Source organism: Peromyscus californicus, unplaced genomic scaffold (assembly GCF_007827085.1).
Source record: "Peromyscus californicus insignis strain IS unplaced genomic scaffold, ASM782708v3 Scaffold_8__1_contigs__length_139910024, whole genome shotgun sequence".
Taxonomy (NCBI): domain Eukaryota; kingdom Metazoa; phylum Chordata; class Mammalia; order Rodentia; family Cricetidae; genus Peromyscus; species Peromyscus californicus.
Window position 1 is genome coordinate 77,504,215 of NW_026294606.1, and position 288,358 is coordinate 77,792,572.

General features: G+C 41.9%; 1 protein-coding gene and 1 long non-coding RNA gene across 18 annotated transcripts; both read right to left on the reverse strand.

Annotated features, from left to right (window-relative positions):
• Positions 1-8,227: 8,227 nt before the first annotated feature.
• On the reverse strand, positions 8,228-153,160 carry Znf438 (zinc finger protein 438). 17 transcript variants are annotated; one of them, XM_052727951.1, is made up of 10 exons: positions 152,235-152,471; positions 112,385-112,462; positions 109,328-109,414; positions 72,859-73,084; positions 71,244-71,337; positions 46,825-46,892; positions 43,226-43,291; positions 12,146-12,864; positions 11,007-12,109; positions 8,228-9,677 (listed from the first exon to the last, which is right to left on the reverse strand). In XM_052727951.1, the coding sequence occupies exons 6-10, from the start codon at positions 46,859-46,861 to the stop codon at positions 9,119-9,121; spliced, it is 2,484 nt and encodes an 827-aa protein (XP_052583911.1). In that variant the 5' UTR covers positions 46,862-46,892; positions 71,244-71,337; positions 72,859-73,084; positions 109,328-109,414; positions 112,385-112,462; positions 152,235-152,471; the 3' UTR covers positions 8,228-9,118. The 17 variants fall into 17 exon arrangements, with proteins under 17 accessions (XP_052583911.1, XP_052583905.1, XP_052583897.1 ...); XM_052727945.1 differs by adding an exon at positions 90,028-90,132 and having other exon boundaries at positions 11,007-12,864; positions 152,235-152,470; XM_052727937.1 differs by lacking the exon at positions 152,235-152,471 and adding an exon at positions 153,055-153,160 and having other exon boundaries at positions 11,007-12,864.
• Positions 153,161-258,714: 105,554 nt separating this feature from the next.
• On the reverse strand, positions 258,715-260,741 carry LOC128104170 (uncharacterized). The gene is made up of 2 exons (XR_008215898.1): positions 260,239-260,741; positions 258,715-259,654 (listed from the first exon to the last, which is right to left on the reverse strand). It is a non-coding gene; the product is annotated as an uncharacterized LOC128104170 (long non-coding RNA).
• Between the last annotated feature and the right edge of the window lie 27,617 nt (positions 260,742-288,358).

The following is a 288,358-nucleotide window of genomic DNA, read 5'->3' on the forward strand; positions in this document are numbered from 1 at the left end:
GTGTCTGCTTCCTCAGTGCTGAGATTTACAGACACATGCTGCTGTGCTCAGCCTTTATGTGGGTGATGGGGATTGACCAACAGGACTGTGCAGCAAGCACTTACTGAGTTATCTCCCCTGCCATATTCACTATTACTTCTCACTACATGATGTGTTGAGGTAGTATTCCAGCACACAGAGGGAAAGTAAGGTGAAACACCCAACTGGAGTTAACACCTGCTAATTTTCTTCTCTCTCATACCCTTTATTCTCGTTTCAAAAGCCAAACTTCCTTCTCCAATCTGAGCTAAAGTACAGGCTTGCCCTGGCCATACTGCTTGCTCTATGTCAGCCTGGTTCTTTGAGGAGTATCCCCACAGGGGCACACTGTGGGGAGGGGTTCTTCACATGAGTGGTAAGGCCCAAGAGCTGTTTGCTCATGATGGGGTAAGGTCTTAGCGGATCTGGGGGTTGGTCACTCCATAGTTTCTTGGCAACTGGGGATATAAGCTGCTATGAGAAGGCTAACCATAGCTGTTTTCTTTAAGCCAAAATCATGCTAACCCTGAAAGAGGGGCTGCTGAGGAGTACCTACAGGAGCATGTGGACTAACCAGATGTTATACTGGAATGACTGGGGCCAAGCAACAGCTAAGCAAAAAGGAGGCTTCCTGTATGGGCTCCCAGCACCACACAGGCAGAAACAGCAGCATTTAGTCACCACAGAGACTTTGTCTAACTCCAGAACCTCCTCTTGGGAAGAAACAGGAAGATGGAGATCACTTTGAAATGCAAGCGATCTCTCCTTCAAACAGTCTGTTCGGCCTTAGTGACCCTGCAGGCCTGGAAGCAGGACACTCAGCCTGAAGGCAAGGCTGGGAAGACGGAAGCAGAGCCATCTGCTTAGAACTTGGGGGGTGGGGTGGTGGAGTGGGTATGACTTCTTTGTAAAGTAAGAAAAGATGGGCTGGGGACCCAACTGCCAGAATCCCTGTCTTCTTTGGACTTGGTTTCTGCCATGTCATTTGGAGTTAGGATGAGCGATGATTTCAAACCCTCCCTAGAGTTGGCAACTGTTAACAGTGTAGGGCTATACACATACACCACACTGTCTCTTGGAACCCAAGTGGTGGCTTCACAGGTGTACCACAGGGCAAAACAGGGCTACCAGGGTATTATGAGGAAGTGGTATCAAAGGTCTACTAGCCACAGGCATCCCTAGTCCTGCTGTGCCTAACATTCAAGTTTGTAGGGAGACGAAAGCCACTCATCAGGCCCGCAACAGAAGGAGAGCCAAGACAGGCCATGTTGCCCAGGAAGAGGTCAGAAAGCCAAAAGTCTACAGCCATCTATTCAGATTGTAGCTGCTCACAAGTGGGTCATAACATCCATCTAGAACAATTCAGCCATCTAGAGCAATTCAGCCATTTAGGGCAATTCAGTCTTCTAGAGCAATTCAGCCATTGAGAGCAATTCAGCCATCTAGGACAATTCAGCCATCTAGAGCAATTCAGTCTTCTAGGGCAATTCAGCCATGTAGGGCAATTCAGCCTTCTAGGGCAATTCAGCCTTCTAGAGCAATTCAACCACCTACAGCAATTCAGCCTTTTAAAGCAATGAAACAAAACAGAAAGTGTCAGCAGTGTGTATTATTTTATGGAGCAAAAATTTGTCTGTGTGTGCTAGGTTGAAAATCTGCCTTTCTTGTGGGTTGTTCTCTGTGGGACATGTACACACAGTGGCTAGAGGTTAACATTGGGTGTCCTTCTGCAAGCATGCCCCACTTATTATTTGAGAAAGGGATTCTCACTGAACTTGGAGCTCACCGATAAGGGCAGACTAGCTGGTCAGTGAGCCCTAAGGATCCATCTATTGTCTCTACTTCTTTAGTGCTGGGGTTACAGACAATGCCACTATGTTCATTTCTTGTGAGTGTTGGGGACCCAAACTCAGGTCAACCCAAACACTTTCATAGCAAGGACTTTGCCCACTAAGCTATCTTCTCAGCACATAAAGCTACTTTTTTAAAACTGAAAAACAAAAGTAACAAAAACATTCCAACAGAGTAAAAGAACATGCTCCACAAAATGCAAACACATTCTGGCCACAGGACATGGGAAAATCAAGCTGGTACTGATGAGGAAGCTTCCCACTGGCTAGCTTTCAGAGTAGGTGCTATCTACGCAGGCTGCTTGGGAAGAAAGGTCTTCGATAGTCCTACGAACCTGTGAACATTCTGAGTGACAATAATGACATGCATGGCAAGGCAAGCCCATGGATGCAATAGTACACGAATGTCACGATGTCACGAGAGAACCACATGTTTTTTGATTGAATTTAAGGCCTGTTCTATAGCAGGAAACACACACTTGGTGCTGTAAATCTGGCCAAGAACCCAGGTGTGGGGAGCTCCCAGGCCCAAGGGGTGAGCCTACTACTATTATTTTATTAAATGAACTTAGTTAAATTAAACTGCCCTCTAACTTCACAGATGAGTGCAGCTCTCAGACCTCATCAGAAAAGGTTCTTTGTGCAGTAGATGACAGTTAACCCAGAAATTCACAACCAGTCAAAATACAGACATGAAGCGAGTGTGTGGTGCTCAGCCACAAACTGGACATCTATAGCGTACCCCTCCCTACAAGGCCCAGGAATCATGTTGGAAGAGGGGGCAGGCAGATTGGAAAAGCCAGAAGCTGGGGAAGAATGGACCACAACAGTGTCATGTGGACATGACAGAACCAGTGCACTCATAAACTCACAGCAGCTGTGTGGCCTGTACATGATCAAGCCAGTCACCAATCCAGCATGGCTCACCAAGGTCCATTAGCAGCTACAGACAGAGGATGGCTCACACGGGAAAGAGAGAATCTTCTTTAAGGGTTTGACTGCTGCTACGCTGACCATGCTCTAGTGAAGGACCACACAGTCATGTGTATATGGGCAGCAAAGATTGGACTTGGTGGGCTATAAAAAAGGAGAGAGGACATGAGGTTGGGAGAGAGTGGGGCAAAATCCAAGAGAAGTTAGGGGAGGATCAGGAGGTGACTGATAAAACACATTTTGTGCATGTATGAAATTTTCAGAAATTAAAATAGTTATAAAAGCAGACAGGAACACCTTATGCATTGCTTCTTTTCCATAACACATATTTTAAAACCGTGACATGCTATTTCAATTTTTTACACCAAAGCATAGTGTGATGGATATTCCTGGTTGTCAACTTGACTACATCTGGAATTAACTAAAACACAAATGGCTGTGCACACCTGTGAGGGATTTTTTTCTCTTAATTAAGTCGTTTAAGTGGGAGGATCCACTTTTAATCTGGATCTTTGAGGCGAGAAGATACACCTTCAGTCCAGATCTTTTGAGGTGGAAGATCCATCCACCTTCCATCTGGGCCACCTCTTCTGCTGGCAGCCTACATAAAGGACATGGAAGAAGGAGGCTTGCTCTCTTTGCCAGCTTGCTCTCACTCTTGCTAGCAAGTCCATTCCTTCACTGAAGTTAGAGCCTACTTTGGGATTCTGGCATATACAGAAGTCCAGCTGAGACATCCAGCCTCACGGACTGAACAATTACTGGATTTTTGGACCTTTGGCTGGTGGACGGCCATTGCTGGACTAGCTGGATGAACCACAGCCTATAAGCCAGTGGTTCTCAATTTTCCTAATGCTGTGACCCTATAGTTCTTCATGTTGTGGTAACTCACAACCATAAAATTATTTCATTGCTACTTCATAACTATATTTTGATACTGTTATGAATCATAATATAAATATCTGAGATGCAGGATATCTGATATGCAACACCTATGAAAGGGTTTAGGTTGAGAAACTCAGCTGTAAGCCATTTTAATCAATCTCTCTCCCTTTCCATATATATATATATATATATATATATATATATATATATATATATATTCATTCTATAAGTTCTGTTCCTCTAGAGAACCCTAATGCCCACAGTATTCCATTATACTTTTTAGCACATTCTGATGAGTTATACCCAATCTTTCATTTACAAACAAAAGTTCAGGGACATATTGTTTACCTATTTGTGTTCTCATGGATCCCTGGGTCAAAAGATCTGTGCCTTTTGAATTTTGATGCTGTATAATTTCTTTCTACTGATGGTAGATCAAAATATTCATGCCATTTTGCTGTCTAGACACTGGGGCCAGGTTTACTCTGCCCTCCTGGTTCCGATTGTACCTATTACTGTCAACAAGTTCCTTGGTCACAAGATTGTTGCCCTGCTCTTTCTTCAAACACTGTTTGGACTGGACTATTTGTGGGTCAGGGTAGAATATTTGCCTTGCATGTGTTAGGGCCTCAGCTTGAAAAAAATAAACACCTATGAAAGACAGATTTTATGGGCATTAGAGTAATTTCTTGAGTATAGTCACTGTCACAAGCTTGGCTCCATGAATGTCATAACCAATGAAATGAATGTGTTTCATTGAGGACATGGTGGGAGTGGAGACATATATCATTACACGTTACCCCACAGGCAGAGCCTCAGGGTGGCTTGGAGCACCTCTGTTTGGGGCATCTCTGTGCAAAACTGTCATTGACACTTGGGTGGCAGTGGATTAGACTACTCTCACTGCCCTGCCTCTGTGGAGGCTTGCAGACCACCCAGTTGTTCTTGCCAGCCCTTAGGTGTGGACTCAATTCATGTTCAATGAAAAAAGCAGTTAACTTTTTTTGAATACTGAATAGGTATTTGGTTTCTCAAAAATACGACCTATTATAATGCTAATAACTAGCAATTGGTATTGGGAGCATATTGAAAAAGGCAACTATTATCAACCCCGTTGGAAGCGAATCGTTCACTGCTAAGCTAATAGCAATGGGGGCATTCTGAGGATGGAACCTGCTTAACTTCACATGAAACCTAGAACAAGGGGTTCTGATACCACTTTTAGCTGTTACCTTTGGTTTTTCCCACAGTGTTTCCTAAGGTTAAACAATACACCGAGGCATTTCCACAAGTCAGAGTGTGGCCACTGTGATGTACTCCCCAAACGGTGTCTGCACCCTGAACCCGACTTCACAATACCTCTGAGAAAGAGGCGTTGCGGTTTCATGATGAAGCTGCCACAGTCAAGGGCAAGCATGAGACACAACAGACTTCCCCCCCTAAAGTAACACTCCCAGCAACAGTTCATGCAGCATGGAAGCCTCGATCAGCTGCTGATAGTCCAGGGGGACTTGAAGCTGAAATTCTGTGCTGCTAAACCCAGTGAATCCTGACCAGGGCTTATTCTCAGGAGCTCAGTAAAAAGGGAAGACTCTATAAAACATGCACCTAACAAAGCATATCAGCAGCTTGAACGGGGCAGGCCTGTCCAGACAGGAGAACCCTAATAAATAAACGAAGCGCAACATTTATGGCCAACCATCATGTCACTAGCCCACAGAAAACTGGAGCTGCGCAGCTGGGAGAGGAGGAGTCTGCAGCCCGAGAAGGCCATGGAACGTGCCCAGGCTCAATTATTTATGGTGTGCAGATGAAGAGACAACCTTCCATATGAGGAACAGTTCAGCAGAGGAGGGTGGGCTAAACCAGGATGAGATCCAGAGAGCCAGCGAGCACCGCGAAAGGGACATGAATACAAATGACAAGCAATAAAACAGGACAAATCAGAAACACTGTAACTTTCAGAAATAATTTAGGGTCAAAAGAAAACGGGGGGAGGGAATCTGGCTTTGGGACAATTTTCTGAGAAACAAAGACATTAAGCCAAACGAAAGTGCCGAGCTGAAGACCCAATTTGCTGCAATGCCATCCTAGCTATGAGCTTGGTGCTTTATTGAAAGAAAGAAAGAAAGAAAGAAAGAAAGAAAGAAAGAAAGAAAGAAAGGAAGGAAGGAAGGAAGGAAGGAAGGAAGGAAGGAAGGAAGGAAGGAAGGAAGGAAGAAAGGAAGGAAGAAAGAAAGAAAAGAAAGAAAGAAAGAATAAAAGAAAGAAAGAAGGAAGGAAGGAAAGAAAGAGAGAAAGAAAGAAAAGGGCAAAGCAGCAATTTTGCATTTAGCTGATGCAGATGCTTTGTTGTTGTCCCCTGGTAACGGTCTGTGTGCTGTTCCCTGTATAGTAGGGCTCAGTCTGACAAAGGGGTATCTCTGTCCTCAAGAGACTAGGGGCCTTAAACCAGCTTCTGGATGGTGTGTGCATATGACAACAGCTTCACCCAGGAGAGCAGAGGGGCAGTTGTAGGAGAAAGGTGGAGATCTGGAATTCCAGCCTCCATAAATGCGCTTTTTATACAGAGATGTGGATTCCTCTGGTTCTCCGTAGTTTCTGATCTTGCAATCTATACCTAAGGGCTATCCGGGCCATTTTTAGTGACTTTTATATGCTACGATGAACCTCCTTCAAACCTGAGCCAAAGCATAATAAATACCATCCACCTGCTGCTATATACTTCAAGAACTCTCCCTAGCCACTTCTTGAGGTGAGATTGTCACTGTTAATTTAGAGAGAGGCTGGAGCCCCAGAAAGAGACTTCTCTCCAGGCCACAGGGAGTAAGTGGCAGAGTACTTTATTCCCCCCAGTATGGGCTCTGTGGAGGACCAGCTGGAAATGTGCCAAGATCCAAAAGCGGCTCTCCCAAACCTACTAGCTCAGTGACTCCCTCCCCCAACAAGGGCCCTCTTCTCCTGTCCTCTAGAAGCACTGATTTAAAGGGCCAGCAGTCTCTTGTCTTGGACAGCACCAGGACAGTTTGCACTGCTGCACAGGTCTACTTCTACAGGGTGGCATCTGAAGGAGTCCTTCTATATAGGTCCTTCATGTTTTCATTCTTCAAAGGCAATCGGACTTGAACCCAGGAGCCTGCACTCTATCAGTGAGCTATGTCTCCAGGCCCAAGAGTTTTCTTGTAGATGCTCGGTGATTCCACTCTTCTACCAGACCCTCTATGCCACGAATCAGTGTTCTGATGGCATGTTTCTAACTTTGGTCAGTAACTTCAGCTACCACCCTGAAACACATTCTAGAAGGAAATTTGGAGCCAAGCATACCTTCTGTTCACTTCTGTTCTCTTCTCCATCCCAGCTTGCCACTTATTTCCAGTCTACTTCTTATTACACCAGGGGCTTGTGGCTGAGGGGGGTCCCACAAACAAAGTGCCATCAAACTTTGCTCTGCCTGCCAGGTACACATCCACCAGAATGGCCATTTTGCTCTTGGCAATGTTTTCTGAAACCCTGCTCTGTACTGGAGGACTGGATGGTCCATGAATCATTTCAGAGTTTGATTTCAAATTATATATATATAATATATATATATATTTATTATATATATATACACATACATATATATATATTTCAAGACAGGGTTTCTCTGTGTAGCTGGCACCTTTCCTGGAACTCACTCTATAGCCCAGGCCTCGAACTCACAAAGACCTGCCTGCCTCTGCCTCCCGCGTGCTGGGATTAAAGGCGTGCGCCACCACCGCCCGGCTGATTTCAAATGGTATTCTTGGTAGATTACAGGTTTTATACCTTTAAAATAAATGTTGCTAAGAACTAGCAAATTCATTAGTGGTACATGCAGACTATTTCATCATTAATGGAAGGAGTCGTCTAAGAGCATCAAGCACTTGTCGCTGTGGCGATCTCTCTGAAGTCGAGTTGAGGGTGATCAATGGATAGACCACAGAAAGATGCTCTGGAGAATCCAAACCAACCTTCTCTCTCAGATTTGCAAAACTGTTACCAAAAGGGTCTCCTTCCCACACTGCTGCAGCCACAAAGTACCTATAACAGCTAGACATTAAAAAAGGTGATGTAAGACCCAGTAGCTTATGCATCAACATTCTCTTCTTCCTTCCTGGTAACTCGCTCAAGCCCAGGCCTGGCAAACAAAACAGGACTGGCCGCATGCACAACAGAGCTCTCAGGGAAGGCAGCGGGTTTAGGGTGCTGAGTGCATAGACCCCACTTCCCAGAAAATAACTCGCAGACAGGATGGCCAGAAACTTCAAATGGCAACTTTTGTGATTCGAGATAATTTCCCAGGAATTTAAGAGGCTATCACTTACTCTTGACTTTCAAAGAGATTCTGGGCTTTAAAGGCACAGTTGCATCTAAAATTGATCAGCTAGCGACAACTCTCTGAAGTTCCTGGGCGGGAGAGAAAGCAGGAGGCACCGCCACATCTGGACTGCACCATATAGTTCACTTTCCAGGTTGTAAATTTTCTGCCACAAAGACTTCCCGAAAATAACTTTCTAGCATGCAAGCAGAATTTTTTTTTATTAGCTGAAGTATCCATTTTTTCTATTATTTTGAGATGGAACACTAGAATACTTGCTGGCTACTCTTCAAAGAACTGTACATTTAAGAAAACAGCAAAATTACAAAAAATGTGTCTTGAAAACACAGATTTAAATTATGGCAGAGAAAACATTAAAAAGACTGTTCTAGAGCATATTCAAATAAAGCAGAGACTAATAACATGAACATTTATCATGTACCTATATACTATAGTTGGGACTACATGCCACTGTTGTAGAATTAACTGTTGATAAATATAGCCAAACAGTATCAAAATAAGAGGACACATATACACATACACTTACACACACCCCCACACACTCAAACACACCCACACACTCTCTCACACACTCAAAAATTTGCAATCAAGAACAATCTTCTCTACATTTCAATTTCCTAATTTTAATATTTTTATTTATTATGAAATAAAGTCTATGATATTAGAGAATGCATGGAATTTTAAAGTGAGACTATATATGTTAGAAAAATTCATCCAGGGCACATATTTTTCTCTTTCTTTCTTTTCTTTTTTTTTTTTTTTTTTCGAGACAGAGTTTCTCTGTGTAGTTTTGGCACCTGTCCTGGATCTGGATCTCGCTCTGTAGACCAGGCTGGCCTCGAACTCATAGAGATCTGCCTGGTTCTACCTCCCGAGTGCTGGGATTAAAGGCGTGCACCACTACCACCCAGCCCCATATTTTATTTCTTAAGAAAATAAAACTATGCACAAAAAATTACCTCTGTGCCCTGGTGTTAGCCCTGGAGTACTGGATCCTTACCATGAAATACTAACAGAAACAGAGCATGACAGAAAGGTGGTGTGACATCTCTTCAGCTGCGTGGCCTCAGTGTCACTGCTTTACCTCACTGGGGAACTCAGGAGCTCCCTGGTTAGAGAATGCACCCAGGATGGCCCAGAGTCTGGTGGGGTCCTCACAGTTGTGCTGGTGTGCCCAGTGAAGAAGCAGGTCCTCCTTCCTCCCCAGCCTCTGGGCACAGAGCAGGCAGTTAAAGCCTGAATGGGACCAGAGAAGCCTGGTGGGGTGCTGTGGGCTGTTCCTTCCCCATGGGCCACCTTCACTTTCTGCCAGCACTTCCTCCCTCTTCTGATGAGGGGGTGGCTGCCTCTTTACTTTAGGAAATGCTGGGGAGTCCTCCACAGAGGCACAAGGCTTCGCCTGCTTCCTTCTCTCAGTGTGAGGCTTCTGGTGGGGAGCCCCAGCTCTGTCGCCTGGTGAGATCGCCTCCTGAAGTCGGCCTTGGATCTCTTCGCCATGAACATGAAGCAAATGGAACTTTATTTCAGCAAAAGACTGAGCAGTGATCTGACAACGGGCACATCTAATTTGCAACTTGACTTCATCTGCCTGGTTTAGAAGGAAATCTTCTTCCAAACTTGACTTGGTTTCCCTGGAAAGGGGGAAACAGGAGAGGTAAGACTTCCCAGGAAAATGCAGGTGGATCTCTTGCCATCAGGTCTTGGCCTCCAGGGGTATAAGGCACCCTGCTATGGAGATCTCTGCAAAGCCTGAGCAGAGGCCACAGCAAGCTGCCACTCCTAGGCCAGACATCTCTGAGGTCACCAGGGACAAGAGTCCTGCATCTCCCCCTAGTGAACCACCTCCCTGGTTACCACAGGTGTAGTCAACACTAAGATTAGGTCACATGACAGGAGCTGCCATGGCACACTGTGGCACTGCTGGAGATGACTGTCCCAATCATTATGCCACCCCACCACTTTGGCAGTTCTGACATCTTACTTCAAGACGATCTGAGTACATGAAAGCAAGCGTGAAGGGAGGCTCCATGGCACATGAGTGGAAAGCATGTTAGTGGGAGATGGAATGAACTACTGGAGATGGGGAAAGGCGAAAGACAAGGAAAAGCTAGGGCAGGCATCTTGTTGTTATCCATTATGACTGAATACAAAATACTTAGAGCAACTGGGACAATAAAAAACAAGCAGCAGAGAACATAAGGTGTTGGGCAGCGTTTCCTTCTCATCCCTCAGGCACCTCAGTTGTGGGCGTGGACTACACTACAGGCACTTCCGGGGTCATTACCGCTCAAGTGCTGGCCTTGTCAGTGCCCAGATTATGGAGCTTGTTGTTGTTGTTGTTGAATAATGTCAAGAAGCAGTGCTTACCAAACAGAAGGACACAGGGAAAACCTAGTCTGGCCTGACAGGTAACAAAGGGCACAGACATAGGGTTAGCTGGAGTACCTTGGGGTCTGGTGAAGGGGGTAGCTTCACATGGTGTTGTGGGGTAGATAAAGCTGTTTAGATAAGAATTCTGTGAACAATAATTTTGGGGAAACTACTTTATAAAGACTACTAAAAACTATATATGGTAATCCACTATTTTAATTTTTAGATGCAAAAATAATCTGTCACTCAGCTGTCTCCAGCATACCCAAACTGGCATTCATGCCTTGACTTACACAAGTTTGATAAGTAAACATTGTGACTGAGCAGACCAACAAGAAATGTGGTCATTCTTCAAAGAACTGAGGGGGTGGGACGAGGTGGCTTATTTTACCTTATGACATCTTTTGTTGTTGTTATTTTGGGCCAGGGTCTCACATAGCCCAGGCTGACCTTGAATTCCTGGTCTCACTATCTCTGTCAAGTGCTAGGATTGTAGGTGTGTACCACCACTCCTGACTACGTTTTGGAATCCTAATCTTCTCAAATCACAACAGACTTTCTTGCCAGGCTTCCCTTCTGGGAGCACTCACCTCTCCAGTGGGCCATCAGGTCCTTGCACACAGGCATCTCTGTCTTTGTTCTTTGGTATGTCTCCTGGCTGCAGGTCACTGGAGGAGGGCTCTGTGCTGATCACAACCCTGTGCACCTCCTTCAGATGGCCAAAATAGACTCGGACATGACCAAACACTTTTGCACAAAACTCACAGCACACTAGTTTCTTGGGGCGACTCTCACCATGGTGAAGTTTCATGTGTGCGCTCAGGCTGCCGGGACGGACATAGGCCTTGCGACAGATCCCACAACTGTAAGGCCGTCTGTTGGTGTGTGTATTCATGTGGTCTAGAAGGTGATGTTTGAACTGGAAGTGGTGGTTACAGACGGGACACATGTGCCAGGGCTTCTTAATGCCAGAGAATCCATTTCTGAGCATAGAGCTGGACTTAGGGGTAGGGCTGTCACTTTGCTTGGAGCCAAGACACTTTGGAGGCAGTGCGTTGTTCAGCAGAACATCCTGACCTAGGCTGCTGGGAGCCTGGGACTGCAGTGCGGCTGCAGGAGACACCAGGGGCGCCAAAGCAGACATGATGATGATAGGCTTGGGCATGATGCTGCGATACTTTCTCGAAGCAGCCTTGGGCTTCTGGTCTCTGGGTTCTTGGGGACTGTTTCTCCCCCTCTCTACGCCATCTCCACACATACCAATAATGAACTTCCTCCTTTTGCCCTGCAGTGCTAAAATCTCATCTGGCACTTTCCATTTCCTTCCTCTTCTCTTTGCTGCCCCACTGCTGGGTTTTCCTTTGTGGCTGAGGTCTAGTTTGGTGACAGGACAGAAGGTACTTTCACAAGCACTCTGCTTTGACCCGTGCAGAGCACTCATCTTGCTGGGCATCGTGGTGGCTGCATCAAACCTTTCTGTTATGGACAGTCTCTCATCACAGTTTGCCCTGTATCCAAATGAAGATACTTCGGCATCATCAGCATCTGTGGCTTTCCCTTTTGAGAAGGGCAGGATGGGCAGTTTACCCTTTGGTACTGAAGAGACCAACTGAACCACATTGCCGAAGACAGTGTGTGCAGGGGCCACCTCTTCTCTGAGCTCGTCACCAGCACCAGCAGGCTTAGTGGGCACCTCCTTCCTGGAAGCATCAGCAGGCTTAGTGGGCACCTCCTTCCTGGAAGCATCAGCAGGCTTAGTGGGCACCTCCTTCCTGGCAGAGTCTGCCTTCTGCATGATTGCTGGGAGGTTCTGTGGGGAAGAGGAATCCTCTGTAGTGCATGCTGGGATGGCAGGAAGCTTCAGGTCTCCACAGCTGTTGGTCACTAGAGGATTTGAATCTCTGTGGTCAATACTACTGGTCAGTGCAGCTGTTCTGATGGTGGGAGAAGGGTTTAAAGTGGGCATTTGCGTCAACAGGTTGGTCTGGTGAGGCAGTTCAGAACGGGCTTGTGGAGAAGGGCACATCTGGCATGTCTGGGCTGGGCCAGGAGGTTCATTCCAGCTACTCTTGGGAGAGCTCAGGTCCTGTTTCTGTCTTAACCCTTTGTTACTTAGTGGTTGATATCGAGGAATAGGCAGTTTAAGGTTTTCATGCAGGGACATTCTGGGCTTCTGAACTGGCTGAGCTGAGGCAACATTCGGCAAAGCAAAAAGAGAAAACGTCCCCTCCTGGCCAGCCACCTGCATCAGAGCATAGTTCTGGGTGGGCATGCCCAGAGGCTTGGAGGTTAGAGCCAGACTCCCTTGGTCAGAAAGTGAGGAAGGACACGGTAGCACTCTGGATGTTAAGACTTTAGGCACAAGTTTTGGTGCAATGGTCCTAAACTGACTCTTATTCTGTAAACTTTTCCCACTCTGTGCTGTTCCAGAAGGGATGTTTGATTCATCTGCAATGACAATACACAGATTACTACAGTGTAACTGTCCTGGTACTGAAACTTCAATTCATATCTGATCTGGGCTAGAGACCTGGCTCAGCAGTCAAGAGGATATACTGATCTTGCAAAGGACCTGAGTTCATTTCCCTGCACCCATGTTAGGTAGCTCACACCTGTTGTAAGTCCAGCTGCAGGGGATCCAATCCTCTTCGGGCTCATGCAAGCACCTGTACTCATGTGTATACATCCAAACCCACAACACATATAACTTTAAAAAGTCTAATTTTCTGTGTAGAGCAGATTCCTTGGCCCTTCCCCATCTTCCTAAGCAACTGCCTATGACCTTCAAGACAAAGTTTGAAGGCCACCTGCCCTGCTTTCCAAAGGACTGTAATTCTCCTCCACTGCTGCAACCTAATTCTCCCGTTAGAACAGCAGCCATTACAGAGAACTTCCAGAGAGCTGGGACGCTGTTCTTCTGGTCCCTGTGCTCTGTAAGTCCTTCAACCAGCCTCTGTCTTACCCACTTCTGACCCAACTTCACAAGCCAGACCCACTTTCCTGCCTGATCTCCAGAGCTGCAAAGTATCTTCTCTGGAGCATTCTATTGTGACTTCTGTTTTATACATATGTCTTGCTTTCCCAGAACACCTAAGCTTTATGAAGGCAGGACATACTAAGTTCATCTCTTATCACCCACTGCATCTTTGGTCTGAAACAGATGCTTTTTGCATCACCTGGCTTTTCACTCTGGTTTAGGCTGCACCATTTGGTGCTAGCAATGCAGTTTGCTTTGCAAAGTGACGAATTCCAGACTGAAGGTGGCTTTGGTGCTGTTCCCTGTGTGACTTGTGAAATTTCTTCTCACACTTTTCAAACTGTTTATGTATGCTTTTGCGATTAAATCATCAGCATTAAAAAAAAATGATGTGACACTTTAAAAAACGTTAAACATAACCAAAGAGACACAGGATGATAAAGGTACAGAGCTGAAGAGAAAAAAAAAAAAACCATGAATCACACAGAAAGCACCTTCTAGGATACTAACAGGAACAATTTCAACTGATGGAATAACGTTCCATTCATCCCAGATTTATTGGCCTGACCACAGAGCAATTACTACAACCTTAAGAGAACAATTAAGGAAACATTTTGGCTCCCCATTCTAAGAACTGAATCATCCATTTTATTCCCCAAGGCCTCAAGGTCACAAGGCCTGGCTGTGGAGAAGTTTCTTATTTTTAAGTGCCTCCTATTAATCAAACTTCATGTAGGCTCACATGTACTAGCTGCACGCACTAGTCTAGGAACTGGGCATTGCAAGCCCATAATCCCCTTTCTGAAAGTTGTGGGGCCACTTGAGGGTTGGAGTTTATACTTTCACATTTTAGAAAAGTAGTAAGATAGAAACACACACACACCAAATGTTACACAACACCCAGCAGAATCTGCAGGTCATCGATAATTAAACCCACTGCCACACCTGCAGCAAAGTACATTAGCACTTGCAACACAGCAAGGAAATGAAAGTTCTGAATTGTTATTTCAGTCCAGGGGTTTGCCTGTGAACGATTGAGGCACTAATTTTTAATTTAGATTTTGGAGCTTTGTGTAAAGAATTTTAGAAACATTTGTTTGCGCGGATACCAGGGACAGGAATGTGGGGAGCTAAAAATCCATTGAAATACAGAGTAAAAGCTTTAAAATTAGCCCTTATTGACTGCCCACAGTTAGTGAACCAACAATTTGATCAGAAAGTTGCCTGTTAACACTATGGTAATAAGCAACATGGTAGGAATAATTTGAAAAGTATGACAACTTATTTTAGAAAGTACTTTTAATATTTGGTTAAGAAAGAGGATGTCGGGTGTGATCTCACACACCTTTAATCCCAGCACCTGGGAAGCAGAGGCAGGCAGATCTCTGAGTTTGAGTTCAGCCTGGTCTACAGTGAGAGTTCCAGGACAACCAGGGCTACACAGAAAAACAGTCTCCAAAAAAAAAAAAAAGAAAAAAGAAAAAAGAAAGGAAGGAAGGAAGGAAGGAAGGAAGGAAGAAAAAGAAAAAGGATGTTAGGAAACACATGCTACTTGCCTTAGAGTGAGGAAGGCATTACTTCACACAGTAGCTGCCTTAGAGTGAGGACAGTGTTGTGGTAGAAGATGCTGGGAAGAGAGGTGGGACTAGTTGACTAGACAGCAGAGGAAACGACACTGGGAACAGTACATTATGCTACTGGGGTTAAACTGATGTAGTCAGAGCAGAAAAGAGAAAACTATAAGAAACAAACAGGAGCCGGGCGGTGGTGGCGCACGCCTTTAATCCCAGCACTCGGGAGGCAGAGACAGGCGGATCTCCGTGAGTTCAAGGCCAGCCTGGTCTACAGAGCGAGATCCAGGAAAGACGCACAGCTACACAGAGAAACCCTGTCTCGAAGAAGAAAAAATAAAAAAGAAATATACACACTGAGGAACAAGTGTGAGGGGAAGAGAGGGACCAGAAGAGACCCATGAGAGCTGACCCTCAGAGGCGGGACACAAAGATGGCCACCCAAAGAGAAGCCACCAACAGCCAGTGTCAAGGTTTCCAGAAGGTGTCCAGAGACTGAAGCTGGGAAAAGGGTTCTTACTTTTGTGACTAGGGATTAGAAAGCAAGCTTCTGGGTTTTCAGAAATGAAACTGGATACACTTTATACCGCCACACCACATGGCAGTGAACTATGACACACTTATCTCTCTCCACTGCTGTCCATGTGTCTCCCCAATCCTGCGGAGACAAAACCACACAGGAAAAGCAGTGATTTCAGAGCAAAAGGAGGCTGCGATGACTTCAGAGTTGTCTAGGAGACAGGCTTCTGAGTATGTCTTGAGAGCTTTCTGAAGAGGTTTAACTTAGGGGCAGACCCACAGCAAATGGGCTGGGGGCTGGAGAAACGCAAAGGGTGAAGGTGAAAGTGAGCTGGGCATCAGCATTTATCTTGCTCTGCTTCCTGACTGGCTGCAGTGTGACCTCAGTCACCTCATCCCACCACCATTCCTTCCCTGACATGCAGGCCCCTCAAGCCCCGAGGCAACATCAACCCTCCTTCCTGCTCGCCCTGCTTTCACCAGGTATTTTGTACAGCAGTCAGAAGAGCAGTTAACTAACCAGAGGCCAACTGTGGATGAGAACAAAGGCCCGGCCAGGAGGCCCCCAGCTCTGCTCCAGCAAGGGCAGACTCTGATCGTCAGGTGAGCAGTACGGGCAGCCTGCAGTGACGGACCTAGGGCGTAGGCAAGTGGCAGTCAGTGGAGCCTGATGATGGGGATGAGAAGGGCATCAGCTGGCTCAGCTCATTAATCGCAGCTATTCACATCTGTGGGGTGAAGAAGAAGCCTTGCCAAGAGTACTGCAGTTAGGTACGCTGGCATGCATCTATCAGGAAGTGCATGCAAAGATGGAGTTCCCCGTAAGTGTGCGATGGTGTTCCACTGCCCACAATCACAAAAGAGAGGAAAGGAAACTGGCATGTTAGTGGAAAAGTGAGGCAAGAGTACACAACCCCAACACTGGAAGGAAGAAAACCCCCAAACCCCAGAACCTACTTAAATGCCCAACAGGAAGCTAATGATAATTCAAACACAGAGTGCTGTAGCTGTAGAGGAAATGACAAACTGATACAGAGTACTCTCAACAGGTTTTTGTGGGACGATATCCTGTCACTTAGACTATGAAGTCTGGGACTGCATACAGAAATCTACCCCCAGTACACAGAGGGGAAGAGAGGGGACCTCTGTGGGGTAGGGACAGCTGCGGGAACAAGAAGCCGAGAGTCCGACAGTAGTTTCTGGTTCACTTGCCATCCTGTCTCGCTCTAGGGAGGTGCTCAAAAGTAACCTGCTCCGTGAATGAGATGCTTTACCTTTCCTGGCCTACTGAGTATGCAGGCATGCGCACACCATGGGAGTGTGTGGAGGTCTGAGGACAACTTGCAAGCGTGGCTCTTTCCTTCCATGGCGTGGGGCCTAGGGACTGAACTCAGGTCGTCAGGCTTGGTGGTAGGTACCTTTACCCACTGAACCATCTTACTGCTCCACTTAGGTACAGGAACAGGACTTTGAAAGTGAGACCCTTCGGGCTATTGTGCTTCTGCATAAATGACAGCATCCAGACACATAGAATGGCTCACGTCCTTTATTTTCTGTGACAAGAATTGATGGCCAAAGAGGTAATTTAGTGACCTGACAGGCAGCATATCGCTGTCTCTTGAAACTATACATGGAGAAGTATGAGAGCTCATCCACCTGCAAGGACAAGCCCAGACCTGAGACTTGCTCCTCCAAACACGTGCAGTAAAAGTCAGTTACGTTAGAATAGCTACAATTACAGAAATTATGTTTTGAGCAGCAGGAGTCCTTAGAGTAGTGAAGTGCCATCGCACGTGTTTAAACTCTACAGTGCTGGCAAGCACGACCGTGGCTAGTCTCTCTTGGCAACACAGCCACAATGCAGCTTGCTGCTCTGCACTGGGACCTTCCGCAGATGGCACAGTCTAAAGCCCCTCACCCGCACTCCCAAATCCCAGAGCTCACAGAGCTGTGCGCTGAATAATAAGGAGAAATTTCCACTGGCATTTATAATTTCTGGAAATCATGCAAAATTAGCCATAACAGAGTTAAAAAGACTCACAGGACCTTCAGGTACTAAACTTGGACTTTTATTAACTAAAAGCATGAAAGGCTCACTCAGTAAAATTAATTTTGCACAACTATTCAGTGAGAATACTTAATATTAGAATTTTAAGTGTGGGGTGTTTTTAGTATTTTAAGTATATTAAAATAACCACTTGAAAACTGATATCTACAGCTGATGAGAATTGATCAGACTGCAGAATAAAGGGAAAGAGGAAGTGCTGAGTACTTTATAGCCTGAAATCTATAGCAGGTATTTTAATTGAACCCTCATTTAGCGCCAAGAAAGTATCATTGCTCCCCTTTTACAGATTAGGAAAAGTGAGGCCAAGGAGAAAGCAAGCCATGGACTGTGTGACATGGCCTGACCTACTCCTTCTGAAGGAGCAATCTTCCTTCTCTTCATTCTCCTGCACCCTATTAAATCCTAAACTAGAGTACCATTCCAGAATTTTAAGGGAAAAAGAGAAGACAAATTGAAGCTGAAATGGCTTGTCAAGTCTGTATCCCAAGAAAAGATACTTTTAGGAGGTTCAGTATTAGAGCTAATTTTTGTAAAATTAAGCTATGTGAGAGGAAAGAAAGCTAACTTTTGGAGCTGAGTTTGCCACTCACTACCATAGGATAATGACAAGCCAAAAGGCTGGAGACATTTGTGTGGAGAATGAGCAACATGTGTCTTTCTTTTCCTCCTCCACCAGCAAGAGGCTGGATGTGCTGGGCACTGTTCTCATGCTAGTGGTAGGGAGTAATCAACCAGAGGCCTCAAGAGCTCTGGGAGTCAATGTCTATCATCATTATCAAATCCATCTCAAAATACTTGCTGTACCTTGAGGAGACAAGCCCATGGGGTGATTCTCTAGATGGTTGTAATACACTCCCTTCCTGGGTTCTAGAGCAGAACTGGGAGTCCTGATTTCTGGAGGCTAAACAAGCTGTTCCCCTCCACTCTGCTCTTGGTTTGGAGAAGTTCCATTAATTTACCTGCAGAACTTGGGAGGGTGCAGGCAGAGACAAATGTCCCTGCACTGGACTCAAGCCCCTTGGACTCAGGCTTAGAACGAATGTTCTGTCAAATCAACTCAAAGAGACAAAATCTTAGAAAGTGTTAAGTTTTTAATTTTATCAGAATGAAAAAAAAAAACCCATTTCAATTTTATTTGTTGGGATCTAGATTCTCCCTCTTTCATTTGGCTTTGAAACCATAAACTTCAGCTGGGGTTCAAACTGTTTTTCAAGATGCTCTCTGCTTAACACAAGCATGTTAAGACTGGGAAGAGATCTAAGATAAAAGACTCAAAACACAAATGATTACAACTTCATTTTGCTGAAAAAATATAATAAACGTCCCAGCAGTGCACTCAACTGCCTGAGTTTTGTTGGAAGGGCCCAGGATGTCAAAGACATTTTAAGTTCTTATACTTTCTCATTATGACTGCTAGAGTCATCATTACTTGAAGCCACATTTCAGGAAATTGGAAGTCACACGAGTTCCAGATGGAACTCTGAGTCTGGTTTGCTCAGTCGTCCTCGCACACCTACCCTGCCCTGTCCTGCCCTGCTGAACTGAGCTTTCAGCTAATACCCTCTTTTCTAATGACAACACCTATAACCAGCAGGCCATGCCACTTGGCATGGGCCAAACATGTTGACTTCCTGCCTCCTTTAGCAAGAAAGAGAATTCTCATTTTTTAAGCAGCTGTGTTTCTTTATCAATACTGTTTCGTAAACATTATCCCAACACTAAGTATATTTTATGCACCAGGTACTACGTAAAACACATGCATTACCTTATTTGATCCCCAAAGTATGGTGGGTAAGAAATGATTGTTATGAGCATTTTACAAATGAAGATTTCCAAGCTAGTAAATAACAATGTTGGCACCTGAATTCTGGCCTCGGATGCTTTTCCATTTCTCCAGGGGCAGCTATGAACACCTTCACAGCTCTCTTAGAACAATAGAGGGGCTCAGGTTCTGTTAGATTTGGTGTTGCCTACCTCTGCAGTGCTCTTGAGTTTTAGCAAGTCACTCTGTACATGAATATTGTCACTTATAAAATGGGCACAGCAATATATAACTACAAAGGTGGTGTCATGGTTAAATAAGGGAAATATCCCCTGGAAATATCCCACCACTCATTTGCTCAGTAGATATTCTTTCTCCTGCCTGTAAGTAACCATGAAGTTTCTAATATTTATTCTCAGTAGGAAGAAAAAAAGACACAACTTAAATTCTCATGCTATGGAATAGTTCTGAATTTTAAAACCTGCATTTCTTTTATGAGAAGCAACTGAGGAAAGGGAGTGAAAATGATGTTTGTTAGAATCCAACAAACCTGTCTCTCCTTGTGTCTGTGGCAGCTTAGCTTTGCCCAACATCTGATCCATCCTGTCAGATTCTATTCCCAGTGGTCTCCCCTCTCAGTTTGTCAGTTGATTAAGTGTTAATTGGATTAACAATTCAGTGTGAATAGGAGTTAACGTGTGCATTTTAAGGAGCTGTGCTGTGGGGATATCCTGCCTTGCTTTTGTTTATACACAGTAGGGAAGAAAGCTTGCAAGGTGTTCAAGGGCATAGTTAAGGCCGGTTTCCAGGCCACCAGGGAGGAAGGTCACTGGTGTGGTTTAGGATACTCACTGGCCGCCACATTTCTATAGGATAGCAGAAGTAAAAACTGTGGCCAGGAGGTAGGGGAAACATTTTACTTAGTAAGGAATTAAGACATTAGTTCAATGGAGCAGGAGAGATGGCCCAGAGGGAAGGCAGAGGCACTTGCTGCACATGCCTGACCTGAGTTCAATCCACGGAACCCATAGAATGGTGGAAGGAGAAAACTAACTCCACAAAACTGTCCTGACTAACACATGTGTGCAGTGGCACTCATGCCAACACACATGCATTATGTGTGCCTGTGAAAACACAATAGTAAATTAGAAAGGACTTTAAGAAAGCTTGAGTAAAGAAAGAAAAGTTGGGCATCAAAAGAGAATTGCAGTCTTTAAAACTGAGTAAGTTAGATAAGCACAAAGACTATGAAGTAAGAGGAAACAAATGTTCTTTGTGGGAGAATTTAAAAGTTAATTACCTCAAATATTAATGGCCATAAAAGAAAATATTTACACAATGAGACTCAACTATTCTTTGGGGAGCTAAAGCTCATGTTCCAAATGAAAAGAAAATTTAAAAGGCTTTTTTAGTTAAAATATCTTTTAATATTTTTCAATTTCAACAAGTTTCAAGGTTCTCTATGTTAGTTAAAACTCTAGTATTAGTTCTTATTTCTGGGAGGACTTTTTATTTAAGAACTTCAGATAAGAAACACTAGAAACCATACAAGGAACACATTTTGTTTTTAACTTTTTGTTTTTGGAAGGAATAATATGTAGCATGCACAAAGCTTACTACTGCTACACAACAGTCAAGCTAAGTGTTTCCTTAAACCTACAAAGGACTGGACAGTGTAGTGACTTAACGAAGTGCTAATAACCTTCTACAGTCTATGTAAGATAACTAGAAACTTCTGAATGTTTCTAAAACTGCTAATATTGAGTCACTTATGAAGTTGAGACCCTGATAATTGAACCTCAGCACTTCAGTGAGCCCCAGTGAAGACACAAAGTCCAGGGACAACAGACAGACAGTGGCGGAGATTGTGGTGAGCTTTGGAGACTAGAGGTTTCAAGCTTCTAACATTGGCCACTGTTCACGGAGGGTGGATTTCTCCAGCTCTGAACAGGCAGTGTGAATGAAGAGCACATGGTGGGCTACTTGGGGTAGCCATAAGAAGACAGAGATGGGGCTAACCTATGATATGCTAATAGTGTCAATGGGTACCCAGCCATAAAGCCATATATGGAACCAGAATGTCTACCTATGCACATATACACACAGACAAGCAAACCCAAAAGGCAAGGAGACTGCAGATAGACCTCATAATCATTCTATCTCCTGTAGAAACAAGAAGCTGTCATGTGTTCCCAACCAGTAGATGAGACGTGTTCACTTCAGCCAAACTTAGTAGCTGTCATCAAAGGAGAATAAAGACATTGGTGGAGGAGAAGCCAGACAGAATTCAAAGAAAAAGGAATCCAAAATTCCCAGAGTTTTCAAATCTGAGTGACTTTGTTTCCTATAATAACTCTCAAAGAATCTGATCTAGGGCATGTTCCGGATAGTGTGACCATCTATGCAGGCAGATGTGACTAGTTGTAGCTCTGAGCCTGTAGATGTTTATTAACACAGCCAACCTGATCACTCCCACCAAAGGCTACTCCCAGCCCAGCTCTCTCTGTGCTAGTCCATTGTGCTGGTGCTTCACTGTCTTCTTTATTGCCTGCACAGTCTTAGGGTTGCAGGGACCCATGCATGCTAAAGAAACATGTGTCTTGACTGAAGAGCTACAGGCAAGACTTAACAACCAGTATTAGAAAATAGTAAAGTGGTCACAAGGGATTGCCTTTCCTGTGACAGATCCATAGCTGCCCAAAATTGTGCATTTGTACTTATAAATCATAAACTGTTGGCATAAAAGCTGAGGTGTGGGAAAAAGTGCAACCAAAAATGTTATAAATCACTATGAGTTGCAGATAAATCAGAAGCAAAGATAAAGCATCTGTAAGACTATGCTATAAAACATAGTCCTTCTCCTTTCCTCCCCCCACCCTCCCTCCCTCTCTCCTTTGTGTTTACTAGGGGTTGAGTCCAGGCTCTGAGCATGGCGGGCAGGTGCCACATACCTCCAGCCCTTATTTTTTTAATGCAGCTTGTATACTCCCCCAAATGTATAAACTTGCTTTTGAAATTACAGAACAAAAATAGTGTCTTTGTGGTACCAGTGTTAAAAGATTGTGGTCTTAACCATGTAAGTTATATGATGATGCTTTGACCAACAGTAAGAAACATCCAATCTTCTGCATGGATCCCTGCTAAATACACTTTCTGGTGCTGAAACCTTAACCTATGTTTAACCTACTAAAGAAAAGGTTTTTCTCATCAAATGTCATCTTATTCATCATCACAGATTCTTAACGACTGTAACTACTGTGGGAATACAAAGTTGAAAAAGATGATGTAATCCTGGCCCTTGGGGGAAGAGTACAGGCGGGGCCCAGATGGTTAGGGGCCATAAGAAGACAGCAGTGGGCCTTCAGGGATCAAGAGTTCAAGCTCATCTTCCACTACCTGGTGGCGGGTGAACCTGAGGCCAGCTCAGCCTATACAAAACCCTGTCTTTAAAGCAAGCAAGCAAACACAACATGATTTTAAAAGAAATGACCAGTTTCATTGGCTGATGAAGATTCCATGCCCAGACATTTATGCTGGACACTAAACTCTTTCAGGAGATGGTTCCCATTTGTTTAGCACATGTCAGAATGCCCTGGGAAGACAGAGTACACAGATTTGAAAACTCTGGGAATTTTGGATTCCTTTTTCTTTGAATTCTGTCTGGCTTCTCCTCCACCAATGTCTTTATTCTCCTTTGATGACAACTACTAAGTTTGGCTGAAGTGAACACGTCTCATCTACTGGTTGGGAACACATGACAGCTTCTTGTTTCTACAGGAGATAGAATGATTATGAGGTCTATCTGCAGTCTCCTTGCCTTTTGGGTTTGCTTGTCTGTGTGTATATGTGCATAGGTAGACATTCTGGTTCCATATATGGCTTTATGGCTGGGTACCCATTGACACTATTAGCATATCATAGGTTAGCCCCATCTCTGTCTTCTTATGGCTACCCCAAGTAGCCCACCATGTGCTCTTCATTCACACTGCCTGTTCAGAGCTGGAGAAATCCACCCTCCGTGAACAGTGGCCAATGTTAGAAGCTTGAAACCTCTAGTCTCCAAAGCTCACCACAATCTCCGCCACTGTCTGTCTGTTGTCCCTGGACTTTGTGTCTTCACTGGGGCTCACTGAAGATTCTCCCATCTTCCATGGCACATTTCCCATGCCTCCTTTATACTCAGGGAGGCTGTCTCTTGCCAATGGCTGACAGTGATTTCATGAAGAAGTAGACATCATATGGGGAATCATTTACCATCTGCTCTTTCTGCTCCTAAGTTCTTGCTCTGTTGTTACGCTCCACAAGTAACACCTCTTCCTGGATGGGGAGGAAGGGGATGCACTGACAACTTACCTGTCTCAACACAGTAAAATGCACACCATAGAAGGAGGAGATGCAAGACGCTCCCCTCATTCTGCACCCCTTCATGTGCTCTGCGATCAACACATAGTGAGCTCCCAGCTCTCGGGAGGCCTGCCTTGACCACTCTAGTGGTGCTGCTTGGCCCAGAGCCACTGCTGGCCGTCCCCCTTACCTGCTTGAATTGGCCATCATGGCTTTTATCGATACACTGAGACATCATCTGTCTCTTCCACTACAACAACTTCCATGAAGCAGGAGTTGTTTCAGCACTGCCAGACCTCAGGCCCCAGATGCCACCTGGCTTTGCACAATACAGTATTTACTGACTAAACAGGTGAACTATGAGCTCCCAATCACCTTGTCTTGCTTTCTCTTAATCCTTTTCTGGCAATATAGCTATAAAAAGCACAAGAATGGTGAGCACCCAGGCTATCTTCGGCTGCAGCCACAGCCCTGCCTTCCTTCCTTCATGAGAGCATGTTCTGTAGGTAGTGTATACATTTCTTGTGTCTGGTTGTGAATTTCCTCTCATCTCTTCCCTCCACTTCCCCCAATCCTTAAATTTCATTATGAAGTACTAAAATGCACTTAAGTCAGGGGTAAGACTGAGAGTTTAGCTTGACTTCACTTTTTTTTATTTATAATAAATAAATTTATTTCTTTATTATGCATACAGTGTTCTGCCTGCATCCCTGCAGGCTGGAAGAGGGCACCAGATCTCATTCCAGATGGTTGTGAGCCATCATGTGGTTGCTGGGAATTGAACTCAGAACCTCTGGAAGAACAGCCAGTGCTCTTAACCTCTGAGCCATCTCTCCAGCCCTCCTCTCTATTTTTAAGTTAACAGCTAATCTATGGTTGTGGAAACTGAACATTTCTTGCAAGGCCACAAAGCTGAAAAGAGCTGGATTTGAATCCAGATCTATGTGGTACCAGAGCATTCCCCTTGTTCCAAACACAATGAACTCACTAAGTAGTTCTGAAGTTTCTCCCCTTACATACGTTAGACTTTTTCAGTGGCTCTATTATGATTCCAGGGAGCGGAGTCACTGGTACGGGGGTATTTGTCTTCTAGTTGCAACAGAAACCCATAGCCTAGGGTTATAAAGGCAGGTAGTGAGGCTCTTACAGAGCAATTTGCAATGCCACAGAATTGAAAGGACAGGCTTGGTTGGCATCTAGGGGGGATGCTTTCACAGAGCTTCTGGTGTACACGTCAGGCTTACAGCAACCCATTTCTGTCCCGGTTGTAACTGTGCACATGTGTATGTGTGTGAGTGTGTCATGACATGTATGTAGGGGTGAGAGGGGAAGTGTCAGGAGTAGGTTCTTGCCTTCCATTCCACTGAAGCAGCCTCTTTTATTGTTTCTGACACTGGGCTGAATACTCCAGGCTAGCTGGCTCAAAAGCTTCTGGCTGCTTCTCCTGTTTTCACTGCCCATCTTGAGGTAGGACTGCTGGGACTACAGATGCATGTCACCGTATCCAGCTTTTTACCTGGGTGCTGGAGACTGAATTCAGGCTCTTGAGCTTGGTGACCATCTTCCCCAGCCCAAGACAGCTTTATAAAGTAGAAATTCCACAAGGAAATGTCACGGTATTTTAAAGTACTGTGTTAGCTAGCCTTTTGCTGCTGTTATCAAAATCCCAGACAGAAAAATAATCATAAGGGAAGGAGGACTGTTTGGGCTCACAGATCAGAAGGTTCAACCCACCCTGGTGGTGTCAGCATGTGGTGGAGGAAGTTCTATACTCACTACAGTCAAGATGCAGAGTGAAGGAGGAATATTACAAGGGGTCAGGGCAAGGTGTATCTCTATGGACTTAACCACCACTACCTCCTTCCTCCAATTAGGACCTACTTCCTCCTTTTTATCACTGCTCAGTAATGCCAAAAGATGAAGCCATCAAGAGATTAATCCATGGATTATCTCAGAGCCCTTATTAGCTTTCTCTGGAAATACCTGCACAGAAATGGTGTGTTTTATTAACCCCCAGTATTTCTTAATCGAACCCACTTGAAAGTAAAAACTAATCATCACAAGCACGATGAACTGTTTAAAAATTGGCATTAGAGTCCTTTATAATTTAAAAGAACAACAGAAATTACCCAGAAATTTTCTAATTACAATACTACTCTGCAAACTGAGGTCACTGAGGAACTCTAGTGTAAGACAAGAAGTATAAGAATGTGACCAGGTTTTCATGTGGTACATTCTGGGGCATGGAAACTTGAGCATCACCTGGGCTGTATTATATGGCCTGATCTGAGGAACTTCCTTTTTCACAGAGTGGGGAAGTTCTTCAGAGACAAGACAACAAAGTCCACGTAAGATAGGGCAGGAAACCAATCCTCAATCTATTTTGGCCTCAGTTTCCTCTCTGAAAGTGGTGATTAGAAAGAGTCAGTGTTTCTCTAGTCAGATCTGCAGACACTGAGGAGGCTCCCAACACCATCTGATGCTAATATAGACCTCAGAGGCAAAGGATGTATTAGGCCAAACTACCTAAAGCCATCTCCACCTGAAGCCAGGCAGTGACAGCATGCTGGCCAAGCAATCCCGTCCGTACTACTGCATTCTCATAGGAGATCGAGAACACAGCTCTAGATTTTGGTTATGTTAAACCGTAAAGCTTAAACGCCCCTTTATTACTTTGTGTGATGGAATGGTGCACACTCACAGCATACTTCTGCCACAAGGGTTGGCTTTAGGAAAAGTGAAGCTGAGATAGCTGCTTTCCCCTCTATCTAATGAACATATGTTAAAAGAGCATAGATTTGGGTATGAGTGGAGCTTTATTTACAAAAGTAAAACACTGAAAGTATTAGTTGTCAATGATAAAGATAATTTTTCATGCAGCAAATAGAATTTTGGAAGGTAGAACTTCTGAACTTAGATGGTTCCTTACTTATGATGGGCATGGGTCCTGATAAATCCATTGGTTAAAAAAAAAAAAAAAAAGCTTAGCATCCACTATCCCTCATCTAGCAAACATGGCAGCTTGGAAACAGCAAACAGGAGAGTATTGACTATTAGCCCTTTTGTCTACTGGTTGATGAGAGTTGTGGCTTATTTCAACAGAAAGCACCAAGAGCTTCAAATACTATATGATAAACTGGTAGCCTGGCAGAAACTGTAATTCTTCAGAAACTTATGTTACCCAATTTGAATGGATATTCAAGGACTATCTCATAAACTGTTTTCAATTTCATGACATTTATGTTTTTTCCCAGTTTTTAAAAAACATCAGAAGATTCCGTTGAAAGTCTATATAACCTTTCTAAAAATAGAGCAGTTTCTAAAGCATTAAAAAAACAGAAATGTATTCAAAATTATTTTAAATTAGTTTATTAAAACCCAAACAATCATAAATCCCTTTCTGTCTTTATAGCAACCAGCATCAAGCTCAGGACCTTACGCACACTAGGCAAACACAGAATTCTACCACTGAGCTAGACCTCAACCTGAGTGGTACTTCCTAACATATGCTGGATGCTTGAATTTCGGTAAATATCTTCAGGATTTTGATGTCAATTAATTTGAAGACAAGAACAGTATGTCAACTCTATTAAAAGCATTGTCAGATCTGCGAGTCTCTAGCCCTATCAGTATTACACTTTTAAAACAAAATGCTTATCTTATATTCTTGGCTTGCATAACAGCCTAAATACCCCTGTCAAACTACTTGGCTTTTATCCCTGTTCAACTCATCATACCAACCATCTGCATAAATAAAGATGCAGGCATCTGCTATATGGCAAACGGTCTCAAGGGCAGATGTTTCCATCCTTGCGTTCCTGTCACCAGGGCTGGATACATTATTTGAACAGATGTACACAATCTCGAAGTGTTGTGTCCCACAGTGAAATGTCTCCAACTGGTTTCTATCAGAATACATAACTGCTATTTGCACCTGCATTTATGATAATGATAGAAAGCAGCAGGGGTTCTGACAAAGTGAGATGTGATGCTATGAAATATATTTACATGGTTAATTGGAATTCCTGGAGACTATGCTGCCAAGCGGCCACACTGACATGCCCAAGTAAACTGTCTGCTTATCATCCTGATTTTTAATATAGGTACTTCAATAAAAGTACTCATAATCTGAGTTTACTCACACGAATATTTTAAAATCTAATATTTTATCCCAAAATAAAAGAAGCTTCCAGCTATGGTCTACTCCATTATTTTAGGCCACCCAGGTCATTTCCACTTGGCTGTATACATATATAAAACTAGGTGTGTATGTTTCCCATTTGTCCTTCTGTCAACAGACTAACATACTGATAATGTACAGCAGTGTTTTGCAGAAGTTATTGCACTGGGAAGTCTTGGTTTCCAACATTAAACAGTTAACTAAAACCAGCTTGAGACTGTCATTTGTATTTGGTTGGTAGCATAAAGTAGCACAAAGGTCTAAGAGCAACACTTAGACCATTTGTTAGGATCAAAATGTTTCCATATGAATTTCACATCTTTACAAACAAAATATTGGTAACGCATAAGAGTGATCCCTTCCCCCACCACTCAAAGAGGTCAGGTCACAAAGCAGTGTTAACTGCCACTAGTGGATCCAAGGGCTGGAGAGCTGAAGCACTTACAATAGTTTTCTTTAAAGCTTTCCCTAAGCTACAGTACTATGGTTACTGTTACAGATGCAAGATCTACTTTACTAACTTGCAATTTAAATGTCCCAACCTTTAGTCATTATAACTAAGTTGTTGTCCAAAATAACTTGTGTTTGCACATGGTGTGTGTGCGTGTGTGTGCGTGCGCGTGCACGCATGTGTGTGTAGGCAAAGGCACCATCCACCTTTTTGATATAATTTTTTTCTCATCCACCTTTTTTGAAACAGGGTCTCTTATTGGCAGGGAGCTGGAAAAGTAGGATACACTGACTGCTGGTGAGTGTGAGCCCCAGGGATCTCCCATCTCCACCTCCCCAATTCAGGGATTATAATTGCATACCACCACACCTGGTCTCCCTTTTATACATGGGTTCTTAGGATTCAACTCAGGTCCTTATGTACTTCTACTGAGCCCTCTTCCCTGGACTAAATAAGTTTTATTCTGTAAATTATGTTAAGATCTCTATTGTGTTCTAAAGGAATTTATAAGGAACATTTATAAACAGTTACTTTTTGTTAAAGAGTCTATATTCACAAATTTGCCCACATGGTAAAATTTATTTGTAACCCCAAATCCAATGTGCATGGCATTTTCCTGCTCATTCACGAACATGTGCAAAGCATGGAAAAAATCTGAGCTACATGACACTCACCGTTCACAGCTGAGGTCAGGCAAGGTGACACTCTGCCTTCGTGTTTCAGCTTTCATGCTATAAATAAGAGTTCTTTTCATGGTCTATTTAGCACCACAGTTTTCGTATTTTGTGTTTTTTTCTCAGTGAGTCACTATTTAGAATGGCTCTCTAGCACAGCCCTGAAGCAATGCCTCATATGTGCCTTACGAAGAAAGTATGAATGACAGAGAAACCCTTGCTCCAGTACGAATTATTCTGCTGGGTCTGTGGGTTTGCTGTTAAGGAATCAACTGTACTAAACTAAGCATCTTTACACTGAAACATGAAAACCAAGATTATTTACTGATTGCTGTGACCAAGGCCCACAGAAAGTTAACTCTGTGTATCTACAAAGGGTGGTGGTTCAGTGTTGGCTAGTGCAGTGTTCTAGAGACTGCAGAGAATACTCAACTGCAAATACCAGCCAGCTGCCTGTATCTCCCCTCACATATTCATCACCGGACATGTTTATGCTGCCCCTGCAGAGGACTGCTGTTAGCCAAGGTCACAGAGCACAGAAGAGTAGACTCCATGGAATGCTTCATTTTTGTTCACTGGACAGAGAGAAGAGGGAGAGAGGAGGCAGGAGGGAAAAGAATCCTAGAGGGGAGGCTAAGAAACCTTTTTTTGTAGCATGTTAAAAAATGTATAAAGTGTTTCTTATTTGAATTCTAAAATGCCATATTCACAAATACCAAATTGTTTATGTCTGTAAGATGTGTACAATCATTTATGTATATAAAATATGAGGATATCTCTTTTGATATTACCATGGCATTTTATTTTATTTTACTTATTTATTAGAATATCATAACTTACGTTACTATTTACTCTGTAGTCCAGGCTGCCCTGGAATTCACTATCTAGCTAACTGAATTTAAACTCATAGTAATCTTCTTGTTTTCACCTTCCCAAGGGCTAAGATTACAGATATACACACTTGTCTATTATTTTTAAAAATATTTATGATGACGATGATGATGGTGGTGGTGGTGGTGTGTGTGTGTGGGGGGGGGGGTCAGAGGTTAATGTTGGGTATCTTCCCCAATCATGTTCCACCTTTTTTTCTTTTAAATTTTATTTATTTTTATGTGTATGAGTATTTTGTCTGCATGTATGTCTGTGTACCACATGTATGGCTGGTGCCCTGGGGAGGTTGGAAGAGGGTGTCGGATGTCCTGGAATTAGTTATATATGGTAGTGAGCCATCACATGGGTGCTGGGAACTACACCAAATGCTGTGAAAGAGCAGCAAGTGCTCATAACCACTGAGTCATCATTTCATCTCCTTAACCAGCTCCTTTTTCCATGCTTTCTGGGGAATGAACTCAGGTCAAAATGCATGTGCAGTAAATACTATATTTCCCTAGGGCCTTAAAAGTATATTACTAAATCAGAAAATCCAGCCTCTAAAACCTTCATATCTGGATTCACAAGGAAGACAGCAATGGCAGTGGCTCTGCAGTCAGACAGTATACAAATGGCATTTGGACGGCACACGCTTAGCTAAACGCAGTGGTCCTGAAGGGGACCACTCAGACCAACAGGGCCTGCCTTAGGGCGTCTGCTCTTTCCCACATCCACTTCCTATTCTCATCTAGTAGAAACGTACTTGTATTTAGGTTAATCAAACATTAGAGCAGAGTTCGGAAATGCAGCACAAGACCATAGAGCAAGAGCTTTCTACCTGTAGTCAACCTGCCTAGAAAACAGAAAACCAAATCATCAACTTAGCAAATGACTAAGTTCTTTCTTAGGGATTCCCATAAAACAGAGCCTCCACTAGATGTAAATGAAGACAGAACTCCAAATTCCTCCTGCCTTATCCAAAGTGTAGACTTTAATCCTTAGTGCACATGGCCACAGTGAACTCTTCCTAGCACACAGAGACTACTGGTCAGGGAACTATTTGGCGATATGAGGGGTGTGTGTGTGTGTGTGTGTGTGTGTGTGTGTGTGTGTGTGTGTGTTAGTTAAACAAAACTAAATAAATGCACTTGTATTTTCTCCCCCCTTTCCTTATTACCCCTGTTTTCTGTACTGCCCAGTAGCCCAAGCCCCATGGAACTCACTGTAAACATCAGACATGTGACACAGTTCCTGGTGAGAACCATGTGGGCTGTCACTGAACCTGCTTTCAACACATAACCTCCTTAGGTGAAAGCATGCTAATGGAATACTTTCCTTAAGTGCCACAACTCTGCTAATGGTATCCCATGTGAATTATACATTGGAATGTGTGCTTGTTTCTAAAGCTGAAATTCAAAAATTCCATATTTATAATCAGTATTTACTTAATAAATGGCATGTGCCCAGAAAACTTCTCATGTCACATAAACTGTTTTCAGAAACAAGAATATAAGCAGAATAATAACAAATGAATCTAGGTTTTTTTTTGCTAAAATATTATTATTAATCAGGAAACATTTGAATGAGTGAGTAAAGTTAATGAAAAAACTGGGCAACTTTTAGGCTCCGGATACTCATTTAAAATTGCTTTTCTTTACTTAAGTAATTTTCCATAATATGATTTCTGTTTATATTGATTAAAATGACTTTAGGAATTCAAATATGCAATTTAGTATTGACTGGAAAAGAAAAAGGGGATGATCAAATGATTATTAGTAATCTACTTTGTATGTTTATATGGTGACAATGGAGACAGTGACCTCTGGGTTGTGACAGATCTGGGTTCAAATTAGTGGATTATTGTTTGGCAATTTTTTTGTCATTTCCTTGAGCCTTTAAAATAAAGATTACATTCAACCTATTGTGAGGTTGGTCTTACTAAAGACAGGGTGGAAAGCTGCAGCAGAGTGCCATCACACCACACACCTGATTAATGGTTCAGTTTGTTTGGTTGCTTTAGCTGTTATCCCTCTTTTTCTATCAAATTCCAGGTTTGGGGTTTCAGCAAAGACTAAGGAGGAAGTTACTAAGGATACTAAATCTCGAGGAGGCTCAAGCGGTTGCATCTGGAGGTCAAGTCAAGGCTGGCAACCAAACTTGGAGGCAGTACAGAAACAAAACCCTGAGGCCAGGCAAAGCAGGCAAGAGGTGAGGGGAGTGGCATGCTATTTTTCTCTATGAGCCTCAAGGCACAGAGTTCATTGAGTAGAGACACATCAAAAAGACTTGTAGCATCTTAAAGCTAAAAAGGATGTTTGATAACCCTGGACTTCCTAATTGGAAACTGAGGTTTAGGAACAAAAAAAAATAGCTTGTCTGAGGTTCCACAGCTTGATTCGGGGATGGGTGGGGGTGGTAATTAGGACAAGACTTAACTTTCTTGATAGTTGACACATTAGTTTTTCTTCTATACAACTCTGTCTCTCCTTTGTGCAGATAAAGAGGAGAGACTAGTTAGGACACTGAATATCTAACACATTGCTACTGGTCACTCCAAACGATACACACCAGAGAACTCAGAAAACTTGTGTTCTTCATTTCTACTTAGGACATGCTCCCCTCTCTTTTCCTACTTCTTTTCATGACTTAGTGTTCAGAGCTTAAATTCTGTGTATCTCAAGGTAACTGATTTTCCTGTTGGCTTGATGTGTAGATGACATCTAAGACATGTAATCTGTCCCAGCTTACGTGACAATGGGTGCCTAGGATTATGCTTGGCTTTCTAATGGGACTAGATATCATCCCAAGCAGGAGGCAGCTTCATGCACATCTCATGAACAGAGCAGGCTCTGTTTTAACAACTACGAAGAGTGACACTTCTAAGTGCTCACTCTGTGGTCAGTAAAATGCAGGGTGAGGTATATAAATTAGCTCCATTAATCTCCATATAGTTTACAGAGTGAGACTTACTATCTTTATTTTACAGTTATAGAGAAGGGTGCTGGTGTCATACAATGCACCTAAGATTATAAAATTAAGAGATAGAACTGAATTACAAACCCAGCTTTCAAGTTTTCTAAAACTTAAGGGGTAGAGATCAGAGTATTTGTCCCATTTATTCTAAAGATCTTTATAGCAAATTCTCTCTTTTTGCTATACTAAGATTATTCAGTTTTACAGCATGAAAGATGACATCTTTTCTTATACCTATGTCATAATTTCTTTTCTGTATAGAAGGTACTATGCAGGGGAAAGGAAAGATAAATATTCCTTCTACATGTTAGTTTATTTTTTATAGAAGGACAGTGTAATTAGTCTTTATTATAGAGTCTATTTCTACCTATAATCTGTTTCTATGAACACACTAGAAACTTCTCTTAAGAAATTAATCATGGTATCATCTATGTATGGTAGTGACACTTGCAATCTTATCTACTAAGGTAACTGAGGTGGATCAATCCTGATTTTAAAGCCACAGTAAGTAATATGGTCTCAAAAAAAAAAAAAAAAAAAAAAAAAAAAAGATAAACTCTTCCTACCTGCCACAGTCTACAGGTCTCTCTTTCGCCACATCCAACCTCTCCATCCAGCCAGATATCCCACATTCTTCTCCAGGGTCTAGCCTGGTGAGTCTCCTTGACTCACCCAAGCCGTACAGCTATGCCAACCTGCTAGATCTAGACTGTGTCCCACTTTGTCTGGCTACCCCTGCCTGCAATACAACCAACCTCTGGGTTTCCTCCCTACACGCCACCAACCCACAGGTCCTTCCCATACCATGTCTAATCCCCTACACAGCTAGATTGAGCACATCCTTCTCCAGGGTCTAGTCTGGTGGGTCTGCCTAACTATTTCCTCCACAACCTATCAGATTTAGCATGGATTACACATCCAGTGTTCAGACCTAGTCTGGCCACCCTGCCTGTGTCACAACCAATCTCTAGGCTTTTGCCAGGACCTACCCTGCCAACTCTACACCCAAAGGCACCTTGCCACATCCAACATTTCTACCCAGTAAGATCTACCTCACACTAAAGGCTTGGACCACAGGGCACATCCTATCTATCAGCCCAGTAACCTCTGTCCACCTGACTTCATTCCTCCCAAGCTATTTCCAACCTTTAAGCCCAATTTGCCTGTACATCCCTTCTTTTGCTCTAAGCTACTCTGTCCATATCAGACTTAGAACAAAAGAAATTCATATGCCCAGATCTCATGGCAAAAATACCAACAGCGTGGAAGATCAAGCTAATATCTTCTCTGTAAAACCCACCAATCATGTAGAAATGTGTGCCAAGGAGAATTACCTAAAGGAAGCTCAGTACACTAAATTTAAAATAACAGTCATAAACTTCATTCAACAATTAAATGAATTTAAGACATAAAGAAACAATTCGATGAAATTAAGGAGAAAGAACTTAGGAATAAGTGTCTGAGGGATGGCCAAGGAACCACAAATCCAAGGCTGACATAAATGATGAAGACAATGCAAGACTTGAGAACAGAATTCAATAAGAAGATAGAAACACTGAGGAGGACTCAAGCTGAAATGAAGATAGAATTGAAAAACCCAATTACTCAACTAGAAAACTCAAAGGAAAGCCTTACAAATAGCATAAATCAAGCAGAAGATAGATAGGACTCAATGATAAAGTAGAGGGTCTAGACCAAATAGAAAGTAATATGAAAAATAAAAAAAACAAGAACATACAGAAAATGTGGGAAACTAGGAAAAGAAAATAAGCCTTCAAACTATAAGCTTAGATGAGAAAGAAGAATCTCAAGTCAATGGTATAGACCAGATATTCAACAAAATCACAAAAAACTCATCAACACTAAAGAAAGACATACAAGAAAGCATATAAGAACCATATAGAAAACCAAATGGACAAGATGAGAAAAGAAAATCTCCATGGCATATCATAGCTAAAACACTAAGTATACATTTAAAAAAAGGATGTGTATGGAAAGCTTCAGGAGAAAAAAACACATGTCACATATAAAGCAAAGCCCATCAGAATAACAGCTAATTTTTTAATGAAAACTTTGGAAGTCAGAAGAGCCTGGAACAATGCATTCCAAGTCCTAAGAGACAAGGACTAGACTAATATACCCAGCAAAACTATCTGCCATAACTGAAAGAGAAAGAAAAACTTTCCATGATATAAACAATCTAAAATTTTTTATTCAACAAACTGAACCTAAAGAAAATAACAGAAAAAAATATTGTAGACTGAAGAGAATGCCAAAGGACTATGGAAAGAAATATGAAGTCATAATTTGTAAAACACAAAATACCACTGAGAACTTTAAAAACATCACCAAAAAAAAAAAATCAACAACATGAAGAAGGCAATTAACAAATGCAAACCTAACACCAGAGGTTTATTGGGAAAGACACAAGAGGGTGACTGCCTCTGCTCAATAGAGAAGCAGCAAAGAACTGAGTGGGAAGTAGGCTTTATATAGGGTTTCTTGGGGGCAGAACTTTCTAAGGCGGCCTGGGATTGGTGGTGTTTAGTGGCCTTATCTTGGGCTTTTTACTCTGTAGGGCAAAGCTTGGCCACTTGTGTTATGAGGAGCTGGGTCTGGTCATTACGGCCATAAGAGTATTCTGTGTGAGGGGGGGAAGGAGGAGGGGAGTGGAGCCTGGTGGCTGGAGGTCCTTAGGGGCAAGGTCTGGCCCCTGGCTTACATTCCCCCCCTTTTTTGTTTACTGTTGATAGACAATCAGGGGTCAGGAAGGGGCGAGGGCAATGTTATCATTAGACTACTTCCTGCTGAATGGGAGCGTTGAAGTCCTTAGGGCAATATTGGTCTTCACTGTCAGGATATAATCAGGAGTTGCAGGCCTCTGGCTCCATAGCTAGGGCCAGTAATCTTGTAATAGCTACTGATGAAAAGTTTAATTAGAAATCTTTTGGATCTGTTGTTGAAGAAATCTAGACAAGAGGTTTAGAAGGTAGGGTAGGTTTAAGAAAAGGAGAAGGGGGAATTAAGAAGGGTAATATCCAATTTCATATTGGTCTTTCAATGAGCCATTGGCCGGAGGCATTGAGCTAGCTGTTTCTTACATTTTGGAGATCCATCTGGAGCTGTTAGATCCTATCTTTTACTATACTTGACTAGTAGACATAAAAGCAACATTCCTCCTTGAGGAAGAGACAAAGACCACCCTCTCTGCTGTTAGTAAATCTAATACTCATGGATTTTGTAGCACTATGGCGGTCAGTGAGTCTATCTGGCCCAGGAGGGTTAAGGATGGTCTGAGTCACCCGTTGGAGATCCTGTATGAACTTAAAGGGAAATTGATGGTAAATAGCTTGAGAACCAATCAGTCCTAACATTCTAGTGTGACTCCAGCAGTTATACCCAGGAATTCAGGAAAGAGTAGGACCTGAACTGCTCATTTGTCATGCTGTGTCACTATAAACTCTATGATGGGAACTGGCAAGGGTTCTTCTACAGGTACCATCCCTAATTTTGGGAAAAGAAACACAGGTCCCTGACCACCAAGCTAGTAGACAGCAGTAAACTTGAGTGCTGCAGATGACCGAGGCATTGTGAGTGCTCGGACAAAAGGGCTGGGTGGCAGTGCTCAGGGTCAAAGTACTATTACAGATCAAGGGATCCATTGAGTGGATCCAGCCCATAGAGTGTGTCGCTGAGGAGTTAAAACAGCTACAATTTGACTTAAAGCAGTCTGTGATACCGAAGAGAGGGATATGGAAAAGATAAGGGGTGGTAGTGGTATTTGGCTTAGAGCACTTAACTAGCAGCAAGGTAAGGGAGTCTAACAAGTCAATAAGCGGGCCACAAATGGTGGTCATGAGTTTGACCCAGGAGGGACACATAACCAATATTCTCCAAAGTGGTCAGGCAGAGTAGTATTCAATAGCTGACATGGTTAAGGTCTGAAACAAGAGATGGTATGACAGGCAGGTGGGATCAACATCATGTAAGAGAGGTAATGTTAGGGATGTAAGGACCTTTGAGGAGCATTGGCAACTTCTTCCACTGTGTCTACACCTAGGGGTTAGAGAGTGGGGTATGTGCCCTCTGTATTTTGATTGTGCCTAATGGGAGGCTGTGATAAATGCTATAGTAAAGTTAACCCGTCTCCCATCTGGGGTTCCATGGATCCTTAATTAGCATATTAAAAAAAACCCAACCCATTCTGTATACAAGGTAGAATGCCTTCCAAAATATGCCTCATGTCTCCTATAGGACCAATGAAGGTAGCCTCCATAATTCTCTGGCCAGTGTTGACAGTAATCTTTAGTTTGATTATAGAGAAAGCTAGCACAGGAGACAGGCGTTTCTAGAAGTGGATTTAGGTGTTATAGGGATAAGTATCTCCTTTTAGAAACCTGCTGGTGAGTACTCTCCAGACACCACCATACCAGTGGTCTGATTGAATCACTGAGTACAGGTTTCCTGAACCCTTGAAATCTTAATATAACAATAACAAAGAGGGGGAAAGAAATCTGAAACACTTTTCATTACCTTAAATCACTTTCTTATACCTTCAGAACATTCATTTACAAGCCTTAAAACACTTTCTTAGACCTTCAGAACTTTCTTAAGCTTTTGCATCCTCACACTTTGTACACTTTCTTAGACTTTCATTGCAACTGTGCTGAATTTTCACCGGTAGCCTTTCCTAGTGTCTCTTTAGGAACTTCAGTCCTGCTACACAGTGCCAAGCCTCAGTTGCTCTCAATGACCCATTCAAGTCTCTTTAAAACTAACTACCTAGGTGACGCTTATATTACAAAGTCTGGCTATCAGCACAAGGTACATCCTTGTATATGAGTACATAGAGGTACAGCTCTAATACCTTTTAAACAAGCATTGTTTTGTAAATCCTATCATAAGCCCTGTTTTTATGATTTTTCAGGAATTATCATAGAGTAAGAGAGAAACAAGCATGAGGGTAAGCCTAGATGAAAAAGAGATGAATAAGGGAGTTTATAGAGAACTGAATCAGCCTTTGAAAGCCCACTGTAGAGCAGTTTCCTGACCTTATTAGGGCAGGCTGTTAGTTAAAGGTGGGGATCTCTTGATGATAAACATTCATTTGTAAGAGCTACTTGAGACAAGTATAGACAAGAAGAAATAGAGGACAGAGCAAGTTTAGATATAAAGGATTTCAGATCATTTGTGCAGTGGCAGAAGTTGCCACCATTGAAAACTGAGTATGCCACTTTTGGCCACTGAACTATACTGAGGCAAAGATGTTTGCAGTAACAGAGTGAGGCTTTAATAAAATCTGAGTCCAAGGAGGAAGAGAGGGAAAGTTGCAAATCGAACTCTGCTGGAGAGAGTTTCTATAAGCTCCAAGCTAGAGAGACAAGCTCCAAGCTGAGAGACGAGAGAAGCCCAGGAGGACATAGAGAAGTTGTGAGACTTTCAGGACAGAGCCGAGAGACAGGAGGGACAAGGTGGTAGAGACCCAGAAGGGCTTCAGGAAGCTCCTAGGGGAGGAGGCAAGGAAACAGGAGGGTTCCAGTAGAGGGAGATGAGCAAGTGTCTTATTAACTAGAGAGTTGCCTACATGGGGGGGCCCTGGAGGGTATAGCAGGCTCCAGAAGCCAGAGAGAGGACACTTACCAAGTAGGGGAGGAGAGATGGGTGGTTAGAGCAGGTAGAGGGAAGAAGCAGCTGAAGGGGTAGGCTCTAGAATTTGGAACCAATTATGATGAGTGGCACAAGTTGGTAGAAACATGATTTGTACACACCTTAAGAGAGTCAAATCAACAACTTGAGTCAGTTTGAAATGTTGAGATTCTGACAGGGTTGAAAGGTAAGTATGACACCATCTACCAATGCTCCCTGCAGAGAGAGAGAGAACTCAGGAAGGGAGTCGTGCTTGGAGACACTTGTGTGTTAGGAGATGAGATGGGTGGTGAAAACAGAAGACAGTAGTGGGTGACCTGAAGGTTAACACTTTTTATTCACACATGAGAAGTTCAGATGCAGCCAGAGTATGCAGGCAAGGTGCCCATCCTTGGACAGTGTGGTCTAGTTTCTTCAATAGATATGCAACAGGAGCAAAGGAAGGTCCCAGTTGGTGACCCAGGAACCAGAGCACATATGCCTGCTTTTCTCTACCATAGAGAGAGAGAAGGAGCAAGTTAAGTCCAGAAGACAGTGCTGGAGCCTGGAGGAGGCCTTGTTGAAGCTTACAAAAGGGCTTGGTAATAGCTACAAGCGGGGTTCGTGTGAGGGGCCAAGGGCCACCACATATAAGGGGTGGGTGAGATAAGAGAAAGAGGGAATCCAAAAGTGTAAGAAGCCAGCCATCCCTAGGAAAGTAAGAATTTTGTCCTTGGTGGTAGGGACTGAAAGTGATTGGATTAGGTATTTCCTGTCTGGGGCAATGGCCTTGTGATTTGGGAGTGATAGCTAATCCAGATAAGTTACTTGAGGAGCAGGCAATCAGACCTTAGAAAGTGAAACCCTATATCCCCGGCTAGACAGAAAGTTTAATAAGGTAGAGGTGTCTGCCTGGCTAATTTGTGGGTACAGACTACCAAGGAGAAGATCATCTATGTCTTGTATATGCTTGGATTTAGGAAGAGACAATGTTAAGTCTGGCCAAATAGATGTGGGCTGTCCTGGAACTTCTGGAGTAGGACAGTCCAAGTGAGTTGGGTAGAAAGGTGAATGTCTGGTTCAGTCCAAGTAAGGCAAAGACATTTTATGACTGGGTGTCCAGAAGAATAGAAAAGAAGGTGCCCTTGAGGTCTAGGACAGAGAAATGAGAGGTCTCTGAGGGCTGGTGAAGATGAGAGTACAGGGGTTAGGTACTATGGGGTGAAGGGGAACCACTGCCAAGTTCATAAGTCATAGATCCTGAACCAAGCTGTATGTTCCATTGGGATTTTTAACTGTGCATATGGAGATATTAAAGGGGGAAGAAGTGGGGTGCAGATTCTTTCTTAGGAGGTCAGAGATAAGAGGCTTAAGTACCCTGAGGCTTTGGTAAGAGAGTGGGTTTTGAGCATGGGTGACATAATTGGTAGGGTCTTGTAGTTGAATGATGAGAGGGGGATGATGTCTGGCTATGGAGGGGTTCTGGGTGTCCCATACCAGAGGATCCACTTGGGCAGCTGTTAAGGGGAAAGGCATGGCAGATTTTGTGGTTTGGAGGAGCGGGTGGAGAGGAATAGCTGGCGAGCCTGGGGTCAGGTGAAGGAAATAGAGGGGAGTGAAGGAAATAGAGGCTCCTACTTTAGCCAGGAGGTCCCAACCAGCAAGGGGATAGGACGGGTCTGGTACCCCTAGGAAGGAATGGGTAAGGGGGACACCCCTAAAGATACAACTAAGTTGGTAAGGCTGTCCCCATACCCTGACATTAAGGGAACAAGGAGAGGTGAGTCCCCAAAATTCCATCAGGACTGAGTAGGTGGCCCTGGCCCAGTGTCCAAATGGAAGGAAATGGATCACCCTGATACTATGATAACCCATGGCTCCCTGTTGGAGATCGTGGTGGTCGGGCCAAGGGAGCCCTTCCCCTTAGTTGTCTATGGCCAGACCTAGGAGGTTGGCTGGGGGGCAATCTGTGCTTCATGTCCTCACACTCGAGGGACAAAGGGGCAGCTGACAGCCCAATGCCTCCCTTGATGTCACCTTGAACATGTCAAAGTGATTTAAGGAGGGCTCAGGCAAGCTCACTGACCCTCCTGACCACATTTGAGGCATGGATCTGGAGGTCCTTGGGTTTTGGAAGGCAAGGGAGCCTAGGCAGTTGCTATGGCCAGCTGAAAGGCCTTAGCTAGCAGCAGGTATTTTTGTTTGGGGGCCTTTTTCATCTATCCCTTGGTACACCGTGAAGGCCACTACTAAGACTTTTGCCTGTGGAGTTAGGGGGTTCCTCTCTAGATTTTTAGGTTGGGCCCTAATGTCAGAGACTCTGGGAGAAGGAATGCTTTAAGGACAGGTTTACGGAGACAAGCCAGGAGGCAACTTGTCTGGACTTCATCTGCATGTGCTCTAGCCTGGTCCCAGACTCTCCTGTGTTCCTCAGGGAGAAGGTTGTTGGTGAGAATCTTATAAATGCCATGGAAAGCAAGGTTGTAAGATTGGGTAATATATTGGAATTCTTTAATAAAGGTGTAAGAATTAGCAGTATAAGATCCCAATCCTTTTATATTTGAAAGTGTTTGCTTAGTGTGTGTAGGGGGAGCGGGTAACAGGGGTCCCATAGTGGAGCAGGAGTGAGTAGCAGGAGGACTAAAGGCTGCCAGTGGGCTGAAAAGTGGGAACCTGAGAGGATCGATTTGGGAGGCTCATTTCTGAGGGACAAAGGGAGACTAAAGAGGCCCGAGACTATGGGTGGAGGCTAATACGGGGGAGGCTTCTTAGCATGATCGCAAATAGTGGGGGGTCATCTGGTCTGGGCTTCACAGCGAGGAGTTGTTTCTTTCTTGTTTGGCTTATACCATGTAGTCACTTTTTTTTTTTTTTTTTGGTTTTTCGAGACAGGGTTTCTCTGTGTAGCTTTGCGCCTTTCCTGGAACTCACTTGGCAGCCCAGGCTGGCCTCGAACTCACAGAGATCCGCCTGGCTCTGCCTCCCGAGTGCTGGGATTAAAGGCGTGCGCCACCACCCCGCCCGGCATGTAGTCACTTTTAATCAGGAAGGGAGTGAAGGCACATGGCAAAATCCATCTTTTCCATCCCTAGCAAAGATGGTCATCAGCTATGGGGCTGTCGGTCCCGATGGGGGCAGCAGCTAAGATGGTGGCATGCCACATGTGTCCTCTAAGATCACCTATGCACAGATTTTAACTGTCAACCCTGGGTGACAGGTTTAAGTTAAGCCTTTTGTACAGATTTTACAGATTTTTAACCATACCCAATATGCCTACGAATCTTGAGGTACAGAGAATTTACACAATAGTCTTGCAAATCCTGAGATAAGATTTATATCTTAGCAAAAGTTTTAGACAGTTAAAACTAAAACCAAGAGAATATGAAGTGACTATATAAGCAATAGTCCCCGTTGGGAATAGTCTGTCCCTTTATTTTGTTTTTCTTTCCTTTCTCTGTTACATAGTCAGGTGGCTTGCCTGATATGGGACAGAGATTTTGGAGAAAACCTTTTAACAAGCATGCCTGGGCCTAGAGGAGGGGGAAACCATACCTTACCTCCAGAGCCAGCTTTAATTGAAGTCGGACAGCATAAAATAACAGTCTAATGCCACTCATACCTAAAAGACACCTGAATTCCTATAAAACTGAATCCAGCAAGCTGAGAGAAGGTTCAGAGACAGGAAATTTTTGAGCCCTGGCTACAGACAGAGGATGATGCATGAGGGAGCTGAGAGATGCACTAGCCAGTGAGGAGCGTGTGCAGGGTGTGTATAGCACGGTTGTTGCAACTGGCCTACTTCTTTGCTTTCCCCACCCCCTTGCTAGGTCCTGCTCTGAACTCCCACTTTGCAACAAACTTACAGATCCATCAGCTGTAACTTAAAAGACAGACATATATGCAGTGTGTGTTTATGTGTGTGTGTGTGTGTGTGTGTGTGTGTGTAAGACCAGTCAAAAACAAATGGCTTAGAGCGGAGAAAAGAGTAAGCTTGAACCTCTTGCAGTATTTGCAAAGGTCCTGAATAGTATTGGGAATCTAGGGTGCCATAAGGCAGCATTTGGACTGATTATCTAAGGGGTATTGAGGCCAAATTTGATTGCAAAGGCAAACAAGTTTAGGGCCCTTCAGGTTGGGCACCAGGTGTACAGGCTTGAGGTTTTCTAAATGGTATCCCAGGGGGAAGGACAACATACAGAAGGCATGGTTCCCATGCATGAGAGAGAGGGCAAGAGAAAAAATATCACTGCAGCCTGTAGTCATGAGCATACCCAGGACTCAGGGAGGACCAAACGAGTACCAGGACTCAGGGAGGACCAAACGAGTACCAAGCTTTTTAGAGGGAGGGCTGTCACCTCACTCAACGTGGGTCAGGGCTAACAGCCTGAAGAGGTGACTCAGCACTTGGTACCAGGGCTTTCAATAAGCCTGAAGGCTTGCCAGAAGGCAATGAAAACCTGAGCTCTAGAATGAGGCCTCAACCACAGGAAAGGGTTGGAGAATGGAGTCACAAAACCATGAGGGCCTAGAGAAACTGGGATTACGGACAGCTTCAAAGGGAAGGTGGGAGAAGGGGGCAGGAAAGGGGTGCAATAGGCCAGCTTGGCCTAAGGAAACTTCAGGACTGCAGCTCTAAGGATGGGGCAATGGGATCAGGTGAAACGGGCCAGCCACAACCTTAAAGACCATGGCTGGGGTACCTCCATCTCCAAGAGTACCAGAGGGGTGTGGGACCTTCAACAGTCACTTCCTCGGACTCAGGGAAGCATTTACACTGACCAAAGAGGAAACTTACCAAATTGCTGCTGGTGGATGGGATGCTGAGCAATCAGTGAGCCAGAACGAGTCTGTTGTGGGTGGACTAGAGAGGAGGGATAGGATCCCAGTGAGGCTCAGACCATGTGGGGAGCACAAGTACCAGGAGAACCTATCTGAGTCACAGCACCAAATGCAAGTGTTACAGCTCTGGGGGGAAAGGTATCCTGGCAGTCAGGAGCCAAGGAATACCACAAAGTCACACTGTACAACAAACTTCACAAAAGAGATTTATTGGGAAAGACACAGGAGGGTGGCTGCCTCTGCTAGAGCAAGAAGCAGCAGGGAACTGAGCAGGAGGCAGATTTTATATAGAGTTTCTTGGGGACAGAACTTTCCAGGGTGGCCTGTTGTCTGATCTTGGGGCAAGCTCAGGAATTGGTGGGGCTTTGTGACCTGATCTTGGGCTTTTCACTCTGTAGAGTACAGCTTGTTGTCCGTGTTTTGAGGGGTTGGGTCTGGCCGTTATGGTCATTAAAGGGTTCTGTGGGCGGAGCCTGACAGTTGGAGGTCCTCAGTTGCAGGGTCTGGCTACCTAATTCCCTCAAGGGGCTTACAAATACATCTGTAGCAAATACACAAACTCATGGAGATTAAACAGTTCATTACTGAATGATGAGTGGGTCAAAGAAATCAAGAAAGAAATAAAAATGTTCTGGAATTAAATGAAACTGAAAACACAAAACAACAAGACCACCGAAAGCAGTCCTATGAGGGAAATTTATAGCTCTAAGTGCCTACATTTAAAAAAAAAAAAAAAAAAGACAGCACAAATAAATGGTGTGATGGTGCAACTCAAAAATTTGAAAAAAACAAGAACAAACTAAACCAAACCCAGTGGACAGCAAGAAATAATAAAAATTAGGGCAGAGATTAATGAAATAGAAACAAAGAAAATAATACCAAGAATCAATGAATCTCAGATCTGTTTCTTTGTGAAGATAAACAAGATGGACAGATCCTTGGCCCAATTAAGCAATAAAGAAAAAAAAAAGGGTGGGGTGGGAGTGGGGTGGGGCCAGAACCAGAATGAACAGGGAAATATTACAACAGACATCAAAGATATTCAGAATATTATAAGGGAATACTTTAAAAACCTGTACCCCATTAAGCTGAAAAATCTAAAAGAAATGGATGAACTTATAGATTCAGCAAAACCACCATAATTAAACCAAGAAGTTAACAACCTAAACATACCCATAACAAATGAGGAGATTGAAATAGCAATAAAAAGCCGTCCAGCTATAAGAAGTCCAGGACTAAATAGATTCACAGCAGAACTCTACCAGACTTTCAAGGAAGACCTATAGCCAGTCCTTCTTAAACTATTAAGAAAACAAAACAAAATAAAACAAACAAAAAACAGAAACAGGAGTATTCCCAAACTCCTTCTACATAGCCAGTATCATTCTAAACACAACAACAACAAAAAAAACAAAAACAAAAAAACAGGCAAAAACACAACCTAAAATGAAAACAACAATGTCAATGGTGAACATAGACTCAAAAATGCTCAATAAAGTACTTACAAATACAGACATATAAGAAAGATTATACACCATGACTAAGTTGGTTTTATCCATGAAATGCAGGGATATTTCAACCTATACGAGTCTATAAATGTAATAAACTAAATAAATGTACTTAAAGACAAAAATCACATGATCATCTTAATAGACTCAGAAAAACAACAAGGATGTCTAAGGAATAAGAAATCACATAAGTCATAAGGAATCATACTACTGACTGTTTACTTAAAAAACCTATAATAATGTAATTCTTTCTATAAACATACATATGAAGTTTTAATGAACTTTACTCATTTGGGCTGACAATGCTCCCTCCAAGAGCCAAAGACCACCTAACAAAAACCTAATACCATACATGAGATGCACTTATTTTTGATAAGTTAGCCAGCACTGTCCAAGAGATTCCTTAAATATACAGCCTATTGCTATTGCCCTTGGTTGCCACCCCTAGAGGTAGAAGGTAATTCCAGATTGCTGAAGACACCATGCATTCAGAAACAGGACCCAGAGACCTCTGAGCTGGAACTGACCTGAATGCTTCTTCCCTGAGGACTAGCTTTCACGGCATCAGAAGGTACCACACAAGTTTCCACAGGAGGGAAGCAAGCAACAGTGCTACACAGCTATGACACTTAAGAACCACATCAATGTCCAGCATGTTACAATAACTACTGGGTGCAGTAGTGGCGTGCGGACCTTGGCAGTAACCAACAGCTCTCAAATTGCTCAACAAGAGGGAAACCATGCCTGTTACTGGAAACCTAGCAAACTACTCAGTGCTAGTAAAATCATAGATATTGGAAGAGAACTTACAACCACTACTTTACTAAACCAGTATAATCCCTAGCAACAATCTAAACATTTGTCTTAATACTCAAAGTAAATGTAGTTTTTACTCATTAAGGAAACTTTAGCTAGACAAAGCCCACTACAGAAAACTGCAGCCAATCAAAATGCAAGAGTTGTGGAGCCCAGTTCCAATGGATACATCTACAAAACATTCCTGCACCTAAGGTTCAGGGAACATTGTAGAAGAATTGTAGAACACTGTATAAGAAGAGGGGGTAAGAAGATGTAAGAACCAAAGTACAAGGCAGTTTGCTGTGAGACTGTGTCTGCTAGTGATTGTTAGAAGCTATGCCCATAAAGTCTCATCAACATGGCCATGCAAATATGAGCTAAACAAGGACAACAGCAATACACATGCCAAGTGGGAGAAATAGTCTTCCCCATGGAAAAGCAGACCAATTATCCAATACCAAACTGTCAGCCCTCAATTTGCACATACACATAATATCATACAGACTGAGACTGTATTTAGGAATATACATATATATGCATGTAATGACAATTAATGAAAAAAAGAGGCCATGAATTTGAAAGAGTTCAAGGAGGGGTATATAGAAGACTTTAGAGGGAAGGGAAGGGGGAAAAAGATGTAATTATTTTATACTCTCAAAAATAAAAGAAGTAATTTAAAAATTATGGTATATATATTTTCATAGGTTTCATAAAGGGAAATTAATTTTTCTTATGGATTTCATTTTGATGGTATGAGATAAAACAGGTAAACATATAAGCAAACATCATCTCTCTACATATGTGTGTCCTTGATTATATGAATGTAAATATGTATGAGGCATGAATGTAATACTTATTAAGATACCTGGGTCATTCTGCCAGTGAAGCCACATCCATAATCCCAATGACATCTATTACCTCCAGCTAACTGGCAGTGGTGGGCTGGCCTCTCAGTTCTGCATGGAATGAGCTGGCTTGCTCTAGGGGCCTTTCAAACTAGGAAAGGAGACAGATCCTTATAATGTCCTGGCAACCTGGGAATCCATATTTACTTGATTAATTTATCAAAGGCAATGAACTTTTATATGTAATTGGAGGTATTGCTTTTAATTCTAGGAAATATGCATGACCAAGCACAGTGGTCATGCTAGTCACCTCATGACTAGAAGGTGGAGGCATAAATATATCAACTAAAATTTCTATATTATAATGTGTACAGTGGCATCTTCTGCAGTATGGCTTGTCTTACCTTGATCTTTTGGTGGTACTGATGAAGAATTCCGCATTATGATGTATGTGACTTGAACAGTAACTTTCCTAAAATATTCAAGAACAAAGAATTAGAGAATTGTTGAGATATTATGTTAATACACAGTAAAATATGAATTATAAGAGCTTTTGAAAAATGTTTTCCTTATTTATAACTAAATGAGTGTTAAGAAATGGGTCTTAAGCTACTAATCGTTGCATGTATTTTCTGTTCATTTTTCTATGATAGGATTTTGCCAAATATACTGGACTGGACTGGACTTGGGGAAGGATGCTATGATGTGGTATGAGGGTCTACCTACACCTCTGTTGTCACAGTCAAATAGAAATAAGCCAAGTGCAGAGTCTCTGAAAATGCCCTGCCTGATAACTGTACTTCACACATATTGTTTAAACAATAATTACTAAAATAAATTATAAGTGCTGACAACTAAAATACTAAAACAAGTACTAAAATATAAATCATAAGCTGCAAGAACAACGTAAGTCTAATACAGTCACTTGATAGAATATAGTCTCACCAATGTAAAAAGAATATGAAACCTATTGGAGGAGCATAAGAAATGCTGATACAATCACACTAAAAGACAGATGCCAATATTATAGTCATATAGGAACGCACATGGTGGCAAATTAGCATATGTGTCTGCACTGTGCTTGGTCATGGAATTATAAGTTTTCCTTTTTAGGTTAGCAAATTTCCAAATTGTTATACATTGACCAGCAACTCAGTATTCATGAGACTTGGTACTGGGAACCTCTCAGAGATCAGAAGTCAGGATTCTGGTATGCTATTTGCACATAATCCATATACATTCTCTTGTATGCTTTAAATAATTTCTAGATTACTCCACTACTTGGGTACAATGTAAATGATATATAAATAGATACTGGTATATGGGTGTATCCAACCTGAGGCCTAGCTATGAATGTGGTCAAACACATCTGTAGATGAAAGAGTCATGTCACAACATCCAAGGGTTGGACATGCTGCTTGTTTAGGGAATAATAAAATAAAAAAGTCACTACATGTTCTGTATAGATGCAGCTTTAATTAATTATAGGCAACTAATTCATCTGTTTATTTGAGACAAGTTTTTACTTTGTAGCCCAGTCTGGCCTGGAACTCACAGAAATGTCTGTGCCTCAGTCTCCCAAGTATGAACAACATGTTCAGCTATAAACGCAGCTTAAAAACTATTTTTGAAGCAAGGCATGGAAGTTCATGCCTGTAAATCCTAGCACTTGAGGCTGGAAGCAGGAAGATGAGAAATTCAAAGCCAGCCTGGGCTACATGACAGCCTGTCTAAAAAAACCTGGAATATAAAACATGTTATTATTGTTATTTTGAGACAGGGTCTCACTATGCAGCTGTGGCTTACAACTTTTTTTTTTTTAAGTGGAAAGTTTCATCAGTCTTGAACTCAGTGGTTTTTGATGTTGATATTACTTAGAAAAACATCTGTACCTAAAAGCTTATAAAAATATTGGGCATTATTTTTCCAAAGATCTTAATTGTCTTTTTTTATTCAAACACAGTCACATTTCTATTTTACATCCTCAAAATTAGAATTTTGGCCCATGTGGTGCTACACGCATTTAATTCCAGCACTTAGAAGGCAGAGGCAGGCATATCTCTGTAAGTTCAAGGCCAGCCTGGTCTACATATTAAGTTCTAGATAAAAAATAAGGATGGAACAGATAATCAAATCTTTCAAAGACACCAGAAATTAGTTCATAAAAACAGATCCTAACTGTAGTCAAATTTCTAGGCGGTCTTATTAAATAAAAAACACGGAGCCAAATATAGGGGTGAAAGCCTTCAAGATCAGGGAAATAGTGAGAGCCACCAACCAACCTTACCTCACCAGCTCTGCAACTTCCAAAATGCCATGACTTCATGTCTACCCATGCTTTTATTGCCTTGCTGTTCTGCCCTCTCATTGGCTCCTTAGCCCAGCTACCTCACTCCCTGTCTGTACAGACCTCCAGGTCTCTATGGTTGGTACTGGGATTAAAGGTGTGTGTCACTATGTTCCCTAGTATGGCCTTGAACACACAGAGACCCTGCTTGCCAAGTGTTTGGATTAAGGGCGTGTGCTACCACTGCTTGACTCTTGTGTTTACTTAATGGCTTGCTATTTCCTCTGATCTCCAGGCAAACTTTATTTATTAATATACAAATAAAATATCACCACATTTCAGCACAAATAAAATATCACATTTCCCCTTTTTTTGTCTAATAAAAAAGTTATAACTAACATAAGAAAAACTATATACAATAAGTATAATAACTATATACAATATATATAAGCAATAAATACATCAACAATGTCTAGTCCATTTGCATTTGACAAATTCAGAGAAAATATTCCATTATTTATCCTATTTTGGTAAGTCCAAAATGTACCTAATTCACTGTTTATCCTAACTTGTATTATCAACAGAAAACTATCTTATGATATCTTTCAAACATATAATTAACACCTCTTAGTTTCTTTTCTGAATTTCTTAACAAAGAAAATTGTTACTACAACTATCTAATCTTTAACTCCATCAGAGACCCAAGAAGGAAATAATATTACCTAGTAAAACAGGAAGTGCAAACAAGCGACTTCCAAAAAAATGTGAGTTGACAGAAACATCCAGCTGCCTGGACAGTCATCCGAGGTTCCTCTGCTTAGACTTTCCTGGACAATGAGACACATATGCTCCTGGCAGGATAGATTTACTTCAGAGAGGAGGATGGGCATCAAAGACACTCCATATGGAGTTTGTCTTCTTTTTGGCAAAAATAGCCATTTGGGCAAGAAACTGTTTTTGACTGGACTGCTTGACAAAATGTTGTATCAACTGAACATGCAGGACTCATAGGAAGATGACCACCAAACTTTGCAAGGCGAGATGGTTTTTCAGGTTCCTGCTTTGTAGAAGAAACTGCCAGAAATTCTAGAGGACACAGAGAGAAGAGACTGAGAGACTCTAGGCCTATATGGCTGAAGATGGATGCCCCAAAGTTGCAGAGGAACTGTGAATGACTGTCCAGGCAGGTAGCTGTCTCTGTCATTCTAAATTTTTGGAAGATGCTCACAAAGCTCTTCCCTATTTACTTAGGTAATATTATATCCTTCTGAGGTCTTTGATATAGTTGAAGACTAGATAGTTATAATTATGATCTTCCCTGGGTATGATAAGAGATAAATTAGATATGAAACTTTAGACTCACAAATATAAGATAGATAAAATATTTTAATTTTGCCAAATACAAATAGACTAGATATTATAACTGTAATTCTTGCCTGATAACTGTTTTGTTATATATAATTTTACTATGTTAAAGTTAAAACTTTCCTTTTTAATTAAACAAAAAAGGGGAAATGTTGTGGGATAATGCTTTTGTACACTGATTTAATAAAATGCTGATTGGCCAGTAGCCCGGCAGGAAGTATAGGCAGGGTAAGCAGACAAGGAGAATTCTGGGAAGAGAAAGGCTGAGTCAGGAGACACTGGCCTGCCGTCCAGGGAGCAGCATGTAATGGCACACAGGTAAAGCCACGGAACACGTGGCAACATATAGATTAACAAACATGGGCTGAGTTTAAGTATAAGAGCTAGTCAGTGGTAGGCCTGAACTAATGGCCAAGCAGTTTTAATTAATATAAGCCTCTGTATGTTTACTTGGGGGATGCAAGTGGGAGAGATATGTCCAGACCGCCGGCAGGCTGGGACACAAGATATCTTCCAACTACACCTAATGAGGTTGGAGAGACGGCTCAGAGGTTGAGTACTGTTTGGTCTCCAAGAGGGTTTGGGCTGGATTCCCAGCACCTGTGTGGCAGCTCACTGCCATCTGTAACTCCAGTTCCAGAGGATCCGATGCCCTTTTCTGGCCTCCACAGGCACCAGACATATGAGTGGTATGCAGACATACCACAGGCAAAACACCCATACACATAAAATAAAAACAAGTATGAGTTGTGAAAAATACAGAAACAGCTGGATGTGAGGGGAGGGTTGCCCAGGTGCTGCTGGTGTGGTAGGCACTTGCTGTGTTGTGCACAGCACTCCTGGAGGCTTAGAGGGATTACTCCTCAGGGCTACACCTTCTCTCCACTTTAGGAATTACTCTCAGCATCATCATGGCATCCAACATCACTTCATAAACATCGTCTTGAAACCAACTCAATTCTGTACAACGAAATCAGACATTGAAAAGAATGACACTATTTTAAAGGCTGTTTCTTAAAAAATACTTAAACATAAAAAGTGATTAAGATATTTTTGCTTAAAAAGGTTGGGTACGGAGCAATGTCATTCCTTTTTTTAATATATACATAAGAAAAACTACACTAATTTAATACTTTCTTTTTGTATTTACATACTGGTTTCACTAATGAACAACTACTACCTTTGAAATCAGAAGAAAACACAAGTTACTGTTTTAGAACAACATATTAGAAAAAGAGGACCATTTGTACAGGTTGTCTTTTCACTCTGACATTTCCTTTGCTGGCAGAAGCTTTTTAGTTTGATGCAATTCAATTAATTGATTTTGCTTGCTTCCTAGGCTTTAGGATCTTGTCCAAAAAACTGTTGTTCACTCCAAAGTCCTGAAACATTTCTCTGTGTTTTCTGCTAATACTTTCGTATCTTACACTTAAAATTTCAATCAGTTTTGAGTGGTTTTGAGAACAAGGAGTCTATTTTCCTTTTTTTTAATTAAGAAATTTTTTTCATTCATTTTACACACCAATCAAAGATCCCCTCTTCCCTCCTCCTGTCCCCACATCCTCCCACCCAAACCTACCTCCCACTGTCCTCCACAGGAAGGCAAGGCCAGCCATGGCGAGGCACATCCAGTCAAGGCAAGTCCAAGCCCTTTCCCCTGCCTCAAGGCTGCAGGAGGTGTCCGATCATAGGTAGTGGGCTCCAAAAACCCCCTTATGTACCAGGGATGGATTCTGATTCTACCGCCAGGGGGACCCCCAAGCAGATCAAGCTACACATTGTCTCCCATGCAGAGGGCCTAGTCCAGTCCCATGCAGGCTCCACAGCCATTGATCCAACTTTCATGAGTTCCTACTAGTTTGGTTTGGTCATCTCTGCAGGTTTCCCCATCATGATCCTGATGTACTTGCTCATAAAATCCCTCCCCTCTCTCTCCTACTGGACTCCTGGAGCTCTGCCTGGTGTTTGGCTGTGGATCTCTGCATCTGCCTTCATTAATCACTGGAGGAAAGTTTTGTGATGACAGTTAGGGTATTCCCCGATCTGATCACTGGGGCAAGCCAGTTCAGTTCAGGCACCCTCTCCACTATTTCTAGTAGTCCAAGCTGGGGTCATCCTTGGGGATTCCTGACAACTTCCCTAGCACCAGGTTTCTATCTCCATGATATCTCTCTCATTGCTTTTCTACTCCATCCCTGTTCCAGCTCGACCATTCCATTCCCTTAGGTTCTCATCCACCATCTCCTACCCCCCATTGCTCACCCCTCACCCCCAGTTCATTCATAGAGATCTCATCTATTTCCTCTTCCTAGGGCAAGCCATACATCCCTCTTTGGATCTTCCTTGTTAGCTAGCTTCTCTGGAGTTGTGGGTTGTTGTCTGGTTATCTTTTGCTTTACTTCTAGTATCCACTTATGAGTGGGTACATACCATGTTTGTCCTTCTGAGTCTGGGTTACCTCACTCAGGATGATATTTTCTAGTTCCATCCATTTGCCTGCAAATTTCATGATGTCATTGTTTTTCTCTGCTGAGTAGTACTCCATTGTGTATATGTACCACATTTTCTTAATCCATTCTTGAGTTGAGGGGCATCTAGGTTGTTTCTAGGTTCTGGCTATTACAAACAATGCTGCTATGAACATAGTTGAGCATGTGTCCCTGTGGTATGATTGAGCATTTCTTGGGTATATGCCCAAAAGTGGTATAGCTGGGTCCTGAGGAAGATTGATTCCCAATTTTCTGAGAAAATACCACACTGATTTCCAACGTGGCTGTACAAGTTTGTAATCCCACCAACAGTGGAGGAGTGTTCCCCTTGCTCCACATCCTCTCCAACATAAGCTGTTTGCAGTGCTTTTGACCTTAGCCATTCTGACAGGTATAAGATGGTATCTCAGAGTCGTTTTGATTTGCATCTCCCTGATGATTAAGGATGCTGAGTAATTCCTTAAATGTCTCTTGGCCATTTGAAATTCTTCCTTTGAGAATTCTCTGTTCAGCTTTATAGCTCATTTTTTAATTGGATTGTTTGTTATATTGATGTCTAGTTTCTTGAGTTCTTTATATATTTTGAAGATCAGCCCTCTGTCAGAAGTAGGGTTGGTGAAAATCTTTTCCCATTCTGTAGGCTGTCATTTTGTCTTATTTACTGTGTCCTTTGCCTTACTGAAGCTTCTCATTTTCAGGAGGTCCCACTTATTAATTGTTGTTCTCAGTGTCTGTGCTACTGGTGTTATATTTAGGAAGTGGTCTCCTGTGCCAATGCGTTCAAGAATACTTCCTATTTTCTCTTCTATCAAGTTCAGTGTAACTGGATGTATGTTGAGGTCTTTGATCCACTTGGACTTGAGTTTTGTGCATGGCGATAGATATGGATCTATTTGCAATCTTCTACATGTTGACATCCAGTTATGCCAGTACCATTTGTTGAAGATGCTTTCTTTTTTCCATCGTACGTTTTGGCTTCTTTGTCAAAAATCAGGTGTTCATAGGTGTGTGGGTTGATGTCAGGGTCTTCAATTTGATTCCATTGGCCCACAAGTCGGTTTTTATGCCAATATTAAACTGTGTTTTATTACTATAGCTTTATAGTAGAGCTTGAGGTCAGGGATGGTGATGCCTCCAGAGGTGGCTTTGTTGTACAGTATTCTTTTAGCTATCCTGGGTTTTCCATTTTTTCCCAAATGAAGCTTAGTATTATTGTTTCCAGGTCTGTGAAGAACTGTATTGGGATTTTGATGGGAATTGCACTGAATCTATAGATTGCTTTTGGTAAGATTGCCATTTTTACTATGTTAATCCTACCTATCGATGAGCATGGGAGATCTTTCCATTTTCTGATATTTTCTTCAATTTCTTTCTTCAGAGACTTAAAGTTCTTGTCATACAGGTCTTTCACTTGCTTAGTTAGAGTTACCCCAAGGTATTTTATATTATTTGTGGCTATTGTAAAGGGTAATATTTCTCTGATTTCTTCTTCAGCCTGTTTATCATTTGTATATAGGAGGGCTACTAATTTTTTAAGTTAATCTTGTATCCTGCAATATTACTGAAGGTATATATCAGGTGTAGGAGTTCCCTGGTAGAATTTTTGGGGTCACTTATGTATACCATCACATCATCTGCAAATAGTAAAAGGCTGACTTCTTCCTTTCCAATTTGTATCCCCTTGATCTATTTTTGTGGTCTTATTGCTGTAGCTAGAACTTCAAGTACTATATTGAATAAGTATGGGGAGAGTGGACAGCCTTGTCTTGTTTCTGATTTTAGTGGCATTGCTTTGAGTTTCTCTCCATTTAATTTGATGTTGGCTGTTGGCTTGCTGGAAATTGCTTTTATTATGTTTAGATATGTTCCTCATATTCCTGATCTCTCCAAGACCTTTATTATGAAGGGGTGTTGAATTTTGTCAAAGGCCTTTTCAGGATCTAATGAAATCATCATGTGTTTTTTTTCTTTCAGTTTGTTTATATGGTGTATTACATTGATAGATTTTCATATGTTGCATCATCTTTGCATCTCTGGGATGAAGCCTACTTGATCATGGTGGTCATTTGTTTTTTGATGTGTTCAGTTTGCCAATATTCTTTTGAGTATTTTTGCATCAATGTTCATGAAGGAGACTGGTCTGTAATTCTCTCTCTTTCTCTCTCTCTCTCTCTCTCCCTCCCTCCCTCCCTCCCTCTCTCCCTTCCTCCCTCTTTGTAATTCTCTCTTTGTTGCATTTTTGTGTGGCCTGGCAACCAGAGTAACTGTAACCTCATAAAAGGAGTTTGGTAACTTTCCTTCTGTTTCTATTGTGTGGAACAATGTGAAGAGTATTGGTATTTTTTGAATATCTGGTAGAATTCTGTGTTGAAACTGTCTGGTACCGGGCTTTTTTTTAGTTGAGAGACTTTTAATGACTGTTTCTATCTCCTTAGGGGTTATTGGTCAATTTAAATAGTTTATCTGGTCTTGATTTAACTTTGGTATGTGGTATCTATCCAGAAAATTGTCCATTTCTTTCAGATTTTCCAATTTTGTGGAGTACAGGTTTGTGAAGTATGACCTGATGACTCTCTGGATTTCCTCATTGTCTGTTGTTATGTGTCCCTTTTCATTTCTGATTTGGTTAATTTGGATTCTCTCTGCCTTTTGGTTAGTTTGGATAAGGGCTTGTCTATCTCATTGATTTTCTCAAAGAACCAACTCTTTGTTTCATTGATTCTTTGTATTGTTCTCTTTGTTTCTATTTTATTGATTTCAGCTCTCAATTTGATTATTTCCTGGAGTCTATTTTCCTGGGTGAGTTAGCTTCTTTTTGTTTCAGAGCTTTTAGGTGTGCTGCTAAGTCACTAGTGTGAGATTTCTCCAGTTTCTTTATGTGGGCATTTAGTGCTATGAATTTTCCTCTTAGCACTGCTTTCATAGTGTCCCATAAGTTTGGGTTTGTAGTACATTCATTTTCATTGAATTCTAGGAAGTCTTTAATTTCTTTCTTTATTTCTTCCTTGACCCATTGGTGATTCAGTTGAGCATTATTCAGTTTCCATGAGATTGCAGGCTTTCTGTAATTTTTGTTGTTGTTGAAATCTAACTTTAAGCCATGGTGGTCCAACAGAATACAGGAGGTTATTCCATTTTTTTTTTTTTTGTATCTGTTGAGATTTGCTTTGTGACCAAGTATGTGGTCGATTTTAGAGACGGTTCCATGGGGTGCTGAGAAGAAGGTATATTCTTTTTTGTTAGGGTGGAATATTCTGTAGATATCAATTAAGTCCATTTGAGTCGTAACATCAGTTAAGTCCCTTATTACTCTGTTTAGTTTCAATCTGGCAGAATTCGATCTGTCCAGGGGGTGAAAGTGGGGTGAAGTCTCCCACTATTAATGTGTGGGGTTTGATGTGTGATTTAAGCTTTAGTAATATTTCTTTTATATGTGTGGGTGCCTTTGTATTTGTGGCATAAATGTTCAGAACTGAAACTTGATCTTGGTGGATCTTTCCTGTGATGAGTATGTAATGTCCTTCTCAATCTCTTTTGATTGATTTTAGTTTGAAGTCTATTTTGTTAGATATTAGGATAGTTACACCAGTTTGCTTCTTAAGTCCATTTGATTGGAAAGTATTTTCCCATTCTTTTACTCTGAGGTAGTGTCTGTCTTTGAAGTTGAGGTGTGTTTCTTGTATGCAGCAGAAGGATGGGTCCTGATTTTGTATCCATTCTGTTAACCTGTGTCTTTTTTATAGATGAATTAAGTCCACTGATATTAAGGGATATTAATGATCAGTGATTTTCAATTCCTGTTATCTTCTGGTGGCAATGTGTGTATATTTCTCTTCTTTGGGATCTACTGCTGTGGGGTTATCTATTGCCTGTGTTTTCGTGGGTGTATCTGACTTCCTTAGGTTGGAATTTTCCTTCGAGTGCTTTCTGTAGGGCTGGATTTGTGGATAGGTATTGTTTAAATCTGTTTTGTCTTGGAATGTCTTGCTCACTCTGTCTATGGTGACTGAAAGTTTTGCTGTGTATATTAGTCTAGGTTGGCATCCATGATCTCTTAGTGTCTGCATTACATTTGTCCAGGACCTTCTGGCTTTCAAAGACTCCTTTGAGAAGTTGGGTGTTACTCTGATGGGTCTGCCTTTATAAGTCACTTGGCCTTTTTCCTTTGCTGCTCTTAATATTCTTTCTTTATTCTGTATGCTTAGTGGTTTAATTATTATGTGGTGAGGGGACTTTTTTGGAGATCTAGTCTATTTGATATTTTATAAGCTTCTTGTATCTTCATAGGTATTTACTTCTTTAAGTTGGAAAAGTTTTCTTCTATGATTTTGTTGAATATATTTTCTGTGCCTTTGAGTTAGTATTCTTCTCCTCCTTCTATCCCTATTATTCTTAGTTTTGGCCTTTTCATGGTGTCCCCGATTTCCTGGACATTTTGTGTTAAGACTTTTTTGGCTTTGGTGTTTTCTTTGACTGACGAATATATTTTCTCTATTGTATCCTCTACACCATAGATTCTCTCTTCCATCTCTTGTATTCTGTTGGTTTGCTTGCATCTGTGTTTTCTGTTTGTTTACTCAGTTTTTCTATTTCCAGCATTCCCTCTGTTTGTGTCCCTTCAATGTTTCTATTTCACTTTTCAGGTCTTAAACTGTTTCCTTCACATGTTTAATTGCTTTTTCATGATTTTCTTGGCTTTCTTTAAGGAATTTATTAATTTCTTCCAATTTTTTGTTTGTCTTTTCCTCAAGGAGTCTATTTTCATTCTTCTGCCAATGAATGTCCAATGGTTCCAACATTGTCTATCGAGAAGACTGTCCTTCCTCCACTGTGTGTGGTTAGCACCTCTTTCGAAAACTGACTGTAGATGGGCAGGATTGTTTCTTACAGTCCTCAGCTCCACTGCGTGTCATGCAAATACAAAGAAATCTGTCTGATCACTAGAATTTTCATTATATTTTGAAGTCACATTTTGTACAAATCTCTAACTTTGTTCTTTTCACTCAAGATTGTTTTGGCTTTTTGGATCTTCAAAATAACTTTAACTGTATCACCAGCATGTTGATATTTAGAGTGGAAAACTTGAGAGCTGTAGTTGGCTGCTGTGTAAAATATGGCTGGATTTCAGTTAATTTAATTGAAAAATAAATATATTTTGTAATTAGTATACTAACACTAAAAAAAACACTGGACCATATTATAATGTAACATCTTATAATTAGATAGGATGAGAATTCATTATTAAACATGGCAGAGGCAAAAAGGCATTAAACAATAATGTAAAACCTGACTGTAGTTTTCAAACCTCACATAAGGAAAGTCCTATGCATTTGGGGAACCATGGAAAAGCACTAGCCTCCACACTTCCTTCAAGGTATAAAAAAAAAATCTGTGAAAATCATAATCTGGCTCTTTAAAAAACTTGAAAAACTGAAAAGTATATTTAAGTAGAAAAATCTATCAGAATAAAACAGTGAAACCATCAGTTACAGAAAAATCTATCATAATGAGTTTAATAAGTCATACATATAATTGCTCTGTTACTATCTAGTGTTTAAAGAGAGCTGACTGAACATAAAATCAGATGAAATGGTAGTCTGAGAAAGTGACTTGGTGATGCTGGAAATGGAAAATTTCCATTTCCTTCTTATTGATGGACTTTAAGGTAGGCACTGCTTGTCTTTGTTACACGTCCTTGCCAAGTTTCCTGAAAAGAAATTTAGATAGAGAACCTCAGAAGAGATAATCTCTTGTTTCATGCCTCACAGGTTGTTGACATTAGCTTATGCTAAGAGTTTGTGTGGCATGCTCTCCTGTGTTTGTATGGGCACTGACCACAAGATTCAGTTTAGCTGTCCATCTAGATTAGCATTTCTAGAAAACTATTTCCTAGGGAATAAACAGATCATACATCACCGGATAGACATGCTGTCATCAGGATAAATGTCATAATAAGTTTGGCCAGTAGATGTTAAAATGTGAGAGTATTAAGTTGGAAATATAAAAATAGGCAATGAGCCTTTTGGTGTCTTAAAACCAGCAACTTCTGAGAATGTGTGTGTCCTGCTGCTGGGACTGAACTGAGGGCCATTATACATGTTGGGTATGTATTCTACCTTTGAACCACCTCCCTAGTTTGTTGTTTGAGACAGAAGCTTGCTAAGTAGTTGAGGCTAGCCTCAGAGGTGTGATCCTTCTCCTTATCTGCTTCAGTGATAGGGTTGCAGCCATGTAGCATTGAGCCCAGGACCTTTTTACACATTGGCTGTTGTTTGCTTTTGCTCTTTTGGTGGCCCATCACCCTGCTCCCAAATAAATCACACATGGAGCCTTATTCTTACTTATGAATGTCTGGCCTTAGCTTGGCTTATTTCTAGCCAGATTTACTTAACTTTAAATTATTCCATCTATCTTTTGCTTCTGGGCTTTTCCAGTTCTTACTTCTGTAAATCTTACTCTTACTCCGTGGCTTGCTGTGTAGCTGAGTGGCTGACACCTGGAGACCTCCTCCTTCTCTGACTACTTCATCCCTCCACTCCTTCACCTCTCTTCTTCTTTCTCCTCCCAGATTTCTCCTTCTATTTATTCTCTCTGCCTGCCAGCCCCACCTATCCTTTCTCCTTCTTTGCTATTGGCCGTTCAGTTCTTTATTAGACCATCAGGTGTTTTAAATAGGCACAGTAACACAGTTTCACAGAGTTAAACAAATGCAACATAAACAAAAGTAATACATCTTGAAATAATAGTCTACTACAATTGGCACATGCCACAGATATAGCCTGATTGGCAGCTGACCCTTTGACAAACCTTCCATGTTTGATTCTGTTGTCATTTCATGCTTCTTGATTTTAAAGTATAACACTGTGACAGTCCTACAAGACTTCAGATTTGATGCTAGAATAGTCAGTGAGTCCACAGGTGACAGCTCCACCTGGTCTGCATTCTTCAATAGAGCTCCTTTCAGTTTGGTGACAATATTCCACTTATTGGGCATTCACTCACTAATGAGCATTTGCCAACTTTAGGTTATCAACAACAAATGTAATATAATGTATGTGTTCAATTTCTGAGAAGATAAATGGTTTTATATCTGATGGGTAAAAATCTAAGAGTAGCAGGCTATTTAACCTTATAAGCAACTGCCTATTCAAAGTGTGTGTGTTGTATTTCATTGCTTTAAAAGCACAAACTCCTAAGTAGTGATGGAATTCAGGTTTTCTCAAGATTAAGAGAATCTAAATATCTTGATGTTTAATTTTGCTAAAATAATAAAGGTCTATTATTAAAAAAAATCCTGACTATGGGTGGTGGTAGCACAGGCCTTTAATCCCAGCACACAGGAGACAGAATCAGGTGGATTTCTGTGAGTTCAAGGCCAGCCTGGGGTACAGAGTGAGATCCAGAACAGGCACCAAAACTACACAGAGAAACCCTCTCTCTCTCTCAAAAAAAAATTCTGACTAATAACAGTACTCCCCAGATACTCAATTGTAACAATGTTTGTTCCTATCTTAATCTGTCCTATTTAAAGAGCAAATAACTGGAGATGTTATTCAAGTACTTGCCTGACATGCATAACACCCATAACACCCCTGGTTCAAACCCCATTCTGGGGGAAAAAAAAGTAAAAATAAAAATTTCAAATCACACTGGGCAGTGGTGGCACATGCCTTTAATCCCAGTACTTTAGGAGGCAGAGGCAGGCAGATCTCTGTGAGTTAGAGGCCACTGGTTTACAGAGAGAGTTCCAGACAGGCTCCAAAGCTACACAGAGAAACCATATCTTGAAAAATCAAAAAAGAAAAAAGAAAAATTCAAATCACAATGAATTGGTATTAAAGGATCAGAGAAGCTGAAACTTATCTATATAATAAATTTTCATCTATTTGGAAAATTTTTAAAGTTTATATTACTGTTTGCATTAACACTAGTATTTTCTCCTCAATAGTTGCATATATATTAGTATGAAGTTCAATGTAAAGAATTTCTTTACATTTAAATGATATTTTTCTCCACTCCCCAGACCTGTTAAGATGGTCTTCTCAGAGGTACATGATTGCTGTTCAAAAAAAAATACGTGATTGCTGTTCAAAAAAAACATGCTACAACACTGGACTGACGCTTGATTTTTAAGGTCATATTCAGCCCAATCCCCTGTGTGCAAAACATTTAACACTCACTGGATCAATAGAGTGAGTGAGGAGATGACCACCCTTAACTGAGTCACTACATTTGAATCTGGGCAAGCTATGTCTTCATTTAAAAAATATTTATTTTATTTTATGTGCATATGTATGTTACCCACATGGATGTATATGTACCACATGCATGCCTGGTGTCCACGGAGAGCAAAAGAAGGCACTGAATTCCCTGGACCTACCATGTGGATACTGGGAACCATACCCAGGTCCTCAGAAGGAGCAATAAGTACTCTTAACCTTGGAGCCACCTCTCTAGCTCCTATTTCTTCTTATTGTACTGTGTCTTCAGTTTTTACAACTTGGAAAAGGACAGAAAAATAATATTCAACTCATTAGTTGAAAAAAATATTAAATTGGATTCTGTGTGTTATAAATACTTTGTAAAAAAATTAGTAATTAAAAACAGGGTGCTAATATGTCAGTAAAATTTTCTAGTATTATTGTAAAAGAAATGTTCATTACATCTTTGCCATTTCAAAAATGAATAATACTAAAAATTATAGAATATACTTAAAAAACGAATGCCAGGGTTTCCTATTGTAAGATCTGTCTATGTTTACAAAATGTGTACACACCCAGGTCTCTGTGCTCGTTAAGTGATGCCTGTGTTCTTTCTTAGAGAGGTTAACAATATTTTGAGGTCATTTTCTGCCTCAATAAAGGCAGGATGTTCAGGGAAAGTAGTTCTAGCTCAGACCCTCACTTCTTTACACTTCAGAAGCTTTTTTTTTTTTTTTTATAAACTTCCTTTCAACTTTGGTGGCTTTATTTGAATCTGGTTGTATTTTCTTCTGCTTCCAGGGGAAACCACTCACTGCTTACTACACATGACCCTTGGATACCTATGAACAAAATGTCGCACCGTCCTCCAACAGAGCCACTCTTTGGATCCACCCCATGCTGCTGCCTCGGCTAGGAGGTCTTATCTTCCTGCCTCCTAAAGTTTTCTCCTGCCTACATTCTTCCATCTTTTCTACCACCTCTCTCTGTGCAGCTAAAAATAGTGTTTGCCTTTTTTCTTTTTAATTAACATTTTTAAGTCAAAGCTATATTTTTATCTCTATTTTATTTTAAATATACAAACATTACATTCTCTTCCTCAGAGACAAGCACTTTCAATTCTTAGCACTGAAAGCTTATTTGATCTGTATTCAGACATCCATACATCCATGAGTGTTAACTACACATTTATAATTTTATTTCTGTATTGTTCAGTTTTAGGTAATATCTTCTGCTGACTTTCCATGAAAAATGAAAAATGATTATTTCTCAATCAATGAAAATGATGATTAATGATGATTAATAATAATCTCTAGGTATAGAATTCTAGACTGAAACTGAAAAGCTTTATTCCAGTTTCCTCTGGTTGACAATATCAGTAAAGACAATGAGGATTTCAATGCTTTGCACACAGTTTATTTACTTCTCTATAGGAATCATGTTAAGTTCTATTTATTTATTTATTTATTTATTTATTTATTTATTTATTTATTTATGTTTATTTATGCAGGATCTCAATATTGTAGCTCTGGCTGGGCTGGAACTTACTATGTAGACCAGGCCAATGTTAGAAAATTTTGAAATTAAATAGTCCTTTTAGCCTGAACTATATAGCAAGATTCTGTATTAAACGAGTAGTCTTCATCTCTTGAAATTTTAAAGTATCAGTCTTGGGGAGAAAGTATCAGGACCTGATTCAATCTCCAGCCCCACATAAAGAGCTGAGTGCAGAAGCAACTCAGAACAACTGAAGAAGACAGAGGTGTTGACTTCTGGCCTCCATGTGTATAAACACACACAGTATATCCATGTTCCATTGCTGCTTCATTCACAATAGTCAGGTAATGGAGCCAGACTAGGTGTTCGTCAAATGATGACTAGATAATGACAACATAGTTACACACACACACACACACACACACACACACACACACACACACACAATTTTGCTCAGTTAAAAAAAATACTAAACTGCAAAATCTGTAGTAGGATATATGGAAATGGAAAATATTATACTGAATGAGGTAATAAAGACCCATAAAGGCAAATTCACAAGTCACTCTTATATCCTAGCTTAAATTCCCAAGTTGGAGTGTTTGAGATAGAAACAGAGGGGGAAAAGAGGCCTTAAGAGAGGGAGTAATAGAAGACATATGACAAAAGTAGGGGTGTAACTGTAGGTAGAAAGGTTTCAACAGAAATGGTGGTGGAGAGGGTAGAGAAGAGGGGGTAGGGAGAAGTGTTAACAAAAAATAAGTACATATGGAAAAAGCCACATGAAAACCTACTACTTTGTAAGCTTATTAAAAATATATGTATAACAATTAAATAGAGGTACCCACTTTGGGTGGATAACCTATGGGAAGTCATGGTTAAACAAAAATTCCAGTGCCAGGTATGGGATACCTCCCTATAAGCTGCTGATCAGGGAGGCCCCAGAGGCCCATAAACCAATACAGGCTATTGCCAGGGCTTTTGATTACCCACCAGAACTAAGACATCACATTTTTATTATAGAACATAGTGAAATCCATCTGGAACTGACCTGGAAACTTCCTCCCCGAAATCTAGCATTCATAGTAGTAGAAGGTACTGTGTAGGATGCTGGAGGAAAGAAGTCCTCAACAATCTCATGTAACTACAATGAATCATAGAAACTATAATAGTGACGTGCTAGGCAAGCTGTGGCACATGATTGATTACAGGGGCAACCAATTGCTTTCTGATTGATTGGAGGCTGGCCCACAGGAGGGAATTCACACCTGGTATTTGTAGAACTCCTCAAAGGCCTATAGCTCAGGAGCTCACAGGTCCCATAAGAAAACCTACTACTGTTTTGTTAGCTGAACATGTTGCCAAGCTGCCTTATAAATATTTATGTTTATATCCATAGGTAAGTACTGCTCTCAACTTTGGTGAGACAAGCTTAATTATGCAGTGAGTAGTATTTAATGCAGAGAGTCCTAAATGATAAAGAATAAGTGACTGTTGAGTGCTCAGTTCAACATGGAACATCTTTACCAATCCCTAAGGCGATGTAGAAGGAATGTAAGAATCAAAGAATAGGAAGAGGTGCTGAAAAAAAATGTCTTCTGACATGACAGGGCTGTTGTAGCATAAAGTCAGGGAAACCGTGGTTGCCTGCACAAGGTCTGAACAAGGAAGCCTATCAACATTCCAACAAGGATGGAGAAGGGGCTCGAAGGCCCTACCTACCCCTCCTGAGGGACTACTACCAGTTAATGAGTACTGAGGGCATACGTGATTTTCTTTGTGGTACAGATACTGGTAGGTTTTCAATGTTCCAGTAAATAATTTCCAACCCATACTCATGCAAGCAACATGTCAACATCGGTCACATACACACAAAGAAAGAAGGAAGGGCCTTGGGATGAAGAAGTGTTTCAGCAGGAGAGGGAAAAGTATCTATCTATCTATCTATCTATCTATCTATCTATCTATCTATCTATCTATCTATCTATCTACATATATATGGAATTGTCAGAAATATTTAGAAATGAAAAAAAACTATTAATTTAACTAACGACATAAGAAAATACCTTAAAACCACCATTTGGGAAAATTGCTGGCATCTTTTACAATTAGCTACAAAAGCTTTACAGACTCTAACATTTGTACCTCCATGTTTCTCTGGAATTCAGCTGGATGTGTCAAAGTTCATTTTGTTGATACACAAACCCTGACAAAGAATGAAAAGCAGGGCTCAGAGCCTGAGGGCTTAGAAGAATGGGTATAGAATGCCAGTTGTAGAACAGTGTGCTGATCATATTCCTGAAAGAAAGTGGGTATTAGTGCTCAAGAGGCCTGCCCTGATAGCACCAGAACATTCTTGCTATGAATATAAAAAGACAAAGTGATTTCTTAATTAAAAGCAAACTATATTAAAACAGTAATCTGGAAAAAATACTACATATTTTATTTGAAGAAAGTATTCTTTAAGCCTTTTTGTGTAGTTCTGAGGTAATTTTCTAATTATAAAAATTACGATTCTTTGACTAAAAAGAAATGCTGTGTTGACCGAGGTGTGGCCTAGCTGAGGATCAGGTGAACCCAATTAACTCAATTTTTATCTTGCACATCCTAAGTGGTTTATTTCAATGTGCAATGCCCCCTAAGTCCTTTAGGGCCCAACAAGAAAAACCCATAAACAAGCTCTGAAGGCCATGACATTAATTTTGCTGTCATTCTTCTTCCTTAAGTGTTCATCCAAGACTACAAAAATTCTTGTCCTTTGGGAAAGAAGGCAAATCTGAAACTAATTATGGCAGTTATTATCATAATACTGTTAAATTAAACACAATGACCTTAGTGAAATTTATTTTGGTACAATTTTGCTAATGAACACATCTTCTCAAATGAGATTAGCTCACTCATGCCTAGAGCAAAATGGGTTGACAGAGGCCTAGTAGAACAAAACTACCATACAAAACTTGAATTTCCATTCTCATAGGCTCAACTGGAAAGTCTGATGTAATGAACTTGGCCGCACCCCTGGACTTGTTTTACAAAAAATGTGATATCTGTTACAAAGTTTTATTTACAAAGTTTTATTTAAGAGGCAAAAACTTGCAATGCCACTGGGTAGAATACTGAACCAAGAGTCTTATCTGTCATAGTTATAGCCTCTGTATGGTCACTCATCACTACTTCCTATTGTCATCTGCTTGCTAGGGATTTGCTTATAGTCATCCTCACTATTTATTTAAACTTAATTGAAAGTTAAGAGGGAAAGGAAACACACTAGTATTCCAACAGCTTCTTTCTGTGATTGAGTTTTAAAAATCCTTTTTCTGGTGTGTTTGGGGGGAGAGGGGCATGAACATGATACAGTGGGTATTTGGAGGTCAGAGAGCTCCTATGGATGCCAGCCCTTCCCTTCACTTTGCTTGTTGAGACAGGGTCCCTTCTTTGTCACTTTGTATGACAGGCTAATTGGCTCACAATCTTCGGGGCATTCTGTCTCCACCCCTCATTCTGCCACAGGAGTGAGTGCTAGGATTACTTATTCATGTCACTGGGCCTGGCTTTCCATGGGTTCTAGGGATCCAAACTAAGGTCCTCACATTTGTATGTCAAGCACTTTTACCCACAGAGTCATCACCTCAGCTCCCAATCCTCAGCTTTTAAGAATCAAGTTGCTTTATGTATTGGGAGGACAGGCCAGTGACAACACCCAAGCTCAATGAGGTCCTCTTAGCTCAAGTTCCTAGCACCTTACCAACATCTGGATTGAGCTTCAGGTAGGAAAGGAAGCCATCTGAACTGCCATGAGGACCTATTTGCTGCATGAGTTTGCCAGTGCTCTGAAATTGTGTAGATAGCCACAGACTACATGGGCTTGCTTTAATTCTTATAAATGCTCAAGGACGGGGATGAGAGGTGAGGCCAGTGAAGATGACTCTGATGGGCAGTGAGGGAAAATTTGGCAAGTAAGACTACCAACCTCTGGGTTACAACTGATGAGCAGGAAGAGATGGTGAATGCAAGAAGAGAAAATGCAGGCAGAAAAAAGAACACTAGGAACAGAAAAGGAAGGTAAAGAAATAAATTCCTTCAGCTCTAACTGAGATACTATGACACAGGAAACCACTCAAGAGCTGGTTCTTCGTGTACTTTCCTGAACTCAACAGAGATGTTTCTAGATACCTTGGTCACTGCTGATGGGCTTGAAAACCACTAATTAGCAACTAGTGTAAGTGGTCCTGTTGCTGATCAGATGTAATCATGAGTTGAGATAACATTAAGTACTTTAAGAACATCTTTTATCCGTCTACATTTGAAAGTTAACTTCAGAATAAGATTTCAAATGTCTTTGCTGGCAATGGTAACTGAATATGAGATACGAGGTCACAGAAAGGTGAGAAGAGTATGAAAGCAGCAAAGAGCCATTTCCTTGTAAGGATTTCCATATCAGTTTACTGTGGACACTCCAAGATACTAATTCAAAGGACACTGTGAGGAGAGCTTTCCTCAGCCTCTATTTCCATTTCTTTGCCACATTTCCACCATCTATCCCATCAATCCCTATTTCAACACAGTTTGTACTTCAAACTGTAACATTTTGCAAACTTTTAAACTAGTAAATAAAACTTTTTAAAATTAATTGTTAAATGTTTCATTATATTTTGTTCTTAGTATCTTAAAACAATAGTGAAGATAAAATGATCAAAATCAAATGTAACAGATATGACAACAAACTCACAGGTAATGAAAATAGATAATAAATAAAATTTAATACTTCTGTGCATCAAAGGCAATAATAAAAAGGCAACTGATGGGAAGAGTTATTTTCAAAGCATATAATAAGTTTACAAAATACTAATATCCAGAATTTGTAAAGATAGGATTCAAACCAAGAAAAAAACAGTAAGTTTAAAAATGGGGAAAAGCCACTATAACTATTGTTGAAGACATCACACATTTTAGTTGCTGGAAATAGAGAAATCAAGCTGGAACTAACCTGAAACTTTCTCCCTTCTAGGTTATCTTTCATTGTACCAGGAGGTATGATGCAGGCTCATAGCAAATAAAAATCACCAATAGTCTTATCCACAGTGGACCTGTGTGTTACAATAATGACATGCCAGACAAGATATGCCCATTGATACAATAGTGGTATGACTGTTTTATATGTGTGACCAACTGCTTTCTGTCTGGATTGAAGGCTTGCTACACAGAGGGAATTCATGCTTGGTACTGCTCAGCTGGTCAAAAGCCCAAGATTGGCCATAGGCCATAGGCCCTAGTAGGGAACCTACTGCTATTGTTTTGCTAAATGGTCATGTTGTTAAACTGTCTTCTAAATGTTTATGTTTATACCCAAAGATTAGCGCATCTCTAAATCTTGACCTGACGTTAATACGAAGACTCAAAGCTGGCCAAATTGCTGAGATTAAGCAACCAGGGAATGTGCAGCCCTAAAAGGGACAATCAAACTTACCCTCTCCAGTCTCAGGGACCATTACAGAAGAGGGAGCACAAAGAATATAAAAACCAGACGGCAGGAGGAATGCTGAGAAATAGGGCCTTTTGGATGTGACATGGCATCCAAAAAGTCAGAGCAGCTGTGGTTACCTGTACAAGAGCAAGCCAGTCAACATTCCAGTATGGATTGGAGGGGCTCATGAGGTCCCACCCCTGGCTGAAGAATTACTGGCAGCTAATGGCTACTTGGGAAAGGAAAGTCATTTTCTTTGGGGCTGGTGGGTTATTCTTGCTCTGGTAGACAGCTCCATAGTCATGCACATGCAGGTAACACTAATTTGATTCTCTGGGTAAATATTAAAAAAAGGTCATGAAGGTTGGATGGAGACACGTTGGGAAGGTTGCTAGAGGAGTGGGAGGGAAATCTTGAAGTGGATATGATTAAGATAGATTGTATATGTACATGAAATTATTAAAAGAATAAAAATATTCAAATTAAAAAATGGTCAAAGGATTTTAAAGAGAGATTTCTCCAAAGAAAGCATGGAAATGGCCAGCAAACACATTAAAAAGATCTTCAATATAACTAATCACTAGGAAAACAGAAATGAAAACCATAATTATTCCATGGTCATTAAAATAGCTATTGCTTAGAACAAAAACACAAAATAAGTCTTGGCAAGGATATAGAGAAATTAAAAGTCCTGGTGGATGGCAGTAAGATCTTGAAGAGAAAATATGCACACCTAGGTTCATTCATTATTCACAATAGCCAAGAAGTAAAATGACCTTATTTCTAACAGTAAAAAATAAAAGGATAAACAAAGTGTGGTATGCCCATACAATAGAATATTATTCAGCCCTACAAAGGAGGCAAACTCTAGTATAGACTAAAATACTACAACATGGATAAACACTGAAGGCAGACACAAAAAGACAAATGTTGTGAGAATCTATTCGCATACGAGGGTAGTTAAATTTAACAGAAAGAGAAGCAGATGGTAGTTTCTGGAAGAAGAGGAAGCTGATGGGTGTAGAAGTTCAGTTTTACATGACAAAGAAGTTGTAGAGTAGTTGTATATACTTGGCAATGTTCAACTATACACTTAAGATGTTTAACATAGTAAGTTCTGTTAAGTGCTTCTTTTATTGGGAAAATAAAGGTACCAGTAGTTAAGAAGCACAGGTCTTAAATACAGCACACAATTAAGCAAAATGGCAACTTTTCAGCATGCTAATTTCTGGAAGCACACTAGACAAGTTAGACATGAGATTAAAGAATATTTACAAAACATGCAGTACTTATACTAGATATGTATTATATAGATTTATATAAAATAAAATATAAATTTTATACTGTTTCTTTGGGAGTGGAACATCTTTGTATAAGCATGAATTAACTGCAGAAAATCACAGGTTTCTTTTTTGGGAGACAGGCTCTCCTATAGGCCAGGGTGACCTTAAACTCATTATGTAGCAGATGATGCCCTTGAACTTCTGGTTGCTAATACAGGCACCATCACACTGGTTTTATGTAAGCTGGTGGTCAAATCCAAGGTTTCATGTACACTATGCAAGCATTCTACCAAAGCTCCATCCCTAGCCCCAAAATGAGTTTCACTATGATATTTTCATACATACATACATACTTGATCTTACTCAGCAATGACACTGGGATATCTTTTGTTACAGCATATGTCAATTTTTCTGTTTATTGCTGTACTTCTGCATTTTTTGAAGAAAATATTAAATACAAAAATAGTAAGTATAAACAGGAAATAACAGCCAAGGGCTCTTTAGGTCTTGTCCATTAACAGTGACTCTAGTCACTGTGTTGGATCTGGGTTTCTTTACTTCTGAGAAACATATCACTGCACTTCTTTTTACAGCTTACCAGAAAAGCTGGCATTTTCAAGATAATGTGAGCAGTGGACAGAAGATTCAAGTTACAGAGACAGCGTTTTAATGAATAATATCAGCTACAGACTCAGGCAGAAACCCCCCATTATCCCTTCTACCATCACCCAGATAAACTCCCACACATCAGGCTCTGGTCAATATCAGAGATAAGTGAAGGAATCAAGTTAACCAAAGTAGCTTCAGATTCAAAGAATTAACTAAAACGTACCATCACAAAAATGACATAGAAGTTCTTATATTCTTTTGGATATTGAAGCAGCAAGGCCACTGATTCCTGTGCTCTCCAAGGCCAGGTGTACGTGGACACTACCACAGTAAGAGCAGCAAACAGGAGTGAAAGAGTGGGACACAGTGCTCTGGGGAGCACATGGAATGTTAGGGGTTTCTCCTGAAACACTTGAGTTATAGCTTAAGGACCTAATGTGTAAGAAAGATGGTTTGCCTATAGCTAGTGCTGTCTAAATCTGAAACTGAAATAAAACTAATGGACTGAAATTTATTTTTATTTTAGTATCCAACCTTAAATGCCAACATTACAAAAATCAATCAGCTGCCACAATGCATTGAGGAAACATTGGTTTTTCTATGAATTGGCTGGTTGGGAAAATTAATTTTAGTTTAAGAAAGGGCTTATTAAAACAAAAATATAACTTCGAAATGCTATAACAAGAAGTCGGGGCCTGAGAAGAGACCAGGGAGGCATACTTCAGCAGGATTTGTGGAGTGTGATTTCCACTCAATATTCTTCCTGGAAACCTTTCAAATGTTGTGTCTTACAGATCTACAACTTATAACTATTATGAATAAGAATAATAGGAGTGATGAGGACCTACAGAAACAGTCCTCAGTAAGTACTGCCAGGGAAAGACATCCACGAAATAATCTTAAGGTTGTGGGACACTGGGCAAATTCTAACCCAAATAGGTTTTAGAGAGAGAGAGAAAGAAAAAGTCACATTCCCAGAAATGCTAAATCAGCAAGAGAGATGACTTGTAGAGCTTGGGTTCACTTACTTCCTCTTTTTCTGTGTCCAATATATATATATATATATATATATATATATATATATATACACACACATACATAGACACATACATATATACACACACAAATATATACATACATACATGTGTGTAAATGTATATATGTGTATATATTATATATATATATATATGTATGTATGTCTATGCACTCTCTATGTGTGCATTACTAGCTCACATGTCTAAGTACATACTACATATAATCGTGTCCTGGTCAACAACAGACCATACATGACAGTGGGTCTCTGTCAGCAAGCTCTTGTGCTGTTGTGACATCAGAAAAACAAGCTAAAGGTGGAAGGATCTGTTTGCTCTGGTTTCAAAGGTATCACTGCTTCATGGTTGGGAGCGAACGGTAGGGCAGAGACATCCACAATATAGTGTTCAGGAAAACACAGGAGGAAGGGCAAGATATAATATTCAGGGACAAGTCCCAGTGATCTACTTCCATGTAGCCCTCCTCCCAACAGTGTCAATGTATGATGAATAAAGGAACTGCCATGCATTAGGTCAAGGCCTCATGACCCAGTGATCTCTGGAAACACCCTCACAGACAAACCCAGAAGTGTGCCTTACTAATATTTCAGGTAGCCTGGATCCAATCAGGTTGATGCTGAAGATGAACCCCCACAGGTTTCATGACTGTCAGGAGCTGAAAAATTCCTCTCACCTAGAAAAATCACAGCATAAAGTCTGCAGTGGCCTTGTAAAGAAACCCGCTCAAGTCATACAGAGACAGCACACATAGTCATGCAAAATTATAGGACTGGGTAGTGACAGTCAATCCTGCTGTTAACTGGGCATTTACTACATTACACTCATCATGGATATTTCACAACAGATTCCTTCTACTTATTAAAAATAGAAGTTACTTTCACAGAATCCTAGTGCAGTTCTTTGTGGAAGGATTCCAGAAGATATTGTTTTCATAGGAGTGAGAGCTATATGTGAGTCATTGTCCTTGAAGACCTTCTAATGGGACACAGAGTACAAGTAGAAGACAGTACTAAGGAAGATCTTTACCCTATGGAGGTCTAGACTAATGTGTGTGTTTGTCTTAGCTTTTAACAAAAAAGTTAAGTGAAAAGATTTTTAAAAATTATAAGGAAAGGCTTATAGAATAATACTATTAAAATATTTTTGTTTAGCTGTATTAGTAATGTCCTTGTGTTTTATACAGTTATTACGAATGACTAGATTTCTAAAACGTCAGTGAGATAGCTCAGCATGTAAAGGTGCCTCATGACCCAAGTCCAATGCCTGGGGTCCACAGCGTGAAGAAGAACCAGCTCCTGTTAGTTGTCCTTTAGCTTTCACATCTGGGCCATGGCATGTGAGTACCAGCCGGGCACCACCAGAAAAGAAGTAACATGTAAAAAATGGTAAAATTTAACAAAGTAAAAAAGTAACAGTATTACTGAATTAATTAGAATAAAGAAATAAAATCAAAGTAAGAAATAAAGTTTTAAAAGTAAATTGAGTTTCTCTTTAGGGTAGAGGCAACCAGAGGAAACATTCAGGCCAGGTCTTCTTATGCTCCACTTCCTTACTGACTAGGAACACCTTCAGGTAGGTTCAGTTAAGTTCTACTCAGATGTCCGTCCTACATAAGTATGCTAGCTTTACTTTTCCTGTACTGTTTCTAAAAGTAGATGTGCACACAGGAAAGTGTTAATTGTCTACAGTATCCAGTTAGGTGACAGGTTTGTAGTTTATGGGCAATAGACTATGCCATATAACACATGTGTGAAGTGGGCTACACTGTTCAGGTTTATGCAAGAACACTCCACATACACTCAATAACCAGTCAGTAATTATTATAAAAGAGAGGACCACTGCTAGCTAGAATCTTCTTTAAGATCCTTTTCTGTTCAAGGGCAAATACTTATTTTGATTTTCAAGTAAGATAAACTGAGAGTACTTAAAATTCTTTGTGCCTTTGTCTTCTAATTTCACAGTGACATTATACTCAAATACTTTTCTAGAAAAATCATCTATGCAAAATCTATCTATCAACCATTAAATTTACTAGACTGTAGTTCTATTGAGATGACATTATATGTAAGTTCATCAACTTTTTGTCTTTCTTTTTCCAAACTGAAAATAATTTCAGTTTATTAACAGATCAATTAAAATGTCAGCACAAAACTCCAAAGAAAAATAATCTAAAGAGACAAGTAATCTGACTTACCGAGATGAGCTGAAGTCCTGAGATGTTATGTTGCCCGTGTAAAATTTAGTTCTCTTCTCCAAATACAGATCATCTTTACATTGATGTAATTTAATGTGTGTCTTCCTCCAGAGACTCAAGACTCTACAAGGGCAGGGTTCACCTCTGTCTTGATCCCATTACTCCAAGGTCCTTGGAGATGCATCTTTCAAGTACATTTGACAAATCCACTTTAAAGAATACAGACCTAAACAAAAGGAAACACAAGACTTTACAGATATTCTAGGACAAAATACTTCCAATACTTTATAAAGGTTACATAAACAAATAAACAAAAGTCCACACAGTTAAACACAGGATGAAGACAGGAACAAAGATTATTTGCCCAAATGACTGACTGGTGTGACAAAATTAAAGCATATGTCCTCTGAGCATAATGCTCAAAGCCTCTGGCCTCCTAAAACTAAACTCTGAGTCACAAAGGCAAAACCTTTAACAGAACTTTGAAGGGATTCTACTACTACTATATTCTAAAGGCATGCTGTTACTGAAAATGATTACTGTTAGATTGCCTCAAAACCTATCATAAGCAAAAAAAAAAAAAGTTTAACAAACTTCTCAACACACACAGATACAGACACACATACTCATACACTCACACATCAGTTTTTGCTCTTGATTATTAATGAGAAGAAGCCAAATCTTAACAATCACTAATGAAAATGTAAGGCTTTGGGCTCTGTCAATATTTGCACAACTGAATTAAGCTATTCATAAACTTGCATTCTAGCTTTAAGGCAATCTTAAGCAAGACAGAAACTGATATTTTCTCTAAATCATATCAAAATAAAAGTTTCCTGGAGTTAGAGCGATGGCTCAGCATTTAAGAGCACTGTCTGCTCTTGTAGAGGACCCAAATTTGATTTCTAGCATCCTTATTTGACAGCTCAAAACTACCTTTAACTCCAGCTCTAGGGGATCCAATGCCTCTGGCTTCCTAGGGCACATGCATTCATGAATATTCCCACATACAGACACATACTTGAAAAACAGGAATAGATATTTTATGGCCACAAAAATGGCTAGTGAAAATCATATGCTTCTGTATATATGTGTTCATATTTTGTCAAAGCAGGATAGTTAAAAATTATGAGTTTATTTGTTAGTTAACACAACCAATGACCACACAAAGCAAGTGTTGGGAACTTTTGTAAACGCTCAGCAACTATTTTCAGTTTTGTGGCTCTGAGGTGCCCATTGTTCCTCACTACTCCTGCTACTAAAACAACCAAGGATATCTACAAAATTACTCCAACCTTTTTCTGAACACTGAAACCAAACTGTCTAATTTTCACTTGTTACAAGCATAATCTTTTAGGTTCCCCCAATAATTCAGAAATGTAAAAGTCCACTAGTCAGGCATGATGGCATAAGCCTTTAATCCCAGTACCTGGGAAGCGAAGGCAGACTCTGAGTTCCAGGCCAGCCTGGCCTATACAAAGAGTTCTAGGTCAGCCAGGGAGACATAGTGAGAAGCTGTCTGAAGGGGGCGGGGGAAGCAAATCCAATCAAACAAGAAACCCCACATTCTTAGATTGCAGGCCTCACAAAACCAGGCCTAAGGTGGCCTAATGAATTATAGTCTGTTATCCTAATTCAATAGTTTGAACATCTGATTCATGCCACTTAGTATAGCAGTTCTCAACTTGTGGGTAGCAACCCCTTTGGAGGTCGCATATCAGATATTCTGCATATCAGATGTTTACAATGTTTATAACACTGAAATAATTTTATGGTTGGGGGTCACCACAGCATGAGGAACCATATTAAAGGGTTACAGCATTAGGAAGGCTGAGAACCACTGACTTAGTGGCTAAGTACCCTTATCTTTAAGGCCATCCTAGCCCCACCCCCACATGAGGAAGCCCACTACCACCACTAGGCTGGAATTAAGCTCTAATGTACAGGCAGGCGTAAGCTATACTACTAACATAACAACTGCAGCAAATATAAATAAATAAATGACATGAATATCTGAGATTAAGTGTACCAAGCAGTATTCTCAGCATGTCGTAGTTTAATTTGTATCACAGCCATGGGATGGGTATTTCTATGATCCCTATTTTACATATAAAGAAACTGACACAAATGGCTTATGTGAACCATCTAAGCTCACACAATGAATAAATATGTTCTTGAGGCTCATGGACAGGCACCATGTTTTGTCCTTTACCTTCATCATCTGTTCTTTTCTTACAAAATTTCCATTTCCTGTGACAATTCTCAGAAATTACAATGCACCCTAGATTAAGCACATGTAGAAAACAATGTGATACACATAACAATGACTAATAAACAGCTAAGCTTTACTGAGCCTTTCTGGACAGTAATACAACTAAAGGGCTTAGATGGAGGGGATTTCAGTATTCTCATGGAAAGACTGGGCACCAAGTTCCTATTCCTTCCTGTGTGCTATTCACTGGAATAAATGTTGATGACACTATCCCACAAAAAGGGTGGCAAAAGTCAAATCACTACTGTTATCTCTAAATGACTTCTTAACTTTCTTACTTAAAGTTAAATTTCCTTCCAGCTTTGCTGTGTGGAGGGCATTTACACACCTATACTGTTTGTCCCTTACTGGTATGCTAGCAGTAATGTTCAACATCCCCAGTATAGTGAACTTAACCTGCACTCATCTGCATGATGTTCTTGTTTCTACCACTTTGTTGGCTCTGAAGGCGAGTGTTCCAAATCCAACAATGTGCAGAATAAAAGATTCTTTAGTGGGCATTCGAAAAAAGTTGGGGTTATTAAAATTATTTAACTAAATACTTAAAATTTATTTCAGCATAGTATTAAATTGCTAAAGTAGCTTTTAGAAGTTATAATGTAAGACCATAACTTCAAATAACTTCGTAATAAAAACACTGAAGAACTTGACATTTGAGGACTTTGGCTGGCCAAGGAAATAAGAAATGGCTCAAAGTGAACTTCTTCCAAAGAGCTGTCACTGGAAGGTAGCTATGTGCCAGACAATTACTTCAGAGTCTGCTTTCATTACTTACAGAAACATGAGGAAATTTACATGACAGATGATCTCCACAGCATTGGGCCAAGGACAAAAGACACTGGGGTTCTTACCAGGACAAGGCTTAGAGCAAAATTAATCTGGCCAATGTTATAAAATGTATTTGCCAAATTCTCTTAAATTCATACTTTTCCAAAAACATTTGCTATCAGTAAACTGCACAATTCTTTAACATGTGTGACTAGCCTAGTAAGAAAACGAAACTTCTCAGCAGAAAGCAAGCAGCCATGTTTCCTGAGGTGGCTCAAAACAATGTGTATTCCAAGAGAAACTTTCTGGCTTACAATTGTACTCCCCCATTTTCATTTTCAAAAGCTACATCTAAGAGCTGTGGCTTACACTCTCCCTCTCACCTTCTCTGCCTTGGCGCTCATCAAACTGTATGGGTACTATCCCCTAAAAGCCCCTTGGATGCCACATTCCCTCTCTCCGCTGCTGACCGCCTGGCACATGTTGCATCATCCCCTACCTAGAAAACCAGAAACTCTTACCAGGCTTCTATGGGGTTTCACAGTCTGCTCCTGACTCATTTCCCCCTACACTTCTTGCCTCAGTTCTGCACTCCAGTTACAATAGCCTTCTCTGAATTTCCTGAGCATAACAGTTTCCTCTCAATGAAGTCTTTACATGCATTGCACTTGCTTGTGTAATGACAAAATGCCTAAGACAATCAACTTAATGGAGGATTTACTTTACTCATGGTCTCTAGGTTTCAGATGATGTTTGGCCCAGTCACTATGGGGCCTGTGGTTGGGAGTATATTTCATGACAGGAGGAATGGCAGAGGAGCCCGCTCGCCTTATGGTGGCTGGGAAGCAAGAGGAGAGACAGAGAAGAAGGGATAGGGCCCCAATATTCCCTTCAAGAGTATGTCCTCATAGTGACTTAACTTTTTTCCACTAGGCTCCACCTGCAACATGTTCTCCTATCTCTCAACAGTGCTATAGACTGGCCAACACCTCAAATACACGAGACTTTAGGAAACATTGAAGATTCAAAGCATAAAAAGGTATCAAGGCAAAACCATCTTCTCAGAGCTGTCCAGTGCCAGATTGACTCAGATACCCTTTTAATACATTCAGTGAATCCTGCATCTTTCCCACATATTACTGTGATTTTATTTAAATAATGCCTAGTGCCACTAACAGAGAAGCTTTAGGAGAGTGGGCTCATATTTCTTTGTGTTCAGCATCTAGCATCTAGAATCACAACAAAACCCAAGAGGAGCTCAATCAGTAATTGGTTGTGATAAAACTGGCATATCACAAAGCCTCCTTTTAAAGTGTTCTATCTACAGCTAGAATAGCTATATTCCATACAGCTATAGGCTAGATTATAGGGTACCAATCTACATATCACAAATCTTCCTTTAAAGTGTTAGTGACTTAACAGCACACCTGAAAGCCCTAGAACAAGAAGAAGCAAAGTCACCCAGGAGGAATAGATGCCAGGAAATAATCAAATTGAGAGCTGAAATCAATAAAATAGAAACAAAGAGAACAATAAAAAGAATCAATGAAACAAAAAGTTGGTTCTTTGAGAAAATCAACAAGATAGACAAGCCCTTATCCAAACTAACCAAAAAGCAGAGGGAGAGCATCCAAATTAGCAAAATCAGAAATGAAAAGGGAGACATAACAACTAACATTTGAGGAAATCCAGAGAGTCATCAGGTCATACTTCAAAAACCTGTACTGCACAAAACTGGAAAATCTAAAAAAAATGGATAATTTTCTGGATAGGTACCACATACCTAAGTTAAATCAAGACCAGATAAACTATTTAAATAGACCAATAACCCCTAAGGAAATAGAAACAGTCATTAAAAGTCTCCAAAACAAAAAAAAGGCTGGTACCAGACGGTTTCAGCGCAGAATTCTACCAGATCTTCAAAGAAGAAATAATACCAATACTCTTTAAATTGTTCCACACAATAGAAACAGAAGGAACGTTACCAAACTCCTTCTATGAGGCTACAATTACCCTGATTCCCAAGCCAAACAAAGATGCAACAAAGAAAGAGAACTACAGACCAATCTCCCTCATGAACATTGATGCAACAATACTCAATAAAATATTGGCAAACAGACTCCAAGAACACATCAAAACAATTATCCACCATGATCAAGTAGGCTTCATCCCAGGGATGCAAGGGTGGTTCAACATATGCAAGTCCGTCAATGTAATACACATATAAACAAACTCAAAGAAAAAAACCACATGATCATCTCACTAGAGGCTGAAAAGGCCTTTAACAAAACCCAACACCCCTTCATGATAAAGGTCTTGGAGAGATCAGGAATACAGGAATACAGAACATACCTAAACATAATAAAGGCAATTTCCAGCAAGCCAAGAGCCAACATCAAATTAAATGGAGAGAAACTCAAAGCGATTCCACTAAAATCAGGAGCAAGACAAGGCTGTCTGCTCTCCCCATACTTATTCAATATAGTACTTGAAGTTCTAGCCAGAGCAATAAGACAACATAAGGAGATCAAGGGAATACAAATTGGAAAGGAAGAAGTCAAGCTTTCACTATTTGCAGATGACATGATAGTATACATAAGTGACCCCAAAAATTCAACCAAGTAACTCATAAAGCTTATAAACACCTTTAGCAATGTAGCAGGATACAAGATCAACTCAAAAAAAAAATCAGTAGCCCTTCTATACACAATCAGAATGGATAGACTCTACACGGCCACTGGCTAGGTCATATAGCATTTCATGCTCAACCTTCTTAACAACTGCCAGGCTTTCTAATGACACTTCCCATATAATCCTCACTAGCAGTATATGAAGTTTCCAGGTGCTACATATTCCCACAAATGTCTGCTTCTATCTACTTCTTTATCACATGGCATCTCGCTGTGGCTATTCTTAAATGACTAGTGACACTGTCTTTTCAAGTGCTCACTGGCAACTTGTGAATCTGAAAAAATTAAAATGTATATGTATGTGTACATATTTAACTAGGGTTTTTTCATTGTTGAGTTGTAAGTTTTTCAACTATTCTGGATATAAGCCTCTTACCAGGTATGATCTGCAAATATTCTCTTTCGTATCCTGGCTTATCATTTTAGCCCTGCAAGTTCTTAATTTTGGTGAAAGCCAATTTACCCATGTTTAGTTTGTTACTTGTGCTTTGGGTGTCAATCTGATAAACTGTTTTGCATAACTCAAAGTCATAAAGATGTTAACCCCTGCTTTCCTCTGAGTTTTTCATATTTTTTACCTCTTATCTTTAGGTAACTTCTATGCATAATATAGGGATCCTCCTTTTTTGCTGTTGTTGTTCTAGGACCACTAATTGAAAAGATACCCTATCCCCTGTTGATTTCTCTGGATATCTTCATTGAAAAACAGCAATGGAGCAGAAATGTCAGGGTGCATTTGGACTCTTCCTTCTATTCTATGCATCTATCTATCCTTATTGCAGTACCATGATGATTTCTTTATTACAGTTTGTAATTTAATTCCTGACACTAAGAAGGATAAACCAATATCCCCCACTCACAGCCAATTTTGGTGACTCTACCTCCCTTGAATTTCCATTCAAATTTTAAAGATCAGATTGTCAATGCATAAAGTATGAGGAGGTCCTGACTGCACAGACTTTGTACTGAATCTCTAGTTCAGTATGTCATGCTGACAGCGTTAAGTTTCCACCTTAAGAACTTGGACTGCCTTTCCTTATTTAAGTCTTTAACTCTCAAATTGTTTTAGCATTTGGTGTTATAAATCTTAAACTTCTGTTAAATTTATTTTTGTTTTTGATGCTACTGTAAATGTTGCTTTACTTAATGCTATTTTCAAATTATTCAAGGCTAGTGCATAAAAATGCAAGTGGTATTTATATGATTCTGTATCTTTCAGCCTTGATAAACTTTTTTTTTTTTTTTTGGTATTTCGAGACAGGGTTTCTCTGTGTTGCTTTGCGCCTTTCCTGGAACTCACTTGGTAGCCCAGGCTGGCCTCAAACTCACAGAGATCCACCTGGCTCTGCCTCCTGAGTGCTGGGATTAAAGGCGTGCGCCACCACCACCCGGCCGATAAACTTATTTTTTAGTAGAATCATTTTTTTAACATGCTTCTTAAGAGATATTACAAACAAACTCTTGTGATAAACAAATTGAGACTTCTTTCTTTGTCTACCTGTCTGGTTAGAACCTTCAGAACAACACTGAATAGAGGCAGACACAGAACAAAGACTTACCTTTTCCTAACTTTGATGAGGAAGCGTTTTAGTCTTCTACCACCAACTATGTGAGCTGACAGGTTTTCAGAGATGCCCTTTATCAGGGTAAGAAGTTCCCTTCTACTCTTTGTCTGCTCACTCTTATCACAAGAGGGACTTAGATGTCACTAAATGCATTCTCTTGTGTCTATTAAGATGACACATGGCTTGTAAAATCATGTATACTAATATACTATGTTCCTTGCGTTTTTTAATGTTGAGTCAACCTTGCATTCCTGATATTAACCCACCTGGCACTGATTTACAATTCTTTTAGATATTTCATTTAGTATACTAGCATTTTGTTGACTGTTTTTGCATCTGTATTTATAAGGGTATTTGTCTAGTTTTCTTGTGAGGTTTTATTGTTAAAGTGATACTGGGCCTTATAGAATAATCTGGGAAACATGTCCTTCCTTTCCACACATTTGAGAAATCACAGACTACTGTCAATTCTTCAAATTTTTGATAGAACTCATCAGTGCAGCCATCTGAGCCTGAAAGAAGAAAAAAGAGAGGAGAGGAGAGGAGGGGAGGGGAGGGAAGGGGAATCAGAGAGAAGAGGAGAGGAGAGGAAGGGAGGGGAGGGGAGGGGAGGGGAGGGGAGGGGAGGAGAATCAGAGAGGAGAGGAGAATAGGAGAGGAGAGGAGAGGAGAGGAGAGGAAGAGGGGGGAGGGGAGGGGAAAGGAAGGGAGGGGAGAAGCAACTGTTTTACATGCTAAAGGGTCAAGTTTTCTATTTTTGAGTCAGTTTTGGTATATTTTTGTCTTTCAGAAATTTTATTTTATCTAAGTAATGAGCAGAATATATTTGTTCTCAGAATTCCTTTATAAGACTACATTTCCGTAGCACAAGCAGTGATATCCTGTTTTCAATGTTGACTTTAGTATTTGGACTTTTCACTTTCATCTCTGTTGGTCGGGCTAAAGGTTCCTAATTTTTGTCAATTGATTTTTAAGTAACCAACTTTTCCAATCACTGATTTTGCCCAGTAGTTTTCATAATCTACTTGTGTTTTTGTTGCTATTATTATTTGAGACAAGATCTTATGTAGCCTTATAATTATTATTGTCACTATTGCTATATTATTATTATTATTATTATTATTATTATTATTATTATTAAAGACAAAGTCTCATTATGTAGCTTTGGCTGGCCTGGAATTTGCCATGTAGACCAGGCTGGCCATAAACAGAGATCATCCTGCCTCTGCCTTTTGAGTGCTGGGATTAAAAGTGTGTATTACCACACACCCCATTTGTGGTTTACTAATTATTATTTTCTTCCTATTGCTTGTGTAGGTGGTGTTCTTTTTCTAGCTTGTTAAGGTGGAGGTTAAGTTTGAGAGCACTCTTTAAAAATAGACATTTAGGGACCTTGAGGAGATGGCTTACATTTGGATTCCCAGAACTCACATAAAAGTCAGATGAAGTGGTATGTGCATCTGCAATCCTAATGCTTGGATGGTAAAATGGAAGGCAAGGACAGCAAAATCCCTAGAAGCTTGTGAGCCAGGGAACCTGGAATATGCCCAAGTGAACAGAAACACCCTACTTCAAAGAAGGAAGAAGAATCAACACCCGAGGCTGTCCTCTGATATCCACATACTCTCAGGAGCATGCATATATGCATGTGTGTGTACATGAACATACATACACATATACACATACAGCATTTGTAGCTATACATTTTGAGGCAGAATAGAAAGAAAAAAATATGGGCACAAGAGAAAGGAAAGGAGCCTTTTACTTGGGAGTTTGATTAGAGCCACTCACCAACTAAGAAGCAAGAAAGCACAATTAGGATTTTCTGTCAAAGCTGACAACATATACATAACATTCCTTTCAAATCTAGACACTTTATGTTAAAATAACAGTAAACAAGGCTTCAGTCCTAAATGTGCACTCACTTGGGTAGGTCTCTCTCCTTTCCCAAGACATTTTCTGGGTACCTTGTCTCTGCCTTATTATTGGGAACAAACGTCTATGAAAATTGCCTTTCTCCAACTGGATCCGGTAAGTTTAAGTGTACTGGGCTTTAGGTTAATTTACCTTACAATATTTTCTGATTTACCTTGTAATTTCTTTATTGATCCCCAATTATTTGAGAGTGTTATTTAATGTCTGCATACTTGTTCAGTCCCCAAATCTGTTACTCCCACTAGTGGTACGCACAGTGGTCAGCTAGAACACTGTGATACTGCACTCTTCTTTATACTCACTGGACGACCTAACACTTTGTCCTGGAGATGATCCACACATGCTTCAAGAGGATGTTCTTTTTGAGTATTCTATGGGTGAATGTTAGGTATGGCTAGTTTAATGCTGAGTCTGGGAATGGAACCCAACTTATTCTGCTGTATTTAGAATAAATACTCTGCTACCCCCACTGGCAAGATATACACATAATAAAATCTAGTTTAGAGTTACTTTTTAATACACTCATTCTTAATAACTCTAAGGGGCACAAACTAGGAAATAAATTTACTTGTCATCTTTTATGTTTAATTTCGTGTCCTATAATAGAAAAGTTTATCACTTTTAAACAAAGTACTAATTTTTCCAACAATATGTACATGAATGTAACTTAAAAGACTAACCATATTAACTATGGTTAACTTACGGATCAGAGAAATGTCCAAGTTTGTTTCTAGATTATCTTGCAGTCAACACATGCTCACCAACTGCTGCTTACCAAAGCATGACTCTCTTGGTTGGCAACAGGGAGATCCTATCATTTTCCAAATCTAACATTTTTCTGAGTTAAACACACACACACACACACATACACCTACCTGAGGCGAGAAAGAAGGCTCAGTGGTTAACAGTGCTTATTGTTCTTCTAGAAGACCTGAGCTTAGTTCTTAAAGAAATATCCATGTGATATGGCTTAGAATCACTTGTAACTGCAGCTCTGAGGGATATGATGTCACCCTCTGGTCTCCACAGGCACAGGCACGTGCGCGCACGCAAACACACACACACACACACACACACACACACACACACACACACACACACACACACACGGCATACATTCACACATATATACACGTAGATGTTAATATTGAATTGCTGCTCTTTCTGTCATGTGTTCCTTGTTGAAAGTAATGAAAGTATTTTGCTTTTAGATATCTCATGGTGAATTGTTGTTTCTAATGAAAGGAAATTAATAGCACCAACTGTATGATTCAAATCATAAGAATTATGGCAAGGGACTTTTAGAAGCTGTTTTGGCTTATGCACACATGGCTGTCACTAGGAAGAACAGGCCCAAATCTAAAACATGGTTTTACACTCACATGCTATATACCTTCTTCCAATTTTGATGAGCATATTGCAAAGTCTCCATACAAGTAGGGTATATGTAGAGATTCAATGAAATTTTTTAACTACCTTTATCACCAATATATAGATCTTGTAGGTAAATTTACTTTCAGTTTGTCTTGCAATAAGTCTTATTAGTTTGTGAGGACTAGAGTGAACTGGGTTCTACCATGCAGTCCTAGGAAAAAAGTCCAAGTCTCTGTGCTCCAACCCTGTGTATGATGCTAGATGAAGAAAAACAGCATGTATTCCCACAGTGATCATGTGAAGGAGTGAGGAAGGAAGACAGACTCAAAAACAACCAAAGAGTATATTTAAAGAGATCATGGATTGGAGGAAGCAAGATTTGCTGAAAGAAAAATGGAGGCTATTGGGTTAATGGAGGAAAACGAGTTGATTAGTACTTAGGAGACAAGGGTGCTACACTGTGACAAATGCTGAAGACCTGTAAGCCTCCGGTGAACAGCCAAGGATAAGGCCCTTAAGCCCTAGCTGGGCAGACACAGTGGAAGGAAGAAACATGGTCAAGTCTCCCCAGACAGAGTAAGAACCTTGTTCCCACAGGGGGCTGCATGGTGGGTAAAGACAACATCTTGCAAAAGAAGCATAAAGGAGCTTTATCTTAAGAACTAAAACCCCACTTCCCTTTGAGAACCATAGGCTTAAACACAATCTTTCTTATTTGTTGGCAAGGAATACATCTCCAGAAGTACATCATCCTTTGACCTACAGTGTTATTCATAAAACTAGTGAAAACAAAAATGTTTTAGTATTTTATGTAACAATTCTGCTGTTTCTAAATCAATTGTCTTTATTCTAAGCCAACTTCAAATTAACAGAGTTAAAATTTAAGTTATTATAATAAGCATGTTTTCTTTCAAAAATCAAAAGTAAAATGTGATATATTCTAGGACAGAAAATATCTAAGAGAATCAATACGAAACGATTTTAGGATATCTGAGTATAATGTAATTTAATAAAAATTTTCATAATTTAAAAAAAATATGAGCTGGCATGGGGGGAACATAGTATCACCACACTGGGCAGTCAGAAAAGTACTTGCCACATGATCCAAGAACCTGAGTTCAATCCTCGGCACCCACATAAAAATCTGGGCGTGGTGACACAGGCTTTTATTTGAGCACTTGAGGGATGTGGAGATGGCAGATCCTTGGGGCTTGCTGACCAGCCAGCCTCACCTAATTGGTGAGCCCCAGGTTTCCAGTGAAAGAGACTGTCTCAAAACTCAGAGTGAACTGGACACTGCGACCCATACCTTTAACCCCAGCACTTGGGAGGCAGAGGCAAGTAGGTCTGAGAGTTAAAGGCCAATGTGGTTAACAAAGAAAGTTCTAGGGCAATCAGGACTACTATATCTCCCACCACCCCTCAGAGAGGTAGAAAGAGGAAGAAAAGAGAAGAGGGAAAAGGAAAATAGAAAAAAGAAATGTCATTTGAGATGACAAGATGGCTTAGTGGGTAAAGGTACTTGCTGCCAAGCCTAATAATCAAAACTCAGCCCTTGGGACCCACATGGTAGAAGGAGAAAATCAGTTCTCAAAAGTTTCCTTTGATCTCCACATTTGTATGGTAGGACACACATGCTTGTTCTTGCATGTGCTTGTTCATGTTTACACTTGCCTGTGCTCACATGCACCTACCTTAATTAATCAATCAATGTGGTAAAAACTAGAAAACAAAACAAGATGGATGGCTCCTAAAGAGCGATGGGTGAGGCTGACTTCTACCTCCACTGGCCCAGGCATCCAGAGAACCGCAGCACATGTATGCACACACACATAACTAGCCAGCTCTACTGCTCACCAGCCTGTAATCTCAGCACTAGGGAAGTGGGGGCAGGAAGATCTGCTGCAGGCTCCAGGCCAGTCTTCGATGCACATCAAGACCGTCTTAAGAAAGCAACACATATACACACATGCACACTCACAATATTTCAATTATGACAGGTACTCCCTGTTACCTTAATAAAAATTCTAATTGGCTAAGGGAAAGTAATTCTCCTGGCAGGCTATAAAGAAGAGGCCCATCGTTAAATTAAGTTTTATTAAAAAAATTCCTGACCAAATAAAATGTGTCAGAAGTGTCTCACACTTTCCCCACCACTTATCTAATGAATAGGCACACATACAGAAGCTTGTTCAGCAATGTAAAGGTCTGAGCCTGTAAAAGTTGTTGGAGGAGCTCTGCTAGTGGAAAAAAGAATCCTCTAAAACAAGTACAATTCCAGATACATATAAAGTGTTAGAAAATTAAAAGAAATATTTAGGTATGTGTGTGTGTGTGTATGTCTCTAAGTATATGTATGCATATACATGCATACGGGTGCAGAGTGACAGGCCACTGGGAGGTATTGAACGTAGATGGAAGGTACTGAACATGAGACTTTTCAAGAGCAGCAATACACTAAGCCATCTCTCTAGGCCCCAGAAGAATCTTTTACTAAAAATAAGGTAAAATCAAACTAAAGCATTACAAGTGTCCATTTTAGAATATGATAACAGGGCCAGTGGGATGGCTCAGTGGGTAAAGCCATGTGCAACCCAAGCCTGAGGACCTCCATTTAACCCCCAGAACTCAAGGTGGGATGGGAAAACTACTCCTGAAAGTTGTCTTCTGACCACACGCGTGCCATGGTGCTTAGATTTTTCTATTGCTGTGGTAATACAGTGCTGGTGGCCATGTCAGAGGAGCAGCAGGTGGCAAATGAAGTTCAGGAAATCGGCCCACCAGGAAGCAAAGCTCTGATGGGAGAATCTAGAATAGGCAAGGCCCCGAGGGCTTAGGCTCTAGAATGTCTCTTGTTACTGCTGTGACTTTACATGTTTGTCACAGCCATTTTTCTCTGATGTATGGCATGGTGTGAATGGGTGTTGGGGGGATCCCCACTGTCTTTAATGTAGTGTGATTATCTCATGAAAATATCACCTTCTACTGGGCATTTTTACTTGTGGATATTATGAAGATGATTTCCTCCTAAGCTGTACTTTTTAACTAAAGCAATGATTTTATACAATGATAGTGTTAGTTTAAATTTTAGGATTTTGATGATTGAGGGTCTTTAATAAATATAGTAAGGGATTATGATAAAGGTCAGCTTAATGGGAAAACTATTAAGGTAAAAGTAAGATACAGTGTTGCCCCACCCACGATAAAGCAGGGGTTGCAGAGCATAGAAAAGAAGAACAAGGAAATGTCACACAGCTAGTTTCTCTTGAGGAGCCATATAGACTGGCTTAGGTTAATGATTAAGAAAAACAATTGTGTTCCAGAAGCTAAGTTAACTCAGGTTCTTTTCACCTTAATGTTGGGAGGTATGTTCACAGGTTTTGGTGTACATCATAGCTAAAACAAAGCTTTAAATAATGACTTAAGATTAGGTTAAGAAGTTTTTGTTGATGGCTCTGAGGTGGAAAAAATCTTGGAAAACAATTTAAGGGCATACTTTTAATAGCTGAGTGAGGGACTCATTGAGGTCAGGGAGCAGGAACAATGGTAGCCTGGCTATTACTGGCTGGCATGCCTTTCTTGTTACGATGGGTTGGTGACCAAAGGTGATGACTAATTCCTTGTACTCATTTCTGCCCTTAGCTTCCTGATATAAAGAAATTGTTGGTGAATGGGTACGCACCCTGAGGATTTAAAGTAGAGATGACTGATTCTTTTTCATATATAAGTGATAAGATTTGTGATTCTTCTAAGATTCCTTATAAGATTACCTTTTGAGATAAGTAATAAAATGATTGGTCCTTTCTTTGCAACCACAAAATGTAGCCTGCTAGCAAAAGAATGGGCTGAGAAAAATACCTTGCTTGTTTACACTCTGTTAATCTATAATAAGTTGCTTGGGTATGAATGTATGTGTGTTCTTGTAACAAATTGTTTTTCACCTGTAATACATAAAATGTTTAATCATGTAAGGGATGTGGGAAAAAAATGTTTTTCTTTTATTCACTGTAATCATTTAGTTAAAAATAGAATATAACTATATTATAATTTTGATAGGATATATAAGCTGTAAGGGCAAAAATAAAATTAGTTAGAAGGAAGATATCAAGAGAGACAGAAGGGATACATCTGGATAGAGGTAAGAAAAGAAATAAAGAGAACAAAGAAAAGATGATAGAGAGACCCTAAAGGTGTATTATGTTTTTTCCCCTTTTTCCGAAGGCCCCAGAGAGTTAAAGCTTTGTCTCCTTTCACTGGCCCCAGAGAATTAAGTTTTACTCCCTCAGACAGAAAAGTTAAGTCGAATAATTAGTTTTGCTGACTCCATGGTTTCCCCCTAAATCCCTGAGTTGCTCAAGGCTGGTCCTCAAAGCAGCGGTAATATAGCATAACCAAGGTAACTTATAGAAGGGAGAATTTATTTGAGGTTTATGGTTCCAAAGAGATAAAAGTCCATTACTATCATGGAGGAAAGCATAGCAACAGGCTGGAGGAGCAGCTAAGAGCTCACCTCTTGAACTCAGCCTCTACAGTCCAAGTTGTTCTTAGCACTATCTCCCAAGCTCTTACTAGGTGGTGTATTATAGTGTTCAAAGTGTTCAAATTCAAAGTTCCAAAGCCTTTTCTTAAAACAAACAAACAAACAACAAAACCCAAAAAATACAAGGTTAAGTCTGTCACAGCAATACCCTACTCCTGGTACCAACTTCTCCCTTAGTTACTTTCCTATTGCTTAGATAAGATACCATGACCAAGGTAATCTATTGGAGAAAGGATTTATTTAGGGCTTACAGTTCCTAAGAAGTAAGAGTCCATTGCCATCATGGAGGAAAGCATGGCAGCAGGCTAACAAGCTGGGGAAGAAGCTAAGAGCTCACATCTCAAAACACAAGTAGGGGAGAGAGAGAGAGAGAGAGAGAGAGAGAGAGAGAGAGAGAGAGAGAGAGAGAGAGGGAGGGAGGGAGGGAGGGAGGGAGGGAGGGAGGGAGGGAGGGAGGGAGGGAGGGAGGGAGGGAGGGAGGGAGAAAGAGACAGAGACAGAGACAGAGAGGGAGGGAGGGAGGAGGGAGGGAGAAAGAGAGAGAGAGAGAGAGAGAGAGAGAGAGAGAGAGAGAGAGAGAGAGAGAGACTGAGACTAACTCAAAGTGGTATGAATCTTTTGAAAGCCAGCCTCTACTGACAGACCTCTTTCAGCAAAACTATACCTCAGAATCCTTCCCAAACAGTTCCACCAATTTGGGACCAATTACTCAAACATGGAGGCCACTCTCTCTCACTTAAAGCACCACACATAGCATTGGTATGCCCACACTCACACATACAGTTTTTAGAAATGTGTTTCCAGTTTTCCACAGTACAACATTTTACTGCTTTCTCATCTGCAATGCCCTCCAATGGTAGTATCTACACACTGTAAGGGCCCTACTTGCACCTTAACATTGAGTTCATCCTCTGGAAAATGGGTTCCATCATGAGCTCCATGTCTCTGCCCTGTCTCTCCCTGTATCCAGAACACTTCTGTTCCCTCAACTTACAGATGCTTACCTACTCAGAAGAGGAGGCCTACGGTGCAGTAGGAAGCTCACTGCTTTGATTGTTCTGAAAACACCAGAGTCAGTCTTCTAAACTGACTAGCCTAAACCTTCTCCTCACTCCTCAAAAATGTACTACACCTTCCTCTATCTGAACCATTTCTCCTTTTTTGTTCACAGAAATATGAACTGTCCAAAGGGAGTTTGTTGCCTTCCCAGGATTATCTATGGAAGGACCTCTCCTGCCTATCTCAGTCCTGAAACAATGGGGAGCTGCCCCTTCTCCTTCCTGAGACCAGGCCCTGACTCAGGCTAGATATCTACATGCTCCTGCTTCCTCAACAATACAGAAACAGCATTCTTCTCTTTAAGCAGACCCTCTTGCACTACCTTTAAACAAACCCACATCTACACAGCAGCAATTATCATGTGGCCTTACAACTTCCTGAAGCTGTAGCCCACAGGCCTATTTAAATATTCCTTATTGCAAATAAACTTATGAGTAATATTACCTAAGTGCTCTTATTCATTTTCTCGTCTCCTGTTCATTCTCTTGACATCCTGCCCCCATTCTCCAAGATGGCTTCTGTCAACACCATCCACAGGGCCTGCTTGGTCTTCATCTCACCACCAACTGACTACTGCTCTCAACCTTTCCAGTACCACTTGCTTTTCACTCTATGAGAGAAAATGCTGAGGTTCCTCTAAGTAAACATCAGACCTCACTGTGCACCTTCACTCTTGGGAATCTTACCCAGTTATGGTTTTATTTACAACACTGAAAGCTTAGAAGCCATCCCCTGGTATTCTTAATCTGAAGTTCAGACACCTCTTTTCTGAGCTCCTCAACTCTAAGCCTGTAGGCTCATGTCTGTTTGCATGCCCAGCATGGGCCTTGAAGACAGGATCCTTGCATTCAAAACCTATCTCTCCCATTATTGTCTGACATCAGGGAACTTCCTTAACACTGTGGTGCCTCTCTCATTTCCTAGACAATGTAGTAACTCTGGCCCCATCCAGTTCCTGCTGCTTACCTTGTTCTCCTCATCACTGCAGTCCCTCACCCCTTCCAGTGTTCAAACTGCTCACTTCCTAGTCAACTCTTAAACAGCTTCAGAGTCTTGCTTAACTCACCCTCCCTAGGGAAGCAGAGAAAGGGGGAGGGGCGTAGAAGGAGGGGAGAAGTATTTCAGTTAGACAGAACTTAAAGAAAATAACCATTTAGATGAGAAACCAAACACAGGCACACAGGTAGGAGATTCACATGGGGAACACTGGTCTCATGGAGATCTAGCTGAGTGATCACAGGCTGCACACAAGGGAATCAGAAAGAAGAGCTGCCTGGTGCTCCCAGCCCTGCAGGTTTTCATCTTGATGAATAAGGGAGTAGAAAGATGTTCCTCTTTCCCACTGGAAACAGTCTCAGTACACCAACACTGACTCATCTATTCTTAGTATGTTCAGATAAAACTAATCTAAATGATTAACATGTCAAAACTCATCTATACTCTGAATTAAGAAGTAAGATTCAACAATGTAATGCCTTTGGTACTTTTTTTTTGGTTTTTTCGAGACAGGGTTTCTCTGTGTAGCTTTGCGCCTTTCCTGGAACTCGTTTTGGAGACCAGGCTGGCCTCGAACTCACAGAGATCCGCCTGGCTCTGCCTCCCGAGTGCTGGGATTAAAGGCGTGCGCCACCACCGCCCGGCTGCCTTTGGTACTTTTAAAGTGACATTTTACGTTATTTTCTCATATATGTAAACAAAATATCAAAATATATTTTGACAGACTATTACTCAATAATGAAAACAAATGAACTATAGATCATGTAATAACTTGAATGAGTATCAAAGGTATTATACTAAATGAAAATATACTAAAAGGTTATTCACTTAATAGTCTACTTACACAATACTGAAATGTAAATACTAAGAAAACCTTCTAAGAGAAGGTACCAGTGATTGGCAGAGCTTATGAATGGAGGTAGACAGGTGAAACACTAGAAGAACAGGGCTATAAAAGGGCCATATGAAGACTCTCTGTAATGGAAACCTTCATTTTTGAACATAGTTACAAAAAGCTATACCTGAAATAAGAATTGCACACACACACACACACGAGTTCAAGAAAAATTAGGCAACTGAAAAAGATGAAGACTGTATTAATATTAATACTCTAGAGCAGTGGTTCTCAACCTTCCTAATGCTGCGACCCTTTACTGCGACCACTTCCTCATGTTGTGGTGACCCCCAACCGTAAAATTATTTCATTGTTACTTTATAACTATAATTTTGTTATGAATTATAATGTATATATCTGATATGCAGGCTATCTGATATACAACCCCCATGAAAAGGTTGTTCAACTCCCCAAAGGGGTCCCAACCCACAAGGTGAGAACCACTGCTCTAGAGAGTACCACTGAGAAGGGTGTATAATGTCATGTGTATTATTGAACGTTTATGTGCATTTATAACTACCTCAAATCTAAATCTATGAATGAAAAACTGCTTTAGTGGTGGGGATAGAGAACTTGTTTAGCATGTGTGACGCCCTGGGTTTCATAGCTGGCACTTCAAATAAAAAAATAATAATAGACAAACAGATAAATCCTTTAAACTTTGAAGTTTAAAGCATTTTACCACTATGATAGTGGTCTAATTGTCAACTTGACATAGTTTAGGACAACTTGGGAAGAGAGTCTCAATGAGGGATTGTCTAGATCAGGTTGGCCTATAGCCATGTCTGTGGGGGGTCAACTTGATTGTATTAATTGAGGTGGGGTAAGGTGGGAAGACCCACTAAGAATGTGGAAGGTACCATTTCATGGGCTGGGCCCTGGACTGAATGAAGAAAAGAGCGAGCTGATCACTTGTAAGCATGCACCCATTCATTCTCTCTCTGCTCTTAGCTGTAGATGTGACCAGCTGCTTCATGGCGCCTTCGCTTCCTTACAATAATGGACTGTAACCTGGAATTGTGAGCTAGAATAAAACCCCTCTCCTTTAAGTTGCTTTTATCACAGCAACAGAAACACATCCTCAAAAGTTTTATACTCCTCATCCCTTGATACAGACTTGAATCTTTTCACAGGTAGTCTCCAGCTCCTCCACATTCCACCCATACGAGTGTCAGCTCATGAAGAAAGGACACCCAGGGTAGCTACACAGTTGTCTTGAGGTTGTACTCAACACAATATAGAAGTATAAGCATTTTAGAGAGGAGGTCTTGAAATGAGCTTCAAGGTCTGAGGTTATAATGACTCAACTCAGACAACTACTTATAACCTAAGAAAAACTGCCTTCTTTGGCACTTTGAAGTGTTAAAAAAAAATCACATAGAATTAAATTACAAAGTTTGCACACTTGTTTATGCAGCTGGTCTTTTTAAAAATCGTGGTGCTTTAAGTCTACAATTCTAATGGGCTCACTGGTGACATTCCAATCCTTTGAAAAATAAATGAAATATCATAAATCATTTGACAGTTCTTAAGCTTAGATTTTTATCATCACTCTGACTCTAAAAATAAAAAGCAATATGTAAGGATAGGATCTTGTTTTGTGCCCTATAAAGCTCAAGACAGAAAATAAATCATACTATTACATGTCATTTAAAACCCTAACTTTAATACTTGGGATTAAATTGGCATAATGCCTGTGGTCACTCCCATGAGAATCTACACAAGTAGAACAGCTTTTCTTCAAATACTGCATAAGTCTGGTACTTCCTGTGATAAATGAAGCAATAAGGCTTGGTGACTGTACTTGTGTATACTCAAATACTTTATGTCCACACCCATATGGGCATCCTGCTAGATATCTGGAAGGTTAGACTTATTCTTTAGCATCCAAGAGAATGTTGGATTACTTATAAAAAGTAAAATATTGGGGTTAGTCGTTTGAATTAAAAAAAATGTTTTGCAGCTGGGCATGGAGGCACATGTCTTTAATCCCAGCATTTGGGAGGCAGAGCCAGGTAGATCTTGTGAGTTCCAGGAAGGGCTGTTACACAGAGAAAACCTGTCTCTAAACATTAAAAAAAAAAAAGTTTTGTACATTTGTCTGTATTATCTGCATTGTGTATGTGTTCTCAAGACTAAAGAATATTCTTTTTTTTTAAGTTTTCTATTAGTTTCTTTATTATGGTCATGTTACTTTATAAAGCAAAGCTACTAAAATTAATGTTCTACAACATAAAGGATAATTAGTTTATTGTAGTCTTTTTAAAATTTAATTAATTTATTTATGTTGTATGAATTCCTAAAGGTCTTATAATAAAAAATACCCTGGAGCCAGATAAATGGGATAAATGCTGAAAGATCAGAGAGGCAAAGGAACAAGCCACAGCTATTTCTCACCTCGTCAACTCCAAGAAATCCTCTGACTGAATGTCTCTGAGTCCTCAGCAGAAAGGGGTCCAGCCGAAAAGGCTTTAGTTCCTGTCTCCTCATGCCTTATATACCCTTCTCTGCCCAGCCATGCTACTTCCTTCCTAGTGCTGGGATTAAAGGCATGTGTGCTTCCCAAATACTGGTAGCAAAGGCATGAGATTTCAAGTGCTGGGGTTAAAGGAGTGTGATTACCAAGTACTGGAATTAAAGATGTGTGCCACCACTGCCTGGCTCTGTTTCTCTGCTAGACTGAATCAATCTTATGTAATCGAGGGTGGCTTTGAACTCACAGAGATCCAGATGGATCTCTGCCTCCCAGTGCTAGGATTAAAGGTGTGTGTGCCATGTTTAATCTAGTGGCCTGTTCTGTCCTCTGATCTTCAGGCAAAAATTTTTTTTTAATTAGGGTACAACAAAATACCACCACATATTTACCTTACATTCCAATGGCAGTTTCCCCTCCCTTTCCCCTGCCTGCCCCCATCCACTCCTCCTCTGTTTCTATTCAGAAAGGGGCAGGCCTCCCATGTGTATCAACAAAGCATATCAAGTTGTGGTAAGACTAAGCATCGGGCGTTGGTGGCACAAAACTTTAATCCCAGCACTTGGGAGGCAGAGCCAGGCAGATCTCTGTGAGTTCGAGGCCAGCCTGATCTACAGAGTGAGCTCCAGGATAGGCATCAAAATTACACAGAGAAACCCTGTCTAGAAAAAAAAAAAAAAAAACAAAACTAAGCACCTCCCCTTGCAAAGGACACTGTCAATAGGACAAAATGGCAACCTACAGAATGGGAAAAGATCTTCACCAACCCCACATCCATCACAGAGGACTAATCTCCAAAATATATAAAGAACTCAAGAAACTAGACATCAAAATACCAAATAATCCAAGTAAAAAATGGGGTACAGATCTTAACAGAGAATTCTCAACAGAAGAATCTCAAATGGCACAGAAACACTTAAAGAAATGTTTAATATCCTTAGACATCAGGGAAATGCAAATCAAAATGACTGAGATTCTATCTTACACCTATCAGAACGAGTAAGATCAAAACCACAAATGACAGCTTATGCTGGAGAGGATGTGGAGTAAGGGGAACACTCCTCCATTGCTGGTGGGAGTACAAACTTGGACAGCCACTTTAGAAATTAGAATGGCAGTTTCTTGGAATATTGGGAATCCATCTACCTCCAGACCCAGCTATACTACTCTTGAGTATATTCCCAAAGGATGCTTAATCATACCACAAGGACACTTGCTCAACTATGTTCATAGCAGCTTTATTTGTAACAGCCAGGACCTGTAAACAACCTAGATGGCCCTCAACCAAAGAATGGATAAAGAAAATGTGGTACATTTACATAATGGAGTATTACTTAGTATTAAAAAACAATGACATCAGGAAATTTAAAGGCAAATACTTTTAGAATTGATTCACTACTTTATAAAAACAAGTGAAAAACTACCATCAGTAACAACTGTGTGACGATGATAGGGATTAGGTAGAATTTATGGATCAATTTGGGGGGAAATATCATGAAACCAAGTTTTCCATTCTTTGAACAAAAAGTCTCTTCACTTACTGAGATGTTCCAACTTTTTAGTTCTGACTTGCTGTTTTCAAAATACAGATTTTGTACGTCTTTTGTTAGGTATATCCCTAAACTCTCTAATTTATTAAAAATAAGAAAAGCATGTGTTACTAATCATGATACTTCAAAAGCATGTCTCTCAGAACTGCTGCATCATAGTCTCTCTGGAAGTGTCTAATACATCAAACTTATAAGTTATTTTAATAGCACATTTCAAAAATGGGCCAAGGACTCTAAACTTGGCAGTAAAAGAAATGAGCAGATAATATCTAACAGGACCACACTGCTAATGTAATCAGGTGGTTTGTGGAAGCTGCTCTCACTTTCACTGTACACCTTATACTAGATACTGTTCAGACAGGTTAACTGAGATTGGCATTGTCACCCACCCCTGAAGCAAGGATACTGCCTAGGTGCTCTGAAGCCAAGTCCTCTAGTTAAATTTCTGCCTAGTCATGACAGCGATTTCAAGGAGAAGATCAAAAGCTCTGCTTTTGGCCTATATCCAGACACTGAGCTTTCTGATCGGCTTTCCTCTTCCACTCAAGACTGCCAGTCCCTTCTTTCCCCTTCCCTTTCTTCTTATTCCTCTCCATCTCTGTCCTTCCCTGTCTTCCCTCCATTGTTTTTAATGTATCAAGATAGGGTCTTGCTGTGTATAGTCCAGGGTGGCCTCAAACAATCCTGCTCAGCTCCCCTTGTCTCTGGCCTTTGCTTGCCTTTTGCTGGCTTCTCTTCTGGTTTCCCTTTGCAAAGTCTTCGGTGCAGACTTTGTTTTAACTGTACTTCATATTCTTTGTGATCAGATCTGTTCTCTTCCTGAAGCCCTTCTGCTTGATGAAGGTTTATTCCACTACTGTCCTCTTCCTTCACCTCCTTTACAAGGGACTTCTACACTGGAGGCCATTGCTACACTTGCTTCCCTCCATTGATAAACACAAATTTCCTGTTTATGTGAACCTCCTTTTAAAAAGACTTTAAAAAAATTGATGTGAGCTCTTGTGCATGCATGCATGCATGCCTGTGTGTGTGTGTGTGTGTGTGTGTGTGTGTGTGTGTGTGTGTACACGGACATGTGCATGAAGGTTCCTACAGAGGTCAGAAAAGAGACCTGGATTCCCCGGGAGTTACAAATGCCTGTGAGTTGCCTGATATGGGTGCTAGTAACCAAATCTAGGTCTTCTGCAAGAGCAGCAAACATTCTTAAGTGCTAAGCCATCTTTTTTATGCTCTGCGATTTTTGATCACCTTTTTCTGTCAAGAGATTAAGGCAATTCTTTATTTCATAATATATTTACTCTAAGGTCCAAGTTATACATTTCACTTCTTAAAGAAACCAGCATCAGCGATGAAGAGGTGGCTCAGCACTTAAGAGCATTAGCTGCTCTTCTACAGGACCTAGGTTCAAGTCCCAGCACCCACATGGCAATTCACAATTGTCTGTAACTCCATTCCCAAGAGATCTGATGCCCTCTTCTGGCCTCCATGGGTATCAGTCATGCATGGGCTTCACAGACATATATGCAGGCAAAACATCTATACACATAAAAATTTAAAAGAATATTTAAATAGAAAGAGAGCATCACAGCCACCTCTGCCCTCTTCGGGGCTCACAAACATCATAGAAATAGATTTTCAGTGCTTTAGCCGAGTCAGGTGTCCACTGAGCTGAGACTTTGTTTCTGCTACTTCTCCACGTTCTCCTTCATCTGCCAGCTCCCTTTCCCTGTCTTTGTTCTGATACAACTGACCATCCTGGACTATTTCTCTCCTGCTCCCAGTCTTTCCACCTCCCAGGACTGACAATTTCAAGTTCTGACCCCTCAAATCGAGTCACTGATAAGAAGAGATGGGCTTGCTCATGTATAGTTCTTTGGTCAGCTGTTTCCACATTTTATGAAGACATTGTATCCAAGGCATCACAGTAAGATCTAGATACAAAGCAGCAGGTAGAGGAAGTTTGTCCAATTCACACTTACTTAGCTAGATGCAGGGACACAGAGAGAAACAAACCTCTGAGGTCCTTCATTTAATTCTCCATCTGTCTTGTTCTGAGCATCTACAGGCTTTCCTAGATTCATTTTCCTCTCATAGGCACTCTCCTCTTAAGGCATTTAATATTTAATACTCCCTTTTTACTCAGAGCCCAGCTGCCCTGTGCATGGGCTGGCACCTCGGAGCTAGCAAGCTGAGGTGTGCAATTGACGCCTGTGGTGTCCAGCACCCCAGCTGCCATGCTAATAGCAATGATCATGGACACACTCTTTCAGACAGACTCACTACAGACTTCATCTTCCTCCCCTGCTGTCATCTCCCACAGGGGGCAAGAGCAGGAACTGGAGGGTAAATGCAAGTGGAAAAAGAAATATGCTCTTCTCCAAGACTTCTCTAAACTGAACAGGAAACATTTCACCATAGGGCAACACCTGCATACTTGTGTTTCAGTGTCATGGGTGTGCTATATTCCATTCTTCTTACCAATCCAAAGGCAAAGTTTAGGGTTTTTCAAACTCAGGGATATAAGATCTTTAACAAATTTAATTTGTTCTACACAGAAAAATACAAAGTTAATGTTTCTTGGGCAAAATGTTGGCAACAACCTTTACGGTTTCAAGCAAAGCTTCTGCCCAAGACCCTGTCACCTCCATGAGGATTGGTACAGAACACCATTTTATCTTTGTGTTGAGATTGAGCCTGTGCAAAGAATAAAGTACTTATGGGTTTGTTCCTCAAGCAACTTGTTTAGACCCTTGCCGTCAGTGATGAGACTGATGAGAAGTATGGACCTTTCTGCTCTGTGGAGAATGGCCAAGGCCTCAGAATCAGGCTAGTTCTATCGTAAGAAGCATTAATCAAAGAAGCCACTGTCATCCACTAATGGCTCACAACAAGTGATAAAAAGTTTTCAGCACTGAGACCAGGTATCCTGACTGCATCAAATCTTTATCTTGAAACCTATGTTTAGAAAAGTTTGTTTTCTAATATTGGCTCAATGAAGGCTTAAGAATTCCTTTAAACTCAAGAAAACTTGATGAATTATACTTGAGACTGTTTAGATGGGTACTGTGAACTTTTCTTTTCTTTAAAATCTTATAATTATGCTTCACTACTGTGCATTAAATGAAACATGTGGCCAAAATACCTTTCTTGTTTTTTGATGTCTCAAAGCACCTGCCTAGTTCCTCTGAGGAATTTCCTTTACCTCTGAGGTCCAGCAACTTTATCAGGTTCATTCAATATTTAGATTTACTCTCAAAGAAGTTTAAAATCCAAAGGTTGGTTTGATTTCATCAGTTTGGGGGTTTTGTTGTATCATTAACTCCACATATGATGGACTTACTTCGTGGGATGTAGAAACTCCCAAGGTGATCTAAAGAGGGGGGAATTAAAATAATGCTACCCATGAATCCACCTTTCATGTAACACTGCAGCAAGATGCTGTTCTTCACCAGTCTCTCTATATTCTGTTAATAAGTAGAGCATTTGGGCACATATAACTTAATTCTATCATGAAGCAAGGCAGTAAGCGTGGACACTTCCACAACTTACCTCTTCCACAGCTGTATCACTTCCTGTTAAACAACATCTACCTGGAAGAGTTTCCTGAACGCAAAGGAAGAAAGATTGTGGGAACAGCACACCTTACTGTATCTAGGTAACACATGGTGCGGCTCTGTGCCCTACTTATTTTTATTAGAATTAGAATTCAGCCATGTGATGGTTGTCATGGTGGCATATATTAACATATTTGAGTTATAAAATCAAGTGGACATTTAGTGAAAGATGTCTGATTTCTAAGATAAATTTAAAAATGAAGACTAGCCTTGTTAATTAGATTAAGCAGTAGACATTTTCCATAAACTGATTGATCTACATTTACAGGTGCAAGGGTTTGAAAAAATATATATTCAAAACATATACATTAAAAAATCCTCTAAGATCTGTTAGGAAATACGTGTTAAAATCAATAATATTCCTTACCACCTTTTTATGCATAATACTGGGTAAATTTAGGGAGCCACTTATATAGAAAGTAGTAAGTTGAACTGTCATTTCATGAATCTTAGTTAAGCCTTTTTGAAGCTTCTCTGGGTGAGAAAGAAATAGCAAATACCTTGGCAAGTCAAGCAGCTTCTAGTTTTGTGCCTTCCATAGGACAATCGAGCTGCCAGTGAGAGATCCTTACAACTTTACATCTCCTCTGGTTTTTCACATATAAGTCAGCAGCGTGAGAAATGCTCAGGGCACGTAGGACAAGCCCTGCTTGGCTCTCAAGTGTGGCCTGCACTCACTCCTCCTGGCTGTCTTTGGTTCAAGTGCTCCTTCCATTTTGTTTTAATTCTTTGGCCAGCGATGTTTCTGAGTCTAGGTCTTTCTTGAGTTGTGTTTCTAGATTTATAATTTCTAGTTTTCCAATTAAGTTTACTGTATCTAAATTAAATTATAAGTTTAACTTTTTTCCCAGTTATGTATAGGAAAATCCCATCTCATTCTTTTTCATATGGACAATCTATTGTCCCCAGAACCACACACTGAAAACTATCCATCCATTCTCCCACAGATTTACAATATTCCGGTTGTGTTATAAACACATTTCCACATAGAAATGGGTCTATTTATCAATTCTCTGTCTTTCCCACTGGTGATTTTGTATACTCTTACATCATAGATGGCTTTAATTACTATGGGTTTACATTAAGTCATGCTACAAAGGCAGAAAAAACAGGTCCTTGTCACAGGGTGAAAATGTACCTCACAGGGGTACATTTATAATTTTTGGAGGATACCTCTTTCCTAAGTTCAAATTTATAATGTCAAAATTAAATTAGATCTTCAAAACAAAAATAAAAACATAATAGTATTTTATTCTCTAAGATGTTAATAGTAAGGACAAAATCCCCACCCCCACCAGATCTGTTAGGGATTCAATTTTAAGAGCACTGGAATAAATTAACATTTTTTTTCCAATGGTAAGTCTTTTCTTTTCCCCTAAATTTTATTTTTTGAGATGGTTTCACATAAGCATGGCTGACCTTGAATTTGCTATGTAACTGAGAATGACCTTGAACTCTTGATCCTCCTGACTGCATCTGCCAGCGGCTGGGATCACAGGCTGGGCCACCTAGCTTGGTTTGTGTAGTATGGAGCATGAACCCCAGGGCTTTCTGCAACGTAAGCAAGAACTCTGCCCACTGGGCTGTATGTCCATCCCCCTTCAAAACCATCTCCTTAAGGGTTCTCTACATTTCATTTATATTTAATGCCATTCAGTGAAAGTTTGTAACTTTTCCAAAAAGCTCTAATTTTTTCTTATTCAAGTCAATTCTATTGTGTTGCTATGTAAATTGTATTCTTTAAAATTAAACATTTTAGCACCTCCCTTGCCCCCAATCTGTGGTTTTACCTTCTATGGTTTTAGTTACCCAAAATCGACCATGAACTGAAAATAATAAATGTTATTTTCCTAAAATAAAGATACCGTAAGTTTTCAATTGTATACTCTGATGTAATGCATCAGAGATGGATTCTTCCTCTGCACAGCATATGTATACTGCAAATCCTCCTGCCTGCTAGCCAGACACATCTGGATCATTAGATCGACTGCTTATGACCACAGACACAAGTAGCCCTTCTTTTAAACAACTTTAGTCCCCAAATCTTAGAAATACAGTGATGCTGGGAATTTGAATATGTGAAAGCTGTATAACACTTCTTATGAGTGAAAAAGTAAAAGTTTCTCACTTAGAAAGAAAACACAAGTATATGTTAAAAATGCTGACATATAAAGCAACTTCAAAAGAAAATCATGCCAGCTTTGCTACTGCACCTAAGAACTGCAAACAGCAAAAGCTACAGTGTATGAGTACTGAGCTAAGAAAAGACAGCAGCTGTGTGGGAAGAAGACAAACAAGATGTATTCTGGTCGAGATGTGCCAGAAAGCACTGAGCCTAATGAAGATGCAAGCAAGTATCTCATCAAAGGAGCGACACCAAAACACTTACTGGAAGTAAGGAATGCTTTCTAGACTCAAGGACAAGTTTGGATTAAAAATATGTAAATTCCTGAGGGAAGCCACTGTAGAAGTTGCTGCCACACTTATGCAGAGTTAAGAGGTTGATTCTAAGGGATGGGACAGGAGCCAAAGCAAGCCCTCACCTGGGACAAATACAGACTCTTCCTGAAAGAAGAGGTGCATGAGAATGCAGTCCGAAACCTGTGCATGGGCACAGGGAGGAAACATGGAGGGACAGATGAGCCCTGCAAGCGTGTGGTAGTGCTGTGGTACAGAGCAAGAGCTGGCATCACGTGCAGAGCAAAGAATCCATGGACTTGCAAAAGCAAAAATAAAAATGACACGGAGACAAGGAGGGGCCATATTATCACTTTTGTTATTTTAATTTTTTATCATTAACTATTTTTCTAAAAATCTTTTACTGAGTCTAACTTAGAACTGAACTTTTTTATAGGCACATAAAGTAAAAAGCATGGTTATCCCTAGGGTTCAGTACAATCTGCAGCTTCAGACTGACATCTACTGGAAGATGAAACATACTCCCCACCAATAAGATCCACTGTCATTCCTTCACTGTGGAGAAACCTGGCAGAGGCCACCTTAACCAAGAAACCAAATTTAACTCCACCAATAACAGTCATATTGATATAATTTACCCCTGATCTGATGTGATATAATCCTGAGAAAACATTAAACAAATCCCAACTGAGGCCCATTCTACAAAATATATGATCACTACTCTTCAAAAGAAATCTCCAGTTCCCAAAGACAATAAAAAAGAAAGAAAGGAAGGAAGGAAGGAAGGAAGGAAGGAAGGAAGGAGGGAAGAAAGGAAGGAAGAAAGCAAGTGTACAAAACAGAACACACTGAAGAGACGAACACTGGACATAATGTGAGACTCTGAAATGGATCCTGACTAGAAGGGAGCTGTAGAAAAACAGGAGCAACCGAGTGCAGTCTCAGGAACAGTTACATCCCACTTAATCACAGCTTTGATAAACAGCATGGCTTTGGGTGCTAAGTCCCACCATTCCGTGCTGTCTGGCTGTTGTCACTGCTCTACAGAAGTGCAGCTACTGTTCTTCTACTGACTTTCCATCAAAACCCCACCCAACTTACCAGTTCATGCTAATAATGTAGTTGTGAAATTCTGAAAGGTTCTTTTTTAATTATTGTTTTATCTTATCATAGACATCATATGCTCATAATGGTATTTTATTTTCTTCTCATTTTCACATCTTTTCTTGTAGTCTCCTCCCCTAATCCTGACTTGCTTTTCTGGACAGACCCTTTGGTACAAGATTGAATAAATGGTGGTATCTGACATAATTTTATCTATTTATGCCCACAACTCATTTAAATCTCATCAGGATTATGGGCAAATAAGGTCCTTTTGGTTTGACTATTTCTACCACAGAAATAGCAATACCATTTTGTTTTAGTTTTAAATGCTGAATGTTAATCCAGAAAGCACAGAATATATATAACACAAGCAGAAAGAAGTAACATGAAGACAAGGAATACAATGGGGTATTGTTATTCAAGCAGAATAAAAACTATGATATTAACCTACACCTACTTCATTTTCTCCTGGCAAAGTGTAAAAGCAACCCCTGGAAATGTCCAACTAAAAAGCTATCCAACTACGGAATCATATTATAAGCCCTCTTCTCAGCACCAGATGTGGCCTTGTGAACGGTTCTCCCCCTAAAATACTTCAGTGATATGACTGGATGTCAACTCCCCAGCAGAAACTTTTCAGGCACAGGGGAGGTGTTTCTTGGTCTTTCTTGGGTGCTGGTGAGCTCAAAGGCCCGTTGTTGAAGGTAACCAATTAACCGATACAGTTTTACTAGCAGTAAAGGAATGTAGTAAACCTGAATTGGATTTAAGCTCTGTGCATTTTAGAGACTATTTATCCCAGCAGTCAATAATACCAAAACCCCAAATGAAACCACAATATCTTTCAAGAATTGCTGATATGAGCAAATGAAAGGCAACTGCTCAAGTAGCCGGAGATGAACAGAATGGAGACAGAAAGCAAGGCAGATGTGCTGTGGAGTCACAGAGCATGTTTAAAATACTGTTTGCCAAGATAACTCATGGTAATGTGAAAGGGAGCTACTACAATTCTTTGAAAACAGAGCTCAAACCCAACAACGTACATATCCCCTAATGTCCACATAAACATGGTATTAGGAAATAATGGACAGAAAGAACCTTCCAGAAGGCAGAATTAGTCCAAAGAACAGCAAACAATGGAGTTCTTCTTAGAGGACAGAATTGGAGTCTGATCAAGGATGTTTCATCATGTTTCCTGCCATCCATGTATTATCTGGTTTTAATCCCACAAGCCCCTCAGCTTCAGGAGATTAAACCCAAACTTGTAATTTGACAACTGGCCCTAATGCAATAAATTACGTGTCCTACACATAAAATGATGCTGGAGAAAAAAAGCTGAGGGGTCTACTGTAAAGATCACTAAACTGACAGCCGAGAGGCCCTGCATCTCTTCCAACCCTTACCACTGACTACTGTAAAACATAGACAATCAAGGCTTCTTGGGACTTCAGCTCCTTCATTTATAAGATGAGTAAGAAGGATACCTTTCAGTTCTAGAATTCTAATTTAAAATCATTGATATCATGGTGCCAAAGAACTCTACAAAAATAAACTATAAAGTGTCAGAACCACAGTAGAGCAACTAGTTGGTTTGGGATCTCAGCAAAACCCAACTCAGCACTTAAAAAAAAAAAGAAAAAAGAAAATGGCAAGAAAACATCCTAGCAGTCTCTCATTGCTTTTCTGTATTGTTTCTGCCTCACTATAGTATAGTAAGAGATCTAACTCTTGCACTGGCCCTCAGAACCCTCCCATGCCCTCAGTTCAGATCCAAAAGACACAGGGAAGGGCCAACCCTTCCCACTCTATCTCCCACACCCACTGCCATGCCCTAGCCCCCACCTCAGGTGGATATCCACTGCTCAGGTGAAGGCCATGCCAGTCACAGCAACTGTAGACTACACCAGTTAGAAGAACAGGTGCAGGCCATATAGCCAGAAAAGCAGACCACATCAGCCAGAATAACAGATAGGCAAACTGAGGCAGAAACTCTCTGCTGAACCAGAGACCACACTGGCCACCAGACTCTAGATAGGTAGCCCACCTGAAAATCTCCACTCTCTCAGTGTCCCACCCCACTATCCCCAATCCTTACTTCCCTCCTCATCAATGACCCCCAACTCTGGGCAGAGGCCCCCTGCTGGACCAAAGGCCACACTAGCCACCAGAAGTCTAGCCCCTAATTCTAACAGAGATTCCCTGATGGACCAGAGGTCATGCCAGCTGCTAGAAATCCAGGCCACAAAGACCAGAAGACCAAAGAGCAAACAGAAACCAAGGAACAAAAGACTCATCCAACAAAGATAAACTCAGAAATTGGCGCCTAGACCTAAAATCACCCCAACCCAGATGCCGAGACCCCAGTGTAAGAAGAAATCAACAATAGGCAGGGCAATAAGTTACTAGGAAATAGCCCAGTTATCCTACTACAGCAATCCCTGAATATTCCAACACAGCTGAAGCACAGGGGAAAAAAAAAACCTTACAACCAGTTATATGAAGATGATAGAGATCCTTAAAGAGGAAATGAATAAATCCTTCAAAGAAAGCCAGAAGAACACAAACAATTGGAGAAAAGGAATAAATCTCTTAAAGAAAGCCAAGAAAAAACAAACATTTGAAAGAGACAAATAGAACTGTTTAAGACCTGAAAATAGAAATAAAAGCAAGAAAGAAAACACAAACTGAGGGAATTCAGGAAATGAAAAATCTAGGTAAGCGAACAGGAACTATAGACACAGACAACACCAACAGAATACAAGAGACGGAAGAGAGAATCTCAGGTGCTGAAGATCTGATATAAGAAATAAATATATCCTTCAAAGAAAAATGCTAAAACAAAAAATTCCTAACAGAAAATATCCAGGAAATCTGTGACACTATGAAAAGACCAAACCTAAAAATAATAGGAATAGAAGAAGGAGAAGAATCCCAGTTCAAAGACATAGAAAATAATTTCAACAAAATCATAGAAGAAAATTTTCCCAACCTAAAGAAGAACATGCCCATAAAAGGTACAAAAAGCTTACAGAACACCAAATAGGCTGGACCAGAAAAGAAAGTCCCCTTACCACATAATAATCAGAACACTAAACATACAGAATAAAAAAAGGATATTAAGAGCTGCAAGAGGAAAAGGTCAAGTAACATATAAAGGTAGACCTATTGAATTACACCGGACTTCTCAACAGAGACTCTAAAAGTCATAAGGGCCTGGACTGATGTGCTCTAGACTCTTAAGAGACCACAGATGCCAGCCCAGACTACTACACCCAGCAACACTTTCCATCACCATAGATGGAGAAAACAAAGTATTCCATGACAAAGTCAAATTTAAACAATATCTATCCACAAATCCAGCACTACAGAAGGTACTAGAAGGGAAACTCCAACCCAAGGAGGTTAACTACACCCATGAAAACACAGGAAATAAAGAATCTCACACCAGAAAAACCAAAGAAAGAAAACACATACACACATAAACTCTCTCTCTCTCTCTCTCTCTCTCTCTCTCTCTCTCTCTCTCTCTCTCTCTCTCTCTCTCTCCCAGCACCAGCAATAACAACAAAATAACAGGAATTGACAATCACTGGCCATTAATATCTCTCAATATCAATGGACTCAATTCCTCCCTCCAAAAGATACAGGCTTACAGAACAGATGTGAAAACAGGATCCATCCTTACAGGATCCATCCTTCTGCTACATAAAAGAAATACACCTCAACATCAAAGATAGACATTACCTCAGAGTGAATGGTTAAAAAAAGATTTTTCAAGCCAATGGACCCAAGAAGCAACTGGTATAGATATTCTAATATCTAACAAAATAGACTTCAAACAAAAATTAGTAAAAAAAAAAAATGGGAAAGGACACTTCATACTCATCAAAGGAAAAAAATCTACCAAGATGACATTTTAATTCTTAACATCTATGCCCCAAATGCAAGGGCACCAACATTTGTAAAAGAAACATTAACAAAACTTAAATAACACACTGACCTTCACACACCAATAGTGGAAGACTACTATCACCAATACCCCACTCTCACTAGTAGACAGATCATCCAGACAAAAACTAAACAGAGAAATACTGGAACTAACATACATTATAAACCAAATGGACCTAACAGGTATCTACAGAATATTTCACCCAAATACTAAAGAATATACCTTCTTCTTAGCACCTCACAGAACTTCCTCTAAAACTGATCACATACTCGGTCACAAAGTAAGGCTCAACAGATACAAGAAAATTAAAATGCCCCACTGTATTCTATCAGACCACCAGAGATTTAAGACTTTTTGGACACAATGAAAGTGATGCTCAAAGAAAAATTCATAGCACTATGTGTCTACATAAAGAAATTGGAGAGATTGCATACTAACAACTAAACCACACACCTCAAAGCACTAAAACAAGAAGCAAGTGCACTCAAGAGGAATAGACAGCAGGAAATAAACTGAGGGCTGACATCAATAAAATAGAAACAAAGAAAACAATGCAAAGAATCAATGAAACAGAGTTGGTTCTTTAAGAAAATCAACAAGATAAACTAACTAAAAGATAAGAGAGAATATCCAAATTAACAAAAACCAGAAACAAAAGGGGGACTATAACAATTGATACCACACCAAGGAAATCAAGAGAATCATTAGGTCATACTTTTAAAAATTGTATTCCACAAGATAGGAAAATCTAAAAGAAATGGACAATTTTTCTCAAAAGATACCGCTTACCAAAGTTAAATCATGATCAGATAAGCAATTTAAATAGTCCTATAGTCCCAAAGGAAATACAAACAGTCATTAAAAGTCTCCCAAACAAAAAAAGGCCAGGACCAGACAGTTTTAGTGCAGAATTCTAACAGACCTTCAAAGAAGAGCTAATGCCAATACTCCTCAAATTATTCCACAAAATAGAAACAGAAGGAACATTGTCAAATTCATTTTATGAAGTCAGTCACCCTGAAACCTGTATCACACAAAAACTCAACAAAGAAGAGAATTACAGACCAATTTCCCTCATGAACCACTGATGCAAAAATAATCAATAAAATACTCACAAACTGAATCCAAGAACACATCAAAAAGATCATTTATCATGATCAAGTAGGCTTCATCCCAGAGATGTAGGGATGGTTCAACATACAAAAATCTGTCAATATAATACACCATAAAAAACTAACTGAAAGAAAAAAAACACATGATCATCTCATTAGATGCTGGATAAGTCTTTGACAAAATGCAACACCACTTCATGATAAAAGTCTTGGAGAGATCAGCAACACAAGGGTCATACCTAAACATAATAAAGCCTACAGTCAACATCAACTTAAATGCAGAGAAACTCAAAGCAATTCCACTAAAATCAGAAATAAGACAATAAGACTCTCTCTCTCTTGATCTATTCAATACAGTAATTAAAGTTCTAACTAGAACAATAAGACAACTAAAAGAGATCAAAAGGGTACAAATTTGAAAGAAAGAAGTCCAAGTATTGCTATTTGCAGATGATATGACAGCTGTCCAAGGGAGAAGAGGACCATGTACAGAACTCATCTTCCAGTTTTCATTAGAATCCATCTAGTTTTATGCATTAAATTAGTTAACAGTTAAAATAACACTACTTAGTAACTAACTGATGTTTTAAAAACAAACAAAACAAAAACTAGAGTGCAGGTCAAATAAAACACATTTAGGGACCAAATCTGGTTCCAGGTGTCATACCCAGGAGTCTCTACCTTACATGTTTTGTTTGCTTCCTAAGTCCATTCCTCCCTTGCATGTTACCTGACCTGGTCCTAGTAGAGATATCTGCCTACTTGACCTAGGAAACAGGCAGTGCTAGCAGTAGGAACCAGAATGGAGTTAGCTTCTCAGGACCAGGGAGTGCTCTTTGTCATGAGCTAGTGTGGTAGATATAGAGGAGCTACAAATTCTCAGGAGCTCAAGACTGAGGAGGTGTACCTTTCTAGATTCAGATCTGAAGTCTTGGGTGCCCCAAATTTCTCGCATCCTTCATGTATACATGAAGGGAGCACAAATGGATTAGAGTAGTTATAATTATCTTTCAGTGTGTTCTAGCCTATAAAACATTAAAGTTTCCCAGAAACCTGAAAACGTTTTTGAAAGCAATTTTGTGAAAACATTTACAAAAAAGGTGACTTTGTTTTAAACCTTCAAATTACAGGCACAATAGTTCAGAGACTGATGACATTAACTCTATTCTAGTACATCATACTGCTACTTAGTACCTTACTGTGTTCACTGGCAATGAGCATGTACTGATGTAGTATGAATTCTAATTGGTCATAAAAAAAAAAACAAAAAAAAAAAACCCAGAGCCAGATACTGGGGTAAATGCTGAAAGATCAGAGAAACAAAGGAGCAAGCCACGGTCACCTCTTACCTCACCAACTCCTCAGCTGAAAAGGGGCCAAGCTCCTGTCTCCACCCACCTTACATTCCTCTTTCCACCCAGCCATATGACTTCCAGTTTCCTCCTCCCTAGTGCTGGGATTAAAGGCATGTGCCTCCCAAGTATTGAGATCAAAGGCATGAGATCCCAAGTGCTGGGATTAAAGGTGTGTGCCACCACTGCCTGGCCTCTATGGTTAACTAGTGGCTAGCTTCACACTCTCATCTCCAGGCAAGCTTTACTTGTTAGAGCACAAACAAAATATCACCACATACCAGAGTTCAGACCTATTTGATGCAGCATAGGTGCTAATGGCTGCTTCTGACAAATGGCAGGAAATACTCAGTGCACTGCCAAGATATACTCTGACCAGGGAGGAGATAAAAGCACAGAGATGCATTCTGGTTCACTAGTGCTGAGAACATGCAATATTAGCCAACACTAAATTTGGAAAGTTTATAGCAAGGGGCTGCACCAGTCACAGATATGTGTGGGGAGAAAAACATATGCACAAGGAAGATAGGTGCTAAGGCTGGGAAGCAAACACAGATCTGTCACCAGAAAAGCAAGTAACTGCCCAATTTAACTAACTAAAACATTAAAATGCACGGTACGACTTCAAATTTCAACTTAATACTGGAGAACAGTATGCGAACAACTACCTCATACACATGACTCTGACTCCTAGAATGATCCTGTAGGACTGAGGCTGTGTTACTGCATATGTGGGAGGTTATTAAATGCTTCTTAATGATTATGTTAAAGGTCATATTCCTCATACACATAACCTCACTTACTATTACGAGTTAGACATGTACATGGGCAGACAATGGTCTTCTTCCATTAAATGCAAACTGGCTGGAATTACTGCTGAAGTTGCCAGGCTGTAAGGAAAAAGAGATCAAATTAATGAGGATGAGGTTGTATAATCAGTTTATGATAAAAAACTGTGCTGGGGTCAAGGCTGATATCACCAACTCCCACATACCCAAGTATACTTTAAAATGTGACTCCTCTCCTTTTCTCATACTACCACAAACTCTAAGGCAAGCTGTTTCTTACTTCTCTTCCATTCAAATATACTTGAAAAATCAATTTATTTTAGCAAACTCCAATTTGATCATGCCACCCACTGCACAAACCTCTGAGGGCTGACTCCCTACTGCTAGAGGGACAGAGATCCACCTCCTTGGCAGGGCATTCTTGGCTCTCCTAAGTTTGGCCAATACTTCAAATCCACGAGTTTTCAATCTTAGCTGGATATAAAAACTAGTAGGGGAGTTTTAAAAAATAAACAGGTTGGTAGCCCATGCCCCAGAAACTACTGAAGTTCTGAGATAAGATTCTGAGACTTGTAGCTTTAAGAAATCTGGGTGACACTTGAACTGCCAAGACTGAAGCACTTATCTAATTTCCCACCTATTACTCGACCCAACACAACCTAACTCTTGTGTTCCAGACAGTGGTGGCAGCTTGCTTGCCTGTAGCCCTCTAGTCAGGCAGACTGTCCCCAAGACTATCATTCCTTCCCTAACTCTAGTCACAGCTCCTCCATTCTTCTGAAACCCAGTGAACCCCTACCACTATCTTTAGAAACAAGGCAATCACAATGGGATTGCAATTCTGGGCATCCCAAACCCACTAATTTCCTCTGTAAATTATTTTATGGCAATGACACTCTCACTGGAGATGCTTCTTTAACACCTTGAGCCCTGTGTTTCTCTAGCATCTTTTGTTCACATTTCCTAGCCTCTAGCTTTAACAACAATATTAAGCATAAATCAGGTACTCATGTGCACAACACTTAATGATCACTGAATAAATTAAATTCTCTTAAATTTTATGAAGTGATTTTTCTTATACCTGACAACCTAAGCTGTCAACCTTGAGGGTTGTTTATGCACACAGTGACATGTTTTTCACTAGAAGCATCATTATACCCATGTAGAAATGATAATCACCTGTTCACAAAACCTGACGTGATGTCAAATATCTATTAATGTGTTTTCCTTATAGATAGAATGATTTCCATGTTTATGTATTTTCCATGCATATGTATTATGCTATGTGTGGATGAGCAGAAAGGGACAGTAAAACAGCTCTTCTTCTCTCTACACCTGCTTTAAAAGGCCCTCCCAAGCAAAGGGACAGCCAAGCCCATCCTAATCCACCATGGGGAGGACCAGAGAGCCAGAGTGCTTCTCCCTCAGTTTAGGGAAGTGGTTCTCAACCTTCCTAATGATGTGAAATGATGTGACCCTTTAATACAGTTCCTTATGTGTGGTGACCCCCAACCATAAAGTTATTTTATTGCTACTTCATACCTGTAATTTTATGATTGTTATGAATCATAATGTAAATATCTGATATGCAGGATATCTGATATGTGAGCCCTGTGAAAGGGTCATTCAACTCCCAAGGGGTCATGACCCACGAGTTGAGAACCACTGGTATAGAGTGTCAGGAGCCTATAGGCAAATGTCTATGACACAGTCCCCAAAGCCAAGTTGCACTGGAAGAAGAGTAGCCAGCATGACTACCAAAGCTCTAGCTCAGCCCATAAAGTTCGTGACCCATCTCTAGAGCCTTCCAGACACAGAGGTACAGCTTCTCCACCAAACAGCATAATACAAGGCAGCTGCCTAGAGTTGAAGAAGCACTGGTGCTTATGAATTAAACAGTCCTGGGAGTGCTAGCTGAGAAACTAACCACTATTTATAACATTGTTTTTGTGGAAAATGCCTTCTGCATTCCAAACAACAGATCAAACATGAACTTCAGGGATAAGTTGAAGTCTGAGGTTGGAACTGACTGTATTTTGAAATTGCACTATGTTCAGTATTCTCCTAGGCTAAGATAGCAGCCAGGAGAGCATAACAAAAATAACTAGCTGCCGTGAACATGGGTCAGAAGTATCCATGAGAATCAATGCCTGCTTCCTCTGTCCTAAATCCCATGGGTATTAATTTTGTGTTGTGATAAAACATCATACTGATGACAGCTTGTGCAAGAAAGAGTTAATTTTGGCTTATGGTTCCAGGGGGTTAGAGTCCATAGAAGCAAGGTGGAAGCAGGAGGCAGGTATGGAAGCTGGTGCAGGAAGCTGAGAGTTCACTCCTTGAATCACAAGCATAAAGCAGAGAGAGAAAGATTGCAGAGAGAAGGGAGTGAGGGACAAGAACACCCTGAGAATGGTGAGACTTTGAAACCTCAGAGCCTGCTCCTGGTGACATACATCCTCCAACAAGGCCACACCTCCTAGACCTCCCCAAACAGTGGCACCAGCCAGGGTTCCAGTGTTCAAATACATGAACCACTGGGGCGGGGGCATTCTCATTCAAACTACCGTACCATGTAAAACCTCCATGAAGTTTCAGCTTCCAGCTGGAAGCACTGGTTTCTCTCTCTGCTGCCTGTATCTCATGTTTGTATGCCTGTGTTTTACCATGTAGGTTTTTTTGGTGAAGTTTATATCTGCTGTTCCCCATCCTAGGTTAAGTTTACAAATTAAAGATCTTTCCTAATTTTTGTCTCCCACAACATTTACCACAGCCTGAAATCGTGTTCATTGATACTCATTTTGCAAAATAAGAATGTACTTGGATTTCTTCCCATCTTGCCCCAAGTTTGATTTAGCAGAAACCACCACAGGCATTAGAAGAGCAGAAGTATCGTGTATTAAAAATAGCACCACGGATTTAAGAAGTTGCTGACCTACCACTTCCCAAGACAGATTTCATATACAAGAGAACTATAAGGTACTCTGAGAAATTTGAGAGTCATGAAGTGGCAAAGATGTCAATCATCTTTATTCTTTGCTCTGAAGTCTATCTTGAGCTAGGGCTAAGACTTACTTGAAGTAAATTGACTTAGCAAACGTCTTCTAACTTCCAAAACTTTCATATTGGGTGATGCATGACATTCATCTTTATCTGAAAGGAAATGTAATGGAAGTGTTAAAACAGGAAGAATTGATAGGTAGCTTACAGAAACTAATTAGATGATTGTACCTGAAAAGTAATAAAAATTATATGAAGCACTATAAAATTGATATCCGTTATACTATGAGTCAAGTAAGAATCTAAAATAAAACCCTAAGCCCTGCTCAGAGACTTTTAAAGGTGAGCTCTATATTATTCCTCTTCATTTATTTCACTTGCCTGATTTAAAGGGAAGCTTTTGAACTCTAGTCACTGTTCTGGTGAACATGGAGATACCAAGCTGACTTAACAGGCAGTTCCTGTTTTCAAGACTCTCACAAACCTCCAGAGAGACAAGCAAGAAAGAGTCCACTGAGGTAGGTCAGTCAGTTGTACAAATGATAAAAGGCTTCTGGGACTTCAATGACTACAAGAAAATGAGGGGAGGCTCTGCATTCTGGGAAGAAGACAGAGATGGACAACAGGAGGCTAACAGGCAGATAAGGGGGTGGATTTGGGTTGAGATTGTATTTTAAGGAGTTAAATACTAGATTCAGCACATGGGGCTTCGATTTATATCTAAAATAAGCCACAAAGGTTTTAGTTGGAATCATATTCAAGTTTATATTTTCAAAGCATGGCTATGGGGCTAGAGAAACAGCTCAGTGGATAAGAAAATGCACTGCACACACGAGTCTGGATCCCAGCACTCACATAAAAAGCTAGACATGGGCATCCAGGGGTGCCTACAGCTGCAGCATGATGAAGGGCAAAGACAGCTCTGGGGTTGGAATCAAGAGGATACCTGGGTTTGCTGGCTGCTACAGTAGCTCCAGATTCAATAAGAGACCCTGGCTTAAAGGAACAAGGTAGAGAATGACAGAGTAGAATACCTGATGTCTTCCCCTGGCCTCCACATATGTGCCCATAGGCACTCACATACACACCCTACATTTACATGCATACATAAACACACACCTTTTTTTTTTTTTTCTTGAGCTGAGGACCAAACCCAGGGCCTTGTGCTTGCTAGGCAATCACTCTACCACTGAGCTAAATCCCCAACGCCTATACACACCTTCTAAATGCATTTGATTATTTATATACTAGAACACGGATGAGGTATTGGGAGTAGACTCCATAGGCAGGGAATCCTTTTGTTACTGCAGTAGCCAAGAAGAGAAGAAATTGGCACAATGGCAACAGAAGTAAAATGTTAAAAAAAGAGATGTCCTTTAGAGTGGGAACTAGATTAATGACCCATCAATCACCTCAGCCTAAAAACTGGAACCACCATCAACCTTGTCACACAGTGACAAACACTGGTGGATCTGGATGTAATACAGTGTCTTTCTAATCAGAGGCAACTATAACCTTAAGAAATCTGTTCTCGAACATCAGAGCCCAATCTGTGACCAACAGACACATCACACTCATCTGTCTGAAAGGTTAACTTCAGAATGGTCTCTGTGACTGCTTGCACTGCTCTGAGTTAGTGTTTGTTCATCTCATAAATAGTTTATTCATGTGAGGATGGGATTCCACACAAGATTGCTATCTACCAATGAAAGAAAGGCAAAAGAAGGGGTGGGGGGTTGCCCTGCCCTGTTTTGTCTCCTTAGAGAAGAAAGCAGACTGAGATGAACTCAATGGTCGCTTGTGATCAATTTCAGAAAGACAGTGAAATAAAAAGCTTCTATGAATTGGGAAATTTAGAAGAAAGAAGTGGAATTAGTTAATAACGTCTGTGTATTTATGATTATCATCTAAAATCTTTTTTAGGGCAGATACAAATTTAAAAATTATTAAGCTATATTTTAAAATTATTTTTGGTTACCTAATAACCAAATGGTCAGCCCTGAAAATATGCATAGGAGTAGCAGGTTACTGAGCAGGTCCTACTTAGAAAAAAGAAATGTGTATGTGTGTGTGTGTGTGTGTGTGTGTGTGTGTGTGTGTGTGTGTGTGTGTGACAACAATTAATTTAAAAGAGGTTATGACTTTGAAAAAGAACAAGGAAGGGTAGATGGACAGGTTTGGAGAAAGGAAATGATGTAATTATATTATATTATAATCTCATAAAATAATTTAAAAGTAAAAGAATATACTTTCTCTTAGGACTTAATACTAATTTCAGCAGCTGCTCAGAGTCCAGCAAATGCTACTCTCAGCCTAAAACAGAGAAACTTCTTTATATAATGAATTACAGTGAATAAAGCCATGCATGGCTGATCAGTGTGCTGAGAAAAGTGACAGTTGATGTTCGGCCCCAAACAGGACTCCAAGACTCAGGGAAAATCTAGGAAGAAGATCTTTGAGTTGAGAAGATACACTTTTAATCCAGATCTTTTGAGGTGGGAAAAATCCACCTTTAATCTGGGCCACCTTCTGCTGGCAGCCTATATAAGGACATGGAAGAAGGAAGCTTGCTCTCTCTCTTGCTAGAAAGTCCATTCCTTCACTGGTATAAGAGCCTACTTCTTTGGGATTCTGGTATATACAGAAGACTAGCTAAGACATTCAGGCTCGTAGACTGAACAACTACTGGATTCCATAGGTACATAGCCATTGTTGGACTAGCTGGACCACAGCCTGTAAGCCATTTTAATAAATAAATCCTGTGTGTGTGTGTGTGTGTGTGTGTGTGTGTGTGTGTGTGTGTGTGTACACATTCTCTAAGTTCTGTTCCTCTAGAGAACCCTGACTAATACGCCTATAACACAACTGATCCCAGTTAAACTCAGTGAGTCACAAAACAAAACAAAAAAACTTGAATGGCAGAAAGGGACTTGAAGAGAGGGGCAAAGTGCTTAAGGAGATCTAGGAAGGATGGAGGATGTAATCATAATATACTATATACATGTATGAACTCTGTCAAAGAACAAATTTAGTAAGTTATATAAGAACAAACAAAAACCCCAAGTGATCTGATAGTAACTGGCATTAATATATTCTTTAGGAATGGCTGTGAATTTGTCTCTCCTCTGTGTCTACACTGAAGGAGTACCTGCTGGACTCCAGCCACAATACTAAGAGGTGGGAAGACACAGACACAGTAAGATACAACTGCTCTCCCATATGAATGATCAACAACCAAGTAGGGAAGAGCACAGTGTATCAATGGCAACCAGAAGCACGTATAGGATACCAGGCTGGCATAGTGTGAGATAGGAATTTTATCAATTAGATTTCCTTTATTTCATATGACAAATTGATTTCTGAAAGTCATTTACAAATCTTGGTATTTTCTAAACAAAGTAAGTTTACATATGACAGAGAAGCTAGTACTCATAAAAGTTTTAAGTAATCTATTATAAGTAAATTTTTTTTTCTTTGTATTCTTAAGGTCACAAAAGGAGTTCAGACTAAAAGAAAAAACATACAGGAATAGTAAAACAAAACAAAACAAAAAACCTGTCTCCTACCACCTCAACCTGCTCTGTTCCCCCGGAGATAACTTTTAACATGTTTGGTTAATGCTGATCATTGAGAGCAACATGGCAACAAGCTTCAATGACACTGTGTGCATATGCATACATGTGCAGTGACACTGTGTGCATATGCATACATGTGCAGTGTGTGTGAGACATTTCAAAACCTGCTCGGCAGGAGATTTTAATAAGCATTTCTAAAGAAGAGGGGAAAGAAATTAGAAGGATAGAGTGGGTGTGTCAAAGCTCGAATGCAGGAAATCTGCGCTATAAAAAATACAAAAGCACACTGTGATTACTCTCAAATCCCCTAAAATTAGCCAACAAACCCTTTAATCATGGAATAGCAATTGACATCGTGAAAGACTCCAGATCGTTACAAAACAGTGTGGGAAGTTAGATGGTTCACTGGCAGCAACACATGCAATTGGACAATGGGCATATCCAGAAGCAGACACAGGCCATGTGAACTGCCCCCTGGCAGCAGACCTCGAAACCAAAGCTGCAGACTAAGTGTGTCAGTGCTGAGCCCGCTGTGGTTTCTGTGCTGCTGTCCCTGCGACCAAGAAATGGAAACATTCATCTGTAAAGCCTGATGCTAAACTAAATGCACTGGGTATATTTGCCTTTATCAAGTAAATACAATCAAAGTTCTCAAGAGAAAAAATTAAATTTGTTTTACAAAACCAAAAGGTATGGTGAAATATTTTGTGAGACAAATATAAGAATTGCTTATTATAAAAGAATCAGAAGTAAATAAAATTCCTAGGGAATTATATTTATAATGATTTCAGCTCCATATATATGCAAAAGTAGTGAATTTGGAAATACTTCTTTTTATGTTCAAATTCAAATCAAGATATCACTCAGCTCTGTGCAGTTGATCTTGCCAGTGAGGTTAGATGGGCCATTCTGCAGTCATAAATTCTACTTCCCAATATTTCTTCCTAGCTTTCTGCTGAAACGTTTAACTGGGAAGGAGAACGTGAGATGGTTTTCCTACTGAACTGATCCAAAGGTAGCTAAAGGAGCTGCTGTATGTCATGGGCAGAGGCTTCTTTGAATTCCACTGCAGAACAAAGAGCAAGTAAGTTGAGATGGAGAGAAGTCTAGCAGGAAGCAGGGCATGTGTAACTATCCCCCTGTTTATAAATGGCTCCCCACTTCTTTACATCCAGACCACAACTGTTTGTTCAATGTCGCATTCACACTTCCTCTACAAATCTTTCACCACTTCCTTATCCTAGTCCAAATGACTTCCCCTCCCCCTCAGCCTCTCACTTTACTCATAATCATACCTAATTTACTTTAGGCTACTTACCTTTGGACTAGACCATTTACTGAAAGATCTAAGGAACCTTAGATGGAGGAGTAAGATTTCTCACATCCTTGGGGAGGCCACATTGGAAGGCACAATGCTCACGTTAGCATTCAGCCAATACCTGATAATTTACTGGTACTGTTATTTAATGCTTTTTTTAGAAACAGTTAATCCTTGGGAGAAATTTGTGCTTTCTATTGTAAAAATGGTGAATTTGCTCATAGCTTGGGCAACATTCATAGGTTGTATCTGAAGCAATTGTTCACTACATCCTTGTTTTTGTTGTTTTCTGTGACACAGCAGTATCTTGACTAGCCCAGTGATATACAGACCACCTAAGGACTTTGGGTGCAGAATGTTAGGATGGAATTAACTGCTTCATGGCAAAAGGATTCTAATCAGTGTCTACCATTTGAGGCTAACAGAAAGGGTGAGGACAACAGATTTAGAAACATACATAAATATGCATGTATGGATCAAGAATCTACAAAAAGCAATTTACTCTATCATTCATTCAAAAAACTTGTTATTGACACCTATTATATAACAGCTTCATACTACACCAAAGAACTAAAGACAAATGAGAAACATCAAGCATTCCTGATGACTCCCCAAAGATCCAAACATAAGAAATCTAAGGACTTATCCACCCACATCCACATAAAACTGCATCACTTGTGGGTAAATTGCATTACAGTTTATCACACTGTAAACCGCTGATTTTGCCAAAGTGACAACAAACTGACATCATCCTAGAAACTCCTTTGCTTTAACTTCTGTCCCCCAAGTCCTTAGGCTCCAAGATACTGAAAGAGAACAAAGGTCTGCTATTAGCAGTGGGATCCAATATGCCAAGAGAGCTATGTCCTAGTGGAAGCTGAGATGGGACAGAATGGTCATACGTGCTTGCTATCCTGCGGACACATTCAGACTTCATGGCATTAAATTTCTTCTAAAGCTTAATGGAAAAAGGCAAAAATAGAAAACATTGCTCCAGACACAAAAAATACATGTATTTAAAATTATGGAATCAAAATGGGCTGCTGTATATTTTTAAATCTAGAAAGAAGTGAGTACCTGTTCTTCTGAACTGTCAAAAAATTAGTAGGAGTGTTGCCACTTTGTATTTGATGCAACTTCAGATGACTGACTGAATAACTGGCTAAAGTGTGATGAAAAGGTCAAAATGTGCTCCTTTAGAATTGAAACACATTTCTCTAGAGTGGCTTTAGGAGGAAGACTGTAGAATCTAAAGGACAACGTGTTTGCATTCAGACATAAAGGCTCTGGATCAAAACAGGCAGAGTGAACTCCCTACAGAATTCATCTGACAACAAACACAGTTGTTGGACGCCAGTTTTAAAACCTAGTATGTTGCTGTTCTGTTGTTTAAATGGAAGGCTTCCTTCTGGAACTGCAAGGCAGGGAGATGGCCTATCTCACGGGGAAAGCGACTGCTACACTTGAAACAGGAGGCTGCTCGCCTACATAATCACCTGGGACAAACTTGGCCAGTGCAAGCAGGCCAGAAGGTTAAAGGAGCCTGGGAACACTTAACATCGTGAAGGAATTACAGCTCAGGAAGATCAGAGGGAGCTGCACAGGAAATGTGAACAGTAACCCTTTTATATCTTTGAGCCTCTTCCTATTGCCTGTGATAAATGGAGTCCTACTGCTTGAACATACACAAGCCAGGAGCGTGTGGACAGGAAAGAGAAGGCATTTTATCCACACACATCAGAGCAGAGCATAAATCTACAATGACATGATGACATGGTACTGCTCTAGAAAACAGACATTGGCTTTTAATTCTAACTGCCACATATGTGCTGTATCACTGCCTTATCCAAGAAAAATGAGAAGAGTGGGCGGGAAGGGAGGGACAGGATAGCTGGCAGGCTCATCACAAGTGGGGAAACATGGAACCTGAAAGCTGACCAACAAATAGGCCTCCACCCTGGCTGACAGTTAAACATCTTGTTCCCAGTCAGTCTTCAGGGAAAGCATTCTTTCCATAATAAATAATGAGACCCAATCAGACATTTTTATTCTATCCTTTATCTACTCTATGTAAAAGTTTCTTCAATATTCTAAGCCAGAAGCTTGATGATTCAACTGATTATAGACTGTTTTAAAGAGTAGCTTAGCTAAGAAAGCTGAAACATTTCTAGCTAATTTGGGAAAGCAGATGAGACTGTGCAGGTCTTAGGTATCTTTACAAGGCCCTAGTTGGGATTTTTTCTTAACATATCTGCTTTTGGCAAAGAGGAAAAGCTCAGTTTAAATGAACAGGTGCAACTGAAAGATACTAATTAAACATAACATGCACAAACACACACATTCTTCAGATGGTGGGGGCAACAAAATAGAGGGGAATAAAGGCTATTTCCAAATGATATGCTTAAATATCAAATGGAACTCCACAGACCCCTCTGAAAGAAATCTCTCACTTTTCCCACTGACTTAACTTTAGAATAGATGATCTCCTATGAAAATCAGGCAAACCAAACCAAAACTGAAAATGAATATGGAGATAGCAAAGCAAACCACCAAGGAGAGTCGAAAGAACTATCCAGAAGGGTGAAGATTAAAACCAAAGGACTTTTTCACAGCCAAGTGCCTTCTTCAAGGCCCATAGGTTTTTTTTCCCCTGGTAATTACTTTCAGCACACACTTTCTCTTCCTGTTGAGTGTTATGTGAATGGTCCTATCTAGCATTCAACCAGAAGAAGTTCTGACTGATGCTTAATTGGCATTCAGTATTCGTTAAAAGACACAGCAATAGGGCTTCTTTTGCTATTCTGAAAATAACAGAACCATACAGTAACCTCTTTTGAGCAGCAAAACACGAAAGCAAGCAGGTTCAGTCCTATGCATAGAGGCATCAATGACAAAGGCATTAAGGAGTCCTTAGTTAGGGCAATGAGCAAACAAGTATGCCATGTGCTAGAGGCACTTTTGTTCAGCACTTAGTGATGCACCCATGTAATCTCAACCCAGTCACTGCATAAAGTGAATACTACTATCACTTGGTTAAAGCAGTATAACAAGGCTTGTTCAAAGGCTGTCATTGGTTAAACAGCAGGGAGGAGTTAGACATTTCTTTTTTTGGGGGGGGGGTTGTTTTTTTTTTTTGGTTTTTTTTTTTTCTTGGTTTTTTTGAGACAGGGTTTCTCTGTGTAGCTTTGCGCCTTTCCTGGATCTCGCTCTGTAGACCAGGCTGGCCTTGAACTCACAAAGATCCGCCTGGCTCTGCCTCCCAAGTGCTGGGATTAAAGGCGTGCGCCACCACTGCCCGGCTCAAGTTTGACATTTCTGATAGCTAGCCCACTCACTAAAAATCCTTATCATGGAATGTTGAAATATCCTCAACCAAACTCACCAAAACCAGTTACATATAAGCACTGTTTCCTTCTCAGCCTACCTAATATCACTCCCTTCCAACAGTTCCTAGAACAGCTCTGAGTTCCCTCTGCAGCAATCTTCTCTTCACACCAGTATGACTAAGCCCCATAACAAAAGGCACCTTTCAGAAACAAATGTCCTTCAAACTAGCCTAATAGGTCCTACAACTCTCTTCAAAATAAGAATATCATCACAGATGCAGGCTTCTAAACTATCATCTACTGAGGAAATGTCTAAGGCTGTATCCCTCCTTAGAATGAGGCATGCTGCCACCTCATTCCTGAATCCCAGCCTTCCTATCTACAGCCTCTGGCCCAGCACACACTGGACTCCATGAACCTGACAAAGGCCAGAAGTACACAAGTAACAAAAAGCTCTCTTCTTACCAGCTTCTAAAAGGCATTCTTTTTAAAAAGAAAACTTTAATTAGAATGTGCAATATTAGGTTTCATTACAGCATTCCAAAGAAAATGTGTTTGTTTATTCCTTTCCCCCATCCTAGGTCCCCATCCAACCCCTTAAGCTTCCTTTCTGCTTCATGTCACTTTATAAAAAAGCATTCTAAAAGTTTTAGTCTTAAGATGCAAAGTTTCCAGCATTAGTAACATAATATAAAGGAAGATGAAAGTGGAATTTTACCACAGTAGATACCAGATGCTACTTGCTACTAGTGATATTATCTAGATTAGGAAAATCAAAACATAGGACAAATGGTCTTATTACAATGAAGCAGCAATTGGTATAATCTGGTCCCCTGTAACCATTTATTTAAAACAAAATTGCTATTCCACAGTGTGGAGTGTGTAGGTACGTGCATGTATATACAGGTATTTACATATTTGGAAGATCAAATGATAAAATAATCCCTGGGAAAATGGAAGGATCATGATCAAAGAACTTTGGTCTGATCTATAATGCTTAAAAAAAAAAAAGCAACAGCATTTTATCTTTCTAAAAGAAGTATCTTATAAACTTGTAGTTTCATTATTAGTCTCAGTTTTACATTTTAAAAACAGTGTATTTGTTTGTTGATGGATCTTGGTTTCTAAAACCTCATCTTTTTCAGCAGTGACATTCGCAGTTGTTACACAATGCTCAACAACCCTCTCAGTGGCCTCCCTAGTGCAGTATTAACACTCGCTTGTACCAAAAAGAGCCATCCCCACAATTTCATGAACTTTTAAAACCACTGAACACATTTAATCAAGGAAGAAGGAGGATTTCAAAGTCCAGGAAACCATAAATCAAAATAGTCCTACATAAAAAGATTACCTTTTCCCTTTAAATTGTGTATGTGTTTACATTTAATAAGCCACACACAGAAAGTCAAATAAGGCTTGGTTCTTTTTAAAAGGCCAAAAGGTGTCTACTTAAAACTAACAATTTCAATGTCCTGAAGGTTGCTGTAATGAAAACCCTTTTCTCCTAGGCTCTTCCTAACTTCTCAACTTGGCTGTATCATATTGGTACTGCTTTTTAAAATTCTACCTTTCCTCTGTGTTCCAGGCCACAACTGACTTTTCATCCCATTCCTTTTCCAACTTCAGATCATCTAGATTTGGGTTCATAAAGTGGTGACAAAGCAGGTCACCAAAGCACAAATTATCTCCCTAAGAGTAGCCAGGATTGGACCTCCCAGACATGGACATAGGCCCTGCCAGATAGGCCTAGCCTGGACCCATCAATTTACACAGCTGATGTACAAAGTACAGGCTTTTTGTACAAAAAGACACTGCCATTCCAGCAGATAATGGCTAGAAGAAGCAGCCTCTGCCTTAGATAGGAAGACACTGGGCTGAACAGGAAACTCCCACTAAAAAAAAAGAAGGTGGGTGCAGGCAGTTAATCTTTTTAGGTGCATTTAAAATGCAGAAAAATCCTGTCTGTGAATTAGTGAAAAACGATGCTGATCAAAAAGCATCATCCTTTAATTTCAAATAAAAAATTCTGGACATATCGTAGGCAGCATAGGGCACCTCAATCATGACCATCATCTTTGTCTTCAGTTTTATTTCTAGAAACAGAATGGACAACACATGTATCATCGATCTCTTCTCCCAGATGCTAAACTATGAATCTGATGAATATCAAATAGCTACAACCACAAAAGTATCAAACTCTGGTTCCTCTATCAGTTGACTTCTTTCACTCTATAAGGCTGAGTCCTAATGTCTAGCAGAAGCAGGAGATACCAGTGCTTGAGGATGCTGGGTTCTAAGAACACATCCAAAGCTAGCTGCATCATTTATTCTGGTGATTCACCCTGTTTTACGTATGGACTCAACCTCTGCCTGGAGAACAATGTGCAGTTCCATTAGCTAGTACAGTACCTAACCCAAAGTAAATGCCACACAAAACCTGAATGACACTTATCAGACACTTGCTATTTACCTGTCTGACTCACTCTCGTTCCCTGGACAAAGCCATTCTTGGCCGAGCTCCTCAAACGCAAATGGCCCTTAAAAGTATATCATATACACCTGTTAATCTAAGTTTATACTTTACTTAATTTTTTAAAATTATTCCTGGCAAACTTTGTTTACTAACACAAGACAGTTCCTGAAAACTTTCCACAGAAGCTCTTGAAAGAGTGAACTGAGTCTACCTTTTTTGTCCTCAATGTGATGACCAAAGAGAATACCTAATACAATCTGCATGGCCTTTTTCTGTGCTGCCCTGGACAGGCTTTCTTGATGGCTGTTCCTCCACGATCTGGACAGAGTAAAAACTCTTCAAAACCAACCACCCTGTGACTGCTGTGGGGCTTTCATTCGCCAGCACTGTGTCAGCTCCTTCCCAATCGAGACCTTTTATCATTGAAAGTTCTGCCAATCCTGCTCATGACCATGCTCAGATAAACTCTGAGTAAGCAACCAGTACAGGCAGCATACTCTCACTGCTTCTGTGAAACACTGTCAGAGCTAAACACCTTTCCAGCCCTCAGGAGCTTATCAGAGAAAACAACTGTCCGGTGTGACCTGAGACTGTATCTGTTAGCACCATGGGCCCATCTCCCAGTGTCCTCCATCCTAATATCCACCCCATCCCAGTGGAGTCCAGACAAGCATCTTCTCTCATTGTTTTCAGGGAAAGCCGGCATGTTAACGTTCCTTCCAGTCAATCTAGTACAATCACTTGCAGGTGTTACGACCCGGAAGAACACACACCACAGGTTCGCTTAGCTAGTACTAGGGCACAGCACAACTAGTAGACTCACATGTTCCTTCTTCTAATCATCCTATTCAAAACAGCAAATGAGTTCTTCCTCTTGACTCACACTAGATCTAACTGGAGGCCCAGAAAAGATGAATAATTTACCGTGGCCTCAGAGAAAAGTGAGCAAAGCCAGGTCTTCCCCACCCCCATAACCATGCCACACCAAATTGAGTCTCTTGCCAAAAGCCTCATCCTGCCCCAGTATCCTGGTGAGGCTGTTCCCAGCATTGCCTCCCTCTTACATTTTGGTAGTTCAGCCACATAATTACCTGCTACAAAAGATGAGAAATACAGGGCTCATATCTGGAAATAATTTAGTGATGTTACCATTAGTAACTGCATCTTTTCCCACCCACTCCAAGACAAGGATACTTATCTTCAGAGAACCTCTTCCCCTAAATGGTGTCCCAAATGTTCTGAAAAACCTGGGCAAGCCTATTTAGGCACCTTTATGACAGAGAGAAAGTTGCCCACTTGCAGAGGTCACACGACTAGGTAGAGGTAAGACAGGGATAAGAGTACATCCCAAGTAGTAAGAGGACAGTCCCACTGGCAAAACAATGCAAGTTTCAATGCCGGGCACAGTGTTATCTCAGGGATGATACTGGCAGGGACACCCCAGAAAACAAGCCCACCGGCTGATGAAGTAACTGGTACTGCTTCTCATATAACCCACTCCCATCACTCTGACAACCCAAACACATTCTAGACCTTATACTTCACTATAGAAAATATCAAATGCAAACTCTGAATTCCAATCTTTTCCTGCTTGTTTTCCTAGTCTAATGAGGAAAGCGACAGCATGAGGGGGGCAACAAAAAAGGAAAACCGATCTTTTGAAGGTGTAAGACAGGAACAGATCGGAAGACACTGGAACTAATAAGGCACAAGAATACATTTTTAACAACTTTCTTAAAGTTCATTTTGACATCTATTTGGGAAAACTAGCAATTTATTTAAGACTGTGACAATATTAGGGTTTCATAATCCTTATGCCCATAGAAAAAGTAATGAAAAAACTACTAAAAACTACAATGTAGTAACTCTCTAAGATTAAAACCTCAGATCATATCAAGGAAAACCAATAAGTAAGTAAAATTCTTAAACATTTAGAAAAATTAAAAGGTAACCATCTGATCTTGTTTTCATTTATTTTTATTTTTTTGGCACAGGAACAGATATAGTCCAGGGCCTTAAACATGCTAAGAACAATCTCAGCTTCCTATGATTCTTGACTGTTCAATTTAAAACTTTAAACTGCATTAAGCAAAGATAAAACTTAAAACATTAATAAAAACCCTCAAACACAAGGCAGGTAAGAACTTTTATATATTTGTTTTTAGGTGTATTTCTTGTTTGTATGAATGAGCACCAAGTGCACACAAGTGCCCACAGCAGCCAAAATAGGGCATTTGAACCCTTAGAACTGGAGTTACAGCAGTTGTGAGCTGCCTGATGTGGGTGCTGGGAACCAAACCCAGGTCCTCTACAAGACAATCAAGCCACTCCAGCCCTGGAAACAAGGATTTAAATATTCTTGCTAGCATATTGACACATACTTGTAACTATAGCACCCAGGAAGCTGAGTCAGAAGGATTGTGAGTCGGAGTCCACCCTTGGTTATACAAGACCCTGTCCGTGTACAGGTAGACAACCTATTAAACGCAGTAGGCCACAAACAAAATGAAAATAAGAAAGTGATCTGTTAGGAAAAAGGGGGTTGATAGGACGGGGAAAGGGATTAAAAATGATAAGGAGGAAGAATATGATCAAAGTACATTGTGTATATGCAGTGAAATTGTAAAAGAAAAATAAAAACAAGTCCCCAGCATATTGTTTCTTATTTGTGTATTTAACTAACGACTTTCAACTTTAATCCCCACTAAACCAATATAATTATTAAGAGAAAAAATCAGTAAGTTTTTTAGGGACAATGAAAACAGGTAACAGGTAGCAAAGGTTTTCTGTTAAGCTGTTAGAACTGAAAATGTTAATAATTTTAATAACTGTATCTACTAGATATGTAAGCTCACTATTAAAAATGAAAAAGTTTCAGATACTTAAGAGTAAAATAAACGTAGTCTTCAAACCCATCACTCAGAGGACGATAAATTAGAGGATCTGAGCGGTCAATATGAACCCCAGTGGTACAAGGTTAGATAAAGGTTGTCCTGGCTATGGTAAGGGTATGGGGTTTATGGGTGAATTTAGCTGCTTAAAAATGGAAATATCTAAGAACAAAAAGGCAAGCACTGATAGAGAAAAGCAGTCAGTATGGCAGATTAGTGTGAGAGACTGTCAGGGCTGTGGCCTTGAAGTAAGGATGATGACGGATGGTATGGATGCATTCTGGAAAGGTGAATGTTAGCATCTGTTTAACACACCTGTACCATTTTGTCTCCCAGCCAATTGCCTAAGACTATGTGGCTGCATCCCACCTGTCAGACATGCACCCAACCAGTCCTTGTATCCTAATTTCTGAATCCAAGTCCCAAGCTGACTAAGAGCTTCTGTGGTCTCACAATGACAGGGTCACAGGGTGAGTATTTCTCTAGAGCTGTTTTAGAAGTTCATGGCATATAATCAGTGAACAAGTATTTGACAATTAGTGGAGACAAGAATACCTAAAACGGGATATCGTAAGATGAGCCCAGTCAAGACTTAAACAAGAAACAAGAGACCTTACCCAGGCTGGGCACCCCAAGACAATCTGCTTTGGGTCACTCAATGTGAGCAACCACATGCTTAAGAAAAGGTGAAGTTATTTGAAGTTTGCCACGTGTCAGCATATCCCAGAAGCTGTATCAGCACAAATCAAATTATGGATAATACAGAAGGCCCTTGTTTTCACTGCCTGAAGTCTCAGGGACAGTCTTGAAGATAGTTTGACACCTGTTACTCTTCCAGCCTGATATGTAAAGGGGGCTTCAATTTAGCTCAGAGATTTATCTCTGTGGTGAGATAAAATGAAATAATAAACATAAATGCCTGGTAACAGGAAATATATATTAGCTATTCTTATGTTATACTTTGATGTTCACAAAATGACAGCCAGCTGAATGGTGAACAAGTCCCCAAAGCAATATTTTTAATGCTCTTTGGTTGGTTGGGTTTTGTGAACTATTACATAATTAATAAGATTTAGCGTTGACCTGGAAAAAAATAACAAAACTCCCTTTTTTTTCTGAACTTTCATGCCAAGATTAGAACAATCATGTTTTATAGCCAAGAAATAAAGCTGTGAATTCTGCCAGGTGGTGGTGGCACACACCTTTGATCCCAGCACTTGGGAGGCAGAGGCAGGCGGATCTCTGTGAATTCAAGGCCAGCCTGGTCTACAGAGCTACTTCCAGGACAGCCAGAGATACACAAAGAAATCCTGTCTCGAAAAAAAAAAAAAAAAAAAAAAAAAAGAAAGTTGTAAATTCTATTAACATGAGATTAGTAACACCAGCTATGGATAAAGACTATCAAGCAAAAAAAGGAAACTCTAAAACCTGACAACTTACTGAGCCTACTGTTTTAAATAACTATATCCTTTAAGTATATTTCTATTTCACTTTATGAAATTTAACTAAATCATTACAGTTGGCAACAAAAGCAGGAAACCGTTTACACGACCAGCATGGCTATTTTACTCTGATTAATGAAAATTACATAACAGTTTTGGCAAACTACACAGTGTTCTTTTTACAGTCTTTGAAAAGTTACCATGCTACAGACAATTTTGGAAACTGAGAATTTCCACTACCTTGGCAGCAATCAATTATGTATTATTTTAGTTCAGTTTCAGAAATGGCTCTGTAAGGGTTATGTTCATCTTCACTCATATCCATTAACAACAGATAAAAGTATGTCTAGTATTTGATGGAGAAACTCAAGAAAGTGTTACTGTAAAGAAATGACTCTGAGGACTCAATGTTAAGTCACAAATCCTTTCATTGGCCATTTTGTCTCCAAATCGTACACTAACAAAGGAAAAAAAAAATAAAACAACCCAAGTAGTGCATCAGGAGCCATCTTCAGGACCTGCTTGCATTACAAGGAAGTATAAGAGGAAGCAGAAAACAAAAGAAAACCCATACCAGTATCTCCCCTTTAAAGAATAAAAGAGGAAGTATTCACAAACATCACTATAATGTTCAAAAGATAAAACCCTACACTCCCTAGAGCTGGAAAACAAACCCTATGACCACATACTTCCTTCCATAGACTTCCTTTCTCTGCTTCATGAAATCTAAATTTTTAAGGTAACTAACAATTCAAAAAATTTTCAAACTATTACATACAAAAGTGACTTCTAAACTGTAATTCTCAAACGAATAAACTTGACATTGTTCCTTTAAATAAACTTACTTTTTAGTAACTTTAGATTTACAAAATAGTTACAAAGATAGTATAGTTAGTTTCTGTACACATTTTACTCGTTTTCTTGAAAGGTAATTATGATACACTTCTCAAAACTACAAAATTAAGGCTGATATAATACTATGAATTCAACTTTAAACTTCAGCTTTTACCAATTTTTCCCACTGGCATCTTTTTCTCAGTTTCTATGCACAGCCTAGAGTACCATATCACATCTAATAATTTTTCAAATGCTTTAAGTTTTGGTATATGCCTCACTTCTGTCTATTAACAATATACTAATTATAGGTATCATATAATATTAAACCTAAATTTTCCTGAAGAATACAATTACTGAGCACTCGCAGAAAATTACAAGAAAATTCCTGTAAGCATGGTGTTTCTACTAATGTCCTATCTGAAAGAAAAGCAAATACATCATTGGAGAAAGGTATGCCACACTGTCTATTTTGCCAAGAACCTATAATACCAAATTACTTAATGTCCCAAGAATATCTCTTCAAAAACATGCTGTCATTAACCTATCTTCTGAGGCTCTTATCCTTATAAGTTATATAGTACATTTTTAAATTAATTCTGTAATAGAATACAAAGTTAAATTATACTCATTCAGATAATCTACTTTTATCAAGTATATATAAAACTACTTTTCATTTCCCACTTTTAATTACTGTGTGATATTTATAGTAAGAAAACTAAAGGACTAATTTAAGAAAAAATGATTGCTTGTTACTAATGCAATCTTCACTTTGAAAGGAATAGAACATAACATTTAATGAACGTTTTAAGATGAACAGAAAATGTTCCAGAAAAAAAGAAATGTCACAATGAATAAAACTGGCAAAGGAGGATGCTTCACATTCTTTTCCATGTGTGTAACACTGTGAGGATTACTAACAGTCACAAACAAGCAATTCACACTGAGGGCAGGGACTTTTCAGTGAGAATCAGTAACCAAGAGCTTGGTGTTGGTACTATTTGACTTTACTGAGACAGGATTCTGCTAAGTATCTCAGACTGGTCTCAAACTCTCATTTCTCCTGCCTTAATCTCCCACTGCTGGGATTACATGTGCAACACACCACAGGCAGACTCTGAAAGCTTCTGAAAATACACATGCCTGATACAGTATTTGGATGTGATGGTTTGCCTGAGATGGTCCTAACTTATGCCCACTGTTGGCATGTCCCACCTAGTATAGCATTTATACTAAACTTTTTCCATTGAGTTTTTATATATTTGCATTAAAATAGCCAGGACTTATTTATACACTTTCAGAGTCTGCCATGACTCTATGTATGAGACTCAGTTCTCAATATGCAGAAGAGGGGACTAAATACCCAATGCCCTGCTTTATGACTATCTTGAAAAAGACACAAATGTAACAAAAGCAGAGAAGGTGTTTTACACAATACCAAATAAAGTATAACTTCATCCAGATCAAGTAAGTTCTAAAAAAAATCTACTCAGCTTTTATTTAAACCATTCTATTTACACAGTCAAAGTGTGGTGATGCTACTTTGCTGGCTCCATAAATAGAAAAAATTCAAAGTTCAATGATGGGAGCTTTAAATCAGTGTCAGATATGTCAAATAGAAAAATCAGTTAATTACAATGATGGTTTGACTGTTTCATTTACTTCATGAAGTCAAAGTAAAGCTTTCAGAAGTTCACTCGGAAAACATGACATACCCCATTTCCTATGCTTGCTTACTAACATTCAGTTAAAAACAGTTCCAACAACCAAGATAAAGCTACAGTCAGTTTTCACCAGTCACAAGGAGTCAAGCTTTAGAAAGCTACCATGAACCCTGAATTAGTGATTCACTACTGATTTTAGATTGTGATTCTCAACCTGTGGATCATGACCCCTTTGGGGGTCAACTATCAGATATCCCACATACCTGATATTTACATTACAATTCATAACAGTAGCAAAACTACAGTTATGAGGTAGCAATAAGATAATTTTATGGTTGGGGGTTACCATACATGGGAACTGTATTAGGAAGGTTGAGAACTACTGTTTTAGAGGGTAGAGGGTTACTTTCTTGGGAGGCTGTGTCACCTTTTCAACAGCTGATCAAACTTAGCATTGTTGTTTGTGCATTTTTATCTCTATATGCCTTATTTAAAATAATCAACAAAACTATAACTTAAGTCTGAATGAAGCCTAGGTTATCTAGCACGTGTGCTTTTTCTGTTAAGGCACAGCTCAGCCTTCTTCCACTTAGGAACACTACACAACACTTAGTACTATATCTGATAGTCATTTTAAACAGCAAAATCACTAACATGCCTCAAAACATAGAAACATAACACTGAGAAAACCATAAAAGGGCAGTAGTTCACAGTACAAGCTTAAGGAAGGCAGAAGGTACGTGTTCCATTGGAAGTGCACAGAGCAAGAATTCAAAATCCAAACTCCATGCTTTCAAAAGGATTTCAAAGTTCTGAATAAATTTTAATAATACAAAGGTTAACAAAGTAACATCTGTAAATAATAAAAATCAACTGTCTTCATTTTCATGGTAATAGCAAAATAAACACTAGTGGGGCGTGGCATCAAAATAAAAACAATGTTCTGACTAAATTAAAACAATTACAGAGCAGAAGCAAACATGGGCTTGGTTCACAAACAGCTCATAATTGTGTTCATATAAACTGCAATATACCACCACCAGTCAAAATGGGAGCAAATTGTATGTTACGACTGCCTCCACATGAGTGTGTGACCTCTATCAAAACTTATAGACACAGATAATGATGCTGAAATAGTTTTAATGTTGAGTAAAATGAAAATACTTCATCACAGAAGAACTTGCTTTCATTTCACTAAAATTGAGGGGGGGGGCATGTATATATGTGCTGTGTAATAATCCTCTTGCACAGTGTAAAGATTTGTCACCCAAACTGATTTAAAAAAATGCTGATTGGCCAGTAGCTGGACAGAAAGTATAGGTGGGGTGACCAAACTAAGGATGATGGGAAGGAGAAGGCAGAATCAGGAGTCACCAGCCAGACACAGAGGGAACAGGAGATGAATGTGCCATGCTAATAAAGGTACTGCCACATGGCAGATCATAAATAGAAATATGGGTTAATTTAAATGTAAGAGTTAGCTAGTAACAAGCCTGAGCTATTGTCCTAGCATTTATAAGTAATACAAGCCTCTGTGTGGTAATTTGGGAAGCAGCTGTTAGGTATTTGACGCCCAATTGCATATGGTGTCCAAATGTTCAGCAAGAATTTCCACATAAAGCCTGAAAAAGCTTTAAAAAGGATTCTAAACACACAAAAATGGAGTCAAGCTTGGTTTCTTGGTAACTGCTTTTCCTTGGGTAGACTCTGTTTGCTAGAGCCAAGCAGAGGCATGGCTCCTTTAAGAGATGGCTTCCTGACTCAGTGTTAGCAGCAAAAGTAGGTGGCTCTTTTAAGAGGTCCTGCTCACAAACACTTAAATGGTATTTTTGAGCTGCCAATAGCGGCATGGACCTAGAAACTTCTCAGAGTTGGGGAGGTAAACATGCCTCCATAATGAGACTAGACTCTCAGGGAACTGAGGGGGAGGAGCCAGCACCAGCATGCCATGATCTAAGTTATGCAACAGTTTTTTTGCTCATACAGACAAAAAAGGTTACAGATGCACAATAAGGACACAGTCAGACAAAAAGATCCTCTAAACGGGTTACAGTGTGTTTAAAAATACACGTAGGCTTGGGAGAGAAAAGAAAAAGGGTAGAAAAAAGTCCTTAAGAAAGAAATAGAGTAATAAAAAATATAATAAGCCATGTAAAGATGGAAAATACACAGAGAATCTGGATATTGTATTTTATTGTGTTGTCTTTAAATTTTTTGATGGCTAATGGAACAAATTATCACTGCTGAGAGACATTTGTTTATGAAAGCTTATAGATTAAACCAATCTATATGCTTTAAAAATATCTTGACTTCAAAATTTAAGTCAAAAGATATGTTACTTTGGGAAAGAGGTTCTGCTTTTATTTCCACAGGAAATGAGAGACTGTAGATTCATTCTGCATTAAGAAATATCAGGTTTGATCGAGGAAGACCCCCCTGAAAAGTTTGATAGGAATGGATGACCCAGATGATCCAATGTTTCAGAGCACCTCTGTTGCAGTCTCCTCTGAGTTCTACATCCAAAAAAGTTTCAGGGCTGCTGGCTGAGATGACATAGCCTCACAGACTACAACAGCCAAGACTTAACCATTATCCTAAATTTTCTCAGGGTCCCTCAAAGATTACCAGTGTGTCCAATCAGCAGGAAGTAGTCTAGAGAACTATGCCCACATTCCCCAAAATAAATTATGAATGCTTGTCATCATTTAGGGGGGTTGGTTACAAGTTGTTATTGGTAATGGTCAGGAAAAAAGCTGAACAAAGGAGATTAGATTCAGAGATGTCATTCTAAAAAGAAAAAGAGGGGATAAAGAAATAGGATTAAAGGATAGATTATTGAATCTACTTTATTTAAAAAAATACAGCTATTAATATCAGGATGTTTTACATTGGTATGGATTTTAGTTTACTGATACAAATTTAAAGTGATTTCTGTTATGCTGTATGTATATTTCTACTGTTGTTTAGGATATTGTGCTTATACAGCTCATTTAAAAATGTAATATATAGCCAGTCTGCGGTGGCACAAGCCTTTAATACCAGCACTCAGGAGGGAGAGCCAGGCAGATCTCTGTGAGTTTGAGGCCAGCCTGGTCTACAGAGCAAATCCAGAACAGGCACCAAAGCTACACAGAGAAACCCTGTCTTGAAAAACCAAAAAAGAAAAAGAAAAAATGTAATATATAATTAAGGAATACAGATTAATAGTCATCTATAATAGCAAACTTATAGTCATATCAGTTAAGTTTCCAAGGTCATACAGGGATATATTTCAGATAGACAGGCAATCTTCAAACATTTCAAAGACCTACAGAATATGGCATTTCAAATGTTTTAAGAACAAAGACTTTTCTCAACAGTGAGACATATCTACTCCTAGCAGCACCAATTACTTCAAAGAGGATGATGGGCATTGAAGAAATTCTGTATGGAGTTTGTTTTCTTTATGGTGAAAACTAGCCATGTGGGCAAAGAAACTGCCCTTACCTCAATTGCTGACAGTTATTTTCCAAACTGGAACAGCAGGATGCAAAAGAAAGTGACTACCAAACTTTGTTAAGACAAGATAGGGCAGTCCTTCAAAATTCTCTGCTTCACAGGAAAGACTGTCAGAAATGCTAGGCCTGTAAGCCAGAATTGGATGCCCCAACATTACAGAGGAACTTTGGGTGACTGTCCAGGCAGCCTGATGTCCCTGTCATTATGTAACATTTCACCCTTCTTGGGTCTTTGATGGAGTTGAAGACTAAATAATTATGATTATAGTTTTCCTTAGTTATAATAGAAAGTAAATTAGATACAAAACTTTAGACTCATCAAGATAATGATTTTCTCTAATTTTGCCAAATGCAAATGTATTAGATGTTACTGTAATTCTTAATAACTTTTTGTTGTATATAATCTTACTATGTAAAACTTTCCTTTTTAATTAGACCAAAGGGGGAAATGCTGTGGAATAATCCTCCTGTACACTGTAAAGATTTGTCACTCAAATAGGTTTAATAAAACACTGATTGGCCAGTAGCTAGAGAGGAAGTATAGGCAGGGTGACCAAACTAAGGATGATGGGAAGGAGAAAGGCAGAGTCAGGAGTCGCCAGCCAGACACAGACGGAGCAGGAGATGAACATGCCATGCTAATAAAGGTACTGAAATGTGGCAGAGCATAAATAGAAATAGGGTTAATTTGAACATAAGAGTGAGCTAGTAACAATCCTGAGCTATCAGCTGAGCATTTATAAGCAATATAAGCTTCTGTGTGGTAATTTGGGAAGTGGCTGCTAGGTATTTGAGAACAGGCAGTTGAGACAGGAAACATCCTTTTACATATATGTAAGTATGTGAGCATCCAAATGTTTCTTTCAGACAAATTTTTTTCACTGAACCTGAATCTCTCCATTTTGGTTAGGCTGGCTGTTAGGTGAGCTCTCAGAATCCTCATATCTCAGCATCTCCTCCCTTCAACTCTAAGACTACAGGTACGTGAGACCATGTCCAGCTTTTTATGGGAGTATTGGGGATTTGAACTTAGATCCTTGCCCTTGTACAGCAAATGATCTTATCTATTGGGCCATTTCCAAAGCCTTCTTCGAATCTTTAAAAGTTATTTTGCAAAACCATCAAAAGCAATGAAAATTTCCAATAACTACATAATCTAAATCTTGGTTTCATTTTGGAAATTAAGTCAGCTGGAAACACAGGCTAATGTTTGTCTCTCTCAAATTCTTTTGCTGAAGTGCAAATTCCCATTGCGATGGCCTTTGCAGGCAGGTCTTTTGGGAAGGGCATGGAATTATATTAGGTCATTTATATAAGTGAGTACATATTCAGATTCATTTTTCTCTCTCTCTTCACCTCTTTCTTTCTCCTTCTCTCCTAAGATCAAACCTCTGCACTCAGGAAGAAAGAAGCCTTCCACAGACCAACAATCTGTCAGCACCTTGATCCCACATCCAGCAGTAGGGTGATACAGGTTGTCTGTGTTGTTTTGCTAGTCAAGACGCAGCTTTTAGAGAGACTCTACTTTTTATTTAAATAATTTTTTATTATGAAGGAGGATAAAATGAACCTAAGAATGTCCCTAGAACAGCAGCATGGAAGTTTAGTAACATTTTCAAGTAATATCTCTTCTAAAAGAGATACAACTTATGTGACAAGCTTAGTTTTGTAAAAATTTTGTTGAATAAAAATACTCCACAGAATAAAAAGAACAATACCTATGAAGGTATATGGCCTGGAATATTTACATATTTGAGTGTTTTAAAAATCTAAGTTTATTATAATATCAGTTACTTAGAATTTACCAGGTACCTCAGTATATAAATAATCTGAAATTATGTTTTAAATATTTAAAATTCTAATTTACAGGGAAAAACTGAAAAAAAATCACCAATTTCAAATTTAGTAACCATAAAATGCAATTTGGAAACACTCGTGTTTTATGGAATAATAAAAAAAAATACAACCACATTTTTAAATGCTTTATTTTAATATATAAATATTCACATTTAAGGTGAAGAAACTAACGATATGAGCATAGTGATACATATCACAGGCCCAGCACTTATGAGTCTGAGGTAAGAAGGTGACAACTTTGAAGCCAGCCTGAGCTGCACACTGAGACTATCTCAAAGAGGAATAGAAACAGAATAATACATGCTAACTTTTACTGATAAAGGCACTTGCAGTTTTTTGACTGTTAGGAAATTCAACAAAATAGTTTTTATTTGGCTTTAATGAACACATATATTAGTACTTATAAAATAAACTTGTTTTTAAGATAAGGTCTTGTTAAAACTTTATTACAAAAGAAAATCTTGGAGATAAGTAAAAACATCACACACCAAAATAACCTGACTCAAAGAACAAATAACTTAATATATAGTTAGAATTGGCATTCAAAATGGAGACAGGATTGTTATACAGGTTCATCAATATTTTTTTACTAAAAAACAATTTTTAGTGAATAAAATATCATAATTTTATAAGATATAATTCTATTTAGTTATAATTTGCAATACTATAACTTACAATTAATTGTTCTTTATTCACTATACAATCTCAATTTGCACAATAAATTAAGTGGTTAACTGAGATACAAAAGTTAACCTTACATATCAATTTATCTGGGATTTGATGCTCAGATGCTGCAGAAGGGTCTCCTATGGACATGATTTATATTTACTGTTAGTTAACTTTAAATTATACAGATCACCCTCCATAGTATCTATCTAACCAGGTCAAGGTCTTATTATAAAAGACTGGTATTTCTTGAAGAAATTCTTTCTTAAGACTGTAACATATACATCCTGCCTCGGTTCTAGCCATTGAGCTTATCTTACAATCATGTGAGCGGCTCATACATGCTCCTGTGTGCTCTCTTCCCATCTATCTGTTCATCTCTTTGCTAGTTCTCCCAGCGCAGACACTAGGGAATCCAGTTCATTATTCTAACATCAGTATAACAAAGGGAGAAAAAGGTCAAGAGTTTATCCCACCTCTGTGAACTATAGCACTGGATAAGCAAACAGCAGATAAGGGCAAGTGTCTATAAAATATCCCAACTACTAAATGAGAAAGTGACAGAATTGAAGAATCAGAATAGGTCTGTTTTTCAAATGAATGAACGTATATTGCAAGCACAAATGTCAGCTAAGATCACAAGATGCCAGAGCAGAGGCCTCCATGCCATTTAGTTACTTGTCAGGAATTCTCAGGCCTTCTCTGCCTCAAACTTGATATATCAAAATGTGGGCATGGGATTCTGTAATCTGTGATGTCATAAGACCACCAAGTGACTCAGATCTGCTATGCTTTGCTAGCTTCTACACACAGTGTTGCTAATAGGAAGAGCCTCAGGCTCAGTTCCCTTGCACAGCTACCAATTTGACCTCTAGAGGTCAGGAAAACATGCCAGTCTATATACCACAAATATGGAAACACTGAAGCTCAGAATGGATCAAGGGTCAAAGCCAAACTTTCCAGGTTCTTCAAATTGCATGGAACAGTAATCTAACATTAGGAATCTGTGAACTAATAGGCTGACAGATGAGACAAATTTACCAATTTCTTTTAAATGGGCAAAACCAGGAGTCTGGATTCTGTAATGAGAAGTGCCACAGAATTCTCCAATAAACAATTTAACTGGGAAAATGTATTCAAAGTCTCTGAACATTTTTCTAAGGACATACAAGAGATGAATAAACACTCATTTAAGAAAATCCACAAAGTCTCAGCAAGATCTACTTGGTGACATCTGAATTAAGTTAGCTCCCTCCTTGCTTCTATACTTCAGTGGTGACCTACTGAATAACTCCAGAAACTCCAGGCAGGCTCAGTCCTTGTTCTGTCTGCACTGTGACTGCACACAGCTGTACCCTGGGAAGGCAGACGGCTGGTGCTCTCTCTCCCCAGTCCTTTACTGCAGACTCTACTCTGAATAGGCATGGCTGAGAAGACAAGAGCTCCCTTTCTCTGGTGACAAAGTGGCACACTAGGTGCAGCAGATAGAGAACCCATGGCTTAGTTCTCCTGGCCATCTTGATTCCACACCCAGAGGGACAAGTCAAGAATGCATTTGCTTGCCGGGCGGTGGTGGCGCACGCCTTTAATTCCAGCACTCGAGAAGCAGAGCCAGGCGGATCTTTGTGAGTTCGAGGCCAGCCTGGGCTACCAAGTGAGTTCCAGGAAAGGCACAAAGCTACTCAGAGAGATCCTGTTTGGAAAAACCAAAAAAAAAAAAAAAAAAAGAATGCATTTGCTCTCAACAGCCCTGAGAAAGCAGAGAAACCAAAGTCACTCTAGGAGAAGTGAGGCAGCACTTTGTCCCAGTTCTTACACAATGGTGCAAGAAAAGTTCTTCCCAGAAAGGGAGGCAAACTGGAGCAGCAGGCCTCAAGGACAAAGAGCTCAAATACACTGATGGAATGCTAAGCAGTTACACCACCCAAGAGAAATTCAAAGTCACAAAAAATAAGTGCCATGAAAAGTAACTATGTGCGTGATTAGAACTGATTCTCAAATTGCATGTCTCTTACACAACGAAGAGTAATTCAAGAAAACAATAGGTCTGAGTTGTGCTGGTGAGCTACCAGCCTTCGATGCTGTGTACTTGCTGACAAGTGTGGGCAATGTTCTACTATCAGCTCATATCCATAGGGGTGATTAGAGCAGAGTACCGAAAAACTAATACAACTATCTATAGTTACACGCTCCGTTTTCTTCTCCCAGTTCCTTCAACGGTAAATTACATAAGATACAAATTATAATTATATCAAGTTTCTTAGATATAGTGATTTAATAGATACAATAACAGCACAAAATACAGAAGGTAAAATGGAGTTACATATGGAAGGAGGAAATTCTATTTTGCTTAAATTTAGTACAAATCAAACAAAGATTCTTCAAGATACACAGTAAATCACTAGTCCTCTGTATCTACTGATTCTCTATCTTCATTTCTAACCAACTTAGGATTGGAAACATTTGAAAAAGACTGTAGCTATGATAAACGTGTACAGACTATTTTTCTTAGTTATAAATCCCCAAACAAGACAACACAGTAGAATAGCTATTTATGCAACACTTACATGGTATACAGCCTAGAAATGATTAAGTACACAGAATGGTGTACATATATGATATATATATACACACATATATATACACATATATATATACCATTTTCTATAACAACTGGAGCATCATGGGCTTTGTTATCTCCAGAGGGTCCCAGAACAAATCCCCAATGGAATTAATCAAAGATGGAACAAGAAAAACCATTCCAAAAAAACCCCGATATTATCAATTAAAATATCACAGGAATCAAAATGCCACATTAAAAGATACTAATTTCAAAAGAAAATATTAACCCTAAAGAAAACAAACATGAACCCTCAGTACACATGAAACACTTTCCACAGCAGATCCTGTGCTGGGTCCAAAACAATCCTCACTAACTTAAAGACATTAAAATCATGCAAGGGTATGAATCCAATAGATTGCAAATGAAAATTATTATAAGAAAGAATTTTTAGGAATAAAATATGCAAATATTTTACAAATGAAAATAAAAGAACAGATTTCTGAATAACCAATGGGTTAAAAAGAAATCATAAAGAATATTAGAAACTACCTTGAATGTGCAACATCCCCAAACAGACAATTACGAGGCACTCCTAGAGAAAGCAGTGCATAGAAGATAACTATAGCTATAATAAAAACCCATCTTTTAAAAAAGAAGCTCCCAGCTGGGTGGTGGTGGTGCACGCCTTTAATTCTAGCACTTAAGAGGCAGAGGCAGGCAGAGCTCAATGAGTTTGAGGCCAGCCTGATTTACAAAGTGAGTTCCAGAATAGCCAGGGTAAAACAAAGAAACCCTGTCTCGAAAAAAATAAAATAAAATAAAAAAGAAGCTACCAAGTCAATAACCTCATCTTCTATTAAAGAAGAATCTCGAAAGAGTAAGTTAGCCCTAAACAGACAGAGGAAGGAAATAACAAAATGTAAAATATAAGCAAATGACAGAGAGAGACTACAAAGAGGAAAGTCAACAACAACAAAAATTGTCAAAGGATTAGCATTCTGGTGATCAGTGATCACAGATTAGGGCAAACAGGAAGATGTCTGAGAAATAAATGACAAAGAGGGGCTGAAGAGACAGCTCAGCTGTAAAAAGCACGTACTGCTAGCAGAGGACCTTAGTTTGGTTCCAGCATCCATTATCAGCACCTCACAACCACCTCTAACTCTACCTTAAGGAGGCGCTGACATCTCTAGGCACCTACACTAACATGCACATACTCACACACATACACACAATTAAAACTAAAATCTTTTTTAAAAGAAAGAACAGATAGACAAAGAGAAGAGGGTTCTCAAGAGGTCAAAAGAAATGAAGAACTCATGGGGAAAATTTGTCCTTGAAAGTATCAGAACAATAGACTCCTAAATCCTGAACACCGGGGACAGTTGAGGAACCATGAATCTTTACTAGTTTAAGTCAAACAAAGAACGTTATACTCCCTGCCACTCAAAAAGGGAAATAAGACAAGACTGGCCAATGAGGCAGGCCTTCCAGAAGTCTTGGAAAGTTCCTTCTCCACTTAAGAGAAAAGAGACACCTTCTTTTCCTATACTCTTGAGGGCTTTGATACAAAGATAAAATACCTACAGCTAAAACTGTAGACCAGGTGGGGTCTAAGGACAAAAGGTCACTCATCCAAAGTTGTGGAAAAGAGAACCAGTCTAACACAGCTATAAACCAGATATGACAATTAGATAATCAAATATGCTTGCTCTATTTTCATTCTGTTGCTGTGACAAATACTCTGATAAAGGTAACTTAGGGGAAGGAAGGGCTTATGTGATTTACAATTCCAGGTTATGATCCATTATTTAGGGGAAATCAAGGCAGAAAATCAAGCAATAATTGCTGTGGGATGTTCTGTATGGCAAATGTGTTGCTGATTGGTCAATAAATAAAATACTGATTGGTCATTGGCTAGGCAGGAAGTATAGGCGGGACAAGGAGGAGAATAAAGCTGGGAAGTGGAAGGCTGAGTCAGAGAGACACTGCCAGCCGCCACGATGACAAGCATGTAAAGATGCCGGTAAGACACGAGCCACGTGGCAAGGTATAGATTTATAGAAATGGATTAATTTAAGTTATAAGAACAGTTAGCAAGAAGCCTGCCACGGCCATACAGTTTATAACCAATACAAGTCTCTGTGTTTCCTTGGTCGGGTCTGAGCGGCTGTGGGACTAGCAGGTGAGAGAGATTTGTCCTGACTGTGGGCCAGGCAGGAAAACTCGAGCTACAAATAATCACCTCACACTCAGAGTCGAGAGTAAAGACAGAATAAGCATATTCTTACTTGCTTGCTGTTTATGATCAGCTAGCTTCCTAATTCTTATACAGTTCAGAACCTAGCATAGGGAATGGTGCTGCCTAGGCAGCTGGGTACATTAACAATCAACATCCACCCCCTAACACACACACACACACACACACACACACACACACACACACACACACACACTTGCTTATAGGCAAATCTGATCTACATAATTCCTCATAGGTTGTAGGAAGTTGTCACTTAAAATTAACCACCACAATCTACCAATTGTCAAACTTGACACACAAACATCACTTTTAAACCATAACCTTACATTCCTGGTCTCCAAGGTCTCGTTTATCTCATAATGGAAAATATAGCACAATGTTAAAAGTCCCCAAAGCCTTTAAAAATCCTAATACTTTAAAAGTCCAAAACCTTTTAACAGTGAGCTCCTATAAAATAAAATCACATACGTAAACATTCTTATTCCAAAAGGAAAAAAAAATCATTGAGACAGGGTTTCACATAGACCAGGCTGGCCTCAAATTCTCTTTGTAGCTGAGGATAATCTTGGCCTTCTGGTTCTCTTGTCTCTCCCTTCTGAATGCTGGGATTATAAACCATACCATCATGCCCATTTATGCCATGCTGGGGATCATGCTAGACAAGCCCTCTACCAACTCACCTGTATCTCAGCTTCCAAATCAAGAATTTCTGATGCGGACAGTATCTGCTGCTACAGCAGCTATTGAACTCAGTCACTCTTTTTAAAAGCTCATATTTTAGACTTTTATTGTTTACTTTCTGCATTCCACTAACTTTAACAGTGAAGCCATACCAATATTTTACTACTTATAACAATTTCCATGTTGGTTTCATTTTTCAGATTCATGACACACAACATAGTTTACTGATGGGATCTTTTACTCTGAAGAACATTTTGAAAGCCATATAATTTATTAAAACACTTCTGTGTTTTCTAAATCTGCTCAAGGAAAATAAATTTCAATGGCATCTGTGAAATAACATCCCTGATTCATATCAAATCAGAAAAATCAACACCATGGCCACATAAGCACCAGAAAAAGCATGTTTAACAAAAATAAAAACCCTAGAAAGTGCGCTTGTGCAAGCAGTCTCAGCATAGTCAAAGCTGGCTAACTTGTAAGACAGCTTTTAAGGTCTGAAGCTAATATTTCTACAGAAATACTAACCCTGAGTCACCCAATAGGAGCCAGTCCATTAACATCTTGTGACACTGAGTTGAAGATTACCATTTGAGCTACACTAAGACAGACCATTGTTTCCTTTGGAAACTACAATCCATCTCCTCCACCACTAGCACCAAGTCCCAGGGGACAGCACCTACCTAGCCATGGACTTGGTTCACTTCTTTTATCTCTCACTCCCTAGCTCAGCAGGTCAGCCACACTGAACTTCTCCCTGTGGGGTCTTCCCACTAAGACACTCAAGTCAGAACTGTTCCCTTCCTGCTTTTGTGAGTGAATTCCACTCAGCTCTCTTCGTCTCAGCCAAAGCCTCCTTAGGAATGCTATCTAGGGCTCCACACTGAGCTGCCTACTCCTGCTACAGGTCTTCTCCCTCATATTTACAGGTGAACATTTTTGTCAATCTTCCCCTTGAGCTCCACTATGTGAAGGATTCATTTAACCCAAAACTTGTAACAATGTTTGGCATTAAAGATGCTTAATATATTTATTTATATGAAAGGATTTTCATGAGAAAAACTATTTTAACGCTTTTTAAATATAGTCTGTTGGATTTTTGTCTTGATCTATGATAACTAAAGAAGGAGGTGATTTTCAAAAGATTTCTCCACTCTTGAATTTATCCTTAGAAATTATTCTTGGGGTGAAGACTTTGAATCCCTTCCCCATTGCTGGTTTGTAGTCACTTAAGTGAGTATTCAAACTCTAGCAAACAAAAGCATATTTTCTAATACTAAACTGATCCTTCTTTCAGGTAGTTCCATTAATTCCCATCATATTTACTACAAGCAACAAAATGCCAACCCCCAGATGTGTATCTCTAGGTATGATTGTTTTTCCTCTTGGGCTTAATAACCACATTTCCAGCTGTCAACAGTTTTATCTGGGTACCATTCATCCATGTTAAGTCATGTGTCAGGACCTCAATCATTTTCAATGTTATATGATATTCCACTGCATATATATAACATTCTGTTCATCCAACAAGTCATTCATTGGTAAACAAATTTGGGTGGGCTATTCTGACAGCTACTAGTAATAATATCACTGTGACTTTTTAAGTACAAGTTTTATGTGGCGGTATGGTTTTATTTATCACAAGTAGCTACATAGGAACAGAATTGCTAGGAAACCCCTTGCTACTCCAGTACAACAAACAACTTGAGTGCAGACTGGAACCCACATTAAAAACCAAATCTGTAATCCCAGTACCCCTACTTCACAGTGAGAAGTGGAGACAGGAGAATCCCCTGGAAGCTTGGGGGCCAAATAGCTTGCAGTATGCAGCATAGCAGCAGAAATCAGAAGACAGAGACCCTGCCTCTAGACAGGTAGAAGGTAAGACTAGATTCTGGAAAGTTGTCTTCTGACCTAGATACACAAGAACACATAAAAAGAAAATATTTACACTTTTCTCTTTAGTCTGAAAAGCCTAATGATTTAGAACATAAATCGTGGCCAGGTTTTATTTAATGCTGTATAAATATGTTAAAATAGCTCCATTAAATATAAAAACAAAACCAGAAAATTCCAACTCTGAGAAGTTAAAGTATTTCATACTAATACTATTTTCAAAACTATACCTGGTTTCTTTTACTGTAAAATATGCAAAATACTTAATTAGGATCAATAAAGAATGTACTGGGGACAGATGGAGCCCATGTTCTGTATTTAGAACTACATAAATTTTTATTTAGAAAGGGCAGTGAGTCACAATACTGTTGGGAAGGTACACCATCTTGTGCTCTGAGTACCCTCTGTACAGCAATATAGAACTGGAGGGTGCACTGCCCTTTTTGGCAAGCTTCATGCCTCAGGATCAAAAATGTATAAGCTAGGCTGGGAGAGTATGGCCTAAGGTGACCCAGGGATGTCCAGATGCAAGAAAAGGCAGTGTTTCAGTTCAGTGTAGGGCTCTTTCACACTGTGAATTTGGGCACTTGGGGGTCTTTGGGAGCAAGGATCTGAGTTGCTTCAAGACTCACAGGGAAACTCCAACACTGAGCTACAAAGAAAGTTTTCTGAAAACTGAAAAACATAAAAGGTCATAAAAGAGATCTGGAGGAAGTTGTAGCCAGGAAGACCATATATACCAGATCTAAAAGACAAGGTGGAAAAAAAAGTAGGAAGCGGGGGAATGAATAATGAAGCAGGGAAGGGGCAAAGTGAAAACAGGAAAGGGTGTGGTAAAGCCAATAGCCAAAGAAGAATAACTATTGTGGAGTGGGTGTGTCTGCTTAAAGGAGCAGTGGCAGCTTAGGCTTCTTTACCCAGAAGCACTCAACTGCATGAGTCAGAACTCTGGTGGCCTCCTTTGAAGGCCACCGTCTCTGGTCTTTCTAGCTTTCTCGGTTCCTTAATCCCTGTTGCCAACCATTTCTTCAAAAAGCACCCTCAGAAAAGTATGACAGATCTCGTCCCACTTCTGATTCAAACCTTCCAATGGTTTCCCCAAGGCACAGTAAAACCCTAACTCCTTTCAGCAGCTCTAACTGATTACCCCACACTCCCCAAGGCCAGGGCTGCTTCAAGGCTTCACAGGGATCAGTGCTGTCTCCTGACCTTGGGATGTCCATGTACTGTTATGCCTCTGGATACTGTCCAAGGTCTGCTCAGAAGTCATTTCTTCCAAGAGCCTTTTTCTAATTATAGTATTTAAAATCAGCATCTGTATCACTCTATCCCTCCCCTTCTTCATTTTTCTTTGTAACATTTACCATTTGGAGTTATATATGTACAAGCATACATGTGTATATATACTGGAAAAATATCACACACACACACAATTTACCATAGAACTAACGTCTATCAAGACTGAGACTGTTTCCATCCCTGCTTTGACTTAGGTAGGAAGCAACAGTATCTCCAACAGTATCTGGGAGATAAATGCCTAACAAATATTTAATGGATAAATGAAAGAACAAATTTAAGGTCCCACTTTTTTTCTTTACTTCCCTGTCTATTCTCCCCTCATGTATTAACTATATTCCCAGCTTCATGCCTTGTCCAACGTAACCTAGGAACTGACCATCCAGCTTTGCCCACTCCTTGGCCTTAAATTCTCAACTTTGCTTGGCTTGTACCTCTACTACACACCTAAGCATCTACCTAAGGATCTCCAGCACTTACACACCCAATCTGGAAATCAATGTTATAGAAAGCCCCAAGGAGGAGGAGTGGGATCCTACAAATGCACAGCTCCCCACCTGGGTAAGTCCTTCTCACTGCTGTTCATCGATTCTTCCTTGGGTTTCAATCAGGTCCTTCTCTTACTTCCCACAGAATCAATTCCAAACTTCCACTAGTTTTTTCAAATTTCCACTTAGCAGTTTACATCACTCTATAGAAACAAAGGAAATGTTTACTAGGTCAGACTCCCTCCATTTCCTCCTTCCTCAAACAACAACCATATAAGAATTCTTACCTCCTTCCTGGTAGCATCAAGGAAGCAATGCAGCACCTGTCACTGACCTTCAACCAGTGGAACTCAAGCTATCTGACTTTTTAGAGACCTGATGTCATTTATCCACTTACGGCTCTCTATCTTCTAACCCTCCAATGACTAGTGCTTGATGCACAAACACAAGGATTTAAATTATATCAAATAGAACCTGCACCACATCCACCAAAAAAGCCAGACATGGTGGGGCTTGCCTAATTCTCAGAGTTGAGGAGACAGAAACAGGTGGATCCTTGCAACTCTTTGGCCTGCCAGCCTAACAGGGGCAGCCAGCTCCAGGTCAATTGGAGATTAGAAACCCTATATGAAAAAAAAAACAAAAAAAAACAACAAGGTGGGAGCCAGAGAGATGGTTCCTCAGGCAAAGACGATTGCCACCAAGCTTACCAAACTTTGGTTCAATCCCCTAGGATTCATATGGTGGCAGAGGAGAATCGAATGCAAGCTGTCCTGTTCTGTAGAAAAGGAGGCAGGAGAGAAAGAAGAAAGAGAAGGGGATGCAAAAGAAAACCAAGGTGGATAGTGCCTAACAACAATATCCGAGGTTGTCCTCTGGCTGTGCACATGTACCCAGACAGACACAGATGTACATACACAAAGAAGTTACATCAAAACCTTATTTTTTCTTCTCTAATTTCGAAATGAATGCCCTGTAAGTTTATTTTAACATCAAAACAGGAAAAAAAGCTCTAACTAAAATATATTACTATGTGAGATCAATTCAGAAAAAAAAAATGTTTTATAGTAGTAGTCATAAATAGGTTTTCATTTCATTCTGAAGAAACATTCTAAATATTAAATAGCTGAAATAATGTAAATAGTGTTATAATAATTGTGATAAAAGGAATCAGATATTAAAATGACCATGCCATGCAAAAATTATGCAATAAAGTCATTAAACTTTTAATCCATTTCTGAAAGTAGTCAATTCTAACTGCATCTCTAACAATAGCAAAACCAACAAGCTTTTAGATCTGTATGTAATTGAGCATCTGTGAAGACTGATTTTGGTGGGTATAAGATACAACTCATTCCCTCAAGAAAGGAAGAAGACAAGAAATAATGCAAAAATATGCTAACATAAATGTCAATAAAGAGTACATAATCTTCAAGAAAGGAAGATTGTTCTTTGGCTGGGAACAGGTAATCACAAAACTGGTTTTCTACCTGCCACAATCAATTAACCTTTAAAGTCTACTCAACATTTCTATTCTACATACTCAGTTGAGAATTTCAGCCAGTTAGCAACTACCTTGCTTTGGAAACCTCCTCAAAGGCAGTCAATCTCCAAACTCCAAGTTTAAAGTCAGCCAATCCTTCAATTATGTCACCTTTGAAAATAAGGCAATTTTTAAAATGCCATGCTTCCTTAAAAAGCCAGGAGGACTGTGTTCTCCCTTGCTTAAATAACAAGCAATCCCAGCATTGCATTAGCTCTATTTGTGTAGTGATCTCTTCATGTCACAGTACTGTAAATATTATGGCTATTTGAATATTAATATTTTTCTTCTTGGAAGTCAAAAGATTATTTGTTATAATAATCCAGTTTCATAAAAGGCAGAACTCTTTAAGACCTTTTAAGTATAATTATAGTAATCCTCACCCACAACTCTCTCACCCTTAAGACTTATAATCTCATGATCAATGGTCCCAACTCCAGTCAATGAATGTATTATATAAATATTAAAACATCTGACCACTAAAACTTATACCAAGAATCAACTGCTATTAAATATTCTTCAAACAAAACAACTGCTTAAAAACTTTTTGAGTATATATCTTTTTTCATCTAATGAAAATGATGGTCCAGCTTGGTTTTTATAAAATGTAAGAACCTTTAATCCCCTGCACTTGGAAGGCAGAGGTAGGTGGATCTCTGTGATTTTGAGGTCAGCCTGACCTACAAAGCGAGTTTCCAGGGCAGTCAAAGCTGTTACACAGAGAAATCCTGTCTCACCGCCCCCTCCCCAAAAGTGTTAAAATGTAAAAATCATTTACATTTTATTTGTATTTATTTGGGCAATCTGATAAACTCTTGTTTACAATTTAGGAGATAATTACCTATCACCAGCTTCTATTACCTCACAAAAGAGAAACTCAATAGAGTAGGATAAGTCTGCTTATCAGAAGGAAAATAACAACAAATTCCATACCATCATTTTGTCTGTTGTCAAGTGTGTCTGTGGATTAGATCAGCACAGGAAAAAAAACTAAGAGAAATACCCTCAAATTTGACATGAAAGGTAGCTAACCTTTCTATCTCTCTTTTTTTTAATTTGAATCCACACTACCAAGAATACTAGAGACTCAGATTCAAAGGAGGTACAAATGGGAGTACTCTCCCAAACATGAATCAGTCAGACAGCAAAGTGACTGCTCCACACAGACTTCCTCACCTACTTACAGGTAAATACAGCTCAGAGTTGTATTTGTAGACTGCTTCTGGACTTAAGTCGTCTCAAAAATGAAACTCTAAACAGCACATCTTGTTACCATATAGTTTAACAAAACTCAGGAAATCCCCACTCAAGTCAAATCTGGGAGGATCACAAACACTGACTTTACCAGGTGACTCAAGTGTCGACAGCAATGTAAGTCTATGTGCCAAGAGACCAATGTAGTCAAAGTATAGATTTGATGAATTTAACTGAAAGTTGTCAAATTCAGGTCCTGGAAATATCTGGAAAGGCAGTATAATTCAGTGGAAACAGTCAAGGATACACATTAGAGTTGGGGGACCTTGCTAGATGACTATTTTAAACCAGTTCCTTCTCTATCAGACAGATAATAGCTTCATTTCACAGGACTCTTAGGAAGATGAACTGTTACCAGCTAAAGGTAACTATAAAGTAGCCCTAGGTATTAAGACTTAACTCCAAGTTCACTTTGCTTTTTGTCATTAAATTGTTCTAACACATAGGACAAATCATTTGACCTGCAGTATTTTTTTAATCTGTCAAATTATGAAGATAACATATGCCCACTATATCTTCCAGATGCTGCCAAAAATCACATATGAAAACTCATAGAGAAAAGATTTTTGAAAAATTAATAAATATGTAACTGAGGTAGCTAATTCAGTATGTATAAAACATGAAAGAAATTTGGGGCTGAAGAGACAGCTCAGCAGTTAAAAGCACTCATCACTCCTGGGTTTGGTTCCCAGCACCTACATGGTACTCACAACCACCTGCAACTCCAGTTCCAGGGGTAGTCAATGCCCTCTTCTAGCTTCCATGGACACCAAGTGTATGTGTGTGTGTGTGTGTGTGTGTGTGTGTGTGTGTGTGTGTGTGTGTGTGTGTATCATGCAGATAAAATACTCATACACATAAAATAAGTAATTTCTTTAAAAGCCTGCATTTCTAAAGCATTAACTGAAACAAGAAAGAAAAGAGAGAGAGAGAGAGAGATGAATGAATGAAAAGCATGCATTATGGTTTGGAGCTTAAATGTCTTCCAAAAAGGTTCATATGTGCAAGGTTTGGTGGCCAGCCTACAATGCTGGAACTTTTAGGAGGTGGGGCTTACTCAGACCTCCTCCACCTTAAGTTCCTCCCCACATAGTACTGTACTACCACAGACCCAAAACAATAAGGCCAAAGGCGCATGTATATCAATCTTAAGGGGCTGATTAACAGAGAAGTCAAATAGTAAGGTGTGGAACTTTGGCACAACACATTTCTAAACAGTGGAAACCTGCCTGAGTATTTCACACATGGCCCCTCCATTGCCCTTTGTTATGCAAGCTGTAACATTTCACGCCAGTTCCCTTATTTCACTAGTAAGCCCTGTCAACACTGAGGTAATAGAACTGGAGAAAGTCATCACTCCATAGAGATAGTCAAATATCAGAATTTTTCATTCGGTAAAATTTTATCAGTGCCAAATAAAACTAATGCAAATTTAGTAAAATATGCAAGATTTTGAGTAGTTCTTTTGTTGAAAAGGACTCTTGGGGAGCTCCCAATCCATCATGCAATTGTGTAGGCCCTCTTTTGCTCCTTTGCCCTTTTCACACCCCATCTCTCAAGTGTGGGGCAGGGGGGAAAGGGTGTGGGAAGACAGGAGGAACTAATCAGCATGGATTTATGCATTCATTCTACTCTAAATCTATTCCCACAGGTTCTTCCTCATGTTATGCTCCTCCAGAAAGAGAACTATGTTTATTCATCTCCAAATTCCCCAAACCTAACCAATATCCTTCACATAAAGTCACCCTTACCAGCTATGAATAGCAGGCAATGGAAGGAGACTAGAGACAGAGATGTGAAAGAGAAACTCATCCCCCCTGAACCCACACTGTGGAGATGGGAGACAGAATGAACGTTAGCTGCAGACATCCAATCAAACAAGGAAGAACCAACTAGCACAGTCCTACCATGTATGCTTCCTTCTCTTGCCTCTTGTTATCAACCAAGGATTAGAAAATAACAAAAGTAGTCAGTCTTTTCAAAAATATGTGCATTTCCATCCTTGACCATATTCATTTCATATACACTCAACATGTCCACATGAACAGTTACAGAGCTTAACCTTCATGGACTCCAAAGCCTGAGCACTTTGGGTGTGAATCTCACTTCTAATATTCACAAACTCACGACAATGGGTAAGGACTCAAGTGGTCAGAGGCCTTGCCCTACTAGATGACTTAAGGCAGCTCCCTGTGCCTCCATTTTCTCATCTGCAAAATGGTAACAGTAAGTTCTTAGCACTTACAACTGTTTTAAGGATTAAAAGGATATATGTAAAAATACTTAAAACCTTGCCTGGAATATAGTTCATCTATACATTATGCTAATTATTATTACTGTTACGAACACTCATAATTACTAATTTAACAAGCATCTAAAACTTGAAAGTAAAACTGAACTTTTATTTTCCCTCCCAAATCTGTCATCTCAAAAAACAGCATCACTCTTCTAGTTCTTCCACCCTAAGCCTAAAAAGTTATTATTCTCCTCTTCTCTCAGCATCCTCTTCAGTAAGTCCTGTCAATACAGCAGTTCTACCTCTCAATGTTACCTCCACAACTGTCTCTACTAGTCTAAGGTACCACACCATCTCCCCATCTCAAGGTACAGCACAGCAACAGCCTCTTATCTCCTCATTTTCACGGCCCCTCCACCACTCCAAGACTCTACAGTTAACTCTCCATGGAGGAAAGTCGAAAACAGATACCATTCCCATGATGGTACAGTCTTGTGGTTTTTCCATTACACTTAGGAGTAACATGTCTACTTGGACACTGGCTCCAAGACCCCACCAGAGCCTATCAGATGTTTCAAGGTTACATGTCAACACTTTTCTTTCCCCTTCCTTACTATGCTCTGAGACAGAATAGTCATTTGGAACATAGCCTCTCAAATCAGATGACCTCAATTCAAATGGTAAAAAGTATAGCAGTGCCAAATAAAACTAATGCAAATTTAGTAAAATATGCAAGACTTTGAGTCTCTTAAGCTTTTAGCCGGAGTACACATCTAACATGTGCCAGTTTCCTCATCTACAAAAGCAGAGATAGTTTTCTTAACTTAAAGGTGGTTGTAAAGCATTCAGTGTTTAGAAATGTGCTTTGCATATGGGAAGCTCTCCAGGTCAGGCAGTTAGTTATACTACCTCCACCCACACTCCCACATGGAGATTGCACCCAGGGCCACACCTCTACCACTAAGTTATACATTCCTCAGTCCTACTTCTACCCAGGCTGGCCCTAGCCTCCCTCTGCAGCCAAGGCAGTCCTTGAACTTGTGCTCCTCCTGCCTTGGCCTCCCAAGGAGCTTGAAAGCCACCAGCTGGGCTCCTGATATGCTCCCACTCGGCCTCAGAACAATTCAACTGCCCCTCCTTCCCATGGTCCTCCCTGAGACGATTAAAACAACCTTCACTGTTCCCTCACCATCCTCTTACCTTCATTTCACATGAAATAAGTTTCTGTGCCTAATCCTTGGTGTCTGCTTCTCCACTGGAATTGAACTCTGCTGGGTGTAATCCGTCTTCTTCCCCTTTGCCACGCTATCTCTAGTTCTGACTCAGAACCTGACTTCTGAATGCAGTATCTCAACTTGGGTGGTGGCTGATGCACACAACATCCCATACTTAGAAAGCTGCCTGTGCTCTCCATCATGGTCTCATTTGATCCTTGTAAAAGTAACAAAAGCTACACTATCATCTCCCATTTAGAGACAGAGGGAAAAAAAAGTTCCAAGACTTAGATGACTTGTCTTTGGAAAGCTACTAACACAACAAAACTCAGAAGCCCTGCTTTAATTCAAAGGGTCTTCTGTAAGGATTTAACACCCTCCACTGAATTCACAGAAATGTGGCCTCTTAATCTACCATATAAATCCATCCTAGAGTATGTACATTCCCTTCAAAGTTCCTGACAAGTTCTTGTTCCAGAGTGTGAGAAGTGTTACAATGTTGTAACTAACTCTTCCCTTGGCTAAACCATATAAGCATACAAGTTGCCTCTACCTATTTGTGTTGAGTATAATCTACTAGTTCTGGGCTGCTAAAAACATTTTTCTGTAAAAGCCAGATTGGGGGTGAGGTAGGGGACAACATATTGCCAAGATGTGATAGTGATACCGGTTATTTCTTGATCCCTAGTCAATCAATACAATAGCTGAGATACCTTCAAGTTCAAAAGTCATGATCAGATGGGTCAGGGTAGGGGAGGAGGCAAAGCCCTGAGAAAGATCCTTACATACAAATGGGTTACCACATTGCTCAGAATAATCAATATTTTCATAAGAGTTGTGTAGGATTACATAGCTTGGGTTAGCTCAGAGGGTCTCAAGGTATTGTGGCGCTATGGAAAGGAAAATAAAGGAAGCTGGAGGCAACACAGCACGTAACTTGTCATCAGTCACCTGGGCATTTGCAGGATCCCAAAGGAAGATGGGCACAGGGCTAGTCTTTGAAGGGGCTCTCCATGACAGGCTGACCGAGCATGTCCTACTGCAAAATGAGAATGCAGACTGGGAATCTAATCTCTTTATCAACAAATTTTAAGGAGGGCCTTGCCAGTTCCCTGTTACCAGGCCATAATCACCCGCTCTTAGCTGTCACAGGCCAGCGGGAAGGGTGCTGGCCAGGCTCAGGAGAGGCCTCGCCTCCACAAGCCGGCAGTCCCTGGAGGGCGCGCTCCCACTTGGGGCGGTCACCGGCCCGGCGTCACGTTCGTGGCTCCCGGGTCTCCCGAGGCTTCCCGGTGCCCGCGGCCAACACCGCGACCGTGACAGCGAGCAGCCCTCAGGCCCCGCGAGCCCCGCAAGCCAGGCAGCTTGCAGGATCCTCGCAAACTTACAGTTTTCCTACCGCGTACGCGTCACGGCGGGGTGACGTCACGGACCTGCGTTCAACGAGGTCAGCCGGCGGGCGCGGCGCTCGGGCCCAGGCCCCGCCTCCAGCGGCCGACGGGAGACGCCCCGCCCCGCCCCGCCCTGCCCCGCCCAGACCGGCGCGCAAGCGCACACGGCCAGCTGCCGCGTGCCCATGGGCTTCGCAAGCTGGCGCGCTTAGGCGGCCACTCGTTACCATCCTCACAGAGCCCCTGAGGTGAGAAGGTCCGGGGTCGGTGGAAGGGGAGAGACCCACGAGAACAAGTCAGACAAATTCTCGCCCGGGCTCGGGGCGGGACGACAGGGTTCTTACGTAGTTTTTCCGCAGACACTGCCTTCCTCCCCTCACCTGTTCACTAGAACTTCTACACGTTTGCTAACAGACACTTGTTCTCCACCAGGGGCCGGTGGGTTCTTCGCCCGGGTCACAGGGGCACTTCTCCCATGGGCCCTTGCGCTGTCCCACTTCTGCCCCCCACCTCCCGCGCCCAGCTAGACACGCCCACTAAGAGTAGACCACGCCCGCTCCAGTCCAACCACAGCGAGCCCCGCCTATGGCACGGCCCGCCCAGGTCCGGCTAGGCCCCGCCCCCGAGACCCGCCCTTCCGGCTCCGGCTCGTCGCGGACTGCTGCTGCGGAGCGGTCCCGCCCTCCCCAGTGCTGTGTGCGCTTCTCTCTGCTGAAGGAATAGTCTCCTCTTCCTACTGCGTTCTCTCTTTGGCCCGAGCAAAGCTTTTACAAGTCACCTGTTAAATTTAACAAGTAGTAACCGGAGTAAACTTTCCAGCCTTCCCCCACGTGACGAAAATGCGACTGTCCAGCTCTGGCTAAAAGACCATTGCAAAGAAAGTGAAGGCAGAAAGTGGACCACAGAATATGAAGACGAATTCTGCTTCGTAGGAGCCCCGCGTTACTCCTTCAGGCAGAAAAAAAGTAAACCTCATGATTTAAAAAAAGTTCAAATTGTATGTCTTGTAGCAAATACAAAACGCCTTGGAAAAATAGTGCCTAGAAGAGGAAATGTTGAAAATAGCCGGGACCACTTTTATAATTTAGAGACAAATAGCCTGGTCAGGGGTTTTGCAGGACAGCTCCTATGTGTCTTTAAATCTAAAACAATGGTTTGTTTACACTTTTCTTTGGGAGTGATGACTGGGAAACTTGTAGCCTTTAACCGGAGATAGGACCTGGTTGAAAATAAGCTTCTAAGTAGAAGCAGCAGAGAGTTGAGTTCCAGGATGGTCTGGACCAAAGAGATCCTGCCTCAAAAAATAAAATAAAACAATAATGTATCCCAGAAAAATCTACGTAGATAATTAGTTTTGAAAGAACCTAATCTGTGCAGTTAAATACTATGCAATGTTTTGACCCTTATCAAGTGACATAAAATAAATTTTTAGTCCGTACGTAATTTTAGCAATACTTTTATTTTGTGCCGCAATATAGAAGAATTACAATTTTTAAAACTTCCACATATTTCTAAATACTGGTATTTATTTTTCATTAAGAACAATTGTAAGACTGTCTTTTCATTATTCACATGCTGACAAGTCTTCTATATCATTACTCCAAACAGGAATTTTTTTTTTTAAGAGATCTAGCTAATGCCTCAGATTCTCCCACAGGCAAATGTCATCATAATTTTTTTTAAGAGTGGAAACACTATGTACCAAATGTGTTAAATGTTTTTAGTATAGGGCATGATAAAAATATTCTTTGATCATTTGATTGTTCAGTATTTTTTTTTCCCTAATGCCACAAGTTTGTTTGTATATGTAGGATGTATGTTTAGGGGTGTGTGTGTGTGTGTGTGTGTGTATATGCTGGCCTATGAGTACCATGGCATGCATATGGAAGTCAGAGAACAGCCTCAGCTGTGGGTCCTACCTAGCCTTTCACCTTGTCTGAGGCAAGTTCTCTGTGTTTGTTGCTGTGTTATTTATATACATTAGCTGGAGCTTCCAGAGATTTCCTAGCTCCACCTCCCTTCTCACTAGAGGAGCACTGGGATTACAGATTGGATTTACTAAATCCAATTCTACATGGATTCTTAAGATTTGAACCCGGGTCCTTACTTACCCTTACGCAGCAAGCACTTTACTCACTGAGCCATCTCCCCAGTCCCACAAGTATATTTTTAAAAACCGGTATTGTTTCATGCAAGAAGAAAGGGAATGTGATAAAAGACTGAGAAGAGAACTTGAATGTCAAATAGAAATTTGCAGGAAACGGCTAAGAGGTACACACTAAATATGTTAAATATTTTTAATGTGGGATACATTCGCCTTTACAGAATATACTCACATAGATGCACAGTAGGGTTTGGTGGACCTTCTGTCTGAACTGGAATTTGGTCTAAAGGAGTAATGAGAAGCTAGCCCTGGACGTGTTCATATTAGAGGGAGGAGCTGCAGGTAGAGCTGCCCTTAAGGAAATAGACATCTGCCACTCCCGGGATCATCACTGGCAGCGGTGAGGCACTCCAGTCTTGGGGGTGTTGCTTTATCCTTGAGATTGTTTCGTTTTGATATCTGCTGCCCCTGGCAGTCTACTTCCCAGAGTCTTTCACTTCAATACACACAATACTTCCTTTGGTTCTACTTAGCAACCTGAGTAGAGCCCCACTCCACCCTTGCAAAAAAAGTACCTAATACTAGAGAGAAATTTTAAAAGTAAAGAAATACAATGGCTAATGTTTCCTTCGTGTTAGACGCCAAGCACTCTATTACCTCATTTAATCCTTGAAACTGAGTATGTACTGTAATTATTCCCGTCTTACCTACTGGGCAAGCGGGATGTAGGAGACCATTATAGGTAGCAGAAGCAAAACTTGAAACCATATACTCCTAACCCACACTCAGAATAATCACTGACCTGTATAGTTTTGTGAAAAAAAGAAAAAGAAAAAAATCACACAATCCAAGAAAGAACAAAACAGAAAGCCCAGGAAACATTGTGTAAAATTTAAAAGACTGGTCACAGAGTTTCACTACCTTCACAATTTTCCATTCTGTTTCCAGCAGATGATTCTGTTTTTAAGGTGCTCACTCTGGCCCAGTAAGTTGATTTTGTGACTCATTAATGCATTGCCACCTTAAGAAGTATAAAACATAAAATTCCTGCTTCATCACATATAATAGGAATAACTTAGGCAGGTGTGGTGACAGGTCTTTAATCCTAGTACTCTGGAGGCAGTGACAGGCAGATCTTTGTGGCTTCAAGGCCAACCTGGTCTGCGTAGTGAGTTACAGGCCAGCCAGGGACCCTGTGTCAGAAAAGGAAGAGGAGGACGACAGCGAAGACCAGGAAAAGGAAGAGGAGGAGGAATCTTTCCAAAAACACAAGATTGTGGTAGTTATTTGTTTTATCTCACCTCCCCAGCATGCTAACCAAGCATTCTGCCTTGGCTATATTCCAAGCATTTGTGTGTGTGTGTGTGTGTGTGTGTGTGTGTGTGTGTGTCGGGGGAGGGGGAGGGGGAGGGGGACACACATACAAACAAACAACATAAAAACCATCTTTTTAACAGATGCCTCACTAAGTTTCCCAGGCTGATGTTGAACTTGTTCTAATCAACAGGTAGTATTTGAACTTGCAATCCCCCTGCCTCAGTGTCCTGTGTATCTGGGTTTATAGATCTGGTACCAGGCCATTTAATGCTTGAATAATATGCATGTATTCTGGGCTGTAATGTTAAATTATTGCCCTAGGACTGAGAAATCTTACAATTGCTATTGTTTGTATCTAGAATATTTCCCCCAAAGGCCAATGTTTTTTTTTTATATTTTACAATATAATTTAGTTCTACATATCAGCCACGGATTCCCTTGTTCTCCCCCCCTCCCGCCCCCCTCAAAGGCCAATGTTAAAGGATTAGTCCTCATCAAGAGGTGGAGCCTAGCAAAAGGTCTTAGGTCACTAATTGTCTGCAAGGGGAGTATGAGACACTGGGGCCTGTAAGAGTTCTCATAACTTAATAGAGGAAATATCTGTAGAACAGGTGCTAGAAGGAGCAATAGGAACATTGTTCTAACAAAAGGGCGGAAGTTCAGTGGAAAGACGCCACACAGCAGAGATTGGAGAGCGAGGGAGAGATGCCAGTTTCACTCAATCACACCCACACACCGTCTGCAAATAGTTTTTACTCATTTTGTTACTACTCCTCTCATCCTTTTACTTGGTAATTCTCCTTGTCCTTTTAGTCACTACATAGCATGAATTTCCTCTGAGAAGCATTCCCTAAGCTGTCTCTATTCTTTGCACTGCCTCCTCCACCTGATGGTAAACTCAGAGTATGGACCGTGCTCGTTTGGAGTAGCATCAGATCCTCTACTAACAGCTCTCATGCTCCAAATAGGCAACATGTAGAGACGATTGACAACATGGACTCAAAGACTGGATGGGCATGTTAGCACATGGCCTATAATCCCAATACTCAAGAGACTGAAACAGAAGGATCACAAGTTTGAGGCCAGTCTCAAAACAAAAATCCAAAGACTGGGTAGGTTTCTTACTCAAAATGCTAACTGTTTTCATAAGGATTAACAAGGTACTCAATCAACAAAAGGTACACTGAGAAGGAAAATCTTTTAGGAAGAGAAACATATGCAGTGTAGCGTAACAGTGAACCACTGAACTGGGTTGCCTCTGGCCCCGGGGGTCTCCTTACAAGCACAGTAACTTCTCCAGATTTCAAAGGTAGGTAAACTTTTGTGCTGGTTAGTTTTTGTCAACTTGACACAAGCCAGAGTCATCAGGGAAGAGTTGGAACCGTGGTTAAGAGCGCCTCCATCAGACTGGAATGAAGGCAAGCCTGTGGTACATTTTCTTGATTAATGATTTATGGGAGAGGGTACAGTTCACTGTGGGCAGTGCCACCACTGGGCTGGTGGTCCTGGGTGCTCTAAGAAAGCAGGCTGAGCAAGCCATGAGGACCAAGCCAGCAAGTAGCACTCCTCTGTGGCCGTTTTGCCCTGACTTCCCTTGATGATGGACTTTAACCTGGAGGATAAAATAAACCATTTCCTCCCCAAATTGTTTTTGGTAATGATTATTATCACAGCAATAGAAAACAGACTACCACACTCACTAGATTTTATTTTTGATGAATGTCTTAGCTGGGTATTATTCCTCTAGGAACTCTGGGGAGTCAGGTCAGGCCACCTGGATTCTTATTTGCATGCCATCTCCTGGAAAAGCTAAACAGACACTGAGCGATCATAATGGTAATGAACTCATTTAAACAAAGGATTTAGGACAAAAGATGCCCTGGTAGCAAAGGAGTGTGTGTGTGTGTGTGTGTGTGTGTGTGTGTGTGTGTGTGTGTGTGTGTGTGTGTGTTGGGGTAGGGGAAGCAGACTGAAGAAGGAGAAGACAAGGGACCTAGCCCTTGTTCAGAGCAGCCAATCTCATGATGGAGTCCAGAGCCAGCTGCATGATTTCAAGTTGATTCTGAAAGAAGCAAGCTGCCTCTTGGTGTGTGCTGGACTCAGAGACCAAGAAGAACATGCAGGAGATGGTGTCAGAAATGTTTGAAATTCTACAGGGAAAATTAACTTCACCTGGTACCTTCTATTGTCCCATGGAACCACTGTGTTCAGTGGAATGTTCTGGCTTTGGGGCCTTTATATAATCTATTTTCAGGACTGTTTCTTCCCTTCTCCAGTTGGAGAAGACCTACTCATCTGCAAGTCAACTTGTACCGCCATTAGTTACCTCTGCTGGTTAGAGCCACATTTTACTAACCAGTTCCTAGGCCTAAGCACTACTAAGCCTGCCATGAACAGCTCTGTGGGGTAGCTCCTACTATTCTCCTATTTTACAGATAAAGAATAAAATATTCAGGGACTTTCCCTGGGTCCTGAGACCTGCCAACCCCACATGTGTTGAGGTCTTAGTCCTCACTAAGAGAGTACTTGGAGTTAGGGTCCAGGAGGTAAGGTTAAATGAGGCCACCAGGATGGGGTCCTAGTCCAGCAAGAATGATGGCCATATAAGAAAAGGAAGACTGTCCCTTCTGTGAGGACACTGGAAGAAGACAACTGTCAGCTAAGGGGGAGAAAAAGAGATCTCCAGCAGGGACCGTTTCTGTGGGCCCTCCATGCTGCACTCTGGTCGCCAGAAACATGAGGAATAGTCCCTGCTGTATAGGTTGCAAACTCTGGCAGTTCAAGTAGAGGCACACCTGTTAAAGTGGGCTGGCTTGAAATTCTTTTTTAAATAAAATTTTTTTCTTGTTATTTTTGGTGGATGAGTATTTGCCAGCATGTATGTTTGTGCACCATGTGCATGCTTGGTGCCCATGGAGACCAGAAGAGAGTGTCAGATTCCCTGGAGCTGGAGTTACAGACAATTGTGAGTCACCATGCCATGTTGGTGCTGGAAACTGAACCTGGTCCTTGGAAAGAGCAGCCAGTTCTCTTAACTGCTGTGCCATCTATTACGGCTCCTGGCTCCTAATTCCTAAACACATCACTGTATCTGCCCGCTTTCGCCCAAGGACTTGAACATTTCTTCTTTCTATTCCACAGCACAACCTCTCCTATATTATACTTATGTTTATCAAACTTTTATTTTATTCACTTGTTTATTTTAAGACGGAGTCTTGCTGTGTTGCCCAGGCTGGTCTCAAACTACTGTGCTCAAGTGATCTCCTGCCTCAGCCTTCCAAGAGTTAGAACATAGAGGGATGCCAACACTTACAGTATTTTTTAACACCCTTAAAAAAATTAGATACATTTAGAATCATATGCATCTTAGACTTGAAAGGTTATCAGAGTTTAATTTTTAAAGGCACATAAGTAAGGATTGGAGAGATGGCTCAGCAGTTAAGAGCACTGGCTGCTCTTCCAGAGGACCTGGGTTCAATTCCCAGCACCCACATGGCAGCTCACAGCTGTCTGTAATTCTTCCAGGGGATCTAATTCCCCCATACAGACAAACTTGCAGGTAAAACATCTATGTATATAAAGTAAATTATTTTTTAAAAGAAGACAGTAAGTGTACCTTGTATGACATCTTAGATTAAATAATGAACAATATATTATATTGTTGTTACTTTAGTTACTTGTGGGTCTTTCTCTCACACTAAGCTATGGCTGTAGTTTACCACACAGTTTCTGATGCATTTTATAAGTGTATTTAATTAACTTGGAACAGGAATGATATCTGCCAGACAAACTGACAAGGGGTGGAATTTAGGATCCAAAATCATCAAAGCTTTGATTGTTCCTAAGGCCCTAGTGGCCTGGGGAAATAAAGTCATCATTTCTCTAAGGATTGGAGAGATGGCTCAGGTTACATAACCCTAGTTAAATTCTATCTGGTCCTAAAGGTCTATAATCTTTCTCCCTGGCAATTAAGCCAGCCTCTCTCTTTTCTATTTGGCAAATTGTCACATATATATGTTAACCTTTATATAGGATTCTGGAAATGTTTAGTGAGATAATTTTATTGGGTCAAATTAAAATAGTTTAAAATTTTGATTTTGAAAATTCAGACAATTAATTACATGTAAAGTGTGAACTATAGATAGCTCTTCACCCTCGGAGGTGTTGATTTTGGTCTGTATTTTTTCCTTTTTAATTTTGAATGAAATGTTAACAGATGATACAGTTTCAAAAGAAAAGCAAGTGTCCTGGCTGCTTCTAAAAAAAAAAATGGGTTTTTTCCTTCCACCTCATACACGCTTAGAGCCTTCACCATTGCCCTGAGATGTGCCCCACCTAGCTGTCAATCAACCTATCTGCTTGCCACCTAAAGGCTCTTGGGTCGACAGGAAATCCTGAAGCAAGGGACTGGGTCATTTAAGCTTTCACTTAAGGATAATAAAACCCGCATGAGTGCTTTCCTACAGAATCATTGATGCTTTATGTGGGTTCAACACCTCCAGTAGCTCCAGTTTTCTCTGCACCAACTTTCCCACAATTGATCTTCTGGAGAAGGAATTATTTTTCTGTGTTAGGGACTTTGGCCACTAGGATGTCAGCTTTGATAGTAATCAAAAGAAGATGCTTCAGAAAAACCAAAGAATAGAGTAAAAAGTTGGATTCATAGTTAGGGCCCAGTGCATACAGACGCTGTATTGGTGGTATTCACAGAACAAGCACCCTCACCCAGCAGAAAATTACACAGATTTCTTTCTTGTCTTAGATAACAGGTAAAGAAGGAAGATTTATATCTGCTAGTTATTTGGATCATATTTTATTCAACACAAAGGGTAACCACAGTCATATAAAAGTTACATTTGAAGTAAGTTCTGTGATGACATATAATTAAAGGTATTTAACAAATAGATTATTTTGATGGAATTTTCTTGTTTCATCATCCAGTGGGTACTGTTGTTTATATTAGTTAGAATAAGGTTTGGTTGGAAGCAAGGGACAGTAAAACCAAGATGTCAGGCTTCAACAAGATTGAAACTTACTTTGTTTCCTTGTAGAAATGTCTGCACATAGGTGGTCTGTGGCCAGTTTGCTCAGGCAGGCTTAGGAATTATGTTAATCAGCATTCTATCATCAGAGCAAAATACTTGATATAACCAACTTGAAAAGACAAAAGAAGTTAGTCTCTCGACGGGCGGTGGTGGCGCATGCCCTTAATCCCAGCACTCAGGAAGCAGAGCCAGGCAGATCTCTTTGAGTTCGAGGCCAGCCTGGGCTACCAAGTGAGTTCCAGGAAAGGTGCAAAGCTACACAGAGAAACCCTGTCTCGAAAAACCAAAAAAAAAAAAAAAAAAAGAAAAAAGAAAGAAAAAGAAGTTAGTCTCTCAATATTTGAAGTTGCATACCATGATTGGTGGGCACCATTGCTCTTGGTCCTGAGGCAGGGCTGCTGTCATGGCAGGAGGCTATGGAAGAGGGAGCTGCAGGACTTGTGGCAGCTGGGAAGCAAAGAGAGAACTGGGGAGGAGGAACCAGGATCACATTATCCTCCTCCAATGACCTCCTACCTAGGGAGCCCACTTCTTTGAGGTTACATTCATTGACTTCCAGTAGCATGATAGGCTAGGGACCAAGCATTGGCTATCTAATGTCCTCTGTAGAGGGAGGGTCATTTATCCAAACCATAGCAGAGACTAGGCTCCCTATATACCTATATTTCCAAAGCTACCTCACATGCCCCAAATGACAGTCTACTCCTAGTAATTCTGCAGCTGGTGGGAAAAAGATCTAGAAAAGTCTGAAGAGAAACATTTCTCAGTGGTTAAGAGCACTTACTGTTCTTGCAGAGGATCCAAGTTTGGTTTCCAGTCCCCACACCAGGCAGCTCACAACTAGTACCCTTTTCTAGCCTCTTCAGGTATCTGCACACACACACACACACACACACACACACACACACACACACACACGTTAAAATAAAAAAAATAACCATTTAAAAGGAGGTAAACTTTTCATTCCATCCTTTCAAAGAAGATTTTTCAGATAATTAAATTGGGGCTTGTAATTTATTTTGCAAATTCTCTTAATATTTACCTGTAGTAGGCTTTGATATTTTAAAGACAATAAACTGTCTTTATATTGCCAATAACATTACAATGTATTTATATTATGTCCATTTTCAAAAATCTCTATTGACATTTTTAAACTGTATGTATATATATGTGATTATCTAAGTGTATGTGTGTGCACCTTTGATGGTTTGAATGAAAATGCCCCCCCATAGGTTCATATATTTGAATGCTTGTTCCCCGGTTGGTGGAACTGTTTGCAAAGGATTAGGACATAGTTAGACAAGGACCTACCCCACCACTGCATGATGAAACTGAAGAGGAGTGGCCCAAGGTTATTAGAAAACCAAATTAGTTTATCCAGTTACTATACAAGAATAGCCAACAGATGATAGGCACCCCCAAGTATTCAGAAGTTAAATAGAATCATATAGAAATATTAGATTTGAGAAGATTTAAGAAAGTGGTCATTTCATATGGTATACATTCACTCTGTATGAAGCAGATACTAAATTCATAGGAAACTCAGAATAGAATTATCCCCAAGACTGGAAAGATTTAGCCATAGCAATATTGGAAGCTGGTCCTCAGTTACAATGGAAATCATGGTGGAAAGAGGAAGCTAGAGCCATAGAACAATGAAATAGGGTTAGAGGTACTCATATTTCCCAAGATCAGTTTCTCAGTGAAGACAGTTATGCTGAATTGCAAAGACAGTTTGAATTTGATGATCACACCTTGACACTATGTCATTTAGCAGCTTTGAAAGCTTGGGACAAGATTGAAGAATAAAGTAAGAGGTCTGAGTCATTTATTAAAATTATACAAGGCCCAAAAGAAGCCTTCACTGATTTTTTGCAAAAATTGCTTTCAGTTGTAAATAGAATACTATCAAATCCAGAAGTCAGACAAATATTACCTGAATCTTTGGCTTTTAAAATGCTAATTCAGAATGCAAAAGGGTGATTAAACCTTTAAAGGCAAGATCATCACCAAAAGATAAATGGGTTAGAAATATTACTGATATTGGATCTCCCACTTATTATGCTGCTTTAATAGAAGTAATCTCTAAGAATTTTAAGAAAAAAATGTCAGATGTTATAATTGTAGTAAACAAGGTCATTTGAAAAGAGATTGTAGCTAAGGCATTCCTAGAAACAATGTTTTTTCAAGAAATAATCCAAACAGAAAACCCCAGCCTTCTGGAATATGCAGAAGGTATGGCAAAGGCCAGCATTGAACTAATGAATGCAGGTCAACAAGGGACAGGCAAGGTAACCTTTGCCATGGGAAAATGCCTTAGGGGGCCTTCTGTATGCCCCAATATCAAATTCAGTTCAATCATTCCCTGTCAGCATTGGAGAAACTCATCCACAGAGTAATTAAAAGGCTTAATACCTGTTGTTAGAAACCACATTGCTTTGGATGTGATCAAGGACAGAATAGTTTCAGTCGATACAACAAAAATTTCAGAAGAGACCAAAAAACAAGTATTTTAGCAAACTTATATAAATGCTTAGAAACCAAGACTAAAAAATACAAATAAACAATCATTTCACTAAAATCTTGGCATCCAAATTGGCCTCTTCAGGAGGTTAATATTCAACTTCAAGGAATTGTCACAGACCATTAAGGTTGTACTTAAGCAGGCACAACACCTGTTGGTCTTTCAAAGTCACCAACAACATTATCTTTAAAATGGTTAACTGACAAACCTGTGTGGGTGGAATAATGGCCTTTGACATCAGAAAAGTTACAGGCACTGGAACAGCTGGTACAGCAGCAGCTAAATGTTCAACCTATTGAAGAATCGACCAGTCCTTGGAATTCTCCTAATTTGTCATTAAAAAGAAATGTGGAAAATGGAGAATGGTAAGAGAAGATCTGAGAGCTATTAATAAAGTGATCCAGCCAATGGGCTCTTTACAGCCTGGAATTCCTGTTCCTTCTTTATTACCAAAAGTATAGTCTACTATAGTGATTGATTTAAAAGACTGTTTTTCTTTTTTAACTACACCTTTACAAGAACAGGATAGAGAAAAATTTGCCTTCACAGTGCCTACTTTTAATAATTCCCAGCCTGTTAAAAGATACCATTGGAAAGTTCTTTCACAAGGAATGTAAACAGATGCACACTGGGTGCCAAATGTTGTTTTAATGTTAGCTTAGCTGCCACACCTGAATCTACTGCTATTTTAACTACCATCAGTGCCTTTCAGTCCAACAGTCAGTACCTCGGAGTTCAGACTGTGGCCTGGCGGGATTTCCAGTCCCACCAGCACTGGTTCGGCTGTGGCCACCAAATATATGATTTAACTAAGTCTCTATCATTCTATTTACCAATAAAGAGTTTGGAGTCAGATGTTTGTGTGGTAACCTGCTAAATCAGAAAAGTCAAAAAGAACCAGCTGATCTTCCTTTTAGAGACCCAGCAAGAAAAGCATCTCTCCATTTGTCCCAAACCAAAAAGACTGCCTATCTCTAAGTCCCTCCCTACTCCTTCCTGTGTGTCTCTCTATCCATATTCTTGGGTCCTTCATACTCTCTATGACTAATTCCTATCAACTAGTCACTGGCTCTGCCCCCTGATCCAAGGTTAATTTTATTAACAATGTCTTGGAGTTTCATGTGTGAACAAATATCCCAAAACAGAATTGTGTTAGAATTTTTATGTGGATTGCGTTGACTCTGTAGATTGTTTTTGGTAGGATGGCCATTTTAACTATATCAGTCCTACCAATCCTTGAGCATGGGAGATCTTTCCATCTTCTGATATTGTCTTCAATTTCTTTCTTCAAAGACTTGAAGTTTTTAATCATACAAGTCTTTCACTTGCTTGGTTAGAGTTACCTCAAGATATTTTACATTATTTGAGGCTATTGGGTAGGGTGTTATTTCCCTGGTTTCTTTCTCAGCCAGTTTATCATATGTATATGGGAGGGCTAATGGCTTTTGTGAGTTAATTTTATGTCCAGCAACTTTGCCAAAAGTGTTTATCAGCTGTAGGAGTTTCCTGGCAGAACATTTTGGGTCACTTATGTATACTATCATATCATCTACAAGTAAAAATACTTTGACTTCTTTCTTTCCAACTTGTATCCCCTTGATCTCCTTTAGCTGTCTTATTATTCTAGCTAAGACTTCAAGTACTATATTGAATAGACATGGAGAGAGTGGACAACCCTGTATTGTTTCTGATTTAAGTGAAATGGCTTTGAGTCTCTCTCCATTTAAGTTGATATTGGCTATGGGCTTGCTGTAAACTACCTTTATTATGTTGTACGTATGTCCCTTGTAACCCTAATTTCTCCAGGATTTTTATCATTAAGGGGTGTTGGATTTTGTCATAGACCTTTTCTGCATCTAAAGATTTGAGCATGTGGTTTTTGTCTTTCAGTTTGTATGGTGGATTACATTTATCGATTTGATGTATGTTGAAACACCCCTTCATCTCTGGGATGAAGACTAGTTGATCATGATGGATGATTTTTGATGTGTTTTTTATTCAGTTTGCAAGTATTTTATTGAAAATTTTTTAACTATGCTCATAAAGAAAATTGGTCTATAATCCTCTTTCTTTGTTGAAACTGTGTGGTTTGGGTATCAGGATAACTGGCTTCATAAAATGAATTGAGAAATGTTCCTTCTGTTGCTATTGCATGGAATAGTTTAAGGAGTATTAGTATTAACTCTTCTTTGAATATCTTGCAGAATTCTGCATTAAAGCCATCTGGCCCTGAGCCTTTTGTTGTTGTTATTGGAAGATTTTTAATGACTGCTTCTATTTCATTAGGGGTTATATATCTGTTTAAATTGCCTTTGTGATCTTGATTTAACATTGATAAGTTGTCTGTATTGAGAAAATTATCCATTTCTTTCATATTTTCCAATTTTGTGGAGTACAGGTTTTTAAAGTATGTCCGTATGATTCTCTGGATTTCTTCAGTGTCTGTTGTTACAGCCCTCTTTTCATTTCTAATTTTATTAATTTGAATATTCTATCTTTTGCCTTTTAGTTAATTTGTATAGGGTTTATCAATCTTACTGAATTTTGTTTCAAAGAACCCACTATCTACTTCATTGATTCTTTGTATTTTGTTTTTTGGGGGGTTTTGTTTGTTTGTTTGTTTTTTCCTTGTATTTTATTGATTTAATCCTTAAGTTTTACTTTTATTTCTTGCCATCTACTCCTTTTGAGTATGATTTCTTCTTGTTCTAGGGCTCTCAGATGTATCATTAAGTTGCAAGCATAAGATCTCTCCAATTTTTTAATATAGGCCTTAATGTTACTTGCCACTTAGAATCACCTTCATTATGTACCATAAGTTTCAGAATATTATTTATTAATTTTCATTAAATTCTAGAAAGTCTTTAATTTCTTTCTTAATTTCAGTCTTCACTCATTTTTCATTTGGTAGTGAGTTGTTCAGTTTCCATGGGTTTTTAAGCTTTCTATTGTTTCTGTTGTTGTTGATATCCAGCTTTAATCTGTCATGGTCAGGTAGGATGCAGGGTGTTGGTTCAATTTTCTTGTATCTGTTGAGACTTGCATTGTGTCTGAATATGTGGCCAGTTCTGGAGAAAGTTCTATAAGGTTTTGAAATGAAGGTATATTCATTTGCGTTTGAATGAAATATTCTGTAAATATCTGTTAGGTCCCTTTTGTTTATAATGTGAGTTAGCTCCAACATTTCTCTGTTTAGTTTTTGTCTGGCTGACCTATCTATTGGCAAGAGTGGAGTGTTAAGTCTTCCACTGTCAGTGTGTGAGGGTCAATATGTGATTTAAGCTGTAGCATTATTTCTTTTATGAAATAATAGGCTTGTGCTCTCTTGTGTTTGGTGCATAAATGTTAAGAATGCAGTGTCCTCTTGGTGGATTTTCCTTTGATGAGTATGTAGAATCCTTCCCTATGTCTTCTGATTAATTTTGGTTTGAAGTCTATTTTGTAATATATTTAAATGGCTATTCATGCTTATTTCTTAGGTCCATTCCCTTGGAATAACTTTTTTCATCCCTTTATTTTAAGGTGATATCTATCGTTGATGTTAAGGTGTGTTTCTTGGATGCAGCAGAAAGATGGGTCTTGTTTTTGCATATTTCTTAGTCTTTCTATTGGGGGAATTGAGACCATTGATTTGATTGCTAATTCCTGTTATTTTGTTGTTGCTGTTGCTGTTGATGTTGTTGTTGGTGGTGGTGGTGGTGGTGATGGTGGTGGTGGTGGTGGTGGTGTGTGTGTGTGTGTGTGTGTGTGTGTGTGTGTGTGTGTGTGTGTGTGCTTGCTTCCTCTACTGATTTTACTGGTCTGGGATTACTTATTCTCTGTGTTCTCTTGTGTATAGTTAACCTCTTTATGTTGGAGTTTTCCTTCTAGCACCTTCTATAGGGCTGGATTTGTAGATATATATTGCTTAAATTTTGTTTTATCATGGAATGTCTTATTGTATTATTTTCTCCATCTATGGTAGTTGAAAGTTTTGCTGGGTATAGTCGTCTGGGCTGGCATCTGTGGTTTCTTAGAGTCTGCAGCACATCTGTGCAGGCCCTTTTGACTTTTAGAGTCTCCGCTGAGAAGCTACATTTCATTATAATAAATCTGCTTTTATACGTTACTTGTTCTTTTTCCCTTGCAGCTTTTAATATCCTTTCTTTTTCTGTACATTTAATGTTTTGATTATAATGTGGTGAGAGGACTTTCTTTTCTGGTCCAATCTATTTGGTATTCTGTAAGCTTCTTGTACCTTGATAGGCATCTCCTTCTTTAGTTTAGGGAAATTTTCTTCTGTGATTTTGCTGAAAATATTTTCTGTGCCTTTCACCTGGGTTTCTTCTCCTTCCTCTATTCCTATTATTCTTAGATTTTGTCATTCATAGTGTCCTAGTTTTCCCAGATGTTTTGTGCTGGGAGTTTTTTAGATTTAATGTTTTATTTGACCAGTGTATACATTTGTCTTCAATGACTGAGATTCTCTCTTTGATCTCTTGTATTCTGTGGGTAAAGCTTGCCTCTGTGGTTCATTTGAGTTTATAAATTTTTCATTTTCAGATTTTTCTGTTTCAATTTTTTATTGAGTCTCTTTCTACTTTTGGGTCTTAAATAGTTTTATTCATTTCCTTGTGCTGTTTGTGTTTTCACAGATTTTTTTAAGGGATTTATTTATTTCCTCTTCATGGACCTCTACCATATTCATAAAAGCTCTTTTAAGGTCTTTTTCTTGTGGTTCAGCTATGTTGTAATACTCAGAGCCTGCTGTAATAGGGTTTCTGGGCTCTAGTGGACATATATTGTCCTGGTTGTTATTAATTGTAGTTTTACACTAGCATCTAGGACTCTGGGATTGGGAAGATTGTAATTCTAGTTGCTGATATCTGTGTTTATTATTTATTATTATCTTGTGTTTATTGGGTGGGTGTTTTTTGTTTTGTTTTGTTTGGTTTGGTTTCTGTTTCTTCTCTGGTTCTTAGGAGAGTGTATTGTCTGTGTATTGCCTAGTAGGAAATTCTTCTGGGGTCCAGATAGGTGTGGCCAGTTAAAATGTGTTTCTGGGTATTGGGAACTGTCACTTAGGAATAGAAATGGCTGGAGAGGGAAGCTGGGAGGTTCACAGGAGGGAGGAAAGCAGGGTGTTTTTTAAGTACCTGCTTAGTTAGTCCTGGGAATGGGAGCAGAGAGTGAAGGGGGGCCACAGCAGGCTACAGAGTTGGGGGTGAGATTAGTTGGTTAGACATGGAAGAGCAGATGGAGGGCTGAAGATCTGTAATTAGCCTACCTGATTCCCTGGCCAGAGTGTCCTATGGGTTCCCAGGAAGTGCTTCCTGGAGTTGGGAGCTGGGATAACACAACCATTGTGTGGGGATGTGTTAGGAGGGGAAGGTCTGTATGATTCCTGGAGTTGGGGTGGGGGAGAAGGGAAGCTGCAGAGCTGGAGGTGAGACTGGGGAATTAAATTTGGAGGAGCAGAGGGGGAGATGAACATCTTCAGTTAGTCTGCCTGCTTCCCCAGAGTAGCCTTTGGATTCCTAGAAAGTTATGGTGGGAGTTACTAGAAAGTCCTGAGGGTGGTGCCAGTATATACAAGATTGGTGCCCTTATTCAAGAGGCTCAGAGTGCTGCCTTATCTCTTACAAGAACACAGAAGGAAGATGCTGTGCACAGACCAGCCAGCAGACCCTCACCAGACACTGAATCTGCTTAAAACTTCATCTTGGACTTCTTAGCCCCTCCAACCGTGAAAAAACAAATTTCTGTTGTGTACAAACCATCTATTTATAGTGTTTTATTAGAGCAGCCCAAATGAATTAAGTCATATGCTCTTCCCATTTGCCATTAAGGTAACCTTTAAAGTGGGCACAAAGCAGAAAATAATGTCAGTAGATATTTATGATGACCCCTGGAGGGTCCCAGACAAAGATAGTCATTTCCTTCCAAAAGAGATGCTAACATGTCTGACTCTTTCTCGGGGCCAAGAGAAGGGATGGTGGGGGATTAGCATTAGATTTACAGGTAAGGGGGAGGGATAAGAAGTCATTTTCTGGCCTAGACATTTCCTTGGCCATCAGTGTTTCCTTGTTATCCCTGCTCTACCTAGTCAATTGAAAAGGTACTTACTATATTTTCATTCCATATACACACAAGGAATTCAGGTGAAGACATGCCTGTTGTATCCTAAACTGCTTTGATGTTTTTCTTTTAAAAGCTTATAATCTGTCTTTAATTATTATTATTTAAATCTTATCTCATAAAGTAGACTGACTTCTTAAAATGGACCTAGTTATCAGTTCACTAGTAGCTAAAGTGTTGAAAGACAGCTAATTCCCAGACCACCCTTCTTAAGTCAGTTCAGGCCATTGATCCAAAGCACAGGTTACACAGAGACCTGCAACAGAAGGAGATGAAGCTCAAGAGCTCTCGTTTACTGTGTTTCACTTTGTATCTATCACTGAGCTATGTTCCCAACACATTTTCAGTTTGTTTTGTTCTGGTTTGTTTCTGAGACTGGGTTTAACTGTGCAAACTTAGCTGGCCTGGATCAGGTGGGCCTCAAACTCACAGAAATCCTCCTGCCTCTGCCTTCTGAGTGCTGGAATTAAAGATGTGTGCCACCATGCCTGATACTCCAGCCCATTATACAGATTTGATTTGGAGACAGGATTCTGCTGTGTAGAGCTCACTGTGGAGCGCAAGCAGGTCCCAAGCGCATGATTCTCCTGCTTCTACTTCTCAAGCACCACTATGCCTGCCCAACACCCTTGCAAATACATCAATGTGTGTGCAGGGCTAGCAGATGGCTCAGGTGGCAAAGTACCTGCCACACAAGCATGAGGACCTGAGTTTAATCCCCCAGCACCCATGGACAAAACTTGGGTAAGTGATAGCCACATAAAATCTTGGGTGCATGGCAGCACACTCCAGCATGCATCGCTGGGGAGGAAAAGACATGAAGATCCCTGGGACTTGCTGGCCAGCCGGTCTAGCCGGTTTGATGATCTGTGGGTTCAGTGAGAGAGCTGATCTCAAAAACGAGGATGGAGTGAAATTGAGGACGGCACCTTATGTAGACCTTGGACAGCCACAGATATGTACACACACACACACACACACACACACACACACACACACACACACACTGTATACCATAAAATTTGCAAGTAATAATTATATGATCACATTTCAACCTATCTAGCCATTAACTGATCATACCGTTATGATGGTGAATTGAGGAATAGTCGCATCATTTAAAAAGCTCCCTGAGACTTCTATGGTGAAATTCTTTCCCACCCCAGGTCCTGGTATCACTGATTCTTTTGTTTTTGATAGAAGTGGAGTAGCGTGATTGCAGCCTTTTGTGTCTGTGATTTAGCACAATATTTTGGAGACATTATATCAGGAGTTCAAAAACCCTCTTATTACTGAGTACCGTGCAATGATATGACTCTATCAAAATTTGCTTATTTGACTGCCTGCTGACAGACATTAGAGTTTCCAGGTTTTGTCTATTATAAATTAAACTACTATAAATTTTGGAGTCCAATTCTATGTTTTAGTCTGTAGTATATTTAGTAAATTTAGTAAATATTCAGTAAAAATTTGGTGAATAAATATACTATATTTAGTAAATACCTTAGACTGGGGCTGGATTTCATAGTCCATCTTTAACTTCAAAAAAAATTGCAAAATTACTTCTTCAATGTCACTGTAAAACTTTACATTCCATTAGTGATGTATAAGAGTTCTTGCCCCTACAAATTCTCACCAACATTAGGTCTTACATTGCTAATTTTCCAGGGTTCTACCTAAGAAAGTTTAAACTAACCTAAGGGCCCAGATTTTTTTCTTTTTATTTCTTTTAGAATTTTATAAAAAGGTGTGTTTTATTTATGAGTGCATGTGTGTGCGAGTGCCCAGAGGCCAGAAGTGTTGGATCCATCTGTGAGCTACCTAGAACTGGGAACTGAACTCAGGTCATCTAAGAGAACAGTAAGCACTCTCAACCACTGAGTTGTCTCTTCATCTGATTTCTTTTTTTTTTAATTTATTTATTTATTATGTATACAGAAGAGGGCGCCAGATCTCATTACAGATGGTTGTGAGCCACCATGTGGTTGCTGGGAATTGAACTCAGGACCTCTGGAAATGTAGTCAGTGCTCTTAACCTCTGAGCCATCTCTCCAGCCCCTTCATCTGATTTCTTAGAAGTCTTATTTTCACGGTAGGCCTGTTTTTGCCTCCACACATTATGGCAATCCCCAAACGATAGGTTTGGCAGAACAAAAATGAGCTTATCTGCAAGATGGTGTAGTGTGGAAGTGAGAAACCTAAGTCTCAAATCGTCTTGTTCCCCAAGGAGTTTGATGTGATCTGTGAGGAAGAGGCAGCATGGGTTACAGTGTGGGGAAGGAAGTCAATGCCCGAGTGCAATCAAATTGCCTCTCATGGGAGGTGTGTTCAGAAAATGGCCACACCAGCATAACCTGAAGAGCGAGGTCTGGTGCTGACTTCCAAAGGTACCCACTCATTGTGCTTTTGGACGGGCCCAAAAAGTGGCCTTCAAAATGCTGAAAAGTGACCTAGGCAACTGTTATCATAACCCACATGTCAAAGGTGTTATTCATAGCAAAGCTTGTGGGAGTCTAATGCATTGCTTGGGTGTGTTACTTTTTTTTTTTTTAAGTTAACTAAATCAGGTGTGACTAGAAAGTTTGTTACAGTTTTGGTCTCAGTTTTAGCTGACACACTGTATTTGTTCCTTTCCTGTTGCTATGGTGAAACACCCTGAGAAAAGCAAGTAGGGGAAGAAAGCCTTAATTTTGGCTTAGAGTTCCAGAGGGATACTTTTCACTGGGGGCAAGGGAGGACACATACGATACAGGACTGTAGCAAGAGAAAGACACAGGGAGCGCAAGAATCTGTGAGAACAGAAAGTGGAAAGGTGGGGCCAGGCTCTAAATCTTCAGAGCTCACCCCCAGCTGAGCTACATCTCCTAAAAGTTCCATATCCTCCCCAGACAACACTACTAATTAAGGATCATGTGTTCAAATACAGGAGCCTGTGGGGGACAATTCCCACCAATACAACCACACATACTCCAATCCACTCCATTTTTTTTTCACACCTGGATGGTCACTTGTCCAGCTTCCTTTATCTTTCCCTGTGGCTTCAGACTATCTTTCTTCTGGTGAATGATCACGTACTATGTTATTAGCTTTTCACAAAATCCTGTGTGATCTTTTCTCACTCCAGACCATCCTCACAATGCTCAGTTTTAGACAAAAAAAAATTATAACAAACAAACAAAAACAAGCTAAATTACAAAGGCACCAGTCTGCTGCAGTGAATTCTTCAATGGCTGATCCATTGTTGGTTAAAACAGAAGTGGTCATTTGGCAGCTAGGATTGTTGGGTGGTGATGCTCACAGTTGGGTCCCTCTGTAGGTGTTGCCCTAAATATAGGAAACCTCCTTGCCTAGGATAACCCCTCCTTAGAAATTGCAGACATCCAGAAACTTCTCAGGAAGAAATGTCACAGGAAGGTTTGCCAGCTGACCCCAGAGTGTTACAACTCTGGACAGTAAATCCAGTTCCAGCACAGCCCATGGGAGGCAGTTGTGTTCCTGAGGGGAACAGGAAGCTGGCTATTCTTCCTACCCTCTGGGCCGTGTGCTGTCTCCAGGATAATTCCCGTTATGATCTGCTGCACGCAAATCTCAGAGTTCTAATGGCTTTTTCTTAGGGACTCTTACCTGCCATCATCGCAAAGCTGATTATGTCATTCCTCTGCTCAAAAACCCTTGCCAGCAGACATAGTATTAACCTCTATGCTTGGCACAGTCTAGAAAGGTTGGCTCTGTTCCATGTCTTCCTCCTTTGTCCCCACAGGCTGCCCTTCAGCAATGCCACAGATGTATAGTTGCACATCTCCCATAGTTTCTTTGCACGTGACCTTCCCTCCACTCATTCTGTTTAATAATCGATTATGAATGGTTATTTCCTCTGGGAGGTTTTTGTTGTTCACTTGTTTGACTTTTTTTTTTAATTTTTTTTTCTGGTGTGGCAATGCTGTGGGTTGATCCCAGGCCTCCTACATGCTAGACAAGCATGCTACACAGTTATGACCCCAGTTTGTTTTTATCGAGTCAGGATCTTCCTGTTGTGACCCAGGCAAGGCTTGAACTTGGCAATCCTCCTGTCTCTGTCACCTGAGTGTTAGGATTACACATGTGTGCTGCTGCCACACTCAGCTAGGACTATGTAGCTCTTTAAATAATGATTTAACATCCAACATTGTAACTTGTGTTTGCCCAACTCCCCTCCTACTAATTGGGGTGTCCATAGGTAGAGATGTCTAACACCTAATGAGTCCCAATACATTTTTGAGAAATGAATGAGTCAATGAATTAATGAAAGGAGGAATGAATAAACTTGAAAATGTTAGAATGAAAGAATGAAATGAAATGAAAGAATGAATGGGTAAACTGAAAAGGGTAATTATTATTAAGTAATGAGCATTTGTAAATTTATGCTAGATGTGGTTCCTGTGTCATAGCTAAAATAGTATGCATTGTTTGTTGATAGAGTCTACATTCTTGTCTTGAGTTATGAACTTTCAGGTTAACCAGTAACGAATCCAAGTACATACTTTGAGGCAAAATGAAACCCAAGCCTTAGATCTTTAAAACTGGTTCTGTTTATTAAAAACAAAGAAGAAGAAAGAGGAAAGGGGAGGGCTGGAGAGGGGAGAAACACCAATAACTTCAGGGGGAGTGGAAAAAGACCAAGAGGGACTTGATTAAAAAGGATTGCCTAGAATGTTCTTTTTCCCAAGAGGCTTATTTTTTATCTCACTTTTTCACACTGTAAAATGTCAAATAAAACTGCAAAGTTAATTCTCATCACTGAGGATGGGATTCTAAAGGTATTAATTAAGGATTACTGGGCATTTAATTTTATTCCTTTCAGATAAAACTTTTAATAATTAAATAATTATTTTTTACATCTGTTTATTTATATAATTATAGAATGTCACAATTCAACATCAGGACTTTAAACTCCGGCTTCAGAGCCTTGGGAGACTATTTTAATATGAGAGCTGTACTTATTGGTACATTTGATTTTGTGATTTACATACTAGGATTCCTTTAAATAATCTTTCTCTTCAAAGACTAAATCCTTACCAGGAGGAGAGCCATTGTGCAGGACTTTACTGTAAGGTGGTATGGGGCTGACTCCAGTAAAATGCGAAGTATCTGTTACTCTGTCAGTGCCTTATCTTACCATGATGATAATCTTTAGCATTGTTCAAACAGATGAATGTATCTTTATAGGAATTGGACAGGTTATCTACAAGAAAGTTTAAGAGAAAGAAGAGCAAAATCATCTTTTTCTGGTAACACATTGATGTGAAAACAAGATAAAGTGAAAAAAAACAGTATTGTGTGTTTGAAAATTCAAAGGTCACATAAAAATACCTATCTTCATATGTGTCAGACATTGAAATATTCACGAACCAAGTTGGAATCATTCTCTTCCTGACAAATAAGGGCTGAGGACATTGTAAATTCTAAATTGCAAAAATACAACCTGATAAAATGTAATACAACTTAAAATTAAGCAATTTGTTTCTCTAGACTTGCTGCTTTTTAGTGTTTCCTTTGGACAATTCAGCTATTTTCTCAGTGAGCAAGTTACTCTAACTAGAGGTAATATTTAAAACTACACACACGTGCACACACACTCGCACACACACACACACACACACACACACACACTTAGAAAGGAAGCAGCAGTGGAAGCCAGGGGGCTTGAAATGGTGTAAAATATCAGTATTTTTAAATTCAACCATGTGCTATTGTCAAAATTAAGTTTGAACATTTTGTATATAGACAGAGAAAATACTTGCATCGAAGCACTTTGCCTCCTTGTCACCCTGGTGGGCAGAGATTATTATTACCAAGGGTGTAATATAGGCATCCAGAGAGCCCAGGATTCCAGCTGTGAGGATTTAGAGCCTACCAGGGTAGCAGCTGTTTTACATTTAAGAGGACAGGGGTTAGTTAGCAACATTTTGTAAGATATAAATGAGCCTTCAGTACACTGCAATTTCTGGTAACCTCTGAACATGATAACACTCCCCTTCAGCAAGAAATCAAGATAAGAAGACCTGCGATGACATAGTTTCAAAACAGAAAAGATGTCACCATAGAATTAGGGTAGTGGCTGATATTTCTCCAGTATTTGCTTTTGTCTTTTCCCTCCATCTTTTTCTAATCAGGGCTATCTCTAAAGTTCAGTAATCCTCACAAACTCTGAGCTGCTGATTAGAACAGAACAAATCACAATCTGCCCAAATATCACAGCCCAAAGTGTCAAGTTCCACTTTAACCCTGGAAAGTGTTTGAAGTGATCTCCCACTATATAATACTTGATGGAATTTTTCCCTCTGATCTGTGCTTTTATTTTCAGTGAAAACTGCACCATTTTAAAATCAGCCAAACAAAAATCAGAATAACAAAAGTTGGGATGTTTTTTTGTTTGTTTGTAGAAACTGTACAGGAAGCAGCATAGTCCTAAAGCCACACGGTGAAGGGACTACGGACAGACACTACACTGATGTGGTACAGTTGGTGTTTCTGCCCCTTGATTGGCGTCTCAGAGAACTGCTGAAAAGTTTGAACAAAGCCCTTCTTTAAGTCAACGGTGTAGGATTTTAAGCTCATAACTTTCTAGTGTTTTTGCCTATCACATACCTGATATGAATGAGTAATCTTTTATGTCTTTGACTTGGGATCTTGCTGTGTAGCCCAAGCTGGTCTCAAACTTGTGCATTCTACCTTAGCCCCTTGGCATTGGGATTATGAGAATAGATCAACACTTGGCTATTTATATGACTTAATAAGACCAGTTCAAAGGTCTTACTTCTGCAAGTTGCCATTTCAGTTCTGTGAAATAGATTGTTGTGTCTATCGCCCACAAACTATACATACATACATACATACACATATTCTCTCTGTTTCTGTCTCTCTAAATCTCTGTTTAGACTCATCAGCCAGTCTGTGATCGCCCTGTAACACCTGCACCCACAGGTGAACTGAAAAACTAAATTCTAGATCAAAAATGTGATTCCCAGAGCTTGAGCTAGGTATCATAGCACAGTGTCAAATAGGTTTGGAATGAAGATATAGTGACTTTATTAATATCATATTTACTCTCAGTTAAAATTAGTGTTGATTTGAGCCAATTAAAGAAGGCCAAAAATCAATAACAATATAAATACTGGAAAACAATAGGCAGGTCACATGTTTTGCAGAAGATAAAGAAAAGACAAAAAACTATATTAAAACACTTTTTCTCATAAGGGAATTGGGTAAGGTGACAAAATATAAGATAAATATACAAATGGCCATGGGTTGTTTTTCCCCAATGTGTTTGCAACTTTTGTGTATAACCAAATAGCTAATTTTACAGTGGCTCACAAGAGCAACCATCATTTCTTATTAACACTACATGAGAGCTGAGGCTCCACAGGCCGCCCATGCTCCTGTGTGTCTTGCTGGGTGTGCTAAACATGCAAAAGCCTAATCCTTTCCTACCTGAAATTTACCGTGGTGTGTGTTTAAAGTTAGCAGTTTTGATGGAAGGGATTATTTCTACCTCTGGCTTGAAGACAAGGCTTGCTTGCCATTTGAAGTGAAATAATGGGATTTCAACTCCACCATCCTGTTTCAGTCCCCTATTTGTTGAAGCATTCATAAGGGCCCATTCACATGAGCACTGTGGGAATGGAGACCCAGGGCACTAATTCAAACATGCTGACAATCTGGCTAGAATTACTGGAACTCTAGCACCTTTCAGAGCATGGCCACAGTGATCTAACTTCTTCCAAGTAGGCCCTATCTTTTAAAAGTTCTACTACCTTCTGCCTCCAAACAGTACTATGGGCTGGGTCCATGACTTTGGGGGACATTTCAATCTGAACCACAGCAGCCACTTTATAGAAATAAATGTAATGCAGTATTTTGAAGCCAACCATGCTGGTTTTGAAGAGTAATGAACAATACAGATGGTGGCAGCTGGCCCATGATTCCTTATCTTTTCATTCTTATAGAGCCCAGTGAGCAGGATATTTATTCAGTTTATATGTACAAATTTAAAGCATGCCAGCTTTTAGTAAAAACTTAGCAAAATTTGAAATACTTTTGTGACTCTCTTAGTAAGAGAATGTTGGACTGGACTCCATTGTCAAATATCAGCATGCATAAAGACAAAAGAATGATTCTTCCAGTCTGCATACAAACTCACCCTTTTGGATGTAAATCAAGTTATTCTTTATGCACCAATGCACAGATATATTATTTATATTAGCATATACACAAACATGTAGTGTTTTGTAAAAGAGTGTTGTATATTTTCCTGAAATTTGCTTCTTTCCAGATCCATATGCAGATGTATAATTCATGTTCATGTTAAATAACACCTAAGCAGATTATGATTCAGCTTGCACTAGAACATATTAAAATGGGTCAGTATGTTTTAACTTTGAGATAGGGTCTCACTATGTAGCCTAGGATGACTTCAGACTTGTCATGTAGTCCAGGCTGCTCTCAAACTTGCAATCCTTCTCACTCAGCCTACCAAGGAATGGGACTATAAGCAAGTATCACCTATCCAACCGAGAAAAAAAGAATTTTTATAATACTATATTTTCATCCAGCAATATGGTATAAGTTTTAATATACTCAGGTTTTGTGTTCTTCAAGAAAAAAGATAGTTTCATATAAATATTACCTTTTTTTAGTGTCTCCAGTTGATAGTTTTGCTTTATTTTTGCTGTTATGGAGAGGTATTTCCTTTCCATTTATACTGAAGTAGTAATCCTTAATACAGAAGACTATTATTGGCTATTATCTATTTCTTCCTTGGTGATACTATAAATCTGTGCTTATTAAATGTGATTTGTGCTATTAGTCAGGTTTTCATTACTGTAATGAAACACTTGAGACAGCCTAAGTGTGAAGAAAAGTTTCTGTGGCTCAGTTTTGGAGGGGCAAGGGCCTGATGCTGGCTGGCATTAGCCAGTTCTCATAAAGTCTTTTTACTAGCACATCAATGTGGATAGCAATGGAGGGAGTGTGAAGCTGAGGAAATGTTATATTTCAAACAGGAAGCCAGAGGGGTTGGGTGGGGTCACACTTGAACTTTTACAACAACTCTATCTCAAGAACTACCAACTGACCACACAGAACTGCCTTACTCCCTGCCAGTGCCGTGTCCTAATGATCTATGGACCTCTCACTGGGCCCTACCTCTTACTGACCCTACCATTTCCCTGGGAACCAAGTTTCTAGTATAAGAGACCTTGGAGGTCAAACTATCAATTCCCAGCACTCACTTGGCAGCTCACATCATCTGTAACTCTAATTCTAAGAAATCTAACACTCATTTCTGGCCTCCACAGGCACCAGACATGCATGTGATACACAGATATATGCAGGCAAAATATTTATACACATAAAATAACATATTTTTAAACATTTAAAGTAGAAACTTTAATGGATAAAAAGATTTTTTTATAGAATATCCTTTGTGTTTCATCCATTTGGGTGGTGCAGGGATTGAACGTGCCAGTCAAGTACACTACCCTTGAGCTGTACTCTTTAGCCCATATCCTTTTATTCACTGGAGAACAAATCTCCATAAGCCCAGGAACTTCTGAGGAAGCTATGCCCTCAGCTTGTTGCCAAAGATTTATCTGAGATGTCATTCAGCAGCTAATCCAGAGCTGTTCTCTCTTGGATTGTGTGGTTAGCCATGAGAATGTCTTACTTGATGTTATCACACTAAGTTTTTCCAGAGAACAAAGTATTGTTTTCCTACTAGTAGTCTGATGCATCTTATGATTGCCCCGAAGAACTTGTTGCTACCCCTGTGTTTGTACATGACTTGTGGCTAAAGGTGAAGTGAAAGAAACAGCTGTTTTCTGAAGCCTTCAGGGCTACAACCAAAACCAATATCTTTGAAGCTCTTTCAAAATTCTTCTGAACAAATGAGGGGGGAAAAATCAATAAGAATGTGCATTTAATCGTGTTCCAGCAACATGGAATTCACAGCAAGGAATTTGGCAGGACAAACAAGATCAGTTATTTGCTGCTAAGCATCCAAAACCCTGCCCAGCAATCTGTGAGAAACCCTGCCCAGCAATCTGTGAGAACTACTCATAGCTTCCTGAAGGTGCTCTCGTGGGAAGTCCTAGAAGCTGTGTCTTACTGAGAGGATGTGAATGCTAACAACAAAGCTCTTCTATTCTACCCTGAAATCTGTTCATGATCACAGTTAAAGGAGAGATGTTTGGGGCCGTGTATACAGTCAATGGTAAAGAACTCACCTCTCATACACAAGGCCCTGGGTTTGACCCCCAGTACCAGAAAACAAAATAAAACAAAACAAAGCAAGAGGAAAGATATTTTACTAAAGAATGTGGGGACTTCCATTTCAGGATATCAAGGACACTACCATTTATCTCAGATTTTCAAAACCGACACTTTCCACGAGTGCTTTTTATGCTTGGCTGATAATCGTTGGGATTTTAAAAGATGAATTTTAATGTCAATGTGTATTATGTATATTTTAGGTGGTTATAACTAAAATCCAGCTACAAGGAAGACACTCTAGTGCTAAAATGGCTCCCTTCCCTTTCCAACTTAGTTTTTGAAATGCTTTCAGAGGGTAATGTAAAAATATCATATAGTCTGCTTGCAAGACAGATCCTAGTAGTGTTTCCTAAACACTGTGGCAGAATGCTCCATTAGGAAGTTTGAAAGGAGATGTTGTTGTTGTTCACATTTTATACTGCTAGAACATTTGCCAAGAAGAGATTTGGAGAAATCAGATTTAATTAGATTGCAACTTCCAGAAGTTCTTATTTCATCAAAGGTAAGCAAGCAAGCCTTGTCCAATCTTACCTGATTTCCACGGGCTCTATTTGTAATGTCTTCCTCTTACTTTTACATTTCTGGCTAGAAAAGTAAAGAAGCAAGATGGGATGGATATTTAAAAAAACAAAACAACAACAAAAAGCAAACATCTTCTCTTGTAATACCGTTCCATAATCCCTCCTTAACTCTGACTCCCAAAGAAAGTTCTATGACAGGCTGAGTATGCACATAATACTATATAACACATTAAGATGTATGTGTGACACTTAGGATTTTCATTGCTATGACAAATATTGATGGTTTAAAGGAAAAAAGACTTACTTTGGCTCATTGTTTCAGAGACCTCAATCCATGGCCACTTGGCTTACTGATGTTGGGCCATGGTAAGGCAGAACATTGTGATAGGGTATACATGGTAGGACAAAGTAGCTCACCTCATAGAGGACAGGAAACAGAAAGACAGACAGGATGGAATCAGGGCAAGATACATACCCCCCATTGACTAACTTCTTCAAACCTCCTAAAAGTCCACTTAGCTTGAACTCAGCAATGGATTAGTCAACTGATGAAATTAGGACCCTTGTTAGTTAATCATTTTTTAGTGATGGAATCAGCAGCTGGAGACCAAACCTTTAATACACAAGCCTTGCATGATGGAGGCACTTCATACACATCCATAACACATATTTCAGGATAACAGTCAGGTCTTGCTTCTAAAATAGAATTGTTTGTATTAACTTTAGCTGTGATAGGAAGCCAAAGGAACCAGGTTTTAAAGAAGGGGAGTTTTTCCAATGTTTCTTTGCTTACTTTCTATTGCTTTTTAGAATGCATCATTTTCTGTGCCAGTACTGACCTGATTGCCATCCTGGTATAAGCCATGATGTACTCAATGCTCCCATGCCTCTCAGTGCTTTCTTTCCTAAAATATTCTCCTCAACTTATTGACTGAGCTAATGTCTCCTTGTCCTTCCTATCTCAAACCAAGCAAGCCATGTCTTCCAGGATACCTACTTATAATGGAGTAGCCTCTCTATGAACCTTTAGCTCCTTACCTAATCTACTAACCTGGCATTTCCCAACAACTATGCTGCCCATGACCATTTTTTATGGAAACCCACTAACATAGTATCCTCTTCATTCTCTCAGTATTTGTTGTGTGTCTAACATTTATATATAAATACATGTAGCTATGCATGTCACAGAGGAGTCAATTTTACCTTGACAGGGGTGACAGTGTGCAGCCAGGAAATAATACAGAGAAGGGATGACACTCAACACAATACTAAACCGAAGAGGTCGTTCTATGTAGAGGAGCAAATTGAAGGAAGTGTGGAGGGAGAGACTCTTAGGCAAGGGAAAAGAATGCCTAGGAAGGAAGTGAAGGGCATCAAGAAACAAAAATGGAAAAGAGCTCGGGGGGTTGAAGGCAACAAAGAGCATCACTGACCGCAGCCAATTCAAGTGCTCACACCTTTCTCTGCTTTTTTTATAATGGTGCCCATCCTAACTGGGGTTAGATGATACCTACTATAGTTTTGGTTTGCATTTCCCTGACAGCCAATGCTAGTGAGGTATTTTCCATGTACTTTTAGGTCTTTATGTTTCTTCTTTTGACAAGTGTCTACTTTGCTGATTTTTAAATTGAGTTGCTTGGTTTTCTCTTTTAAAGTGTTTTTATGTTATTTGTATTTTCTATGGAAGCATCACACTGAGTCCTGTGTATTCTGGAAATTACCTCTGTCAAATGGATAGTTGACAAATGTGTTATTTCATTCTGCAAGTTTTATCACAGTATACAATCAAAGAAAATGATATCAGAACACCAAAGAGACACCTTAAATCCTTGTTTATTATCATACTATGATATGGAGTTACCCTAGGTAATCTTAAGAGATGAATGTATACAAAAAGTTGCCTATAAACATGGTATAGTAGTATTTGGCCATAAAGAAATTGCAGTCCCTAGAGCCAGGAAGATGGCTCAGCAGTTAAGAGCACTTGCTGCTCTTCTAGAGGACCCGGGTTCAGTTCCCAGCACCCACTTCAGGCAGTTCACAACAATCTGTAACTTAAGCTTCTGTCCTCCAAGGGAACCCATGTGCATTTGTACACACACACACACACACACACACACACACACACACACTCACACACTCACACAATCTTTTAACAAGATGGACTACAAAAAAAAAAAGAAGTTGAAATACTGTCATTTTCAGCAAAATGGCTGGAACTGGAGGACATTGTTTTAAGTAGACTAAGCCAGACCAAAACCAAAATTATAGTATTCTCTTTCATATGTAGAAACTCACTAAGTAAATAAATATAAAAGGTTGACCTAAAAGGTGATTTGAAATTAGGAAACATATGGGGTATGCAGGGATCTTTGGAAGTATAACTAAATCTATTAGTATGCCCAGTTAATATGCAACAAAATAAAGTAAAATGAAAAATAATTTAGGGGTTGGATATTTCAGATTTAGATATTGGCAAGTAATTTAAAGTCTTAACAGAGGTTAGAAACACACACCTTAGGGCTGAGTGTCTGCCACATACCTTTTTATGTCTCTAAACTCAAGGTCAAGCTCCAGTAAACAAGCTATGGCTACAAGGTCGTGTGGGAATCACACGAGGACCTCCGCCATGCGCCCAACCTGAACGTTCTTCCTCACCACATCAGTGCTGTCAGATTTGTGGGGCACCCTGAAGAGTCTCACACTTCAGAGTGAAACAAGATGATCTGGAAACAAACACTCACCTGAATCATCAGCCTTTGCTTCTGTACTCTTTAGACAGTTCCTCAGTCTGTATTTTCATCCCTCCTGTCCCAGCTTCTCAAGCTACCCTGGATAGTTACCTTAAAAAAAAAAAGACAAAAGATGAATATAAAGGGGGAATAAGCAAAGCCGCAAACATGGACCTTCAGAGCGCTTAGTGGGAAGAAAGGGAAGAAGGAAGTGAGATAAACAGAGCAAGGAGACTTTGCCATGAAGCAGGGGATGGTGGCCAAGGAGGTCATTTGTTGCTGTTATTCTTAGTCTGTTTATTCAGGACACTTGTTTTTATTAATAAGAAGACATGAAAAGTAAGTTTAATGCCTGTTATTTCTGCCTGTGTGTGTGTGTGTGTGTGTGTGTGTGTGTGTGTGTGTGTGTGTGTTGAAGAGTTAACATCCCCTGACAAATAATCCAGTCTGAAGAAAGAGACTCACATCTGCTTTACGTTAACCTTTCTCCACAGGAAAACAGTCCCGACTCTGCCCAGTCTTCAGACTTGGAATTGTCTCCATGGAACTAAAAAGCCCTCACACACATTCAGATTAATCTTGTGGTGTTGAAACTTCTGGAAACCTGGCGTGGAATGTCCTTCTCAGATTAGAAATCCAATGGAAATAAGAGAGATGTGTAGCTAGGAGACAGGCATAAGGACATACTCTGCCTCTGGAAGAATTCAAGGTACACAAATAAGAGCCGCAATGGCACACACTTATGACATTGGCCTAACAACGGCATTGGAGGCTGCTTGCTTTGTTGAAATTTGTGCTTCTCAGTGTTGCGGGAAGCTGTACAATTTGAATGATCCCTAGAGAAAATCTGGCAGTGTCTATCAATAACCCTGAACTCTCTGGCCCAGTACTTTCTGGAATCTAATTTGAAAATTATAAAATAAGAAGAAAGACTATGTGCATTAAGGTTTTTGTGTTAACTTTTGTCTCGAGATGTTTTTAGACAGGACTTTTGCTCGATATACTCTCTTAGGTTGGACTCTTGTAGAGCAGCCAGAGCTGGAGGTTCTTCTACTGTGACTTAGGGGTGCTTATAGAAAAAGCTCCCCAAAGGGACTAGAGATATAACATGGGGCTGAGGAAGAAGCTGGTAAGTTCTCTAGCCTAGTCTAGTCTCACCACAATGAACTCAGCTACAGCCTTGTCCCAGCTTGAAGCAGGAGACGTCTTGTCTAGTGTTAGCTCACTGAAGGTCATCCCTGGCGTGGGGGAACACTTTCCTCTGCTTTTCCAAGCAAAGCATTTTGCGTCTACTTCACAGCACTTGGGAGATGGAGGCTCTGGCCCGGGAAGGGAGCCTGAGTGTTGGCCTTCTATCCAGGAGGCTAACTAAAACTCACATAATACAGAATCCAATTCATTTTGTGCCTGAATGGAATTTGGGGCAGATCTCCTAGACTAGAGGGCTGCATTTGGTTCCTTTTTCTTCTGTAGCCAGGATGTCTCTTTGTTTGAGGAAAGTTCTTCCATGGGAAGCTACAAAGTTATTTCTCCAATAAACCCCACCCCTTCCCTCCACCCTGCTCTCTACTGGCACTCTGGCCAGAGGTAAATAACGGAGGAGGAGATTGTCAAAAACAAAAACAGGAGCTGCTGCCTGGTGGAGATCAGACTCTGCATTTACTAGTTCAGAAGTTGGGGAATATGTCTTTTTCTGGTTAACTCTGCCCCGGTGTATCACAGTTACAGATCAGGTGAGTCAGACCCAGGGCCATCTCTCCTTCAGGCACATTTGTCCTGTTCTGGCTCAGGCTTGGGAGTACATGACTTTTAGTTTAAAAAATGTGTTCCTCTGTACAAGCCCTTGACTGGCATGGTGGCGGTGAGTCAGACTGGTCTTTTGCATTTGATCTTAGCTTTTATTTCCATTTTTAATTGTTTGATCTCCCCTGGGGAATGTTAAAAGAGAAATTGTAAGGAATCTCAAAGCTGTCAGAAATTGCCTGTCTTCTGCCAAGTTCATTCAGGAGGGTTTTTAAATAGAAATCAAAAAAGAGCTTCCACATTTGAAGACTTGGAGAAGTCTTTTAAATTTGGGTCTTCAGGAAAGACTTCCTGTGTAGATCAGATCCTCATTTCTAAATGCAGTTCAGAAACAAATGATAAATATTCAAATGTAAAACTAGCCGGGCGGTGGTGGCGCACGCCTTTAATCCCAGCACTCGGGAGGCAGAGCCAGGCGGATCTCTGTGAGTTCGAGGCCAGCCTGGGCTACCAAGTGAGTTCCAGGAGAGGCGCAAAGCTACACAGAGAAACCCTGTCTCGAAAAACCAAAAAAAAAAAAAAAAAAAAAAGTAATAAATACAAATCACTGAGGTCTTTCTTACTGAATCATCTCCCCAGCCTCAGGATGTAATAAGGGTTTTGGAGCCCGGACAGAGAAATCTAGAATTCAGGAGGGTTCCCATCAGGCCAAGTCGCTGTTTCGCCACTTAACACCCGCAATTTGAGACAAGGTTCTTAGTGCCTCTGAGCCTCAGATTCTTATTATGAAGTGGGGATGTTCTTTCCTCCTTAGGACAATGTGGTGGGGGGAGCGCACTGATCATCCCACATACTGAGCCAGCATGCCTGGCTTTCAGAGTTAACGCTGCTCCAAACTAGCAGTACGACCTTCAGCACATTAGCTCTCCAGTGCCTCAGTTTCCCTTCCGGAAAACTGAATGTAGGGCTGGGGAGATGGCTTACTGGGTAAAGTACTCATCAATTAACTGTGAAGACCAGTGTTCAGATTTCTAGTACCTATCTAAGTGCAGGCTAGTCCTGGGTGCCTGCTTGTGACCCCAGAGCTGAGGAGGTGGGGACAGGCTATCCCTGGAGGAGCAAGCTGGCTGACTAGACTAGTCTCTCAGGATTCAAGTGAAAGACCCTGACTCAGTAAATAGAATGGAGAGGAATCAAGGAAGACACCCAAGGTCAGCCACTGGCCTACATGTGCACACATATGCACACGCACCTACACACATGTAGACACACATACACATAGGCATACCACACACACAGTCATGCAAAAAGAAAAACTTAAAAAATGGAGCTGGCAAGATGGCCCAGTGGGCAAGCACTTGCAGCAGAAGCCCGTGCCCTGCATCCAATCCCCGGTAAAGGAGAACAACTCAATGGTGTTGACCTCTGACCCCGACATGTGTGACTACATACACAGTCGTAGGTAATAATAGTAGTCATCCAATCCCTGGTAAAGGAGAACTGTAGATGTAACTAACCGTCTTATTCAATAAGAAACACAGAACCAATGCAAAGAAGAAAGCCAAGAGGTCAGAGCTAAGAGCTAAAACCTTACCCTTCCTCCTGTGGTGGTCCTACCTCTCCAAACCAGAGCTACTTCCTGTGTTAAAGTCTTTATATAGAGTTTCTGTTCTGCCTTCTCATTGGTTGTAAACCCAACCACATGACCACCTCATCACGGCCTGTCTGTATAAGCCTCCAGGTCTTCTATGGTTGGTATTGAGATTAAAGGCGTGTGTATCCAATGCTGGCTGTATCCTTGAACACACAGAGACTTACCTAGCTCTGTCTACCAAGTGCTGGGATTACAAGTGTACGCCACCACTGCCCTGCTTTCCTATGGCTTGCTAATAGCTCTGACCCCTGGGCAACTTTATTTATTAACATACAAATAACATTTTAATACAAATAAAATATCACCATAGAGAACAACTCAGCAGTGTTGACCTCTGACCCCCACATGTGTGACTACATGCACAGTCATAGTTAATACTAATATTTTTAAAAAATCAACACAATAAGACTACTTATCTTCTAGGGGATGATTTGAGAACCAAGGAGTAAATACTGTGAAACACTTGGAAAATATTTGGTACATAGTATTTTTACAGCATTAGTTAATTAGTTTTTACTTTTATTTGTAATATACATTACAAAATACTTTTTTTTGTAATATATAAACGTGTGTGTGTGTGTGTGTGTGTGTGTGTGTGTGTGTGTGTGTGAAGAGAAAGAGAACATGATGAGTGTATAATACATGCTGTAACAGGATTTGCTCTACCTGTATTTCATAATAAAGGTCATATTCCTCATGAATGCCAACTAAGGTATTTGTTGTTATTTTTGGTTTTTGTTTTTTTATATGTTACCATTTGGGAGAAATCCACCCCTGAGGTAAGATAGGTTTTATGTGTGAACTCTCCAAACAAGGGAACATCTAAGTAAGTTCTCAAAAACTTCATGGTGTGGTAATTGTCCATCACTTCTTTCTTTTTTTCTTAGCGTGATGGGTCATACTGACAGCAGTACAGATAAAGCAGTCACTGAGAAACAGGTGTTTAATAAAATTAGCCCGAGAGATACAGAGAGGCACAGAGGACAGAGACTGAGAGTAAACATACTGGTCATGAAAATGAAATGGCTTAGTATCAATATTGTTATCATTTGCATCTTAAATGTTTCTTGAAGACCTGTATGTTTAAATTGAGATTGGGAAGGAGTTAGCCTTAAGAGGTAGACTCTAAGAAGCTAAGTTATTGAGTGGTATCCTGAAGGAGATTATGGGACCCTAATTGTTTCTTCTCATACATTGTATTTCTGGTCACTGGGTCTACCCCCCTCCCCATGCTATGATGATCTATCTGCCTTGCCATAAGCCCAATGGGGCTAGCTGATTAGTTGATGGACTGAAATGTCCACAACTGTGAAAAAAAATCCCTTTTTTTTGATCTTCATAAACTGAGAGCCTTAGGCATAAATTACAGTAATAGAAAGCCCAGTTATATAGCTAAGAAACTGAAGTCTATATAGGGTCATCAATTTTTATTAATAACCAGGTAACTCTGGTTCAATGCTGCTTGAGGAACAAGGTTATTAGAGCCCCTACTTCCAAACAAAGGAGTGCTAGGTTTTCTTTGCAGTATTAAAACTAGATAACACCTAAGACAATGAAGAGACAGTGAAATATATCTTCCAAGTAATACTGATCATGCAAGTATTTCTGCTTAAGGACTTCTTTAAAAAAATAAGTGAAGTATGCCAACTCTTACACACATAGACATAGATTCAGTCACTCTAGTAACTCAATTTAGGAAAAAACAAGGTTGGAGCAGGCCGTCCAGAACTACAAAACTTGTGCAACCAGGGCAGTGTAAAAACAAAATTGGTTCCTGGAACAATAACCCCAAGGGCCCAGTTCGGCTGTTATGCTGGCCAAGTGCTCAGGCCAGCAGAGGTGGGGAGGGGTGGGGACTGGGGCAGTGGTGAAGAGGGGGGAGGTGGTGCCAGCAATAGTTCTGGCTGTCAAGTGAAAGCCACCGAGGCTGGACTCTACGTCCCTAGAGTGCTTACCCTGCACATAGGACAGTTTTCTTGCCTAAAAATGTGATTTATGGGGTAAATGTGATCTTCAAACTGTTTTCCACAGTTGATGATGGTCATATTCTGATCCTTCTATGACAAGGCCTTCTACCCAGAAAAAAAAAAAAAGAGGTCAATTTCCTGATATTGCTAATCATATTCCCATCATTCATCTATGTATGACTTGATTTACATTTTAGTTTATCTAAAGGGATCAAATTGGGTTGGAATTCTTTAGAACAATCACAAATCCACTTACTGAAAAACACTTGCTTTTGACCATCTGAAGGAGAGTTATAATTTGAATCAAACTGTCGAGGATCTTCAGGGAACCAAGAAGTGAATGAGGAAATCAGGTAGATGGAAGCAAAATAATAGGATGAGGTTACCAAATTATAGACAGTGAGTTTTCAATACACGGGAAGCACTGTAACTGGGTGTGTATGGATTAGCCTACTTAATCTCCACAGTAGTCCTTCTCTGGTTGTTTTTTAGCACCCCAGGTTTCAGATGAAGAAACTTAGGCACAGAAAAAGGTCACTTGCAGAGGTCGTGTGTCTGGGGGAGGTGTCCCAGCTCCTAAGGCTGCCTGGGGGGGCCTTCTCCATTGACTTGCTTTTCAAATGCTGCCTCTGAGGTTGTCCTGGTTCCTGGATGGTGCAAGTTTACATTTGGGCTCATGGTGAACCCCTGAATCAGGCAGACAGCTCCTCAAGCACAGGTGGAGATATGGACTCAGAGGGGCCGGCTCTGAGAGTATGGCTTAAAGCCAAAGTGTGAAGGAAAGGAAAGGGAAGCAGGATGCACGGGGAGTTCTGGGGTGGGCCATCCTCAGCCGCTTCTCTCCTGCCCCAGACAGACCCCAGGCCTGATGTCCTGGTGTGCTTTCCTCCAGCGTTCACTCCCTTAAGGAGATCAAGAGGCCTTCTGTGGTTTAAAACAGAAGTTTGACTCTGGAAAGGACAGTCTCTTTCTGCTGACAACTCACTTGGGGTCCATCATTAACATCATCCTGGGTTCCGTCTCGCCTGAGCAGGCATGAAATGAAGTCAATATCAAAATAAAGCAGAAGGAAGAAGGCCTACTGGGGGAAGAGAGAGAAAGCCAGGAGGGTGAGCCTTGGGATTCGGGAGGTAGACCTGGGAGGGGCTTCCCAGAATACAGGACATCCAGGAAGCACCAGCCACAATTATGTGGCCAAATGCTCGATGGAACAAAGTAGCCAGAGGGATTTAACATCCCGGGTCTCTGTTTGCTCTTTCTACCCTCAGCCTATTTCCAGCTGTTTCCAACTTCAAAAGGATTAAAGGATTGTGGCTAGCTTCAGGAGTCAGTGAGTGGGAGGGTATTTATGGCTGATCCCAAGGCTTAGGAGCCAGAGGAGTTAGGAAACCTTGATCCTGCAAAACAGGTGGAGACACTGAAAATCAAAGCAATGGGGCAAACCCAAGAATTTTTGAGAGAAAAGGAATTAATTGATATAAAGAAAAGAACCACCCCCCATGGGGTGCAGGGAGGCCATCTGGAGACTGAACCCTTAAGTGATTCTCCCCCACCCCAAGAACATTTCTATGACCCATCTACTAGGGTCTGAGAATGACTTGCATTGTCTAAGAGGTTTGGGAGACCTGGAGAGTCTTTGCCTAAGGGTCTGCATTCCTTCCTGTTTTAGAACTAGAAGGCATTTTTCAAAAGAAATAAAAATGTGTATACATTCAGTCTTCATGTAGAAACACCCAGGGTACCAATTTTAGCTTCATGTGATGAAATGCTGAGACCAACGGAGAAAATAAAGAATGCCATAGTACAGATAGGGATCCAGGCATGTGGGAAGTGATTCTTGAGCTATGAGGGATAATGATAACTAGGAATCCATAGCTGGGGCTCAGGAGTCCATGTTCACTAAACTGGATAGACAAGGTCTAACTGAGTGGCAGGCATTGGAATAACGGGGTCTGCTAAAGGGGTAGGGTTTGGGATAGGGCGTCTCCTGCTGCGTCCTCTGCCACAGCTGCCATCATCACCTCGGGTGCAAAATCAGCAGATTAGAGTTCTCAGCTCGTCCCAGACTTACTAACCCAGGGGTTGTGGGAGTGTGGCCCAGGAATCTGCACTTTAACAAGCACCACAAAATGTCTCCTCTCTTCTCCATATTAATTTTGGAGGCTCACCACAGGTTTGGCTTTTATTAATTATTATCTAAGAATTTAGGTGCTCAGGCGATAAATGAAAACAATGATCCCATTATATTAGAGAATTATAGAGTCTGGAAAAGCCTTGGCATTTATAACATAATAAACATTAATATAAATATAAGGTGCCTAACACACCTAGCTACATAATAACTAGGGTGTAAATGTGGGTAAACTCACCTAATCCAGTGCATTCGTGTATTTTATACAAATCTAGGCTGAAATTTCTGTGGCCATGGACAGAGAGGCTGGCACCAAAAGGGTGTGGTAAGGACACAGCTGAAGAACACTGGCTCCTCCCAGGTCTAGGATAAGGGGGCCAGTGATGCTGTTTCCTGCAGCTGAGCTGCTGGAGAAAAGAGATGTCACGATTAGTGTCTTCCATTCCCCAGTAGCAGGTGGAGCCAGCCCTAGTCTTGGCTTTCCAGTTCTGTGTAGGTGTCCTCTTTAAAGCCCTGGCTTCCTGATTCCCTTCCAGAGGCCCAGAACACTCATCATGGAACTTACCAGGTCCCTGCTTCCCTCTTCCTATGACCTGCCTGGAGTGGGAGATACAAATGGGTCAGCCATCATGAGCAGCATAGATGTTCAGGAAGATTCCATGCTAGGCCAGTACATTCCTCCAGCTTTGCTCTGAAAATGAAGTTGCCTTACCTGGGGTCACGGGACCTGTACAGGGCATTTGAGCTGTGACTGTTTCCTCACTCTGACATGCTGCTTTTCTGGTCCATCAGCCACCTGTGAAAAAAAGGTGAACAGGTGTCTTAGGCAAAACTCTTGCAAGGAAACACTGGCCCTGGGAAGAGCTTCTTGTTACCTTCCCCACCTGCCCACCCTCATCACCATGCATCACCTTATTGGAACCAGACCACTTTATTGGCATATTTCAACAATAGTCACGTCGGGTCAGATTAGGTAGCAGGATCTTTTTTGTCTTGTTCTCTGTTCTGTTTTTTAAGATTTATTTTTATTATTTTAAGTGTGTGTGTGTGTGTGTGTGTGTGTGTGTGTGTGTGTGTGTGTGTGTGTCACACGCATACATGTTTAAGTGCAGGTGCCCTTGGAGACCAGACAGTGGATCCCTTGGAGCTGGAGTTATAAGCAGTTGTGAGCTGCTAGTCATGGGTGCTGGAAACCAAACTTGGGTCCTCTGTAAGAGCAGAATATGCCCTTAACCATTGAGCCCTCTCTCCAGGTCCTATTCTGTGTTTTTTTTTTTTTTTTTTTTTTTGGTTTTTCGAGACAGGGTTTCTCTGTGTAGCTTTGTGCCTTTTCCTGGAACTCACTTGGTAGCCCAGGCTGGCCTCGAACTCACAGAGATCCGCCTGGCTCTGCCTCCCGAGTGCTGGGATTAAAGGCGTGCGCCACCACCGCCTGGCACTATTCTGTGTTTTTGAGGCAGGGTCTCATTATGCAACCTAGATAGCTTTGAACTTATAGTCCTCCTGACTGAATTCCAGGCATGCAAAACCACAGCTGGCCTGCTTAGGTGAGGAGGTCTGAGGCACCTGTGAGAACCAGATGGCCTCTCTCTCGCTTTACTGATTTTGTGTAGCCACCAATTGTCAGACACCGCTTTTCTTACTCTCAGTAATTTTTAGCTAACCTTCTTACCCTGTATGCCTAAGGGGCCCAAATTAAATCCCAACATGGCTTGTAGAAACAATGAAAGACTGAGGTAATGTAACTGTAGAAATAAGGTAATGTCACTAGGGACAGGCAACTGTACTCAGGCCAGTTTGGTCTGTGTCCATTAGCTCAGGTAATTGGCAAGGAATCTTCATGGGAGACCAGACTTGGCCTCCTCCAACAGGACTGTATTCCCAGACAAGTTCAGAGGTAAGAACAACCAAAGTTTCACACTTAAAAAAGGTACAGAAGTTTCCCCATGAGAGTCTGTGGGGGAAGTTGGGGAAAAATAACCCATGCCTGGGTACCTTTCTACCCAGCTGCCAAGCAGCACAGGAAACCACAAGAGCTGTTTGCAAAGCTGTATCTTCTTGGAGGTTCATTTCAGCATGGCTGGGTGGGCATGAAGATGGCTTGCCGTCAGCTGTCACGGGTCCTTTACGGGTGCTCATCTTCACCCTGAAAACTCTCAAGGACAGGAAGTGAGCATGCTTAGCTCTTACGGATCCATTCTCAACTGCTCTGTGGAGGAAAAATACGCCTCTGAGAGCCCATGGTTTTTAGCCAAGTATGAACAATTTGGCAGGTTTATCAGAGCAGCCTGCTAGATCGTTCTGAAAGTTGTTCCTGGAATGGCGAAAGCTCCAACTCTAAAGGCCTTATCTAAGAAACCTACTTGTCTCACTCCACTCTCCACTCTGTGTCTTTTCATTTTGGAGCAGACAGATGAGCCTGTCAAGAACAGACCCTGTGGTTTGCAGGGAGAAGAGAGCGAATTTTTAGTAGAAATTCAGTCATCACTTCACTCCTTAGTAAGCAAGAAGGGAGAAAGGTGTTTGTGGCATACTACCAAATATAATAGCCTCAGCTATGTGAAACTCACGGTACGTCTTGGAATTTTTGAATCTGAAGTTGTCCATGCCAAGATATACTTGGGCAACACAACCTGAGAAAACAAAGTTTTAAATAAAGCATTCTGGCATCTTTTTCTAATGACACATACAGTTCCGTAATATACCCAGCTACGTCTTTCCTTCCAACTTGAGAGAGTGCAACACCATATATGTCTGGCCTTAACCCAGACTTAGCCTCCCTCAGATCCTCTGTGGCATCTGATCTGAGGGGCCTAGGAAGACATAGAAGATGAATATATCATATTCTTCCGCGAAGAGGTTGAGGGGACCTGGCCACACTCCCTTGGTTTTAAACTGTAAGTCTGTGACTTGGACTGGGCATGAGCAACACTTGCCCCCATTTCCCCTGGTTTTGAAGTGAAAGTCTATGCAGATGACTTGGCCTGGGCTTGGCAATGCCATTGTCAAGTCCTTCTGGACCCAAGCGAAGGATGGTTAAGTCCTCTTTCATGTTTCAAGAAGCTGCCCAGGGAAGCCAAATGAATCATCTTTCTGAGGGCTGATCTCACGGAGAGTTAACTTCATTTCAGCTAGAAGAGTCAAACTCAATGTTACTATGATTCTTCTACGGTTTAAATATTCCAATTAAATATGTGAATTTATTTTTTGTGAGAAAGCAAGCAGAATGTTTATTTCGGTCACAGCAACAATCATATCTTTGCCTTGTGTTAAGGATGGTTGGTCTCCTGGGCTTGGCTAGAGATTCACAACATGGGAATTTACAGAATTTTCATAAAAGCAATGGGAATGACAGTGTTTTCATGAGCTCCCAGGGTGAACGTCTATTAACAAAAGATGCTTTGCTTGCCTCACACCTGCTCAGCTCTCCACAGGGGCCCGAGCGATACACATTCCAATAGAGCAGCGCCAATAAAATCAAATAAAAATGCAGTTCCCAGGATGAGAATGGAGATTTACAATATTACCACAGTCAGTGCACTGAAGAAGGAGTGGAGCTTTTGGAACTGGCTTTTAAAGTAGAAAATTATTACAAAAAATAGATTTGCAGCCATAAATCATGTAAGTTTGTCCGTTGAACACTCTATTTATACAATGCACATCTGTGTCGATGTGTGGAGGGTTCAGAGGTGGAAGAAATTCAGAAGAGGTAGAAAGGGAGAAAACAATCTAGCAAAATAAGAATTCTTTTTCTTTGTACATTTCTGCAAAAAATTAGGGAACTTATGTAAATTAATGTGTTTACATTTCATAGTTTAATGTCTTAAGAAAACAAACATCAAAATCCACGAATCCCACTTTTACTAAGCGGCCTCTGTCTATAGAACAACAAGGTAACAACCTAATTCCCTTAATGACTCACACATTCAGATTTAAGCACAATTCCAGCATTTCTAAGGTTTTGTCATTGTTTGGAGAGTCACAGACATCTCTAGAGTATTATATTAATAGTCAGCCTCTTCTGTGGGGGGAATATGGTGTGTCTGGTGCTGAAACTTAACCCCTACTATGGAACACTAATAGGTGGAATAGGAAATAGGCTACAACCTCATGAATGGATTAATCTATTCAATTAGTGAGTTGTCTCAGGATGGATTTTCTGAAAACCCAGTTTGGCAAGTTCTACACAACCTTGTCTCTCACTACATGAGGCCCTACACCACCCTAGGGCTGCCAGCAAGAAGGCTTTCTCTGAGGTTCCTGGCCTTGGATGACAACCATAGGTCAAAATAAGCCTCTTTTCTTTCTAACTTATCCAGTCTGTATCATTTTGTTATTAGCAACAGAAAATGGACTGCATATGCACAACAGACCATACTCATTACAAGTAAAAGGTAAGGTCCTTTGCCCTTCCTTAAAGGACTTGACTTTCTATTTGGAGCAGAATATGACATACATAAATGATAGGAAAATTTTATAAGAGGAACATGTACTTACTAAAATCTCTGCTAGTGCAAGAGAAAGACACATCTTGAAGAGGATACCCTTCAGGGTGAAACGTGGGTATGAAGATAGTGGATGGGGGACCAATGAGGACCAAGTCAACAGCTCTCCATGGAGGAAGGGTGTGCTAAACAGTGGGACCAATGAGGGAGGAGCCTAGGTCAGGAGAGGCCATTGGAAGAGCTACGAATGGGAAAGGACTGAGTGAGGTGAGGCTGTGGGGGGCCGAAGAGAAGAGAAGCTCTAGGTGAGGAGACAGGCACAGTGGGACTTTGGTTGATTGTCATTCATCTCAACATCAATATCAAACACCTGCTGTGTGTTAGGTTCCACCAGGTGCTGCAGATCGGGTGACTGTGTTCGTTACCTTTCATCTCTGAGACAGAATATCCAACAAAAGCAATTCAATGGTGGAAGGGTGTGTTTTGGTTCAGAGGGCTTTCAGGTTCTTGCAGCTGTCTGTGGTGGCCTTCATGGTGGTGGGAGCTCAAGGCAGAGACACCACGCACTGCAGCAGCCCAGGAAGCAGAAAGCTGAACCAGAACTGTGGCCAGGCTTAAACTGCAAAGGCCCACCCGTAGTGACCTACTGCCACAGCCTGGGTACACTTTCTAATGGCTCTATAGCCTTCAAAAGAGTCCCACAAATCCAGGCCCAAGTTTTCAAAGCATGAATAAGGCAGAGGGAATATTTCACATTCACGTGACAGTGACACCAACCCTCAGGGGTCTTCGGTGATCCCACTTCTCCATGACGCCTCTTGGAAAAGATAGAGAAGGGTCTGAAATTCACCAAGACCAGCAGAGGGGGAGAACCCAGGTGGCTGCCAGCAGTGGCAGCCACGTGTGTTGCTCCCATTTCAGAAGGGCTGCTCATAAAGGAAAAACTCAGTATATTGGCTCTTACTTGTCATAATTGACTCTATGACCAGGAATTATAGGCATCTAAGAGTAGGAAGAACATGCCTAGCCACTCAGGAATGTGGAGGGAAGGGAGCTATTTGCTTTGGATTGGGTTGGTCGCTTCTCAGTGTGTTATAGTGGTGCTTGTTCCGTTAGCTTGCTCAGTCTGGAATGGTGTTTAGAGCTGGAGTCTACAGAGAAACTGTTCTCAGAGGGGGGATCTCAACTAACTCGTGTGTTGCTATGGTATGAACTGTGCAGGATGCAAACATTCCTTACTAATAATTAAGACTCAAAAGTGTACAAGTGAATTCAATGGAGTTTTTGAAGTGAATGTTGAAAAAAAGTAGACACTTAAAAATGAACCCCTCCCCACACACCTGAGTTTCCCCTTGATGCACTGCTGTGACATATATGATGGCTGATATTTATGTATTTACATACATGATCAAGGGGTGTTCTCAGCTTGGTTGCTGTAACTCTTCTTTCAATCCTATTAAAGAAGGAATGCAGGACTGCGCAGTAGGTGATGCCCACTACTGTGTGTCTGAGAAATACTCATATAGAAAAAGCACAAAAGTTTTTCTCAGCATTTGTACTAATAAAATATAGTATATTTGGCCGGGCGGTGGTGGCGCACGCCTTTAATCCCAGCACTCGGGAGGCAGAGCCAGGCGGATCTCTGTGAGTTCGAGGCCAGCCTGGTCTCCAAAGCGAGTTCCAGGAAAGGCGCAAAGCTACACAGAGAAACCCTGTCTCGAAAAACCAAAAAAAAAAAAAAAAAAGTATATTTGGGTAAATAGTAAAAGTGTTTTGATCAAAAATTTTCGAGAATACATTGTTCTTGATTTTTTTTTCAGAGCTAGTGTTTTTGGGACTTCATTAGGATCACTTGTCTGCATTTCTCATTTGGCAAGCAGAGTTCCAACAATAAACCGGAAGTTGTGGGAGCATCTAACTGTTCCCACTCCAAGATTATTTGGATGCAGGAGATGGGTCACAGCCATACTAGTGACAAATTCAAGCCACTGCAGTTTCTGAAAACAAACAAAACCAGCAAAAGACAAGGCAAGTTCTCAGGATCCTCTGTTGTTAGTGGCCTCCCTATAAAGTTAAGCAAGATGAAAACCCAGTGATTAAGGATTCTGGTAAAGCTCAGGACACATAATTCTAGGGCTGTCTAAATTAGGTGTCCAAACACGGACAGACATGAACATTTGCTGTAGCTTAGGCTGTTTCTCAGCTTGCAGGTATTGGATGTCAGTTAACTGATGAGAAAAAGTTCCATTTCCTTGCATTTCTGGCTTCCCACTGCTTCATTCTTTCAACATTTGAAAACACTCAGTATTCACTTTGAAGTGGTGTCTCCCCTTGTCCACTAAACTCACTCCCAGCTTGAAAAATCTCCTACAGCAAGCAAACACGTAAAACACAAAACAGAACAAATATTTCCCCTCATACCCACAGATGAGTGCGGCTCTCATCCTTCCCTGAAGAAGCTTCTCTTGGCAGCAACAGGGACCGTCACAGAAAACCACAACTGGTCACAACAGAGAGAAGAACTGACCGTGGGGTGCTCAGCCCCCGTGGATACATCTACAATACAATTCCTGCACCTAAGGCTCGAGGAACGTTTTGGAAGAGGGAGCAGGAAGTTTGTAAGAGCCAGAGGACTGGGAAGTCGGCCATGAGACCGTGTCACCTGAGATGACAGGAAAGTGACAACCAGGATACTACAACAGTGTTGCTGCCTAAACAAGGCCTGAACAAAGACAGCACCGATAGGGTAGACATGCTAATGTGGACAGGAAATTGCACTGGGCCCCATCACTAGACGAAGGACTACAGGGAATAAGGACTTGATCTTCCTAAGGGATGAGCCTTCTGACTGGTTACCTAATACCAAGTGATCAGCCCTGAAAATCATATACATACAAATAACACTAAATGACCTCAGCAGGTTGCATTTATATGTGTATGCATATATCTGTAACAATAATCATCAAAAAAGAAGAGGCCATGAGGAAGTAAAAGGGGAACCTGGGAGGGGTTGGCGAGAGAGGACACGGGAAGGCTTGAGGGGCAAGAAGAGAAGGAGAGAAATGATGTGATCACATTTTAATTAAAAATTATTTTTAAAAACTGTGACAATGGGAAGATGTCAGCATGATATTTTTCTTTTGAGAAGCAGTATAATGTAGTGTGTCCTAGTTAGGGCTTTTGTTGCTGTAATAAAATACCATGGCCAAAAGCAACATGGGAAGGAAAGGGTTTCTTTCATCTTACAACTCTCAGGTCACACTCCATCACTGAGGGAAGTCAGGGCAGGAACTCAAGGCAGGAACCTGGAGGCAGGAACTGATGCAGAGGCCATGGAGGAACAGGAATGCTGCTTACTGGCTTGCTCCTCCTCGTGGTTGGCTCAGTCTGCTTTCTTAGCTATCTACAGCCACTTGCCCAGGGGTGGCACCGCCCACATCAATCACCACTTGCCCAGGGGTGGCACCACCCACATCAATCACCAGTTAAGAAAATATCTCACAGGCTTGCCTACAGGCCCGTCTTAGGGAGACATTTCCTCAATTGTGGTAACCCTACCTTGTATCAAGTTAACAAAACACAACTAAGCAGGACAGAGGGTATGTGTTGAAAGCACGGAGCTGGGGCCTAGCATCTCCCAACTCGAACGTTTACAGATTACGACCTTGCACAAGTCGTAATCTTCACTTTCTAGTTCACTTTCCTCGTCGGTAAAGAAGAAAAAAGACAGTATTTGTTTTCCTCATCTGCACAGGAGGAGAGGCTGCCGTGCATCCCCGTGTGTGGACACAGGGCCTTGGGAAGTCGTTACCGGGCATGACTGGACCACCGTGTTACCTAATGCGAATGCATTAAAATCGGCGGCGCGCCGGGCGGTGGTGGCGCACGCCTTTAATCCCAGCACTCGGGAGGCAGAGCCAGGCGGATCTCTGTGAGTTCGAGGCCAGCCTGGACTACCAAGTGAGTTCCAGGAAAGGCGCAAAGCTACACAGAGAAACCCTGTCTCGAAAAACCAAAAAAAAAAAAAAAAAAAATCGGCGGCGCTCTGCTGCTCTTTCCTGATCAACCGTGGTTTCCCTCTGACTATTGGCTGACCCCCGACACGCCACTCTCTACTGTGTGTTACTAATCTTTAATTCTGTATGAGTGAGGTCTGGTTTCCAGCGTGTGCATTCCTAGAGAAAGAGAAGCCTTCTGTGCACTGTGCCTTTCGAGCTACACAAGTTGTGTTTTTGTTCACACTGACAACCAACCCTAAGTCCTAAAGTCATCCAGGGTTCTTATTTTTAAAGCGGCTCAAATCTCACTGGATTACAGGTTCTGTGGGTCTTGGGTCTCTTCCTGGAGGCAGGGTGAACTCAAAGGGCACTCTGGTACGGGACTTGGCACCGGGGAGATTCCAGGCCCAGTTCAGATACTGAGCTGCAGAAGGAAGCCTGGGGTCAGCTTGGTGGAAACAGTATCTGCCTGCAGGGTCAGAAGGGCAGGAAGCAAGGCCAGGGCCAGGGCCTCGACAATCAGGAACAGGTGGGGAAAGGAAGTAGCCATCAAGATAGACTGAGGCAAATGTTTCAGGATGTAGCCTGGGAGCACAGAATCTGCCAGGGACTTTCAGCAGGGGTGAGGGGCTGACCCCTCCAGCTTAGATTTATTTGTTTACAACTGACCTTCTAAGGTCTTCTAAGGCGTGGTGTTCCTACCATTTAATTATCTGAGGATGAAGCATTCCTTCAGGAACTTCACACCTACCTTTTGAAGTTTGAGATGGAAGGGAATTCTGTAATGTGAACTGTAGCCCTCTCTGGGCTCAGAGCCTCCACTGAAGATACCCTCTTGGGACAAAACTTCTTGAAAATGAAGTTATGCCCACAAGCTGCATGAGTTTTATCAGCGCCACATAGCAAAGTGACCACCTTGCTACATATCACATGGACCCAGCTACACAAAGCTGAAGCTACCCAAGTCGACTTCCTGCCTACCAGAAATCTTTGCTTTGTCCTTCGCCCTTTCTTCTCTGGGGGCAGCATCAGCTCACCTCCTAACCCATCCCCTGCCTTGTGAACCGCAGTAGCAATTTGCCACAGGCTTGTCTGATTCTCAATATGTGTGAACACCTTCTTATGTAAGAGATGGATTGATTTCCTGAAACTAGCCTGAGGGTAGACATTATCGTCTTCATTTGGTGGATGAAGACACAGACGCTGATAAAGCTTATGTAACTTGCTCAAGGCCACTTGACAGGGTCACAGGGCAGGGACTTGGGAATTAGGTTCAAGCCTATCTGACCTTTCAGCACCGGGCTGAGGTGCTAGTGAGAGTCAATCGCAGCCACTTAGGGGATGGCAAACTTGGGGCCAGGCAGGTTTGACTGTGTCTCTCAGCATGCACGGTTAAAATATGGCATACCTTCAACTGTGGGACAGAAACAGAAGGACAAGATGCCGAAGGAGAAAAGAGCGAGGGATAGAATGGGTACCAATGTGGACTATTCCTGTAGTGTGACTTGAGTGAGTGATCCAGAAAAGTCAAGGGGCCTTGGCCTCTCCCTTCTCCCAAGTGTGGTCAGACCAGCCTGGCAGCATGGGCCTTCTGCCAGGCCTGTTTTCAGAGCCTGAGCTCATCTCTGGCCACATTCTTATCACCCATCCGGTGACCTGCAACCCGTGTCCCACACAGGCACACGCCTCTCTCCCCAGTTCAGCCTGTCTTCCTTTCCACCTGGACTCTCTGTGGCTTTCCTTCCCCCACCTCCCTGGTCTGACTCGGGGGACACTGTCCAAGGTTGTCAGGTCCAAGCAGCCTGCGAATTAGCTACTGTATTCAATTCTCCTGTCCTTAGTGGGCTCGACTCTTTCCACCCTCCCCTGTCATGGCGGTCGTTCTCCTATCAGAGCCTATCATTGGGTGTCTTACATTCTACCTCTGCTGGTGTCACCAGATTGTGTCCTCTTGGTTAAGAGGTAAACCCTCAAGTTCTCTCCTGGATTCTGTCACCCTGCTCTGCCTCACCGCTGCCCCTTGCTCATCTCTGCACCCACCCCACTCCCCCCATCAGCTTAGATCAGCCGCTGCCTTTTCCAGAACTTTCCGGGCGCTGTCTATGGAGGTGCTTCTGCTTCTTCCCCATGCCGCTTTTCCCTCTCAAGCGCGTATTTATAGCATTTCAGGTGTTCCTCAGAATTGGTTCTGAATGCTCATCCTTTGATTTATCCACTTTAAGGAGTAAGGCCGTCAGCCCGGCAACTCAAGGCTAGTGGCAGAGGCTTCTCCCACCTCTCTGGGCTCTGCTGCCGACTAACTTGTCAATTCAGAACGGTCATAAAAATGTGGTTCACATTCCAGGCCCTCACTCTCCTCACACTAGGCAAGGTCTGCAGGCCACATGGAGGCTGCAGACAGAGGCTTCTGTCCGTCTTTCTTCCCCCTCACACCCTCTCCAAGACAATGAGAAAAGTATGCCCCAGCTCACCAACCCAAAGAGCCAGGGAAGGAGACGAAGAAACAACTTCCCAGCCACCCTAAACCCCAGGAAACAAGGATGGGATCACTTTGTGTGTGTGTGTGTGTGTGTGTGTGTGTGTGTGTGTGTGTGTGTGTGTGTGTGGTTTTGATAAATATGAGGTGCACTAAAATTAGAGGCCATAAATTTGGGAAGAAAGAGGAGACAACTTAGATTTAATAGAACAAACTGCTACATGAAATCTGCCTTATTAAAGTTAATTAAAGGAAGTGGAAATGGTCGTTTATTAGCAGAATTGAGCCCTCCAAGGACTAGCTGATGAACACAGATGCATTTTTACATAGAGTTATGTGTGAAGCTATGGCATATGTGCCTGGATTTAAGTCTAATAGCCTTTTTTTTTTTGCAGTAACTTCTCACTACTTAGTACAGACTGCCCTTGTATTATTGATCCTTCTGCCTCAGTCTCCCAAGTGCTGGGATTACAGACGTGTGCCACCATATTTGGCTCTAAGTACAAAATATTTTTAAAAATGCTTAAATTATAGTTATTTGTTTACTACATACCTGTGTTCAAAGGGGAGCTATGGAGTGCGTGTGGAGATCGGAGGACAACTGTGTCACTTGTCTTTCCTGCCACCAGGTGGGTCCTGAGAACCCACCTGACTTGGTGGCCCTTTCTCCATAAGCCATCTCAATTGCCTAGCACAAAATCTTTGATTCAAATCATAATGCAATGATATCTTCTTCTGATCTAATGAATTTATTCATACAGAGAACATAAAGATATAGAATAAAAAGATATTTCATATATGCTTATCTATTATAAACAAGATTTTATAAAATTTGCCTATGTCAAAATAACTGATAAACACACATACCTTTTCTTCTCTTCTGGGGAGCTAACACGGGGCATTAGTTTAAAAAGTCACTATCTAAAGGCATTATGGGTGGGTTGAGGGCTGGGCCTGCTAGCCTCCAATCTCAGTTACTTAGGAGTCTGAGGCAGGGGCATTGAAATTTCAGGGCTTGCCTTTGCTATAGAGTGAGTCAAGGTCAGCCTGGATAGCTTAGTGAGGCCTTGTCTCAAAATGGAAAGTAAGAGAGACATGGACATGGTAGAGTACATGCCTAGTCTGTGAGAGGCCCTAGATTCAATACCTGGCAATACACACACACACACACACACACACACACACACACACACACACACACACACACATACACACACACACACACACACACACACACTAACAGACACAAACTCACACATGCAAACACTGTGCATTCTCACACACTCAAGGACATGGATTAGAATATCTCTATATTGACTTTTAATTTCCAGATCACTAAAGTCTTTAAAACTTAAATATACTAAAGTTATAGTTTTTAATATTAAAAAAAAGATAAGAATATAAACTCAAAGGCAGAGATCATTACTCATTCTATCTCAAGTACCTTTGGAAAAAATTAACTATGCTTTTAAATAGAGTCTTAAAATGAATTTTTATATTATATATCCTCATGGACTTAGAGAAATTGGGACTGTTAGTCCAAGACTGAACAGGACTTATTTAAGTAGTCTGCGCTCATTGAGGGCTGAATCACTGGGCTACATGATCTGAAGGGGAAATTAGAGGAGACCCAGGAGTTTCTCCAGCCAGGAATGGTGGTGCACACCTGGAATCCCTGAACTCAGAAGGCTGAGACAGGAGGATCACTAGTTGGAAACCGTCTGGGGTACACAGTGAACTCCTGCCTAAAATTAAAAGTTTTGTAACCTAGTGGCCTGTACCAAAAAGATGACTTTTGAACATACCCCAAATTTGTAAATTTGTAAATTAGAACATTAGCTAAGTGTGGCCACAGGTCCTAATTGCTGTGTGGTGAGCACGGAAGCCCGTGTGTGTGTGTGTGTGTGTGTGTGTGTGTGTGTGTGTGTGTGTGTGTGTGTCGGCTTACCAGGTCAGAATGGGAAGCTTTGAGGATTCAGGACACTGTCTTGAATCTTTCAAGCACAGAGGCCTGGGGAACGTGGTGGGTTTTAGCCAATTCATTTTCATTTTCATGTGCTGTTGGCGACAGCACAAATTGAAACAATTGGTTTGAAAAGCAATTTGGCAATCGGAGGTGTCACGACACTTTTCATGCCCTCAGACGCAGGGATTAACCTTCTGAGAATTTGCCCTGAGGGAACAGGAGGACAAATGTGGAACATTTTCAAGACACGTTTATTTTCAAAAGCAGAACCCCAGGCAGAAATGTGGAGGTCTAACAATAGGAAATGGTTAAGTAAGTGAGGTTTAAAGTCACTGTACAAAACACACCCCATCATTAGAAATGTGGGCTTTGCAATGATACAGAAACAGACTTAAGATGTAGGTTGGCTATTGAGTCATTTGCTTTCATCTTAAAAAGCTGTTCTCTTCCTCTTGGGAACCTTGTTCCACAGAGCTGGAGCTGGAACCTTTCCCATCAGATTTCTTTGCTGGCTAGCTCCCTGTTGGAGTCTACCTGTAGGGATCCAGGGGCGCTGAAGGCAAAGGGAGGAAGTGTGTGGGCTTTTGCTTACTGGTTACCCAGCTGCCTTTACAGGTGCTCCCATATTGCTCCCCTCTCCAGAAGCATCTCTGTACCCTCCCCAGAGGTCTACGTCTCCATTCTCTCCTTCCCTACCAAGCTTCCTGACTACCCCAACCCTCCTATGCATCCTCCAATTCTGAGGGGTGTGGTGTGCTGACCACTTCCTGGTTTTATTTCAGGGTCTTCTTTATGTGTCTTAGTTCCCCAATATCTGTTTAACCAAGTCTCCTAGTTAGCTTCAACTGTCAACTTGACAGCTCAGAGTTATCTGAGGGAGTCTCAACCGAGGAATTACTTCATTAAATTGGCCTGTGGGCATGTCGATGGGATATTTTCTTAATTGATAATTAACACAGCAGGGGCCAGCCCACTGTGGGTGGTGCTATCCCCTGGGCAGGTGGTCTGGGGTCATAAGAAAGTTGGCTGAGTCCGAGCCAGTCAACAGCTTTCCTCTGTGGTTTCTGCTTCAAGTTCCTACCTTGAGTTCTTTCCCTGACTTTCTCAACAATGGATCATAACCTGGAAGCATCAGCCAAACAAGCCCTTTCTCTCCTAAATGGCTTTTGGTCATGGCGTGTATTGTAGCAACAGTAAAACAAAGCAGAACACCAATCCTTAAATTCAGCAACTTCTACGGTATTAATGTTTCTGTTTTCCCCAGTGATTAAAAAGAGACGGTGATAGGCTTAGGAGTTTCCGTCTTTTCCTCCCTTCATCCTTATTTCTTTTTCTGGGCTGGGGTAGAGCCTAGTACCTTGCCAAGCCACCACTTTAGGCAGCCACATCCCTAGCTCAATTCCTATTTTCTTTGTTGCTTGACAATGTATTTGCATTAATTCATAGTAAAACATGATTTACTTATTCAGTTTTTTTTTTTTGAGAGGATGCATCATATATCTTTTTTTTTTTTTTTTTTTTTTTTTTTTTTTTTTTTTTTGGTTTTTCGAGACAGGGTGTCTCTGTGTAGCTTTGCGCCTTTCCTGGAACTCACTTGGTAGCCCAGGCTGGCCTCGAACTCACAGAGATCCACCTGGCTCTGCCTCCCGAGTGCTGGGATTAAAGGCGTGCGCCACCACCACCCGGCGCATCATATATCTTATTCGGGCCTTGAACTCACTATGTAGGCAAGGATTACTGTAAAGTCTGGATCCTCCTGCCTCCATCTCCCAAGTGCATGCAGCACCACACCCAGCTTAAAAATGTAGATTTATACATATGAAAAAAAGGGAATATTTGATTCCAAGTAAAAGAGTTTGCCCCTCGAAGAAAGTCTGGCCTCTAAGACCAGTTAAATTATAATCAGGGTGATAGAAGTGATGGCAGGTGGTGGCACTGTTCCACCAGGGTCACTCCGAGCAGACTGACTCCATCGATGTCACCCTGTCTTTGAGGGAAGAGGAGAAACGTTCAGAGATAATGGAACCAAGGCTAAGGTGGGTCTTTGGCACATTCTGGTGGACTCGGTGTTGGGAAGAAACCCAGGTTCACAGAACATTTTCTTTTCTTCCAGGTTGTCTGATGAGTTGATCATGGTTTTATTCTTTAAAATTCATTCATACAACAAGCATCTGCTACATGACTACTTTGTTCCAGGAATGTTTTGGCACTAAAGATAGAAAGATGATCTTCTGGGTAAGTGAGACAGCTATATGACATTCAGATGCTCTCAACATATGTCCTGGGGCCAGAGAGACTGCCCAGTGGGTAAGGACACAAAGCCTGACAACCTGAGTTCAATCCTCAGACCCACATGGTAAAAGGACAGAAGCAACCCTGACCTCCACACATGTGCCATGGCAAGTGGGTGACCATGCACTTGCATGCATACACACACACACACACACACACACACACACACATTAATTAAAAATATGTCTTGGAAAACAAAGCATTCAAATTTAAACTTTTTGTTTTATTCAATAAATTGCAAAAGGCACCTGGGCCTCATACATCGCTCCCCACCCCCAGCCAGAGAGGAGAGTGGATTACAGGGAATGGAGGGGGATTGGGACAAGTAGGGGACTGACCTGGGTAGGAGAGAGGGACAGCCCAGGGCTGGGTGGGGTGAGGCACCATCTGGCAGTCAAAACACAAAACCAGGTGGCATATGTTTTCCACACTTGCTCATCTCAGCAGGGGCCATCAATCATTCTAAATAAGATGTCTGCTCATTCTAATAACACATGAATTCTGAACGACCCACACCTCAATTCTCTGGATTCCTCCTTAATGCCACAGTGGCCAAACACACTTACCCTTCAGTAATAAACCAATTTAGTTGTTCAGTAATGGAAACCATTCTATTTCTGATCTGAACATTCTTGCTTTTTAAAGCATTTTTTTTTCTGATTTGATTTTCCTGATTGATTAAATATATACAGAGTATCGGAGTGGGGAGAGAGTTCTGTCTGTAATGGGATTTTCTATTCTCGGCTCTCTAGTAAAATAAATTCTAAATGTTCTTTGGTATTCTCTGCTGTACACATTCATCTTAGTTCATACTTTATCTCCATTAAAGTGCTGGTTGGAGGGAAAAGACCAAAAAGTCTCTTAGAGATTAATCCAGCTACAGACTTCCATATATCTTTATCCCCCGCTCCCCACAGTGATAAGAGGGCTGTACTTGTGAACTTACAAGCAATTTAGAAGTAAATGAAGTAGAAAATAAAAGTGGAGGGTGTTGGAGGTGGAGTAAAGGAGGCGTTCAATTGAGCACCATATTTGTTTATGAACACTGATTAATTGGGCCTGTATGAATGAGTGACATTAGAATGCTCTGCTGGGGCAGGCCCCTAAGCAAACTTTTGTCATAAACAGTCCTCAGGACTCTGATGGTCGATCAAGAAGAAAACAAAGAAGAGGAAAGAGTAGATGGGATGAGCATCTAAAGCAGTGATTCTCAACCTGTGGGTCGCGACTTCTTTGACAAACTTCTCGCTCCAAAAACATTTACATTATAATTCATAACAGTAGCAAAATTACAGTTATGAAGTAGCAACAAAAATAATTTTGTGGTTGGGAGGTCACCACAACATGAGGGACTGTATTAAAGAGTCGTGGCATTAGGAAGTTTGAGAACCACCGGTCTAAAGGTCAGGGTTAAATAATGACTGTCACCATGCTTAGCGTTCAATAAAACAATCACCAGTTAATTTATACCCAACTGTACTTCAAAACATATATGCTACCTTGTTAAAATATATGTAGTACAAGAAAAGTTAAAAACAAGCATGTCATAATTTGGGACAAGAGAATTAAGTATAGGAAAAATAAGATCAATGCATGAATAAGGCTGGTATATAATCAATATTTGATGAAATAGCACACACAAATTTGTGTTGAAATCACTTGAGAATGGGTCACAAGTTTGACTCCGGACCTCTTCCATCTCTGCTCACGTTGTTAGTTACGTAGATATCTAACCTGGTGGGGTCTAGTAAAGTGACTTTCCTTGTACTGTGACTAAGAAGACCTGTTTTCCCTTTATAAAGAAAGCAACATGGACTAACACAGTAAACAGTGCCCTGTGAGTGTTTTCAAAGTGAAAAGAGCATCTTGTTGAGCAATTTCCCAATGCTCGTGGTCAAAAGAGGCTGAAGAAAAAATACCCTCACCAAATTCAGTAAAAAGAATTCATAAAACAAAAGTAGTATGAATGTATAGTCCCCTGGGGAAATTTTCAGATCAACAGTCCTTAACTTTTTTGAATTGTGAGCTACTTTGGAAAAATTTCCAATCAATCATTTAAAATAAATATCTTAATTTTTTATTTAAATGGGCTGGAGAAATGGCTCAGTGGTTGGAAGCACCAGCTGCCCTTCTCTGGGACCCAGATTCGATTCACAGCACCACATGGTGGCTTATAGGCACATGTAACTCCCGTCCCAAGGGATCTGATACCTTCGTCTGGCCTTCTCAAGCACCAACTAAGTACATGGTACACAGATATACATGTGAGCAAATGCCCATACACATAAAATAAAAATAAATTGTGTGTGTGTGTGTGTGTGTGTGTGTGTGTGTGTGTGTGTGTGTGTGTAAATACACACTGCTCAGATCTGCCTCAAGACCAACCACTTCGGGATCCACAGCCCATGTTTGCATTAAGGTCTTGACTGCAGAGCTACTGAGAACCCTGAGAAGGACTGAACACAGCAGAAGGGTTGACTGTAGTGGGGAAATCCCAAAGCTGGCTTTGGCTTGAGGACCTCCCTAGACTGGCCAATTCAGAACTGTCCCGCAATCTGCTCTTCCTTGGTCCTTCCCACTTGGTCCCCTCCTTTTGTCCTTTCACTGGGCTCAGGCTTCCATTTCGTCGGGATATTCTCCTTGCCTCTTTCTGCTCGCACCCATGTTCTTCACAGGTTTTCCTTCCAGGACATCTCGTTCACATTCAATTCCATTTTTGCACTTGCTTTTCCAAGGAGGAAAACTAACTTATGCACACTGACTGTGGTTACCATGACAGCCAAGAATCCTGCTCACGTGGAAATGCATGAACTGTGGACCAATAGCAGAGGAGCCCCCATGGTACTGGACTAGGCCCTCTGGATAAGCGAGACAGCTGTTTAGTTTGAACTGCTTAGGGGATCCCAGGCAGTGGGATCGGGACCTGTCCCTAGTGCATGAGCTGGCTTTTTGGAGCCTAGGGCCTATGGTGAGACACTTTATGCAGTCTTGATGCAGGGAGGAGGGGCTTGGACCTGCCTCATCTGAATGTACCAGGCTCTGCTGACTCCCTATGGGAGACCTTGCCACGGAGGAGGTGGGAATGGGGGGGTGGGAGGAGGGAGGACAGGGGAATCTGTGGTTGGATTGTAAAATGAATAGAAAATATCTAAATTTTAAAAATGGGGGGAGCCGGGCGGTGGTGGCGCACGCCTTTAATCCCAGCACTCGGGAGGCAGAGGCAGGTGGATCTCTGTGAGTTCGAGGCCAGCCTGGACTACCAAGTGAGTCCCAGGAAAAGGCGCAAAGCTACACAGAGAAACCCTGTCTCGAAAAACCAAAATAAATAAATAAATAAATAAATAAATAAATAAATAAATAAATAAATAAAATAAAAAATAAAAATGGGGGGAAAAAGAATCCTGCTCACATGGAGAGATGGACTACAAAGGAGGCATACACACTTAACTGATTGGAGTCTCCAAAATCATTGGGACTCCAAAAGAAGCAAACCAGGGCTATATGATGGAAAACAGGGAGAGGGGATGCTTGGTTATGGTTAGGGTGGCTTCGTCTATTAATCTGACACCCAAATGCCAGGCACACACTAGATAGAGGAGGATGAGTAGGCTGCCAAAAGCTGCAAGGGTCCTAGAGAGAAATTCAGATCCTATGCTTAATATGATGGGGAAATTAAGAATGTAAGTGTAATTTCAGGGCCTTATCAACCTCTTGAAATTTATATATAGCACACACACACACACACACACACACACACACACACACACACACATGAGAGAGAGAGAGAGAGAGAGAGAGAGAGAGAGAGAGAGAGAGAGAGGAGAAATGGAATGTTTGTTTTGCCCAGTTTTCCATAAATAGTATCTCGTACATCATTTATAAATGTTTACTGCATTTTAAAACATGTTGTACTATTACTGTAAAGACTGCTAGCTATACAGAAAAACACAAAGAAAGCCAAATATCCCCAGTCTCACTACCTATAGATGATTGTTGAAAGTATTTGGATGGATATATCCAAAGACATGTTTTGAACTGGCACAAATATATGTGAGAATATGTTTCTAACTTACTTTGTTAAAGTCCTCACCACACATGCTATTCTAAAACTTGCTTTCGATCACTTCTGGATATAATATATTCCATTGATTTTAATGTTTTGCTTTCTTTTTAAGCATTCCCCAATCTTGCCATTGTACAGTATCTTAGAATCCATGGGGATGAAGTATGGCCAGGCAGTGTACACTGTGGACACATTCACACAAGCATCAGCACAGACAGAGGAGTGTTAATGGCCCAGGAAAATCTATTAGCAAGAGGTAAGTTTTCTTTTAACACTTAGGGATAAAATTATTGAGAAAGGATTGCTGTGGGATGTTGTGTATGGCAAATGTGTTGCTCTGATTGGTTAGTAAATAAAACACTGATTGGCCAGTAGTCAGGCAGGAGGAAGTATAGGGACAAGGAGGAGAAGAATTCTGGGAAGTGGAAGGCTGAGTCAGAGATACTGCCAGCTGCCACCATGACAAACAGCATGTGAAGATGCCAGTAAGCCACGAGCCATGTGGCAAGGTATAGATTTATAGAAATAGATTAATTTAAGATATAAGAACAGTTAGCAAGAAGTCTGGTATGGCCATACAGTTTGTAAGCAATATAAGTCTCTGTGTTTACTTGGTTGGGTCTGAGCAGCTGTGGGACTGGCGGGTGAGAGAGATTTGTTCTGACTGTGGGCCAGGCAGGAAAACTCTAGCTACAAAGGATCCTGGGGAGAGTTTACTAGAGTAGACCAAAGGTGGCTTATCAGTATTCCCAAAAGGTAGACTTCAGAGGCAGTCAGTTCTAAGTAACTGCAAAGCCAGATGGGAGTTGGGCCCTTTCTATTTCATATACTCTCAGGAAAAGCAACGCCCATTCTTGATGTCACAGAGGATAACACTGCATAAAAGTACATGGACATTGATGAAATTGCATGAAGTTTAAAAGTTCTACACAGCGAAAGAAAGAGTTATGAGAAGAATCAGCCTACAGGATGAGAGAAAAACCCTTACCATCTACTCATCCAACAGAAGATTAACATCCAAGAATAAACACCAGCCTCCCCTAAATAATCTAATTGATAAATGGGAAAATAATCTGAACAGATATATCTCAAAAGAAGGAAAAAATGTTTAATATCCTTAGCCACCGAGGAACTACAAATCAAAATGACACAGAGATCCCACCTCACCTCAGTCAGAATGGCCATCATCAAAACAAAACAAACAACAAATGCTGGAAGGAGGCAGAGGCAGAATCAGGGATCCTTCAACACTGTTCGTGGGTGTGTAAGTTACTGTAGCCTCTGTGGATAGGGTTCAGAAAACTAAAATCAGAACTACCACACCATCCCACTATACTACTCTTGGGTATATACCTGCAGATAATGAAGTCAGTGTTCAATACCTGTATTACCATGGTTATTGAGATGGGGATAACTGTTGGCTACAGCCCAGCTATGGTCAGCCCAGGTGCCCACCAGTAGAGGAATGGATCAAGAAAATGGGGCACATATACACAAGGGAGTGTTATTCAGCCATCAAGAAAAACAAACACAATATCCACATCCATTTTGGAAAGTGAATGGAACTGGAGGTCATCTCGTTAAGCAAAACAAGCCAGACTGACAAGTATCACATGCTTCCTCATATGCAAACTCTAGGAGGGGAAGGGCTTCAAAGTCAAAGGGGGACCAGTAGGGAATAGGAATAAATAAGAAAGAAGGGAAAGGGGGATGAAGAGGGAACTGAAGTACCATGATCACAGTGTGTTACACATGAGCACAACACACACAATGAAAGCCATTATTCCGTATGACTGATATTTATCAACAAAAATACCTGTGCATTAATATCACTCGGCTGGTGTGTGTTCAGAAGAGTTGGATTCCAAAAGTGAAGACCTCTCAGGAATATACTTCATTATGCTAGTATTTTTCTTTCATGTATGCAAAAGAATGGTGTGTAATTTAAATATTCTTACTAAAAGAAGTGGGTATGATATGAAATTGCTAAGTATTTTTTTCTAACATTATAAGATGATGCATCTTAAGCAAAAAACAAAACAAAACAAAAACAAACCGGGACTAGGCACCTACAAAATATGTTTGTAAAAACAAGTGACAAAAGTTTGAAATAAAAGTTTAAAATTAAAGTTTTCCTGTTAAATACAATTTCACCTGTTGGCTCCTTGATTACAGTGAGATGATAGCAAGTCCAGATTTCTAGACTTCATAACTAGGAGAAAATTAATCGTCATTGGTTAAAGTTACCAATTTTTTGTAGCTTATTGTACTAGTAACATAATATAATATTCATACCAGGAATTGGTTTGGTGTTCTAATAAATAACTAAAAAATATATGTGACCCTAAATTTGGATAATGCTCAGAATTTTGAGAGTCTGATAGATAAAAGATTAGTTTCCATTAAATAGCCTGCGTGTGCTGGTGGTAATTTAAGAAGAAATGACAGGCCTGAAATAGAAATAGATCGTGTATTAAAGTTATAGAATATATATGAGACTATGTACGTGAGAATTTATATTATATCTTAAATACAAGAAAAATTGAAATGTGAGTACTACACACATTTGGTTGTGCATTAGGACTACCTTGTTATGGAAACTTCAGGAGATACAACCTTCATTATATTGTGGCAGAGTGCTTCTCTCAATTATGTCAGATAGCTACAGGGAAAGCAGAACTTGTAAGCAAGGAACTTGGATGCTCCACTCAAGGCATTTCTAAGTAACAGCTTACAGAAATGGCCTTGTTTGTTCTTGTTGCCAACAATAAATTTGCTGTAGGAGAAAAATAAATTGGTAGAAGAAAAAAACGATAATGCATCTTAAAATGATACTGTCTCGAGTCTGATAAAATGAGAGTCCCTCTCCTCACTTTCAGGCTGTTTAGTGGTATAGTGTGCATTAAAATTCATGATTTATATGAGCAGCACTCTAGTGATGGCCACCCTAGGGCACTGTGATTCTTTATAGTGAGCACCATACTGTAGCAAATGGTCTTGGGTGTACACCTTTTCGAATATGTATAGTTTTCTCTTTCAGATAATAAAACAAAATTTAGTGTCAAGTTACAGGGATTTGAAGTGGTTCACCTTGATACCTGAGGAAGCTGATAGGAAATTATTCTACCTGGATGCCAGTCACTTCTTAAGAGTAGATTAAATGGAGATATATGAGCAGTAAAAGATTGACCAACTACTTCCTCCATCAATTTTCACTCATCCATCCATCCATCCATCCATCCACCCATCCCTTTTCATATTCATCCATCCACCCCTTTATTCACCCATCTATCAACTCATATAGTCTCACAGTCATTTTGTATTTAATTAAGTAATTAAAAGTTAATTGTCTCTTTAAAATAGTCCAAGGTCTCATGACTGAGTCCTATAAAATAAAAAAAAAAAACAAGTTAAATACTTCATATTCTAAGAGAGAAGAACCAGAGCACAGTTATAATCACATCAAAGGAAAATTGATATTCAGCGGTGTAAACAGCTCAATGTCCTGCATTTGGGACTCACTCATGACTCTGGCTCCAAAAGACGTCCCCTAGTCTGCCATCCACAACACACTGTTTGTCTCCTAGGCACACTGCTGTCCTTGGTGGACATCCCACAGCCACAGCATCTTGAAGATACCGAGTCTCCACTGCAATTGAGGCTGAATCTTCACCAACAGCCTCTCCAGGCTTCTCCCTGGACTCCAACCCTGCCACGTTGGGCTAACCCTCAGCTGCTCTCCATGACCTCTTCATATTACTCAAACCTGGATCAGATGACCAAGTTCAGCTGCCAGCTGAAGATGTAGATCACAGCTGCTGGGCACTGACCCTGAGGAAATACTTCCCAGAAGATTTCACCTCAATGACACTGATCTCTTGTTGATTTTTTTTTTTTTTCAATTCCAACTGACCAGCATCCATTTTCCCACTAAAGCAAAGGTTTCACTTCCACAGACTCTTCATTTAAATATATCACAGAAACTGTCCTGGTGGATTCTTTGCTTTCCTCTGAAACTTCACAGGCCAGGCTTCCATCGTCTGCATTCACCTCAATACTCTTATCATCTGAGAACCCACAGGGAGCCTATCAAGCTCTGAGCACTCAGCGGATTTCCAGCCCCAAGATCCAAACACTTCATTGATCCTCCCCCAAACAACATGGTCAAGTTCATCACAGCAGCACCAATTTCACACTCAGTACCAATGTCTGTCCTGGTCTGCTTGTTGTTGCCGTGATAAACACCATGACCAAAGGCAGCTGGGATAGAAAGGGCTTATTTTATCTTAGGACTCCCAGGTCACAATCTGTCTCTGAAGGAAGTCAGTCCAGGAACTGAAAGCAGGAACTGAAGCAGAGATCATGGAAGGATGCTATTTACTGGCTTTCTCCCTCTGGCCGTCTCAGGCCCACGGCCTACGGCTATCACTGCCCACAGTGGGCTGGGCTTTCCTGCATGAACCATCAATCAAGACAACGACCCACTGGCCAGTCTGATAGAGAAGTTCTTCAATTGAGGTTCCTTCTCCAAACTGATCAAACTGATCACTGAAGCTAACTATGATGCCTCCTAGCTATTTACCTCTCTCTTTTCTGTGGTGGTTTGAATGGGAACTGTTCCTGTAGGCTCATGTATTTAAATACTTGATCTCCAATTGGTGGCACTGTCTGAGCAGGTTATGGAACCTTTAGGACCTTTAGAAAGCGGGGCCTTGCTGGATGAGGAATACCACTGGGTGCTGGTGGTGTTTTTTTTTTTTTTTTGTGGTGGGAGGGGAAGATGCAAGTTTTGAGGGTTTATAGCTTGGCCACACTTCCTGTTCTCTCTGCTTCCTGTAAATAGATGAAGATATGTATTCATGTTCTGCCATTTTTCTGCTCTGGCCACTAGGATGGCTTGTCTTCCGATCCATTATGGACTTTTCCAATAGAACTATAAGCCAAAATAAACTGTTTTTAAGTTGTTTTTGGTCATAGTATTTTGTCATAGCAACAAAGAGTAGCTCATACACTATCTATCCCTTCCTTCACCCATCCATCTTTCTCTTCACAATGTATCCAACCACCCCTTTACTTATCCATTTCTTTAACTATGAATCCCCCATAACATTATTTTACTCTGTGTAAGTTGATTGTGCTCAGTGACAATATAGAATTAGCTACCACCTTCTGGAAGATTACTGTACCTCATGAGTCATGTAAAGGAGTTATAACTTTCTCTCAAAAAGTATAGCTTGTTTCGTCTGTCAATCCCTTTAGCATTACATGAAAAAGCTTCAAGTAGAGAAGTGTCACAATCAGATTGATTGTTGTCTGAATCAAAATGTTTGACATTTGATCAGGTTGAACAGGTGGCAGGAATCAGAGCCGACATTTGGAGCCATCTGTCTGAAGATGGGGATCTTTTCTGGGAATCACATTTACCCGGAGCTTTTGAATCAAATGCTCCAGACAAGCAGATGTCACAAGGGCTACTTAGGGAGCAGCTTGAGACCCATAAGCCTTGAGCAGAGCTGATCTGGGTTTGTAGAGATAGGAGACTGTCACGGGAGGCCAGCAACCAACAGGAGCCTCCAAGGCCCGTTATATTCATTCCTTGCTCACCTCGACCTCTGAACCCCTTGTCCTTGTCCTTATAACGTGGAACTCCATTTCCCTGGACGACTTTTCCTTTCCCTTGGCTAACTAAGCTGACTTACTATCAAGTTTCAGCTGACGTAATTTCCTTTGAGAAGCCTCTTCAGGCTGGGCCAGGGGGTGTTGCTATGTGCTCCTATGGGTGGTCCTCCTCCTATCACTACTTAACATAGTTGAGAATGAACATTTCTCAAGGTCCAACACTATGTGGTTGTGCAGGCCATGCTTGGCAGTGAGGCACCATTTATACCAGAGTACGTATGCATAACATGCCCTGACATTGGGCAGTGCACAGCCTGTGCTACTGTGTATACTTATCCTGATTCTTTACCTTATTGTGTGCCTTTCTCTTTAGGTTGTCTAGTCTAGAAGGACAGAGATTGCCCCTCTCCTCCCTCTCTAAATCCCAAGAAGCAAAAAGAGAGAGAGAGAGAGAGAGAGAGAGAGAGAGAGAGAGAGAGAGAGAGAGAGAGAGAGAGGAGGCAGAGAGAGAATATTAATATGCATGTTCTAGACAGAATCTTGCTAAGTAGCTCAGGCTGGCCTGCCTCCGTGTGTCAGACTTCTGGATTACAGGCCTGAGCTACCAAGCTGAGCAATGAGAATGCCTCTTTTGCTTAAGATGTTCCCAACCCGAGCATTACTGCTGGTCATTATGAAGCATTCACATTTTTATTAAAATAATAAATCCACTCTTGTTAATATTGATAGCAGTGAAATATGCATTTCCCATGCAGCTACATTCTTTCGAGGAGGTGTGTAAATGTAGCCAGACTTAATTCTACCTTGGTCTTTTCATTTTTGTTTTTTATTATTGCTGTGTCGACATGAAAAATGTTTGCTGTTGTATTCCTAATAAACTTTGCCAGGCTACCAACCAGCAGGGCAAGCCTTACTCTTGCAGGAACATGAACTAGGCCTGGTTTGAAGGGCTCAGTCACCAGTGGATAGGCAGTAAAAGGGGAAACTCTTCCTCGAGGTAGCCAAGAAACAACAAGCATCATAAATTCCACCACAAGACACAGGCTGATAGCTGACAAACTTCTGTCCTCATCTGCAAGGGTGCCTGGGAAATGAAGTCCTTTATGGCATATTCTTTGTAGTAAAGGTGAATGGATACACCATAGGCCAGGAACATTCCCAACACAGGCTTTGAAGGTGCTGCACGGAAGGCCATGGCCATTGCCCATCCACCTCAGCAGAGCTGTCTACAGAAGGGTGAGGGAGTTCTGTTTCCTGGGGTTGAAGAAACTCCAGCTGCCTTCCACATCCACTCTCCTGAAGGTTCTGCAGCACATATGTTGAGAGTAATTTTCCACTAGGTGCTTACAACTCACTAAATGATGACCCCGAGAGAGAAACTGCTTGGCTCCCACACGGTCCTAGGCAGGGCGCCAGGGTTCTGCTCCCGAGATAAGCAGAGACAAATGACATATGGAAGCAGGAGAGATAAGGTGTCCCTTCACAAGGACAGTGCAAGAATTCAGAACCGTCACGTCCTGCTTCCTGCCACAACTCAGGCATGGTGCTTCCCTAAGTTAAAGCAAAAACAGCAAACAAAACAAGCAAGAAATGGCAACAAAACCAACTGGTGGGTGGTATGTGCAACAGAAGGGGAACACCTGCTGAAGAGGCTTCAGGGGCCACGGCTGGGCTGTGCTCACCTGTGAGCCCAGAGGACTGCAAATTCAAAGTCAGTCAGAGCTACAGAGTCAAACGCTGTTTCAAGAATAAATAAACGAATAATGTAAAAACTGAAAAGAGAATGCAGGCTGGCCTCTCTTGGGTTTTGGAGGAGGCAGAAAAGCTGGAAGTATCATGCCTATTCAGCAGCTGGAAATTTGGGGCTGTGGACTAGCTGAGGGGGTCCCAACGGACAGGAGGCAGGTAACAGGAGACGTAAGTAGCAAATTCTTAGAGGGTTTCATTCACGGACCGTTCCTGCGCTTCACGGGAAACAAACAGACAAAACCATAACTTGAGTCCTTCCTGTTTAACCCGTGTCTTCGGGTTTCAGCCCGCAGACAATGAAAGATGCCCATCTGTTTGCAAACAAGAGGAACAAACAGTTTGGCTAAGAAACAGAGAGAGCCGTCCGCAGAGAAACTCCTCAGCAGCGGCGTCGTGCAAAAGCTGTGCGTCTAAACGTCGTTATTTGACAGTACAGCACAGGCGAGGAACGGTTCTGTCCGCCTGACATTGCATCTCGCCATTTCATAGAACTCACTCTCCGAGCCAGTAAGAAAGCCAGCGCACCCATCAGCGAACACTCACGGCTTCTCCAGAAGGGCGCCCCACTATGCCTTTCCATTTTGTGGTTTTCACCGGAAGCAGATGATACATCTGGAGCTGGAGACACACTCATTCTCCCCGGTGTATCTGAGAGAGGTGGCGGGTGCCACAACCACCTGGTGCGCACGAGGCTGTCGGCTGCGAGCACTGGGAAGGCCATCCTAGTGGAAACCCTGGCGGCTGTGTGCCGGGACGCCGGTGGAGTTCAAGGAAAAAGCCTTTGAGAACGGCTCAGGGTCACTGGCACAGTCTACAACGGCAGTACAAAATGACCAAACCTTTATCTTTTAGAAATACCAATATGCATCCCACATCCTGAATAATTCGCTGAAGTTCATGACTTTTGAAATTATCAACAAAGTTAAGTCTTACTTTGGTAAAAGCTTATGATATCAGGGCCAGCAAGACAGCTCAGTAGGTAAAGGCCAGGTCTGACAACCTGGGTTTGATCCCTGGGATAAAAATGGTGGGAGGAGAGAGTTAACCCTGGCAATTTGTCCTGTGGCCTCTCTGCACATGTCCCAGGTACACAAGCAAATAGGCATATCTTTGTGTGCACACACACACACACACACACACACACACACACACACACACAGAGTTTAATTAATTAATTAAAACTATGCCATCCAAGGAATTCTTCCCACATATCAGCCCTTTCTTCTTTTACTAAAACATGCATCTTTCAGTGGCTCTCCTTTCCTCCCTCTACTGAGGCCATTGACATTTCATGACAGGCATCACTAATCCATCTCAGCACAGTCCACAGTCTCTCCCCGAACATAGACCAGCTTGCTCAAGACAACACTTCAGTATTCTCCTGGTGGTGCTAAGCTAAAGCCTATTGGCCCTTCCGACCCCAGAAAGGAGCCCTTTACCCCTGCTTTTGAAGGTTGGCGAAGTTAGATATGTTTAACTCCCCATGAAACACCTTTTACTCACTCTCAAAGTATGCCTCTCTGTTGGTTATTATTAAAGTAGATATGAGTTAGCGTGGCCTAAACACCATCAGCATTAAACTCTCATATGTACAAGATAAAACTCCATAAAATAGTAAGCTTCCTGAGTTATAAAACCTGAGTTGTTTTGTAAATATACTTTCCTGTGACAGGGAAATCAAAAGCACGAGCTGTGTTATTCATCCAAGTAGAAAGCAATTTGGTGAATTTTCGGGCTGCCTTTGGGGCACCGTTCTACCTACAATTTAACACACAGCTTCAAAAAATAATCTGATCTAGGATTCGCTTGTAAGTGATCATAAAGTGTGCAATAATTTTATTAGCTGGGTAAGCTATATCTTCAGAAGGTAATATTTCAGTGCTGTGTCTAACAATATCCTTCCGACCAGGTCTTCCTTGAGCTGGCCTTCTCCCAGTGAAGTGACAGTCGCCAGCCCCAAATGCTGTGACCGTTATTTCTTTCCATCAGAACAGTTGGGGTGTCATCACATTGTGGTCATTGAAAACTTATTCAAGTAGCAAAAATATAAACGCCAGATATACTGGAAGATTCTTGTGTGTGTGTGTGTGTGTGTGTGTGTGTGTGTGTGTGTGTGTGTGTGTTGTCCTTATCCTAGGTGTCACTTGCTGCCTGTGGTGGGAAAGTGGCCTCAGGGAAGCACCCACGTGCCTGCTTGCTTGACGAGGGCTGTGAAGGAAGCAGTCTCTCCGCCACTCTCCCCTCACGTTCTTCTTTGTGGATAAGGAGGAGACAGAATCTAGTCACGGTGGACATGGTGTGGTGACTTCAGAAAAGAGCGCACGTATAATGGAGCACCAAAAGATCCAGCAAGCATGCCGGATTCAAGCCAACTGCAGACCATAGTGAAACCCAAACCTCCTCTCCTTTTAAGACTCCTGGGTCCCCTCTCCTCTGCTGGCCGAGGAGCAGAATCCCCTGCATCCTGGCCCCGATTTGCTGCGGGATAGTTATCAGGTATCAATAACTGCGTTGGGAAAAAAAAAAAAAAAAAAAAAAAAAAAACATGAAACAGGGTGAGCCCATCAGTTCACACTTAGGGGATTTGGGAGGATGGGGAGTGTTTTCTTTCCCTCCCACATGTGTATATGTGTACGTGTGCACGTGTGTGCAGGTGTGCATACACGTGTGTGCACGTGTATGTGGATGTCAGAAGTGTTCCTCAGTCTCCCTGGATCTTTATTTTTATTTTTGGGACAGGGTCTCTCACTGAACCTGGTGCTCTGTGATTCAAATAGGCTGGTTGTCCAGGGAGCTCCAGGGATCCACAAGCCTCTGCCTCTTCAGGACTGTGGCTACAGACAGGTACTGCCACACCCAGCTTTTTATACTGGTGCTGAGATGTCAAGCCAGGTTCTCGCGCTTGTGTGGGCAAGAACTTGACTGTATCCCTAGTCCACTCTTCCTTATCTGTAAAATATGGTGACAAGTCTCACCCCACCTGCCTCCTCGCACTCACAGAGAGAGGGCAGCCACCTCACGGATGTGCTAGTGCCTGTCAGGTATGGAGGAGTGCCCTGAGGGAAGAGTCCTGGGACAACTACGGAAAGTGGCAGGGACTGGGACGGAATCATTAGCCTTGTCATCTTGCTTACCTGACCTTCAGGACATGCGGCTCGGTCTTTGGACTCAAGTGGCATGCCTGAAAGATTCAGACAAAAATCTTTCCATTTTACCTCTTAGTTCATTTCCAACTACAACTTCTCCTTTGTTTTTCACCCAGCTTAGGATTTAATACCAATAGTAACTTTAGAGGGGTTTTTGTTTGTTTGTTTTTTTCTCTTCTATTGTTCAAACCTTATCCCAGGTTTGATGGGACTTGGTTGGTAGGTTTTAAACTCTATAGGTGTTCTTGTCCTCAGTGCGGTTGAGGATCTCAGGCACATAGTAAAGCAGGAGGCTGTGCCCTCTCTTTTCTCCTTCAGATCTCAGGGGTCATGTCCCCCCGCACAGGTCAAGGTCAAGAAGCAATTGCGAGACTCCATTGGCAGAGACCTGCCCGGTGCTGTGGCTTCTGCTTGTCTTCTCTACCTGGCCAGGAGAAGCAGAAGACCTGCTCATCTGAGCATCACTTCTCCCCACGGCCACCGCCTCCCTGTCTGATCAGATGGTGGGTTAGTATGGGGGCCACCAGACGTGAGAAGTTGGCTGCAGCTCTGGGCGTTTCATATCTGACACAGTCACAATGCATAGTGTTAGGGCTGATGGAACACAGAGCAAAATTTATTAGAAGCATGCATTTAGTAAGTGCCCAGGAACTCATTTTGCTGAATCTTAATTTTAAAATTGGTATTGAATTTGTGCTTTTTGTTGTTGTTGTTGTTCAGTTTAATGGGTGCATTAGCAAGGCATAGACACTCTGATACAAATTCATTCCTCATGGGTGAAAATACCTTATTATTCTTAACTGTTTCTTTCAAACTCACCCAGTTATTAGCATACATCATCTTAGCAGAGAACATCTAATCAGCTCAAATACACAGAAAGAGGTGTTCGAGGCTTTGTAAACCCTTCCTTGTACCCCCCCACAACCCCTTATTTTAAAGTAAATGAACGTTTGTACACATGTGTTATTAAAATACTGTCAGGGTTAGTTCAGGTAGGAACAGCGAAGCAATTGCTGACATCTAGAAAGCTCCTTTTGCCTCTCCTCCTCAGTTTTCCAGTACATTCATATGGTAATATTTCCCAGCTGGTAAGGAACCCAGCTCCTGGAAGAGGAAAAAGCAAGAAACTCAGCCCTGCTTCCCCAGCTGCATGTCATTACGTTATTTCCAATTCACAGGAAATGAACAATCATTTAGCCTTGACAGGTACATCCAGAAACGCACTGTCTTCCTTTCAACCTCCCAAAAAGTCAGGGTCTGCAGAAGGTTAGCTTGAAAGCATGCCTCCCTGTTTGGTGGTGGTTGTTGTTTGTTTTTTCTTTTTCTTTTTTTCTTTTTTTTTTTTTTTTTTTTTGCCAAAATTTTGAGGCTATCTTGTGAAAGCTTTTGGAAGTACTCTGGAAAAATGTTGCCAACAGGCTTAGAAACCTAGGAGGAAAAAAAAACACCCAGTTACCCCAAATACATTCTGCTTATGAAGATAAGATAGCAGTCTCTTGTGACTGGGGAAGGTCAGACTTACTGGGTAGAATTTGGGGTGTAACTCAGTGGCCTTCTTAGTAGGTTCTCAGACTTCACTCGAAAGCAAAGTTGTCAGCAATGTGTTCCTGTTTCAGAAGCCTCTAGAAGCAATGCCACACATGGTAAGGAGGAGTTTATCTTTGTCGTTATACTTATTCCTTTTATGCTAGCCCTTTGTCCATTGACTGAAAGTATTTTTGTTTTCTAAAGATACTTTTCCAAAGTAGAAATTTACTCAATACAAAACAACCATCTTCTTAAGCTGGGGAGCTAGCTCCAGGTCTCCTCACTACAGCAGGCCTCCACGTGACATGACAACATACCAACAGGACCCGGGAGGCTGTGTGGCCTGCCTGAGTGGCATGTCCTCACAGGGCTGCCTGGAGAGACAGCTGTCTTCTGACTCCCTGGGAGGCAAAGCTGTTTAGTCTGTGGAGCTGAGAGTTTCAGACGTTCACTTCAGCTTACCTCGCTCTGCCCCTCACTATGATCCATTTGTGAGTGTCCCTCTTTATCACTGAGCCCAAATCAAACTCTACCCTTCTACTGCTTCCTCTGGTTTCAGAATAGGAAAGTCAAAGCTTGGTCATGGAGCTCATGTGCTACTCATAGGGCTGTTCAGAAGGCCAGGGAATGGGCACCGATGCTGGCCTTCCTCCTGACCTTTCAACAGACTTTCCAGGGTCAGATTGATGCTGCTGGCCATGGCCCAAGCTGCAGGAGCCACCGAGCTCAATGATCCCTTCCTGCCACCTCTCCATCTTCCTGTTCCCTCCGTCTTCATGGGTCTCCCTATCAGTTTGTAAGAAACCTGCCTTTCTTTCCACCCGGGTGTACTCAGCAGTGGACAGGAAGTGCTGGGTAGACATCTTGGTGCAGAAACCTGGAATCTTCCAGTGTCTGGCTGGGCTGCATTGGACAGCATGACTCACGGTGACGGCATGCATTCCTGGGCAGCATTTATAGGTAACCAGTGGCTGAGCCCTTTGCAGGTGCCCCACATCTGAGTCTCATTCAGACTCACCTCCACATCGCACCAGCGGCTTTTGAAGTACACCTTCACAGGGTGAGCAGGAAGACTATAGCATTTTTATTGCAGTTGGCTTCCTTTGCTGAATTAGCATTTATATTTTCCTAGTAGAAATCCCCAAATTCAAACTGGAGAGGTGTCAGCTAGCCCCACTTTAGTGACGACTGTGTCAACATTTCCTATAAACCTTGTTTTTCTAGGGTTTATAACTAGACCATAAAAATTTGCTTAGCTCCAAAACTTGGCATAGAGAGTAAACCTGGGAGTGAATTTTGCAGAATTTGAAGAAGAAGAAAAAAATAAGTTCAGCTGTTGTTAACCTGTGTTTGTGCTCAAATGGAGATGAGCTTAAAACGCACTCTTTTGCTTTTTCTTTTTCTTTTTTTTTGAAATGCACTCCTCAAGAGATTATTTCATTAATATGGGCTAATTGCTCTAGGTGGTTTTTAGAGAAAATGTTAATGACTGGGGTCTTTAACGCTAGCCCACTGGCTGCATCTGCAGGCACCAGTTTGTGCAGGGGAGTTAGCTGTGCACAGTAATCCAATTTGGCAAATTGAACACATCTCAGGGCATCAAACCAATAGCACTTCAAAGGAATCCTGATAAGAAGCTAATGGGCCATTTCAAGACACATATTTGTTGAGGACAGGGACCCCTGGTTCCTTTTTTCTTTGCCTGCTGACTTGATCTTCTCTGATGACCCCTAAAGTGGGAATGTGACATTTGCATAGAGAGTCCCTTTCTGTCCCCCTAGGCATCCTCTTCCAAGGAGGGGCTTCCTTTCAGCAACCCCGACTCCTCATGTCCCGCTTCGGTAGTGCTGATGGGATGGTGGGATACTGGAAGCAGCACCTCCACTCGTAGACATTTCAGATAATGCACTGGCTTACCCTGGGCCATAACCTCTGGAGTGATGGTAGCCAAGGGTGACCGGAGCATCATAGAACAAAATACATTTCCTCCAGAATTCGAGTCCAAATTCCTCTGTACTCAAAGACTGAAAATGGAGTTCTGTCAACCACTGGGCAGTCAATAACGAGCTTGTGTTCCAACTGGTCCCCAGTGGGCAGTCAGAGACTTGTCTGAGGATGACAGCGATACTTGATTAACCTTCCAGGGTTGCTAACAGGATGGACCCAAACCATCCATTATACACAGGAAAGCACTCTTCAAAACTGTATAGTACCATCTACCTAAGAAGCATCTACATCAGCACACGGTATCCATGGATACCTACCAAGCATTGACAATAAAATAACCACATGCCCCATATGCTGACTCATGGGGAAAGGCCCTGGGCCTCTTAGCACAACAGCCACAACCACAGGACTCCACCTCGGCCTGTCCTCTGCAGTTTCCTCTTTCTTCTCCTTGCATCTGCTGGTCACTGACCGCTTTTCCAAACGGAGATGACATCAGAGTCGAGCTGCTCATTGCCACAGACTCTAACCCAGACTGACTGCAAATGCCACCTTCGGTCATTTGATGTCGCCTGCTTTGGACCACCTCCATCCTACAACACGACATCCTTGCTGGAGGTTGAGGATATAGTTCCGGTACCTTAAGGTTTCTTTCAGTTTTTGTTTGAGACAGAGTGTCCTGTAGCCCAGGCTAGACTAGAACTCCTGTTCCTCCTGACACTGCCTCTGAGTGCTGGGGTTTGAGGTGTGTGCCATCACACCCGGCAGCCTTTATGATCTCCGTGGGATCAGTTTCCACTCCACCTGAGGGCTCCTTCCTTAGACGAAACCTGCCACCCACCTTGAACAGAAGTGGTCTGCATCTATTCTAGGTGAGTTTCTGGCAGGGACATCTATGAAACGCCATTGTCATGGTCAGTTCTGGCCATGGCTGGTTTCAGGAGTGTGGGCCTGTGCTGTCCCATGGGCCCTTCACTGGCTCTCAGGCTCTGTTCTTGCCCCTTTGAACCAATAACTTGTGAACAAGGGGCTCTTTGCACTAGATTATGTTGTTGGTTCTGGCATGACCTTTCAATGACTAGACAGGAAGTCTCAACCTGAAATGATTTGCTGAGTTGCTAGGGACAATCTGATGAGGGCTGCTGAGGTGGGAAGTCCCTTGTCCTGAGTAACAGAGGGATTAGTAGGATCCTCACTGCTCCACCCCAAGGCTTCTGGTGACTGTCTGCCCTGTAGCCTCTGCCTTAGCAAACCCCTTGTGACAGCCTTAGGTGTGATTTCTGCCAAAGAATTCTCTCAGCTGGTGTAACAGGAGCCAGACTCCCCATCTGCACATTTCTCCTCTCTTCCAGAAGCCTGTATACCGAACAGGAAAGGAACACTTGGACACCTCAGAGTGGCCACGCTCAGGAACTGAGGCCATTGCTCTGTACCAGCCTACTGACATAAATCCCTTCTGAATTCCCCATCCTCTCAGACAATGTAAACTGGGCCTAGACCATGTGCCAGACACCCTAAGTGCATCAGTGAGCAAGATGGGGATGACCCTGTCCCTAAAGGGAAGAAGACCATGAATGCAGTAAATCAATGCATGGGTTGTGTTAAGAAGGACAATCTGATTCAAGGTCTCAGGACCCATGGACTTCCTGAAGAGGAGCATTCTCAGCAGAGGGTGAATTGAGCACCAAAGCTGGAGGGCAGTGCACAGGCTGACTAGTGAGGGCCAGCCAAGGGGCTGTGGGGTTGGAAAAAAGGTGATAGGAGGTAATGCCTGGAGGAAGGCAATCTTGTAGGGCCTTACAAGACTTGGCTTGCCCTGGGGGTGACATGGGAGCCATCAGAGTAGTTTGGAGAGGAAGCATGGCAGGATCTGTTTTCCAGGGATCTCTGTGAGGGAGAGCTGTAGGGACTGAGGGTAGAAGTTTGGGGAGTGAAGGAGAACATTACTCAAAAGCCCAGAGGTGAAGTGCTAATTCCCACCATGGAGGTGACCTCTGACTTCCCCCGTGCTCCTCTGAACAGTTACCCCACACTAACTTCTTCGCAGCTGTTTCTCAGGCCCCAGCAGCATCTGCAGGTCAAATGCACCCAAGAACGAGCAGGTCCTCAGGCCTGGCACAGCACTGCTTTCACTCGAGACGCTTTTAGAACAATTTGCGAGATTCACCTGGGGGATGTTTAAGCCTGCAGCTGGAGGCAGGGCCAGCTCACCACTCCTTAACCTCCATCCAGGCTCGTAATGCCTTCTCCAGGCTGCTCGCTCAGCAGCTGTAGCTGCGCTGTTTGGCTCACAGTGAACTTGTGTTCCAACTGGTCCCCAGAGACAGGAACTCAAGTTAGTAAAACACCTTTGCAGGCAGTAAAAGGTGTATCCCTCTGAGGTCAGAAAGCTCACTTGGCAAGAGTCAAATGGATGTTGCCCAAAGAGCATAGAGAACCTGAATGTGGGGCAGACTCCCAGGGCAAGGGGTGCGTCAGGCCCGGGGGTCACCGGTGGTCAGGGAAGATGGTATTAAAAGAAAGCCTGTCTATGGTCCTCTCCAATGTGCCCCATTCCCACCCAACCCATTTCTTCCTTCCTTCCTGGCAGGAACTCACTACATAGCCCAGGCTGGCCTAAATTCACAATCCTCCTGCCTCTGCCTCTTAAGTCCTAGGACTACAGGCATGCACCACACCTATAATATTACTGCTTTTATGAATGAAAACACAACCTTTCATTCCAGTCCCCAAATGTCCAGGACCAAGTAAGAAAATTGTGACAGTGTCTTCCCAAATTGAGGCAACAGCATTTGTGGGGGAACGTCTCCAGTCCTCTCCTTCCTCACTTGGCAACACTCTATTGAATACCAACATCTAAATTTCAGCAAGCTGTTCCAATGGCTGTCTAGTGATCTCCCCAGACTCTTGCAGCAGCTCTCCTGGGGCTTCAGGACCTTCGGTTACCTGCATTTTCCATCATCTACAGGGACCCTCATAGCAGAGAGGGTCCCAGACCCAAACTCAGAAAACCCACTGGGCTCTGCAAGCTTGGGCAAGTCACCCGATCACCCAGGGGCTACATTTCCTTATCTGAAAAACACCCTCCACTTCACAGGGCTTTGGTAAAAAAAAAAAAAAATCATAAGGAAATTCTGTGTCGCGTGTTCAGGACCTGCAACATTGTCCAGCTGCTCCAAAAGTTAACCCAGCTGTATATACAATTGGAACCTTGAACGCCTCAGAAATTGCAAAAGCCAAGGGTGGATTAACTATCATAGACATTTTAGGGACCTCCCAATCATGTCCTCATGTTTTTATTCTGTTTGTTTAAAAACACAAGAAAGCCAGGTTCCTGGGTCATACTGCTCATCAATGCATTTCGTAACCTTAAGTGAGAAGTACTGAGTCACAGGTCACAGCAGCAGTGAACAGGAGGTAATGAATTCCACAGATTAGAATCAAGTAAGAAAAAGGAAGGGGAAAACTCTAGTTAAAACCCAAATAAACAGTATTATAAAGTGACTGCTCTGTGGGGTTCTGGTAGAAGAGTGGCTGGCTCACTAATTAGTGCATTTGAAAACATTTTATGGGGGGACCTGGGGAGGCGGCTCACTGAGTGAAATGCTTGTCATGTAAGCATGGGGATCTGAGTTCAAGATTTCCCTCTGGCCATGGGGAGTGATTGCAGCAGTGGGGCGCTGGGAGGGCTGACACACTGTGGATCTTGAAACAGCTCTTTCTCATCAGGACCCCTTACCAAAAAACTCCCAACCAGCACTGAATCTTGAAGAAAGCATTGCTTGGGAGAATTCCAGGACATTTGCTAAGGGGCAAAAGTCCTGCACTATAAGATGGTCAAGTCTTATGAAGAGGTCCTGAGGGCCCCATGCTATCCAAAAGTCAGGAGCAGAGTGGTTTGCTGTGGAGAACATGGGGCCCTGGCGTTCTGTAGCCAGGCATGGTTTGCTGTGAGGAACTCCGGGCCCTGGTGTTCTGGAGCCAGGCATGGTTTGCTGTGGGGAACTCGGGGCCCTGGCGTTCTGGAGCCAGGCATGGTTTGCTGTGGGGAACACGGGGCCCTGGCGTTCTGGAGCCAGGCCCAGCTTGGGCTCCAATACGTCTGACAGTTCCAGTGTCTTTGCTTCTGATTATTCACCTGTGAAAACGCGCTCAGCGATGAGTCAGATTGAGCGGGAGACGGGACACTGTGTTCGAAAGCTTCCCGAACGTGGCCAACACATCTTGAATTCTTAACTTAAGCCGAGTGCTGGGCAGTCACTTTTACATGAGTCATTTTATTAAATTTTCCAGAGACTCTGAGCCAGGCGCTAATCATACCTTCGTGCATCAGGACAGCCTGACTCCAGGACAGACTGAAGAACTTGATACTCTGTCCCCCAGCCCACCCAAGTCCTGTTTGTCTTGTAGTTGTTTTTGCAGGACTGGGGATTGACCTCTCTTGGCTTTGCACAAACCAGGCAAACACTTTCCCACTGAACCACACCCCCAACCTCTTGTTCTTATTTCTTAAAAATATGTTCTTTTGATTACAAATGCCCAAGTATGAGAATATTTCCCCAGCAGCCACAGAGCCTTAAAAGGATGTTTTACCCCAGGAATTTAGCACAGATTCTTCTCTTAGGTGTTTAATAATGTGTGCCGGCTCTGCAGATGGGGGAGGTTCCCTTGGCTAAAATTTAGTTTATTACAAGGTAAGTACTTCACAGCTTGAAAGCTATCCTCAAAAACACACAATGGGAGAGCCTCCTCTTCTCTTCATTGTACAGAAGAGGAGTCTGGGGCGTGGAAACACTAAGTGAGATGCCTAAAGTCGCACAACTGATAAAGGAATGAACTGAGATTCAGCCATCTGCTACTGCCATGAGTCTGCCTCGCTAATGGGCATTCAGAAAAAGAGGGCTCTGTACTCCCTCTGCCCGCTAAATGGTCCCCTAAATGGTCCAGGCTTCAGGAAGGCCTCAAAACACATTTCTATGCATACATCAAAACTGTGACCCATACCCAAATCGGTCTGGTCTGCTCTCTGGGGAACCATGAGGAGAAAATTGGACAGGTCATAGTCTTGTTATAACTTGCATGACAGGCGCAAAGACCCAAACCATTTTATTCCCATAATCCTTTGCTGAAAATAGCTTCTTCAGCGGGGATATTCTCTAACCTTTAATTTTGGACTATAATAAAAAAAACTCCTTGATGACACATTTGACCTTGGGATGCCATTTCCTGAAGGTCTGCTTGGATACTCAGAGTCAAGATTGTGGCTTCTGGTGGAGAAATGGTTGCTCAGCTTTTCCTCCTAAGCTACTGCTGGTCTTTGAGCCACCTCTGAGGGACCTTCTGGTGGTTACTAAGACTGTCACTGAGACGATGGACTGCATACTTACGGAACTCAAGGTCACTTTATTGAGAGGCATTATGCTTTCTGGGGGAGTTAGATGACACATATCATTGAAGATAATGAAGGTCCTCACTTTATCCCACAGCTGACACACCCTGCTGATTCAGCTTCAGACAGTGTATGCTTTGGGCAAGCAGGGGAAACAGAGGGTGTTTCAGCATCTCCTGGTGGCTGGATCCCTCCGAAGCCAGAACGAGTCCTGTCTGTCAAGATGCAGCCATATCGCTTCGGCTAATGGCATCATTTGTCTTGGTCTTTGGTGTGCACTGCCCAAGTCTCAGCAGAATTCTAAAAACTGCAGCTCTCTGGGAGTAAGAGGCTTGTGAAACTAATTCCTCATCTTCATATCCAGCTTTTCTAAGGCCCTGTGCCAAATCAGCTTGCCCTACTAACACCTGTACGTCACAGAGTTCTCAGACTTAACAGATCCTCAAGTACAGTGTCCAAGGAGACCATGGTGGGGAGGGGTCCCTTGCTGTAGAGATCCTACTTGACTATGAAATGTTAGTTTTCGGGGCAAGGCCAAGACAGGATTGGGAAAAGTGGGAAAGCAGAGGCCACCTAGGATGGGCACCTAAGCCTGGGAGAGGCATCAGGAAACTGTGGTTCATTGTCCTCTTCCTAGGGCCCTGGGACACGCAGCAACTCTCCTTAACACTTCTCAGGGCTCTTTCATAGAGATATCTGGACTCCTCCTCAAGGGGCCAGCAGCCCTATTAGGGTTTGGGCTGTAGGCTGAGATCTCTCACTCCTCAATGTAGTGGACAGTAGACTGGAATTCTATCTGTGCGTGGGGACTAAAAGTCTAGGTGTCTGCTTCCCGGGCCATTGTGGCGACAGTTCAAGCGGCCCATTCTTATTTGAGTTCGCTCTTCGCTTCCGGTATGTGGGAGTTTCCACTCCTTCCTTCTGCATTCAGCTTTGTGTCCAAACAGCAGTCACCACCACCTCAGGCCCTTTTCCCATTTCCTTGGTCTAAGCGTTTTCCTTTCTGTGATGATAGCACTATCACAGAAACTCAGTAGTCACTGAGCTTCCAGATGCCAAACCCACACTCTCCCACTGGTTGCTGAATTTGACCTATGCCTTTGCTCACTCCTAGCGTGCTGATGCTGGGGCCATCCCAAGGGTTGTGCCTGTGCTTCTGCGTCAGCCAAGTCGTGAGGGCTTTTAGTCCCCTCATGGTGGCTTTTGGTGGCCAACTGACTGCCCTCTGGAGAGCAGCCCCAGAAGACTACGTGAGGAAGGAACTTCATCTCTTAAAGCTTCTTCATTTTCCCCTCTTCAGGCAGAGGATGTCTCACAGTCAGTAAATAACCCTGTAGGCTTTGAGGGTCACAAATCCCTTTGGGAATCTTATACCTGTGTGTTCTGCCTTGAGGAGAAATGGACACAGAGCAATCTGCACGAGCTTCATGAAGCCATTAACTCCAGAATCCCAAGCTAAGAATCAGAGTTTGGAGGTTAACAGTTCTTTGGTGAATTAGCAATCCTATTTTCTGGCTCTATCCAGATGGAGTTCTTCATATCTTATTTTCTGACTCATTTACATCGCAGACAGGACAAAGGAATCTTTATGGTATAAGATGAAGCCAGTGTGGCATGGTGGAAAGAAAGCTGGATTTTAGTCCTGATTCTGTCAAGGGTTCTGGCTTTGCCCTGGCCAGCTAGCAACTTTGAGAGATTCCAGTCTCTCTAGGCTTCTTTTTCCTTATCTGTAAAATGAGGAAGTCGGACTAGATCAAAGGCAGGCTGGCAATCTGCAGCCTGGCGAGACAAATCCAGCTCACAGCCTGATTCTGTACAGAAAGCTTTATTGGTGAACAGCACACTTGTTCATTTCTACATTATCTATAGAGGCTTATGGGTCAAGTGGTCACGTTGAATAACTGACAGAATCCATAGCGTCAGCAAAAGCTGCTGACATATTTACTATTGACCTTTCCAGAGGTTTCCCACGTTGTTTTGACTGAGAGGAACTGAGCACCCCATTACTTTCTTCTGCTGTTCTGCAATCCCCAGAGGCAAAGGAATGCTACTCAGCTCACTGTCGAGGCTCATGTGGAACAGAAGTGAATGGGGGGCTGTTAGCCCACTTTAGACACTGACTTGGAATAGAGATGAATAAAAGGAACTGGGGGAACATTGCTTAGCCCAGTTCATGGGCTGATGTGGAATGGGAGTCAATGGGGAGTAGCCCAAGATATATTATTAGGACTCTGTTGAAGTCACTCCTTCAGTGGAGTCCATGCTCAATGCTAGTAAAGAGTCAAGGGAAACTTCTTAACCCAATCAGACTTGATATGCACACAAAGCAGTGTTGGAATTCAGACATGCATTGGCTCAGAGCAGCCTTCTTCTGCTGAGGCGTTTTAGAAAGTTTCTCTGGTACGATATGTTAATAAAGATAGTGAAAGGTAGCATGTGCATTGCTTTCCCCTAGCTCAAATCTTGTTTTGAAATTAATCAAGGACTTTAACAACCAAGAAAGATATGCAGGCCTCTGGTGGGGAAAACCCATGAAGTGTCCATCTGAGCAGGAATTTTCTGGCCTGAGCCTTCCATAGACTGATGCATTTTTATGATCTATATTGTTCAAACCATACTTTCCAAACAGCAGGAGCTGGGAAGCCACTGTGTCCCAAGAGCATTGCTACAGTGACAGGCATCTCAGGGTGTCGGGTTTCCAAGCAAGCCCAAGACAGTCTCATCACATTGGAATGTATCTTATTTTAAATTTGCTTTTCCTGTTTCTCTCCACTGGATACATGCAGGAAGGGATTACTTGAACTCATCATCATAAAGCTTTTCTTTCTGAAAGGGATATATTCAAAAAGGTCAAGCCTCTCCATGGAGTGCTGAAAAGAGAGATGGAGGGCAGTCCTGTAGGCGCAGAGACCCCCAGGCCCAGGACAGTGACTCACCTGGTCATTCCCAACCATTAAGCTGCTCTCTCTGCTGTGTCTCCCAATAGCATCACTGTGTCCTGTCTTTTTTTTTTTTTTTTTTTTTAAATTTGGGTGCTGGGTAAATAACTTATGACATGGTGCTTCTTCTTAGTTGACATTTGAAAATGCTTCTAGGCAGCTCAGAAAAATCTGTCCCTTCTGCCATTTTGTGTGGTAATGGCAAACAGGACACATTGCCCTGAGAAGCTGTGATGATGAAGGACAGAGTATTTGAATTCCTCTTCATTTTTAACCAATGGAGACTGAGACCCTCTGGCCTGGCAGTAAGATTCTTCAATGGCAGGACCAGAACCGGGAGAATGTCAACCCAAGATCTCTAAAGGTACCCAAACTGGAAGGTGAGGGGAATGGAAAATTAATTGATCCCTGCAAGGGTTAGAAAGTGGTGGAGATCTTTTGGGGCGTGGGATTTCAGACCAATGGGACACAGACTCCCAGTTTTGACAGTTGGAGGGAGTCTTTGATCAGCCCCACGGTTACTGTTCCTGCTTGGAAACTCAGTCTCTTTTCTAAAGCGTTGGAGAGTTGGCCTCCTTGTGTACAGTTTCACTTTCTACTTTTCGTTTCTGGAAGAATCCAAGCACTCTTTCATGCATCTTTCCTAGCATGGCTCTGCCTTCCGAATTAATTTCTCCCTGCAGGAATTATGGCTTATAGTTTTCCTCTCTTCCCAAAGGATTCCTGATCTAACAACCCTTTGAAAATCCTGCCTTTCCTCACGCTCGTGGTTCCATCTTTGGTTTCTCCTGTCTTTATTCTATACCAACCCTCATCTTGGCTGGAAACATTCTTCCTCTGTTGCCTCTGGAGACAAAAGGAACTAAAGGAGGTGCCTATGAAGGAGAGCTATCACTCACTACCCAGCGCTTGCTTTGGATGGGAGAAAGGTGAGGAGAGAGAGGAAAAGACAGAAGGGAAGAGAGAAAGAGAAGAAGAGAGGGGAGTGGAGGGGAGGAGAGCAGAGAGGGAGAAGAATTGGGGGTTGTTAAGTAGCTAGGATGTGGCCCTTACCTTCCTGGAACTAGCATCGCCCTTGCCTGTGGTTGGATTCCTTACTTTTTCCATTCCAGATACATCATGTTGCCATGTTTCAGGGCTGGAAAGGCGGGTCTTACTGAGAGCACTGCTAAGAAGCACTTAGTCCCAGGGACTATGTATCTCTGTGTAAATCTGCCTTCTGAGTTTGCATTACTGTTTATGTTGTCTAATTCAACTTCCTGGTCTAAACTCTGCAGAGTTCACTGTTAGCCCGAGCGAGCTGTCATACTTTCTAAATTAAGAGCTGGCAGTTTCCAAAGTACAAACACCAGATTTAAGAATGTTCTTTGCACAGGAGAAGCTGATCCTTTCTGCTTCTGGGTGGCATTGTCAGAACTGTCAAGGCAATCTCTCTTTGCCACCAAGCTTTAGCAACTGGGCAGTTCTTCCCGTCAGGAACAAGGGTGACTGACTATTTTCCTAGGGAACGGTTGCACGTGGTGGTCCAGGTGCTGACCGTCCCACAGAGGTACATCTCGTATCATGTATGCAGCCGAACGATGGCGGAGAAGCAGATCCAGTGCAAACGTTTTTTGCCCATGTAGAGTTTGGTTGTTGAGGTTAGAGTTGCACAGCCACATTACGGTGTTTCCATGGGAAAATGTTTGCTTTCACTTCCCAAAACTAATTTACAAACAAATTCTCTCTTGGAAGGAAAAGCCAGTCTAAATTTAGAGCCTCCTAGATCTGCTCTTGTTTTCGGTACAGATTCTGTCTTCCGTTGACATGAGTCATCTGGGGACAGTGTCACCGAAGCAGCCGGGTGAAACCCCAAGGCTGGTACCTGTCTGGTGTAAGCCACGCAGGTGTACCAGGGGTGGGAAAGGGACTTTTACGGCCAGAGAAAAGGTTTTGATTTCAACTGGGCTGAATTTTCTCAGGTGTTCTTAAATGCTGTCAATGCTCTGTGGATGCAGAGAGAACCTCAGATAGATTTGTAAGTAAATTCTCCCTCTGGGCCTTCACAATGATCCAATCTGTTGTCTTTCTTGGGAAAAGAAATAATGCCACAGGCCCAGATTTCTAAGTTGGTATATCGGAGAGCGAGCCTCAAAGGCAGTGGTCCTCAACCTTCCTAATGCTGTGACCCTTTAATACAGTTCCTCATGTTCTGGTGGCCCCTCAACCATAAAATTAGTTTTGTTGCTACTTCATAACTGTCATTGTGCTACTGTTATGAACCTTAGTGTAAATATCTGCTATGCGACCCCAAAGGACTCGTGACTCACAGGTTGAGAACCACTGCTCTACAGTAAAATGGCATTGATGGGTGTAGGGTTCACTTACATGCTCATGTAAAATTCCTACAGAAGCTGAGGAGCTCTATGAGGACATGGGCTTAGGGCCTTCTGGTCTGCTCACCTAAAGAACAGAGTGATTTCTCTTGAGTCTAATTAACCATTAGTGAAAGGGGTTCCTGGTGAACATAGTTCTCGGGACCCACGCCTGGCTTTTGGGCCAGGTGCTCCAGGGTCCCTGCTGTCTATGCTAAGACCCCACATCGTCAAGGTATGCCTCCCTGCCTTCTACTGACACTGGAGCTCTTTTGTTCATAGGCCTTGTACGTTGTGTTTTATTAGTAACAATGACTGGTAGAGAGGGCATTTTCTGGTTCTTAATGACCAACTGCAGGAACTGTGGGCCTGAGGCAATGCATATACAATGCTATTAAACTCTGAGATTTGAAAATGTAAAGAAAAATAATTACCTTCTTATGCATGTTGCCATGGATACCGAGTTTTGTTTATCATTTCAGCCTTTTCTTAGAGATTAAAGTCCAGTTTAGTAACCAATAGGGAAGGGGCCCTTCAACCTCAATTTCCACTCACTGTATAATGCTTGACATCACCTGGTGAGTGTGTTTCTTTAAGAAGCTACCTCTCGCCCCTGAAATAGGATGTGGATTGCCATAGTAAGTGTTCATATTTCATTGAACAGTTTAGCAACCAGTCTTTAAAATCAGCTAAGCCCATAGATGCCCACACTCCATTCCCTGAAGTGGCAGGAACTCTCATATCATTCTTTGACCCTAAAGAATGATCTATTTTTCAGCCTTCAGATTGTATGCACATATTTTATGCATTATGCATTAGTTCCAGAAATACTTTTTCAATCGGATCTATTATTACAGTGCATAGCTCAGAGATTAACTTTTAAGGATGAGGAAGAATATGCCCAGAGAATTACCTAATACTCCATAATTCACAGAACAACTATTTGCTCCACATGTTTCTGAGCTTGGGACACCACTTCTTTTCAAACTCTTATGGAAAGGCCGGAATCCATTAATTTCACATCACTGCAAAAATGCTGGCCCAAGTTTATGTGACTAACTTCTTCTATTTGTCGTCATCTATTCGAGGGATAAAAGATTTTGAAGGAAAATTTTAGAAAATGTCATCCAGAGTTTTAAACACTCTCCTGTAAATATTTTTTTTAGTTATTGGCTTTATGTTTCTTTACCATAGTAAAAGAGTAATACCACAGGTTTCATCAAGTAATACAGAAACTCCATCCATTTGTCTGAGTATCTTTGAAGTGAGTTGAGCTCTATGACGAGGGAGATCACAGAAGCATGCAAATGAAGAAGCCTGCCTAGGAGTCAGAGATATAAGCTTTGCCACAATAACCCATTACAAATGCTGTGCTAGAGGTATGAGGAAAGGCACTGAGGCAAACCATGGCCACAGCAACTCTAAGGATTCAGGAAGGTGTCTCCAAAGAAACGGCATTTATTTTCTATGCGAACCCTACAGTATAATACACAAGTATAATATTAATATTATCTTGCTTACTTAGGTATTTTTTCTTCATTTTTTTTGTGTGTATATGTGTGTGTGTGTGTCCATGTTTACCTGTGCCTGTGAGTGTGTGTGTGAGAGAGATATTTCTGCATGTGTATGCACATATGTGTGTGTGTGTGCATGCACCAGAGGCCAGACAAAGACAATGTCTTCCTCTCTCTTTCCACCTTATTCCCCTGAGACAGGGTCTCTCACTGGACCTGAAGCTGGCTGTTCTGGCTAGACTGGCTGGCCAGCCAGCTCCTGAGATCCTCCCGTCTCCACCCTCAACACTGGGGTTAGAGACATACATGGTTCTTACGCAGGTGCTGGAGATTGAAACTCAGGTCCTTGTGTTTGTAGAGCAAGCACTCTTACCCACAGATCCATCTCCCCAACCCTCCTTAACTAATTTTCTATTGAAGGACAAAGATGGGCATATTCCCACAGGATTAAAATAGAAAATCTCACAGTAATTTTTAAGCTCATTCTATACTCCTCGCATCCAAGCACACATATCTCTAAGCAGCACTAAACTCATATAAAGAACCAAGTCTTGACATAGTTGTGGCAGGCCACACTGGCATAGTGGCAGTGGAGACGGAAAGGATGTTGGTTAAAGCAGATGGACATTGCTGGACTGACTTCCCTGTTGACACACCGGTTTCTGTCCTTAGGGAGGCACACGGGGGAGAACCCTGACACTTTTCTTTGTGTTATTTTTACCTATAGACAGCCAAATCATACTTTGTGCCAGTGTGATTTATATAGGTCATTAGCATCACACACTGAAAGCTCATGTTATGAGTAAGAGGAAATAAAGGGACCAGAAGAGAATTCATCAGGGAAGCTGACTGGATCCTGTGGGTTTGAGCAAGAGCTTGAGATGCAGTGATCATATGTATATAGCCACAGAGATGAGCTACCATGGACCCAAAGGGTCTAGATAATATCCAAGAGGTCCTTGGAGTTACAGAAAGTAGACTAGCTTCCCTGGAACAGAAGGCCTGGCTTCTAAGTCCAGAGAACTTAGGTTAAAATGATATGAGCAGGAAGGGGACCAGATGGCAAATGGCCTTACCGTTAGCTTGAAATGCAGATGTGTTGATAAATTCCTTCTATCTTCAAGGCTACATGACCATCATCCGGTTGCTTTCCTTGGTGCTGACACCCACCCCAAGACCCTCACTCAATAGCACACACCCTATACTCCTGAAATGACGCGATTGGACAATAATCCCACATTGCCCTGCAGCCTTGACTCTAGTGCTCTGCAAGGCAAACATGTTTGCCTAGCACAATGTCATCTTGTGTGTGTGGAGTCTTGCGTGGAGCCTGAGGCAGTGACCATCGACTCTGCCAACAGAAACAGGGGGTCAGCCTCATGCCACCACTGTCCTAGAGGCACAGAGACAGCAGTCAAAAGAAAGAACCTGTTCTGGTCACATGGCTCTTGCACTAGAAGGAGATCCGTTCTAAATTATTACAGAGACCATATATGGAGGACTGAGGAAGATTCTCGTGACCCGCATAAAGAGAAAAGCCTCAAATCGGAATTCGACTTTCAGCTTGGGGCCACTTGTTATTCCACCTACAAACACACAAGTAGCTAAATCTGGTATGACAAGAGAAGGGGGCCCAAGAAGGCAGCCACTGGCCGTTAAATGGCTAGTCAGAGCCACAAAGTTGCCACTGTGGTGTGGATGCCCCCTTCCCGTCTCCCCAACCCCTAGCCTGAAATGTGAGAAGTAGGAGCTTGAATGGCTTAAGGCTGTTAGGTTGCTTATCTCAGGACTGAACTCCTGATAAAATCACGAGCTCAGCTCAATTCTTCTTCCTGCCTTGCATGCTTCCTCACCATGATGCCCTCCACCACATTGTGACACTAAGGAAGGACCTCCTCCACAGTCCAACGCCAGGCTCTTAGACTCCTCAGCAACCAGAGCTATGAGAACTAAATCTCTGCTCCAAGTTATTCAGCTACAGGCCTTCTGTTACTGCAACAGAAAACGGACTATGGCAGTTGCCCTAGACTGGAGACATTGGCTTAAAATGTTCTGAAGAGTAGCTTTTTTAATGGGAAAACTCAGGGGTAATTCAAAGGGAAGAGGAAAAAATACTTCTGCAAGTACTCTGACATCCAACCATGTGTTGATAAGACAAACACAAGGGGTAAGCAACAGCCTCATAGACCAACTGGCATGGGTTAGATCAACTGTGAAGGCAGCCTGAGGAGACAACCTAACCTGACTGAGAAAGCGCATAGCCCAGAGAACATGTGTGCTGACTCAGGCTGTCACAGGGTCTGGGCTGAATCACTCGCTCATGCTGTCTGGTTCTCCATGCCTCCATGCCAAATGCCCATGCTCCCGCCTCGGTGGCCCTCCACGAGTAAGGCCTGAACATGACTAGAAAGCAAGGGGTTTGTCTGGCTGGTTTTTGAAATCAGAGACTAATGAAACTGACAAGAGCACCCAACTAGGAAGGATGGAGGTGGAAGTGAGAGGAAAAAGGGAGAAGCCTTTAGTGTGTTTGAGGTGTGGCCCTTCCGGGGGCCACACACAATGACAGCATCATAGAATCGGTTAGCTTACATGCTCTTCTAGTAAAACAGCTGAGGGGTTTGAGCTAAGGTAGAAAGGCAAGGTCACATGTCTCAGATGACCTATATGTAAACAAAGGTCCTGCATTCTTCACACAAGTCAAAGTCAACGTGTATCTACCCAGCTTCCACTGCACTGTGTACCTGGGGGATTTGTATGAACCCATTGGAGAAGCTTCCTGAACTACCTCCTCACATCAGTAACTTTGGGTCATGAAGAAGATTCTCTTAGAAATGAACATTTATTTATCTGTGTGTGAAGAGAGGAACCTGTGGGAAGCACGACACTCCTTTCATATGGGTCTAGGAATAAAACTCAGATCAACAGCCTTGGCATCGAGTGCCTTTATCTACTAAGCCTGCCCAGAAAAGAATTCTTTTCCCAGCAGCTCAGGATGTAGCATTATACACGGGAGTAGAAGCAGACTACACATCCAATTTGTATAGGGACCCCTGCCCAACTAAGCAGACATATGACCAAGCAGATGGTAATAGGGTATATAACCATTCCTTTTAAAAAATATTTTTATTTATTATTTGAAATTTTCATACATTTATATAGTGTGTTTCAATCATATCCACCGACTAGTAGCTCCCTCCAACTGCCCCTAGCGCCTCCACTTGTCTCCCTCTCTACTTCATGTTCTTTATTTGTTAGGTTTATTTTGTTTTTATTGTCATGTATGTGTCTGTATATGCGTTTGCATATGTGTATGCAGTGTGCCTTCTGGGGCCTAAAGAGGTGCAGGGGTGGGGTGTCAGGTCCCCTGGAGCTGGAATTATAAACAATCGTGAGCTGCCTGATGTGGGTGCTGGAACCAGAACTTGGGTCATCTGCAAAAGTATCAAGTGCTCTTAACCACTGAGCCATTTCTCTACTTTTTTCTTTTCTTTTTCCTACTAATAAGCCTGAGTGCAGTTAGTTCTGCCCACACATACGTGCATGAGTGTGGGGCTGACCCCTGGGCTGTAGGTAATCTACAAGTGACCATATCCCTAAGGGAGAGTGTTGTGGAATAGTATTTTAAGATGTGTTACTTTTGTTTATGTTGCATTTGTTTAACTCTGTGAAGCTGTGTTACTGTGCCTGTCTAAAACACCTGATGGTCTAATAAAGAACTGAATGGCCAATAGCAAGGCAGGAGAAAGGATAGGTGGGGCTGGCGGGCAGAGAGGATAAATAGAAGGAGAAATCTAGAAAGAAGAAGGATCAAGAGAACAAGGAGAAGAGGATGCTAGGGGCCAGCCACACAGCCACACAGCCAGCCTTGGAGTAAGAGTGAAAGTTAGATATACAGAAGTAAGAAAAGGAAAAAGCCCAGAGGCAAAAGGTAGATGAGATAATTTAAGAAAAGCTGGCTAGCAACAAGCCAAGCTAAGGTTGGGTATTTATAATTAAGAATAAGCTTCTGTGTGTGAGATTTATTTGGGAGCTGGGTGGCAGACCCCCGAAAGAGTAAAAGAGAAAAAAACCAACCAACAATAGGAGAGTGAGCCTCCCTCCTTCAGCAGCCACCAACTGCTGAGCACCCCCGCCCCCAACTAATCTGGAACTTTGACTGGCTTGATCTTATGTAGATCTTGTGAAGGTAACCACGTTTTCAGTGAGCTGACACATGCAACAACCAGGGCATGTCTAGAAGTCAGCACTCACAGCTCTCCTCCACACCCACTAGCTCTTACATGCTTTCTGTCCTCTTTTTCACAATGATCCTGAGCCTTGATTGCTGGAGATGATTCATTCACAGCTGACCACTCACAGTTTCTTACACTCATGCCTTGAACTAGTTGTGATTCCCTGCATTAAGAAATACCCATTGTGAAAAGAAGCATCTCTAACCAAAGCTGAGGAAAACAGGAATCTATCGGTATAAATATAAGTATTTAGAAGGCAGTTTTACAGCATGAACATATATCAAAACAATAGTAGGTTTCTCCTCCCTGCCCCAAGGGCCTGTGATCTGTTCAGTCATGGGCTTCTGACCAGATTTATAGTACCAGGCATAAAATTCCCTCCTGTGGAGAAGGCCTCATATCCAATCAGAAAGAGGTCAGTACATACCATAATACTCATGTCACCAATGGGCACATCTTGCCAGGTAGGTCAGAATTGTAGCATGCAAAGTTCGGTGCTGGGCAAAACTGTTGGTGACTTTTCTTCCCCAGAAGCCTGCATAGCACTACTACAGAAGATAACCAGTAGGGAGAGAGCTTCTTGGTTAGTTGAGGTTGATTTTTCTATGTCCTTTATCCAAAGTGAATGTTGTCCTCAGGAGTAGTCTTACTGTTAGTTACAGTCGATAAACAAAGCAATGGCAATAGCCTGTGTTTTTTGGGTGCCTCTGGGGCTTCCATGACCCGTTATTTGTAGAGCGGCATCCCATGCCTGGCATTGAGATTTTCATTTAATAACCCATCTTCTGGGAACAACACTGTCCACCTCTGCAGGATACTTCTGTTCAAACTCCTTTTTTTATATATTATAATTTTAATTAACTATCAAACTAGTGGTTTCCATAACATTTCCTCATAAATCAATTTCTGACTTTATGAAGCTACTGTTGGATAGATATGAAATCCCAACTTAGGAAAGATCCATCAAGTTGGATAAATTCAAACTACAACTGTAAGTTTTTACAGTTGCCTGTGGAAGGTGGAGCTCAGCCTATATCTGAATTATTAAATATCTGATGTTTCAGTGCAGCTCAGTTACAAACTGATTTGGCCAAAAAGCATGCCAGGCATATAAAGAAAGCACAAAACTTTAAGATTCTGGAAATGAAATGATGAATCCAAAAATTCTCATAAAAATTCTGACCATGAGTCAAAACACAGAGGAGTCTGCATCTGCTAGGCTCCGAGACAGTGCCTTCTCTTGTACAAAATGACAGAGGATGAAAATCAGGCTTGGAAGTCTGGGATCTGACAAGGATGTGCCCAGGATGAATGCATGCAGGATCTCTCAGGAAGAATGTGTTTTGCTTACATGTATGTGTACTTGGTCAAAACAGCCAATAAGGCCCTCATTAAGCATATAGTTTGGTATTAATTAAATGGATTATTTTTGTAACCAACATTTTTCTTGGTTTTTATCAGCCTGGAAACATAAATTATCTAATTTGTTATTGACCCACATTTTATAGGCTGTTCTGAGTCATGTTCCCAGGAAGTGCTCTTGGGGGACCAATGTGGTATCAGTGTGTAAAGAAGCCTGCACCAAACATGTCAACCTGAATTTGATCCTGAGAACCCACATGGTAAAAGGAGAAACTGACTCCTGCAAGGTGTCCTCTGATATCCACACATGCTCCTAACCCCACAAAAACAAAATAAATAAATAAATGCCATTAAAATAAAAAAAAAGTGTTCTTTGTATCAATATACGATGAAGGGAGATTGATAAGCAGAATGAATGGGGGGGGCATTAACATGTAATGTGTTCCCAGTGAAAAGATCCAGCCAATCCATAGGGCGTCTTTGAGAGCTGCTCCTGATCCATTCTAGCAGGTCATGGCTTCCCCCTTTAATATCAGCCATTTGGAGCAGGTTCCTCCTGGCAGATGTGACCTCCACAACAGATGTTATACTTTAGATGAGATAAAACCCGTAGACTAACAGCCAAGGGCCATGTTCTGCCTGTACTCTCAGCATGTGGGGGAAAAGGCCTTCGTTCCTAGACAGGAATCCTCCTGAGTAGGAATCTGGGCAGTGCATCAAAGCACAGCTCCAGCCCACCCTTTGCAGCACTGGACATGCCTCTTCTGTGGGTGTTTAATCAAAGCTTCTCAAGCAGTGAGCCTGTGCCCCCACTGGGGACAGAAGAGCAAGGCTAGAGTGATGTGACAGACTCCAAGGTGCCAACAGATACCTTCATCCTTATCCGATGAGGACTTTCCCAAGGTGCCAACAGATACTCACCCTCATCCTCATCCGATGAGGACTTTTTCCCTCACGTGTGGGAGCAAACACCACTTCAGATCGTGGTTTTCCCAGGGACAAGAGCGGCTAATTCCTGAGAGAGGGTCACTTGCCTTTCCATCCTTCTCAAGTTATCGTTTCTTTTCTTCCAAAATTGAGGACATACCAAAGGTCCTAAGCAGATCCCTCGGGTTTTATATCCATTCTTTCTCCCCTGTCCGAAACGGCAACCGGCCCTCTGCCTGATGATCAGCTTCAATGATCCTTTCCAGTATGGACACTCCTCTTCTTTGCCAGTTGGTCCCTTGGAACAAGGAGCACTCAGAGATCAGCTAAAGGTATAATTCATTGGACTGCCACTTGATATCCCACCAGAAGCATTCCTGTCTTAAGAATGAGGGCCTTGGAAGCCACACAGCTCAGTATTGAGGATTTTCAACTGGGGAAGTTTGGGAGGACCGCTCCTGTTTCCACTCTTCTATTCCTACACTCTTGGGTCCTAACCACCATATAGAGGTTTTGATTGAAGGTGAGCTCACAGAGAATCACCTACGAGCTGCACTATCAGTGAAAACCTTCGTGAGACGTGTCTGTGCCCTTGTCCTCTGACTGAGAGCTGATCAAGGGCCTAGCGTGTGACTGAAGTAGCGGAGTCCACTGGCATGTGCCACTCCTTCTGTGTGCCAACAGCATCTTTGATGAAAAGTGGGTTCCTTATCCTTATGCAATAGTCTATGGAGCTCATGAAAGTGGGTTTAATGTCATAGAAGTCCTCAGATGGTGGGTTCTGACCTAAATGCTAAGGTCAGTGTCTTCCTCACTGCTCTATTGCTGTGAAGAGACACCATGACCACTGTAACTCTTATAAAAGAAAACATTTAATTGGAGCTTGCTTACAGTTTCAGAGGGTCAGTCAGTCCATTACCATCATGGTGGGGAACATGGCTACAAACATCCCCCTGACTGCTGCATCCATATGAACAGTTACTGATGTGGCTAGCTGGAGTAAGAAAATTTCCCTCAAGTCAAGGCATTAACTTAAAAGGACCAATATTGAGGACGGTTTTCCTGCAGCTTTCTCAGTAGCTGGAAAAATGAAACTTCTGTCTTCTTGGGTTTGGAAGGTCAAACACAATGACCTTGATTCCAGCTGTCCAATGTGGCTCTCTCCTCTGAAAATCTTCCTTTCTTTCCATTAATTTCTAGGCACCCTAGTGGGGGGCAGGATTGAGCTCCTGGCTATTCTTCTCAGTTCTGCCCTGCACCCCATTATTGGTGCCCTGTGTGTGTTGGACCACCCAAGTGAAGGGGGGCTACTCTGATAGTGCTGCTTAGTTGCTAGTAGGCCTCAAATAAGCCTTCGAGGTTCCCCCATTCCTGACCTTGTGCCTTCCACAGACCATGGGGTGCCCCTTCCCCCAGGCCCAGAGAGGAGCCCATTAATTGGGAACAGCCAATTAACCATTATGATGACCCCCACAGATATGGCCACAGACCAATCTCTTCTAGACAACTCCTCAGCTGGGGCTTTTCTTCTCAGATGGATCTGAGCTTTATCAAGTTGACAATTAAGGCTGACCAGGTTAGCTGTCAATCACCAGGCAAGCCCATGGAGCTGATTTGAGAGGGGCCTTGAGAGCAGGGGAAGAGAAAAATGGTACCACCCTAGTATTCCTAGAGCTACCTGGATCTCAGGGCACTATGGGGACATGGCAAAATGTCTAAGAGGCAGGGTCTCTATGCCACTGGGCATGTTCTTCCATGTTCTCCCCAGCCTTATCCTTCTCCTCTTTTAATTGCTCTGACATTGTGTTACAGTGTCCGGAAGCTTCCTCCACCTGTGAATTGTTTAATACACATAACTGGATAGAGACTCGCACAGCAAAATGAAGGGTAAACTTTTATTTTATTGGCATTTATTAAACTGACTTAGATGAGGAAGTGTGAAGACAGACACTATGACTCCCTTTTTGGTTAAAAAAGAAAAATAACGAGCTTATCCTGGCCTCCTCCTGGATGTCAGATGCTGAGACAAAAGCCCCAGTGCAAATATTTATTGGGAAGGATGATCCAGAGAGTGGGAGTAGGAAGAAAAGGGCGAAGCACAGAAGACTGGAAAACCAATATGAGAATGAGTTATGGAGTTGGACAAAGCCCCTGGCGGAGGGTTCCTGGCTCTTTAAGAGCTGCCTGAGGGACTATGTGAAAGATGCTTCAGAACTGTCTGCCTCAGGGAGGAAAGGAAAACTTGTATCCAGGAGCACTCCCGAAGCATCCACCAAATGGTTTGCCTCTGAAATGTTTGCTGAGATGGACAATGCACCAGCCCTTAAGGCTCAGGGTAACTATAGGGAAGATTCTGGAAGCCTCCAATATACTGGGGCACAGGGTGGGGTCCCAGAGGGTTGTGCGTAGAGGAAGCTGCTGAGAGAGAGGGGAGATTAAAAAAACAACACACCAAGGTGGTACCCAAGAGGTTTTCAGTACGTGTACTCCCTGTTCTGAAAGCATCCCTTAGAATCTTTAGAACATTAGTAAATTAGTGGTCTCTTGGTAGCAACCCTCTCATAAGAGTTAAATGATGTCACAATACTTGTAGCCAGCACTGTGTTCAACACTGAGTTTACTTAAGAGCACAGTCAACATTTGATAAGGATGTTATTTGGTTCGTATGTTAAAGTTTGAATCAGTGACTATGACTGAAAAGAGATTTGCTCCAAGCATCTAGTACAGTAAACTCAGCCCAAGATAACCCATTGCACAAGAAATAAAGAGTCCAAGGAATGAAGCCCTTTGTTCTAAACCCATGGTTAAGAAGCCATTTCCATCCTCATTTTCAAGGCACTTTTCGGATTCCTAGAACTAGCTCCATCTAGGTGAAAGCTTTTATGTGCAATTTTAAGCAGTGTGAATTGTCATATTGTTCTCTGACTGGAACTCTTAAAAAATTTTTTTTCCCTATAAGAATCCAGTACTGAATCTTTCATGATCAAACTAAGTCACATTAACCAGGAAGAATTCCATTTAATCTTTCACTGAATGCAGGTCTCTACTGTTGAACAGAACATGGTCCAGATCATAAACCCATCGCTGGGGAGATGGCCACCGGCTACTCAGCAGTCCTGGAAGACCCCAATCTATAGCTACATTGTCCTCACTTTGAGAAGAAGCTATAAAGACAGCCCAACCTACACTTGGAGAAAGAGCTCAGAAGTGCTGTGAAAGAGGCAGAACCCCTCTAGCTGGGGAAACTATTGGGGCAGCACCACCTCACTGGAGTTCAGAGGCAACCAGTGGAGAAAAGCTGGTCCCCAGATCAACAGCCCTTTGTGGGTTCCTCACCATCACTGCCAGGGGTAATGAGATAAATGAACCTCCTGGAAGTTGAGCATGTAACTGTAACAAATATTAGCACTTAAACAGAATGTATAAAAACCACAAGAATTCTAAGTAGGTATGAGAGCTTTAAAGCAATCTTAACAATGATAGCCCCCGTTATCTCGCATTACCTTTTTTCTGTACTGGGGACAGAACCCAAACCCATGTTAGGCAAGCTCCATATCACTGTACTTCAGCTGTAGTCAAAGATGCTGTTAACAGCGGTCTCAATATACTAAATAGAAGATTCTGGAAGCAATCAGTTCATGAGTCCTTTTTTCGTGTGTAGATGTGCACATGTGTGTGCATGTGTGTGGAGGCCAGAAGTTAGCCTTGGATGTTGCTTCTCAGGAGCTTCCCACCTTGTTTTTTGAGGCAGGATATCTCACTGAGACATGGGGCTCATAGACTTGAGTCCCAGGAATAATTCTGTCTCTGTCTTCCAGCGCTAGGATTGTAAGTGTGGCCATTTTTTAAACATAGATTTTAAAGGTCACACTCATTGAGTTCCAGGTTTGCCCTCAAGTATTTTATGGACTGAGACATCTTCCCAGGCCAGTTCATGTGTTTTAAAAAAACAGTTTTCTTTTCTTTTTTGGGGGGGTTTTTTTTTTTTTTTGGTTTTTCGAGACAGGGTTTCTCTGTAGTTTTGCGCCTTTCCTGGAACTCACTTTGTAGACCAGGCTGGCCTCGAACTCACAGAGATCCTCCTGATTCTGCCTCCCGAGTGCTGGGATTAAAGGCGTGCGCCACCACCGCCTGGCTTAAAAAATCAGTTTTATAACAGGATAATGTTATACGTCTTGTATTTTGCTGTAAGTTATTGGTACTCTCTTACTGTGCCCAGTTGATGAATCATCACACATAAAGGTATTAGTATGATTTCTGTTGCTGTGTGTGACATCTGATCTTGGTTGTCAACTTGATACACCTAGGAACAGAGAACATCAATTCAAGAATTGCCTCCACCAGAATGGCCTGTGGGCATATCTGTGGAGCACAGTCTTGATTGATGATTGACTCCGGAAGGGCCCAGGCCACTGTGGGCAATGCCGCCCCTGTGGGGTTGACCCTGTACTGTTTAAGAGAGCTGGATGTGCACAAGCAGAGGAAGCAGGCCAGTAATCAGCACGCCTTCGTGGTCTCTGCTTCAGTTCCTGCCTCCGGGATCCTGCTTTGGCTTCCCCGATGATGGACTCTGAGCTGTAAACTACACACTTTCCTCCCTGAGTTGCTTTAGTCATGGTACTTACCATAGCAACAGAAAACACACTAGAACACTGTGATAAACACCAAAAAACAACTCAGGGGAAGGAAGTTTATGTGGCTTACACTTCCTGATCACAGATCACCATTTCGTGAAGTCGGGGTAGGGGCTCAAGTAGGAACAGTGGCGAGAACCATGGAGAAAAGCTGCTTATAGGCTGGCTCAGCTACCTTTCTTACATGGCCCAGGGCCGCCTACCCAGGAATAGCAGCAGTTACAGTCACCTGGGCCCTCCTGTATCAACTAGCATTTAAGGAAATGCCTCAACACCATGGCACCAGACCAATATAATCTGGGCAGTTCTTCAGTTGAGGTCTCCCCTTTTCCCAGGTGTGTCAAGATGACAGCTGAAGCTAACTATGACACAATATATGGGAACATCCTGGTATGGCTGGGATTTGGCGCTCTCTAAGGCTTCGTGCATCCACTGGGGGCGGAGGGTGTGGCATGCATTCCATGAGGATTGAGGGGGACTGCTATGTCAACCATATTTCTTTACTCTATATCCTCAGTTTTCTCCTCACTGTTGAAAACACAGAAACAAATTTGTTGTATGGTGTAAAAACAAACAACAACCAAACCAAACCAACCAAGAGCTAACCCTCCTACTGACAAGTTGATTTTTGCCCAGCTCTCCTCCAGCAGCTTCCCCCACCTTTCAGGGGCTGGAGAGGTGGGGTAAGGAGTGCATTATTACCCTTATCCCCAGCTGCAGGATGTTAACCGTGCCTCTTGGACACAATCAATCTGTGCAGGACACTGCATTGCCTGAGCACATTGTAGGCTAAGTGACATCTGCAGCTGAGAAACTTGTCTGCCAGGGTGTCCCTTTACAAGGAGTACCTGGCTCATGTTCCTTCTGCAGAAGACAAGTCTCCAAGCTGCAGGATACTGTGAAATGAGAAAGTTTAAATGGTGTCCATTTTCGTCCACGAAGTCCCTGCTGGTACGCGGAGTAGAGCAGTCGAGGTCTGGCCTCACGGCACAAACGACTCTCATTAGCTGAAGGAAAGTCCTGTTATTCATCAACTCAACAAACGTTAGGAAACTTGGTGGGTAAGGCCCTGGGCCAGCGTGTGGTGACTCTTCCTATAAACAGAATGTTTGCGGAGAAACGAGGGATGAACCTGTATGCATGGTGACTGTTACATCGGATAAGCACAATGAACTATAGGGTCACTTAATAGAAACCTTAGGCAAGGCAGCAAGGAAGTGTGACTTACCTGAGGCCTGGACATGGGCAGGAGGTGAAGGGAGAGCATACAAGGAAGTAAGATACAGTGGGCAGGGCGAGGTGCGGGCAGCGGGACCTGTGTGCCAAGCTTTCCCTCACCCCGCAGGCACACTCAGGCACTCTTTCTCCTAGCAGCTAGTTTAAGACCCTCCTATTGGCATCTGTGACGTGTCGGCATCCTGCTGAGGACCAGCGAGCTGGTGAACAACACCTCTCACAGGAAGGGCATGGGAAGGCAAGAGCCCCTGCCTTGGCACTTTGCCTGCTATCTGGCATGCAGGGGCACACGGTAGTGTCTGGAAGGAATAGAGGGAGGAAAGAAAGGAAAAGCGGAAACCGTGTCATTAGTGTCTAACTCCGGGATGCTTCTCCCCGGTGTCTTGTCATCACACAGAAAGGGAGACCATGACCATCAGTGGTCACAGCCTCTCTTCATTCACTTGTTAATTTAGTTTCAAATATGTGCACTAGGTGCCACCGACACAAAGATGACTAAGATGCCAGTCTGTTTCCAGTGATCTTACAGTTTAGGGTGGATACTCAACAGAAGGACAGATCTCCCCCGCTTTCGCTCATCTATGACATGGGATAGATTGGCAGATTTTGTTTTTCAGTACTGGGGATAAAACCAGGAGGGAGCCTTGCACATGCTAAGCAAACATTCTTCCACTGAGCCACACATCCATCCCTGCCTAAATTTCATGTTTGCCTTTCTCCTCCAACCCTTGTGTGTGTGTGTGTGTGTGTGTGTGTGTGTGTGTGTGTGTGTGTGTGTGTGTGTGAGACTGCAGACACACAAGTCACTGTACACTGGTAGGGGACAGAGAGAAACACTGGGAGTTGGTCCTCACCTTCCGCCTTGTTTGAAACAGGGTCTGTGTTGTTCACCTGTGTTCTCTAGGCTAGCTGGCCCACAAATTTCCCAGGATCCTCCTGCTTCTGCCTCCTGTCTCCACACAGGAGCTCTTGGATAACAGCTGTGTGTTGCCATGTCCAGTTTTTGCTTGAGTTCCAAGGATTCACCCTCAGACCTCATACCAGTGCATCCACCCTTTACCGAGCCTCTCCCCAGCCCCCCAGGATCCTTTTATTAGTGTGACTCAAATTAAGGAGTTTTGTTGTGCCCTTTTTGGCATCTGTATCATATTCATTGATCTCACGCACCCTGATCTCCTTTCTATTCCCATCTACTTACCAAATATTCCTACTGGTTCTAAGTCTTTTTTTTAAAGGTTATTTTAAAAATGTGGCCAGGCAATGGTGATGCACACCTTCAATTCCAGCACTCAGAAGGCAGAGAAAGGTGGATCTCTGTGAGTTCGAGGCCAGCCTGGTCTACAGATGGAGTTCCAGGACAGACTCCAACTGTTTGGACCCCCTCTCCAAAAAAGGTATGTGTGTGTTCTTGCTTGTCTACGTGTGTACCACATACATTCAGGTGCCTGCAGAGTCTGTGCAGGAGAGCAAGCATGCTACAGTTGTCTAAGTGTAGCTTGTTCGGCTTCACATGCTGGTCTTAGTTCTATCCATTTTCCTTAAAATGTAAAACCCATTGTGCATATATATCACTTTATCCACCCCTCGGGTGCTGGTGGGCATCTAGGCTGATTCCATGTCTTGGGTGTTGTGACTAGTGCTGCAATAAACAGGATATGCTTCGGGTGGTGATGGCGCACACCTTCAATCCCAGCACTCTGGAGGCAGAAGCAGTCGGATCTCTGTGAATCTGAGACCAGCCTGGTCTACAAGAGTGAGTTCTAGGACAGCAAGGGCTACACAAAGAAATCCTGCCTTGAAAAACCCAAATAAATAAATAAATAACAAGCAGAATATGCAATAAAGCCTGTGGCATGCTGATTTGGAGACCTTCTGCTACACATCCAAGCGTGGTATAAAGCTGGATCATATAAAGTTGGATTGTATGGTACCTGGGTTTTCGTTGCTGGAGGAATCGCCTTACCGATTTCCACTGTGGCTAGGCTAACTTAACGTTCCCACCAGCAGTGTGTAAGTGTCCCCCATCCCAACCAGCATTTGCTGTTATTTAGTATTTTGACAATAGCTCTTCTGACTGGGGTGAGATAGATGTAAAAGCGCTTCCCAACTTTCAACTTTGATGCCAATTGTCCAGGCAGAAGTTTAGCTTTGACCCCCAACGCTCTCTTTACAACTACCAGCCCAAGGACCTGCACTTGAGAGAGCAGAATGGGCTCTCTGGGCTCTACATTTCTGCCCATTCATTTGCTCTTTCCCTCAAAGGTAGAGAGCCTGCAACCATTCTACAGCCCAGCCTCCTCAGCAGAACAGGACTTTCCTCCAGCCATGATGCTTCCTAGTTGGCTGCATGTTTACTCAGGGGTCTGGCTCGCCCACTCTGCCCCCACCCCACGACGTCATCCTGCTCCAGTGAGTGAGTGACCCGGCTCCGCCTTCTCAGCTGCTCTCCCCCGGCTGGAGTGCCAGGGGCGGGCAGCCTTCTGCTGCGGGTGGGGGCAGCTCCTGGAACCCCAGGACAGTGTTCAGCAAGGAGCTCTGGTGAAATTAGAACCGGTGCTCTAAATTAAGGGGAGCAGATGTCCCTGTTTTGCTCGCGAGCCCTGGGTGGCCTGCTGTTCAGAGCGGAGTGGTGGAGGCACTGACCTCGGGGGCTGCTGTCAATCTCAGCGTGCAGATGGCCAGCCAGGACCCGGGAGCCCCTCTGCATTGGAAATGCGGTGGCGGGGAGATCCCGAGCTGCAGAAAGCTGTCTGGAGCGGGGGCAGCCAGCAGGCCGGGGAGCCGGAGGGCAAGAGAGAAAGGCCGCTGCGTGCACAATGGAGCCCCGCCGCGGCCCCTCAGAGGACAATGGGGTCCTCGGGGACCCGCAGTAGGTTGTGCCGGGCAGCCCGCGCTCCAGCTGCCTCTTCAGAACAAGGCAGTGCAAATACGCGCACACTCGATTCTAAATCCTCTTAGGCACTCTCCGTGTGAACGAGAAGAGGGGTGGCTTTACAATCCCGAACAATCCGAAGCCTGAAGAGGCCTAGAAACCGCAGTGCCAAGGACAAGGTCTGCAGCACGCATGCAAATGCGTTCTCGAGACCACCAGAAAAGCTTTCTGCCTCGCGGTGGCCGCTGCAGGAAACCCAGTGCGTGCCATAAACATTGCAATCTGGCCCTTCAGTGCCACATGGTGTCCCCAAACATTTAAGGATGTTTCCCCCTGCAAGAGACTTCCCATTAAGTGCTCAGAAAAGCCAGCTGAGCTGTGCAACCCTTAGTCATTCAGGTATTTACGCTGTTTTTCCTATTTCCTTTCTGTCTTGGCCTTCGTGGTCAGTGGTATAAAATTCCTGGGAACTCCCACCTAAATATCAGCTTCCTGTTTATGGGTTGAGCAGCTTTAACATTAGACTTCAAAAGCAGTTGACCCAAACTGAGGTGCAGGAGGAGGAAGGGGGGGGGAGCAGGAGGAGAGAGCAGGTCAGGGGTGCAAGTTCAAATTGCTTATGTCAAAATCAGAGGAGGAAGAAAGTAAAATTGAAATGTAACCTAATGCCCATGATCTTGGCTCAGTTTCATGTGGCCCCCGTGTCTGCAGGCACCCATAAAACACATTCAGTAAAGTATGAGCACTTTCATTTGTAGCCCCCCCCTTAAATGTGGCATGACGCTGGGTTGTTATCAAAGGTTAAAATGACCACATTAGCACAACCTGTATGCTCCTATGCATGTGCCTTGCACCTCTTCACGGCTATTTTTCTGTCAGCAAAACATTTCATTTTATAGTCACCTGAAATGCAGCCTCCCTGACCTAAGGGGGGGGGGGGGCAGGGGACGGACCCCAGAGGCTACTTCTTGTAGCCATCTTCTGGCACAGAATTTTCTGTATTGTTTCCCCAGGAGGGAACAACTGTTCCTGGATGGAATCCTTAAAGATAAGAAGCCCCTGCCTTGGAAAACAGCATCATCCCATGGCTGTCTTGTATTTTGATGGAAGTTTTCTGTCTATAAAAGTAGAATCTGTCTCCACTTATAGAGTCATACAGAATAAATCTAATTTTTCTTCCACATGACATTATCCTTCAAATATTTGGAGACAGTTCCATGTCCTGCAGCGTCCACCCATCCTTCAGCTGTTTTTCTTGCATCTGTCTCCGGGTCCTCCCCTGGGTTATCTAGAGATGTTCCAGCTTGCAGAAGTGCCTTTGAAACTGAAGGCAGTCACTCGGTTCATGCTAACACTCAGCTTCCTGGCGAAAGGCGCTTAAAACCAAAGGAGAAGTGGGTGGGTTCACGGACCAGCTATTTACTCAGACAGATCTCAGTTTTGGCTTTCTACTCTGAGTCAGGAGGAACAAACCCAGCCATGAACCATAGAAAATAAGAAGAAAATTCTACCCCGTGGTGCTAGCCTTTCCTGGTCTTCAATTTTACCCCCACAAACCTCTGCTGAGTAGGTACTATTATTATTCCGTTTTATAATCTCTGAGGTCAACTGACCCATACAAGGGCACACAGCCACAGGCAGCAGAGCGGTCTCTGATGTGCTTCAGGTCTCTGTGTAATAAAAGCTGCCACCGTGGAGCTCAGTGGCTAAATTCGAGGTCCCGAATTTGCTTTTCAGCACATTCTACAACATACAGCTTTTATTTAAAGCCAGATTGTGTATATATCATGTTTATGTAGCTACAAGGACTTTTGAAATACAAGTTAAGAACTTTAGGGACGGGGAAAAAAGTCCTTTTTGGAAGCAAATGAAACAGAAATTCCCAGTTTAAGCCAAAAGTCATCCTGAACATGCTTTTCTTCCAATGCCATTACTTAACAGCAGAGTGTTATATTACCCTTGAATTTCCTGCCTAGGCTGAGGGAAGGCCAGGCCCTTGATGCTATTTCAATGTTTCCATGTATTTCAACTCTATCGCAGCAGGGCCACCGCCCGCACTTCAGTCTGTCCCTTGCTGTGTCAGTTAGAGGCGAATATGTTTCCCATGCATACATTATAATTTTCCTCCAGTGCTTCTCAGCCCTGCCAGAACAAAAATAAAACCACAACAAGAAGATTTAGATCAGCCCCTTGATCACACTGCTGCTCTCTTACTGTTCGGGAGGGTTGGACATCAAACACTCCCAACTGTCATCTGTACATTCCTTCTCAGAATAAAGGAGCATTGGCATGTGCCCCTGCCAAAGTACTTTCTACCCGGAAAAGGTGAGAGTGACTTTTTCTCCAGGAAAACACCCCACAAAAGGCACAGCAAATTGATGGAGTCGGTTCTGAGAAGGGTTTTACTCTGCAGTGAACTGTCTCCCACCGTCCGGGTAGGCTCTGGCTTAGCAAGGGTGCTGAGCTTTGTTCTAATTTGCAACCGGTGCCTGGGAGACCCTTCTCTTACTACTCAATCTAAAGAGACCCCTGAAGTCACTCCCACTGCTCACTTACTTTCTGCATAAGCCTTATCCTGGGCTGGGGAGCTGGCTTAGGGGGTAAAGCTCTGGCTATGTTTGAGTGAGGACCTGAGTTCCAACCCCCAAAACCCACAGAAAGTTCAATGCAGTAGTGTACATCTGTAGCCCCAGAGCCCCTGTAGTGGGATGGCAGGTAGGGATGGGAAATCCTGCAAGTTTGGGGTCCAGTTAAGCTTACATAATCAGCAGTGGACAACAACAACAATAAAGAGACCCCACTTCAAACAACGTGGAAGACAAATGCTGACACAGGAGGAGGTTGTCTGCTGACCTCTATGTGCAAGCTGTGGCATGGCAACAGGCACCCGAACACACACACACACACACACACACACACACACACACACACACACGCACATACACACACATACACACACACACATACACACACACATACACACACACATACACACACACACATACACACACATACACGCACACACACACGCACACACACACATACACACACACATACACACACATACACATACACACACATACACACACACATGCACACACACACATGCACACACGCACACACACGCACACATACACACACACACATGCACACACATGCACACACACACACACACACACACACACACCATGACACTTATCCCGACCTCATTCCGTACTGTCTGCATGCTTGTTTTCAGCTCTCCTTATTACTTGTGTATAAGTCAAGTGACCTCATGTCTCTTGTTTATGACATGGTACATAGTAGGGCCTCAGGAAAGTTGTTTGAGTGAATGAATATTTCTTTTGTGCATACATGTTTTACTCTTGTGCTCTTATCTCCTTAAAATAAATATTTGGAATAGTTGACTTTGTAGAGGCAGAAAATAGACTAGTGCTTTGCGGAAGGTTAGTCAGAGGCCGGAATCTGGGGAGTTGGTGTTCAGTGGGGACAGAAATTCAGCTGGGGGAGATGATAAAAATTCTGGAGATGGGTGGCAGTGATGGCTGAACAACCAAGTGAATTGACTTGATGCCACCCAACTTCACTCTTAAAGTGATGAACATGTTAATGGGCTTATATTTTGAGCATGTAAGAGTAAAAACTGTTAACTGGCTGGGCGGTGGTGGCACATGCCTTTAATCCCAGCACTTGGGAGGCAGAGCCAGGCAGATCTTTGTGAGTTCGAGGCCAGCCTGGTCTACAGAGCGAGATCCAGGAAAGGCGCAAAGCTACACAGAGAAACCCTGCCTCGAAAAACCAAAAAAAAAAAAAAAAAAAAAAAAACAAAACAAAACAAAACCAAAAAACCTGTTAACTGATGAAGAACAGACGTAAGCGGCATAATTGTACGTATATGCACACACATGGAAAGTGGAATAAAAGCATACATGCCTACCTGCTAAAAGAGTCAATTTCAGAGGAAAGTTAAAAGTCTCACCACCCTAAAAGTACACATCTAAGCTATCTGAGTTAGACTTACTGGGTGAAGGGCTTGTATGCACATCTTAAGGGTTGCTTCTGTTTCCAAGCTTGGCAGTTTACATCCCAGCTATCTGCTCATGAGAAGGCTCACTTTCTAAAATAACCAGCACGTTTCCTTTATTCTTGTACATGGGCATGGTACACAATGTACAAGAATAAAACATATTTGTATGTTTATTATTGAAAGTTAATAGCTTTTAATATATTCATTGTTCTTTCATGAATACACTGTTTTTTTTTTTTTTTTTTTTTTTTTTTTTGGTTTTTCGAGACAGGGTTTCTCTGTGTAGCTTTGCGCCTCTCCTGGAACTCACTTGGTAGCCCAGGCTGGCCTCGAACTCACAGAGATCCGCCTGGCTCTGCCTCCCGAGTGCTGGGATTAAAGGCGTGTGCCACCACCGCCCGGCATGAATACACTGTTTTTTAAATATTTATTTCTTTGGGGATGTTTCTTTGAATTAATTTGTATGACTTCTATGCGTAATAAAGGAATTAGCTCCTGGCACATCATTTTGTTTGGAAATAACATTGTAGAGTCTGGGAGAAGGGGAGGGCAGGGAGAGCTGTGTAACTAGCAGATGGCTCTGGGAAGGGCGGCTTGCTTTCTGTTGTAGGCCGAAACACACAGCAGCCCTACGGATACTTTCCCCGCAGGATGGCTGCTGGCATACCATCATGTATTGTCCACTCATTGCACCAGTGAGCAGTTACTGAACATGGGGTCACGTGTTGAGACTCAGAAGTGGGCAAGACAGGCATTATTCTTAGCTTGGAGACCTTCTACTCCAATAGAGAAAATGGGCAAACACCTTCAGATAAATGACCCAGGCGGCAAGTGGTGCCCAGGCACAAAAGAACACTGAGAGCTGGGCGAGTGCGGAGGCCCTCTCCAGATCCAGTGTCAAGAAGAGCTCGCTGAACACCTTAATCCAGCTTCTGACACAAACCCCCCTCCCATTATATAAATATTTGGAAATGTTTCCGCCACGTCTTCCTACATTTGCAAGTTTCCTCGTGAGCTTAGAAAAGAGCACATCACAGAGCCGTGAGTTACAGAAGCTTAAAACGCACATTGCCATTCCTCCCAGCCATGTTTTCCTCTTCTTTTGCCCTTTGCCACCTGTTACTTGATTGCTTTTTAGACCTGGATTAATTCTGTCTGGCCCTCGGCCCATGCTCATTTGCATGGCTATTCTATACACAGATCTGAGTCTTGAAGACAGCAGGCCAGCCTGAATTCAGACACCAATCTGCATCCATCAAGTGCCCCCAGCCCAGGGTACTCACTGCACAGGAAAAGGGAGTAATGAAAACTCCATGAGGTGGAATCGTGACGCACCAGAGTTGCCCCATGGTCACGCTGATGACTGAGCCACTCCATCATCCTTATGTTCCACATGTCAAACATTGTGGGATTCCATTTTGGGCTTTGGACATGTAATTATGGTTCGCATTGTTTCCAAAGCCACAGTTAAGCCTCAGATTATATAATTAATTGTGAGTTACATGGAGTTCTTGGCTTGCTTTATACTTTCATCTTCAACGTTTAACACAAATCCTTGTTTCACTTAGTAACACCAAATTGTACCCAGCCACACTAGTTGATAAAATACTTTCTCTACATGGTCCCCAATTCTTTTAGTCTTGCACAATCATATTTTTTTTGCCTACCAACTGATTAATTAATTAAGTCAACCTTATTTAACTCTATCAATCAATACACAGAAAGTCTGTTAATTCTTTCAGTAATAATTTATATTTATTATAAATATCTTGTATGTATTTATAATTTAAATGTTTACATATATTATTTATATTTGATATGTAATATAGATGCATATTTTCATTTTTATGTTAATAAATTGTTTAATTTATGTTTATTTACATTCTACATGATGAACAATGCTAAGTATGAAGCAGAAAACCTGCTTTCTGACCTTAGAATCATACATGCAGCCTAGCTAGTACCCATTTCGAGGCACACACTGTCAGGTGGTTATATCTGAATCAGCTGGGAAGCATTCAAAAGTCACATGTGCCTGTGCACTCCATGCCCAAATCCTCAGATTCAGAGGAAGGTAGCATGTAGACCAAGCAACAATAAAAGTGTACCCATTCTGGTAAGATTGTTATGGGCCACTGTTCTGGGGTCCTCCTAGAACTCAAGTCCTTTGTACTGGCCATCACAGCTCTGGGGCCCTCTTCTGCCAAGCCAATAGTAGTTCTGGGCTCATGCCAAAGACCACCTGCTCACCTCTAAAGGACTGCTCCTCAGGCCTCCATGGCCATCTCCTCCCATGTCAGCTGACAGCAGACACATCTTTACTGCACTGCCCTGAGTCCCTTGCCTGAATACTTGCACTCTAAACTTACCTTGTTTTTTCACTGGCTTCTAAGCTGTGAGTACTGTAGCCATAGTTACATCTCATGCCTGTCTATTTTCCCTTCTGTGAAGATGCTCCAAATAGATACTCAGGGTGCAGAGGGTGGGGACCCCTGAGCACCTTGGATGAGCTTGGTCACTCTCCTGAGACCTGGGGTGTGTGTAGTTGACAAAGTAGCCAGGGAAGTGCTCAAAGGGAGCATTGAATCCTAAAGGGGAGATGGGTAAGAGGCTAGAGAGAGGACAAATGTGGGTTGGTGCCCCAAAGAAAGAACCAACCTCATTACCTATGGCAGGAGAAGGTTTCAGTTGGGGTGTGTGTGTGTGTGTGTGTGTGTGTGTGTGTGTGTGTGTGTGTGTATGTGTGTGTGTGTGTGTGTGTGTGTGTGTGTGTGTGTGTGTGTCGGGGGGTGGGGTGAGGGGCATTGTCATCAAGTATCCTCAAGTATGAGAATGGCATAACAGAGAAGTTAAATGTCTGCCTTCCCTGTACCTGCTTCTCCATCCTGACCACCAGGTGACTCACTGCTCTCCTCCTCCAGCTCTGGGTCCAGACCCATCCTGCTGGGCTCTGCGATGGGGCATGACTAAGCTCTAGTGAGCCATGCAGGCATCTGTCAAAGCATCACCAGAAGAGCATCTGAGTGACAGGGAGTGGCTTGCCTCATACAGTGCCTGTGAACAACTTGTGGATTCTGGTTCTTTTGAATTGTAAGTGTCAAGTCTGTTTACTTCAGATATGATATTTTCCTGAATATGACTGATATAGATGACAAGCCAGAGAAGATATTTTCAATATTTGACGACGCTTTAATTTCACACAGATAACATTTGGCTCGACCAATTCAGACTAGTCTCTTGAACTGATAGTCAATTCATGAAGTCTTCCAAAATTAACAGGCTCTCTAAGTACCTATAAAACTAGGAACATGGAGTAGCTAGTTTTATAGTTTTAGTCTTTCCTCCTTAGAGCTGTTTCCTATTTCTTGGCTTTGATTATACCATCTTTTTGTCACTTGCCCTTTCTTGGTGATTCAGCTTTTACTTGCTACTTAAGCTGGTCCAGCCTCACTACTTCCCGCCATGCTCCCCACGCACACATGCTGCAGCACACCTGCAGTAGAACTGGATGACTAAGATGTGGTTCTTGTCCCTCAACTTCTCCTAGTCCAACAAGGGTGACAGCTAGATAGTGATCATATTGAGGTGGTAAAGGCTATGGTGGCATTAGACCTACATCTTGGGGGACACAGAGCAAGCAGGCAAGGAGAATCCCCAGAGGTGGCTGGTGCACAACTCTGGAGTCCAGAGATCAGGGTGGCAAGGCAGATGTGACTCTCTAAGTGGGGAGTCTGTGGTAGGAATGCAGTCCCAACAGGCAGCTGTCTGGCCAGTCCTGGCCTAAGTGCTCTGATTGACTGTTGAAAGATCTGACTACTGAGTGTGACACTCTTCGCATGCTCCCAGACCACAGGCCCTCAGCCACCCTCCAGGGCTCGCTGCCAAGCTGGAAGAAGGAATCTGGACCTACACTCTTGTTCTTGCAGGGTGGACAGGTTGTCGCATTCTGTTTATTTCTCTTCTTCTTGACTTGGAAGCAAAAGCTTCGTTGGACTGCTCCCTGGGCCTGCTCAGGCAGACACACAGCAGTCACATCTCATCTCTGGTTCAGACCATCCTCACTGGAGACATCCGTCTGAGCCCCTAGAGAGGTCTGCAGGGCCAGTCTAAAAATAGATGAACAGAGAAGTACAGACCTGGGGATAAATGCTCCTACCAGGCCCCATGAAAGCAGCTATATCAAATTCAGGCTTCCTCCCAGCCAAGCCACAGGGTCGTGAGAGACTTCCCATCTTGCCTTCTTGAGCTGGGAAAGGAGAGGAGGAAGTGGGGAGGCAGGATGTGGTGGATGGCCTGTGTGCTGCTTGGAGGGCAGAGGCCCAGAGCAAAACTCCTCCTAAAGATTTTGTTATGGCTATGCTGAGCAGCTGAACTCTCTCTCTCTCTCTCTCTCTCTCTCTCTCTCACACACACACACACACACACACACACACACACACACACACACACTGCACCATACCACACCACACCGTACCACACCCTAGCACACACACACACAGAGAGAGAGAGAGAGAGAGAGAGAGAGAGAGAGAGAGAGAGAGAGAGAGAGAGAGAGAACCCAGACAGCCCTAAGTATCCAGAGGAATCTTGGGGTTAGGATGACTTTCCTATGGGGCAGCCATCTGCTCTGGAGGCAAGATTTTCAGAGATGTACAACCATGACCAAGACCATTAGAAACACAGTACTTACCACATAAATTTATGATTGGGTAGACAAAATCCGGAGTTATAGCCTGTTTCTGATGATTCCCCCATGACCTGGGCAAGCAGATATGTGACTGTCATCCAAGTGTCTTGTTGTACCTTCTGTGCCAGCGTCCCTTCTGTCTGCCTATCCAGCAGCTCTGCTACTGTGAGTTGGACCAGTTCTGTCTCAGGATACAAGGTACTGGAATTCCAACAGAAGTCGATCTCCATCCAGTAGGTTCTGCGATGGGAAAGCTATGTCCTCTTTGTTTCTGATCATTTCCTGGGTGTGTGTGTGGGGGGGGGGGGGGGAGGATTAAAGCTAATCCAAGGAAGAGATGATGACATAGTCACTTCTGGATCCCCAGGAAATAGCTCAGGGCCTTCCATTAGCAGGCTGGCTAAGCAACTTACCTTGAATGTATGAAGCTCTGAGCATATTTCTGGTGAGTCACACTGACAGGGGTAACTCATGTTCTAGAGTCTCAGAGATCATTACCAAAACACCTCGTGCTGCTGTCCTTCATATTTTTTTTTTTTTTTTTTTTTTTTTTTTTTTTTTTTAGTTTTTCGAGACAGGGTTTCTCTGTGTAGCTTTGCGCCTTTCCTGGAACTCACTCGGTAGCCCAGGCTGGCCTCGAACTCACAGAGATCCGCCTGGCTCTGCCTCCCGAGTGCTGGGATTAAAGGCGTGCGCCACCACCGCCCGGCTTGTCCTTCATATTTGGGGATACCCGCAGAGATGTTCTACCACTTCAGATCCTTGTTCCATTCAGAGCATCCCTCAGGCAGCATCCCCATCTCCTCCTTGCCCTGGAAAAGAGTCTGTCTGAAAAAGCACATCCTCTATTACAGATGTGAAACGGGATTGCTGGACAGGGAGGAAGACAGAATTGTTATTATTTGAGTGGCTACAGATGCCAGGCCAAGTAGCATGTGGAGTGGAATTCTAGCCTGGAAGGGTTTCTCTAGGAAGCCCAGAGGCAGGATGACATATGGGTAAAACTTACCTGAAATCACACTGCTGAGGTTCATGTCTCAGAACTGTCACTTGCAAATGGCACGATTTCAGGTAAATTAATCTCTTTGCAACTCAGTTTCATTTCTACAGTGTGATGGGGGTGATTCTCCTACTCGTGGGCCTCAGTGGATCTGATGAACATTATAACTTTCAGGTCTTTGGAAGGTGCTCAGTAAAGGCCACCTCCTCCTCTGTAGAGCAGAAAGCATCTTGTCCTGGCTGAACACCTTGACTTAGCTGGTCAGGCGAAATAACCACATGTGCACATATTTGGACATTTGGGGCAGAGAAGGAAAGGCACACAGCACTGCCCATGAAACAAGCTAAGTTTCCCTTTGGGGGACATATTTGGAGGTGAGTATGTGCTCTTTGGGGCACACTCACTTACAGCTATAGCCCCACCCCCACCCTAAGTAGAAAAACAATCCCTACGAGGTAGTTAAGCCGTGATTTAGATCAAGCCATTCCTTGACCCTCCTCCTTTTTATTTCATGAGACTTTATGCAGTTACTTAATTTAGTGCTGAAGACTTGAAGGGCTATGGGATACATTTGCATATGGTGATGGATGGGGCTTCCGACGGCCCAGAGCTTTGCTCTGCCAGCATTTTTATTACCCCTGGATTTCACCAAACAGCAAACCTGCACAGGTCACAGGGATGTGAGCACTCCTCTCGGGTTGCAGAGAGATGAGGTGGCCACTTTAAAACTGCCCAGCAAGGCCAGGGAGATGGCTGAGAGGTAAAAATTCTTCCTGACTAACTTAAGGACCAGAATTGGGAATCTTCAGAAACATGCACGCACGCACGCGTGCATACACACACACACACACACACACACACACACACACACACACACACACAAAACCAGATGGCCATGGTGGCTTACCTGTAATTCCAGCCTCAGAAGGTGGACATCAGGGTCCTCAGAACAAGATGGCTAGGAAGACTAGAGCTTATCAGTTAGTGAGCTCCGGGTTTAACTGAGAGACCCTGCCTTGTTAAACAGTAGAAATGCCATTAAAGGTAATTCTTTAATCTTGGACTTGTAGACACACACTTATATGCATGTACCCATAAACACACATACCACCCCCATACACAGACAAGAAAATGAAAAAAAAAAGAACAACAACAACAAACACACACACACACACACACACACACACACACACACAGAGAGAGAGAGAGAGAGAGAGAGAGAGAGAGAGAGAGAGAGAGAGAGAGAGGCAAACTGAGTCGTCTTTCAGCCACCGTCCTTTTACAAAGAGGGGAAGTGAAGGAGCTGGCTGTCTTCTGCCCATGTGTTTTTAATCAAAAACAGGGGCCATCAGGACTTTTAAAAAACAATGAAACTTTGCTAGCCTAATTAAAAATCCCTGTCACCACAAGTCTGAGATTGAGCTTCTGAAAGAGAAAGCATGTGGAAAATATTGTGACTTAGCTGTCCAGTGGCATGGCTGCTGAGGGGGTGAGTCCCTGGGGACCTCAAACTGCCTGAGGGGAACAGGGCAGGGCAGGGCAGTGTCCTTGATCAATCTTCCCTGGAGCTTCGGACAGCCACTGTCTTTTTGCAGCGTCCTCCTGGGGAGAAAACTGTACCACTTTTCCCTCCCATTCCAAATGCTACTTTACTCCCCCACCAAACTGAACTGCAAGTGTCCTCGGTCAAGCGAAAACACGCCTCGACCTCAGAAATGCTTGCTCACCAAAGACCATTTTTCCTGACTTGTCATTCGGTCAGTTATCAGTGGGTTTAGGTTCTGGGTGGTCCAAGCTCCTCTGGGAACTTAGTAACTTCCATGGTTTCAGTTTCCGGAGTTTTCTGCTTGCCTAGGAGTTCCAAGGAAGCTGAGCTCGCTGAGGAAGTGGGTGGCAGGCAGAATCCTGCTGCAGAGGTGGTTCAGCATGGGAAAGAGAGAGCTTAGCTTAGGAGTCCTCCTTTTCTGTTAACCCGAGGGCTGGCAGGAGCTGGCCCAAGGCGAGGCGGCTGCCTCTAGCACACCAGATAAAAAGGATGCTCCCTTGAAAATGTTCACATTGGATACTAATTTAGACAATCTTTACAGGTGCCTCTCTGAGGCGTCAGCATCACTAAGCCTCATGCAGCGGCCTCCCTGAGGGCCCCAAGCCTGACGCCACTTGGGGGGTGTTAAGTCTCTGACTCTGCATGCTTTACTGCATCCTTCTAATTTGAAGTATGCAAACTAGGCTTCTCCCTTCATAGCCATCCCCGGCAATTTGGTTGAAGAGCTGAGCACATTTCACAGCAAGAGGATTGAGACTGTCCAAAAGGGATGGAGATTGCTCAAATGAACAATTTCCATTTATAGCTCTCCTGAGGTGTGTGTGTGTGTGTGGTGGGGGGTGATAAACACAGAAGCATCTGCTGGGAAGGTTAAGGTGTAGCCTCGATTCCTCAGCTGCTTCTTTTGGCAGTCAGATGGGAAGGAGGTTACGGCACACAGAGCCTGACCCACAGTGCCTAGTCCAACACGCCATGGGGATGGCCAATAAGGAAGAAAGAAGGAGGCCAGTTGTCTTCTAGAAGAAGACAGGAAGAGGCCCTCTGATAACGGAACTGGGTCTTAGCAGTCGAAGGCCACCCTCTCACCAGAGGAGCCCATTAGCTTGTACTCTGCAAGACAAACGAAGAAAAAGGCACAGCTGGGTCTCCAAAGGAGCAGGAATCTTTCCCATAAAAAAACACAATGTTTTCATGTATTCATTTGAGATTTTCATACGTGTATACAGCGTATTTTGGCACATCTACCCCTGATCTCTCCCACTTCCTCCAGCACCCCCCTCCAACCTCATGTCTTCTTTGTTTGTTTTTTATAACTTGCTGAGTCCAGACTTTGCTGCCTGAATGTGAATGGATGTGAGGCCATGCAATGGAGCAGGGGAAATGTATCAGTGACTGTGCATCCAAAGAGAACTGACCCCGCCCACCCCCAAGCCGCCATCAACTGCCAGTGGCCCCTCAGTTAGTGGCAGAAACGTGAGCTCCCCGCATCCCATGATGGCACTTTGACTGGCTTGCTATCACAGCACAGTCGCAGTGAGCTCACGGGCACAATGTCCCTGTCACAGTTTCACATGCTCCGTCCCATACTCCAGCTTCCACACTCTTGCAGCCTCCTCTTCAGAGATACTCCCTGAGATTGGGCACGGATAGGGGGAGGTTAATACAATGTCCCACTCAAGGGTGAGCACTCACGGTAACTTACTCTCAGCCCATTGACTAGTTATAAGTCTTTGAAACAAGCTGTCTGCTACAAAAAGAAGCTTCTGTGACTAAGGCTTAGAGCAGCACTAATTTATGGGTGTAAACATACATGTTTAGAAGGAAGTCATAACAACATGACCATTTAGCAAGCAAACAGTAGTAGCGCCCCACCCCCCTTCCCCAGAGCCTATGGCTTCCCCAACCATGGGTTTTTAACCAAATTTACATACAGTACCGGGCATGAATTCCCTCCTGTAGCAGGCCTCAAATCCGATCAGAAAGTGTTTCTGGCTACCTCTATAATAGCCACGTCACTGCTGTACCGATGAGCACATTTTGCCTGGCAGCTTGGTATTGTAGCGTGCAAGATTCAGCCCCAGGGAAGGATCACTGGCGAGAAACCTGCTCCCGGGGTTTGCATGGCATCTTTTGGCAGTAGGAACACTAGCCAGCAGGGAGGAAGTTTCTCTGTCAGTTCAGATTGATTTGTCAATATCCTACAACCAAATACGTGTGTGATGGCTTCAAACACAGGTCTTACCATCTAGTTAAAGGTAGTGGCAACAGCCTGTATTTTGGGGGGTACCTACTGTCTTTCCACAACTCTATACCCTGGCCAAACACCAGGGACATGCATTTGTTAAAACTGACCAGACACGAGGCAGAGATGCCAAGGGGAGACTCAGCTGTCTGGATTACCACCTCCGGTCTTTACTGTCCGTTTGGGGGAGCCCAGAGTGCACCTATGTGTCCTTGATGGGACTGTCCCCTTGCGGCTCCTGGGGGATTGGAAGAAACTAGGCAGCACTAGATCCAGAGTTCTACACGTGGTCAGGAGCAGCATTTTATCAAAGCCAGTATGATGGTTTGGGGCTTTCTGTTCAGAATTGTTTATTCAAGACCAGCTAGTAGGGAATAAAGCTTGTGTGTGTGGCTACGCAGAGGGAAGCCACCTCTCACAGGTCACAGTGCAGGGCTCCCGTAGAAAACCATATTTTGTGGACGTACTGGCCTTCTGGGGCCGCAGATGGGACCGCTTCAAAGGTTTTCTGCTGTGACCTTGGCTTGTTTCTTCTTGTCCGATCAACCAGGTCGCTTTCCTAAGAGCAGAATGTCTCCACTGGGCAAAGATCTCAAAAGCTAGGCTTAGACTCCTCACTCAGCCCCCCACACCCCAGGATGAGAGAGTTCTGTGCTGAGATCTTATCTTTGCTGATCTTGGCACATGCTGTCTGTATGGGCCCCAGATTAGCCCCTACTGTGGCCAGATGGATGAATGTCACCAGGGAAAACCTTCCATCACAGCATGACATTTCCTTTCTCAGGAAAGTGGGGCTAGGGAAAGGAGACCCATGCAGGACTGGCTGGAGAAGAGAATTAGAGCTAGTTTAGAAGTTTCTGCAACCTCCCCAAGGATTGAGGGAAACTTTGGAATTATCTCCGTTCCTCTTCTGCTTCTGTGGTGCAGAGTATGAAAAGTACCAGGCGAAACCAGAGGAATGAGAGTTGCCTGTGCAACTCCCTTCTCTAAGAACTTTAATTTTTTTGGAGTGGTTGGTTGCTTTACCTGCCTGAATGCCTGTGTACCACATGTGTGCAATGCCCATGGAGGCCAGAAGAGGGCATCAGAATCCCCTGTGATGCTGGGAATCGAACCCAGATCCTCTGGAAGAGCACCCTGTGCTCTTTAGCTCTCTGCCACCTCTCCATGTATTCTCAGCGTTTTCCAGCCCCAAATCGGTGTGTTCTTATCTGGCAGCTTTGTGCCCACAATGTGATTACAGTTGGGCTGAGTCGGGGAGCATCGGCACAAAGACATGCCCCTCATCTGTTCTCTCCTCTTTATTGTTTCCTTAAACAGGGAACTACACTTCGAATTTTATCACAGGCTATAAAGACTCTATATCAACATGATGGTCAGGGTGTTCATGGCAACTTCCCATTAAGGTTTCAATTCATCATGGGCTCTTGCCCAAGATAAAGCTTTCTAGGCAGCTAGTGGTGGGACAGGGGAGGGTGCTTGGGAACTGGAGGTTGTTGGTCCCTAATGTGGATGAAGGTATCTGAAAGCACATGAAAGGATTCATGTACAGACAACAAAGACATCAGCCATGCTCCCTCTTTCCTGGTCTATGGATTGATGATTCTTCAGTCACTGGCTGTGCAGGTCTATGACGGAGGTTGCTTGGAAGGGGGGTAACTACCCCTTTCTCTCTTAGACAGTGCTAACGGAAGCTTCTCTGGGCACCGAGGTCAGCAATGCACAAAGCTGGGCTCACCCTGCCCTGTGCTGCCACCCTTGGCACAATGCCACAGTGGTCAACACGGTAGTGAGGTCCTGTTCCCGTTCTCCTGGGGCAGGTGCAGTGACTCAGCCTGGCACAGTCAATCCCCTCTCAATACAGGAATCCCAAGCCCGTGGCAAACGCAAGACTCAGTATGGCTGCTCTTGGTTCAGCCAAGCCTTCCTCAGGTCCTCCCAAGACCAAACTGACTTCGAAAAAGCATCCAGGAAGTAGAAAGAAACTAGAGTTTGTTCTTAGAAAAAAGGAATGCTGCATGAAGTCCAACTCTGCTTGCTTCCTCTCCTCCATCACTTGCCTTCTCAACAGGGAAGGAAACACGAGGGACTCACAAGGGCAGAGATCTCAGTGTGTAAATATCCTGGCAACTTGAAATGACTGGGATGCTCTTTCCTGGAGTTGTGTGGATCCAGGCAGAAGATCGGACATCAGCAGGCTCATTTTCCATTTTGATTAAAATAGAAGAATTGTCAAAATATCCCAGAATTAGCTGAGTGTTGGGGTACATGCCTGCAATCCCAGCTCCTAGAGGGCAGAGGCCAGAACATGGTGAGAGTTCAAGAGCAGCCTGAGCTACAGGGAAGGTTTGAGGCCAGTCTATGTCACATAGTGAGACCCTGTCTCAGAAAAAACACTCCCGTTATTTCAGAAGAACTACATCTCTAACCTCAGATCCACCTCCTCAGAGTTTGTGAAATAAATGTTGTATTTTAACTGCTGTACATACTAACTCATGGACAGTGTGGTTTCATTATTGGTTTATTTCAGCACAATTAAAGTTATTTAATTCCTTTAAAAGTTGACAGTATGGGGGTGCTGGAGGGACGGCTGAGCAGGTAAAAGTAGTGTACTATTTCTGCAGGGGAGCTGGGTTCAGTTCCCAATACTCACATGGCAGCTCACAACTGTCTGTAACTCCAGTTCCAAGGGATTCAACACCCTCTTATTACCTCCAAAGCATCAGGCATGCACATGGCACTTATGCATACATGCAATGAAATAAACCAAAGTCAACAACAACAAATCTCTAAAAATAAATAATAAAAACTAATAGTGATATTCTTATTTCATATTTATGATCTGGATTTGGGTGCCTGTAATTCTACTATTTAAAAATCCTAACACCATGCAAAGAGAATAAAAAGCTTGCCCAATGACTACAGTCATGTGTGGAACAACTCTGGATGTATTTCCTAGCCTTTCCTGATTGATTGAATGACAGCATTCCAATTATATTTTTGCATCAGGAATATTTCCCTCATTACCACGCTCCTGAGAGTCACAAGGAAGGGCACAGAATAGCAAAGGAACATCCTCAGTATCTGCCAGTCCTAAACACTTGCACTGTAGCAAGAGAAATGCAACCAGCTAGTAAATTTCCTCTTTGTGGAACAAAAACGTGACAAATTCTAAGCTGGCTCTTCTTCAGGCAAATTGCCTCAGCACGTGCAGCAGCAGGGACCACTCTTGCAAAAAGACACAAGGAACAACAACAAAAATCCCTCCAACCGTTCTATCATATTTCCAGGAGGGTGTTGTGTTAAGTTCCAGGGAGAGCTGGTGGGACATTCACGAGGAAATGGTATATTTTCTCTCAGATCCACCTGCTCCATCTCAAAGTGTTCAGTTCTGCAGAGCAGGTCCCTAAAGTTCCAGGAATAACAGACCCCTCCCTCTCTCCTTTCCGCGCTCCACTGACCCAGGCCAAGGGGAATCTATGAGCTTTGAAACAAGATTCTTTGCTCTGGACTTGCTGGATGCCTGGTCTCCTCTCATTTTCCTGGCTCCGTGTGCATGCTGTTGGAGAGACGGGTTTTGTCCTGTCTGGAGAGCAGCGTGATTAGAAAGCCATTTGGCCCCCACACAACCTCTGTGGTTCTCACCCGGCTGGTTTTGTTCTGTCTTGGCTATGTGCCAGGGTGTCTAGCAGCTCAGTGATGTTCCATCTCCTCTGCCTGGGGCCCCGGTTTGGCTAGACTCAGAGAGTGTCAGGTGCCATCTGCATGGAAGCCTGGGGGTCACACTGGAGCCTGTGGCAGCCCTGAGTCCCAGTGCTGTGACACCCAGCACAAAAGAGACGGACAGAGGGGCTTGACAAGCTGGCTGCACTGCTGGATGGCTTCTTTGATCTTTACTCAGTGCCTGGAGTTCAGAAGACACAGGGAAGCAGACTCAAAATCCAGCCTCTGTTCTTGAGCCCTCTGCATTCCCAAATCCTGATTCCTACATGGAAGGCATCTTTAATTCAGCCCCTTGTGCCTCTCTTCATCCCAAGAGTTGACCTTTCTAGTCCTGCTCTCCATACTCCATCTTGGGCCCTTTCCCACACTCTTAACTTGTGATCTCCTCTGTTCTCTCATTCTATTTTTTTGTTTTGTTTTGTTTTGTTTTGTTTTTCATCGAGACAGGGTTTCTCAGTGTAGTTTCAGTGCCTGTCCTGGATCTCGCTCTGTAGCCCAGGCTGGCCTCGAACTCACAGAGATCCGCCTGGCTCTGCCTCCTGAGTGCTGGGATTAAAGGCGTGCGCCACCACCGCCCGGCTCTTCTTTCATTCTTCCATCAGCCTGTGATCAGATTCCTTAACACAGAGCATGGGTAATATCATATAAAGTTCTCGCAGATCTCCAGGACCACTTTTCATGGACTAGAACTTCCTCAGCTAGTGCTCTGGCCACTGCTTGTTCCTTTAAATAAAGTTTTATTGAAGCACAGTCATATGTAGTCATGTCTGGTTTATTGATGGCCACCTTGTGCCAGAGTGAAGTCACTGTGACAGAGTCCACATGCTTGCAAAGCCTGACTGTTTCCCATTTGGAGGCCAGCGAGATGCCTGGGCGGGTAAAGGCTCTTCCTGCTAAGCCTGAAGATCTAAGTGTGATCCCTGGGAGTGACATGGTGGAAGAAGAGAACCTACTTCACGAAGTTGTTCTCTGACTTCAACACATATGCACACACACACACACACACACACACACACACACACACACACATACACACACACACACACACACACATACACACATACACACACACACACACAAACACACACACACACACACATACACACATACACACACACACACACACACATACACACATACACACACACACACATACACACATACACGCACACACACACACACACACACACATACACACACACATACACACATACACACACACACACACACACACACCATGCACATGCATGTGCACATGCAAGCCCCCCCCACACCCACACAAACAAATATAATAATCATTTTAAAAGGCTTCTATTTGGTCCTTTGCAGAAGACGTTTGCTGACCTCTGCTCTATAATATGGTTGCAGCTCCTCTTACCACCCTGGGCATTGGTGCTGCAGTGCCTCGGCTTGCCCTAATCAACTCGGGGCCCTGGCGGGTCCATTCTTCGAAGCCCTTCTCAAGGAGCGCCTCTTCAAGCAAGCATGCTTTTGCTGGTTCCTGTTTCAGTGTGATCTCTCAGCACGGTCGCACTCGGCCATTGTACTCTGACTCACTGTGGAGCCTGTCACCTTCTCACCCGACCAGCTCTGTAAGGTCCTTGGGAGGAAGCAGTCATGTCTCACCCATCTTTGGAATCCTCCCGAGCTCACTGCGTGCACATAGTCAACCATTAACTTTTGGAGGCTTCCTTGACTCAGTCACTTCTAGAATCAACAATCCATCTTCTGCATCTTGTTGTGGGCAGACAAAAATGGGTAAATGAATACAAACTATGTTCTCCTGGGAAGGTTTGGAGTTTTGCTGTGTGAGTCTTAGGTTGGCTCTGATGAGTTATTAAGGAAATACCCAGCTGTGTGCAGGCAAGGATGGAGTTGTAACCAGAGGAATGTGCAAAGAAAGAGCCTTTGCCTCCCACCTTCTTGGTCTCTACTGCAGTGAGCCATTTCAAGGATATGTGAGCACCAGGCTGACCAAAGAGCATGGGTAAGGGTTGCTCTGGTTTGATTATGCCTTGTGTCCCACAGGCTCACTACTGACTGCTTCTCCTTAGTCACTAACACTTTTATTGGATGTGTTGAAATTTTGGGAAATGGGGCTTGTCTGAGGGAAGTGGCCTGTGCAAGTTACTCCTTCTCAGTCCCCATTCTGATCCCTTCCCCTCTGCTTCCTGTTCCCCATGAAGTGAAGGACCTTGTCCATCACACCTGCTACCATCATGACAAGTGCACAAAGCTAAGCAGACAAGCCCTCTGAAACTGGGAGCTGAATCAAATCTTTCCTCCTTCAAATTGTTCTCCTGGGGAGTTTTGGCACTGCTATGCAAAGCCACTGTTTCAGGGAGTGCTAGCAACACTTCCTAGGCTCTTCAAAGTCCTGTCATGGAAAGAATATGGCAAAGGAGGCAGGAAGAAGTTGGCATGGGCAGGGGACTGTTGCCACAGCGCAGGTCCAGAGCTGCTCACACAGGAGGGTCATGGCCTTTTGGTTCAGGTTGACAAGTAAGACACGGTAGTAAAGAGGCCCGCTTTACTCATGTTTCTAACAGTCCTAGTGGTAGGGAGTCCAAAACTAGCTTCACCAGGACGGTGTCTGTCTGTAGGGCAGGCTGAGATGGGGGAGGGGGGAGGGGACTCTGGGGTGACTCAGGCCCCAGACTAACTTCTGGCAGCTGCTGACTTGGTTCATTGAATCCAGTCTTTGTCGCCATGGTCACACTGCCTTGTTTTCTGTCTGTGTCCGTCCTTCCTGCTTCCTTTCTATATTTAAACTCTATTGGAGTAATCCAGGCGAATCACCCATCTGCAAGATCCTTTAAAAAATTAATGAGTAATTGAAATGGGCTAAATGTCTGCATTCTTCTAAAATTTATATTTCAAAGTTTAAATAATATCCCTTTGAGAAAGGATTTAGTGTTTTTTATATATGTACGTACAATGAAATGATTATGGAACTCAAGCTAATTAATGGTCTGTCACTTCATGTTTACTATCTTCAATGTGGTGAAAATACATGCTATACTCCTAGAAAATTTCAAGCCTAAAATTCAGTGTTATTAGCCATAGTTGCTACAGTGTACAGTGGATCTAGAACTTATAGATCCTACACAATTGAAAGTTGATGTCCTTTGGCCAGTATCTCCTCAGCCCCTGGCAGCAGCTTTTCTAGTCTCTGCTTCCATATGCTTGACTCTAGAATCCACATGTGAGAATATGTCTTTCAGTGTCTGCCTCATTTCACTTAGCGTAATGTACTCCAGGTTCACCCATGATGCTCCAAGTTGAAGGATTCCCTTCTTACTTAAGACTGTGTAATATTCCATCTGTCATACATGTGTGTGCGCATATGCAAATGTCTGCATATATCACATTTTATCTGTTAGTCTATTAATTTTCTTATTCTGTTTTCTTATCCTATTCTTTTTTCTGTTGACAGACACAGGTTGTTTTCATGTTTTGACTCTTGTGAACAATGCTACAATGAACCCAAGGCTGCAGATATCTCTCCAAGACACTGATTACATTTTCTGTAGCTTTAGAATATGGTTTGAAATCAGGGACCGTGATGACAACAGTTCTCTGTCTTGTCAAGACAGCTGTGACTAAGCAGGATCTTCTGCAGTTCTCCATAAATTCCAGGGTTATTTTTTCTATTTCTTTGAAAACTGAAACCAAGCGATAAACAGGGATAGAATTAACTATGTATTGCCTTGTGTTGTGTGGACACTTGACAATGTTAATTCTTCCAATGAATAGAGGTATTTTTTAAAATTTATTTTATATGGGTGTGTGGAATGTGTGATCTATGCTGTGTATATGTGTGTGGTACATGGATTTGAGTGTGTAGGTGTCTAGAAGTCAGAGGACAAAACTGGGTGTCTTCCTCTATCACCCTGTACTACATTGCCTTGAGACAAGATCTCTCAGTGAGCCAGAAGCTCTCCATTTTGGCTAGGCTGGCTAGCTCCAGTGAACTCCCAGGATCCACCTGTTCCCACCCTTGTAAACGCTGGAGTTGCAGGCACTCACAGACATGCCTAGTCTTTTGTGTAGATGCTAAAGATTCAAACTCAGGCCCTCATGCCCACTGAACCCTCTCCCTACCCCTGATCCTTTTATTTAATTGCACCTCTTTCTTTCCTTTTCAACATCTTGTATTTGCCAGTGAAATAAAAATTTTCATCTTCTCGGTTAAATGTATTCCTGAATTAATTTTTAGCTTCTACTATAAATGGGACAATTTACTTGATTTGATTTTTTATATAGTTCATTGTTGGTATAAGGAGCTCTGTTGCCTCTGGGATTCTGCTTTTGTAGCCTGTGACCTTACTGTAAACATAGTTCCAAGTGTTTATGTTTTAAAATGGAGTCTTTGGAGTTTTCTACATAGAATCATGACACCTGGAAACAGAGATCAAGTCTTCAGTTCTGATTTTGATGCCTTTGGTTGAATTTTCTTGTCTAATCACCCTGTCTAGGATTTCTAGCACTATGCTGGACAGAAGCGGTGGGGGCAGACATTCTGGCCTTGTACCAGATCTTACAGGAGAGCTTCCAGATTTTCCCCATTGATGTGAGTGACCAACTTTGCATAAATGGTATGTATTGAGATCAGCTCATTCAGTATCCACTTTCAGAATTTTTACCATGAACAGAAATTGAACTTCGTTAAATGTTCTTTTTTACAAATGTTAAAAATTATCATATTCTCTTCTCATTCTGTTAATATGGTGTATCTAATAGATTTGTATATGCTGACCCAACCATGCCTCTCAGAGATAAATCCCACATGGTTGTGGCGTGCTCTTTTTTGATGTGTGGGTGAATTTGTTAGTGGGTTTTGTTTGTCAGCCTTAGGATTCCTATATCTATGTTTCTGCTTTGGATGTTTGATCGGATTCACAGGTGAAGCTACCACAAATAGCCTTTTGTTGCTGGGAGGCTGCACATCACTGACTACATTTCTTTGTTGTTGACGAATGAGGTTTTTTGTATCTTCAGGATTTGGCCACAATAGGCTGTCCATTTCTCAGAATTTGTCTATTTCTTCTGTGCTATCTACTTTGTGGATTTAATTTTTTATAGAAAACCCTCATTTAATTTAATTACATTTGGCATACAATTACTTCCATGTATCTTTTAAGCTTGGCTTAGCAGTTTCCCCTAGAAAGTGATGAATAAGCTAAACTGAGATCTGAGCAGGCTGTAACCTAACATTTTTTCCAGCAAACTAACGCTTAGCCGAGTTGATTCCTCTGTTATCCTATTCTCCACTTGATTTACATCTGCTCTACTTTTTATTATTTCCTTCCAGTAACTTTTGGCTCAATTTGTCCTTTTTTCCCTGAGTTATTTGAGGTGTAAAGTTGGTTGTTTATTTGAAATAGTTTTTAGTCTCTGTATCCTGTTTTAGTGGCATCCTAAGCTTTCGTGTGTTGTATTTTCATTGTGTTTGTCTGAAGGTATTTTAAAATTCCTTTTGATTTCTTCTTTGAAGTGATGGCTATCAAGAGTGTGCCACTCAGTTCTGTGCAGTTGTAAATTTCCCGTTTTCTTACTGTCATTTATTGGTGTCTCCATCATGTTCTTCAAAGGTACTCAGAGGTCTTTGATCTTCCACAGTGCATGAAGGCCTGCTTTCTGTGTGATCCACCCTGCGATCTGTCCTGGAATCTGTTCTCCTGCCACCATGTCCTAGTTAGCTGTGATCAAACATGGACCCAAACCAGTTTGGGGGAGAACAGCTTTATTATTTGGCCGATAGGTTACAGTCTACTGTCAGAGGAAGCCACAGCAAGAGTTCAAGGCAAGACCTTGAAGCAGAAACCACAGAGAACACTGCTTACCGGCTCACTTGGCTCAGCTTGCTTGCTTATGCAACCCAGGGCCACCTACTCAGGAAGGGTACTGCCCACCGTGGACTGAGGTAGGGTACTGCCCACCATGGACTGAGCCCCCTATATCAATCAGCAACCAAGAAAATGCCCCACAGACATGCTCACAGGCCAACTGCATGGAAGCAAATTCTCAACTGAGGTTCCCTCTTCCAAGGTGACTAGTTCATGTCAAGTTGAGAAAAACTAATGGGCACACATTATGTGGGTATTGGAATTTGCTAGCTGGTCATCAAGCTGGGCCTCAAGCACCTTTACCCACTGATCCATCTTGTCAGCCCGGTGGTGTTGAAAGCAGTCATTCCTTTAGTGGTTTTCTTTCTGGATACTCTATTATTGGAACTGGGTACTGGAATTCCCAACCCTACTGTGTTAGATCAGTCTCTCACTTCGGGACTTGAGCCATGAAGTGCTCTGATGTTGGTTGCATGTGTATCACGATTACTGTGTCTTTTAATCCTTCCGTCATTACAGAATGACCATTTTTGTCTCTGAAGACATATTTATAGTGTTCATTGTCCTCCTTCTCCTTGTTGCTATTTGCGTGGACCACATATTCCACCTCTTTTAGGCTGTGTGGTCTTGACTCTAAAATTTGTCTTTTATAAAGACAGTCACTGGGGCTGCTGAAATGGCTCAGGGGACAAAGGTGCTTTTCAACAAGCCTGATGACCAGACTTTGATCCCCAGGGACCCATGGGATGGAAGGAGGGAGCCAATTTCTGCCAGTTGTCTTCTTTCCCATATGTGTGGCCGTGGCATGCATATGCATGCTGTGCACATCATGTGCAGGAGCACACATACACATCCATACATATGTATATGTGTGTATATACAAATACATATATATTACATATTATATTGTAATAATATATATTACATGTTAATATCTATAACATATTAGGAAATCCACTGGATTTTCTTTTCTTAACTCATTCAGCTACTCCATCCAGTCTTTTGATCAGGGAGTCTATGCCATTTACAGACAGCACTGGTGTATGATGATGGATCCCTAAGGCCATCTTGTTAACACTGCATTTGAATGCACTCTCACTCTCTCTCATATAAATTTGAGACAGGGCATCACTGGGTAGTTCTGGCTTGGCCTCTGACTCACAGACATCCCCCTGCCTCTGCCTCCTGAGTGATGGGATGCCTGACCGTGGCTCATTTCTTTCTCTTTTGCCTTCTTTAACTGATGACTCCTGGGGCAGTGATTTGCTTTTATCTGCTCATTTTATTCCAAGTGTCTTGTCCGTTTTTGTTTGTTGTTGCTGTGAGGTTTGACACAATACCACGCAGTTATCCTCTGTTTTCTTGGTGCTTTCCGGGCTGTCTTTGCCCTTGTCTCTTGACTTGCTTACAGTGTATCTTGGTGTGGTACTTTGGCATTCTTATTTGGGAATTTCTGAGTTTCATGATTATAGATGGTATCTTCCCTCCCGAGATCTGGGATATCTTCAGACATTATTTCTTTGAGTAAACTTTAAACTACTTTCTTTCCCTTACTTCATAAAATTTCCTGAGAAAATGTACTGGTTTTCCTGAGATCTCCCTTAAATTCTGCGTGCTCCATACACTCTTTCACTTTCCCTACAAAACTCCAAATGCCCTCTGTTCGTGTCTGCCTGTCTTCACTGATTGGGTCCGCCACTGCACTGAACCCACCAGCCTCTGTGGTCTTCACTTCGCCCACTGGAGGCTTGAGTTGGTTGGGCTGCTTATCTGTGCTCTCCTGTAGTTCCCCGAGATTCTTTCAAATTATTTTCAGATCTTGGTCCAGCAAGTCACAGGATTCCATTTCTTTGCATTGATCCCTGGGAAATTCTTCTGCTGGTGTCATGGTACCTGGTGTTCCATGGTCCTTACTCCTTCCAGTCGATTGTGTCTTTCAAAAAGTCTCCACTCTTCCGTATTCACAGACCGGCTCAGGCGTGGACACAGGGACACTGGATCCAGAAGAGACACTTACTCTACCAGTCTGTGGTGGTTGAATCAGGAAGGATTAACAGAGGGAGGGTCCTTGCCTTGAGTGGGCTACATCTTCCAGAAAGCAGCCATGATGTAAAGGGTCTGAGGAGAAAGCAGGTCGTCTGGTTTCCTTGTCTGTCTGTCTGCCTTCCCCGCCTTCCTTCCTCGCCTGTCTGCCTTCCCTGCCTGTCTGTCTTCTCTGTTTGCCTTCCATTCCTGCCTACCTTCCCTTCCTGTCTGCCTCGCCTTCCTGCTGGTGAGTGTATCTACCCTGTCATTAATGCCACCGTCCTTCACTGACATCAGACCCCAGCTTCTTTGGGTTCCAACATGGATTGAAGACCAGCAACCCTCCAGGAATTTTCCAGGTGTTTATCACCATATGGAGACTCCTGAAGCACCCAGCCTCGTGGACTGAGCCCTCACTTCTGTGGCAAGCAGATGGCCATGGTCGGAGTGCCAGCCTCTATAAGATGTTCTACTACATTCTCATATAAATCAGTATTAGATACAGGAAGACAGGTAGTTAGATGGGCAGACAGACAGACAGATAGATGATAGGTAAATATTGTATTGGTTCTGTAGAGAACACAAATATACTCACCAGCAAGGTGAGCTGTGTCCCAGTGGCTCCAGACTACAGGATGCTGGTTCCAGGAATGCAGGCTGAGGTCAGGTCTGCTAGACACGTGGGCACCAGATATTTTTAAAATTACATTTGTTTATGTGTGTGTGTGGCTGTGCATATGCCGCAGCACATATGCAGAGCATGTGTGGCAGTCAGAGGATGTCTCAAGGGAGTCAGTTCTCTCCTTACACCTTGTATGACCTGGGGATCAAACTGAGGTCATGAGGTTACGTGGCAAGTGACTAACCCAGCTGAATCATCCCACTGGCCCCCAACCCAGATTTTATGAGGACTCTTGTTTGATCAGTTCTGAGGCTTTCTTTAAGAAAAACAACTCAGATTTAAATATGAGACATTTAGTGTGATGTTTTTTGAAGACTGAGGAAGTAAAAATCAAATTACAAATTATAAAATGCTGACAAATCCCGTAAATATTACATGATGATTTGGATGATAGCTCCTACCCACTCCCAAAGGTCCATGATGAAAGATGGGCTTTTAGGATGTGGCCTTCGGAGCACTGTGGACCTTAAAGAGTTGGGGCCTAGAGCATTTTCACTAAGTTGTTAGAAGCATGTTTTGAAGACATGGTAGGACACACTTTCCCTCTTTCTCCGTCGTGTGCACATAGGCATATATGTCAGTATGGTGCATATATGTCCATGTGTGCACATGCATGTGAGTGTCAGGAGATAATCTCTGGTGCCTTCACATTTTGAGACAGGGTATCTCATTGGCCTAGGATTTCAAGTAGGGAGACTGACCAGTGAGCTCCATTATCCACCTTATCTCCGCATCCATCTTGCCATCACTTGATTGTAAGTGTGTGCCGCCTCACCTGTTTTTTTATATGAGTGCTTGGAATCGATCTCAGGTCTTCACATCTGTGAGGCAAACGTGTTACCGGCTCAGCCATCTCCTTAGCCCCTTCCTCCCTTTTCTATTCCTGACTCAAGATGTGGCCACTGGTTTCTGCCATGCATTGCCCTCTCTAGAAGCCTCCACAGTGGTGTTTCCAAATTCTGCTCTGGAAATCCCCAAATGAGAGCCAAAATAAACATTTTTTTTTTTTTGCTTTATAAGTGGCCACATCAGACGTTTAATCACGCTAGTGGAAATGTACCGAGGCAGATGGAGCAACGGATGAGTTTACTGTCCATGTACTTTCTGAACACTTCTCCAGGAGGCACTTACTTCGTGATGTTTTCTTCAGAGAAAAGAAACATAATTCAGTTATTTCCCTCAGCACAAATGGACAAAATTGTGTCTTTTTCTAATTAATAGAAATTTCTTTGATTTTTCCCCCCATCCTAATTGGCAATAACATTTCAGATTTCAAGATGGCTGTCAAATTTTAGAAGCTTCTGTCAGATATTTTCTACATACGACAGCAGCATGTAGTGGGGTGAGTTGGCGCCAGTGGGTACACAGTGGAATGATTCAATGGCAGCAAACACACATTAGGAGAGGCGCTGTGGGGTATGTACACACGGTTGCCTTACTCCAAAAAGGAAAACATACTTGGTGGTCATTGGTCTGGCCCCATTTCTTCAGGACCCTGAGGTTCCTTATGCTGCTTAATATGTTTCAATATCAATCAGCTTAGATACCGATGGCAGTTGAAAGATAGGAGTCCCAACCCCTCATGTGAAGACCCAGACAAGTTCGCAGAGATTTTTTATCAATACCACAGACACATTAATGAGGGAAGGCCTTGGGGTGGGAATGCATGTGTCACCTGGACACTAGGGTCACCTCTCTAAATGTGTTGGCCAATCTGTCACCCTTTCTTCTCCTCTCTAGGGTCCTAGATACCATCTCAGTGGCTTTATCAAGGATTTATCTGGAGCCTAAATTGGATAGGGTAAGCAATACTTAATTCTGATCTGTTCTCCAAAGGGGATTCCCATGGTGAAATTTTCATTTTCATTCATAAAAAAATTGAAGTGACTCCATCATCACCTGGTGCTTTGGGGTTCTTAGCTGGATCCTATGCATAGGACCAGTAGAAAGAAGAAAAGGATGGTAGAATGGTCGGAGGTTGCTTTGGTCAGGAAAAGATAGCAGTTATATGTGCCTCTGTGACATTGGTTAGAACCTGGCCCTATAGCCTTACCTACTTGCAAAGGATTCTGGGAAATAGGTTTGGGTAGGTATACAATTGTGTTTCTGCCATAAGGATGGTAAAAGTCACTTGACCACTGCACTGTCCCACTTCCTAATTTTTAGGGAAGCCAGTTTTAGGGAAGGAAGCCCCTCAACCTTTCACATCTGGACCCAGGCAAGCTCACAGAGGTTTCACTGGGCCCCCAAAGTACTGAGAAGTGAAGGCTATCAGCTGGACAACTCACATGCCCCCTGACAACTGGCCTGGATGCATTCTACCCTTACTCCACTCTCATGAGGCAGGGGTGGCCAAGAGAAGGACAGGGGAATCACAGAAACTTTGACAGCAGGACTCAAGCCCAGTTAAAGAAATTTAGTTTCTTGGATCTTCCTAGGGGTTGATGCCGGGCCAGATGCATGGGATGTCTCCTCTCTTGATGTGCTCTGTCCTCCTGGGCAGAACATCTGGGGGCCATATGCTGCTGCCTTCCCTCATGGCGCTGAGAGCAATGGAAGGGAGGGATTGCTCTTAATCCCCGGAAGCCTGCAGGTCTGCTTTTGGTCTCTGCAAAGTCTGCTTGCCTCCTTTCCTCTTTGAGGATAAGATTCAAGGAACACAGTCACCTTATGTGTTAGATAGGGGCTTTTCAGTGGAGGATGGTTGGTTTTGGAAGAGTTCTGCTGTCAGTCCTACCTACAAAGCTCCACCTTCCTGACTGTTGGGGCACAATAACAAACCCATTTACCTTCTTGCAGGCCAGCACTCCAAGGTGTCTGAAGTTAAGCCCAGATGCTGCACAAAGAAATGGATGGATTTGGCTCTTCATCCAGCTTGCTGCCTTCCCTTGTGACTGCTCCAGGACCAAGCAGTGCGATTTGCTAGGCTGTGAGGTGCTCAACAGAGAATGCTTTCAGATTCTTCTCTGGTGTTCTCACCCATCCAGGCCTTTGCCCTAGTGTTTTACTTCTCAGGAATGTGATCTGGGGAGGAGGTGTGCCTGTGCTGTGTAGCCACTTAAAGCACATCCTTGTCCCTTGTCAAGGGCTGCGTGGATGGTCCATCCATAATGGAGTTTTAAGGGAAAGTCAAGTTTGCCTGCAACTTCAGCTTGCCAAGGCTAAGATCAAGAGCAGCCACACCTCTGAACAATGTTCCTTAAATATTCTGCCTGCCTGTCTGTCTGTCTGTCTGTCTGTCTGTCTCTCTCTCTCTCTCTCTCTCTCTCTCTCTCTCTCTCTTTCTGTGTGTTGTGTATGTGTATGTGTGTGTGTGTGCACATGTGGGGTGTATGTGCATGTACACATGTTCTTGTGCACATGGAGGTTAAGGGACAACTTTGGCTATCGTCTTTCTCAAGCATTGACCACCTTGACTGCTTCTCCTCCTCCTTCTTGGGATGGGGAAGGGTCAGAGTCTCTCATTGTCCTGAAAAACTGGAGGATAAGCTGGCTGGCCAGGGAGACCTGGGAATCTGCTTGTCTTTGTGTCTCCAGCATTGGGATTACAATCACAGCAGCACCGCCATGGCCCAGTTTTTATGTAAGTGCTTAAGATGGACCTCAGGTCTTCACGTTTTTGGTGGAAGTGCTTTACTGGAGGAGATGCTTTGCCTGCCCCCAAATACTCTCTAGTCACTGAGAGTCTTGTCTTGGATGAATTGTGTATTGACCCCTGCAAGAATTCATGTCATACTTAGATCTATTATTAAGTAATGCCTTGCCAATAACTGTGAGAAAAGTGTTCACTGTAGTAAAAATATATAAATCAGGGAAGCTCAAAATACACTTGCTTTAGGATTGGGGGTACAGCCCTTGGGAGTTCAGGTAAGATACCTGTTTCATTTTCTTTTTCAATTCCTGAACATTTATCCATTCAGATTTCCTTTATCTACAGCACAATGGAGAAGAAAGGGATGGCCTGGAGAGGAGGATACTTTCAGGTACAAAGAACAACATATTTTGCTCAAGGTGGGGACTTACACAGTAATGCTAGAGACAAAAATGACACTATGGTTGGTCAATTCCATGGTACAAAAAAATATGATTGTTTTGCTCTGCACTGTTCGGTCTGTTCCCTCACAGCTGCAATACGGTCACTGAAGCTGCAGACATCAAATGTACAAACAGCTACAGGCAAAAGCCTGCTGTGACAGAGGGCTGCACTCTGCTTGGACAGAGGGTAGACAATGCGTATCTCTAGGAAGTTGCTGTGATGGCTATTCCTAACTGTCACCTTGACACAGTCTAGAAAGACCCTGGGAGAGTGTCAAAGAGGAATTGTCTAGATCAGATACCTGTGGGCACACTGGTGAGGAATTTTTTTCAATTGCATTCATTGAGGAAGACCCATCCTAAATGTGGGTAGCACCATTGCATGGACTGGGCCCTACACTGGACGAGAGGAGAAAGGTTTCCCTGAACACCGAGTATGCTCGTAGTTATTCCTCTCTGCTCTTGACTGTGGGTGTGACGTGGCCATCTGCTGCTGTGACTTTTCTGTTGTGATGGACAGTAACCCGGAACTGTGAGCGCAAATAAAACTTGTCACCTTTAAGTTGCTTCGGGTCAGGGTCAGCAACAGAAATCAAACCAGGGTAGTTGCTGAGTGGTTCTGCAAATGGTCATCCTGGGGAGCCCAACTTTGAGATCTCCTGGTTTAGATGAAACTCAACCCATTTTCTGGAGCCAGGAAAGCAGCCATTTTGGATGTAGAGCCAAGTATAGAAACTAGGGAAAATATCACCACTGAGTCTGTGGGAGAAGGAATGTTGGGAGGCACCCAGCCTCAAGCGCAGGATGTTTCCCCTGTATCTTTCCCCCTCTGTTTTCTGAGAACATAACCAGACTCTTCCAGCTCTCTGTCAGGGAATCATTGCAAATTGGATGATTTTATTGAAATATTTTCGTTAGTTTCATTTCTACAGCAAATCTTTTTCCTTTGAGACTGACATTCATCCCAAATCCATCATCATGTATTCCTTAGATGGCGAGGAGCTTGCGTGAGCTCCCTGCCTCCTTACGCCGCTTGTAAAAGGCCTAGTGTTCGCTCAGGCTGCCGACTCTCTCTGCTCTGTGGTAAGTTCCTCGCAGCCCTCCTCCTCTCTCCACCCTAACACTTCTGCAGCATCAGCAAATGTTCCTTCACTCACAGCCACTCGGAGCTGAATCACTTGAATTGCTGACTTGGACTTGAGACAGGGGCACCTGAAGCAATCGCACCAAGGCTGGCAACAGACTCAGATCAGGGTGGCCATTTTTTTTTTAAGGTGGGAAATAATCTATATTCAGTTTCTTTCTTTCCTGTGCAGAACTTGTAAGAGAAATGCAATTCATCATTTTCTTATATGGCTTCATAGTTTATTTTTGTTTTATGAGGGGTTTGGTTTTTACGGTATATGTCATTGCCTAACCCAAGTTCACAAATTCTTTTTCCTTTAAATGTGTCTACAAATTGTATAGTTCTTTTACTGTGTGTATTTAAGTGTAGTGTACATTTGTGTGTGTGTGTATATATTTGCTAGTGGGGGGCATATGTGTACACAGGCACACATACATGTGAAGGCCAGAAGTCGTCTCCAAATCTCTTCCTTAACTGCTCTCCACTTACGGGCTGGAAACACGGTCTTTCATTCAACCCCAGAGCTCAAAGATTCAGTTAGTCAAGGTAGCCATCTTGCTCTGGGATGCTCTGTGTCTGCCAACTGAGCACTGGGATCCAAGCCAGGCTGCCACGCCCATCTGGCACTTATCTGGGTTCTAGGGATTTGAACCTCTGTCTTCATGCTTGCACAGAACGTCCTTTACTCTCTGAGCCATCTCCCCAGCTTTAATATTTACACTTGGATCGCTACTGTATTTTGACTGCTTTTTATAGATGGTGCTTGTTTTAGCTGAGTTTCCATTGCTGCAATGAAACACCATGATCAAAGCAACTTGGGGAGGAAAGGGTTTATTTGACTTATGCTCACATATCACTGTTTATCATGGAAGGAAATCAGGACAGGAACTCAAACAGGGTAGAACCTGGAGGCAGGAGCTAATGCAGAGGCCATGGAGGGGTGCTACTTAACTGGCTTGCTCCCCATGGCTTTCTCAGCCTGCTTTCTGTAAAACCCAGGATCAGAAGCCTAGGGGTGGCACCACCCACAATGGGCTGGGCCTTCTCTCCATCTATTACTAAGAAAATGCCCTACAGGTTTACATTTTGCATACAGCCTGCTCTTGTGGAGGATTTTTTTAAATTTAATTACTTTATTTATTTTACATTCCGATCCATAGTTTCCCCTTCTTCCTCTCCTTTCATACCCCCTTCCCCAATCCACTCCTCTGTTTCTGTTCAGAAAAGGGCAGACCTCCTACGGGTATCAACAACTCATGGCATATCAAATTGCGGTAAGACTAAGCACCTCCCCTTGTATTAAGGCTGGACAAGGCGACCCAGTATGAGGAATAGGTTCCCAAAGTTAGAGAGGGGGAAGAAGGATTGTAAGAGTAAGAGGAGACAAGGACATCACAAGACAACCCATAGAAACTACTAACTTGGGCGCTTAGGAGCTCGCAGAGACTGAACCAATAAGGAAGCTTGCAGGGGACCGACCTAAGTCCTCTACAGATATGTGACAGTTGTGTAGCTTGGTCTACTTGTGGGACTCCTAACAGTGGGAACAGAGGATGTCCCTAACACTTCGGCTGGCTTGTGGAGGTTCCCTCCTCTCAGATGACTTGGGCTTGTGTCAAGTTGACGGTAAACGATCAAGCACGTGGTACCTGGACTGAGTCAGAGTGAATTCTTTCACATATTGGTATTGTGTTCATCACCTTTCTATTGCTGTGAGACTACATGAGGCAAATAACCTCAAAGGAAGAATGTTTCAGAGGTGTCAGTCCATGGTCTCTTGGCTGACTGCTTCTGGGTCGGTGGTTAGGCCACACATCATGGTGGAGAGATCACAACGAAGCAAAGACACTCTCCTCATGGTGTCTGGGAAGCACACACAGAGAGGTAGGGGACAGGGTGGCTATGCCCCAGTAGAACACTCCACAAGTTTCTTCCACGCAGCTCTGCCTCCTGATGGCTCCTGCACCTGCCAGGAGTGTTATGGTCTGGCATGCAAGCTTGTAGCTAAAGGACCTTTGGGAGCCACTTAAAATCCAAAGTGTAATCTATCTAATTGTCCCATATCCATTAGTTAAAACATCATTCTTTCCTCCTTGAAGTAACTTTACATTTCTTCTAAAAACAAAAGAGAATGTAGGTATGGGTCTACTTCTGAACTCTGTATTAACCTTGCCTCCATCTTGACAAGGATGTACCTTGCTAGTCTGTTCTTAATTTCTCTCTTCTGTTCCATCAACTTTTTATCTATAATGATACAATGCCATAGTATCTTAATCACATTAGCTTTATAATATTGAAGTAAGAACATGCAGGATCTGTTCCTAAAAAATCTTTCAGTTTTTTATTTGTTTCATTCTTTATATTTCTCTGTCAATTTTAGAATCAGCTTGCTAATTTCTTTTGTTATTAATTTTTTATTTATACTACATACCAACCACAGTTTCTCCTCCCTCTTTTCCTCCCATTCCCTCCCCTTACTCACTTTCTACCCTCCCCCCATCCACTCCTCAGAAAGAATAAGGCCTCCCGTGGGAGTCAACAAAGCATGCCATATCAAGTTGTGGCAGGACCAAGCTCCTCCCCCCTGCATCAAGGCTGAGCAAGGCATCCCACCATAGGGAATAGGTTCCAAAGAGCCAGCTAATGCACCAGGGACAGATTCTGGCTCCACTGCTAGGGGCCCCACAAACAGAACATGCTACACAACCATCACCCACACGCAAAGGGCCTAGGTCAGTACCATGCAGGCTCCCTAGATGTCATCTAGAGTCCATGAGCCTCATGAACTCAGATCAGCTGTCTCTGTCGGTTTCCCTGCCATGATCTTGACACCCTTTCTCATACAATCCCTCCTCCTTCTCTTCAACTAGACTCCCAAAGCTTGGCCCAGTGTTTGGCTGTGAATCTCTGAATCTTCTTCCATCAATTACTGGATGAAGGATCTATGATGATAATTAGGGTAGTCACCAATTTGATTACAAGAGAAGGACAGTTCAGGCACCCTCTCCACTATTGTTAGGAATGTTAGCTGGGGTCATCCTTGTTGATTTCTGGGAGTTTCCCTGGTACCAGGTTTCTCCCTAACCCCATAATGGCTCCCTCTATAAAGATATCTCTTTCATTGCTCTCCCTCTCCTTGCATCCCCCAACTTTATCATCCTGATCCCTCACGTTCCCATTTCCTATCCCTTTCCCTCTCACGCCCTCCCCCCCACCCTGCCCAGTTTACCAGGAGATCTCATCTATGTCCCCTTCCTGGTGTGATCCCTGCAGCCCTCTTAGGGCCCTCCTTGTTACCTACCTTCTCTGAGGCTGTTGATTGTAGCCTGGTTATCCTTTGCTTTACATCTACTATACACTTATGAGTGAGTACATACTGTGTTTGTCTTTCTGGGTCTGGGTTACCTCATTCAGGATGCTGTTTTCTAGTTCTGTCCATTTGCCTGCAAATTTCATCATGCCATTTTTTTCTATCACTGAGTAATATTCCATTGCATAAATGTACCGCATTTTCTTTACCCATTCTTCAGTTGAGGGGCATCTAGGTTGTTTCCAGGTTTTGGCTATTAAAAATAATGCTGCTATAAAACATAGTTGAGCAAGTGTCCTTGTGGTGTGATTGAGCATCCTTTGAGTATATGCCGAAGAATGGTATCGATGAGTCTTAAGGTAGATTGATTCCCAATTTTCTGAGAAACTGCCACACTGAAATCCAAAGTGGCTGTACAAGTTTGTACTCCCATCAGCAGTGGAGGAGTGGCCCCCTTACTCCACATCCTCTCCAATATAGGCTGTAATTAGCGTTTTTGATCTTAGCCATTCTGGCAGATGTAAGATGGTATTGCAGAGTCATTTTGATTTGCATTTCCCTGATAGCTAAGGATGTTGAATAATTCTTTAAGTGTATCTTGGCCATTTGAGATGCTTCTGTTGATAATTCTCTGCTTAGGTCTGTACCCCATTTTTTAATTGGATTATTTGGTATTTGATGTTTAGCTACTTGAGTTCTTTATATATTTTGGAGATAAGCTGTCTGTCAGATGTGGGATTATTGAAGATCTGTAGGCTGCCATTTTGTGTAATTGACAGGGTCCTTTGCCTTACAGAAGCTTTTCAGTTTCAGGAGGTCCCATTTATTGATTGCTGCTCTCAGTGTCTGTGCTATTGGTGTTTATTCAGGAAGTGGTCTCCTGTGCTATTGTTCTCAAGGCTATTTCCCACTTTCTCTTCTATCAAGTTCAGTGTAACTGGGTTTGTGTTGAGGTTTTTGATCAACTTGGACTTGAGTTTTGTGCAGGATGATATGGGTCTATTTTCATTCTTCTACATGCCACCATCCAGTTATACCAGCACCAATTATTGAAGATGCTTTCTTTTTTCCATTGTATATTTTTGTATTCTTTGTCAAAAATCAGGTGTTTATAGGTGTGGATTTATGTCAGGGTCTTCAATTTGATTCCACTGATCTGTGTGTCTGTTTTTAATGTCAATACCAAACTTATTATTTTTGTAGTTCTTTAGTAGAGCTTGAAGTCAGGGATGGTGATACCTCTGGAAGTTCCTTTATTGTACAGAATTATTTTAGCTTCCTGGGTTTTTTGTTTTTTCATATGAAGTTGAGTATTGTTCTTTTGAGGTTTATCAAGAATTGTGTTGGGATTTTGATGGGGATTGCAATGAATCTGTAGATTGCTTTAGATAAGATTGTCATTTTTACTATGTGAATCCTACCTATCCAAGAGCATGGGAGATCTTTCCATTTTCTGATATCTTCTTTAATTTCTTTTTCAAAGACTTAAAGTTCTTGTCATATAGATCTTTCACTTGTTTGGTTAGAGTTACTTCAAGATTTTTTATATTATTTTGGCTATTGTAAAGGGTGTTCTTTCTCAAATTTCTCTCTCAGCCTGTTTATCATTTGTATATAGGAGGGATACTGATTTTTTTTTTTTAGTTAATCTTGTATCCCGCCACATTACTGAAGGTGTTTATCAGCTGTAGGAGTTCCCTGGTAGAATTTTTTTAGGTCACTTATGTATACTATCATATCTTCTGCAAATAGTGAAAATTTGACTTCTTCCTTTCCAGTTTGTATCCCCTTGATCTCCCTTTGTTGTCTTATTGCTCTAGCTAGAACTTTGAGTACTATATTGAATAGACATTCTGAGAGTAGACAGCCTTGTCTTGTTCCTGATTTTAGTGGAATCACTTTGAGTTTCTCTCCATTTAATTTGATATTGACTGTCCAGTTGCTATATATTGCCCTTATTATGTTTAGGTATGTTCTTGTATCTCTGATGTCTCCAAGACCTTTATCGAAAAAGGGGTGTTGGATTTGTCAAAGGCTTTTTCAGCATCTAATGAGATGATCGTGTGTTTTTTTTCTTTCAGTTTGTTTATATGGTGGATTACATTGACAGATTTTCATATGTTGAATCATCCCTTCATCTCTATGATGAAGTCTACTTGATCATGGTGCATGATTTTTTGATATGTTCTTGGATTCGGTTTGTCAATATTTCATTGAGTATTTTTGCAACAAAATTCATGAGGGAGATTGGTTTGTATTTTTGTTCTTTGTTACATCTTTGTGTGGTTTGGGTATCAGGGTAACAGTAGCCTCAAAAAGAGTTTGGCAATGTTCCTTCTGTCTCTATTGTGTGGAACAATTTGAGGAGTATTGGTATTAGCTCTTCTTTGAAATTCTGGTAGAATTCTGCACTGAAAACATATGGCCCTGGACTTTTTTTGGTTGGGAGACTTTTAATAACTGCATCTATTTCCTTAGGGGTTATAGGTCTATTTAATTGTTTATCTGCTTTTGTTTTAATTTGGGTATGTTATACCTATCCAGAAAATTGTTCATTTCTTTTAGATTATCCAATTTTGTGGAGT

Bases quoted from the DNA above. Each gene is read 5' to 3' on its own strand.
- Znf438 (XM_052727937.1), bottom strand. From the start codon at position 46,861: ATGCGGAATTCTTCATCAGTACCACCAAAAGATCAAG. The intron at 12,865-43,225 runs GTAAGTTTCCTC...TTGTCATTGCAG, and splicing joins CATCCACCAGCAGCAATTTG to ATGAATCAAACATCCCTTCT. The intron at 9,678-11,006 runs GTGAGTGCTCCC...CCCCCTTTCCAG, and splicing joins CCTGATGGCCCACTGGAGAG to GGAAACCAAGTCAAGTTTGG.